We start from the raw sequence: 288,358 nt of genomic DNA, 5'->3' as shown, positions 1-288,358 counted from the left end.
GGCAATGGTGGGACATGTGGAGAGAGAGAAGAGAATTTTTTCCAATGATTGAGGAGGCAGCACTAAAAGAGAGAATTCGTATAGGGACTCTCAGCTGCTTTTGATATCTGCCCAGCATGATAGCAGAAGCCAGTGTCCTGGTTCTGAACACTGGCCCTGAACACCCCCAGAAGGACAAGATCCATTTGCAGGCCTTCACTTTTAGTTTTTCTGGGTTTAGGCTTTAATGTAGAGTGAAAGGCAGCTTAGGCCAGTCTGAGTTGCCACACAGTGATCCCATGTTGTGGGCCCTCATTCTGAGAGGGCCGGCTTCTTACCAGCAATGTCTTCTGAAAGTCACATTCACACTCCACTGGCATTAACCCTTAAAGCAGGGTTGGTGACACCACCTGATCTGTCTTGTGTGTCCACCCTTTGGAAATAGCTGTCTGATAAAATGGGTCTTTTCTTTCAGGGTTTTTATTTCCAGGAGGAGTAATGAATAGCACAGCTAGAAACACTAGTGCATGTTATCCTGACACGGTGAAGGAATCAGTTCTAAACTGAGGCTGTGGCCAAGGTTCTGCTGCTCTTGGAGTGAAAACATCAGCCTCTCCTTGCCCTTTGTCTTGCCCTTGCCCCAGTTCAGCTTTCCTTTTCAGGTGTGTGCTCCCATCTCAGGCAAAAGAAGGCTGTTTTCGTTTAGCGTGCAAGGCAGAAATGCTTACAGTTAAAAATACTGGTTCTGGAGAAGGAAACATGCATTCTCAGCTTTGCAAAAGTGTGAGTTGGAGTCAATCGTGTTTGCCATGCATTTTCTCATTTTTTCTTCCAACAAAAGATTCTATTTTCTAATCTCTTATCACAAAGCAGCTTATTTTATACTGAAGCTAGAATGGGTTAATTTGTTAATGAGTCTTTCTCTCTCCCTATACTTACTGGTATATAGAGTGATATATTCCATTCTGCCTTCATTCTGACTGTGAAGGTGAAATTGAAGTAACAGTGGTCTGCCTGTCTTCATCTTCTGCTGGGAGAGTACATTCATTCCTAAACAAGCAAATGTTGTAGTTGCTTAAAAGTGTATCCTGAGCTTTTTGAAGATTGTCTGCTACACCAGTGATTTGAGGAGTAAGTGGACCAGAGCTGATGTTGGCATGTCAAAGAGGCTTCCCCCGTTTTCACAGTGAAAACTCTATTTAAAGTTCTGTGTTTAATGGTGTGAGACTCCATAGATCCCTGAATTGAATGCTGTTATTCCAGATGTGCATTGTCTCTATAGGAATGCAATTTCACAGTCATCAAACATTTTAAGTTCATCAAGTGCTAATTATAGCAGAGAGCATGACAGCAGAATCTTCAAAGCCCTGTGGACAGAAAAGCCTATTGATCATACAATTGATTTTTATTACTTGGTATTGAGCAGCAGGGCTGCCTGCTGTTGTATAATCTGGTTCTCTTTTTCTTTTTCTTTTTCTTTTTCTTTTTCTTTTTCTTTTTCTTTTTCTTTTTCTTTTTCTTTTTCTTTTTCTTTTTCTTTTTCTTTTTCTTTTTCTTTTTCTTCTACTGGACTAATAGAATAGACTAGCTTGCCCTGATGCAGGGCACTGTTTGAGTGGCATATCACCTGGGGTATTGTACTGCATTACTGCAGCTCTCCAAAATTCCTGTCTGTGTTATTTTCACTTTTAAAGAATGTGCTGCTTTTTCTAGATCTTTCCCCTGGAGCTATATGTCCAATGATGATGTCTCTGAGACTGAAATGAGCCAAATTCTAGCTTCTGGTGGGCTGATGTCACTTACATCAGCTCCATTGTCTTGGTGGGTTTCTGGTGTGGGAGGGGAAGGAGAATTTGGCAGTGTGCTGAGACACAGTCACTCACTGCAGTTTTGGCGCTGCTCCTGGGATTTACTGCATGTGATCTGGGTATTGACTCTCCAGGAGCATCGATCAGTCACAGTATCAAGCTACTTTTGCAATAGAAAATAAGCTGAGAAATGGTGTTTGCTCTACTGACTGCCACAAAGTTGTCAGCTTTCTGCCAAGCTCCTGGAGGACAGGCAAAAGTGAACAAGAGGTCCTGCCACTGCTGTAAGCTGCTTCCTCTTGTGACTTGCTGTGGCTGATCTCTCCCCTCTTACATTCTTTTCCCCATCCTGTCTCTGTTAGCTGCTGCTTGCAGTGGAAAGATAAGCACAGATACCTGCAAACCTGCCAGCCGAGGAGTTACATGCTCACAATGAGTTTTGTTGTTAATGAGCTACGCAGAGCAGGCAACAGGCAGCCCCAGAGGATTCATCAGGGGCCAGTGCCAGATACCTGTTGAAATAATTGGAAGGATTTCCACTCACTTCAGTAAGCTCTGGTTCCATTCCTAATTGCACCCTCCTGTGTTTCTCAGGGATTTGAATCCAGGAAGCTGTATATGCTGTGCTTATGTACCCACAGCTCCCTAATGTCCTTTCTGTGCCAGGGCTCTGGAGAAACGGGCTGTATGCCAGCAGCTCTTTGGTCTTCTGGGTACATTACTCATGCACCTCGGGGCCTCAGTTTCCCCATCTGCAAAGATATAGATAATGATTGTTGCTTCTTAGGAAAAAAAAAAAAGCCCGAGGACTTCTCATTTGTTGTATAGAGGAGCTGGCTGCTTCCATTGTTAGTCTGAGTGACTGGACAGGGAGAAAAGGAGATGAGCAAGATCTAAATGGATGTGTCCACTTTCAGGGCAGCTACACTGATGAACCTCATGAGAGCCCACGTGTTGTGGCAGACAGGGATCAGACCTCTGTTGGGTCAGAAGCAGCTAAGTTTAGCTAAACTGTCTCTTTGGTGTGAACAGCCTGTATTTAGGATGAGGTCTTTGAAAGCTGTCAGGACTGACCAAGTATGGTCATGTTGAAATCAAGTGCCAAAAATCAACTGCATTAGGGAGGAATGTAGACTACTGCAGACCTTTATGTTAAAGAGCATCCTGAATGCACAATCACTCTTTGGTTTAAAGGATGTTTCTGCTAGCTCCTTCTGTCAGTTGTTTTCCATAAGAATTCAGGGGAAAGAAAGAAAAGAAGAAAGGGCATTTAGGATGCAAGGAGACAAAGCCATGTTAAGTTTCATTTACAGAGATGAATTAGGAACAGGTGCTTCACATAACTGAGGGCCACCATTCTGTGAGAGAGCCCTTGAGAGTCAAGAGAAAGGAATTGCAAAAAGCAACAGTATATTCAGAAAGATAACTATAATCAAGCCCTTTCTATGTCTATTAAGGGGAAAAGACAACAACCACAAATGCAATGGAGACGTTAAAATTGACTTTGTAAAAAGCCATTTTTAATATATTTCTTTGTTTCTTTGAAATAATTTCAAACCCAAAGGCAGAAATAATTGAAGCATTTACAGAATATATCAATAATACCTCATTATCCAGCTTTGCTTCAATCCACTGATTTCAATTTTCTTTTGAACAAGCTGCGTTTTTCAGAGGACTTAGCATATGAATGGGGAGGGGGGAGTAATGTAAAATGCATACTCTAGATTTACATGTCTTAGGATGCCAAATAGCCATCAAAACTAATTGTTTCTAAAATGCTTTATAAACCTTATCTTATGTGTTGACCCTAATCAGTGCAATTAATTTCATAATGAATTCTTTCTACACACACCCTATCTTATTATTATCCTTAGTCTAAATTAATAACATCATGATAATAATTAGTAGATATGAAATTGTCTCTTCACTGCTTCTCATAGCATGTGGGCCTGATAGAAAAGAGCAACAAGGATGACAATTAGAGTAAAACATCAGCTGTATTGATTGTTGAGCACCTTAACCCTAGCATCTGCAAAATAGGCTTTATTTAAATCTGAATATCTTTTTATATTCTCCCTCTAGTTCTCCTTCTATTTTATTTCAACGGTTTTCCTTCCTGCAAGAGGCAACATCTCCGGCTCAAAGCTCACAACAAAAGCATTAAAGTAGAATTTTAGAGCCTGACTCAAAGTGTGCTGATGCCAGATTTTGGAGCAAATGAGCAGTGGGGAGATTTAGGAGAGTGTCAGCACCTGGAGAACCATCGATATCCTTCTTGAGGTTTCAGTCTTCCAGAAACCTCAGGGAAGACAGACAGCTTTCCATTTTAGACTGTGATTTCATGGCCTTGTTAAGACAAATTGATTTGAATAGAGTGTTGCTTTCATAGTGCCAGGTCCAATCCTTGCTCTGCCTCACTAGTTAACCATGGGAAGGGAGTGTGAGAGGGTAGGGGAATTGCCCATGTTTAGAAGAGCATAAGACAGACATGAGATACATCTTTAACCCTTAACCTTAACTGCATTTACTGAATACATGAGTGTGTTTCCATCAGTTACTGAAATAACTTTCCTCCATTCTCTCAAGGCAAAAATCTCTTTCTATGGGCACGGCTGTAAGATGAAGGTCCCTGTCAGTCCACAGCCCCATCTTTAGGCCCAGTTCTGTTACAGCCTTAGAATTTCCACCCTCCTTTATTCAAAGTCACTTTTTCAGCTTCTGCAGTCACAAGAAAACATGGCACACCTGCATTAACAAATTATTGCCTGAAGCCAGCAACTTGAAAAGGGGCTTAAACAGGACAAGGCAGAAGAAGAATTGCTTCATAATATTTTATTCATGCACCTGACTGATGATGTATGGGCTACAGCTTTATGATGACTGGAAAAAAAAAAAGAAATTTGTTGTGTGTTTTGTGGTTTTCTTTTTTGTTTGCTTGTTTGGATTTTTAAAATTTATTTTTGAAATATTGTAATGATGGAGACCATGGTATATTAAGCACAAAAGGAGGGTGTTCTCTGAAACAGAAGATATTAAGTCTCTTGGGTTCTTCAGTGCAAGAAGAAGAGCTCAAACCTTAGCTTCTCGTTTTGGAAACTGAAGTTAGAAAAGCACATTCCCTTGATGCCATTTCAAAAAGAGATAGCTAACATTACCCCTGCAAAGGGAGGTATTTTGATGTTTTGCAGAGAAAGCCTGTGACAGAATCACATTGCTGACAGTCGAGATGAAGGCACAGCTATCATGGAAATAAAGTCCCTTGTGTGTCTCTTTTTTTTTCCTTAATCAGCTGTGAACAGCTTTTAAACTACCTTTGTATTTTTGAAGCTAGCATCTTGAAGTGCTGCCTCTATCACTAAATCTGCAATTCGGTGTGCAGGATAAAATGTTCAGCACAAAATATGGACTTGATACTCAGACAGAGGATGTTTCTTTGTTATTGGCAGTACTAGTGTGAATTCTAGATCATCAAACCAGATTCACAGTGCTGCACACACAGATAGCAGGAAAGCTTCAAAAGGCCTCTGCTGTGCACACAGCAAGGGCATATCTGAGATGTAATCATGACCTGCCTGATGCACCTTTCATCTAAGAGGTGAGGGCCTACCAGCAACAAAGACACAGCACAGACCACAAAGCCTAGAACCTTTAGAATGAGGACTTCTGTAGAGCAAGTGGTCAAACAATCCATTTCTGATTTACATATTTTGTCCTGACTTTTTTTTTCAATCTTCAGAATTGATCACGGGTAGCCCAAAATTTACCTCAGAAAGTCTTTAAGTACTTCATTTTTAGAACACCAAAAAGAAATGTTTCCCCAATTCTACTTCTCATGCCAAGAATATTTGGCAAATTCTACTGAAATTTTGCATTTGTTTTGGAAGAAGAAACAAAGTTAATTTCCACTGAGTAGAAGTGTTCACAAACTCCTCTTTAATCTATGAACAGCAGATTTTTTGGCATAATCACCTCTTCCCAGGGGCACAGCAACCTGTGGATATGTCCATGCTGCAACAGAAGATGGCAGCAAAACTTACAGTGGTATCTCTACTTGAAAAACCAAATTGATTTCGATGTATATAATATTCAGCCACCAAATGTGTTCCCTCTTGTATTTTTTAATAACTCAGCACTAATTCCTGTGTTATTTGTATGGTTGAGTTGGCTTTTCTTATGCTTTTTTTTTTTTTTCACCTATGGCTTTAGTTCAGAACATAGAGTTCACACAAGTGAAGTTAACATGACACAAAGGGTTCTTTCTGGTTGCTATTGACTGCTATATAGCAACCAAAAGCCCTTTAGTTTTAATCTGTTTTCCTGTCAGGTGAGGTTTGGACATTTTCCAAGGCACATCTTGTATTGTTCAAATAACAGGGACTGATCTTAGCCTCATTTTAACTCACTCACTGGCAATAACTCCAGCTTTGGCTCTACTACTTGACTTTTGTGTATCAACGTTGATTTAAGCAGCCTGAAGGTCAGGTGCTCTTGGGACATACTATAAAGAACTCATGTCCTATTAAGGCACTTAAAATCTCTGAACATTTTAAATAATATGACACTGGTGGTCACTAAAAACAGTGGGGTCTGCAGAGATGAGATGTTTTGGGAAAATAACCTGTCCATAATCTTGACAACCCCAGATGTTCTGGTGGTTTAGTGATGTTGCTCCCCATGGAGATGTAGGGGCTGCACAGTGTAGCTGGTGAATGCTTTTCTGTACCGCACTGAGGTGAGCACCACACGGCACAGATGGAGCGCAAACTTCCCTCTGAGTCACACATCAGCTGGGCCATTCGGGATCATCTCAGCCTGGAGTACTTCCTAAGTGACCTCCAGACACACGAAACCCCTCAGCAGAGCTGCAGTGAAGCAAAGGGGCTGAGGTGCGAAGGAGTCAGCCCAGGGAGTGTTTCTGCCTCAGTTCCACTAGAGTGCAGCTTTGCCACAGCCAAAGCTGAGAAAAGCAGCTCAGACCACGGGCGCTGCACGCAAATTCTCTCGGCATGCCTTTATCCCAAACACCGTTGTCTCACTGAGATTAAGATGCAGGCAGGCTCTGTTACTTCGTTGTGTATAAATCCATATTCATTTTCGAGCAGATCTAATACTAAAGTATAAGAAGTCCTGTAAAAGAAAATACTTAAAAAAATTTTTTTTTCTAGTCAAATCAGAGATTTTGATTATACTCTGAAACCCAAGTACAGCACTGCTTGTATTGGACCTAGATAAATACTTAATGTTTGACATATGCTTAGTTGCACATGTTTGAATTGACAGAATATCGTTCAATATAAAACATGGAAGAGGCAGGAAATTTGCCAGAATTGGGTGAGACATGGTCAGCTTTTGAGATTGCACTATACAATAAATTATGTTGATACTTCAACACAGAAGGCACAGCTAAGTTATTATACTGTGTATCTGTTCAATGAGCTCAGAGAAAATTCCAAAATGAGATTAAACTTTTGAACTTTCTGCAAAGGAAGAAAACAAGAAGTGTTTACGTTCTGATACTTTATTAAAGAGATGATTTCTTTCCAAATACTGAATAATCAATTAATGTAGTGCTTTTGTCATCTGTCAAAAAACCCTTTGCCTTCCCTTCTCCAAACTGTTTCAACAGGCGTATCTTTAGCTGCCTGTTTCACTGAAACCCTCTGATATGTGCAGCTCTACTGTTTGGATTATTTCTAAACTTCCTCTCTGAAAAACATATTTTATAACCTAGCCTCCTGTGGCCTGATTCACACCACAGTGAAATTTGTAGATTCTCCTTCCCTACCTCATGCACCTGGCCCTCCAACTTCCTTTTTATGCAGCACTAAATACTCTGACAAGTTCCAGAGGGGCAGACCTGGACAGACATACTCTGTACAGAAAACTTAGCTGGTGCACACAGCTGAGACAAATTGGCCAGGAAAATGAAGGGGAAAAAATTGTAACTTTACCCATCTGTCTCAACTGCAGGAATGAATGACTGGTCAAAACACAGAAGAAAAGTTTAAATTAAACCCGGCAGATAAGAAACATTAATTTATTTAAGGTGACTCATGAGGTTTCAATTCAATTCACCTAAACCTGTCAGGATATTTAAATAGCTGTAATAAACACTGAAATAACCAGTGTTTTTCAAGTTTAAAAAAAGTAAGCCTGTAACTTTCATAGAAGCTACAAATGTCTTGTGTTTAACTAGCCCTATGTCTTGGGGTGACCCTAAAATATTGTAGCTTAGAAATTTTCTATGAAATACCAATGACTATGAAAGTGCTTAGGGAAATTGTTTTTCAGCTGCTTCTACTGGGTACTGTTAGATTTGTGCTAGTACTACCCATACCTATGAAATATTTTTTTCTACAGGCACACTTTCAAGAACTGGGTATTTTGTGAAAGCATTTGGATTGTCCTCACTTGCATCATTGCCTTCTGATAGATTGTTTTCAGAGCTGCTTGGCCTGTGACCTGCCGGGCATGTGACAGTCAAAATCCATTTTTGTACCCCTAATCCCTGCTCTTTTAAAGATGGGCTTCTTTAGAAGCTATGCAGTAGAGCCAGGCTTTCAAAACCAGCTGTCATCTGCAATAGCTGAACACAGGATGAATCGAGCTCACTATGTCATTGAGAGCAAAGTGGGGCCCAGCCAAGCACCTTACAGTGTAGCCTGAAATATCCTCAAGCTTCCAAGAACCTTGGACCAGCTCTTAATTATTCAGGAAGCCAGAAACTCTTCCAAAGTATTCCCTGCTTCAGGAATGCTGCCTGAGCCACTCAGATAGTCATGTTTGCCTCAAGATAGTACCTCAGCTGGTTGTGACCATTACTCAGCATATCCTCCCAGAAAAACCCAGCCCTAAAAACTGGCAGGTGAGCAAAGGCAGGATGAAGAGAGGAATACCCTGAGGTCTTTGTTCAACAGAATGGATATCTGCCAATTGAAACAGAACACATGAAAGCAAAAGTTGCTTCTATAATAAATAGCAGCTTTTGTTATGCTTTCTAACAATGTTTTGCCCTCACCAAGAAAGGACCTGTGATTGTGACATTCATGGTACCCCAGACATATTATTGCTGGGTTTAGTTTGTGTACCTAATTAAAGCCGGAATGTCTCATGGCTCACTGCAGCTTTCCATCACATGAAGCCTCTTGACATTATTTATGCAACTGCTAAGTGACACAGAAACACATCCCAGGGAGAAGCAGAGAGGAACAAATGGCTAAAGAAAGGTCAGGGCAATACCACGTGGCTGCTTGGCTGCTTCCTAGGAATGGAAAGAGAAATTCTGCTCCTTTTGAACCCTTCCTTTTCTGTTCTTTGTTAGCAAAATTAGTTTATGGGTTGTGACATTGAGGGCTTAATTTTCCTTTTATTGCTTTGGAGGGCCACAAATACACACAAAGCAGTAAAGGAGAAATATTAATGTAGATGTTTGCCATTAAAGCTGCCAGCAATTGGCTGTCACACAGCATCATTTCTCTTTGTGCTTTATGCTGCAGACACTCTCAGATCAGGGTAAGCCACTTAAATGTATTCTGTGTGTTTCAGGAACATCTGTTGGCAAATTGTCATCTGAGAACAAATTTGCCAACCCCTCTCAGAAATGCCACTAATACGAGCTTATATCAAGTGCCCAGGCATGTAGCAGGAGCTCAGCATTGACTTGAAGCTTGTGGATTTTTGGTCATGGTATACCAGCCTCTGAAATCTGGTAGGCAGGAAAAGGTTCACAGTCTGATCAGTGGAACAGAACAGGTTTTGTAAGAGGAGCAATGTAATGGATAAGCAGGTTTGAAGCAAATATAAGGAAATGATTTCTAATACAACATGCACTTAATCTGTAGAACTTGTCGCCATTGGATGGTGTGGGTGCTGAGAGCTTACAAAGGTTCAAAAAGTGACTGAATAAATTCAAGAAAAATAGAAAAATCACTGGAGAGTGCTAATCACATCACCACATCGCATTCAAGGGGCCTTATGTCTTGGATTGCTGTAAGCTTTAGTGTACCTGGGAAATACTACTTTGATCTTGCTTTGGTCTTATCCTTGTACATCTGCTACTGACCACTATCCAAAAAAACCCAAAAACAAGTAGAGTTTTTTGCATTATGGAGAGGAAGAAGTTTCACAGATGCTTGTTTTGCAGTTAGATCCTTAAAACTAAACAAACACTCATGCCATTAGCATCATTTTACATACAGTCAGTCAGGCAGTTTCCATCTAAACTGCAAAAATTATTGAGTGGCAGGCCCAGGATGATTTATTTCTTTCAACATAACATACTGTTTCCTTTAAAATCAAGCACATACCAATATGAAATATTTGCTTTATATCTTGTGAATCCAAAAAATATTGCGGTGACACAAGGATTTTCTGATCTGCAGGAAATTCCACTCAAAATATTCTCCCTGTCCTAAAAGGATTCTAGCCTATAACTCTTTAGCTGTTCAGATCTATGACTCTTATGTATGTTGGAATGTTTGCTCTAGGTTGATATCGAGCAAAGAGAGACTGTGACAAAAGAGTCTTATTTTTAAGAAACCTATCATGAAAATGTTGATCAAGAAAAAAAACTATTCCAAGAGTCTCCAGCTAAGGCTGGAAACTAATTAAATGAGATTTTGAAGGGCAAAATGAGAGCATAAAAGAAAATGAGGAGAGTGAAGAGAAAGACTTCAGATGAGGTGAGAGATTTTCTGAAAAAAAAAGAAACAATGCATTAAAATCACACCATGAAGAAAAGGCCAATGGCCTTGCTGATAGACTGATGGTTTTGTGGGGCAAAGGTGGGACTATGTTACACTTCACAGCCCTGACGTGACCTAGACTGACTGACAGTCTTTCTTTCAAATTTCCCAACCACTAAGGTTTTAATTTGGTTCATACTGCCTCTATTCTCTCCTGAGTGTTCATTTCTTCATATTTAGAAAAATGCTATATATCCTGCAGTAGTATAATTAAAAAGTCTGTGTGCAATTTTGTTTTAAAACACTAAGAAATCCAGATTCTGATGGTCCATCTCCATTTCTAATCTGCACAATAGGTGCATCTTTTTTAGCAGTGAACTGACTTTGGCATGCACATTTTTTGAAGGACATTAAATAGTTTTTAGCTGTTGAATATGTTGTTCCTCAGAGTGCTAGAAAATGTGTACTATGTAAGCCAAATGAAATTTGAAAATATGGTGCTTAGACATTCACAAATTTTGTTAAGGTGTTTTAGTCTGTGTTTTGCTGTGTTGACTTGCAAAGGTTCCAAGCCAGAAGAAAGCTTCGTTGGGCTAAAATGTCCTTGATGTAATTCGGCTCCTGGATGGTGTTTAAATTTTAGCCAAGAGCTGTGTAAAGCTGACACTGAGCTTAGATAAATCTGGTGAGAGAGATCTTTCAAGGGTAGCATTAAGGTCTCATGGAATTGTGCCTACTGGTATCAGCTGATATCCACCCATTTTTGTTGCAGCTTGAGAATGCAAACAAAGAGAGGAAAGTATTGGATCATCTTCATGGATTTAAATGTTTCTTTTGTTCTGAAACACAAACATCAGGTTTCAGATACATGGTTAGCCTCTGCCACAATTAATCAGGTTTAAACTGCTAGGCACTGTGAAACCAAACAGCAGTACCTTAAAATGAAAGTAAGGGGAAAATTGCGCTGGGATTTTCCCAAGTCAGTCATCTTTGGTGTAGCCCTTCTGTGAATCATGTGAACAGAATCAACACTGACTTCAGTGGAGCAGACCTCTCCATTAGTGCCCAATGGTGCCATGCTTGCACACGCAAGCATGTGCTGCCACTTACATCTGACCTGAGCAATGGCACACACAGCTTGGGCTCCTCCAGCCGGAGTTGGTGCATGTACCTGTCAGAGTCTTCATCTCTTGGCCTGATGGTCTAGCTTAATTCTTAGAAAGTAACAGCAGAAGAAAACAGTCCCCAAGCTGTGAATGAAGTTGTATGGCTCACTGGTATCACCGGGATTTGATTGATAATTTTAAACACACTTGCTGGTGTAGAATTTGTGGGAGCCCGTCACTTCATACTTCTGAAGATAGAGTGGGACTGTTAGGGCTTCCTATACCAGAGAATCAGAAATGCTAAGCTCTACTGACTGTGATAGGTGGGTGGTCCCTTCAGCCCTTCATCTGGTAGTTTATGAGGCCTTAAAAGTCTTAAAATATGCATATGTTATAGCAATACCCAGAAGGAATGACTGACTGCACAAAATATAGTGGAAATCTAGCAAAACCCTTTCCTTGGCATTGGTGGCAATTCCTTTGACAACAAAGCCATTCATGTTTTGCAGGCAATAAAATCTCATTGTATTCCCTCCCACTTCCTTGCTCTTCATCCTGCATGTGCTTCTGAGGCAATGACCCATTTTTCCCACCAAGATGTCCCTCTCATTCTGTTCTGGGGGAAATGCAGAACTGATTTTTATTTTGTTTCCAGATCTACCATCCTATTCTCTAAAGCACATTCCTGTTACGACTCTGCGGCCAAGAATTTCATGATACAAGAGTTCTGTGCACCTGGATGCTTTGCAGTGTGAACGGGCTGGTTCAGAGCTGCACTGATTACTGCCGTGATCCAAAGTGTCACCAAGGGGTAAAGCACTTGACAGGGGACAGCAGACATGCCTTCCTACTCCTTGCTGTAGGGATGAGAGGGGGGCTTGGGAAAGATACTTAATTTTAAGCCATCTGTGAGACAAGTACTTTTGCTGTGAGGTGCATTGACATCTCCTCCTGGAAAGAGCTAGGTATTAGTATTATTAAATAAGGCTTAAAGCCTTTGGCTTTTTCTTGTTTCCAGTTGCTTGAGCAGGAATATGTTCATCTGATGGGAAACTCACCTGTGGTTTTTCCACACGAAACTTAATATTAAGTTCTCCTAGGTGGATTCATAAAACATTCCTCATAATCCCCATTTATTTCAAGCCATTTTGCAGCTCTGAATTGCACAGTACCTCGTAAAGAACATTTCTTTTCACTCAAAAACCATTTGCATTTTATTTGTGCCTCAGAGGAAGAACAATCCAAGCTGATTACAATCCACAGACACTGTACGTAATGAAAAATTAATTGCATCAATCTTTTTGCTGTAGTGGTCTTAACAACTCATTTTCAACCGGTCATTTCTCCACCTGCTCACCGCGGCCCAGGCAGCTGAAGCAAGCCCATCTCTGACACTGACAGAATACCAATGAAGAGAAGGTCACCTAACGTCAAGCGAGTGGGAGAACAGTACCCAGCAAAAGATGTCACTTTTGGACCAGCAGCAATCAGTGTGTGATAGAAACCGAGTAAGTAAGTGGAACACAAATCTTAGTGAAAGCACACTGATAAACGCGCGCGTGCAGAAGGGAAGTTGCAAGGAGAAGGAAGGATGTGTTGAAATGAGAACAACAAACAGAGGTAGTTCTGGCTGCCTTCATCAGAGCTGTCACTTGGCAAGCATTGATGGTGGTTGTAAATCAAGATTTGCATGCTGGCTCCAACGCTAGTGATTTGTTCTGCCAGGTAAAGAGCTCTTGCAGAATGCATATTTATCAGGACATGGTTTTTGCTTTCTACGGTCAAAGTTGCTAAAATACAAAGGAAAAGTATCCATTAAAAATCCATACTTTACAAAACAAGAAGAAAAAGCAGGGGGTGTGTGGGCAGGAATGACACCTGCTGCCTGCCTGCATCAATAACCCTGCAAAGCAGCAATTTTTATCCCCTGACTGCATTGAAAATGTTCTTTGGGTGCAATTCAGTGCAAGCCATAGGTACAGTATTTCATGTGCAGGAAGTATTCCATATTGAACAGTGAAAAATTACCAGAACTGGCAAAGGAGCGTAATTTCTTGATATTGGTTGAAATGGTTTGAGTATTCCAAATTCTCTTATGACTTGATCAGAGCCCTCAGATAGGTGTACGGGATGGCTGAATTTCAGCCATCTTGTGGAGAGTTTAGTCATCATCCACTGCCTGAGTAAATGGTTGTTTTTATAATTCACCACAGTTTCAGATTATTTTAGGAAGAGAAATGTGTAGCAGAGTAGTCAAGAGAAGGGCCTCAGCCAGGTGGGACCAGTAGGACACAGTGATTACGTGGATGATTAGGAGAAGATGTACTGCTAACATAGTATCTAAATATTGACAATACAGTATCTAAATAACAACTAATCTATTACAGGTTTACAGTCTTTGGCCTTGCAGAAATCACAGTTAAAATGCAGCAAAGCACCTATGGAGCTATTTTAGGCTTTTATGTCTGTATTTCACCAGCTCTTAGTGCTTTTACTCGCAGCCTGGAGAGACCACTTTATCCCCTTGGCCCATCAGGTTTTTATACCCTTTTGCAGGCCAATGTGCACCCAAGTCAGTCACAAACATCTCGACTCCCCCATCTCTGGAAGCATTAATTATGTGAACATAATTAATACACACCTGGTGTTCTTATCTGAGGACAAATGACATTGCCCCTGAGGGACAGGAAAGGGAGGGTGTGTGCATGTGTGTGACACACCCACACCGAAGACCAGAATATCTTTTGTTTCACTCACATAGTGTCCTGTATTTCTCCAGTCAGTTTTTCTATTTCTGTTTAGATGTATGCACATTCTCCAAGTAAATAAACCTGTGTTTTTGAAGGAGGATATTTTATCTATTGAGGACCCAACGTAACATGTAGGAACTTTAAAAAAAATATAAGGCAACATTTAAAAATACGTTGTCATTCCCCATGTAGCAGAATTTAAATTGAATTTTTTTAATTGATTGTAATCATTACTTTTAATTTTCCTCTAGAAAGTGCTTGCTACAGTTCAATAATGGAGGGAGGAAACAGCTGGTCTGTGCATTTGTGAGTGAGCAGCATTTAATAAGGTAATATGTTCATTTTCTAGGTGTCAGGAATTATGAATTCATGCCAGGTCAAATTAGTGCACATGTTTTCACACAGCACAGTGAAGAGCTCCATAAGCGAGCACTGTGGTGTTCAGGATGCTTGTGAAACATCTACTTCCAGAATAAAAGTAGAGCCTCTGTGTTATGGAGATGTTATGGAGATGCAGCCTTTTAGAACAGAAGTGACAGGTCACATTTAACTCACACCTCAGTATTCCCCCCAAATAACTGAAACCAACACAAAACTGCTGGCTGTAAAAAATGTGACTGGTGCACGAGCCCCAGGTTCCTATCATTCTCCTACTACAAAGTGCCCCACGGCGTTTCAGTAATATGAATAAAAACTAATTTTCCTTCTTCTGCCAAGATAGCAGTATGATATTGTGTTTGTAGTGTAGATAAAAAACAGACCAAACTCTATTAAACTTTGGGCTAGACTTTTTGCTTCTTCCCATAACCAAATAGTAAATATTGACTGAAGTAAGTTTATCAATATTTATTTTGAGGGAAAATAAATCTTCCTGTTTGCGAAAGTATAAAGCCAATTTTGTTAGGTAGAGAGATGACTCAAATGGTAAATTTCCCAATAATGATCTCAGTGGCTTTCAGCAAACAGAGGACATAAAAAGGGAATGATCTGCTAGGGAACATTCAAAACTGACTCCCAGAGGTAACCAGGTGTTAATTAGACAGGTGCCCAACAACTTCTGGTTTTTAGACACCGTGCCATTTTTAGAACCGTTCCCTGAACTTCTCCATTTACGCATTTGTGCATGTAGAGGGAGAGGAACTACATGGTTTGGGCACCTGCTGCCCAGACAGGACAGAGGAGATGCCTTGGGTGCAGGGTGTGATGCCAGTCCCACCTAGAAGGTATTTACTTCATTGCCAAATGCAAGGAGGCCACAGGCTTGTGAGGGAAAGGGAGAATGGGGAAGGCAGAACTTATGTGGGCAGTGAAAACAATTTACTTCTCAGCCCAGAGAGATCACAGAGGCAAGAATAGAAATAGCTATGCAGTCTGCACAACTGTAACTGGGGAGAAAGCAACTGACTTTAATCAGCTAATGAGATGTGAGCCAGTGCTCCTGCCAGCACAGGAGGAAGGAGATGTCCCTGGTACTGAGGGCATCCTGACAGCAGCGTGAACAGAGCAGGCACAGTGGTGGAGAGACACAATCCTGTGCAATGTTCTCTGGCGTGACCCTTCTTGAGCAGGGAAATTGGAGCAGATGACGTGCTGCGGTCCCTTCCATCCTGACCCATTCTGTGATTCTGTGACATGAGCTGGAGCTCTTTGGCCTGGCACACGGCAGTCTACAGGCAGGAGGTTCAGAAAACCGACTAAGACCCTAATTTCAGCTCTTGTATTCTATTCTTCCCTGCACAGCTCTGCTCTTTATCTCCTTGCCTGTGCACAGAGTCTTTATGGATCTATACATATCAGGGAAAGGTCTGAGTCAGCCCTGAATTTGCTGACCCTTGGCCAGAGGAAGTAAGTTGTGGCACTGAGCTAGATGCAGGTGGTGCCTTGTGCTGAGGCTGGACCAGGACTTTGCTATCACATGTTTTTCGAGGCCCTATCCAAGAGCAGAACACTTTCCCCCTTTCTTCCACCCTCTCACTGGAAAATCACATATTCTCAGGGGTAGAGATTGACTTCTTCTTTTTCCTTACTTCCCCACCCCTTTCGCTGGGAGGGAGAGAAAAAGATTGTCTTGAGACCAGTAAATGAAGAGTTCTGCCAACATGATTTAATACTGACTGCATAAAGTGTCAATTATTAAGTGTTCCATACCCAGTGATAAGGAACGGAGGAGATGGATTACCAGTTCAGTGACACATTGGAAAATATGCTTAGCTGAGATGAATACCCAAATTGTCAGGTTAGAGATTACTTCATTGGATAAGACAGGAGCACGTGGAAAGGTGCAAAACATTATCCTTCATGAGGCAGGAGGAGTTATTTGCCTAAAAGTACTTCAACTAATAGTCTGGGCTGATTCTAAACTGATCCTTGAATTATTTTCTGTTGACCTTCAGGAAAGTACTTGAATATCAGGAGGATTTGGGGGACTCCAAAAGCAATGCTGTCACTTGCTTTGTTTTCAGCACAAATAAGTAAGCTCTGATCCCTTGGATATTACTCATTAAAGTATGTGCATCTGGGAGAAATGGTTATAAGGGGGCAACTATTTCCTTAAGAAATATTTTGCCTTTGGAAATTTTCTTGACTGTTTATATGAGCATAAAAGGTGAGATGTTTTAATGGTGAAATGGTGAGATGTTTTAATTTTAACCACTGCCAGCTCCTGCAGGGTTAAAAAAAGCCTATCAAAACCCAACTGGGGGTCATCACCCTAAGATGTTAAGGTGGACTGGATAACCATTGTTCCTCATTCTCTGTGTCATCATGAGAATGATGACCATTCTCATGTCTCTCAGTCTCTTAGTGCCTGACTGCTGAAAAGCATGTTTGCATGCACACATCTTGGTACTTTTGAGTTTGTGGCATTTAGAGAGCCAATGTGAGCCACTTTCCCTTCCTAAAAAGTCTCTTTCTGACCTTTCTCACATTGTTGCTACAATGCTACAACGTTGCTTCCTATGTCTTACAGATGTGTTTGTTTGTGTGTGCTGCACAGGTGACCTGAGACGTCTGCAGGGGTAACTCAGCTCAGTCTCCTGTGCTAGGATAGTGTGCTGGCTGGAGACATCCTGCTAGGATAATGCACTTGGTTGGAGACATCCTCCTGACTCCACTGAAAAGAGAGGCTTTGTTTTTTAAGAAATCAGGTCCTGGCCCCTCTGCCTTCTTTCCACAGTGGTTGTTAGGAAGGCAGCTGGGGTGACCTTTTCTCCCTGTACGCTGTTGAATTACAAGCTTTTGCTTTCCTCATTTTCTCTAGAGTTCTAGCCCAATTTTCCCTCCTAGAAACCACACTGATTTTCCAAAATGCTTCCATTTATCAAACAGTATCCTGAGATTTTTCCTAAGAAGGGTATCCAGGCCCCAGGAATAATGCCTCAGACATTTGTGCTCCATTTCTAAAGAAGAAAATGAAAGCAACATGATCCAACTTGCTGTCCTCGTGCCATTGTTACTCTGCATAAAGAAGATTGAACTGACAGGATCTGCACAAATTACCACCAGAGTGAGGACACAAAGAACAGGTAGAAGAAAAAGCACACAGCAAATTTAGAACTCATATTATAGTAAAAGAGGAACCAACTGAAGGGAGGAGCTTTAAAAACTGATGCTATATAATGAAATGCAATGTTAACATTCCATATTGTACAGAAGAGTTTCCTTAAGGCTCTGGTCTGCCGTAGCAGGATTTATCTCTGTAGGTGAATGGAGAGGAAAGACAATTGCCAAGAAGAACAGCCACAAGTGAGTTATTCTCTCTTTCTGTTTTAACAGCGACAAGTGGCAGAAGAAAGATCAATCATCACTCTCCACATTGCTCTCCAGGAATTGAAGCAGTTTTATGCAGGACCTGGAGGAAATGGAAGATGCTTGGAAAGGTGATTCTAACAGCTGAAGGTTTTAAGGATTTTCCCCAAATGGAGGAACTTGTTGAGGTACACATCTAGAACTCCATGAAACCCCAGAATGCTCATCCTCTTATGCAGGCACCAAATGCAGTGCTGAAGAGTAAAACTACTAGGTTTCTACCCGTGAAAGTGATGTTTGGTTCAGCACCAGGGGTTGAATATCATAATACTAAAGAAGTTTATTTTGATGTCTGGTATTCTTGAAAAGCAGGTCTAAAAACATCTTCTGATCCAACTCTGGATGCCTCAAGGACATCAGAGGAGTCTCTAGCAAGGCATACCTTGGAAACTAAAAAAAAAAATTACAAAAATCTTCTTCTATAATCACACTTTCTTATATATTTTTCTTCTCTCTATTCTCTTCTAGGTAGAGTCACTGCTTGTATTTTCAAGCTTTCTCATCAAACTGAACGCTTAATTTCTGTAATGTAAATGTAATGTGTTATAATACCTTCACACATACAGCTCTGGTGTCAGCACCAAATCACACAGTGGTTTGGGTTCAACAGGACCTCTGGAGATCATCCAGTCCAATTCCCCTGCTAAGGCACATTTGCCTTCACCTGGAGCAGGTTGCACAGGATCATGTACAGGCAGGTTTTGAGTATCTCCAGATAAGGAGACTCCACAACCTCTCTGGGCAGTGTGTTCCAGTGTTCTATCACCCTCAAAGCAAAGAAATTTTTCCATATATTCAGAAGGAATCTCCTGTGTTTCAGTTTGTGCATGTTGCCCTTTTTCTTGTTGCTGGGCACCACTGGAAAAACTCTGGCTCCATCCTCCCCTTAAGGTATTTGTATGCATTGATAAGATCCTCATCAGTCATCTCTCCTCCAGACTAAACAAGCCCAGCTCCCTCACCTTATCCTCCCAAGAGATGTTCCAGTCCCCTAATCATCTTTAGCCACCTGCTGGACTCTCTCTAGGAGTTCCTTGTCTTTTTTTGAACTGAGGAGCCCAAACTGGACACATTACTCCAGGTGAGGTTTCATCAGGGCCTTTCTTGACCTTCTGGCCACAATCCATTGGCCTTCTTAACTACACTGCTGGCTCATGGACAGCTTGTTGTCCACCAGGACCCCTAGGTCCTTCTCCGTAGAGCTGCTTTCCAGCAGGTCAGCCCACAGCCTGTGCTGGTGCATGAGGTTGTTCCTCCACAGGTGCAGGACCCTGTATTTGCCCTTGTTGAACTTCAGAAGGTTCCTCTCCACCCATCCCTCCAGCCTGTCCAGGCCTCGCTGAATGTCTGCACAGCATTCAGACATACTGGCCACTCATCCCAGTTTTGTGACCTCGCCAAAGGGTGCACTCTGTCCATCCAAGTCATTGATGGATAAGTGGAACAAGACTGGACCCAGTACTGATCCCAAAGGAACACTGCTGGTGAAGGGACTCTGACTAGAGACTCTGTGCTGCTGACCACAGCCCTCTGAGCCCTGCTGTTCAGACAGTTCTCAATCTACCTCACTGTCCACTCATCTAATTCACACTTCCCAAGCTTACCTATGAGGATGTTGTGGGAGGCAGCATCAAAAGCCTTGTGGAAGTCAAAGTAGGCAATATTCACTGCTCTTCCCTCATCTGCTCAGTCATTCCACTGGTAAAAAAGATCCCTACAGCACAGTGACCTGTGTTGACTGCTGGAATGCATCTGAAGAACTCTAATCATTGTTCATTGTAATACAGAAGAGTTGCACCATGTCTTGGAAAGAGTGATGAGAGATGGAGAACATCACTGGTGTGTGGGTCTGAGGGAATGCACTACCACAGTCACAAACAGCTAACAGATTGGTCCAGCATGATTACCCCTTGATGAATCCATGATGAAACCTTTTCCTTCACATGCTTAGAGATGGCATCCAGGATGAGCTGTTCCATCACCTTTCCAGGGATGGAGCTGAGGTTGACTGACCTGTAGTTTCCTAGGTTCTTTTTCTTGGCCTTTTTGAAGACTGGAGTGACATTGCCTTTCCTCCAGTCCTCAGACACCTCTTCTGTTCTCCATGATCTTTCAAAGATGATGGAGAATGGCTTAGCAATTACATCTGACAGCTCCCCCAATGTTGTAAGGTATTTGAACCTTGATAGTGTGCCCCAGCCAAACCATCTTTAGCTATTCTTATCAGAGCCCTCAGGGTGGGACCAAGCTGGAATTACCCTCACTGGCTTCACTTGGCCTTCCACCTTCAGCTGCAGCACACCAGCCCCAAGAGGGTTTTTAAGCTCCAGTCTGAAGGCTTGAGAGGAGAGATAGGTTTATATGTGCTCTTTGTCCTTTGCTGGTCTGTTTGGATTTTCTGGACTAGCTTGGCTGCTGATCACTGGATGGGTTTTGTTGTTGTTGTTATCATCATCTTGATGCTGCTTGCCTGGATCAGGAGCCCCACCTGTTAGAGCCCTTAGGAATTCATCAAGGACTGAAAGGTAAATTGTGCTAAATTGGAAAAGAATTGAGAAAGAAGCTGAAAAACTAAATACCAAACCAGCAAGGAATAGATAAAAAAGGACTGTGCTGTACTTGATTAAAACTAATTGTATTATCAGAAAAGTGTGTGCGGGGGCTCATGGACAGAATAGAGAAACCAATTAAGCAATGTGAGATCTCATGCACAGCAGCTGCAAAATGTATATGTATTGTATTATGGGTAAGATGCAAAATGTATAAGTAGACTATTATGTAAAGGTTGTAACATGTATAAGTGGGTAAAATGCATAAATACTGTGTTAAGTAGAAGTTGTAAAAAGTAAGAAAATGTCTAAGTAGAGTGATATGTATAAGTAGGTAGAATGCATAACTAAGCAAAGTGTGTAAGTAGGATATGATGTCAAAGTTGAGATGTGTGAGTGGAGTGTATTTTAAACAATAAGAGCCTTCTGTGAAATCATGTTGGTTCATTGATCAGAAGGCATGAGTTCCTGCACTCAGCATTTGTGGCCACATCCCATCAGGACCCTTGAGTTTGTGGGTATCCAGTTTTTCTATATGATCTCTAACCCAATCCTTGACAAAGGGCAGCTCTTCTTTACTCCAGACTATCTTTCTTGCCTCTAGGGCTGGCCTTAGCAGTAAAGACTGAAGCAAAGAAGCCATTCAGTAACTCCACCTTCTCTTATCTTTTGCCACCTGGGCACCAGTGAGTCATCTATGAGTTCTCCACACTGTTGTCCAAGTCAATGCCAGGCTTAACCTTTGCCAAAGGACAAAAAGAACCTAATAGAGAATGAAAAGGTGTTTTGGTGTTTGTTTGTTTTTTTTTTTTTTTTTAATAAAAGTGTGAGGATGGTGGTGGGAATGTTGTGAAGAAAAGGCTTTGGGGAATTATTTAATGCTGTGCTTGTAGATCGAGGGCTTTAATAAAATAAAAAGAACAAAGAGAAGGCTATGTGCACCCTGATGATGAATGAATATGCCTGCTTAGTACTTCAGGGATGGATTAAGCTGTTGAAAAAGCATTCAACATTGGCTAAAGAACTGTAATATATGTGAAATTCCACAGTTAATGCATCATTAAATAATTTGCTGCAACTGATTTATAGGTGCAATATACTACACTATGTCAAACTGTGCAAGATAATAAATGGTATCACAAAAATATACTATTGAAACTTTTGTTCTAATCAGTCTTTTGAGTTTTAGTAGAACATAGTTCTGCAGAATTGTCCTATTGATCCTGATAGAGTAACATGTAAAAGCCTCATGCTACATATATTTTAAGACCTTTTCTTAAGTAATCTGGTCCAGTGAATCAGGTAGTGGATTGTGACTTGTGGGACCTACACTCTGGTCCTTGCTCTGTCCTTGAAACTCTAAGCTGCTGACTTAAGTTTTTCCAGGTTGAGTGCTGTAATGCCCACTTGGAGACCTGTACTTTCTCTTTCCATGGACACAATGCACAATCCCATCACCTACCTACATACATTGGACACATGGGGGCAGGGAGGGGGGAGATAACCATTGACCTATGAATCCAACCTTCATAGGACTTGGGTGACTTACTGCTTCTGGGGAACATCTTACCACTCCCCATATTCAGTGTTTGAAAAAGAAGTGTTTGTTCCTTCTCTTCCAAAAGAGAATATTCAGGGCAAAAAGCAATCCACACATTCTACCCTGTTAGTGCTTCTTTTCAGTGTTAAATTCTTTACAGAAGAAGCAAATGGTCTTGGTTTACTTTGGAACTTGCCCAAAATGTTCTTCCCCTCGTCCTTCCACTCTCCACTTTCCAGAATGTGCCTAACCTCAGGGTTGCAGGGCCTTGCTAAGCAAGATTCACAGTCTTTCTTACTGAAGGAATCTTCTCACTTGTAGAAAACAATGATTTACTAGGCCAGGTAAGGAGTAGTTTCATCTTGTAAAACTGGTGGTGGGACATTCAACTGAAGGTTGTCATTTCTTCTAGTTCCTATAGGACGGCATTTGTACTTTGAAATGTCCCTTTTGGGATCAATGCAAAGGACCCTAATGCTGGCTGGTGCATTCAGATGCACCACTCTAATGGATGAGCTAATTGTAATTAATAATTTATTTGATTAATTTAACCCCTTTAAACTTTTGTGCTGTTCAGTTTGCAAACAAGACTATTTTTTTCCATCTTTCTAAATTATTAAGCAGGCCTTTTATGCAGCTATATTTCAGCCTACAGGAAATAATTACTAAGTTTTATTTGAATCTGTTGTTCATACTGTGTGATTGGTCATGCTGTAATTAAAAACTATGTTCTTTCACATTTTGTCAGAATCCAGAGTATACCAATGATCTCTAATTACAGAATCATGGAATCACAGAATATGCTAAGTTGGAAGGGAACCAAAAGCATCATCGAGTCCAACTCCTGGCCCTGCACAGAACCATCCCCAAGAGTCACACCATGTGCCTGAGAGCATTGTCCAAACACTTCTTGAACTCTGTCAGCCTTGGTGCTGTGACCACTTCCCTGGGGAACCTGTTCACCCTCTGGGGGAAGAACCTTTTCCTGATATCCAGCCTAAACCTCCCCTGACACAGCTTCAGGCCATTCCCTCAGGTCCTGTCACTGGGCACCACAGAGAAGAGATCAATGCCTGTCCCTGTGCTTCCCCTCATGAGGAAGCTGTAACTGCAATGAGGTCTCCCCTCAGTCTCCTCCAGGCTGAACAGACCAAGTGACCTCAGCTGCTCCTCACGCAGCTTCCCCTCAAGGCCCTTCACCACCCTTGTTGCCCTCCTCTGGACACTCTAACAGCTCGATGTCTTTCTTATACTGTGGTACCCAAACCTGCCCCCAGCACCTGAGGTGAGGCTGCCCCAGTGCAGAGTGGGACAATCCCCTCCCTTGACAAGAGACTTCACCAGCGTCCTCCATCTGCACTGTCTGCTCATTGTCCAGGAGCTCCATTCAGTCTCAAGCCCCAAACCTTCAGTCTTGTTCCAATCAAAGTTGTAGGTGTACCTGTTTCAGTTCTGCTCCCAGATTGTTGCTCAGGTTTCCTGGGTTGATAGTGGACCTGACTTGTTACTTTCCCTTATGGTTTCTGTGCTGCTGATAGAAGCTGTCACTGCCACTGTTCTGCTTGGGCTGCCCAGCTCAGATGTGGCAGGGCCATGCCCAGTCACTCATGTCACTGAGCTGCCCATGTTGTGGCCATCCTCAGCTCCCAGCTTGCCTTCCCTTGTCAGGTCCCTTAAATCTTGTAGGTCTCTGGTAAGTGTTTTTTACTGGAGCAATCCTGAAGAGAATGTTTAGTACAAAACATGAGAGAATTTCTCTCTGCCTTGATTAAAGGAAGAATTAAAGTGGTTTTTTTAGCAGTGATTTTGGCATTTTAGAGAAGAAGGTAATACATATTTTGAGTGAAACTTTACATTTATCTAAGTGTCTGACTGCAACAGTGTTTGTAAGAATGATAAGTGAGAACTCTTAAGTTTAATAAGTAGGAGGTGTCACTATTGTAAATGCAGCTTAAGCACCAGAAGAGCTTCAGTGAAAAGAAGGATCTGTATCTCCTGAGCAGATTCTTAATACTGGTCAAAACCAGACAGCTTTTGAAGGACCAATTATTTTAAAATAACCTTTAAGAGGGATTGTGTTTTGAGATGGAGATGTAACTATTTTAACATCTGTGTGGTTTAAAAACTTCTTTCTAGAGATCAAGAAGTTTCACTATCTAAGGGCAAGATTTCCAAATGCATTAGAGTTGCACAGCACCCATACCCTTATGAGAGCAGATGCAAAGGATGCTAGGAAAAGATGGTATTTCACTGGGGAAGGGGAGGCAGGCATTAAAATGTTAGGTTTGGCCAGACTGAGCATGGCAGTGCCCTTTTCAGAATATATGCTGTACTGAAGTTGATGAGAATGCTGAGCTGAATTACAAGAGGAATAAGAGGTACCAGGCACCCTAGTGAATCCTAGAGCACACAGGACTACTAGCAAATTTTTATAACATAAGACCAGTTCTCTGCCAGTGCAAATCTGCTTACTCTTGCTGAAATACATGGTCTCAGTTGCAGTAATCAGTTACAGTTCTGCTACTTTATGACGTATTCCAACTGAAAATCTGTCCAAGAGTATGCGCTATCTTCCCTAATTGGCAGAAGGTGTTTCCAAGATTAAATACTGACCTAAACATCACCATCATCTCTTTAATATCAGTTTTTACTCTGTTATTTTACTGCCTGATAAAATACAGCAAGCGCAAAATAAGAAAACTGCTGCCAAGATGGAGAATCCATTAAAAGTGGGGCGGTTTCTTTTAGGAATTTTTTTTAAAGCCTTTTCTTGTAAGCCTTGAAAATACACTAACTCTGAGAAAACAGGCACTTGAAAAGGACCTTGGTGAACTATGGTCCATTGTCAGAAATGTTGCAGCTAATTAGCAGCCAGAGCTTCCAGAGAGAACAAACTCTGACATGATGGAACGGCTCTTTGCAGAGTCTCAGCCCCCAAGTGTTTTGATGCTGGCACAGTTACTGATGCGACTTCTACATTAAATTAATCTAAAGAGGGAGCCACAACAAAGGGCTTCTAAATGAAATGAATGTTCAGTAGCTCATGCCTGTTTGGCACTTGCTTACTGACCACTGCTTTTTCAATTGTAGCATTTTCAGGAGGTGCAGTCATGGTGGAAAACAAATTTTTATGGCCCTTCTACTTCTGTAAGTCACTTACTACTATTATGAGTACTCTGTGGGTTGTGTAAGAGTTGATCATTTTTGTTTTCAGCATAGAAGAACTTGTGCTTCTGTCATAAAAGTACTTGCACTGAGTTGTCCAAGTCTTCTCCACATGTAGTGAGTTATCTCACCAATTCCAAAAAGCTTATATATCATCATCTTCAAGATATCTCCTGATGGCTCTCAGTGAGCAAAGATTCCCAAACCACTGCTGTAGCTTGCAGACTGAACATTCCTTGAGATCCTTCTTTACTTTTAACTGCACGATTTTGATGCACTTTCCAGAGAGCAAGATAAGAAATGATGTAACTTGCAGTGAATCTCAGTGATGAAGCTATCCAGCATGGAGTGAATTAGCTGCCACTATCTGAAAATCACTTGTGTGAGGTAAAAGCATTTTAAGTGATGAATTAAATATCATGGCTCTAGTTGCATGAATGAGCAAATAAAAAAGAATGGTATTGCCACTTAGCTTGGTAAATCTTCCATTCTTTCCAGTGTACAGATGTGTCATCTCAACAAAGGCCTCTTTGTTTGCTTTCAGTTTCTAATTGCTATTTCATCCTTGGAAGAGTTATGTGTAGGCACAGCAGCCTTCCTCCTGGAGGAAGTAAACACTCCGTCAGTATTATCCATGCTGGATGTGATTCAGAGTAATGAAGCAAAAAATCAGCTTCTCATATGTGGGCAGAATGAGCAGAATTGCTCCCTTCTCATTGTACAGTCTACCACATCAGAGGTGCTTTTGAAGAAACAATTTTTTTGTTCTTTCATGTTTCAGTCATTTTTTCTTCATCCAGGTCAGTCTGCAGAAAAGGCAGAAATTGGGAATTAATTATTGCTACCTGTGTTCCTTTGAAGCTTGTTTCTGCAAATATTGTTAAAGTCTGGATTCCATCCCTGCAATTTAAATGAACAATTGGTACTTTACTGACCCCATTTTCTTGTAGCTATTTCAGGAATTAGGGTGGTTAGCAAAGACTGTACTGGCAACAGCAGCTGATAGTGCATGGCAGAGTGATTACCCTGTTCATTTGCTGTCTGTTCTCAAACTGCAGCTGTGTTTAAAGGGGAAAGAAGCTTCCTTGAATGTACTCAGGTTATCCCTGCTTGGCTTAAAGGCTCAAGTGAAGGCATAAGGGTCAGAAAACTTCAGTCCATATGTTTACCTCTGGTGATTCTTTGTGTCTCCGGTTTCCCAGGGCCTGTGGTCACTAGTGTTCCTTTTTTGCAGCAGTGTCTTGGCATGCCTTTGCACACCACAGGGCCCATGGGGGAACAGGAGTGTGCCAGGAAACATTCTCCAGAATGGCTAAATGCACCTCCACAGCATGGGACGTGTCCTGCTTCCCACAGGAATCACTTCTGCAGTGCAAGGCTGCAAACGGCATCAGTGCCACACTGGCAGCCCGTCAGAGACTGGGAGCTGAGCCCAGCTCGCAGATTAGCTCTTCTTCCTGTGACTGCTCTCACCAGCTCCTGTCTGCTGTGGGAAGCCCAATAAGGCTCTCAGACTTGCTCAGACTCCTAATTTCTGGACTGAGATTTCTCTGTGCTGAGTTTAACCAATTTAGTGGGAAATAAACTTGTGGAAAGCAGCTTCCAAAGCACTCTGCTGAGAGTGTGCAATTCCCCCCTGCATTTGAACAAGCATAACAGAGGCAAAAAAAAATATACCTGCATGTATTCACAAGTTTTGTTTTGAATACTTCTCCCTTGAAAGAGGACCGCCATTCCTTTATAGAACAATTTCACACTGAAGGAAGTAAAATTTAACTACTCACCCACCTCATAAATATTAATTTGCAGTTAATAAGTCTTTTTTTTTTGTGCTGATAATTTGAAATTTTGCTACAAATGTCTGGCCTGTCAAAGCATGCATATTAATTATAAGCAAACGTGACTCCTCATCTTTATAAGGAAATAATAGTTTAATCTCAAGACTGTCACTTTTCATTGGGAATGATGAATGACATATTGGGAATGACACTGACAGCAGCGTCAAACAGCTTATCACAGCTGATACGTCAAAGCCTCCCAGGTTTGGCTGATGTTTGAAACAATAAAATAAGCAGACCATCAGCAACCTAATGAACAGTTCTGTTTGTAGTTTTCCCATTTGTAAGAGTCCAGGCTATTTTGTGGAAGATTTACTAATTTGCTTAGTGGTATAATTGAGCAGTTCATTGTGATCTCTGCTTTTGGAATAAAACTAACGGTAGGTTGATATTTTTGATTAGTGTGCACATAAAGACAGTTTTTCAGAAATGCACTTGGAACTGGAGTGAGATTTCAGGAAGAGTAGCTTTCTGATATTGCTATTAACAGGCAGATCAGCAAAGGTCCTCAGAGCACAGTTGGTGTCATCTTAGGAACCATGGCTAAATGCAATGGAGTTTTAAAAACATGCTCCAAAATAGGGAGGATTTGTTGCTGTTTTTCTCACAGGGGCTTTCACTGCAAGTCCAGCCAAGTATGTCACAGTTAAAGCTGCAGGAACTTGCTTTCAGCAGAGGTGTTTCTTGAAAATGTGGCCCTATGATATTGGTTGAAGCTGCCTCTCCAAGCACTCTGGGGATATGTCTACAAAATACACTACAAACAGATGCAAGTCACTCTGTCACTTGCTCCAAACTGATATGAAGCTCTATGAACAATGTTCACATGGCCCCAGCGGGCTTCTGCTTCCCAGCTTGCGTGCTCTCCCTCTCATCGAGGCTTGTTATCTCAATACCCTGCTGTCAGCTCTGAGCCCATGTGTTAGCAAAATATTATGTATAGACATCTACTGCCTAAGAAATAGCCTCCACAGGCCCCTGAACCCAGAGTTTCCCTAGACTCTCATCTCCAACATCAGACTTTTTGTTTTCCCTGGAGGTGGAACCTTGCAGGTTTCCCATGCTAGAGCAGATTTGACTACCAGAGGCAAAACAGGTCTGCTGTAACCATTTCCTAGTATTTGCTGAAGTTCTCATGTTTGGAAACCTGTGCCTGATTTTCTTAAAAACAAAGAATTTTTTGTTTAATGAAGCTTGAACTGAAATGATTTTTAAAAAGATAGCTGGCATGGTTAGTTTCATCCAATCTGATACTTCTTCAAAGGGAAAATTAAATAAACTTTCCTCCTCTGTGAATGACCAAGGAACCATTGAGAAGAACTAAACAACTTCTGGTTCTTGCTAGAACCTGAAAGCCTCCCTAAGCCAAATGAAATCCCCTTTTCTGTATATCCCTGATTATGGATCCACCTCTCATTTGAACTGTGTTCAAATCACATGCTCAAATCACATGCTTCTGCAGTAAGTTCAGTATCAGAACCAGCTAACAGTACAGTGCTGAGAGAGGAGCACCAGAACACAATGTATATATCAGAAATAAAGCTGTCATACACAAATTGTAAGGACAAGAGGAATTGCTTTGGCAATAGGATCTGCCAGAAGCTCCCAGATATAAATAGGAGTGTTCCAGGTATGTACTCACTGCATCTGAAAAGCAGTCTATAAAGATCCACTTAGATATCTGTTACTCTTTAACAAAAAGAAAACCACCACTTCACACCAGCTGGGTAGCTTGGTAGGTCATCCTTAAATATATAATGTCTGGAGAGCAGAGGCACTGTGCTGGTCCTCATTGCCACAGCACTTTGTGCGCTACTCCTCTCTGCTCGGGGGCTGACATCCATCCCTGTAGATGATTTTGTTGTGCATAGCAGCTCTGGATTTGTGCAACCAGATTGTTATAAAACAAACCCTCTATATATTATATATATATATAAAATATATAAACACTTTATATATATATATAAACATTATGTTTATATATAAACATCAGTCATTCAGTGACATTTCACTCTAATCTGCCCCAAGGGGTCTATTAACAAGAACCTCATTTACCTTGCCTTCAGGGGTGGGTTGTAACGTGGTGCTACAGTGCTGCTCCCATTGGAAAAATATCTCCATCCCAGGCTTTGCTGTCTCCATGCAAACCTCCTTTAGTCCAGTGTACAAGCTGTATATATTGCCTGTTTAAACTAGGAGTAGATGGGCAGCAGGCAGCCCCGCTGGCACTGATAGATCTTAATTGTCTTGACCAGCCTCTCCTGGGACTCTTACTCACTGGCCCTGCCCATGGCTCCATTTCATTTCAGGGCTTGCATCCCATTCCTGGGTCACACAGTGGGTGTACTTGTCTTTAATCCTGCCTTTGGATTTATCTTCTGCTGCTCCTGTCTTGATCCCCTGAAAGGTCCACAGGACTGATTTGTGACTTTGCCTGCCAGAGAAACCTGCTGCCAGCTCCCTGCTCTGCCTACCCCATTTGGGTGCTGTGGGGCTGCTCCCTGGCTGGGGAGGTTACTGCTCTGCCTGTGCTGTGGTCACCCTGGCTCTTGGCTCTTATTTCTTTCCAACACCTGGCTTTTCCTGTTAAAAAAAACAACAGCAAACAGGCCTGGCAAACTGAAGGTGCTGGTTATACATCTCCTGGGTAAGACTGATTCAGGGCACGCAGTGCTGCTCACAGATCATTATTTTTATGACTGTGAGGTCTAGAGGCTCCTGTCCCTTCAGTAGCTTCTTGCATGAGGCACTGCCAATGGAGAGTGTCAGGGAATCCCATAAAACTGCCCTGTCTCAAGAGACAACATGGACATTTGGGGCGTGGAGAAGGAAATGGGAGTGATTTATCAGTGCTGCGAAGGAAGTGGAACTTCCTTTGAAAAAGGAAGAAATAGAGTTCAGCTTGTCAGGGACCTTGTATTTTTCCTCATTAATCATGGCATTCAGGGTATATGCAAAGCATGACAAGGCACCTCGACAGATTTATCCTGTAGTTATTCTGCTATATAGCAGGGTTTCTGCTTCACTTCTGTGTCTCCATAGTCAGAAGATACTGATGAAATATGTGGGTGACTGTAGTGTCAGGATGAATGTACTGTCATGAAATCTGTAGATATGCAATGGGGCAAAACCACAATAGGCAAATATATGAAGAGATACTTAAATATTGAAATGAAGGGTTGTGCATCTACAGGATTTGACTCTCTTGTCAGCTTCACTATTTAAAATGTACCTGCTAATGCCCTGCTAACATAATTAGACATAGGATAATAGCTATGTGTAACAAGCATGGTTTTTACTTGTTTCAGACTGGAAAAGGTATTGAGCAAAATATCATGGTGTAAACAACTGAACCTGTGGTTGTGCTTGCCTGCTTCATGTAGCAAGGCAGTGCAATCTCACCCAGCACAAAACAAGTCTATTTAGCAACCCCTACACACTGTTTCCTCATTGTCATTCAGAGCAATACAGTCTCAGGGCGTATTTCTTCTGACATGTTTCATTGTCAGGTGCCAGCATAGAAATCAGAATTTTGGTGGCTTCTACCATTTATTTTTTTCTCCTTTTTTACTGTCATTAATCAAAGGCAATTCTAGGTGCATATGTTCATCTTCTAAAATAGGAAGGGGAAACTTTACTCTCAGTTTTAAATTTAAAGGTAGCCAGCCTTCCAAGGGTGAGGCTTTGCCATTCCTTGGTTGCTCCAGTGCAAATTGTGATAGTTGTTGTGACACTGTGCCTGAAACAAGGAATTCCCATCTCTGATAAGAAGATATTCTGAATTTGAGATTTGGGCCTGGCAACAAAAAGAATTACAGCAACTGTAACTTGCTGAGAGTTACAGCAACTTTGCACCCATGAACATGAACCCTGTAGGGCAGAGTGGGCTCCTGATGCTCCTTCCAGCCCTGGTTCCTATGGTCTGACTGGTGGCATCAGAGTCATCCAGGATAGAGCTTCTGTATTTCAAACTAAGTCAAAACAGCTTTTTGACATTTAAAAATATCTCCCAGGATGCAAATAACAACGTTTTCATGCTGGGATCATTTCAGGAGGCAGTTATTTTTCTCTTCTAAATTTGGAGCCCCTCAGCCTTATTTTGTTTCTTGGGCTGAAATTTTCAAAAGAAGCAAAAGATTAAAACACAGATTCTTGCATCTAAAAATAAATCAAGGATGGTCTGAGCATCCAGATTCATGATATGGCTTTGGAAATTTCTTTGTGTGACTTGTGGATGGAAAAATCAGATTAGTTATTCAGCACAAACCTGGCACACACCTGGAAAGGAAAAAGATTGAAGTGACTTTAAGTTTTGCCTGGTATTTTGCTCTATCTGAACATGATATGAAAGGCTGCCTCTCCACTCTGCTGGCAGAGAAAACAAATGGATTGTCCAAGAGAGCAATTTCCAACACATTAATGGTAAATTGAAAAAAATGCATCAAAACAGGAGGCTCCATATCAAGAGCATCAATTCCTTTCACTCCCCATTTGGTCTGGGACAGCCTTTGACTGAAAGCATTGCACTGAAGTGAATGACAAGTGGGCAATGGAGGTGATGCATAAAGGTAGTGTGGGGAAAGAAGGCAACTGATATTGGACCCTCACCAGTAGCCCATGTGTCTTGTTGCTGGGATACAGTGGAGATGGATGGGAGAAGGCAGGAAGAAGTCATCTGCTTGAGGAGGTTGCTTAACAGACAAATAGCTAAAGCAAAGGGGCAATATAGAGGCCTAATAGTGAAATATAATCAGATTCCCATCAGCTTTTTCTGGACAATAACTCTGGTGTGTATTCTGATGTAAACTTGATACCCAGTGCTTTACATCTCACTTTGTCAGCCACATTTTCAGAGGTCAGAATCCCTCCACCAATGTGTTTTAGAGCGGCAACTGTGCTACCTTAGGGCTTGGGTGCTGTAGTGTTTCACAGAGTTAAGCAATAGACATTGCTTTAAGGAGAGTCAGGGAGAATTCAGGGTGTGCAAGATCTTTATTGTTTGTTTGGGAGATACACACAGAAGGTCTGGAACCTGGCAGGCCTTATACAAGGACAAGGAGTCCAGCTCCAGGACCCAGAGCTGAATTGTTTTGCCCAGCCATCCAATGGCATTTTGGAGGAGAGCCAGGAATTTAATCCTGAGTTTCAAACCTCAGATGAATATTTCACAAACAAGCACATTTTTCTTCTGCTTTTTGCTGGTAGGTGGTCAAAACTTCACCAACCTGACCTTGACTTCAGACCACTGTAAATGGGAAGCCATGGCCAGCAGATGAACACTAGAGAGATGGAGAAAAGCTGCATGACGGATCTTTTCAATTTCTTGATGCATCAAGATGAAAAGCAAGACAGGGGGACATAGACATTGTAAAGGAACATGCTTTTAGCCTGCAGTCTAACCTCCTGTTCTGGTTGATTCAACTGCCTTTGGCAATTCACTGGTACAAAAGGAAATATTGATTTAGAGATCTCTCGTGGCATTGTATCTTCATTATTAAATGCAGTGGGGAAATTGAGAATTCTGAGTATTGAATTTCAGAAAGGAAAAATTCCTCAGCTATTGCAGCAGACTTTTCCAAACCACAGAAATTTCTATCAAAACATAAATGTAATATCAGAGCAGTCATATAATTTGATTGGTTTTCTTCACTACCTTTCCCATGCTCCCACACCACAGTTGGCATGTGAGTTCTTTTGGCTCAGAAGATGGCTGCAGCATGGAAGTATGATGTGCACTTCCAGCTGTGCCCAGCTGCTCTCCAGCCAGAAAAGTGCTCTGGGGCAGACCCATTTCTTCAGATTTCTACCAGCACCAGTATTGAAGGGTGTTGGCTTTCTGATGGTGTGATGTTCAAACAGTAAGTTTTTAATTTCACAGCAGCCCAGCCAGCCACTCTTCTAAGATGATTAAATGTTGGTTTTTGCTTGTTGAGCTCTGGCAGAGTGTTCCATGAGCGCACTCATACCGGGAAAGCTCTTAGAGCTGCTGGCTGCCTCCTGCCAATGAGAACTGGAAAGGCTGCAGTATTTATCTTGCTGATTTGTGGGCATTTAATTTTTCAGATGGGAGCCTTTGGTTGCAAAAACACCATTGACAAAGCTAAAGCAGCTGCTGTAAGACTTTCTCAAAGGAGCCTCCCTCCTGGATGTCTCAGGGTATGTGTTAAAAATTGGTGCACACGTGAGTCATACAATCTCCCTGTATTACACAGATGCCTAAAATAAAGAAGAAAAAGAAAAGCACCCCCAGGGAATGGACTGAAGGCTCTGGGTGATCCTTCTATAGTACCATACAAGAAGTCAAGGAGGAAAAAAAACCCACCTTAGCCTTGTTTGGAAAAGAAGGTGGATAAGAATTTATAGGTGTTTCTGGTTTATTTGTAAATCAAATGGTGGGTGATATATGTATCAAGGAAACTTGAGAGCATGAGGTGTCTCAGCTGGGATGAGAATTAGACCCAGAGTTTTGAGGAGTTGCGTTCTTGGTGTTGAGCCAAATCCTGCAGCACCAGAGCATGGCCAGGTCTTACCAGGTCAGGTTTACCCTCAGAGGTGACTTTGTGCAACTGGAGAGCCAATACCTTGTTTCTGAGCCTTTTTAGAGAAGCAGTGACTCAGCTGGAGCTCTTCCATCTGCTTGTGCCTTGAAATACAGAGGTACGGGTTAGCTTTTCCCTAAAGACTAAGAGAAAGTTGCCTTTTTAGCCAGCCTAATCATCCTTTCACTCCTTCAGAAAGCTCAGATTGGGTATTTAGTCCTGCTTTACAGGATTCAGCAGTGGAGAATCACCTGCCTCATATTTGAAAGAAAAAAAAAATTGTTAGTCATCCTTACCTGTTACTGTTCATATCTTGTAGAAGACATGATTAGGGCTACACAAGGCTAAAATAATATTCTGGGTCTGAAAATGGAAAAAAGCAATCAAGAAAATTATGGCAGGGAGGAAACTTCTTCTGCAATGTTTATGTTCTGGAAGGTCAGTAGATAAGAGATGTTGCAGGTAATATGAAAAGGTCACTTATGGCACAGTTCTTGCTTGAGCTAAATAAATTTAGCTCCAAAGAGTGTTTTCTCTACAAGCCTCTTCTACGGCAGCAGCACATGCAAAGGCTGCCTCTCCCAGATCAGGGCTTAGGACACCCTGTTGTCTCAGCAAGGCTCAGAAACATGAACCAGTCACCACCCTTGGGATATCCCAGGCTGAGGAGACACACAAAGGAGCAAGAGTGTAGAAACCTTCTGCAAAAAAAAGCTTCCAGCAAATGACTGAGATCCACTAAAGTCCCATTGGAGTGTAAACCTTTTCTACGCTCAGCACAAGGTGAGGAATGAGAACAAGAAGTGATGTCCAGTCTCAAAAGAACAGCTGGTTCTTGGTTCCCTTCACTGCAACCCTGTTCCCCTTCAAGCAGACCTCATTCCTGCTGTGTCTCCATCTTTCCAAAGCTGAGATCGAGTTCATCCAACATCAGGACAGAAGTCTGCGGTCTTAAGGATATTTTCCTTAAAAAAACCACAGCACAGCCAGCTTCAAGTGCTGAATACCTAAACCAAATGATTGCAGTAAAAGCCCTCTCGGGGCTCATTTCACAGCTTGGTACTGTTGTCCTTAGCTGGGCTGGCCAGATTGTCAGAGGTGCTGGGCACATGCACCAGGGAGTCTTTTTCATTGCCATTATTTTAATTGGGTGCCTTGAAGGCAAATTACTTCACAGGCTGATTAAATTTATGAATAATAATTATTTCATTAAGGTATATGGTACAATTAAGAACCTATCTTATTATACACATTTTTTCCTTTTAATCCTGTCACTTCATGTAGTATCTACAGAATTAGCCACAATACTTCTGTTTAGGAATGATCAGAGGCAGGCTGAAAATTAAAGCTAGAGAATATTGCAGTCCTTCTGTTCCTAGAATTAAACTTGCTAATTTGCAGTACTAATTACATGTACAGGTGTTGTTCAACCCATGTTACATTTGGTGTGCTGCCTTAAGAACTGAAGAATTGTAGTTCTTTTTATGGTTTACACCTTTTTCTTCCTAAAGAAGGTGCACATTAAGAGGACTTTTAAATGTACACCAGTTTAGACTTATGAGGATGGAGCATATCTGTGCTCACAGTATTTTGAGGTTTTCACAAAGGCCTTGAAAGTTTTTTAAGAAGGTACAGAAGACAAGAGAGCCAGTGTATCTCTTTTTGGTGGGCAAGTGCTCTCGTGCTCTAGGATGGCTCTGAAACTCCAGGTTCTGTGGGTGAGAAGAGCTCTGCTGGTACAAGCAGATCACTTCAACAAGGCTTTGGGAAAAACACAGCTTCAGCTTCTTCTCTGCTGTCAAAATGAAAGACTGAAATTAAGCATTGTCTTGGGGTGACTTTATGATGTGTATCCCCGATCGCCGCTCTATGCCCAGACATGAATCCTGTGCCTTTCTGTGCCTTTAAAACTGGGTCCGAGAGAAAGAAAAAAGTCAGGCAAACTTTTCAACTTTTCGGTTTTGTGTTCAAGGACACAGAGATAGCAGCTGCTGCAGAGTGGAGGCAAGCACCTTCCTGCTTTTCCTGGCTCCTTTTCTCAGAAGAGACATGGAGAGTTAAACTCCATTGCTTCCCTGGGACTTTGGCTTCTTCTTCTTCTCTTCTGGACCATTCAACAACACCAGAACACACCGGGAGACCTTACACTGGCCCAGAGAGGCCCCTCCACCAAACTCCAGCTTTAGAGAGGAGAACCCCACACCCACAAAAGACTCTGAAATCCACCCAGGTTTTCTCCACTGTGAGAGGTTTTATTATTTAGCATTATTCTTTTCCCATTGTGCATGGTGTTTGTTAAATAAATAGGGTTTCTTTCCTTTTTCACTTTCCTCTGAGAATTTCTTCCCAAAACTGGTGGAGGAGGGATGGCTGTAACCTGCCTTCTTTGGAGGAGATGTTCCTCCCAGAGTGTTTCCCTTAATTTGTCTCAAACTGGGACAATTACTTAGTGGGACCCAACGGTGGGGGACAAACTGGGATAAATATATTGTAAATCTTCAAGTAGTTGCTGGGAAAACTGGCTGACAAAACAGGAGCATTTCTGATTTGGAGGACAGTATAGAGAAATCCACACTATTGGCCTGTTTTCAACCAAAATACCAGCATAGTTTGCCCCACACTAACATATCCTTGTTTCTTAAATTGTATTCTTTATGAATCCTCACCTTCAGTCTTACATCAGGTGTGTCAGATACTGCCCTATCTGTGACTGTGCAGCAGGACTTTGAACTCCTCTTACACTTCTCAGAGAGTCCTGGGGCAAGCTCTGCAGCATACACTACCCTCCCTGTCAAAGCACCTTCTAGGTGGGGAGAAATGATTGTGCCTAAATTCAGCTGTAACTGATTTTATTTCTATCCCGTGTTTCAGCTGTGGTTGCAGGTCTGTGTGCTAATTTAGATCCTGATAGCTCAAGATTAGTGAATGTGTTCTCTGCATGGCTGCATGAATGAGGTCTGATGTAACATGGCAAAATTGATATTCTCTGTGTCAAGATGCTCACCATCAATGATGAATGGCTGGAGCTGCATATTAATCTAGGTCTGGTAAAAACAGGCAGAGGACTGTCTATAAAGATTTTTTTCCAAGGATTGCTATCAATACTATTTATCAGCTTAATAGCATGCTATAGGAGGAGATCTGGTTCAGGCCCCTCTTAACTCTCTGCCCAGTAATGCCCATAGCAGTGGATGTTGGGAAATTTGGCGTTCTCCCTCCTGTGGGAGAAGCAAAGCATCAATAAGGTACACGTAAGTTAGCAATTTCAGTTCAAGCTTCCCGTAAATAAGCCTCAGTCTTCTGCTGTACATCAAGGTGATGAAGAGGAAAATGGTGCCACTCAATTCCCATGACAGCCATTTCTTTTTCCTTTTGACTTAAAGAAATGTCAGCCTACTCTTGACACATTTGAAATATCTGCACTGTGGCCTGAAAGACCTGTTTCAGGACTTGCTAGAAGACATATTTCATGTTCCTATTTAGCTGCTTTTTTTTTTTCCCTGAGTCTTGGATAAACTGTTTGCTAATGATTTGCTTTAATGTTTTAGACTGTATTGTAGAAAACACTGCTCTCAGTCATAGAAGTTACAACTCTTTCATTAATATTAATTAGCAAGGCTATCCAAGTGAGAACAAAATAATAAAGATCCTCTTCCCAAGTCCCCCACTATTATTCCCACATCACTCAACTCCATCTTTCTTTACTAGTAGAGTTCATTTCTAAAATATACCCAAACAGCAAGTTCCAGCCATGTCTGTACATTGAGAAGCTGGTCTCTTTCTCCATTTATTTTACTGGAATGACTCAGAATAAAGCAATTTATATAAGAAAAGCACCACTCAGTACCTGACCTGTTAATATCTTTTTTTTCCCCCTTCTCATGCCATATGGGCGGTGGCAGGTCTTTTCACATAAAGGTATTTCCTGCCAGGGAATGCAGAGGCAATGCTGTTGCCTTTCCAGGGTCTCAGATGGTGTGGTGCTGGCTCTGCCTTGCTCCAGCTTCTGCCTTGAGCCAGGGGAAGTGATACCTGGATCAGCAGCAAATTTGGGAGTTGCCATAACAGCACCCAACCATGTTCAGAACACCTCTCTTTTAGCTCAAATCACATGAACTGAATAAGAAAACCAGTTTTCCTCAGCAATCTGAGTTTTTTTGAGCCATTTACAAACCCTTGGTCACTCCTGTCCCTCCAAGCTGGCACAGGCCCTAAGGGCAGAGGTGGCCTCACCAGCAGAAGGATTTGCTCTCTCCAGGCACAGCTCAAGCAGGTTTCCTAGGGGCAGTGACAGAACACGTGAGATACCTGCTCAGAAAGACACAGTGCTTACTCCTCCCATCCCGATTTCAGCCTGAACAGAACCAGTGTCGGACCATAGAAAAAATGTCAGCTATATTATACAAACTTATTCTGAGAAGTTAGAAAATATTTTGATCAGCTTTCCCCTCTCTGAAAATATTATTTTATTTGGTGTTTTCCTTTACTACTAAAGTGTTTTAGACTACTGATCTTTGGTAAATGGATCTAGTCAAGGATGGCTGTGCAGTAACATCTGGGATGACAGTCCCTGAGGAGACTGAACTCAGGGGACGTCTGCTACCAGCTAGAGAGTCACTTACTGACTGTGCTAGGGTCTGAGTGTTTGCTGTGTCAGCTTGCAGAGAAGACTCATGCAGAGCTGGGGCAGGAGGATCACTACAGCTTTTATGCTCAGGCAGCACACTGGCTAGGTCTGCTCAGACATGAACTCAGAGGCTGACTCAGGCATGAACCCAAAGCAGCTGTCCTGCACCACCCCAGGATAATGGAGAGGATGAGAGGAGAGGAGCCAATTGCCAGAGGAAGGGCTTGTCCATAACGGTGTCTTTTGTGCAGCCTATGGTCAAGTGAGTCATTGCCCATAACTCTCACCTGAGCCTAAACATTCCCAGCAGATGCCAGAGCAGAGCAGGAGCTGCTCAAACCCACACTCTGAGTGAGAAATTACCAACCATTTGAGAACAGGTGGAGAAATGCAAAGGGGAACTGGATAGGGTTCAGCTGACGTGCAGCAAAGTGAGAGGAAGAGGAGCTGTGCTCCCTGCCCCAGCACAAAGGGGCCAGAAACAACGAGTGGTGGAACAAGCCGAATGCTGAATGTCAGCATCATCTGAGGAGTGGTTGTGGGAAGTGACATGAGCTCTTGGCAAAGGAATCCAATATGGGCAACCTCCAGAAGAGCAGCAGCAACAACCCTTAAGGTAGGAGGATTTTTGAAATGCCAGTGCTATTTTTCAGAGTGAAACAGTTTAATGATATTTAGAATTAGGTCACTGGCTGCCTTGGGAACTGTACCTTAAGCTTTGATAACCCTCATTTTGGGAAGTAAGTGTCAATTAGGGCTTATTTAAAGGTGGCTGACCTTTTTAACCTGCACTGCTGTGTCAGAGATGGTCATGATCTATACAGAACCTTGGGAAATGTGCTTTATTTACCCAGAGAAAAAAATGCAGAGAAATTCTCTCTGGTTTTTCTAAGACTCACGTGCCAACCTAAGGCTAAATGTTCCATCCCTGGAAGTGTTCAAGGCCAGGCTGGACAGGATCAAGTGGAAGGTGTCCCTGCCCCTGGTAGGGAGGCTGGTGATCTTCAAGGTCCCTTCCAACCTACTATGATTCTATGATTAAATTCTGTTTGGCCTTCCCAAGGCCAGCACAGGTCTGCAAAAACAAAAGCCCTTCTGGCTCTGAAGGTCTGTCATAGTGGAGAGATAGAGCCAGAAGAAGGGAGATCCTAAATCCAAGTCCAAGCTGGTGGCCACAGGAGTATTCATCTTTGTTCCCATTCAGAGGAGTCAGCCATCAGGTTTAGTCAATTCCTCTGCCTGTTTCTGGGAAATAATTCTTCAATATTGTGGACAATAATGTGTCTTATTTGTATCTTAATTCTTAGTGAAACTAGTTATGAGTTAAAGGAACTTTTTGTATCTGCGGCTTTCACTCTCTCTTCTGAGACATAACTGTCCTGGTTTCAACTTCCTGGCAGCTGGTGCAGTGCTGTGTTTTGGATTCAATATGAGAACAATCTGGATAACACACTAATGTTTAGTTGTTGCTCTGTAGTGCTTACCCTAAATCAAGGACATTTCAGTTTTCCACACTCTGGCAATGAGAGTGAGAGGAAAGCTCATGTCTTTACAAAAAATTTGATGGGTGAAGGTATGGGTGTTAACATCTTTGAAATGGGTCTTCGTGTCTCCACTAACTTTGGGCACCAGGTTTCTTGCAGAGCCCAGATAGTTTGGCTCCTGAAACAGACAAGGGGGTCTGCATAAGCCCGAGTTTCTGAACTTTGGGGTAAAATAGTAGGTTCAAGGGGGGATATGTGGGAGGCGGTTCGGGAAGGCTGTACCTTCCTGGTACCTCAGCCAATGGGGGAAGGAAGAGGGCAACGTGCGGCCGGGAGTTTGGGATAAAAGGAGGCTGCGCCCTCTGAAACCTCAAGAGGGGAAACCCTGTGGGCGTGTGCCCCAGTGGACTTTCTTCCTTCATTCGAATAAAGTTACAGGACTCTTCTGTCTCCTCTTTGGACCTAAACCTCTGGCGTTTGTGGATTTTCCTGACAACGGGGGCCTCATCTAGGATCTTTCCCCTGTCTGGGTCTGCCATGCAGCAAGAGGAGCTGGAGGCATGCCAGTTCCCAACCCCTCTTGAAGCATGACCTTTGACCCTTCGCATCTGAGCTTGGACCGATGACCTTTTACCCTCGACCTCTGACCCCTGACTGTTGGCCCATGACCTCTGAACCCTGACTTGACCTCTGACCTCTGACCCCTTATCCTTGACCCCTGGCTCTGGAGCCCGGACCCTGACTCTGGGCCCTAATCTGGTCCCTAACTGCTCTACCCTCTCTGTACCCATAGCTACTACTGTGTCCTGTAACCCCTAATTCCTGCTGGGTACCCTTGTGCCCCCAACCACCCTTGGCCTATGACCTTTGAAACATAACCTTTGATCCTTGACCTCTGAGCCTCGAAGCCCTGACCTATGACTTTTGACGGCTGATCTATGACATCTGACCCTTGACCCATTGCATTTACCCTCTGATCTGTGATGTTTGACGTCTCACCTCAGCCTTTCACTCTTGACCATTACCCTTGACCCCTGGCCCTTGACCCCTGGCCCTTGAACGCTGGTACTGGAGCTCTCATTTGGACTGACTTGAGGTCATGGGAGTGCCTGGAAGGGGTTACCTGAGGTCATTTGTGGTCACTTGAGGTAATTTTGGGTCACTTGAGGTCACTTGGGGTTACTTGAGGTCATGGGAGTCCCTGGGTGCGGGGGTCCCTCCCCCCTGCCATGTAGCCCTGGGAAGAGGGGCCCTGAGGGCACAGACACACGGGGTTTCCCTGCCCCTGGTCAGCCTCGTTCCCCATTGGTTGTTTTGTGTTCCCCTGTGTGGGCAAGGACCCTCGGGTCCCGTGATTGAGCAGTTCCTCGGCAGAGCCCCGGCCATGCAGCTGGAGAAATAAACATCTCTGAAACATCTATCAAGAATCCATCCATATCTCGTTCTTTTCCACGGGCCTCGTTGTCTGACACACGTGTTGCAGTATCCCTGCTATAACAAATGGTGCATAATGTGAGCAGAATGATCCCCAATCCCTAAGGACAGCGACTGATTTATGAGTAAACTCTGGATTTCTCCTCTTGTTTTTGTTTTGCTGTTCCATCTCTAAACTATGGAGGAACCCTGGAAAGACTCTTGGCTCTCAGAGCCACATACGGACATTTATCTTAAACTTGAAAAGATTCTTGAACAACGATTTGTAAATTTTAGCTTAATTCAAGCTCAAAAGAAACTGAAACATTTCCTTTCATGGGTGTTTAAGAACTTTTTCTGTTTCTTGGGATTTGATTCTTACCAAAGACTTTTGGAAGACCATTTGGACACAGTTAATTTTTGAGTCAAAATATATGCCGATGGAAGAATATTTTCGTGAATATTATTCAGTTACCGGGACTGTTGAAAAATGTCAGCTGTGTCCTGGCGAAGGGAAGCGTGCCTCAGAGACCGTGTGGCCTTGCCCACGTGCGCCGAGTGCTCTCCGATCAGCAGCGAGGCAGTTCCCGCACGCGGGAGGAGCGGCGCAAGCTGCAGTGTTGGCAGCAGAGCCAGGCGTGGTGGGAGCGGTGCAACCCGGCGGTGCCCGCCCGGCCCCGCGCAGCGCATGGTGGAGCGAGCCCCGTGAGAGGAGCAGCGTGTGGGTGGCGGCTGGTGGCGATGGCGGTGGAGCGGAGCTGTGCCCAGCCGAAACACGCGCTGGAGCAGGGTGCAGGGGGGTCATTTCTTGGGGGCCCGGCTGAGATGTGGGTGCAGCCCCAGGCAGCGGCAGCGCAGCTGAGAGCAGAGGCGGCGGCGGCTCGCAGGGAGCTGAGCGGCCCGGCCCAGCCCACGCGGCCCCGAATGCGACCCCGGGAAGAGCGCGCAGGCACGAGCAGTTCCGACGGCCCCGGCAGCACTAGCAGCCCTGGCAGCTCCAACATGGGAGTGAGCGAAAGCAAAAGCGAAACCAGGAACACAGCGAGACAGAAAACAGCAGTCACTCGGGAAAAGGAAAAATCATCATAGCTAAGGTTTTAGGAATAGTAAAGTGGTATAATGTTAAACAAACTTATGGTTTTATAACAAGATGTGACAACCAAAAAGACATATTTGTTCATAGAACTGCTATTAAAAAGAATAACCCTGAAAAATGCATCGCAAGCTTGGGAGATAGAGAAGTAATAGAATTCAAAATTGTGCAAGGTAGAAAAGGGTTACAAGCAGCAGAGGTCACTGGGCCTGATGGTGTTCCTGTGAAAGGCAATATATATGCAAAAAATCATAGTCATGTTAGACAATATCTCCATTATAAGCCCCCCCTACAGTCTCCCTTTCCTAATCCCACCTTTCCCTTTTACCCTATATCCTATTACCCTCAGTGTATTCCCAATCCATTTTTTCACCCATGGTTTCCCTCACAAAACCATGCCTTTACCAATTATTTCCCCAAAAATCCCTTTCCAATGCCGAGTGGGGGATGAAGAGGGAGAGGGAAGAAATTAAATATTGTTGTTTAGAGTTCCAACAGGTACCAATGGAAGAAACTATCTCCTGCCTCAGTTTCCCCACAAGGCATGCTCGGAGAGTCCTGTCTCCCTTCTGTCAGCCTTAAGATGTTCCAGAGAATCTGTTTGGACATTTAAAGACTCAGGAGGGTGGCTTGTATTGTTTTGAAACTGTTCTTGTTATGTTTATCCAGTTGTTTTCAATGTAAAGTTTTAAATCTCTTTTGTTAAAAATGAACGGGTGAAATTTTGGGGTCCCTTCCTCCCTGCCATGTAGTCCTGGGAGAGGGGCCCTGAGGGGAGGCACGGGGTTTCCCCAGCCCCTGGTCAGCCTCGTTCCCCATTGGTTGTTTTGTGTTCCCCTGCGTGGGGAGGGACCGTCGGGTCCCGGGATTGAGCAGTTCCTTGGCAGAGCCCGGCCATGCAGCTGGAGAAATAAACATCTCTGAAACACCTATCAAGAATCAGTCCATAGATATTTCTTTCCCATGGGCCTCGTTGTCTGATACACGTGTTGCAGTATCCGCACTGTAACACCTGCGAGGGGTTACTTGAGGTCATTTGGGGTTACTTGAGGTAATTTGGGGTCACTTGAAGTAATTTGGGGTCATTTGAGATCATGGGAGCCCCTTGGAGGGGTCACTTGAGGTAATTTGGGGTCACTTAACATCATGGGGGTCCCTGGGAGGGGTTACTTGAGGTCACTTGGGGTCAGCTGAGTTCATGGGAGTCCCTTGGAGAGGTCACTTGAAGTCATTTGGGGTTAATTGAGGTCATGGGAGTCCCTGGGAGGGGTTACTTGAGGTCATATGGGGTTACTTGAGGTCATTTGGGGTCACTTGAAGTAATTTGGGGTCACTTGAGGTCATGGGAGTCCCTGGGAGGGGTTATTTGAGGTTACTTGAGGTCATGGGAGTCCCTTGGAGGGGTCACTAGAGGTCATATAGGGTCACTTCAGGTCATTTGGGGTCACCTGAGGTCATGGCAGTCCCTGGGAGGGTTTACTTGAGGTCATTTGTGGTTACTTGAAGTATTTTGGGGTTACTTGAGGTCATGGAAGTCTCTGGGAGGGGTTACTTGAGGTCATTTGGGGTTACTTGAGTTCATGGGAGTCCCTGGGAGGGGTCACTTGGGGTCATTTGGGGTTACTTGGGGTCATTTGGGGTTACTTGAGGGCATTTGGGGGTTGCTTGAGTTCATGGGAGTCCCTGGGGGGGGTTACTTGAAGTCATTTGGGGTCACTTAAAGTAATTTGGGGTTACTTGAGGTCATGGGAGTCCCTGGGAGGGGTCACTTGAGATCATTTGGGGTTACTTGAGTTCATTTGTGGTTACTTGAGGACATGGCAGTTGCTGGGAGGGGTCACTTGAGGTCATATGGGGTCACTTGAGGTCATTTGCAGTCACTTGAAGTATTATGGGAGCCCCTTGAAGTGGTTACTTGAGATCATTTGGGGTTACTTGAGGTCATTTGGGGTTACATGAGGTAATGGAAGTCCCTTGGAGGAGTTACTTGAGGTCATGGGAGTCCCTGGGAGGGGTCACTTGAGGTCATTTGGGGTTACTTGAGGTCATTTGAGGTAATTTGGGGTTACTTGCGGTCATTTGTGGTTACTTGAGGTAATTTGGGGTTACTTGAGGTTATGGGAGTCCCTTGGAGGGGTTACTTGAGGTCATATGGGGTTACTTGAGGTCATTTGGGGTTACTGGAGGTCACTTGGGGTTACTTGAAGTCATGGGAGTCCCTTGGAGGGGTCCCTCGAGGTCATTTGGGGTCACTTGAGGTCATGGGAGTACCCAGGAGAGGTTACCTGAGGTCATTTGGGGTTCCTTGAACAGGGAGCCCAGTCAGCACAGACACTGCCTTTGAACTTAGCTGTTCATAACATCCAACCAGGACAGCAGAGACAGGAGTGGGGACAACTGATCACGGGTGGACCCATCACACTCTGGGGACAAGGTCTAAAGCCCTGGAGATTTGGACTTCTCAACTGGAAAGAAAGGATGGGAGCTATCACTAGCCATGAACAAGGACCTCTAGTGATTAATGGACTAACATGTACTGTCATTTTCTACTTTATTCTCTATATTTACTTGCCCCACCTGGTGCAGGGAGCAGAGGTGGAAGAGGCAGGAGGGGGTGTTTCAAATGTTCCAGGTTGGTAAAGAGGGTTAAGTTAATAATAACTAGGGTTTGTAAAGACAAGTTGAGAAATAAGAAAAGGAAGGGTTGAGAGGAAAGCTCATGGCTTCACAAACAGTTTGATGGGTGAAGGTATGGGTGTTAACATCTTTGAAATGGGTCTTCGTGTCTCCACTAACTTTGGGCACCAGGTTTGTTGCAGAGCCCAGACAGTCTGGCTCCTGAAACAGACAAGGGGGTCTGCATAAGCCCGAGTTTCTGAACTTTGGGGTAAAATAGTAGGTTCAAGGGGGGATATGTGGGAGGCAGTTTGGGAAGGCTGTACCTTCCTGGTACCTCAGCCAACAGGGGAAGGAAGAGGGCAACGTGCGGCCGGGAGTTTGGGATAAAAGGAGGCTGTGCCCTCCAAAATCTCAAGAGGGGAAACCCTGTGGGCGTGTGCCCCAGTGGACTTTCTTCCTTAATTAGAATAAAGTTACAGGACTCCTCTGTCTCCTCTTTGGACATAAACCTCTGGCGTTTGTGGATTTTCCTTACAAGAGGAATCACAAGAAACCAGGAGGGAGCACAGTCAGGGCAGCTGACCTGTACTGGCCAAAGGGATATTCCATACCACAGAACATCGTGTTCAGAATATAAACTAGGGACAGCTAGCTGGGAGGTGGTGATTTCCACTCGGACTGCTGAGCATCAGTTAGTGAGTGGTCAGTAACTGCATTATGCATCACTTGTTTTCCTTGACTCTTAGTCCTCTGTTACTGTTATTACTATTATTATTTTAAAAATTTTTATTATTTTTTATTTCAATTCTTAAACTCTTCTCAACTGACAGGTTTTACCTTGCCAATGTTCTGAGTGCTGCTTGAAGGCCACAGCTTCAGTGTCATCCCCAGCCCTCTGGCATGGCCGCTGCTGCCTGTTCAAAGTCTCTGCGTGCTCCTACAATGTCTGTGGCTGGGGGGCAGGCAGGACTGTCCCCAGCCACACACAGTGCAGGTAGCCCAGCTTTTTCCTGGGTGTTTCACACCCCACAGTGGATCTCTCAGGCACGAGTGACTCCTGGTGTGGCTGGGGCTCCTCCGTCCGTCTGTCTGTCCCTGCGCAGGGAGTGTCCCATTCCACTATAAAAGGAGGAGCTGGGAAGGATTCTTTTGGTAAGATTTTTCTGACGAAAAATTAAGCACAGACACGGCAATATTATATCTGAAAACCGTTTACTGAAATAAAGTAAAAAACCAAACCAAAGACAAACAAACAAAAAAAGCCCTTAACTGTTCTTATTTAAAAAAGGCGGGGGGTGGAACAGGAAAAAGGAGCAGAGAGAGGAAAGAGAAAGGGGGGAAAGAAACAGAAGACGTGGACAGCGTTACCGCAGAAGCCCGGCTGTTTGTCAGCATCGGTTCGGCAGACAGTGCGTGTTGCGAAGCGCGGTGCGTTTGCGTAGCTGCAGCGGCAGGCTGGGCGCGCTTTTTGAAGAGCAGCAGGCTGCGTGTCCCTGCCGCCGCCGGGGAAGAGGCTGCTGTGGCTGCAGGCGCGCTCCTGGAGCGGCTGCGGTCTCCCAGCGTCGGGGCGCGGGGGCTGCGGGCGGCTGCCGGCTCGGTGCCGCGGGGCTGTGCTCCGGGCTCGCTGCCGCGGGCAGCACGGGGAACGCGGCGGCGGTCACGGCTACACGCGGGCGGCGGCGACACGCTGGTTGTTACGAGCTGGGTGCGGGCGGCGGCTGCGAGCACGAGATCCTCACGGCAACAAGCTACCTCCTGGAACGGGCCCAGCAGGGCGAACAGGGAAACAGGACCGCCGGGAAGAGGGCGCGAAGGCGGGAGCAGAAGGGGCCAAGCTGACCCTCCAAGCCACCCAAAGCAAAAAGACAAGCCAGACCTCGTGGTGCTGCGGCTAGCTCCTTCTATGTACCCCCAAACTCCCCCCTCATCTGCTTCGGGGCCCGTTTTTGGGGGCATTTTTCGCGGGCATCCGGGTACTTGCCTTCAGCACGTGGCGGGAGGGCGAGGGGAGCTGCTCGCAGTCAAATCATGGCAGTTTTCTCTGCCCTGACTGGCTGCCAGGTGAAGCCTCTCTGGGGAGAGGGCAACACAGGTTTGGGGTTTTTTTTAAATAGTAATTTTCTTCACCTCATTTGTGACATATGTTGAGGCATATATATTGGTCCCTCTCAGGGAGTAATGTGGGACAGTCAAAGCTCCCTGAGGCATAGCAGAGTCCAGAGAGCCCCTGGGGCTGCAGCCCCTCCAAACCCTGCTGCTTCCCGAGCACGGACAGCTCGTCCTCGCCTCTTACCAGTGCTTCTGGCAGCAGCTCCCTCGTGCTGTACATCCACATCCAGGAGGGGCGGGAGAAACAGGGATGAGACACCAGAAACGCCCCATTTCTCCGCAGGAGAATGGGCGGGAGCCGGGGTGTGACTGACAGTCCAGCTGGCAGCGCCGACCGATGAGCTGCAGTCCTGAGAGTGCCGGCGGGGACAGCGGCGAGAGAAGGGAGGAGACGGCCCCGGTTTGTCCCGGTTTGCCCGGGCCCCGCCTGAGAGCGGCCCCGGTTTGTCCCGGTTTGCCCGGGCCCCGCCTGAGAGCGGCCCCGGCTTGTCCCGGTTTGCCCGGGCCCCGCCTGAGAGCGGCCCCGCGGGGCGCGGCAGCGGGACAGCCGGGAGCGGGGCCGGCAGGGAATCTCCAGCCGGCAGTGGGAATTACCATACCGAAAGAAACTTCGCTTTTGCCAGGGGGCTGAGGCAAGCTGGGAGACAGCCCAGGCGTCTGCAGACTGGCTAGGAACTAAGGGCGCTGCTAGTGGGGCTTAATTTTCAGAGATGGTGCTGGATATTTCGTTGGCTGCAGGGAACTCCTGTGGCACACACACGTGCGTGCCCAAGGTGATATCCTTCTCCGTGCTCAGGTGGTAGGAACACAGTATTGTTTTTCCTAATCAGTGTTAATATCAACTCAATTACAGCTGTCTGACACTGCAGACAGAGCAAATCACAAGATCTTATGCAGAATAAATCCATATCATCTGGCTTTAAATACCAAGCAGCACAAACCTGCCAGAAGTTTTGGTTTTTTAATTAAACTGTTCGGAGTAAAATGGCCAGCAGAGAAAAAGCTCCAAAATATCCCACCCAAATGCAGTAACATTTAATCTGAAGGGAGCTGGAAAGCCCAAAATTACTTTCTTCATGCCACAGAAGTGTCCTTTGCCATCCCAGGCACATGGGACAGAGATATGGGATGCTCTGCACCCCACAGGCCCTGTCCTCTGAAGTCAGTGCCACGGCAGGGAAATTCCCCTTTTCAACCTCCTCAGCTCCCCAGATCTCTTGCTTCTGGGCTCAGTCCAATGTGGGCAAAGCAACCAGTGCCTAAGCAAGCAGTGAGAGGTTTCTGATGTTTATTTACATCGCTGGCTCTGTCTCACTGGGTGGTTTCCCATCTGTTTGGCCATGTACATGTTAATACCAGTGAAAACCAGAACTTGGCACATCCCACATCCTCACAGGCCACCAGCCCCTGAAGTTTTCATTGAGCATAAACAGAGTTATAGGCAAAATCTCAGCCCAATGATGGAGGAAGGAATTGAAGTCTTTGGCAAGAAGCATTTTTCCACTTGGGAAATGCAAGGGAGTTTTTCAGCTTCTCTGGGATGTCTCAAGCCTCCTTCCCTAGTGGAAAAAAAGCACCCAACCCCCAGCAGCCACAAGGCTGGATACCTGCTAGGCAGGCTGGTGATGCTCCCCTGTCCTCCTACACCTGAAGCATCACCTGGGGGTCCTGTCATTCCCATGGGTAATATCTGTGGGCAGCAACTGCATATGCTATAAAGCTGGTTTTGAGGCTGTGTTCTTGCCTGTGCTTCTTCTGCCTGTCCCTTTCATGCTCACACAAAGCCTCTTTGGTCTTCATTTGAGAGGGCCCAGGAACTCCTGTGCTACTGGCAATAGCAGTAGCACTCCTGTGCTAATAACACTGAGCAAGGGGGATTAAACCCATTTTGAGCACTTCCCACCCTAAGCAAAAAGACTGCAGAAAAATATTCTGAGATCCTTTATCTAAATCCATAATCCTGTCTCACCTGGTGGGTTTTTAGCTGCAGGTACCAACCTGGCTCAGCCTGAATGGTTTTTTGGACCCTGTGTTCTTTGCTCTGTGCCATTTTTCTGTTCCTCTTGTCTTTTCCTCTCTATAAAGGACCCTACTAATGGCAGATAAGGAAAGCTGCCTGCAGCCACCATGGCTGGATCACCACTCGCATTCATACTGGTAACCCCCAAGGAGGAGGAAGCACCCAGCATTGCTTCCAGGCATTGCAGATGTGCCCTAAACTGCTGCAGTAGATGATGCAATGGTACAAGAAGATGGGTGAATAGGGCTGGAAGTCTAAAACCTCCTAAATATTCCTCAGTTTTGCAGGGATTGCTCCGGCACAAATGCAAATGCTGCTAATGCCTCTTCCTTCTCCAGAGCTGACATTTCCTGAGCAGAGCTCTCTTCTTTGACCTCTCTTTGTAAATATTGACATTGCATTCACAAGGATAATAGATTTCTGTCTGCTCTTACCGCAGCTGAATGTTTCCACTGGGACTGTTACTACTTCTTATGGCTGGAAATGCACCTGCACCAGCTGTGAGGCTCAGCATAACCCCCCTGCCAGCCCTAATCCCCCTGTGCCTTAACAGACTGCCACTGCCTCACCACCATGAAGCCCCGATTCATCTTGAGACAGTGGGAAAGGAATACTCTCCTGACCCTTTCTTTTTATTGGGGATAGAGAAAAAAACCCATGAATTTGACTGCTTTCCTCCTAAATCACTTCCTCTCTCTGAAGCACATGATCCCAAGGCAGGTATCCAGCATGAAAAATGACTTGCCTGTCACACATGACCCACACAGTCCCCCAGAATAACCCCACAGCGATGCCTGAGCCTCCCAAAGGATGAATATTCTGAGGTTTTTGTTTTCCAGTAACAATCCAGCTGTTTATAGCTATTTCTCCCCAAAATGAGATCATTCCCCATCCCTATCACAAGGGATGAGCCTCAGCACTTGCTCTAATGCTTTGTCTCCAGCAAAACTTCACTGCAAAGCATGGCTTTGCTCTTTCTGCTCAGCGTGGTCTCTCTTGCCATGCCAGAGGCCTCCTTTAAAAGCAAAATGGTTTGGTGGAGCCTAAAAGCAGCTTCCTAAGCCTCTGCTTTCCAAATGAACATTTGGCAGGCTCTTGGAGGGCAGTCAGAGGCAGGGCTTCAGGGCGACAGTGCTGACCGGCAAGCACTGAGCAGTCCACTTGAAAAAGAGTACTCAGGAGCTGTTTTTGCACAAATACCTGTTTTTCCCAGTTGCCTCAGCCCCTTTGCTGTCATATTCAGACCTTTGTTTTCCCCCCTCTCTCTCCCTAAATGCATCCTGTTGTGACACAGCCACTGCCTTTCACGGGGTCAACACAACACCCTCAGCAGAGGTTTGGTGTTCAACACAAACGTGGGCACGTGAGCAAGACAATTTCCCCTCAGCTTTCCCTTGCTCCATGCTCCCGTGTGGAGGCAGTGCATTGCGGATGTGCCAGAAGCATCCTTTCCTTGTTGCCAGCTCTGGCTCCATACACAGGAATAACCATCCCCCTCTGTTTTTTTTTTTTTTTTTAGACATCTGGCATGCACTGAGCAGGAAAAATATGGCAAGCTGGAATTTCCTTCACTGGGAGAAGTGCACACTGTTATTTGGGCCAAATCTAAAGTTTCTCACTTACGATTTTTGCATATGAATGGGAATTCAGGCTTGGTCCCTGGAGGGACCATCATTATATGCATTAACAGACAGCTGGGCTTTAGAAAAAGGGGGAAAGGAGAAAAAAATAGATGTTTATTCTGTACTTAGGCAAATTCATATGAGGGGAATCATCTCCCATTCTCGCTGCAGCACACTTTGCTCTCTGTACACTCTGAATACATTCCCTCATCAAGGCATATTGAGTAGCTGCTTATTAGCACAAGTTCGGTTCCCTTTCTGCATCCCTCAGACAGACACACAAGTACAAGTCCTCAGTGTGGCCCATCTGGAGAGATTCTGTAGCTTTCTCTTGTCTGGGGGAAGCACAAGATCATATTTCTAGAGCATTAAATTTGGTTTGATGAAGGCTTTATATATTTTTAATTTTTTATTACACATATACTTTATATATTTTTAAAAAAATATTCTCATATATTTTTATAACCTCCCTTCATGCTGTAACATCTCAAAGCAGGAAAATTTGCAGTGTCCTGTGGTAAATCTTCTGGTGAATATAAAAGGCCTTTGCTAAGGGTCAGATTCAAATGAAGCTAATTCCAATCAAATCAAATCTCAGGGCTGGGGACAAAAAAACCCCATTCTTTCATTCGACTTCTGATTTATCAGCTCCTACAAAGTCACTGCTTCATTGGTGGGATTTTTCTGTGGTGTAAAAAATAACCTGGAGCGCAGCAACCTTTGTTTTCATCTTTCTTTTAGACAATAAGATGTCTCCTCTCCTTGAATAGGTGAATAATATTGAAAAAAGAGCTTACACTGAGATCACAGTGCTGTCTTCAGGGACCAGATGCCCATACAATGCCATCACTGATGAAGGCATTTCACCTTGCTGCCTTTTCCCTTTCTTGCCTTATTTTGTTTGTCTGTTTGCTTTTTTGCTTTTTTTTTTTTTTTTTTTTTTTTTTTTTTTCTTAGCTCACGGGAAGCCCAATGTGGCTGCATAGAAAGAGCCACAACCGGGTGTGCTAGTTTGAAAACAAACCAGTGAGAGGCACCAAGTCAGAATAACAATTTAATGGAAATTAAAGTAAAGGAAAAGAAAGTAAAAGAAAATACTGACAGAGTGAAGATACAACCTGAGTCCCTATTAGGCAGGGTAGTGGTAGCAGTCTGGTGGAATGGTGGCTGCAATCCTCTGAAGTGGTGATCCTGTAGTAGAAGGGGTCTGCTCTTCCTCAGAAAATCCAGCGGTGGCTGTGTAGCTCCTGTCCTCTGGAAATCCAGTGGAGTCCCTTTGATGCTCAGAGTCCCAGTTATATCCATGATGGGATGCTTGGTTCCTCCCTCTGGGTGGAGCATCTCACAATGGGGTAATGAGTCATGAGGCCAGGTGTTGATTAGGCTCGTTAACAGAAGATAGTCCGGAGGGAGTTATCTCTGAGTCATGCAGCAGGACAATGATGGGCCATTAACAGAAAGATAGTCTGGGAGGAGGAGGCAAGGAAGACACTGCCCCACCTGATTTCAACAGCTCATGAGGATGGTAATAGAATACACCTCAACCCAGGACATTATCCACCCCTTATTCTATTACCATCTACATCATCCCAAATCAATACCTTCTTAAACTCTAGACACACATACATATATATATATATATACAATGAAACCCTACACACCGTTCTCACCTAAGATTAGGTCTCCCTGTGGTACACAACGGGTTTCCCCATCTTTTTGCATTACCCACCAAGTGCAACCAGGTCCTTGAGCAAAGACAATCCCACGGATGGGTTTGCCTTTGCCTGAGGTGGGATTAATCCAAACAGTCTTTCCTAAAATACCTCTCAGGTGTACCACAGGGACTCCATCTCCATCCACTGTGTGCAGGGGTTCAGACTCGGCAGGACCAGCTCGATTGATGGACCCTCGGGTATTGACCATCCAGGTAGCCTTCGCTAAGTTCACTTCCCAATTTTTGAAGGTCCCCCCACCAAGTGCCTTTAGGGTGGTTTTAAGTAGTCCATTGCAGCGTTCAACTTTTCCGGCAGCTGGTGCATGATAAGGAATATGATATATCCATTCGATACCGTGTTCTCTGGCCCAGGTGTTGATGAGGCTGTTCTTAAAATGAGTCCCGTTGTCTGACTCGATCCTGTCCGGGGTGCCATGTCTCCACAGGACTTGCTTTTCCAGGCCCAAGATGGTGTTCCGGGCTGTAGCATGAGGCACAGGGTAGGTCTCCAGCCATCCAGTGGTTGCTTCAACCATGGTCAACACGTAGCGCTTGCCTTGGCGAGTTTGGGGAAGGGTGATGTAATCAACTTGCCAGGCTTCCCCATACCTGTACTTTGACCATCGTCCACCATACCACAGAGGCTTCACCCGCTTGGCCTGTTTGATTGCAGCACAGGTCTCACAACTGTGGATGACCTGTGAAATGCTGTCCATGGTAAGGTCCACCCCTCGGTCACGGGCCCATTGGTATGTTGCATCTCTCCCCTGATGACCAGAGGCATCATGGGCCCAACGAGCTAGGAATAATTCTCCCTTGTGCTGCCAGTCCAGATCCACCTGTGATACTTTCACCTTGGCAGCTCGGTCCACCTGCTCGTTGTTGCGATGTTCTTCATTAGCCCGACTCTTGGGTACGTGCGCATCCACGTGTCGAACCTTCACGGCCAGCTTCTCTACTCGGGCAGCGATGTCCTGCCAAATCTCAGCGGCCCAGATGGGTTTCCCTCTGCGCTGCCAGTTGGCTTTTCTCCAGCGAACCAGCCATCCCCACAGAGCATTAGCTACCATCCACGAGTCGGTGTAGAGATAGAGCCTCGGCCACTTCTCTCGTTCAGCAATATCCAAAGCCAGCTGGACGGCTTTAAGCTCTGCAACCTGACTCGATCCACCTTGTCCCTCGGTAGCTTGTGCAACTTGCCGTGTGGGGCTCCATACTGCAGCTTTCCACTTCCTGTTAGTGCCTACAATTCGGCAGGAACCATCAGTGAAGAGGGCATAACGTCTTTCAGTCTCCGGTAGCTCATTATATGGTGGGGCTTCCTCAGCACGAGTCACTTGCTCTTCCTCTTCTTCAGAAGATAATCCAAACGTCTCACCTTCAGGCCAGTTTGTTATAATTTCCAGAATCCCAGGGCGATTCGGGTTTCCAATACGGGCACGCTGTGTGATGAGAGCAATCCATTTGCTCCATGTGGTGTCAGTGGCGTGATGCGTGGAAGGAACCTTTCCCTTGAACATCCACCCCAGCACTGGTAGTCGGGGTGCCAGGAGGAGTTGTGCCTCTGTGCCGATTACCTCCGAGGCAGCTTGGACTCCTTCATAGGCGGCCAAGATTTCCTTCTCTGTGGGAGTGTAGTTAGCTTCAGATCCTCTGTAGCTTCGGCTCCAGAATCCCAGTGGTCGGCCACGAGTCTCACCAGGCACCTTCTGCCAGAGGCTCCAGGACAGACCATGGCTCCCGGCTGCAGAGTAGAGCACATTCTTCACCTCTGGTCCTGTCCTGACTGGGCCAAGGGCTACCGCATGAGCGATTTCCTGTTTGATCTGGGCGAAGGCTTGCTGCTGTTCAGGGCCCCAGTGGAAATCGTTCTTCTTGCGGGTAACCAGGTAGAGAGGGCTCACGATCTGGCTGTACTCAGGAATGTGCATTCTCCAAAAACCTATGGCGCCTAGGAAAGCTTGTGTTTCCTTCTTGCTGGTCGGTGGAGACATCGCAGTGATCTTGTTGACGACCTCAGTGGGAATCTGACGTCGTCCATCTTGCCACTTTACTCCCAGGAACTGGATCTCTTGGGCAGGTCCCTTGACTTTGCTCCTTTTGATGGCAAAGCCAGCTTCCAGGAGAATCTGGATGATTTTCTCTCCTTTCTCAAATACTTCCTTTGCTGTGTTCCCCCACACGATGATGTCGTCGATGTATTGCAGATGTTCTGGGGCCTCACCCCTTTCCAGTGCAGTCTGGATCAGTCCATGGCAAATGGTGGGACTGTGCTTCCACCCCTGGGGCAGTCGGTTCCAGGTGTATTGCACACCCCTCCAAGTGAAAGCAAACTGGGGCCTGCATTCTGCTGCCAAAGGAATGGAGAAGAAGGCATTGGCAATGTCAATAGTGGAGTACCACTTCGCTGCTTTGGACTCCAGCTCGTACTGAAGTTCCAACATATCCGGCACAGCAGCACTCAACGGTGGTGTGACTTCATTCAGGCCACGGTAATCCACCGTCAGTCTCCATTCTCCGTTGGACTTACGCACTGGCCATATAGGGCTGTTGAAAGGTGAATGGGCCTTGCTGACCACCCCTTGGCTCTCCAGTTTACGAATCATCTCATGGACGGGAACCACAGAGTCTCTGTCTGTGCGGTATTGCTGACGGTGTACTGTTGCTGTGGCAATTGGTACCTGTTGTTCTTCAACTCTTAGCAGTCCCACGGCAGATGGGTCATCTGAGAGGCCAGGCAATGTACTCAGTTGTCTGATATCTTCTGTCTCCACAGCAGCTATCCCAAAAGCCCAACGATGTCCTTTTGGGTCCTTGAAATATCCATTTCTGAGATAGTCTATGCCGAGAATGCACGGGGCCTCCGGGCCAGTCACGATGGGGTGTTTCTGCCACTCGTTCCCAGTTAAACTCACTTCAGCTTCCAGTACAGTCAGCTGCTGGGATCCTCCTGTCACCCCACAAATGGAAATGGGTTCTGCCCCCACATACCTTGATGGCATCAGAGTACATTGAGCACCTGTGTCAACCAAAGCCGTGTATTTTTGTGGGTCAGCTGTGCCAGGCCATCGGACCCACACAGTCCAAAAGACCCGATTATCCCTTTCCTCTACCTGGCTAGAGGCAGGGCCCCTCTATTCCTGGTTCTGGTGCATGTTGCTCCCTTCCGGTGAATATGTTCCTGAGGTCCCTTCAAGAGGATCAGTCATACTATCATTCTGGTATTGTCTGGAGTTCTGTGTGTGAGAGACCGGAGCAATGTTGACTCTAGATGCGCTTCTTGTGGTAGTTGTCCCTCTCTTTAGTTCACGTACCCTGGCTGCTAAGGAGGAGGTGGGTTTTCCATGCCACTTACTCATGTCTTCTCCATGTTCCTGAAGGAAAAACCAGAGATTACCTCGTGGGGTGTATCCTCTCTCCCTGGTTGGGGGACGCCGGCTCCTAATGGCAGAGACTCTTGTTGGTTCTGGCGAGATCTGGTAAATCTCTTCCTTAAGTTCCTTTTTCAATTTCTGATGGCCTTCTTCAATCAAACTCCGGACTTGCTCAGCTGAAAGACTTGTTTCCACGGATGAGACATGGGTGCGAAACGGGGCTGTGACGGTGTCCTCGTAAATCCTCAGTTTGTTCACCAAGACGCCCACCCTGTCCTCGCCTTCCCTCCATTGCAGCGTTGCCAGGTAACGGGAGTATATCTCTGGTCCAAGGCGTGCGAACCTCAACCACATCTGTGACGTGCACTGGACACCATCTGGGCTCTTAGGAAATCTCTCGTCTTCTGAGAAAATGATCTCCAGCACAGCCAATTCCCTCAGGCACCGGATACCTTGTTCCATTGTGCTCCATTTCCCTTGGTGCACCTGGAGGTCTTCTTTACAAAGGTACCTGTCCCTGACACTTGTAAGCAGTCGCCGCCAGAGGCTGAGAGTTTCTTGGGTTCTCCCGATCCCCTGGTCAATGACCACATCCCGGGACAGAGATCCCAGCTGCCTGGCCTCACTTCCGTCCAGAATGGTGTCATTGGCTGCAGCATCCCAAATGCGGAGCAGCCAGGTCAGGATGGACTCGTTTGTCTGGCGTGTGAATTCCCTCCGCAGGTCACGCAGCTCACCCAGGGATAGTGACCGAGTGATGATCTCTGGCTCTGCCTCTTCTGCTGGATGTGAAGGTCCTGCTGCATCCTCATCAGTCACTATGCGGACTGACTTGCTTTTTGATTTCTTCTTCTGCACGGGGGCAACTGCAATCGGTTTGGCCTGTTCTGGTTCAGTGGTGGCTTGCATGGGGACGCTGACAGTGCTTTTGGTTCCTTTCTCCTCTGAGTCAGTCTGCGTAGTCATGGACGCTGTTGTTTTGTATTTGGTCCCTTCCTCCTCTGTGATAGTCTGTGTAGAGATGGACGCTGTTGCTTTGCATTTGGTTTCTTTCTCCTCTGTGTCAGTCTGCGTAGAGATGGACGCTGTTGCTTTGCATTTGGTTTCTTTCTCCTCTGTGACAGTCTGCGTAGAGATGGATGCGGTTGCTTTGCGTTTGGTTTCTTTCTCCTCTGTGTCAGTCTGCGTAGAGATGGATGCGGTTGCTTTGCTTTTGCTTCCTTTCTCCTTTGTGACAGTCTGCGTAGAGATGGGTGCGGTTGCTTTGCTTTTGGTTCCTTTCTGTGTGGCAGTCTGTGTAGACATGGTATTTGCTGCTTTGCTCCTTTTTACCTCCTCCTCAAGCAGACGTTGCACCACACTAAGTAGCGTTCTGTTTCTAAGCATGGTGTACACAATGCAGGCCATGGAGAAAAAAGAGAATAGAACTGACAAGAAGATTATACCATCCTTAACATCCAGAGGGAACTCAATATTTTCAAAAACTGCTGTGCCTGGCCTGAAAGGCTGGAAGAAACCACTCTCTACTCCTCCCACCAGGGGCTGGGTGCGATTGTTGAAGAGATCCCAGACAGAGGAGCCCAGACTAGGAAAGCCAAACAAAACTGAGTGTATATTCCGAATGGTATTCATTGCCTCGCAGGTTATTATGCTATAGACATAATAAACCAATAAAGCAATTCTCATACCAGTCCCTGGTTTTAACAGGAGTAACACAACAGGCAGATAGTTCCCCATGTGAGGAAAAATATAGAGAGCAAGATACAGAACCCATGCAGACAAGCTGAGCACCATGGTGAATAGGTTTCTGTTAATACAAGATTGTAATTCTGACTTTCTCTCAGAGCAGGCCCCACGTTGGGCGCCAAATTATGTGCTAGTTTGAAAACAAACCAGTGAGAGGCACCAAGTCAGAATAACAATTTAATGGAAATTAAAGTAAAGGAAAAGAAAGTAAAAGAAAATACTGACAGAGTGAAGATACAACCTGAGTCCCTATTAGGCAGGGTAGTGGTAGCAGTCTGGTGGAATGGTGGCTGCAATCCTCTGAAGTGGTGATCCTGTAGTAGAAGGGGTCTGCTCTTCCTCAGAAAATCCAGCGGTGGCTGTGTAGCTCCTGTCCTCTGGAAATCCAGTGGAGTCCCTTTGATGCTCAGAGTCCCAGTTATATCCATGATGGGATGCTTGGTTCCTCCCTCTGGGTGGAGCATCTCACAATGGGGTAATGAGTCATGAGGCCAGGTGTTGATTAGGCTCGTTAACAGAAGATAGTCCGGAGGGAGTTATCTCTGAGTCATGCAGCAGGACAATGATGGGCCATTAACAGAAAGATAGTCTGGGAGGAGGAGGCAAGGAAGACACTGCCCCACCTGATTTCAACAGCTCATGAGGATGGTAATAGAATACACCTCAACCCAGGACACCGGGTCCTTCCCTTCCCAAGCTGTACTCAGGCTTTCCAGATTTACAGGGATCACTGGGATACTTATCTGGCTTTTTAAAATCTTATTTTTACACCCAAACCTGCTTTCAGTGATCAGGTTTTATCTGTCTTGGGTTCTTGTCTCCCCTTTTCAGCAGTACTGGGGTGTGACTGTCCCCAGATCGTGGCTTGCGAAACCCTGGGGCACTTAAGTCCCTTCTATCACAAAGACAAAACAGCACCTTGAAATAAGCTGAATTTTTCAAGGGAAAGGTCTGGCATTAAAGAACTAGGATGTGGTGCCAAGAGGACTCACAGTATCCCTGGCTGGTACCTGGGGGTCTCAGCTGCTCATGACAGGAGTGCCTCTGTTCCTGAAGAAGCTGAGCTGTTTATCAGCTGTTTATCAGTTACAGCCATGAGGATCTCTGGAGTGTGGATGATAAACTAGCAGGAGGCAAGGCTCTTTTCTGCCCTTGTACCCTCTGCAGCCAAAGTCTGGATCTGAATGTGCTCTCTTGCCATAATTTATTTCTCCATTACATTTCTGACCAGGGCCCCAGCTTTGCAGCTATTGCTGTCAGCCTTTTGTCTTTCTGATTATGCTAACAGCAGCACTTGAATGCTAATTGCCTTTCCTGATGAAGCAATCACACAATTTCGGGGTGCTAGGGAGGGATGGACAATAACGAGGGCTTTGACCCTGGCTGCAGTCCGGCCTGGGATGCAAATGCGGGGGCCAAGGATTCAGAATCTCTTTGGCTGCTGTGTAAAAATAGGAGGCAATGAAGCACAGCTCTCAGGGATGGGAGAAGCATGAAGTTTTTGCAGGACTGATTTCTGTGCCCTGAAGCAACTATGTGTATTGATTTGGGACACTGCACCTCTAGCACTCCCCTCTAGCACTCACCTCCACAGCCCAACTTTGCCTCTGCCAGAACCAACAACCTTTCCCTACACAGAATATTTACAATTATTTTATTTATTAATTTTATTTTACTGTTTTCTCTGGGATACATGTAGCTGTTGCTACAAAAAGATTTTGGCTGTACAGCCCTGTTCTCCAAACCCTGGAGGTTTGGAGAATAAAGGGGTGAATGGACCACTCATGCTTCCCTTTCCCCTTGCTGGGCCAAGGGAAGGACCCACCTCGGCATGTTCAAGACCTAAAGTCACCCAAACCCAGGTGTTAGCAGGTGCTGAGCAAGCCAGTCCCTGTGTAGGGCTCAGTGTACACTCAGCTGCTCACAAACTCTGGCTGTGAAAGCCTGGTTTTCCACTACAAAATACTAACCCCCCCCAAAAGGGTCATTGTTTTCAGGCCAAATAAACATATTCTTTTCCCACCTGAGCACTGTGGATTGACCTTTGAGGTCTGTGAGTGACTTTCAAGCCCAAAAGCAATGGCCAAGGCAGGATGAAAGCCATGCCTGTGGCTGCCCTCCATCCAATTTCTCCTCATTTCTTGCCAAGTGCATGTTCCCAGCCTCTTTATCCAGTCCATTCAATCCACCCTTTCCCTGCTTTGATGGCTGGTGGCTGCCCAGTGGGATGGAACTTGGTGGGATTTTAGCACTAGTGAGAACACCCATCCCTTCTGCAGCCACCCTACACTGCCTCCCTCTTCTCCCAGCTGGGTCATTAATTCATCCTGGGACAGGAACACTAATGAAGGCCAAATCCTTCCCAGTGCCAAACCCTGATGGTCTCCATCTACCCCCCTGTGCCTGGCCCAAAACACTCTTTTCAGCCCAGTCCAGTCTCACTCCTGGACTATTTGCTGCCATTCACCATTTATTAGCCATGCCCTAATTCTTGTCTTAATTAAGAGATGATCACCCAGTGCTTCTTCATGTGTGTGCATATATAGCCATGCATATATATATACACATATATACATATATACATATATATCTCCATACATACATGTATGCCTCCTTCTCCCTCCCTCCTCCAGTAACTGTGTCCAACCATGAATCTTATCCCATTTGAAGGATATTAGCAAGCCCTGAGTAAGTCCTGAGCTCCTACACATCTCATGGAAAAGGGACCACAGGTTGCCACTTTGACAGCATTTTGCCCACTGGATGGGAGAGGCTGCTCCCTATCTTTTTTTTTAAATGAACATGTATTTTCCCTATCTTCCTTTTTTCTCCCAATGAAATATTTTTACCTTGCATGCCCTTTTGCTCAGCGGCTCCACACACCATATTTCTTGAGGAGTAAATGATTAAATATTAGAGCCTGGAGTTTCATGTTTAAATGTCAAGCTTGAAACACAGCACCTCAGAAGAGAAATCCATAGGATTTCTATTTTCTTGTAATAAATATGGTCTTTATTGGGAGCAAACTAAGAAAACGGCAGGCAGCCTATCTCACAGTTCTGCTGCTTTTTTATTTTTCAGCTTGGAAGATTTTTCTTCTGGTTTTGTAGTTAAAAAAATAAGCTTTGAGAGAAATAAGTCATCTTCACCAGCACAAATGCATCCGCTGGCCATTTAAGGGGGAGCTTGAAGAGTTTTGGGGTCAACAAAACCTGGTTAGAGCTCTTAATAGGTTATGAAAGCAGCATGCCAGTGTAAGAAATCACCTTCTTTTCTTACACTCAATTTGCTGAATATTACTATAGCTGATGCTATGAGTAATTAAGCTGACCCCAGCTAGAGGTGAGGAAATGAAGGGGTAAGAAAATCACCTACATGGGTGCCTTGTTCACCTTCCATGGCTGGCTCATGGGACATTCTGGGAGGAAAATAATGAGCCATATGTTAATGGGCTGTAATGCTGGGGCCTGCAGCCACCAATATCCAGCAGCTCCCAAAGGATTTGCACCAGATGCTCCCACTGGCAGTCACATTATAGAGGCAAAGGGTGCGTTCAGTGAGCATCACACACTTCACACCTGTTTCTCAAAGGCCTTTTTTTCCCTGGAAACCCTATGGCATGCAATAACTGCAAACACACCCTGGCTTGCTATCACGGCTGCAAAACAAGCAAAGCTTTTTCCTGGCTGCCATGCTGCTCCAGCTCCCATTTCCTACCCAATCTCAGCCCGGGATTGTTTTGATACCTGTCTTCATGTACATGAGGTTTCAGCTCTGGCAGCAGACGCATTATTAAAATTGCACACTTGGAAGCACACATGCACCTGCTGAGGGAACTGCCCCAGGGAACACCACCTTTTCAGCATTCATCCCTGCACTGAGTTTTCCAGTGGCATCCTCTTTTCCCAGCGTTACCTCATTCTGAGCTGCCTCTCTGTGCCCCAGTGTGATTCACTGTCTGCACTGATCTGTCTGCTGGTGCAATAGTTTGTCCTAGCATCTCTGTAAGTCCCACACCACATCTGAGGCATCACAGATAACATGGTTTCTCTCCTGCCACCCACCCATTTTACCAAGCAGGAACGACGTGTGCCCTTCTCCAGTCCTTGAGGTCCATCTCCCTCATGTCGGCAAAGATGAATTGTTCTGGGATGAGGTTGTGCTGTTTTGCCTGCTTCTTAATGCACCTGAGGGTGACTTTGAGCAGGCCCTGTTGACTTGAATAAATCTATCTCATTCTTTCATCTCTTCTTCTGCTTGCTGGTCCCTTTTTTTTTTTTTTTTTGTGGAAGTATCCAGTCACAGTTTATGCACTGCATGCTATTTATGCAGCTCAGCCCATGAAAAATACATGAAGAGTCCCTCACTCTTTCTCCCCACAGCTTCATAAATCTTGCATTGCTTTCTGCATGGCAGCTCAGCTTCATGGGGTGATGGGGAGCAGCCTCCCCGCTGCTCCTGCCCTGGGGCCGCAGCATCCCCTGGGGATTCTGGCATTACAGGCTTGAACCCTTCCAGCTTGGTAGAAGAGGGGAGAGGTTCAGAGCCCCCTTCAGGCACAGTTTTATATTATTGGATAGGAAAGTAAGACCAAGTTACTGTTTAGCTGCCCTGCAATGTCTCCAGCACAGGGGTCATCTTGCTTTGCAGCTCCTTTCAGCTTTACTGAAAACAAGAGCGATGCAGAGAATATTACCCTGAGCACAGCTTGTTAAGCATTCACGAGAGCTGGTGTTTGCGACTCGAGATGCAGCTGCGCATTTATTCAGGGACCAGACAGAGGATGTTTAGAACCACCCAAAAAATAAGTCAGGCACATGCTTAAGGACCCACTTTGAAGATAAAGCACCTTACCTTTCTATGCAGGTATATTTACTAGCTGGTGCCCACAAAGTGCAAGTGCCTTTTCTCACTCAGAGCCCAGCAGAGGAAAATAATAGGCGAACACTGATTTGAGATTTGTTTAAGAGCTGGTTCCAAACCAATCTGACCACAAAGGCCCACGAAAATTGCCTAATTCCTTAGTTCTCACTTAAAATGGAACATTGTGGAAGGAGTTTGCAGCAAGCTCTGATTTTTAATGGAAGTTTCCCTATGCTTGTATTTTCCCTTTAGTGGGTTCTCTGCCTCCACAAAGCTACCAGGGATGCTGCCTACATTGGCAAATTAACAATTCTTTCCTCTGTCCTCAGAGCCCCTCTGATTCCTTACAGCATCTGCCACCATTGTAGTCCAGCAGCAGACAGACTCGAGCTGAACAAGAAAACACTGAGTGGGGACTGGCGTCAATTCAGAGGGATTTTATCCAAGTTTGCTAACCCAATTGACCTTGTGCTCCCTTCAATATATAAGGCAGCATTCCCCCACTGTCCCAGCCTATCATGCCTTTCCTGGCCACAGTGTGAGTGTACCACTACCCATCATCTGCCACAGTTTCCTGGCATGTCAGGGGAAACACTATCCTTATCCACACCTCTTCCTTTTGTCCTCCAGCAGTGGACAAGAAGATGGTGGCTGCCCACCACCACCTCTGTTAAGACCCTTCCCAGGTCAATCTTTTCCCCCCTGGCCCTTGGCCTTTCCCACCTATGGCTTTTCTCACCTCTCTTTAAGGCTGGCCCATGCCCCTCTGAAGCATGTGGTTGCCCCCAAATCCAAGAAACAGGGGATGTGGTGGTGGGTGCTCCAGCTCGTCATGGGTTTGCTGGGGTCCCACCCAAAAAAAATTCAGAGAAAATCAGATTTTGGGAGAAAAAAAAAAATCACAAAAAATGGTATTTCTGAGGGATATGTGGTCAGGGACTGCTCTGGGGCTTGCTTGCTTGGTTTGGCAGGCCCTTTGCCCCAGAAACCAGACAAAAAAACATATTTTCCCCAAAAAACAGAGAAAAACAAAAAACAGGGAACAGCCTGTAACAAGGCAGGATACATTCATGTGGGTCTACATGTCTCGCTCATCCCAAAGGCCTCTCTTTCCTTCAGGGACCACAAGAGTAGCACCAGATCTGCATTTAGGAGAGAAAAAATACAGAGAATTTATTTCCTTTCCAAGGGGGGAAATCCTGATGCTTTGTGAAAAGTCGAGGGCTCAAGGATATGTGTGATCCACAACTGGATGTTGCTGTTAGTCAAAAGTTTTTATTTTTATGAAAAAATAGAAAATTTCGTATCTTACACTACAAAAAACCCCATGAACACAAACAAAATGCACAGAGAGTATCCAAAGAGGGGGAAAGGGGAGGAATAAATACAGCAATGCTACAGTCTCCTATGAGTTAAAACACTGATTTAAGGAGCTGAGGCAGATGCTGCGGCTCTGGCAGTGCTGGATGCACCAGCTCCTGCTCTACCTGCTCTAAGGAATTACAGGAAAGGATTGGAAACTAGGTGTTAATCTTAAGACTGATACTGATGTATTTTACATATGCCTTAACATCTAATTTCAAGTCCACAGCAATCCAAGGAGTCACAATTTCTTGAGCACTAGGACTTTCTACATTATATTCAACACTGAATAGACAAAAAAAATTTTTACCTTCATCTTTTATTCTTCTCACTATTAACATATAGGAGGAATAAATAAAATTTTAAACTGATTTTTTTTCCCTTTTATATCAGTCTTCCTTTTCTATGCTCAAGTAGTTTTTCCAAGTGGTAGCTACACAATGAAAGGGTGTCAGTCTACACAAGCCTTTCTTGGGGACACTTCCTTCTCCCAAAATGAAAAACTGTATCAAAAAAAGCCTTTTCACCTTTTGGATCATTTTAAATACCTCCCTCTCAATTATCAGCAAAATATACTGGAAAAAACCAGAATTTGTTGCAGCAGTAGCGAGCTGGAAAAGCAAAATGCTTGGACTTACCATAAGCAGGAAATCCACCTACAGCCCCTTCCAAGAACATAACCTGCCAAAAAAGTTGCTGTCCTCTTGTTCTGCTGCATGCCAATACATATAATCATGCCCAACACACGAAGTACTTGCAGTTCTTGGATGGGAACTGAAAACCTCCATTGTCTCTGGAATTTACTCATGGACATAGAAGCTGTAGCCTTTGGACCCTACCCACTAAAACGACATTTTACTTTTAGCTCCGAGACAAAGTCTGTTAATACAGAGATCTGTAGCAAGAACAGCTCTTGAAATAAATAGAAAAGGTTATTTATTTATTTATTGGAGGAAGCAAGAAGAGGTGCCCTATTTACAAATGCAGTCTGGCTTAAGAACAGTTTTGTGTTCCATCGGTTCATCATTTTGAAGGTTACTCCAGCATTTGGTAGGTATCCCAGCAAAACAAATGATGAAAAGGGGATTTTGCTTTTAAGACCCCAGGAAAAAAAAGACCCAAGTTCAACTCCTCCCACAGAGCCAACAGGAAAGGAATGAGTGGAGGTGATGGGCAGAAAGTGCTATATATTTGCTAATAGCATCTCAGTGCCGCCAATGGATGCAGGCAAACGAACAATTCCTCCTGATGAAATAAGTTGTTTCTGTCTTCCTACATGTTATTTTCCCAAGCGTTGCAGACAGGGAGGCACAAATAATCTCAAGACTGTTCTGCTGACAGCTCTAATAATCTTATTTATTATATGACAAATCTCTTTTCCGTGCCGAAATTGTTATGTCTTGCTACCCTCTTCCTCTTTTGTGTTCTGGTGGCTGCCAAAATGAAACAACAGGATGAGAAATGACACCATCAAGATTTGTTAGACCTCGCTGTGGCTCCTCTCCCTCCTATTTCTCCTGATTCCTGAGGAACTCAGCAGTAGCCTGCAGAGGAGGAAGGGGCCATTTCAGAACAGGCAAATATTGCCTGAAGAAGCCCTGCTGTAAGCAAACAAAGCCCTGCTGCTAAGAAAAAAACCACTCAGCCTCTTCTCCTAGATGCTTCTCTTTTTTTAAAAAAACATTCTTTGTATCAAATCTCATCCAAAGGCTGGGGGGAAATGGAAGAAAGACTTTGAAACAGCTGAAGGTGCCTTGCAACACCTGTATTCTGCAAAACATGAAGGACACAGGCCTCCTTTTGGCTGTTTGAACTCTTTGGGCTTGGCTCTGCAGCACTGGGGATGAAGGGAGCTACAGCAACTCTTTATGTTGATGTTTTTGCTGAGGAAGGATGCCATAAGATGCTATCCAAACTCTAAGGAAGCAATACATTTACAGAAACAACAAACCATTGCAGTCCACTGAGCTGTTTTAAAATCCTTATCTTTATCTAAGTCTTCACAAAATAAAAGCCCAACCTATGAATACCAAATTAACTGTGCTGTTTAATCCTATCTACAATAAAAGGAGGACAATCCCAAAATAGTTCTTGGTGTGATTCCCAGGGGACTGGGTTGCCCTCAGGCCCCTCTGAAACTACCAGCCATGGGCTTTAATGGATACATTGAACCCCAGCTACAACCAAGTCCTGATCTGAGCTGTGCTAGCCCCTATGAATGGCATCTCCTTGCCCTCAGGATGCCATCGCTGTGACCATATTGGGCTACTCTGCTCTTCCCTCCCCTCTGTGCTCTGCCCCAAAGTGGCCAAGTCCACAGCCAAACCCAAAATGCCAGGAGACATCTTAGGACAGTACAGTTCCAAAAATAATCCCACTCCCACCACCGTGGGAGAAATACTACAAAATATCCACACTGGATGACCACGGGCTCATTTCCACACTGTGCCCCAGGACTTAACCCACATCATCAGAAAAGGAACAATTCCAACAAAATTCCTTCCTTCCAGCTAAAACCATCTCGTGCTTTGTCTCCTGGACTCCGGGAACAAAGGCGATGGCTGCACTGGGTGAGGCAATCCCATGCTATCATTGGCCAGGACACAGAAAAATCAATGCCACGTTGTCACTGGAGGCCACCAAGAACCAGATATTTTACTTCCCTTCTTCTGGATGTCCTCAGCCCATGGTGTAAAGGAAGAGGGGGGCAACATCTTTTATTTAAGCAAACTCCTTCTACCTCATATACATAATCAAAACTCCTGAAGGCTTTATGTGTTGCTTAAACCAAACCGCAGCAAAAATACAAAGCATAGGGGTAACACAAAAGGGAGGCTGAGTAAAAGAGGGAGGAAAGAAGGAACCAAACAAGGAAAGAGCTCCAATCTTGTACCTGATGTGTAGCAAACTGTACAGTATATACATCTTCATCATCTATTATCCTCCCCAAAGAGCAAATAAAAAGAACTTGGTAACACAGAAGGAGGAAAACAAAATATACACCCTGTATTGTATTTGCCATGGAGCAAGCAACATGTTTATATGCTAGTCTCTATAACTCAATGCTGTGTAACAGCATTTTCTTTTCTTTTCTTTAAATTTACAAAACAAAATATCTATTGAGAAATAATCTAATCATATTGCTCTTCAATACACTTCTGTAGACAAGTAAGACTCGAAGTTATACTTCAGCAAACTGCAGCTATTGGGAGTCCATGAATGGCCACAAAAATCCTCCATTCAAGTCAGTCCTTGGAAGCATTACCATGTGCTGCTGTAATTCAGTAATATAAAGGTGCTATATATATTTGTACCTCCCATGTACAGACAACATGTGGTGGAAGGCTTCTTGTCATCACCGCTGAAGCTTAAGAGACTGGTTAACCTCACGTACAGCAGATTCGTTTCCATGTTCCATGCATCTTACACTGACTTCATGAAAATGAGGACACAAATAGGAAGAAAAGGAAAACTTAAGTCAAACACTGCTTTAGAAATGCTGCAGCAGAGGCCAACGTCCTTCAGTTACAGAAACCACTGAATTTCCCTTTTTATCTTTTCTTGATTTTTTTTTTTTAGTCAAAATAAATCTCAGGGCTAGAGTACAAAGTGCAGGACCGACCCACTTGAGGAAGCAACTTTAAAAACTGTGTTACAACGGCACCATCCCATTCACCAACTGGACCTTCATCTCTTGAAGGCTGTTCATTATCTTCTTCTGGTGACCAACAAGTGTCACTCCCAGACGTCTCAAATCCCTGTGGGAGAAAGCAGACGTTGGTTCCATGGACCTCTCAGGCACACGTCGCCGCGCACACCACGCGCCGCATGCGCTGCTGCCGCTGCCAGTGCCTACCTGCTACCACTGGCAGCTCCCGGAGCCAAGTTTAGTTGGCAAGTTTTATTTTCCCCATTTGTAAAAGTTTTTTTTTTACAGCTGACAGCATCTCACAGAGGTGATGTGATTTGAACGAGATCACCTCGCTGGCCAAGGAGAAAGGCCAGAGAGAAAAGTGTCAGCATCATCTTTGGCCAAGGATTCTGCTAGGCGTGAAAAGTCCTATTTCCAAGAGAAAAGCCATGTAAGAATGCCCATGTTGCAGTTTCCTCTTCTCATGGGAGAGGCTGGTATTTGATCTTGGATATGAGCAGTGAGGAGTGAGATCAATCCATGCTTTCTTCCTCTTCAGATGAGGGAAAGCCAAAGAAACACAAATGGCAAAAGCTTCGAGCATGGCCACCATCCTGATGACCCCTTAAAGTCAACAAGAATTAACAAAGCAGTTCGCCTTTGGGTCTTTGCAAATCTTCCCATAAACCCACATTTGTTTTTTCTTTGGGGGGGCGGTGAATTCTAGAAGCCAAGGGCATTTGTGTTGATTCTGCCTACTGGGCTCACTATAGGAAAGCTGTAAAATAAGATAGTTTATGTAAAATGCAGGATCAGGAGGAAAGATTGTTATCAACTCCACCCTCCAAAATTCAGGTGTATAGATGAAGGTAATCACCTTCATATGATTCATGTGAATGGCATAAAAGAGGCACCTCCAGGGCACAATTTATCCCATCCAAAGACAGGAGTGGGACAAGTCATCTCCTGGAGATACTACCACAGGACCTTGGGTTATCAGATGCAGTGACACATCTAAAGCCAGGTAAGGCCATCAGTTACGGCAGAGTATAATTGTAGAGATTTCTTACTGCGTGGAAAAGTGTTAACAGAGAAATTGTAGGAATAAAAGCTCAGAAGAAACATCAAGACAGTTGCATAAATGTTTCCAGCACAAGACACAGAAACTAATGTTAGAGAAGCAGTTTGAGGTGTTTTGTCTGAAGACTTCCACTAGAAAAACAGCAGTCCCTAACTTTCTACCTCAGGACTGCACTGAATTAAGGATGTTTCTAAGTTGTGCCTTAGGTTCCTGACAATACACTCATGAATCCCAAAGCTGCTGACACCCTGTGTGCAAGTCATTTAGGAGAAATTTCTCCACTGAAAGCCACTGAGATATGACCTTGAACATGCAGCTGCATTTTGGAAACCACACTGCTGCATTCATGCAAAGGCTGGGAATCCCCAGCAACACCTGGGAGCCCAACCATCAGCTGAGACATAATTGCAAACCTGGCCTACAGTTCACAGCAGGGCCGTGTGCTGGACTGCAGGTGAGCACGTGCAAAGAACACCAAAACATTTTCACACGAGCTACCCATGGAGGTGTGCCTCTCTCAGCAGCTTCACATTGTGGACAGAAACTCCTGTGGAAGTACAACCAACCATCCATGTCCACAAATTACACAGATGAACACTGATTTGAATAAAAAGCAGTCTTGAGTGAAGGCTAATACATTAACACATAAACTAGTTGAAGCCAGAAGCTAGATCTGTTCTTCTCCAAGGACTGTCATGTTTTCTGCCTTTTGATTTGGAAAATACCAGATTTTTTGCTTCAGGCTAAACACATAATTTCATTATTATACCCTTTTTTGGCAATGCTTCTTGATGATGCAAAGGGAAATCATAACATAAGGGGCAGAGAGCAAAGGAGGTCAATGAGACACATCGGCAGTGCTCCTTACCTGGCAGAGAAAAGGCTGCAGCACCTGCAAAAGGTGTCTGCCTTCTCAGGGGGACATGCTTTCATTTCTGCCTCCACTGAATTGTGAAACTAGTTCAGCAAGCCATCTTAATAATGAAGGAAAATGAAGTAATGCTATTGTTACATGCAATTTATTTTATGTACACAGCACAGTTGGAAGTTCACACCAGAGGTCAGAAAAAAAAACCCAAACCAAACCAACCCCCGAAACCAACACAGTATAGGACCTAACTTTTAAAAGAGACAACATCCATCTTCCCCCTGCTGAGTCCTGCTCTGCTGGCACTTTTTGAAAAATCAGCTTTTTTTTCCCAGATATCTAAAGTGCAAGCTGAGCTCTTTTGAAAATCCAGTACCACGTATTTCACAGATGTACTATTTCTGACACTCTTGCATGTTATGCTGGAAAAAAACAGCCTGAAACTTGGAGAAAAGCATGCATGTCTTGGCCTTTCACACACAGCCCCATCAGTCTAAGAAACCCCCCACCCAGTTCACTACACAGCCTTTTTTTTCCCCCATATCCCTTAACTCAGTATCCTTGAGGAGTGTCTCATTGATTTACAAGAGAGAAAGAAGAAAAAAGAATTTCTGGTTTCAATATATTAACTGCTCACCAGGGGATCCAGTCTTTTTTTCTTTTTTTTTTTAATATCAAATCCTCTCAAATGTGAAGCCACCAGCCAGAAGCATGGAGGACTCCTCAGAGAGGGAGAAAAACACTACTGTGGGGGTCTTTCACCTCAGCAAAGATGAACCAGAAGACAACAGCTCCTGAACCAGATGCTCGCCAAGTACAAAAGTCAGCAGCTTTATTCAAAAGCCACCTTGCACATAGCAAAGACAGCAACTAAACTTTCTAAAAACTGCCTAGAGAATGCAGGAGCTTTAATTCTGATGTTTGTAGCATGACTTACAGCACATTGCACACTCCCATGCATCCAGTGCTGAAGGACTTAAAGCAGTGTAAGGCAGAAGATAATTTTGAACAGAATTGGGTGTGCAAACCAGCTGATTTGGGGACAAAAAAACCCCAACAACTTCTGTGTCAAAGGGCTGCAAAGCAACTGCCTTCAAGCTCCAGTCCAGAGCTGCCTGGCTCATGTGATGGCAGCCAAGTGGTAATTTCACTGGGCTCAGCTCTGCAGAGGAGATGTGAGCAGACATCCACTGGGGCTTTGCAATAAAAATGTGCATTCCCTGCAGGAAAAGGCACAGCTAAGACCCATGGGCAAACAACACCTGTGATCAGGACCCAGGCTGCTCCTCGCTGTGGAAGTGACCTGACCCCTGGTGTTGGGCTTTGTGTGTGCCTCTGCAGTGGAGATCCGTGCACCCATGTGCTGTGTGGTCTCCCTGCTTCAAAATACTTGGCCTCCCCAGCCATGAGACAACTTTTATTCTTGTTTTAGGGAGAAAATTTATCTTTTCACTTCTTTCATTGATGTGGGGCTGAAAATGAAAGCAGGCAGGAATATGAATCACTTGTCAACAAGGTATTAAAAAACTGACCTAAGTTTACCAAAAAGCCAAGCAAATAAAGGGGAAAATTGGTGTCAGCTCACCCCAAGCAGCCTGTACACAGCTGCATGCATGCTGCTCTCTTACCACGGCCTTGCATGGAAGCCCAGCTGCAACATGCCAGTGACAACACGGTATCCCCTTCCCTGCAATAGCCTCCATTTGCAAGGGTTGAATTCACAGTCTCCATGTTGTTGGAAATAGATTTTAAAACATTTTATTTACAAATAGAACTACTTATACACCATGGACCAGTTTGCCAAACACAGTGTAGACTAGGACTGGATTGCCACATAAAATACAACCCCCTCACCAGCTGGTTTAGTCATGCAAGCAAAAGGGCCACAGTCCTGAAAGATCTCCGTGGTCAGCAGCTGTCAGCCTACCACAGATATTTTGTACTTCATCTCCCATCCAGGGCAGATCTCACCACTCTTCTGCACGTGGTGTAACTACAGTTGCCCATGCAGACTGGGACTACTCATGGAGTTAGTCAGTTGTCAGTTTGAATGAGGGGAAACAAGAAGAACCTCAAAGACCTTCAGACGATGCTAAAGAGAGAGGAATCCACTTGCTAGGGACTTTTGCATGAAATGAAGACTTAAAAAAATTTGTTTTAAGAGTTCATCTGCTCTTACTCATAATTCCCATTCTACTTGATTACAAGATGAGAATTTGTTCTGAAGCAGACACAGCATCACAATCCCAGGACTGAGATTTCAGGTTAAGAATAAGCATCTAGAGCAGGTGAACTCTTAAATGTTCTTCATCCAGTATAACTTTTAATAAATAATTTATTTTATTTTAGAAGAAAAATATATACAATGCAAAGCAACACAACACATATTATTACAAATATTCAGAGCTCTTCATCTAATAACAAACAACAGGGTGTCCTGAGATTCAGTGAGTACAGATCTTTCAAAAGGTGAAAATATGTAGTCCACATGGTTAGTAATTGGTCCAGTCAAGGGTCAGACTGAAACTCATGTCATGGATCTATCTATTCTTGAGTATTGTCCTGGTAAAGTTATTCTTGCAGTGGATTGAAAGAGCTCCAGACACACTCAAAGTCACTAGGTGGTCCACAAGTTTAAAGAGCAGGTCTGGTCCACTGGAAAGGCTCCCTTCAAGTCTGATATCCAGTTGGAAAGAGAGGGTGGAGGGTGAGGCTCCACTTTTCACAAGGTGATTCATCCCTTTGCAAGAATTAGAGCTAAATGTAGAAATCACTCTTTGTTTGAACACATACATTTTCAGGTCTTTGGTAATCAGGCAGAGCTTAGGACTTGGGGTGATATTCATCGATTCTAGATTTTTAATCTTTTGCTTTCAGAAATTTGTCACCAATACTACTCTTTTCTGGAACAAATGCATCAAGCCATCAGTTTGAAAGAATCAGAGTGGCAATCAGGATTCTGCTTTTCATGTCAGGGGAGGAAGGATTCAAAAAAAATGCTGAACATCTCTCTCAACCAGGTCCTGTAAAGAAGCCACAAGCTGGGCACCCACAATTACCAGTCCTGTCAGTGTTATGGCCAACTCCTCCTACAGCACTAGTCGTTTTTTTTCAGTAGATTTTAGAAAGTCTTTACATTTATCATGTGGTTTTTTCCCTGCTTTTTCTGGCAGCAATTATCCATCTAATTTCTACATCTGTCTCCTGCACGGTTTCAATTTGGTGAAGATCATTTTGGATGGTATTTGAAGGCAACCTCTTAAATTGTAAAGACTGTTTTACTGATGTCATTTGGGGAAAGCAAGCTACTTTCAGATGTTCAGATCATCTTTTCACCCGATCCCCCCAAGTCCCAGCTCTGGAATATACAGAACAGTTGCCTCTATTAAAAATGACAAGGAACATTTAACCTGAATTCTCCTTTGTAGAGTACAAAATGTTTTGTTTTTCCCTTTTACAGGGAGAAAAAAATGAAAACCTCCAGAAAACCAACCCCTCTCAGTATATCAACCTTTAAAGAACTTTGCTTGTTCTGGTGTTTATTTTCTGGAGAACCCACGAGAGTCTCAGCTGAGCCCACCAGGAGCCATTTTTCTCCCTTACTTTATTTTTTTAAGGGCAATCTGCCAGATTACATCAGCCTGAGCTCAGGACTTCAGTACATGGCACTTTTCCTCTTAAGCTGCTATGATGGTTTCTCTTTTTTCAACAGCTGAGAATTCTGCTGTTTTTTCTTTTTTTACAATATCTGAGAGGGATGAGAGAACTTTTGATTTGGATGGGTATTTGGCTTTTTGATTAATCTTCCACAGTTCTCCCAAAACCAGACCTGAGTGGGGTCAAGCCTTCTTGCCAAGCCACCTCTGCAATGCAAAGGTGTGTGGGCTGACAAAGAAGAATCAAGCAGGTATCTATGCAAGAATCTCTGTCCACAGGCAGCTGGGGTGGGGAGGGAGAATTTATCTGCTGACATGGATAACTAACTAGCTGGAATAGGTTTCAACCTCTTTTTCAGTTTCAACTGAAATGGAAGATGGATCCATGAAATATGTCCTTCCAGTTTAAAAAACCCCAAAGCTCCCCAGGCTGCCAGGCATCAGCTCCTTTGCACTGCTCTGCTGTTCTAAAAGCCTAGAAGAAGGCTGAAACTGAACAGCTCAGACATGTTGTCTCCACTGGGACCAGCAGGATGCCATTTGTGCCATAGAGAACATCCTGGGACCTGGTGAGGGGGCCTTCGAGGAGGTTTGCAGCTGCTGAGGGTCAGAGCATCTCTGGCAGCTATGATTTTATTTAAAGATTTTCAAACCAACTTGCCTTTCTGGCTAAAACTGTGCAGGTAATGGGTTTCTTGGTTCATTGCCAATCAGAATCACCCTTTTAAAGCACTTTTTGCATAGCCTGAAAAGATTTTGGGGGACATTTTTGAAATTTCTGGAATACCAAAGAGAAAACATAGGGCAACAGTTAAATTTTAAAGTCAAATTAAGGATCTTATTTCATAATCTGAAATGTTGCACTTTGGGAATTTGGAGGTTAGGAATACTTTTGTCAGCAGCATGGGATGCTAAGACGGTGTAGGAGGGATAGTAAGATTGTTTAAGTTACCCAAGTAAGTAAACTTCTAATTTGCAGTTGAAAACACCCACTAATTTGGGCTTCAAGTCAACATTTTCTGTGACCCAAACAAAAGCATTTTACTTCTGAGCATTTTGTGTAGAGCTCTTGAAATTGCAGAAAATTCTAAAGAGGAACAAGCTAGAAGCTTAATTTTCTTCTTTGATATGACTAACTGAGCCAAACAGTGATAAATCTGTGATGTATTTTAGACAATCTGCATTTTCCAGCAGAAGCTGCTCTGGTTGTATGATTGGGGTGGTACTGTAGAGGGGAATGCTCCAATGCTTTCCTCTTCTCTTAAATTACTGCTTCATCCTATCCCCCTTCTTGCCACTCAACCTTTGGCTAGATCTTTCTGCTATGTGGACTCTGACCAGCCGGGGGATGGGTGCCCTTTTCCTTGGCCAGTGCTTGTAGATTATCAGTCTAAACTGTGGAGTCCTCAAAAGCCCAAGTAACATGACACATAATTGCAGGACAAGGCTGGGAAATAGCATATAAGAGTCCCAGGAGCTCAAAACAGGATCTAGGTAAGAGTCCATGCACCCTGATTTCCCAGACAGCTCCTAGAGAGGATTTCATCCCTTGCTCAGGGTTTTCATGAGAATGGCTGAAAAAAGACTGGATGAGTCCAGGTGTAAGGGGCAAATATTCACGATGTGAGTGGAGCAAATAAAATGAGTGAGAGCAGATACGCTCCTGCACTCCCTCCATGTATGTAATGGAAAGCTGAACTCCATGGAGATGCCACCGACCTGCATCACACTCCTGTGCTGTACCGTGAGCTCCACAGCACTGTGGCAGACAGGAGGAAATGCTGCTGTGGGGGTTCTCTGGGGTGGGGGGGATTTTTCTTGGTGTGTTCTTAGTCCTCAGCAGCAATTCTGTATGTGCACTGGCAATCTGCATGTGGTCAGAGGAGACACAACCTTCTCCGAAGCAGCAGAGTATAGTTCTCCACATTCTGCCTTAATGCCAGCAGTATACTAAGCTCAAATTAACCCAGCTAGAAAGGCAGACTTTGAGGTGAGTTTGAGACAGCGCGGGCAGCAGCAGGAAAGTACTGACGCAATTACACAAGCAAGGCAGGCAATTAAAGGTGGAGCATAGCAAATTAGCAGCCCTGAGGCATTTACCAAGTCATTTGAAGGCTGTTGCCCCAGCTGCAGTCACACCCACGTGCAAAAACCAAGGGCACATTCAGAAGAAAGAGTCTCATTCAGGAAGCCTATCCTCTAGAGCTGTGGGTTGCTGATGTTCTTGCATTGGCATCAACTGTTATCTATTTCTGTTAATGCTGAATACTATTTCCACACCTTACTGGGCTTCACTGTTCACTTGGTTATATCCAGATCAGCCCTGAAACCAGCTTATCTGCTGTGAAGCCAGCATATCTCAGCAGGGACTCTGGCACCTATAAATTTACTAGTAGGGTAGAGGGCTTGTTTTATTGGTAACCCCAAATAATCAACTGCTATTGTGTCAAGAGGATGGCCTGGAAACTACAGAAACTCATGCATGAATTTCTGTGAGCAGAGGAGCCAGAGTACTGGCTGCCAGTACAGTGATTGTAAGTTTTATTACTGCCTGCACTTGTTATCAATAGGGATGCTACAAGGGAAACTGCTGACTGCAAACACAGTTTTCCCTTTCTGCAGCCTCATCCTTGCATATTTTTGAATGTTTTGTCTTTCTCCTCCCTCCTCCCACTGCAATTCCAAGAAATGAGGTGAAAATGATCTGGACACTACTCACTCTAGGGTCACCTGAGCCACTGCATCCATTGAACTGTATCCATTCTCCATGAAGATCTCCGTGTATCGGCCCATTTTGATGGCTTCCAGCCACTCACCCACCGACCTGTAGGCACCACTCCCGACTGGACTGTGCTCTACCAACAGATTTGACACTCTAAAGACAAGCAAAAAACAAAAAAGCAAACAGAATCAGCATTGAGATATACACATGACTCAAGTTGCTTGCATTTTTTTATGGTAAAGATGATTATTTTGTTCCATTTCCAGTGATTGCTGCAGCCAAAATCCTCCCAGCAGGCTTAATATGCAATGTATCAAACACACCACTTCACCTGCAACCTCACCCATTCTTGAGATAGTTCCTGCCATTTCAGGTCCTCACCACAAGCAGAAAGAGGAGGAGAGGACTGGCATCTATCCCAGTTACCTCTCGGCCACAAGTAGGCTCCCCCAGTCACTCCTACTTCAAAGTCTTCACTTTGACGATTCCTGCTTTGCTCTCTTCCTCTGCCTTTAAAGCTCATAATTAACTTAAGACAGCGCAGAGCCTGGAAGCTGAAACCCAAATTACATTTCCCAGCAGCGGCCATCGATGGCAGGCAGCTGTTAACAGTCCAGGGAGCATTAACAGTGCAGGGGCTGCTCCTGCAGAGTCACGGGGGGGTTCGGATGCCGACAGCATCCAACGAGCCTGCAGAGAGCAGCAATGCTCCAGCCACGCTCCAGCCTGCAAACAGAGGGATGCTCCTGCTCCCGCACCCTCACTCCAGATCCTGCCACGGCAATTGCTCCCTGCTCAGCTATGCCACGCACGGAGGAAGCAATTCAGGCAAATAATAACCCTTCACCGCGGCAGGAGCACCGATACAGTACCTGGCACAAGCAGGGTCCACCACCCCACTAATGATGTGCAGAGAGCAAAGAGGGCTTGTCCAAGGTCAGCCAGGAAAGAAACTAGATTTGTTCCCTGCTTTGTAAAACGGGACACACAGCTAACACAAGATTATTACCCACAGGTAAAAAAACATTTTCTAGGTCAGCCTCTGATGATGGCTATTACACTTAAAAGACTTTCAACTGGAAGGAGAGCTGGGATATTATATTATTATAGCACTTCAGGAATCTTCATATATTTTATGAGCACATTAGTATTATTTGTTTATTTAATAGCAATGCTGAAGGGTCTAATAAAATGTGAATACTTGCAGTACCGAGAACATAATGGCTTCCCATAACATTTTATACACATGAGAAATTCAAAACTCCTAAGTAATCATAATGAGAAGTGGATTTTCATCACTAATGTCAGGAGGTACCTAGTGATATCATAGCACATGCTGTAATGTAGAGAGTGACTTCCTCCCTTATTTGCATTAATGAGAATTTCCATAAAGAACACATTACATATATTAGAAAAATCCTTTACAGCTGCTCTGTATTGAAATTATGATTCATTTGGAATTACTATGGTCTGGGCACAGCAATCTGTGAGACTAGAAACCCAGCCCCAAAGCCTGACTGTTCAGGTGCTCCATCCATATCAAACATTCCCACATCAGCTCTGAAAAGGAGAGGTTTGGAATTGCATGGACCCATTCATGGAGTAAAACATCAGCAAAGTGCTTAGCAGCTCAAGGAAATGGTTTCCTGCCTATTTTCCTCATCTGTATTAACAGTTTGGTATAAAAGAGTGCAGGAACATAACAGGTCCGGAAAATAACTGTTCTGAGTTGAAAATAAAAGAGAAACCTCACATATTTCATGCTGTCATAAACCTTTTCCTGCAGGTTTGCTGGCACTGACATTGCATCTAATTGCTAATAAGAATAATTTCTTCTTCAGATGGTAAATGGTACATGTAAAATAGCCTGAGGAACCAGATCTAGCTCGTATTTAAAAATTAACAAAGATTTGAGGTTCTTCTCTTTCAGTGCACGAAATGCCACACACAGGGACATGCCACCATAGGGATATCCAGCTGCAGCAGGTGAGACATGCCACATGCAGCTGTGCAAGCCTCACTGGGAAGGTGTGGGGACAAATGACTATAAGCTCACAGCAGTCCATCTGCTTTGGTCCATACCACCAGTCTCGCCTAATCTTATCTCCCTCATTCCTGTTCAAAGAAAACAATGTATCTTGTTTTGTCCCTCCTCTGAGAATAAACTTTTCTGAAGGGCCTTTTCCACTGTTAATCAGGGGAACTCCACTGCCATCAGTGAAGCAGCATTTATATATATATATATATGTGTGTGTGTGTGTGTGTGTGTATGTGTGTGTGTGTGTGTGTGTGTGTGTGTGTGTGTGTGTGTGTGTATGCAAATACATAAATTTATGATCTTGCAAGGGACTGTGTGATTAGCAACAGCAATGGCTCAGAAGTAGTTGTGTGCTTACAGTGAGAACAGAAAAAGCCTCTCCAAGACTGTTTAGCTCTTTCTCTCCACATGCAGCTTTATTTCTTGACTGTGTTTACGTTACTTGTAGCTGTGTAGCTGTTCAGATTCATGTTTAAATACAAACTGGCTGTTCTATTCACTTGATGTGGTTTCAGCAAAGGGTTTGTGTACAGCACTTTGGGAACCAGAGACCTCCTCTTGCAATTACCAAGACTCTCACAACTTGTAGAGGTGGCTAGCATGCCTGGGAATAGTTGTGGAAGGATGCACCTGGACATCCATGAGCTTTGCACATCCTAAGTTACCCCAAGAGACACTCTTCGTTTGTATTACCAAGACAAAGTCAACAGGCAGATAATTGGAGCAGTATTTACTGTCTACCTCATGCACTCAAGTCTTGCCTTCTCTAACCTCGCGGTGGAGCACAGGTAGTTTTGTCACATGCAAAGTACTGCTGAAGCTCCTGTTTCTGAAAGACAGACCACAGTAATTTTCTTTGTGGTAGCAGCACTGCATTTAGAGTAAGTGAATTGCTCACTTGGCTGCCAACTGCAACAGAAAAAGGTGATTTGAGCCAACTCCCCTGGACATAACGAAGCTGAAGGAGCATCCACCCACAAACACACGCAGGCTAAATAATCAGAGGGAATCCAGCCCTAGGGGTGGGTATTCAGACAAGGAGCTTGCTCTGAGAAATGGTTCTGGGCTGAGTCTGTACCTGCTTGATGCATTAACCAACGTCTTCAAGCTGCTCGGGTTACGGATGAGCTTGTCCAACATGCTGACAATTTCGTCAAACTTGGGCCTGCTGTTGCGGTCTTTCTGCCAGCAGTCGAGCATTAGTTGGTAGAGAGCAGCAGGGCAGTCCATGGGACTTGGCAGGCGATAGCCTTCCTCCACGGCTTTAATCACCTACAGGGCACAAAACGCAAGGCTTTTCTTCCCCTCGTCTTTTTCCCAAATGCAAATTGACTTTAATGTAGAACTTTGGGATTGGTAACATGCTCACAAAAAATCCTGCCACCCCCCAACTCTGCACAGGAGAGGCAAACTCAGTAAACCCCTCTATCTTTCGTATTTTCCATGGGATGAGTTGAATAACTTAATTTTTAGTCATTGCAAGATGAATCTAGAAAGCCGAGCCACTGCTGCAACCAGGGGGCCAGATTGCCTGGTTGCACTTGTTCAAAGCTCAGTTGTGGTCTCTACTGTATATACCAGGAAACTCCTGGAGCCTATTCTAAGTCCATGAAAAAGAGCCTACAGGGCTTTCTGGCATCTTCTTGGAGTGCAGTGATTTTGTTTATTCAGATGTTGGCTTCTTTTTAAATGAAAAGGCATATGCTAGACCACAAATTTGTATTACAGTAATAAAAGTCTGACTGTATTTCAAAAGAGACTTTGAATGCTAATTGATGGATGGATTCAAGGCAGAGGCAGAACAACCATCTCATATATCATTCAATACTGTCTGGGTCTAGTAGTTTCTTAGTGTGGCCACATTTCTGCCAGGAATTTAAAATGTCAGCCCAAGAGTATGTAAATTAAAACCAGGGGAGTTGTTGCACTGATTTCAAATACAAACCATCTATGGTTTTATAGCTCAAACAAGTGGTATGCATATGTGTTGCCTGCCTTTTTGAAAGGCAGAAATGAATAAATAAGGGCAGAATTGAAGAAGGCAACTTGTTTTCCCCAGTTTGGGGCAGATTTGTGGCAGGGTTTTAAGCCCAGCAGTTCCCAGTTTGAAGCATTACAATTTTCAGGAGACTGCAGCTCATGTTTCAAGCCACAAGATTCTGTGTCTGTGCCAAGGGAGTCCCGGCAGCTCATCTTCACACCCTCCACTCCCAAGACTCCTTGACTGAAAGGAGCTGGAAGCAGGTATTTGCTATGTCCACATGAAAACCGCATGTTCTTCACTGTCCACTCCAAGGACTACCTCAGATGCCATTCATTCTAGGCACTGCCTCACAATTTCAAAACATCCTGTGTTGAAAAAGAAGGCTCTGTGGTTAGCATGGGAGTTCTCTTGCTCTTTAGTCCCTAGATGAGCAGTACAGGAAGGCTGGCATTGCATTTCAGAAGGCTCCAAAATTCAGGACTGCATGGATTGTTTTTAAATTGTTCTCCATCACAGAGCTTTTTGTTAAGTGGAAGAGTCGCAGGAATGAGCCAGGCCGGCTGAGCAGCAGTAGTGGGAGCCTCAAACTCCCTAAGGATGTATATAGCAGAGAAGTAGTTAGGTGAGGCTTTACGATCTCCTTCAAGGGTAAAAAGCACAGCAGAAGATCTGGGCCACAATGTGTGCAGTCCTTTTGCACCCAGCTGAGATTTCGTCTGTTGGTGGAGCAGTTGCACTGCTCTCCACCCAACCTGCACTTGCAAGGCAATCTCTTCTATGGCCTGGCTGTTGCTCCCAGCCCCACCACACTGTGCTATCTGTACTCTCTGTTCTTCACACCATGCTTTTCAGCAGGTCCCTGATTCCAAATTTGCAGCTGCCCTATAAAGAAAAAAGCTTCAGTGTGGCACAGCCACGAGAATGTTATTTGCTGTGTCCATATCTGTATTTATAACAATAATGGGTCATCCTCCAACTGTAGCAGAAAGAAAATAGTAGCAAGACGGGGAGCAGACCATCTGGCACCAGATCAGAATATCTGAACTATATCTGCAACGGGGTTATGCGTGCTGGATATTCCTGGCAGTAACATCACAATCAATAGTGTTAACTCAATTTACAGGATGTCAGTCGTCCTGGTGATACAATGTAAATGGTATCAAAATACTGCAAGAAGCTAGGACGCTGAAATACACTCTTGCATCTGAAGGTGCCTTCAGGCATCTAGCAGTAAGAGGAGCAAAAAACCAAAACAACAAAGACTGAGATGCTTGTAGCCACCACAGTGATTAGAAAATAAGAAAATGGGACATTTGCTGCTCCATTCATTGGTGTGTTCTGCTTTGTAAGACTTGAAGATCTAGAATTTGCGCCTAAGGAGGCATTTTTGTCTCTCTTCCTCTTCTGGACAGGATTCAGTTATGGATTGGGGTGACTGAACTGGATGTTTAGGACAGGACAATTTGGGATAGTCTATTCCAGTAAACCAAAGCAACACTCAGCTGTGTTTTCATAGATTTACCAGTCTGAACACTAAAAATCAACCACTGTGATTATTTAGCTTAGCAACCTGTGCAACAGAGGCCACAATATTCCTCTCAATAATTCCTGCATCAAAGCCCTACCTTGTGGTCAAGCCAAAGCATATTTTTAGAGGGCCATCCAGAAACCAGCATGACTTTAAAATGTGGTTTGTAGCTTTACAACCTTGCCTGCCCTATTGCACTGCACCTCCTTTAAAGCGAGCCATCTGTAACACAGTGCGAATAATTTTGCTCATCATCAACTGTGCTTGCAAATTGATGTGCTTTAATTACAAGCCATGCAACAAGAAACTCTTGAGCAACAGAGTCCAAAATTTATGTGACCCCTTGTTCCTCTGCACAAAAGCCAATGCTGTATCTAACACCACTGACTCTTCTGTCAACACAAGCAGAGGAGGGAAGAAGAAGAGGAGGCCTTCAGGAGCTACATGAGAAGTATGCTGCAGTACCGAATTAAGTTCCTATGCCACTACCATCTAGGCACTTGTCATCTGCACAAAGGGCAGAGGCAAGTAACACAGAGGTTACACAAGCAAAGCCTGAGCAGGAAATGATACTCATAAACATCTCACTAGTCTTTTGTTTTCTGCTTTCACACCAGGCGAGTGTGAAATTCACTCCGTGCCCTATAGAACACAGAGGCATTTGGGCTTTTTAGAACAGTTCTGTAAAGTCTGGATGCTCATAGTGGTATAATTCAGACCAGGGACTCCCCTGGCCACAGAACATTACTTCACTGGCACCAGCCTCAATCTTAGCCTGGCATTTACTGAACAACATCTGTGCTATGCCAGTGCATCCGCATTAAAGACAGTTACAGTGCTCAGTGTGAATGAAAAAGCTTGGCTCTCAACTGCTGCATTCTCTGCACAGACTATGGAAGCAGTCCCTGTATTTGATTAAGATAAATCCCTGTGTAGGTACATGCTGCTTTACTGAACTTCCTGCAAATGTGACAGCCTCAGCAATGCAGGAGCAGTGGGGCATTCATGCCAAGCAACGCGCTCAGGTCCCTGGCAAGAAGTGTGGCGTGACCGTCTCAAAGGTACTGCTCGTTTCCAAGCCTGGGCTCAAAGTGAGATGAGACAGCAGCTCAGCATGGCAGGTAGTAACATCCACTGATGTTACTTGCTAACAAAACGCAGGAAGAGCAGAATGCTCAGCCAGAGCCCTTGCTGCCAGTGAAATGGCAAAAAATCACTTGAATAGGAATGCTGCACATAAAAGCAGAAAGGATGGAACACCAGGTGGTGTGACCAGAGGAAACCCATGGTGGAAACCCATCCAGCAGTAGGATCTTCACAGGTAGCAGGGCTGCCCCACATACCTCATGGTGAATCTGACCTCATGACTAGCCAGCATTCTCAGAGACCTTAAAAAACCATAGTTCTCAGGATGTGAAGAAGAAGGAGAGACCTAGAAAATCTGGCTACCCCAGGCTTACATTTTTTTAGCCTTAGACAAGGACAGATTTTGATGGTGATCTCAGGGTAGAATGCAGCCCTGCAGTAGGATCAAAAGATCCTTACCCAGGCTGGGATTAGAGCTGCAGTTAGGTGGGAGTTATTCCCAGGCATCTCCCTGTTTGGAGATGCTTCAGAGGGTGGCCTCGAGGTGAGAGGCTCAAGGGGGCACTGGAACCCAGGAGCAAGGGGACACAACTTGAAGGGTACTGTACAAATGAATGAGAACTTGTGTAAGCACAGACTTACAAGATGTTCACAACCGGAGTAAAACTATTCTCTTGAGATCAGCGATGCAAGAACAACCAAGATGCGGCTCTGTGGACTGCTGTCACTAGATCAAATCACCCAGCCTTTGTGCTGGGAAACAAAGCCCTTACCATGACTCTCTTGAGTTTCTGCTTTACGTGGCAGCAGGGGTTTGAGCACACAATTGAAATGCTGCCAGTTTATCAGCATCTATCCCCTGGCAGGCCTTTGTCATTAAGCAGAGGAGGGACAGGCTCCAGCCCTAACAGCATTAGTGAAGCTCCAGCGGTCTGCTGGGGGAAGCAGGCTTGCCTCCGTGCAGACACATTTCCCTCTGCACACAGCCTGTTCTGGGTTGCTGCAAAAAAAAGAGCATCAAATGGGAGGATCATTTCTGTCTGGCATGCGGGAGCAAAGCCATTTTTACAGCAGCTCTCCTCCTCTTGTCCCCATTCTGCCTCTCTGATTGCAGAATGAATGCTGAGCTCTCAAAGTCCCATCACACAGCAGCTCTGGCACGTGCTTACATCTTGGTTTGTCATTTCCCAGTAAGGCCTCTCGCCATAGGACATCACCTCCCACATTACAATGCCGTAGCTCCAGACATCACTGGCTGACGTGAATTTGCGGAAGGCGATTGCTTCAGGCGCTGTCCATCGAATGGGGATCTTCCCTCCCTAAACAGAAAAGAAATGGAGAAAACCCCAAAAAACAGATTGCAGAGGAGGGCAGAGAACATGCGAAAAAAGTCGAAATGGCTCTTCTCAGAGCACCAAGGGATGTTATTTTCTCTCTGGAAAGAGACATCGAATTTTAAAGTAAATCTGTTTGACAGCATGGGGCCCCTTTCCACATTATCTCAGCCCATAAGCATTTGTAGGCTGCCTGCTAATTGGCTGTCCTGAAGGTTTGTTGTTTGAATGTTGTTTGAATGCTGGGACATGTATAGGATCAACATCTCAATTATGTTGCACGGGTTGGTAAGGGAATACAGTTCCTCCAATTGTGAGAGCGAGCGGGGGAGGAACAGACAGTTCTGAAGCCGAGGAAGACTTTGATCTAATGAGGGCTTCATGCAAATTGCTGCGGAAGTAATTCCCTTCCTTTTCTTTTTTCTTTTTTTTTTAATGTGCTCCTGGTCCTGCAGAGAGATCTGTGTAGCAGGCACAGAAATCTGTGTGTGCAAAGACCAGCCTGTTTGGCCTCTGCTGTGGGACTAAAAATGATGCCACAGCTGTCAAATGTGCTTTGCTGTTTCCTTTTCTCCTTTCTATCATTTTAGAAATCAAGCTTCAGATCAGCTCTGAGAAGGGAAAGGGGAGGGAAAGGAGAGTCTGGATTAAGGAATACTTTTCTCATTGGGTTTAAGGAGTTGTCTCCCTTGATTTATATTAAAAAAATATTTTACTGTGAAGTCCCTTCTTTTCCATGTTGAGCTAAATATTGGAAGGTCTCCCTGAATGCCCTCTAACAGCATTTGTTATTGGAAAAAGACAGGATTTGGAATGCATTTTTGAAGCAACTTTTAAAAGTGTCTTCTTCCCATAATTACTTATTCACAAGCCCATCAGCACATGCCTTAAGTGAAGGGCTAGACTCTCAGCAGTGCCAATTAGCACATGGCAGCACATGGGAGCTGCAGCAGGGCTGGCCAAGAGCCCTTCTGCCTGCAGGGAAGTGCCAGTCCAGCTGTGCACTGAGTCCCATCATGGGGCCATGACTGACGCAAGCTGAAAGGCCTTTCCAAGATCTCCACAGGAACTGGGAACATGACTCAAGACAGCTCCCACTACCCATAAAACAACACCCTTGGAAAAACACAGTAATAAGACATGTCCAAGGTGTGCCAATCACTGCCATTAATATTGGAGCCTCTCTCCAAGCCTGTGCTGCTGAGACTGGGTCCTGCCTACCCCCTCTCTTCAGTGCCAGTGCCATGTGGGCAGAGCAGGGGCAGAGCACTGAGGTTGGAAAAGCTCTTTCTTGGGTTGGGAGAAATTACTCTCAACGGGGTAATGCTGAGGGCAATGTGCATTGTTTGCAATGGGCATTCATTACACACTTACTAATGTTTTGAAAGGGTCAAATTGTTCAGAAGACCATGGCTTACATCACTGGATGGGTGCCTGAGCAAAGCAATTGCTCTTTCTTCCCTTTGGTATTCACCAAAGAGGACAAAGTAGAGCTTGGAAGCATGGCAACTTTGCAAAGTTTGCTATTTGACTCGTGTACCCAACTTAAGAGTTACTAGTAAAGCTCTGTGTTATTTGGCTGTCCCCACTATAAATTAAAGGCATTTGCAAAATTAATCTGGTGACGATTAACTGTTATCACCTGATCAAACCCTCTTGCACAGTTTAGAGGCTCTGGATTCGTAGAAACCTCTTTGCTAGAGAGCCTGAACACCAAAATGTGGCAAGAAATAAATTTTTCTTAAGCTCAATCAGTTTGGTATCCCCATAACTCACCCTGGTTGTGTATGCTGCTTCAGGATCATCTTCTAGGACTCTGGAGAGGCCGAAGTCTGACACCTTGCAGACCAAGTTGCTGTTGATCAGGATATTCCTGGCGGCCAGATCTCTGTGCACGTAACCCATGTCAGACAGGTACTTCATTCCTGACGCGATGCCTCGTAGCATCCCGACCAGCTGGATGACTGTGAACTGCCCATCATTCTTCTGCAAAAGGAAGGAGATACTTGATGAGTTGAGAGCCTCTGCACCCTCAGCATTGTGTGTGCATGAATAAAAATGCAAAGGCAAGTCTCCAAGGAAGGAAACCAGGAAAATTTAATAATTCATTACTCTCATGCTCTGACCATGAAGCATTTCTAAGTTTCACTGTTTAGATTAGGATCTCTAGAGACAAAGCTAAGGAAATGTAGTTCTTTCAACTTGAGATCAAGAAGAGAGGTGCTTCTACTGGTGACTCATAAAGAGACTGTGACTGGGAGTGAACACATGTGTATAAGAGTACCGAGCTGGGCTGTTTCTGAGTCAGGCAACTGAATGGCACCAACCTGCATGGAAATCTACCTGCCAGGATTCATGAATACTTGAGGGGATAGGGGCTCTTCCCCATGTTGCCACATTGCTTTTCTAACCACTTCCCCCACACTCCCTTCTCTAGCTCTTACATTTCATGGAAAAACATGGACAAGTCAAAGTTTGCTATGCTGCAGTACGGATCTGCTTTCGAACCACATCACATTTCGCACGGTAAGTTAATAGCTTCCACGCAGTCAACTGCCTTTTAAAACAAACATAATATCCTCCCATTTATTCTTACCTGTTTGTATCATTGCATGCACCAGGTCCTTCATGACACTGTGTAAATGCAGATCAAAGAGACAACTGAGCTACTCCTGCCTCCCGACAGTACCAACACCCAGAAAACATTTTCATTTATATTAACCATCTACAAAGAACCCAAACCTGAACCAAGTCCCTAGGTCCCCCTGGAGAAAGGATCTAAGCAGTACCTTTAAAAATGTATCCAGAGAGCCATTCTCCATGTATTCAGTCACTATCATTACTGGTTTGCCTGTAAAAAAAAAAGTGCATTAGTTTGTTAGGAATTTATTTAAAAAACACGAGCAATAAAAAAGTCCTTTAATAGTGCATCTGCATGTGGATATACAGTCGTGCAACAGTAAATCTGCACCAAGACACTGCTGTCCCAGCAGGATGACAAGAGCTGTTCCCAGAATATATACAGAAGTAGGGAAATTGAGGAGGAGGGGATGAAAAAGTAATACCATATTATGGGTGCAGTACCAAGCCCTAAAATGTTTAGATGATAACTGAGGAAGAGGTGGCAAGCTGAACCCAGGCAACCTTGTTCTTTTCTCCACCAACAAGCTGAAAGCTTGCAGAGGCCAAACTGCACACAGCAACCTCTTTGGACCCTTCCCTCAAGCTTCAACACCCTGAAGTAACAATGGGAGCCCAACAAGAGCAACAAGGATGATCTGAAGCTTGAGCTTGGTAGCCACCAAAACCAAGACCAGGAAAGGATGGGACTGCATTCCCTGTAATTCAAGTAATTCCATGTGACTACCCTTGTAAACAAATCTGGAAGTAAGAAAAGGAATATTTACACTGCAGAACAAAAGCTAGTTAAGTATGGAATGAGTGCAAGCGGAAATCAAAGTTCTTAACAAAAGACCTGGTCTCCTACTGTTGACAGGAATAATAATGTTTTTCCAAATCTGTTTGATTAATTTTCATGCTCGAGTCATTTTAACGGTAATTATATATAGTTTTTGCTCAGTTCTTATATCTAATTTCTCGCTAGCTTGCCACAATGGCGTAGCAATAATTGTGGTGTGCTCCAGCCCTTGTAAATTCAATGAAATCTTAGAAGAACATGTAAATTATTTTTTATTTAAATCAATTTCCATTAGCTAGCACGCAGCACAGACAAAAGAGGAGCTGTCAGTTATTTGTAAAGTGCATTATAAATGTCTTTTATAGAAATGATCAACGAGAGCTGCCGTGTGTCACAACATGCACATGAAGGTAAATACTAAAAATCAACACATGTCCTACCATTTAGATAGATCTTAATTTTCCCATTTTTGATTACCTTAACTATTTTGCCTAATTTACTGCTTAATTATGTACATAACAAAGGTAATTGTGAACTTGTCAATCAAAATACTCATTGCTGTGCAAATACTACCTTTGCAGCATGAAGGACCTGCGCTTCTTCAATTCTTTTAAGTTACTATCATAGCTGTTGCCCAAGCTTGAAACTTGCACAAAATATTACTTTTGATATGAGAAATGCACCTTGGGACCATGAAAAATATTGTTGAATCCCAAATGAAATGACAGGCCCCATTTTAAGGATGACAGCCACCTGTCTACGCACAACATGGGCTGGATGGAGGAAGGAGAGATCTTGGGGGCCATTGCTATTGGCTGGCAAACATGTCAGTGTCTTTGCAGGGAAGAAAACCCCAGGGATATCTCAAATGTTAAAAACTTCTTTTGTTTTTAAATGCTAAACACCCAACTGTAGGATGGCATCCCTTATCTCTGACACTTCAAGGCAGTGTTGCAGTGAGGATGAGGTCTTGTTACGCCAGCACTCTGGGGGACCTCCTCCAGACCTTTGGATGCCATCAGAGGAAAAAAAACCGTAGGATTTCTGGCACTTATGTTTCATTATCTGACTGCTGCAGGTTGGCAGCAGTCATGGAATAAATTAGCCCCATATCCAAGAGCATGGAAATAAGGACACAAATAGATAACTTTCAACAAAGTAAATTAAAAGTAAACATCAGCCCTTCCAAAGTGCTGGGCTGATTCTCTGTGTCACCAGGGCTTCCTCCTGCTGGCGTTACATGGCCATAAAATGTATGTTGATGGCACTCATGCCAGTGTATTAATGCAATGTACACAGCATCAGCACAACCAGATGGGATGCAAATGAAAACTGTCACTACCTTTGTAAAGCAGAAGTAGCTAAGGGTTTGTCTGCAAGGCGACAATGATTAGTCCAAATTAACTAAGGTGTGCATGTGAACTATATTAGTTAAACATAACGATATTCTCATTTAGAATTAAAAATGGCCTAATTTAATTTAACTTAATTTACTTCCAAAGTAAATCATGATGCAGAAAAGACATTCTACCCTAAAGATCTGATTCTACAAAAGGCCAATGACTAAGACACTGAAGAGTAAAAGAAATGAAATACTTTGAGAGAGCAGAATACTTTGCGATTCATAAAGGTTGTTTTGGTCCATGTAAAAGAAAAGGAAAAAGCTATGAAGATGCTACAGATGTCTGCTGGAAAAAAATTCTGAGTGCAGTAAACAAACATTTACTGTGATAATGAGAAGCTCTGGGTGCATATTACTCCCTGAATCTGAACTCCAGTTGCTGCAAGTCCAATTTAGAAGCAGAGCTCCCTGTGTTTCCACAGCCTTTGGAGCAGATGGCCACTTTATATAAAAGGCAGCTTGCTAGGGAGGCACATTTTCACTAGAAGTGAGATTCCCAACCATCCCCTTGAGGCCCCAGCAGCCAGAAAGACTCAAGCCCATGCCAGTAGCAGCTTTTGTGGATGTATAATCATCACCCTGCCCAATATTCCACATCCCTGCAGGGCTAGAAATTGGAGCTCTTATGTATTAAGGGTTACACAAGGTATCCCCAAGAGACTTTGGTATTTATTATAAATTTTTGGGACAAAACTATTTTGGTTATTTTTTCTTTTCTTTAAAGTTTTAGGAAATGCAATTTCAAGGATAAAGGCAAGAAAAGGCTGTTGATTACAAAACAGCATTGATTTTGTGGAGGTTACAAAAACAGCTAGAGCCTCTGTACCTCCTCTACTGCAGCTCTGAAAAAGAACTAATGTTGGAGACGCTTCCTCTGAGGACTGACAAATGGTACTGAGAGTAGCACATGGCCCCAGATGCCACCATCTGAACAGCAATAGCTAAGCAAACTCTTGACACTACCAAACGTGAAGACAAGAGGGGAGACAGCCATTCACACCTGTGAAGCTGGTGCTTCTTCACTTAAAATTCATCTTAAAATAAAGGAGTAGTTCAACAAAATAATCCTTGATGCAAATAAAGTAGATCCTCCAAGGCTCTAAAATGGATGAGTTACAACAGCTCTACACATTTTTCCATGGCCTCAGCACAGCACCAACAGTCTTGTGCTGAGCACATTTGGATGTGCTGTCCTCTTCCCTGCCCTTATCTTCAGTGCATACAGTAATTTGGACAAGAACTGGGCTGGAAAAGTTACAGAAGGTTGTTTTGCAAACTGAGCAGGCAGACCTCAGTAATTCTTGCGCTGGGATGCCCTCAATCCCTCCCATATGCCAGCACCATGGGCAACTATTATCAGGGGCATCTCTAGCAGAACCCAGGGGAAGCTTGCTTTTAATCGTGGTTTTATACATTCCTGTCATCTACACCTACAGTCCCGTTCTTCTTCCCTGCTTCTGGAAAGCAAAAGTTCAGCTACCTTCTGTTCTCGTTTGCATACCATGGGAGTGATCACTAGGCTCAGTACTACCCTCCTGTGGGCTTTGCTTCAGTAGTTTCTCGAAATATGACTGCTGGAAATCATCACAGGGTGTGGGATGGGTTCCCCTTTGTCCCAGACTCTTGGTAGCAAATCTTCCTCATGTACCTGCCAGGGAAATCACTTCCCACTACGTGGCACATCTTTGTTCACCCTGAGGATGATATGGTTTCAAAAGCAAACAAATAAAGGCAGAAATAAGAGGCAAGCCTACTTGGAAAACTTAGTGGTTGGCCTGGCGTTGCTGTGTTGAAAATGCTCTTGCATTTTGCAGGTGGTATGAGCTGCTGAACCACCTGCAAGGCAGGAATCAAGCATTCCACTGGCATTCAGACATTCCAGGCTTGCTGCTGTCCCCATCACCCACACATTGCATGAGGCTGGCCATGTTCCATTTCTTTCTCATTTAATTTTGGGCCTTTGAAGAAGGGTTTTCTCTTAGCCCATGCATATTATGCCTAGGTGAGGCAAGCTCTCCAGAGGCAGATGAAGTTTTTTATCATTTTAGTTACTATCTATGCATTCTGGCTGGATGAAAACCAAAACCCTTTGGGCACAAACCCCCTTTACAGTGTTAGGGAACCTGTTTCTGGCTGGACCTATCAAGTGTGACACTTCAGGCAAGGGGAGTTCACGTCTATTTGAGAAATTAGGAAAAGTGCATTCAGAACAGGAATCACCTAGGTCTTCCTCCCTTAACCAACTCTCCCATCAGCCAGAGTTCACAGAGAGCAGTCTACAGCAAGTTGTACCTACTTTTTGTGACGACACCTTCCAGGTGGATGATGTTGGGGTGGTCAAACTGCCCCATGATGCTTGCTTCTCCCAAGAAATCTCTTCTCTGTTTCTCTGTGTAGCCCACCTTCAGGGTTTTGATAGCCACTGGAAACTCACGCTTTCCCTGCAGCTTCAGCCGCCCACTGCAGACTTCCCCAAATTCACCTTCAGAGGAAATTCAGGAAGAATGGGATCACACCACGATAAGGGAACACACGATGTGCCTCTCTTTACAGGATGCAGCACAGCCTTGGCTGATGAAAAGCACGAAAGGCTGCCCTGCATTCATGGATATGGACTGCTGAACATCACACTGATGACCATCTCAAACAGCCACTGTACCACAAGCCAAGTAATTCATAGGCACAAGAAAACTAGGAGTAAAAATGTCATTTTCCTATATTTAAAGAGCTGTGCTTTATGTTCCACTGGTCTTTTTTCTCAGTTTGTATTTTTGTCTACTATATGAAAGAGTCCTGTCACATCCTGTAGCACTGTCCTGTGCGGATAGCTGTAAAACTCAAACCACTTGCTTCTTAACCTGCCTTTGGTAAGTTACACAGATGGAAAGCTGTCAGCCTTTCACTGTAACATATATTTTTATAGACTATAAACTCTTCACAATTTTATTACTACCTTTTCCAAAAAGTAACCTAAATGGACTTTTTTTCTGATGAACAGTAAATTATGTCCAAACCCACAATTTCAGAGGATAGAAAATACTCCTAAGGTTGGATGCAAGTCTAAACAAACAGCTTTACTGGAAACAAAATGGGAGTTTCTTCTTTAAACCAAGGAAGTTTAAAGCTTTGGACTTTGGCTTGTGCTTTTTTAATGTCCCGGGTGACTTCTTATTCTTAATTTTTGCTTCAAGACTGACCTTAATGTTCGGGGATAAAAAGGTTAAAACGGTAAAAAGAATGTGAAAATTAAGTGACTTCTTTCCCTTAGTGTCCACTGAAATAGCTCAGCTGGATTCAAATATGACGACCATTTTCTGACATTTTCAGTTCAGCTCCTGAATTTCAAAACTGCAGACAATGACAGGTCTGTCCCAAACTTCAGCTGGAACAAGCTCACCTTCACTTCCAGGGTACCTAACAGCTCAAATATTCCATGGCCCTTCCCAGATCTCTCATGTTAAGAAAGCCAACACCTCATGTTGCTAAGGGTCATGGAATGCATTTCCATACCAGCTCCAATAACTCTTTCAATGGTTATGCATGACGCTTCAATTTCCTTAGCAAACTCGTGGACAGCTTGATTGGGGTCCTCGTAGGTGTGGGGGTCAACGTAGGTCCTTACTCCAGGCAGCTTAACTGCAAACACAAATTAAGCACATTTAATGGCACATGACATCAGGGAAAATGGGCATTACACACTCCTGTCCCTTGCACTCTGCTCTGCTGGAAATTTATTTCTTTGGTGAAAATGGGTATCATTCTTGAAAAATGACATTTAGTTTGCATGTGACATAGGTGCAACTTCATCATATTTAGAAAAGCACAGCAGTGCTCAGCTGAATGAGGTGCAGCTAAAAATCCCTTTTGGTGCTCTGTAATAGGTTGGTCCGGTGCCTGGTAGAAAAAGATCCCTTTCTGGAACTGGAGAGGGTACACCAGGAGGAAAAGCACAAAAAGCAAAATGCCACAGGAGTAACTTGCAAAGCAAGCTGGATGGATGGGGGTTGATGGAGAGCTGAAATAAATTATGCCCTACCAGTCACACATCAGCTAATCAATCGCCCACGTTATTTCAGACAGAGTTACTGAGATTTAAAAGAACTGCATATTTGCAGTACAAAGCCTGTGGGTTGTATCAGTATAAATATAATCAATAGCAGGCTTTTTCTCCAGGACTTGAGAGAGGAAAAAGTATTTTCATTATCCATATTATAAGTTTGTTTTGACAATCATTAAGGCTACTCACATGAAGAATTGCTCATCAGTCTAATGAGACAGCTACATTACACTGTGGCTCTTAATTGATTTGCTTCCTGCTGCCTTCATTACATAGCACTAATGGAAATTTGACTTTCACTCACAATATGTTTGCCTATTCCACCCCAAAAGGCACCTCACTGTTACCCATCCCTAGATCCCATAGCTCTTGATGAAAGAAGGACGGATAACAACCACGAGATTTACTTTCTAGCATCACCGCAGAGGGGTTTTCTATTCAAGGGCATTAACACGGCATTTCTGAAAGCTTCCTAGGTGCATGAAATAGGTGTTATTCCTCACACCTCTGCAGAGGCATCCAAGCCAAAGAGTAGCAGTGGGCTTGGTCCTCAGAGCCGGCTGGGGAGAAGCAAGGCTTTCAAACAGGTATTTTGGACTCATGTGTCCAGACCCCAAAAATGTTGAGTTGCTATGTGCTGACCAGGAAAAACTAGTAACATCTTTGTTCACACAGCAAAGACAGAGGAACAAACCAAAATGGCTCACTAGAAATATCTGCTGAAAAACATGCAGGTGTGAACAGCTCAGCACACATTCAGTTCTCTGTGGGGCTTGCAGCAGGGGTGGGCGGGGACCTACTGTACAAACAATTCTTTTGTGAATTACCAGAAAAACCAGATTTTTTTTTTTTCCAGAAAACCACCTCTCAGTTGAATTTCTCACTACCACAGAAAGCCAAAACCACACATGTACATTTGCTCTTTACTCACTGTGGCCATTATGAAAATGCATCTTTTCTTCTTCTGGATCTTGTTTAGCCTTGCTATAGCCACATCGCCTGGGAAAAAAAAAAAAAACACAACAGAAGAGTATTTTTGTCTCTGGTATGGCAGAACTCCATTCCTTACTTCAAATCACACAATGCACAAAAACCCAGAGCAGTGACAAATCCAACCTCTCTAGTGGCTCTGTTGCTGCTGTCCCAGTTTTAGCTCATCAAACTAGCAATTTCCCTAACGGGATTCAGGGCTCAAGGCCCGAGGATTTTCAATTGGACTTGTGTTTCCAAATCCCACAGATGCTTCTGAACATCTCCACTCTACCTGACATCTAATGCAGCTATTACTCAGAAGAAAAGAAAGCAGGAACAGGAAGGACAATGGAAGAGGAATGGGATGAAACATCAGAATTGCAGAAACAAAATCTCCTGGATTGCAGAGCTTTTGCAGGCACTGTGTTGTACGTCTTGCATGCTCCCCTTCATCCACTGTGCATTTGCACAGAACTTCAAATTATGCTATTTTAGAAAATGGCCTTGTGTAAACATGAACACCTTATACACATGCAAAATAATGGCTTAAAACAAAACTAAACCAAACCTGTTGCCTCACTGTCTTCAGGGGTCTCCTACTTATCGTTGGCTCTGCACAGCATTTCGTGTACATCTCCTGTCTTTCCACAAGGGAGCTGCCATTCATGGAATCCCCTCTGCCCAGCAGAATAAAGATGGAAGAAGGCAAGCTGCCTGATCTGTCCTGCTCACACCTTAGCACCAGACAGTGCAAGGATAGTGCTGAATCCTACCACGGAGTTGCAACCACAGTCATATGGAAGTCGCATCTCCTCCAGGGCATCCTCCTATTAATTTTTGGTTGCCCTTCCCTGACTCAGCTTCATTCTTCCCATTGGTTTTCTAGGTGATAGTTTTGCATTAGCATTAACCGTCTGCTTTGGTGGCTTTTCTGAGATCTGCTTCACAGATCGACAACCACATAGGAAGCCCCAGGATAACTGCATAGGCAAGAAGAATTCCTATACACACACACATACACATTTAAAAAAATGGGATGAGGTATGTAGGATGCACATGTATATGCTTGTCTTTCCTGATAACATAACTGGATACGGGAACTGGATCATCCTTACAGCAAACCGCATGAACATGAGACTGAAGGACACTGCTTGGAAGAATGAAAAACCTGGAACAGACACCCACAAGCCAGCCAGCATGCACTGGAATCACTAGCTGGCACACCTCATGGAAAGCCTCAGGCTAGTAAGAAGCCACTTAAAGCTGAGAAACCTCTCTTCCATTGCTTCCATGATTTTTGAGCTAGGGGCATGTGAGCGTTCCAGCATCACTCACAGCAAGGAGGAGCATATGATTAGCAGGAACAAAACTGCAATTAGGAGGAGGCAATAACAGGCATCTGCATGAAACATGCCCTCAGCATGAAGTCCTATTACAGGGAACTGCTGTCTGCCCGGATGAAGGGGCCAAGCAGCCTTTTGGCTATAGGATTCTGGCACTAGGTTTGTGAAATGATCAGGGTTATAAACAAAAGCCCGGACACAATGAGATCCCACCATTGAGCTGGACCCAGCAGAGCTGGATGCCGGACAGCTGAGGAGGGGAAAAGCCACGTGAGCTTCTGGGGCTATTCCAGGGAAGAGGAAGCTTACCTTGGGGACAAAGGGAGACCTGTGCCACAGGGAGAGGAAGGAAAAACAGAGATTGCAAAGGTTGTGCAAGCGCAGGGAAACGGACCAAGAAGACAAGGGAAGGCTGGCAGGCAGTCAGGGGACACAGGCAGGGAGATAAACAGGTTGCACTTGATAAACAGCCAGGTTATCCATGCAGGGCACGATTTCAGCAGCAGCAACCAAGCTGAGACCATGACACTTTGAATGCAAACCCCACAAGAACAGCACTGAGGTGCCCAGAGATGTGGCTCAGTTATCTGCATGTCGGTGCTCATTGCCTTGCTCTTAAAGCAGCAGTGCCATTTCCTGAGATAGCATCCTGCATAATCAACTCAAAACCTAAGCACTAGGTGTACATGGAGACCCTGGGAGTTAGGCTCATTTCAAAGCACATTCTGGTGTTCACAAACCCTCAGTGAGAATGGAACCTTCTTCATCATATGACCTCCCCTTTAATTAAATAAACTGCAGAGATGAATCTCAGTATCGAGTCCCACTTCTGGCAACCCCAATTTTTTCTGCTGCAAGTTGCCAAAGTTACATCAGTTTTCTGCAGAACTAATTTTTCCAGATGGAGACATATGACACAATTTTCCTTTTAAAAATACACAAATGTGTCAATTCATCCTTCTACCAAATGCACGTATCCAATATTTCTTCTGTTTTCCTTTCGGAGCAAATGCCCTTCTCTCTTCTTCAGGTTTGGAGCACTTTGCCTGTGAAAATGCTTTTCTAACATCATCCTTTCTATGACCTGCATCTCCCAATTCCTTGACCATAAATACGGAGGAGACAGAAACACGCCGTTCCCTGCATACAGTGATCCAAGCACACCTTGATGCACAACGGTCCGTGTTTTCCTGCCCACGGGCACACTCCAAGGGCCAGTGCAAACCAGCTGGCTGCAGCTGCCCCCTTCTCTCGAGCTGGGTAACACATACAGCAGCACATCACATTAGCATACGACATCAGGCTCTGGGATGCCCGAAGCATCGTTAAAACAAGCCTTGACAAGACACGTCAAAGTGAAATGGTAGCTAGTGGCTAGTGACTGTGACTGTCAGGCAACAGTTGGGTGTCACTAATAAAGCTTGCTGCAAAACCTGCCATCACTTGTGCCCTTCGCACACTTTCTCTAACTGGCCAGAGTCCACGCTGACTGGGGCTAAACCGCGCTTCTTCCATTCTTGACCTTCAGAAGCTTTAAGTAACACACACAGGCATTTTTTTCTCCTTTCTTTCCCAACTAAATCCCATAAAAATCTGCAGTTTCAGGTGAACAGTCCTGAGTCACTTCGTTAATCTTACTGGCAGATCAAAGTATCTAAATATTGTGGCTTTGCAATATATTTTTTGGGAAAAAAAAAAAGCTCTCAATTGTTTGTGAAATAATCCATTTCTGCATGTGCATTTACTCTTAATATTTATTGGCAAAGCTTTGAGTCAAAAGCTCTGATGGAAGACTCATTCTCTAGTTTATTATCACTGTACAAACCATAGATTTCCAATATCTTTTCTATATCACGCACAGCAAAAGCATAAAGATCCTGACACTCGCTTCATCTCCCACCGAGCTGGAGACACTCAGCCAAGGAGTTAACGTAATTCAGCAGCACACCTGAATGTCAATTAATTTACTCCTGTTGTGGATTTGTCCCAGTTTCTCTATGTAGAAAGCAGATGTCTTCCTTACACAGCTCTGTGTTTTTCAATAAAAGTATCAGAGGTAAAAAGAAAAGTGAGACTTCAAATATTCTTAAGGCATCATGTCTTATTTAAAAACTACTTGCAGATTGGCAGGCAGCTCATAAAATATTTATGGAGCAGATTATAAAAGTGAAGTTGTAAAATGATCCCTATATAGGTTTATAAAATATAAAACGGACAGGTAGAAAGATGAAGAACCCAGCTGGGAAACCAATGCCCACTACCTTGCATGACAGAAGCCAATTCACGGAGAAAAATCCTTCAAGAAGTGAGGCAGGAAGATGCTTGCTCTCCCTAGACTGATGGAGATTATTTTGTTTCTGCCCTGTGCTTCAGGATACCCTTGTTGGGTTGTGTGCGGCCCTTTGGCCACTCGAGGCATTCCCCTGAAAACCACAGAATGCCCAAGGGAAGGAGTTTCCATCTCCCTAGCTAGGGCCACCATTCTGGTCACAAGGTGAGACACGGTCAGGGGACTGTGAACCTGGAGCTTGGATGTCAAGCCCTAGGTGGTGATGTGCAAAAAATCTTTCCACCACTTTTTTTACAGGCATAGGCCAAAGCATTTCAGCACACAGTCAAGGTATGACTGGAAATGCAGGTGGGGACAGCATTGAGACATCCCTGATGAGGAAAGGGACTTCACCTTCCCAGGTGCAGTCAGTACCATTGAGCAGGTTGTGCCCTGAAGCAGCATGCAATCTCCCATCCCCATCTTGCAGAGATTTATACGTGTGTTTAATCTCTTAAATATGAGATAAACGAAGCATATACACTTCTCTGAAACAGAGACAAACCACCACTTTTTTTTTCAGAGGTGAGACCTTCACTCAGAAGCATGTCTTTTACAATAAATCAACTTAGAGGAATGCTTCCAACCCATCTCAAGCTGTCACTTTACAGGAGGTTTGCAAGGACTGCAAGGTTGTTGTTTACAAGGGGTTAGTACTTATTTCAGACTATTTGTTCCAAGATGTTAAAGCAATAAAGCTGCATACGTGTTGCAGGGCAGGATCGTGTTCCATGCACAGGAACAAACAAACATGGATCTGTCCATCTGGCCAAGATCCTGCTGCCTCAGCTCGTGTGGGGAGACAATAACTTGTTCAGTAAATAGCTTTATCCTTGATAAACAACACCGATACTGAGAGCCAGAGGCAAAAGCCTACCACTAGTGGTGTAAATCTGTGTTCAGCATTTGTCTTTGCCGCCTTCAATCCTAGAATAAATTCAGTATAAAAAAGCAGGTAGTACTCAAGGGACTGGTGTAAACAGAACAGCTTCTACACTGGAAATTGTTTTCTGTTTTTCTGTTCACTTTCCTCCTGCAGAAGATCAAAAGAGCAGTAAAAGGTCTGGTGACGACAAGCAAAGACCTTCAGCTCAGTCCACAGATACAGTAGATGGCTGGCCTGGTAGGAACTGGGCAGATTCCCTTCCAAAGGGCTGCAGGCTCGGTCTTCTCAGCTGCTTTCCCAGCACTACTGTCCCCCTCTACACTATGTGATCCTGTCTTTGACCGCTGATTAACTTGGATCCCTTACAGAGGAAGCTTCACAAATCCAGCAGTAGTATTTTTAGCCTTTAGTCTTTCCCTGCCTTTGCGCTGGATGACTCCATGCTTTCCTAAAACACCACCAGAACAATTAAAAATAACTTAAACAAGATATCGTTTTCCCCTCTTGCAGGAAGCTCCCTCTGAAGTGATTTCCATAAAACTCTCCAAAGAGGTCGTTGTGCCTTCTGATAGCACAGCCAATGGCATCCGTGCCTTGAAGTAACTCTTCCCATTCCCCCCTCCCAGCTTGCTGCCACATTAGTCTCCCTGCAGCTTAGGAGGAAACCCGCAGAGGGTGTTTTCCAGGTCAGCCAAGTCTTCCTTGTGAGTCTCTTGTCTTCATAGCCATCCAGTCCAATCCTGGTCTTCTCTGAGAAGTATTTTCCATTGCTGTCACGCTCTGTTTGGGGGCCTTGCTGAGGACATTTGAAGCATGACTTGCAGTGAGGGACTGCTCGTGCACTGGTGTCACAGCAGACAATAGAAGTACTGTGAAGTTTTCTTTCAGAGCAATCACTGCCAAAACAGTGGCCCACATACCAGAACACCTTTTTATGGGCACACACTTTGAGCTGAGCATCCTTGCTTGCTAACTCTGCTCTTAAGCACTGAGAAGTCACAAAAACCAAGACAAAAATGCTCCATCAGGAATAAAAGCCAAAACCAAAGCCCAAACTCCTCCTTGGTTCAGGCCTTTATCAAAACAAAAATACAGCACTAGAGAACCCCAAAATGGTTGACTTAGTGACTGCTGTACTCCACAGCAAGGGACTGCACCATGACTCAGCTACCACCATGCAAAGCCTCAGCATCCCCCAGAAAACATAGCAAAAGAGTTCCACACCTTTCACCAGCTATGCTGAAAAACCTTCCCAGCTTAACAGTGCATGTGGGATGTCTCAGAAGTTCTGTGGTCTCAAGCAGCTATCTGATGGGGATGGTGATTACATGCATCTCTTAGGAGGCTTAGGAAGATCTCTGCCCACACAAATATTACAGTCGATTCTTCTTTGGGAAGCAACTCAACTTGTATCCAGTCAAACGAACAGAAATTAAAATCACCCCTCTTTTGACTAGTTGCAAAAGAGGAGAGAGTACGAGAGAGCAGGAAGTGGTGAGGCAGCCCAGATGGTGGCAGAACAGGACAGCATGCAGCATGGACACGCACCTCAGGACACCCGCAGAGATATGTCCAATGCTGCTGGAGCATATCGTGGGCAAGCAGCACCATGTCATTGCTGTGTATGTCACACACTGACATGTATGTCGATGACATACAGTGCATTCCACTGACATGCATGTCACATGCCACTAAACACCTTTCCACTCCCACCTACCCCCTCTCTGGGGGCACATCACCTCCCCCCCAGCCCATCTGGATGACCAGAAGCAGAACTTGATGGGTGTCCAGCACATGTGACGTTTTATAAGACACCTGGTGCAGTGCCTGGATTGATCATGGCATAACATAGCGGGTTTTTCCCCCTGAGCTCCCTGCTCTTGCTGAAGATACACTCTGCTTCAGGTCACGCTATTTCCAGTTGTTGAGATAGACAAGCTGGGTACAGAGATCAGATGAGAAAGTGATTTCCAGGCCCATACAAGAAAGGAAGGGAGAGGCAGACTGTGCACAGAGAACACGGACGGAGGACACGAAGTAGGAGCCAGCACGGGTGGGAACACTGACCATGTTAGGCTCGGATAGGCAACAGCACGCAGAGAAGAAGCCCACCCACAGCCATGATCGCAGCAACTGAAAAGCAAACAAAAAGGCCCAGGATAAGGAATAATCCCACCGCCCTGGCAAGGTGCAAATACATTCGCAACATTTTTATATGTATTTCTTCCTTCTTATTACAATTATTATATGGACCGGAACACCCTGGGCTGCAGAAATTTCATGGAGTATGCTATTGTTGGTGAAAAATGCCTCGGGGAGAGTGTCTAGGTCCTGGTCCTGTAAAGCAATTAACCACGTGCTTCCTGTACTTGAGTACCACTTCAGGATTAATGGGGCCACCCATGTGCTTAAACTTAAGCACCTGCCTTGAAGCAGGCAAAGTGACTTTTTTCCAGAAGCATGAATGTGGTACAATTACAATTGCCTTTAAAAAAGGAAAAGCACTGGATGAATACGAGCCCTGCTTTTGCAGACCCTTATGTATGTACTCACAGAGCCCTTTCTGCATCTCCTTCTATCAGCACACATGTTAGATATCTGCAGAAGCAGGACCTTGTGAGTTGTCTGAGAGCATTCAGCCTAAATAAACTCAAAATAGGGTGAGCTGAGAGGCACTCCATGCACCCACAGCTTGCCTTTGAAGGCTGCTCAGCCACTACTTTAATCATACTACAGGTTTGCCTGGCATCAGTTCTCAACCCAGTGCTGGCTGCAACTCAGTAACTGCCCTTTTTTCTTGTCAGAGAACTTGCACAGACAATTTTTCTGTTACCAAATCTATTAAGATAGTTCATCCTGGAAAAGAACATGGTGCAGAAGAAACAACAGGCAAGACTTCAGCACAAACAAGAGCCCAGTGGTGCTGGTATACTCCAGTTAAAGTCAGCTGAAGATCTCACTTGTCATTTCTCCTCAGTCATCACAACATATCATTCTTGAAAAAAATTCTGTGCACGTCAGATTTTTACACAGTATGAATTACAATGCCTAAATACATTAAAATAGTTTATTTAAACAAAATTAACATTCTGCAACTGCATTGCCTTAAATTATGATGCAAAATAACTTCAGGCATGCAATGATTTACAAAATTATACACTGGATTATGTGCTTACTTAAATTAAAACTGGTGAAGAATGTCTTCTAAGCTCCTTTTGCATCAGCAAAACAACTTGCTAATATTTTCTAAACAGCAATGCCAATATCTCTTACTATAATTGACAATATTTTCTATTTTCATAATGCCCCAGCTTGTTCAGTCATCCTAATATGGAAGCAGATCAGCCTTCACTAAACCACTCCATAGATCCAAGTTAACACCAAGTTAGCACCAAGTTAACACCAAGTTAACACCAGAGATCCAAAACCCAAAGGCACACAAAGGGAACTCTACATATCCTGAGTCAATTTCGCCATTTTCTTCTTTTAACCATGCCGGATTTGAGTGCAGGGAACTGGTGCTATCTCCAGAAGATCAGTTTGGATGTGACCCTTTAGCTTATGTTTCTGCTAGGAGGCCCTTTTCCTCCAGGCATTTTCTAATGGTTGCTGACACCAGATCTTCCCACACCTCCACACCACTCAACATGCAAAGTCAAAGTTTCCCAAACAACTTTCAATTAACCTGAAAAGCAACCACTTCCTTAAAATGAGAAGAGCTCACTGTTTCCTTAAACAAAGAAAACTCTTTGAGACCTCATCAGCAACAGGGCTGCTCTGAGACAAAAATCAGTTCCCTGCACTGAATCCAGAGCACTTCAGATCTCACTCTATACAGAATAAAAAAAATGTTCAAGTGCAAGAGAAATGCACCTCAGTGCAGCCTTGCTCCTGCAAACCCATTGGCTGTGCACCTACGGTCAAAATACTCTGAGGTTTAGCATTACGGGAAATCTAAAGCGCTTAGAAACAAGCTGCACTGGATCAGCAGACAATAAAATCCACTTTCCAGTCCAACGAGCACTCAGACAGGTAAGTGAACTTACTAATTGGTCTGAACAGTCAGGACAAAGGAAGATTTATTACTGCTTGTGTTAACAAAATGGCTTGATTTGGCAGATAAACTTCAAAATACAAAAATCCTGTGGCAAATCAAACCAATGTTAGACTCAACCAAAGCCATCATGCATCTTGTGGCCATCGGATTTGGGTGCTGATGGCTTCTAGGAGGGGCCCAGGTCCCATCTCCTCATTCCCTGCAGGGTTTTCTTAGTCTAGAAACTGAGAAGCTGAAAGCAAAAGCCTTCCAGACAAGATCAAATGCTGTGAACAAGATTAAAATGCTGTTTAATGAAATACACCTGGACCTCTCCAGGGTTTTAAGATCTTTAGCCAGCAAGCTGATCTATATTGGAGAGCAGAGTAGAACCAAGCACTGTATAGATCAATTTTATCTGCAAAGTCTCCTCCAGCCTCACTGAATCAACCAGCAGACTATGAGGAGAGCTTGTGGGGGCTGCTCCTGGCCAGAAGCCCCTCAGATCTGCTGCAGGGTAACAGATGACATGTCTAAGTAACAGCCAAAGTTATTGAGAAAACACCTGCAGCGTTAAATCCCCTTTGCTGGGAAAGAACAGGCGCTGAGGTAACACCATCTCCAAAACCCAAGCTGGCTTGAAACAAGGTGTGACACCTGCTTCTAGCCCTGGCTTCAAGGAAAGGGCTGCAGATGGGCAGAGAAAATGTAGAGGAGCCTGGAGCTGCACTGACACCTCCAGGACCTCTGTGGCCTGCTGGCACTGCCCTGCTCCTTGGCCAGCCCAACTCTGCTGCTTTCAGTTATCTCAGGCACACAGACACAACACTACTCCAGTTCTAAGGTGACCCCCACAATGCTTATGTGGTTTGCAAACCCAACTGTCCAGAGAGCAAACTTTAATAAACCTGTGTGAGGAGGACTTATCAACACCCTTGGCATTGTTTCAAACCCTGGGCTTTGTTAATGAAATGTATATATATCATGGGCCCCAGCAACTGTTCCTGCAATTAATGTAATTAATTTACCACAAGTCTGCAGATGACCCAGAGAGCATTTGGAATTAAACTACATTTTAATGGCTAGACAGAATTCAGAGAGGCTCTGCCATATATAGATGTGGCTTTTAAGAGTTGTAAGTTGAAGTCTTGGAATCATGATAAATGAAAGTCTCGTTTGTTGCTTTTAATAAGCTGTCCTAATGGGATGTTCTTCAGAGGCTTGCAATTAGAGACTGAAATACTTGAGGGTGCCTGGGAAGATTTTTCTAATCCTTCATGCAGCCTTGAGTGATGCTAATGATTGCTTCCTGCATCTCCAGGTCAGGAGGCCAGCGCTACACCTAGAAACTCCTGAGTCAACATGCTTGCTCTAAACATCAGAGAAGCACCATTACACACTGTGAGCTGCTAGGAATATATTCCCACTTTGTCCCGAAATACACGAATGTTTAAGGAGTCACCTGCTCCTCCGGCTGAGCTATCCTCGTTCCCACGTTAAAGCGCATCTCTGCACTGTTTGAGAAAAACTGAGAATGCAGAAGGCCAAGCAGATGATACCGATGCAGTCACTACGGGGAAGGAAAGAAATGTCTTCAGGGAAAGGAGCTGCACTTGGAAAGACCCCTGGCATTACACTTTTCTATGTCTGAGATGTAACAAAGTAGAGATAACCTTTTTTCTAAGTAAGAGGCTGAGTGCCGCTACATGGTGAAACCCCAGGAGAGGTCACGCTTCTGATTTCAAAGCAAGGTGAAACATCCACATATTCAGAAGTGCAGAAGGACAAGAGTCTGACTTCCTCCTTCATTCTCTACCAGCTCCACAGCCAAGAGAAGACACAATAAAACCCCACTTTCAAAGACTACATAGACATGGGTTGCTCAGCAGGAGCTTCAAGCTGCTACAAATTCCAGCTTGAAGGGCAGCCCAATTCCCTTCTCCAAGTGGAAACAGGACTTGCACAATGCCATAAAACAAATCACTTGCAAGAATGCGAGGAAGTTTTCTCACTTACTGCTGCACTGTCCCCCATTTGCCCTGCTCTGACAGAGCTTATGCCGGTTGCTTATCTGTTCATGACAGTCCTCTCAGCCCATTCCCTTGGCCACTGCCAGAGGAACTCAGAAATAACTTGGAGCTTAATTACAGATTTGGTCAACTCTCACCTTCTGTCTGGGCCAAAGTCATCTGAAGGCAGATTAGCCTGGGTCCCTAAACCTGCCTCGCAACTACAGAGCGAAGACCGGCTTGCGGAGCCTGGCGAGTTTGCACTAAGCCAAAAAGTGTTTAGAACAGAAGAGGAATGAGGTGATGAAGCAGCCAAATTTGACAAGCTGATCTTGACAGGATGTTAAGAGATGGGTGCTACTGGCAGCAGACTTCCACAGCGGCTTTAGGAAGGTACGACCCTGTGCAGAAGGGTGCACTGGAGCACTTTGCCTTTGGGGAGGGGTACTGTACACCAGTGCTGCTCCTCTCTGGGAAAATGTACCAGCAAAGAGGCTGTTAATAGGATGGAAGTAGTAAAAACCTTGACCCCAACACAAGCAGGACCAAACCCTGCCTGTGCTTGGTGGATGGGAATTTTGACTTGGCAGAGCAAGAGCTTCCTCAACAAAATCCTTCCTCTTGTCAGGTGAATAGTGGGGAATATTTGGCAGTAGGCAACGTAATAAAGTGGCTATAAATCACAGGAGACAATGTCCTGCAGGAAGAAGGAAGAGCAGGCAAGAATGTAGAGATAAAAATCCTTTAAAAAGTCCCAACTAACAAAAATTGTGACTCATGCTGGAAAAATTCTCTATGAGAACCTTTACCTATAGACTGTCTCCTATTTCCTACGGAAATACTGAAAAAGACCTGACACCACTTGGAAAATAGGATGGGGGGAGGTTGTGGAAAAATTCAACCACTTTGACCTTAAACATCACAGAAGGTTGTAAACACTGTCTCAGGATACACACCACAATCTTTCACCCTCTCTATTCCCTGAAAGTCACTTTTTAACAAGATGCACATATTTGTGTCCAGAAAGTAGACCTCTGCCACCACAGGCGTGGATATTTAAAAGTCTAAATCAGTTAAGGTCAAGGATGGATACGCTGGTGTAAGAGCCTCTAATTGCCAGTACCCAGGTGGTAAGATTTGTCTTTGCTTTGTCTTTCAAAGGCTAGTTCCTTGCCAGAAGGAGACTTTCCATATAAGCATGACACAGGGCGAAGGGCAGTTTTTTGTTGCTTCAAATTTTTTTTTTTTTCCTAAGTTCTATGAAAAGCTCCCTCTGGTTCTTTGGAAGATCACTTGAGATGGAAAGGTCATCCACAATGGGTAGTTGGCTATAAATGCAGATGCACAGTTGACTTAGCTGTTTTGAACAGCTTTTGCAAACATGCACAGCATTGACCTAATATCTTCCCCACTTTGTTCTGTAAAAGCTCATGCTTTTGTTTAGTGCTATGAAGTCTGAAAGCTTGGGGGACTGGAGGGACCAGCGGTCTCTTAACACTCACCCTAAGACCTTGTCTGTTTTGCAAACAGGGCTGGGTTTGAAGAACAAAAGAAGATTACTGCTCTGGAGCAGTTGGATTCCTCCCTGGACTGCTGAAAAGATGGCTCCTTACCTCAGTTTGTGGGGAGAAAGAGACTGATGCCACACAACAACAACTGAGACACTTTACTGCTCCCTGTGAGATGGAGTGCAAAGATCTCTGTCACTGGATTGTCCGACACAGACATTAAAATAAAAGTCAGTAACGGTTTTAGATTAATATATGCTTCAATCAGGAACAATAGTGGTAACTGGCATCTAATTCATGCATTGCTAAGAAAGCAAAATCTATAGCTTGGCTCTATCTGTAAATGCACTGCGCTTTTGAGAACACATAATCCTAACGAAACAAAGATAATAACAACTCGGTGTTCTTTAATTCAATGCTTGTAGCTGGTTTGATAATAAATTTTCAATCCACTTCTCTTTTTTATGCTGAGACAACCACAGTCTGATTTAGTGAATCTCTTTGATTTGCAATCCCGATTGTTATATTATTAATATGCCCTTGATGCAAGGAGCAGGATAACTTAAAAAAGTGATCAGCTATTTGGCTTGGCATTTATGACCTTGGTCAGAGGACATGTTATTTACAGGAAGTTTTCTGGAGCATCTGCAAGTAAATCAGCTCTGAAATGCAGCTTAATTGTTTAGGGCAAAGCACATTTAGTTTCAAATTCCCAGGAATCTCCAGCTTCAGACGCAAAGTGCATTTCCACAGATGGACGCTGATATGTGGAAATGCCACCACGACTACTGTTCAACTGACCTTTGGTTTAGGGCCAGCTGCCAACGGGAAATGCCAAGCTGTTACTTATATTCATTCAAAAGAAGCGAGAAAACTGCAGAGACTTGAAAGCAAAAAAAGGGGAAGAGGTGTGGTTCTGCCTTTGGGAACCTAGCAAAAAACCAAAAAGCCTGCAGACTCCAGCAAACTCCTCAGCCCTATGACTGGAAACTAATTTCAGAACTGCCAAGAGCAAATGCAACCCCCTGGAACCAGGCACTGGAACAACAGAACCACTCCAGAGGTATAGGAAAACATCTTCCAGAAACAGGTTAACTGCTTCAGAAAGGGATTATCCCATGACTTGGAACACATTTATTGTCCCTGCTGTCACAGCAGGAGAGCTACTCCACAAATTGTCCTGAATCCATATCCAAGGCAAAGCAGCATGAGTGACACATCTCAGTGGCATCTCTGCTTTCTTCCAAACCAGAGCAATTTCTTTGTTTTGCTTTGTTTAATTTCAAATTGTCTGTCATCTTTCTGGATTTTTGGGGTTTATTCTGCTGTTCTCACGAGTCACTCAATGTACTAGATGGGCTTTAAAATTCATGGGAACTAAAACTGGCTGAAAAGCTCTGTGGTTTTGAAGTCAATTTTCTAATAATGGACCCAGCCTTGGTGCTGGAGGCTTCTCCACCAGCTCCAGCTGAGGGACTGTGGTCTTTTCAGTTAGGGGAAGAACTGAAAAGATAAAAATGGATGAAGAGCTCAGTTCCCTGTGCCTGCCCTTCCCAGATATCCAGCATGGCATCATGAAGAAGGTCGCAGGAACCTGCAGCTGCCCTGGGGTCAACAGAGGGAGATGTGAGCACAAGGTAGGAGAATTAAGGTAGTAGCAGAGGCGGCAATAAAACTCTAGCCAAAGGACACAAGGGCTTTTATAAGCATGCCAAGAGATAAAGAGCTAAGAGGAAGCACATCCTGGAAAGCATATTAGGCAAAAGGACAGAAGGATGTAACTAATGAGAACTGCTAACAAATTGCTCAGGATTTGCAACTGCTTGCTGAGACCAGAGACAGTAGCAGTGAAAAGGAGACCTGCAAGGGTACATCCTCCTCAGTGGGGTACTGAGCGCTTGCCAGTGACTGTGGAAAGAATAAGAGCTACTGTCAGCCACACAGTTGTGATTCCCCATGGCCACAGAGGGATATACATTCCTCCACCTGTCATTCATCCCCCAGACTCTTCCTTGCAGAGGTGCCAGGTGAAATCCACAGCTTCCCTACAGTCACGCGTGCATTCTCCTGTCTACACCAATACAAGCACACATCCAGGCTGGGGGAAGCCAAGGTTCACATCCACCTGCTCCGATTGAAGAGGAATTTAAATCAAAACCTCTAGCCTTTAAGGAAAGACTTGAACTCCTGTCTAGAGTGTCCAGCGCCAAGTCTTTTGACCACAGCTTTCCTGCAGGCCCTGGTATGAATTGCCTGTAGCCATTTACTCACCCCCACTCCTCTCTGCTGCTGCATGCTTCTCAGGCAGACAGGAGCATTTACTTTTCCATTTTTAAGCCAAACAAGTCACTCAAAGCAGACAACAGGAGCTTGAACAGCTGAGCTGGAAGAGACTGTCAGTCTCTGACCTTGAGTGGAGATGAGTCTGGCAGCACACTTACCTTTCCAGACAGGAAATAACTGTGTGTCCATGTCCTTCCACAGATGCCTTATGCCCGGGGACCGAGTTGCTCAGCCTGGCAGGATTTCACTGCTCTGCATCTGCAGACTGATACCTTACCTCCTCTGGGAAATAAGACCCTCAACCAATTAATTCAGTGCAGTTCCTCGGCGTCTGTAACATCTCTTAATGCTTACAATATCCTGGAATTTACAGCCACCTTGCTAGACCTGAGCTTAAGACAGACCCGTATCATAAAAGCAACTGTGGGCTGATGGGTACCTTAGAAGAAAAAATGTTTACTTTGCACTGAAAACATTCAGCCTTATCAGTAGATGTACTTCACGTTGCTTTGTGGAGTACTTCACACTGCTTGGTGTACTTCACAAATGCATGAAGGATGTTGCATCATTTGACTACTGCCACTAAAAAATGTACTCGTATACATGTAGAATATGAAAAAAGTGCCTTCCATGCTGGCTGCCAAACAAATCTAACGTTGCAGTACAAACTTATCCTGATACAAGCCAGATTTTGCCCCAGTACCACCATCTCTTGTTCATCAAAAAATTCCATCAACTTCCATTAGAGTTGCCAAAGATGGTATAGCCCAGGCTTTCATCACTTGCCTATGTTTAAGCACATGAGAAGTCAATGGGATGGTTTGAAGCAGAGTGTCTCCCTCTGTGGGAGAAGCTCTCTGTACAATTTACTAACACTTGGGGAACACATTAGTATTATACACAGGAAAAATGAAATCCAGATCTGACCAAAATGTGGGGCATTTGCCATTCTGGTGGATTTATCCTCATTTCTTTTGCAAGTGTTTTCCTGATGTCAAGTTTTCTGTGTGAGCGAAGTCCACTGCAAGCTCTGAGTGCAAACACCTGGGGCTGAAGATATTTTACCTGTAATAACATGTTCTGCTTATTTTTAAAGGAATGTGAAAACACTCCTGTGAGAATCAAGTCAAATAATCAGGGCCAGTCTACACACAGATGAAAATCATTGGGAAGTGAACTACATCTGTGAGAGTGCCTCTGTCACTCCTGCTTGTCCAAACAGATCAATCAGCCCACCCTCGTGCTGTTTTACAGTGCTACCGCTTGACAGCTTTGTTCACATGCTGCTTTTGCCTAAATCACACTAATCAGCTGGTCAGATAAAAGTTATTACAAAAGTTGAAGAAGTATAAATACACAGCTTCTTCTCTTACCTTCCGCTGAGAAGGAAACCGATAACAACAGCCAGCAGAATGACTCCCACTGTTACAGACACAACAATTATAGGAATCTGGCTCTGGTCGCTGGATGCAGCTACTGCTGAGATGAGAAACAGAAGATGGAGATTAGGGTTAAAATGACAGTCAGCACTCATGAGAGTCTTTCTAGTGAGGCTGCCAGTGAGGTTTCAAGTCTTACCAGTTTGTTTCTTCTTTTATGGTTTGTGTTTTCCCCCTTTGCTGTCTGTTTCTAGTTTGGAAGGGATATGGGTGGAAAGGAAACAAAACTACATGCAACACTAAGCCAAAAACCCAACAAAATTGCATCTCATTGCTGAATTCAGAAACCAAAGTGTTGCAGAATGCAGCCTTTGAGTTTGTGAACTCAAGTTTTTCTCCCTGAGTTAGCTGCATTAGAAATCAGAGATAAAAGATGAAAACCCAACAGGCAGAGAGAACATTTATGGAATGTTATTGCTAACACACATAAGCAAAAATCTACAAGATAAAAAGAATTACCTGCACTTCAAGAAGTTATAAATAATTACAAACTAACTCCTTGTGGCATCTCTATCACACGGCCATAAGGCACCTCTGTAAAACAGGAATTTGCTAAGACACATACACGAGTTGGTCTTTTGATTGGCCAAAATTCAGGGAAGCAAAACTCTTCCAGCCCATGCCTTGTAAGGAGCCCTCCTTATAAGCCCTGCCAAAAGGCGGGAGACTGATCTGGTGATAAAGATGCCAGCAGAAAGGTCACGAAAGCTGACTGAGAACCGAGTTTTGACACAGGTCAAGTAAGAGCAGGTGAGCAAGCTCCTGCAGGCTGTAAAATGGAAATGTTAATACCACTTGTGTCTTGTTTATCTGCCCTACATGGCAGGGGAAGGAGCCCACCTCTCCCAGGGGTTTGTATGTGGGGTTCCCCAAGCAGAAACCAAAGTCTCTTCACTTTGCCCTCTTCGCTGCACGTATATAGCCACCCCAGGGTACAAATCTCACATCCTCCCTGCAAAACCAGCTCCCTGGCACAGGCACCACTGCTCTGTGGGGGAAAACCTCATTACAGCTCTTAACCTCGTGCCAGCCCAGGATGAAGCTTCATCCACACCAGAGAGCAGCAGGAATTGATTGCGTACTGAAGAAGCCTTTAACTAAATGATTGAACTAAAAAAGGGTCCTTAGCACAGGATTAACATTATGAAGGCTATAAAATAACTGAATATAGTCCCATATTAATTGTTAAAGGAAAAGAAAGACAGAAAGGTATGGCATTAAACATTGATCTGCACTGGGCTTCAAGTAGCTCTTCATATGGGAGCTCTCCGGTGCTTAACCGCGAGTGGGGTGGACCTGCTACAGCAACGTTAAGTGATTTCAGAAGGATTGGTCCTGATATATTAAATATTTAATGTTAACTGCTCCAAACCCCTGCCATCATCCAGAGATTTTATTAGCCTCACAAACTTATGGGGGCTCCTTAAGATGGTGTTTTATTGCTTTCTTGACAAAATAATTAAAAAGAAAAACATTTAAAGGAGAACATTAAGCAGTGATTGGTGGTTTTTTGCACAGCTCAAGGGATGGGGAAATGAGATAAATTCTGCTGTGATCTATGGCAGGTGAAAAGCCTGAATTCATAAGCCAAGATGGGACTTGCTGCCATTCAAAGTCAAGGGGACACACACACCTGCATTACCGCATCTTAGCTTGGTGATATGTTCTTCCTCCTGCCCCACGTACCAGCTGGATTAGTTCACCAAGCCAGCCAAAATCCAGCTCTTGGCAAGGTGAGTTTTTGGGGCTAGATGAGCTCAGTGACATTTGGAAATGAGGAAGCACAAGTGGATACACCCAGCAACAGCTTCCACTCAGATAAAAAATTTCACTGAAAATTGAAGCCCTGGCTGCTTCATGGTGCTTTGCAGAATTGCACAAGAAGGAAGCAGTATGCAAAAATTCCCAAAACCTGGAAAAAGAGGGAAGTCCAAAACAGGTTATAGCTTTCCTCCATTGCATTTCTCAGGCTGTTGTTGTACAACTCCTCCAAATGTATTGAAGATAACTACAGAAACCTTGTGAACTGGAAACAAAACCTGTTGTTCAGTCCAAACTACTTGGAGAGTGTTTTTGTTTCTCAGAACAGCCACGAAAAGGTTTTCATCTGTGCTTGAATAAAAATAATTTGCTTTGGCTCTAACAAGAAGTTCAGATCTGTACTCTTGATGTAGCAGTGAGATTTCGATCTGTGCTTGCTTTCAAAATCTCCAGGATGTGCAGGAAAGCAGCAGGAGTCTGGTCACACTCCTGACACTAATATTGACTTTATATTAGGTTTTGGGGAAAAAAAAAAAGCTTTTTATAAGGTTTTAAATGTCAAACAGAGATGCATATTGCAAGATACTTAGGCTTACATTGTATTTCAATCCTATCAAGTGTTTAAGGATCTGGTTAAGTCTGGCCTCAGCCAGAGCTTGAGTCCAACAGATGAACAATTCCCAGTTCCCAAACTGGGAACGATGCAATAGGTATTTGCTGACTATGCCAGCAACTCCTTAATATCAGCAAAGTACCTATTCCTCTGCCTTTAAAATGTGGAAGAGACTGGGATGTGGGTATGACTAAATGACCCATGGAATTTCTAGCGTTTAAAAATATTTCCACGTGATGTCCTCCAAAAGTCCTGATTAACACAGATACTTACATGATGGGCTTTATGGAAGTGCCATTGTTTTTGGACCAGGATCATAGGTAATAGATCAAATGTGCACATATTTCATGTGTTACTCATTAATTGACCAGAACACTATTACTCAAACAACTCTAAGGTAGAAAGTTATCAACTGAGAAAAGCTGTATAGAATAATTTTTTGGCATAACATGATTTGGTTGGTACTTATAGGGCACAATTAATGGTTAATACAATAAGAAATACATTAAATAGACTGTCCTTATTGCATTAATGTTTGCATTGTGATGCAATTTGCACTGTATTAGCTTAATCACTGGCTCCACAGCTACATCTGCACATGTATAATGATCCTTTGAAAATCTATTATGACTTCAAAGGTAGCATGCATTGAAAAGACAACTGGGCATCTTCTTCTCAAAGATGATGAATTTAAAATAAACTGAAGTAACAGTAATCAAAGTATTGATGAATTGAAATTTCCAAGGAAAACACAGAAAATAGTCTCTTTCCCACAGGAATGATCAGAGTATTTCCACCATAAAATTCCTCTTCCATGCAAATAGTATAAAAAATTAATAAATGACAGCTGTACAAACTAAAAGAGAGAAGGCATATTTTCTGGTGGACAAAATTATATTTGACACCTCGGCAAAATTTTGTATTTGGGACAAAAAAAATTTCCCCACAGCTGTGCCTGAACACAGAAGAAAGAGCATCTGAGCCTCTGCATGTCTCAGGAGTTCACCCTGCCAAAGAATCTGTTCCAGAATCCAGCCCTGGATAATCAGATTCATTAAAAAAAACATTTAAGAAAATTTAAAAGCCCACAAATGTAACAGGCCAAGAAGAAGCCCTGAACCTGCAGTGCACATTTTTTTCCATTTCTGATCACAAGTCAACCTCCTTTTCTCGAGGCTGTGGCATTGGCAGCCACCAGAAACCATCTTTTAACTTGACAGGAACTTTCACCAAAAGACACTAAAGACACTAATGCTGGTTCAACTCTTCCCCTTGTGGAGAGGCACCGTTTCAGGGTTTTCCCTCCCAGATGTAGATACTTAAGAGAGCTCAACATCCTCTGCAGACAGCTGTTATGAGGTGCAGAGGAGCAGGTCCCATCCTCTCTGCCCCTCCTGAGAGGACAGACTCTCTTACACCAGCTCCTGTAAATACAGGGTTCTTCTAAGCAGGGAATGCCATGAATTTCTGAAGCCTGAAGATCTCCTGCCTCACCATGTGGGTTGAGGAAGCAAAGGACAGATATGTCAAGTGCAGCGTGATGATGTGCCTGATGTTTCCAAAGTCAAGGGATGAAGCCAATAAAAGGAAGAGCTCTCTGCAAAGATATTGATCCCCTGACTTGTTTCTGGTAACCATTGCAGAGACAGGGGCTGACAGTAATTAAAAAGACTTACACACTGGGCTGGTTTCGAACTCAAATCTTCGGCTGAAGCCCCCGTAGCCGGCAGCTGTCCGGGCTCGGATCTGGAAGACGTACGTGGAGCCTGGCTTCAAGCCATCTGCCGTAATCGTTGTCTCTTTGGACTTGATGATGGTGTAGCTCGTCTCCTGGTCCTTTTCCCAACAACCCCCCCAAAAACCACAAAGTTCAAACACACAAAGACTGGCTCTCAGAGAAGACAGACTCTTAAAAATCCCCACAGCGACATTACAAAAGATGTCTGAAGTATGCATTTTTGAGGATTTCTTCCTCAAAAACCCCCTCTCTGAAGGTCCTTTCTGCAATACAAAATGTGAGACCGATTTTCTCTTTTATAATCAATGATTCTAGGAGGCATGCAACTGGCATCTGCAGTAGAAGCAGCTCTCCACTGCTCGGGATGTACATGGCCTGGAGCAGTGGAAAGGTTTATCATACAAAGATCAATCCCAAGGCACAGGGAAGATAAAACAAGTCCCATTGCCTTAAAAAAGGATTTTGATTTACACCAAAACGGCTTCCCAGTAATGTAAGTAGGCCTAAAAGAGAATAATATATTACACATTGTACAACTTTATGTTTGCATTTCTAGAACAACGAATTAGACCTTGGGAAGGGAATAATAAACCAAAACTCCAGGAAAATACCTAATTTTTGCACTCTGAAGCAATGAACTTGAAGAAAAATTGCTGAAATAAATCTTCATCTACATCAGTTTCTAATGTGAAACAGTTCCAGTTCTTTGATTAAAATTTTGTTGAAATGCTAAGTAATTACTCTTAGAATTATTTACTGTAACACATAATCTAGACAAGAGCTCATAAATTAAGGTCTACAAATTTGGAAACTGCTTTTTATTCACCATATTGATACCATGAAGATTTTTTGCCTTTTCTTTTATACCCCTGTTATACCTTTTTACAACTTCTGTATTCTTAGTGCTTTTTGCCTACATTCTTGGACTTGTTTGTTCAGCTAGAAGACTGAACATTTTAGAAGCTTCGTAGGTAGGGGTTAGTGTGCCCGAGACCCCAAGGTCCTCTCCAGAACACATTTTGTAAACCAAGATAGAACCATCCAGGAGAAGGTTCCTTGGGGAGGGGAGATCTTTCAAACCTCTCACTGGGGAATCTTTGATAGATATGCTAAGTAGTAAGACCTATAATGTTATACAAGATCTTTTGGGGGGTGCATTTTGTGGGGTGCATTTTGGTGCATTTGACCGGGATGTGTGCACCTAAGGATCCTTAAAATAAATACCAAGGTAAAATCCCTTTTTCCCTTCTAACTGTGTTTGATTCTTGATTTTAAGGCCAGGAAAAGGCATCAATATCCACTCAGATCCAAATTGTTATGAGTTAAACCAGAGGTTTTAGTAGTTCCTTACCAAGATTTCTGGATAGCTCTTAGAATCTGAGCTCATTTTTCTTTTTTCTTTTTAGTTTAATGGCCAGCTTCCCATAGACAGCAATGTGCCTGGCTAAGGTGCACACACACACACACACACACACACACATGCCTTTTTTTCCTCATTAAGAAGTGATCCTCTTACAGGAATGCAATCTGACAAAACTCAGTTTTCCCAAACATCTAATATAAATCATTCCTGCCCCTTGGAAATGAATGCTGTGAATTTACCCTTATGAAGGGCTGAAAAGTGAGAGAATATAAATTATAAAATATAGTAGCAACAAACAAAAAGGATTAAGGGCAACATCCCAAACCTATCTCAACAACTGGTTAAAAAGCAGTAAGTGAATATTAGGTCACATCTTTCCTTGTATGTCAGCCAATTAACTTTCCAATTCACTGTTGGCTTCTGCAAACACTTGGACTCTTGGGCTTTTCTATGGAAAACACTAAGCTTCACTATCAGCCTGAAGAAAATAAATCAAGACAGCATAAACTTGGACTGGCTGGAGCTACCTCTCCACAAAGGACTCACTCTTGAAGAACTATTGGCTGAAGCTATTTGAGACTAGTTCTAGGCTACAAACGCAACATTTTAAGCCCCCTCTCCTGCCAATTTGTTTGGAAACAAACTAAGGAAAATGAAGGAATATATTAGTTTTTTTACTTTAATTATTTGCTTTACATTTTTTTGGTCTCTAAAAGCTATTCTTCCCAAGCCACTCCATGGTAAGGATTCAATGTACCCCAAGAGTCACTCAAACAAGTTAATAAAATAATTAGTACTGGATTATTTCCAGCAACAAAATATCCTGATTCTTGCTGTGTACTTTAATCTTCTTGAAAACATCAGCCCTATTTAAGTTACTCACAGATGTAGTGATATTTCACAAGCTCCCTCATCTGCAAAAATAATGTTGATTATATTTTGATGGAGAAGATTTAAGAAATTCTTTCCCCTATTTGAATGGACTGCTTGAGCAGGTCCTTTCCAAGGTCAGAGAAAGAAGAGAGAAGGAGTAAGGATCTAGTCCTGGTCCATGTTTAGTGATTTCACCTGGGTCACAGACAGAGCTAATGGAATATCTTCCTTAAAATAGAAATTCAATCCCTCTAAAGAAGTGAATTGTGACTCAATTTCATTATTTTCCTCTTGTTTTCGTGTAGAAAGCCTGGACGTTTTGGAAGAAAAAAGAACACCTTACAATTCCAGCTAAGGCAAAAAAATTGCTATTTAGTCAAATCCTGAAAACCTGATTTTTGGAATTCTAAGATTTCCAGAGATTTAAGGCCGTATCACTCAAAATACACTACTTTGATAAAGTGCATTTGTAACGATTTTCATTTAAACTACATTAATTTTGCAGGAAGAGAACAAGTCACCATTTGAAATGAAGTCTAGGAGAGGCAAGTTTTGTGGGGAGACTGCTTCCCTTTAAATAGAGAGCAAGAGCTAGAAAACCCAGGCAAGTTTTTAAGCCAGGATGCCCTTCTTCATAGCAGAGCACATACAATCTCTCCAAAACCCCCTTCTCCTCTCCTTTCACAGTGGATGGAAAATCAAGTGAGAAACTGAAATACCAAAGGCAAGGGATTGCCTGATGTTTCTGGGAGGAGACAGATGCTCAGTCCCCAACCTCTTCTATTTTTAACAAATGAGCAGGCTCTATCTTAATGTGGTAAGGCCGGAGAAGAATCTGACATGCAGATTTAATGTATCTGTTCAAGAGAAGTGGCACACTAATGGAAAACAACAGCCTCATTTCAAGTCTTCCTAATCATTTACTGCAAAATCAATCTGACATTGATTTATGCATAAAATCTCTCCATTCCCCTCCATGACTCAAATAATTATGACTAAAAGAAGAAAACAATAAAGAGAAGGTACTTGGGAAGCTCAGCAATCAGTCCATCACACCTTTTCAAAATATTTGATTTCGTATTCCAGGATGATGCCGTTGGGTCGATCTGGCTCCTGCCAGGAAAGGGAGATGCTATTTTTAGTGATCTTCCCTTTTTTCACACTACTGACTGGAGAAGGTGCTGCAAGACAGGAGAAAAACAGAACAGATGAAAACCATTGTTAGTAGATGGTCTGCCTCAGCCAAAGTCAAACTCACCAGAGCATCTGCAAACACAAGGCAATCCTTAGCTACTGCAAATCAGTGGGGTCTGTTTTCGCCTTGGTGGTATTTGCCCATTTTTAACAACTTGACTTGCACAGATTTTCAGTAGCACGGCCACCAAGCAAAGTAATAACATGAACTACTATCAGAGCTTACACATCAACCCCGTCTTTTCAAACACTTTTCAAACACATCAATCCCACATCTTCTCTTTTCATATGTGCCAGGGGCCTATGTTATCAGAATTACATACTGATTATGTTTTGCTTTCTTTTGCCTGCTTTCAAGACATATATTTTTCAGAAGACCTTAGGTTACATGGGCTCCTTAACTATTTTTGGATTTTAAGTAGTTTAAGCCTAGGCATCTTTCAGCCCCCTTCCCCCCCCCCCCCCCCCCCCCCCAGAAGCAAGGAATATTACAACCCTTATAATTCAATTGCTCTCGATAAATATCACTGGGGTGTTACAGCTCACATAGTGATGCTAATTCCTTGCAAATGGCAAAAGATTTTAATGGCAATCACAGTTCGGAAGTTCGCAGTGTGCTTGGGGAAGCCACAGCATGAGAGCAGCTATACCAGCTCTGCTCATTATTTCAAGATGCAGCCCTGAAAGGTTATCTGCCCTTTGCAGCAGACATGTGCATCAGAAACAGGCTTGATCCTTTGTATTCAGTCCGATGTCTGCAGAGACTTTTTAAGTTGTGGTTGCTGCCACCCCTGCCAGCTCTCTAGCAAAAGTTGCTATGGGCAATGCAACCCTAATGCCCCAGGTATTTCATGCCAGTGATTAGGAAACAACACAGAGTGAAAAGAAAAGGGGACGGGAGAAATTCATAGTCTCCCATTTGCAGGGCCAAGAGCAGCTTCTCCAGAGATAAAATAGGCCATGCCTGGATGAGGGACTTTAAATCACCCTCCACACAGGCCAGCTCCTGCAAGGATGACAGGGGGCCTGAGGAGACCCATGACAAAGACTTTTGCGGCCATATGGGCAATGGACTGCAAAGAGCAGCAGCAAATAACCACATTTTATCTTGAAAAATGTATTTGGAACTATAAAAATTTTTTTCTATATGCAGGACTAGCTAATTATCTTAACACTACAAAAAACCCCAACCCACTAAGTAAAATAAAGACAACAACAAAAAATTTTTTTCCTAGTCTGATTTTAAGCCAAAAAGTAAGGGAAGAGCTCCAGAAAATTATTCTTGGACTGAAGGCTAGCAGCAAGACTTCTCTGTTATAGCAAGTTCCCACATCTCAGTCTTGCTTTAGCCCTAGTTTTTTACACTCCTGTTTACTTTCCCCACTTGGCTCTTGAAGGATCCTGAAAGGTGTTGGCTATTTCCATGCTGTTTTCTGCTGGAGAGCTGGCATCAAGCTGCACAGACTGTTTGCTTTTTAACTGTGCGTCCACCACTGTGCTCACAACTGCTCCACTGAGCAAGTAAAAACCACCTTGATTTGAATGATGATCATATTATTTATGCAGGCACTGCATGGCGATCACCAACAATTTTTCATCTGCAAAAGTCACCTTACCCCTCTCTGACTGATGTCCTCTACAAGTTTTTGGGCTATGTGTAGGCAAATAACCTAAATACAAACTACTAATCTGGTAAAGGAATTTCCACTAATCAATCCAGGTGCCTCAATATGCACTGTGCACGCACGTGTACAATGAGCTGAGTTGTGCATATGAGATGCATGATCCCTGCATATGTGTATGGTCAGAGAAAATAAGAGTGAGTAGTGAGCACCATTCAAATAGAATGAAGGCCCCTTCTAATGCAAGGTTTTCAGGGGCACTGAAAACACTGTGTGGTGATGGTGCCAAGTAAAAGGAGATTTTACAATCCTTGTTAAATAGATGATACCGATCGCTTGTTGTGAACCACTCAGATGCTACATGTACAGGGAGGAGCCACCAAAGTACTCAGAAAAAGGGACCTATGCCCTCTGGGACTGATCTCCAGTGCCCCCAAAGCCCTGCAAGCTGGCAGCAGAGGTCTGGCAGGATAGAGAACATTGGTGCTGAGCATTAAACTGTTTTAAACTCCTATTAGCAAAAGCAAACCTGAGAAGAGCAGTGGGGGAAGGCCTCAGCCCTCCCTGGTATTGAATGCCTCTCGGGAAGGTGAAAACTACGCAATTCCCAGTATCAAAATCCCCTGATCAAATAATGGATTTTTCATCTTCTTTACTGAGGTTTCCTGAAGTGTTTATAAGACTGAGGCTCACAAGCACTTTACAGCCAAGAAAACAATGCAAGTGCTCCCAAACCCTGCTGCAAAATCTTTCCCTAGGAGGTTCAGGGCAGTTCAGCTCTCCTTTATGTGCACCTGCACAGTACAACACAAAATGCACCACCAGCCACCCAAATACAGCCATCAAACTTCCTATACCCCTAAACCAGAGCATTCTCTTTAAAAAGCGTGTGCAAAAAGCTTGGCTAGTGATCAGCTTCATGGACTTAAATCTCTGGGTGTGCAAGTCTTTAACATGTTCAATTGTGGCTCACAGAATGCTCTGCTCTACCGGGAAATGGAAGGAAGATAAGAAAATGAGTACCCAACTCTCAAAGTAAATTACAAAACGAGTAACTGTATCCTTTTTGAATCTCCTTCAAAAGAAGTGTTAAAGTGTAACCATGAGATAAAGGCCAATTAAGTAAATTCAATAAATCCCAGTGGTGCTGGCATGATACAGCAACTACTCTGCATCCTCAATGCACAGAGATTACGATACTCTGAAGTGAAGGAAGGAAGGTATAAGTATTTTAGAGTTTTCTTTGTCAAACAAAATGTAATCCAATCCAGGCAAGTGGACAAAGCCTGTAATCATTCCATCTTAAAAGCCTGCAACTGGATACTGTGCTATATGATCTCAGAAGAATAAAAGGACTGCTTAAGACTTGCTTTTCAAAGGTCACTGCTTCTGCAAGGGCAGAATCCTCTTAATAGAAGGAAGTCAAGCCACAGAACACTTCCATTTGGAGTACACCATGTAAAAAAATAAATTCACTTAAGAGTCAAGATGTATAAAGCTCTAATATCTCATGTTTCTTATGTAAGCAGACAGAAGTCTTGTTCAAATCCCTGCCTTGACACAACAAAAGGTGGATGTACATTGTGAATTGTTCATGTTCTGCACATATGCATTAATTTCTCAGCCACACAGTCAAGATCAAAGAGGGATATTACATCATTTATGTTTATGTTTGCCATTTATGAAAACAGCCATGCATGTGATGAAAGCAAACAGAAGATGTAACAAGGTGTGAAATTGCCAATGTACATTTTTGCTTTCCTGAGACCAAAAATTAATCAGGAAGCAAAGAAAAGCATAGAAAACTGATTCTTCCTTTTTTTTTTTTTTTTCCCTGTTTCTAACCATTTCTTAAGAAGAATAAGGGGACATACCAAATAAATAAATTAAAGTTTCTGCAGAAGATGCATCATTAGTCACATTTGAATAACTACAGGAGGTTATTTCATGAAGAACAGACATTTTAGGACATTGCTCCTCTGCAACCTTTGATAATGACATTAGCACTGAATTAGCCATCTATGCACCAAAGGCCATATTTACAACATACTGTGCTGTGTCCCACTAATATCTAACATACAATAATGCTTAGTGGAATAAAATGCTAATTACATTTTAAGAGAAACGAATGTTATCAGGTGAACAACCACTGTACCAAGACAAAACAAATAACCCAGTTTCTACTTTTCACGGTCTATCTAATGCTCTCTCTTGGACAATTACTTTGGCCTTGGTATTTTTCACTCTGGCAGAAACAACAGCTAATGGCTCCCCAACTCACTTGGTCCCCAAAGCCATAACCTTTACCTGTTATCATATAACCAAACAGTTATGTTATAATTATGCACTTAATAAAACCACGTATAATTGAAGAAAATAAAACCTGTATTAGAAGAGTAACTGCAAGACAAGTAACTCTGGTTTCACTTCAAAAGCCTGGTATATTGTAATTTTTCACTCAGTTTCTAATTTCTTTTTCTCAGGTCTTTGGTGACTTCAGAGTTTGAAGCAAGACTTGCCTTATTCACCAAGTCACACTAAAGGCATTGTGGAATTGCAGGCGGCCTCAAGCAGGAGGTTAATTTAATAAAATAGAGATATGTTAGTTAAAATAGAAACACTGTTTGGGATAGGGAAAAAAGAAGCTTTCACTGTATTATCTCTTTGCATTTCTATATAGGAACTTTCAGAGAAGCTTAACACCCAGTGGCTCCCTTAAGGGTACCTTTACTGTGAATATCACAGTAAAGGTACTTAGAAACTTAGGATTTAAGTCAAGTTATGACTTTTGAGCTGCAATTTTTCATATCCCAAAGTGTACTCAAGTTTGTCTGATAATGGGTTTCAAAACTCTTTGTCCCTTGAGAACAAATAGTTGCAAACCATGCCTGGCTAGTTAGGCAAACAGGCTGGGCCCCAAGTTTGCAGGTGCTTGCAAATGTTTCTGAAAATAGTCCAGGGAATTAAAGGTCCATGTCCTTAGTAGCATTAAATGCCATTTCTATTCTATCTGAGATCTTTTGTGGGATTTCAACCATGCACAGGCCCTAAACAATGTAAGGAGGTAAATTTTAGCCCCAGGATTAGATTAAATCCAAACACCTTGCCAAGTAGGAGCCAAATACTGAAACATTGCTCATACATGGAGATCATCTTCTTTTGAAGAAGTATCTTCACGGTATCTCTTGTGTAGATGGGGAATTCATGTTAGTCCTTTTCACATATCAAAATATCAAAATGAGAACACAATCTTCAAATTGCTTTGGCAATGAATATATAATATTCCTTCACATCTTGTACATCCCAAGATGAACCCCTGAGGTGCCAGGTCTTAGATCTCTTTGCAGTCTCTGTTACCCACCACCATTTTGAATGCCTCTGAAACCTGAGGTGCCCTGATCTGTACCTTGAAACAAAACAGGTCAAACAAGAGAGAGGAACCCAGCCAAAGCACTAAGTGGCCCTGACAGAAGGCAGGCCCCCATTTTTGTAACATGAATCCATGGCTAACCCAAGCAACCAGATGTATCTCGTTTGAAAAGGGGTGATCTTTCAGGTGGCTCCCATCCTGGTCCCTAAAAGATTCAACACAGCTCCTTAAGCTCAACACCAGGACACAACTTGACAGCCAAGCTGGTCATGGCCAAGGTGCTCCCAAGACCTTGCTGCCTCCCAGCCGGACAGAAGGTTGGGTTCGTGAAAAGTGAAACCCAAATTGGTGCCTAATTGTGTTGAAGAGCCTGTTCTTTCTTTGACAAAGCTTTCCTCAGATAACTTCTCTCTAGGCTTGGACCTAAGATACCAGAAAACTACCTTTGCTAAAGGCAAAGAGAGCAGTATGGACACTGTGGTTTTGCGGACTCTACTAACCCAGTGCTCTTAATTACCAGCACTCCCACTAAAGAGAAGTGCTCTTGTGTTGGTAGACACAAACCAGAAAAAAACCCTTCAATTCATATTCACATTAGAGAAATAATAAAAGTAATCTGCATGCAATTTGCATTAGCACGGGGATGATGGTTCATCTCTTACTTCTGATCTCTGTAATAGCTCAGGAGATTTGCCTGGCTATGCACAAATGAAGGCTAAGGCCTCCGGATTTACCGTGCCCCAACACACTGTTCTTGCAGTAATTCCAGCGTGTTTAGGGGAAGGAGAGGGTGTGCACACTAAATTCACATAATTCAAGGCTTTCTTTTCTCTGAGTATCTCCTAGAGGAGCTTGCAAGAGAAGCAGCAAAGAGAAAAAACAGAGGAAACCAAGAATCTTGTTCCGCAGCAACAAGCTGACATCAACTGGCCCACCCATAAGAACCTTCTGCTTCTTATGGTAAATCTTTAGATGAATGCTCAGTGATATTTAGCTACTCCTGTAAAATGGTAACAAAAGAACAAATAACAACAAATGCCTTACTGCATGTGAAAAATCACTGCTGAAATCCTCCCTGCAATAATTTGTGTTATAAAAATGTATCTATATTAAATAAATAAATCTCTATTAAAAATATTTTTATCTATAATAAATATAATATAAATAAATAGAAATGTATCTATATTAAAAAAATCCTTTGTTATTTAGACCAAGTACTGATTATTGGCGTATAAATTATGAAAACAAATGCATAGCTTTAAATGTTTGTATGCAGTCTTTTCCTCTCAATCAAAATACGTTGTTAATTGTGAGACAGCAGGACTCAACACATACTCCTTGAAGGACAGTGGATGCAACCAACGAAAGCTTTGCCATTCACAAAATATTCTGCCTTAACAAAATATGGCTAAGATTCACTATCTTTGCGGAGGCAACTCAGGAGAACATAGCAACATCTCACCTCTGGCACTCCTTTCTCTATGCCCTCTTGCTGACTGCATGAAAGTTTCCAAGAGTTACTGCTTATGCCACAAAGCAATCAAATAGTTTCTAAAAAAATCTAGCATATGGAAGTTACTTTGTGTCAGGGCTATCATATATTAAAACTGTAAGAGGATTACAAGGAGAGCCTAAAGATACCACAAAATCTAGGCACTAAACTACACAGCCTTTGGGGTAAGACTGGCCTTGTCATTCCTCATATGCACATCACCCCATACAGAACAGAGCCAGAATATTTAATGGAACCTATCAGATATCACCACCATCTCCAAGAAACACATAACCTTTGGCAAGGCTCTTAAAAGAACATGGTTTCAAAAAATAAATTGGATTCTTGCCATTTGCCTTCTGTTTACAGAGTTGCACAGACATGCTCTCGGCTCCTGCCAATCATGGATGAGAGACATGTACTCTTAAATAATGGAAGCTGCCTGCAGATTCACAAAACTTGCAGGCACCAGGCCTGAGGAAAACATGACCAGATATCACAAGAGAAAATTGTATAATATTGAGCACACTTGTCTCAGGGTAGGGCAAGTATTAGCTCCAGCTTGTTCATCAACAAACACATTCAATGCTTTATAAGGAATATTGGTGTACAACAGTTTTAAGGAATTTTAAGGACTCTGTATAATGAAGGCTGCAAAGGGCACCATGATCTGTAACATCAATCAAGGTAATTCTTTTCTCTTGAAACCTGAAGGCTTGCCAACACTCACCTGTATTTTGCAGGGTGCAAAGTCCCCTTCATACAGCTACAGGGTGTTTAGAAAAAAAAAAAATTAAAAATTGGCCTGGCAAGACTGGCCCTGACCATAGCTCATTGTTTGGGAAACTTTTTTTCAATTGCCAGGCCTAACATATGTTCATTTGTGTTTACAGCAGCATCAGCCCCGTGTCCCACACAGGCAGTTCCTATTAAGCTGCAATTCATCGTGATCCTCTGAGGGGAGAGGGAGACATTAGGGCATCACAAGTTGCCTGGGCTCAAGAAGAAGAGGCCTTACTGATGTCCCTGGCAGGTACTTGCACTCAAGGCCAATATGTGTCTGAGGCAAGTATTTGCTGGAGCAGGGAAGAGAGGCATGAAGAAACATCTTCCTATAGGGTGCAGATCCACTGGGAAAAGGTACCTGATTTTGTTTTTCTAGAGCCTCTGGAAATCAAGATAGTAAGTTTTTCTGAAATCTGGGAAACAGTTGGTGGTTAAGACCAGAGCCAGATTTCTTCACACCACAAAAAAGCTGTAACTTTCCTTTATTCCATTAGTGGTTTAGTTGTGAAGCCTAAGAATAAACACTATTGACTTAGAAGACTCTCATAAATTCACTCCTAGCAAGGTGATAAGGACTCCAGCTCTGCTCCATCACAGCATTTTTGGAAAATGCTTAATTTTAAGTGCATGAGCGCTACCACCGCTGTCAGCATTTTGCTGGATCATAGCCACAGGACTCAGCATTTTGCTGTAGAATTCTCATTACTGAGTACATTTATCAGACTAGCTTCCACCACGCTTACCAAGGAGTGCCTTTCCTATCTTTAGTAACCTAATATCTGATTTGCATTTAAGCAAAAACTTCCTTTTAAAAACCACATGCCATTAAGAACAAAACAAAGCCAAACCACAGCTACTGGACAAAATGTAAAATGTGCATTCCTGCTCCCACCATTTCACATGTTTAATTCCTAAATGGGCTCCTTTCTTCATACAAGACTGGCTGCATCCTTTTTCCAGTTGTTATCAAACTCTAAACCCGGCAAATTCATGGACCATTTTTAAACTGTGTGGGAAATTTCCTTCTCTGCCAAGCCTGCCACTCTGTATGATACAGCAATCAGTCTTGCTGATGAATTCTAACATTAAAGCCAAATTACTGAACACTCTAGTGAAGTCAGGGGCAGCAAATTAATTCCTTATGTTTCCACTTGAAGAACAGCTACTGAACAGGCGCATCAGGTCAGAGGGAAGAACAGGCAAAGTCCTTAACTCCCACTGTAGCTTGTTTTGGGTTTCCTATGGTATTTGATTCCTCCAAATACCACCACTGTTCTTATCTCACCTCTCATTCAGAAATGGGAGAAAAGCATGAGCCCACCACTTGTCACAGAACCCTGAGCTGGTCACAGCTTTACAGAACCACAATCCAGACCCTTTCCGTAAGCGAGTTCCCCAATGAAGACTGGAAGGCTGGAAAAAAATTCTTAAAAACAAATAAAAATATATCAAACAGGTAATACTAGATCAAACCCCTAGATTAGTAAAACCTCAAAATTGCTAGAGCTGAAATAGAAAGGTTTATGTACCTGTGATTATATGAATCCCTTGGTTTTAGACTGACAGTGGCTTTTCTGGATCAGAGCAAATGCTGCCCAGGCTCCTACTGTTTTTAAGGGAAATGGCAGACCAATAGAGAGAAAATCTAACAGATCTCATCCTTGCTGCCAACTCAGATATCCTGCCCAGTCTTTTGGCACTTAAGTATGACCACTGCCACTGTTAGCCCTAAAATCTCAGGTTCCAAGCATTGAGGTGAAGCTAACTACAAAAGTCAGCACAAATCAAAGTTTTGCTTGGGAAAACACCTCTTGATACTATCAAGGTAAATTTGTGTACCTTCAGCTTCCTAAAGGGTAACCTTTGCCATGTGAAACATGGGAGGATGCAACGCCCCTTTGGAAGGAGCTAAGAAGATGCAGCTTCACAGAATCATAAAACGGTCTGAGTTGGAAAAGACCTTAAAGGTCATCCAGTTCCAAACCTGATGCCATGGGCAGGGACACCTTCCACTAGACCAGGTTACCCAGAGCCTCATCCAGCCTGGCCTTGAACACTTCCAGGAAGGTCACAGCCACAACTTCTCTGGGCAGCCTGTGCCAGCAACTCAACACCCTCATCGTATAAAGTTTTTTCCTTGTATCTAGTCTGAATCTACCCTCTTGTAGTTTAAAGCCATTACCCCTTGTCCCATCCTTACAGGCCCTTGTAAAAGTCCCTCTCCAGCTTTCTTGTAGGCCCTGGAGAGTACTGTAAGGTCTTTCCAGAGGTCTTCTCTTGCTGGCTCTGACATCAAACTGGTAGGAATGTGATGAACTGAATTTCTTCTCCCCTTCAAGTCAGAGGAATGTGACCTCCCTGCACACCCCCCCCCCCCCAAACTGTCACACCGTGCCCTGTTTCTCCTGCTGGTCACTCACAGTCCTCCCTGGGGATGCTCTTTTTGGCAGTGGGTACTCCTGGCCCTGCCCACTCATCAGCCACTCTTGTACAAACTGTGGGCTTGTGGTGGGTCTTGGCAATGCTCCAGGGTGTCCCTGCCTCAGCAACGCCCCCCCTCCTCCGTATGTCTTGATGCCCTGCTCTGCCATGGAATGCACCTTCTCTGGGATGTTTGCTTTGGCAAGTCCTCAACCCATGGCTTCCCAGTAGGTTGAAGTGATTTATCAGGTCCTTGGGGAGAAGGAGGAAGCACTTGAGGGAGCTCCATACCGTGCCCCATTTTTAATGTCAGGAAAAACAGTTTTTTAGGGATTTCAGTGCATTTTTAGGGAATCCAAGAGGGAACTGGAGAAAACCCACAAGTTAAGAAAGCTCCTAACAGATACTGTTTCGTCCTGGGGAAAAGGAGACTAAAAGAGAACATGAGTCTCCAAATAAGTAAAAGGATGCTGTCTCTGGAGCAAGACAAGCACAGTATGAAATTTAGGAACAGCTTTCTAAGGACAAAAATAATGAATCACTGGAAAAAAATCACCCAGTGAACCTGTGGCATCTGTGCGTGTGGAGGTTTTAAAGCAGGTTAGATGAGCACATCCTGAGATCCTTTCAGACACGAGGCTCTACACAGACACCTGGCTAACACAAGGTAAGGGATAAAAATAAAAAGGATCTTGAAAGGCAGAGATCCAAGAGATATATATTTAGTGCCATTTACCACCTGGCACATTTGTGCCAGGAGACGTTATGGAAAAATCTAAATTGTTGAAAGAGGCTAGTCACACAAAAGGATGACACTGGCATAAAAGCATCAGACCAGAGGAAACAATATTCTGCTTTCCAGCTCTGCCAGAGACTCCTAGCACGACCATGGGCAAGTTGCTTCATCTTTCTGTGCTGTTAGTTGTGCAATGAAGATAACGATAATTCCTTTATCTGTATAGACTTGAGGGGCAGGAACTAACTATTCAGATGCTGCCAGCACAATCTTTGCTTTGGCCCGCAGGCACTGCTGTAAGGCAAATAAAGAAAAGAAGGAATACCTGCAAGCATTACTCCTGACAGCTGGCTTCTTCTATTTAAATCACAAGCAACTTGGTGATATCACACTGAGCTCAAACATGGAAAAAAACCCCTTATGTGAGTGAAAAAAAGGAAAATTACAGGGAAATTTGTGGCAAAGGCTTGTTTTCATAATTTAATAACTCTCTCCAACTTCTGTTTCCAAGTAGAAGCACTAGTTCTGTGCTTAACGACAAGCACTGTGCAAAATTGCTTTGTTGAGGCAAAACTGCTTTACTGAGGCAAGACTGCAGAGATCATGACTGAGCAACACAAGCTCAGGATGAACATCAACCTTTTGAATGGATAAATGCAGCTGCATATGAAAGCATGGCTTTTCACTCTCCCACCCTTCAGAGGCATCACTTTTCTGCAGGAAGCAAATACAGACTCTTCTGACAAAATATGGCAGGCTTTTTCAGTCCAGTTAGCTTCTGAAGGTGTTGAAAAGGATTTGGAGACCAACTCAAGAATATGCCAGAACATTTCTAACATGAAAACCCAATTTACGGACTGTACAGAGACTCTCTAGTCCAATTTTTCCCCTTACTGCTGACAGGATATGTCCTAAGCCCTTGTCTACTTAACTGCATCACCACAGGCTCTGGAGGTCAGGGCAATGCTATGGTACCAGGAGAACAGCCTGAACATCTGAGGGTGGGATTGCCATCCAGAAGCTAAACGGGCCCAGCAGAGATTTCAGCTGTTTCAAATGGTGGCTGCACGAGCGATGCATAAATGGACATGTCTTTAGCTCTTCCTCTTCATCAGAACTGTGGTCAAACTGGTTGCTTTCTGCAACATGATGCTCATCCTAATCTACACTGGTTGGTGGCTGGTCCTCCGACGACAGTATTTTTCACTGCTTTGTGGGTATGACTGATCAAAAATCAGGCAAGATATATGCATGCAGGAGAGCAGAGTGGGGAATTTTCTGCCTTTTTGGCTTTCATTTCTGATAGTGCCACTCTCTGAAGCATCAGGGGAAAAAGAATGTGCCACAAATTCACAATTTAGTTCCATCCACCTCCTGGCTGTGAAACAAAAGCTTCACTATTCCTAGATATTGCCAGGAAGAGGCTTATAGGAATCAGGTAACTTACTGCTTCAGAGGAAGCATTTGTGCAGCTCCACTCTCTAATGTATTCTGAGGCTTTGGTGACATCGTCTCATTTGGCTTTACCATGATATTATAGAAAGATGGAGGAAAGACAACTTTCACTGCATCCAGATTCCTCTCTTGGTTCACAACCACTGTAACAGGATTACAGGTTTGGTTTTGGCAAGCTCTCCTTATACTGATCACCTGCTTCCCCTCAGCTCTGTGTCTGTTAGAAGAGAAGAGGGCGTTTCAACATCAGTCACTGCGGGTTCCTCCTTCTGAGGAGCTTCTTGGCTCTCTTCTCCAACTTGGACCAGGGAATGACTTGGATAGACCTAAGGAAGTGCCCCAGTCCTTCCAACTCTCTCTCCATCTTTATTCAGTGTGTGGACTAGACCACCAAAACTTCACAGAGGAATTTAAATACATACATGCATGTCTTCATATGCAATATATAAAAAACTTCCTGTTTGGTATCACCCTGCACATTTGTGACTCTCCTCTGACCAACCTTCATGCTGCAAGTGCTCATTGCATCTAGTGGCTGGCTGGAATTGTGCCTTGAGGATGTGTGAAAGTAGTCCAAACACTAGATGACACGATGGGGTGGCTACTAGAGCTCACTGCACAAATACCAGCTGCTCACAGGCACTTGCCTGTATCCTTCACAGGTCTGTGATGATGTTAGCTCCCACTGCTCTTGGAAAAAAGCTGCTTACAGCACCACTGAGAACTACCCACCCAGTGCAGATGGGAGTCCGTGTAGGTTTTCCTTCAGAAGATGCCTTGAGTTATCCACAGGGTCACAAGTGTACAACAGTTTGCACGGGTCCAGAGCTCAGGCTGCTTAGACTGAAGAGACAGAAATCAAACCATATGGGTTCTCCACTATTCTGTTCCCCAGGTTTTTGCCTATTAGCACGACTCTCTCTCCCTAAATGCTCCCTGAGTAAATGTGAGATGATAACAATAAGTGGCATTAAAAATGTGAATGATGAATGCTATGCATCAGGCAGGATGATTAAATAACTGTGTGTAGATTCTGGGGCATATTAGCTTCTCTGCCTTCTGACATGATAATTGATCACTCCTAATCTATAGCAGAAACAAAACAGAAGATTACCTCCTCTCAAACAATTCAGCTTCTATTCTCCTTTGTTTATTCCCCCTGCCCCTCCCTCACACAAGGGGGAAGCCCATTAACAAGCTCTAACTGTTTTTAATTCAGTGGTATTGAAAATGGGATCCTAGCAATGCACGTAATTGATCCCGTTTCACAGGACTGCCTTCCAAGGAGCAGCAAAGGTGAAGCATTCACATTATCAAGGTCACTGCAGTGAATGCAAGAATAACAAAGACTTGGATTTGCATCAGGATTCAATTACAGTGAAGTATACAAATGTTGTTGGACTGCCCCCCCCAAAATGAGAAGTACTCCAAGAGAACTATACACAGCTAAACAGAATTAATAAAAAGAACAACATTTGAAATGGTTTAGCTAAAACCCTGTATAAATACAGTGGACTCAACCAGAATGTGTTTTATGTTCATTTAACTTGAATTTGTAAATTTATAGGCAGCAGGTAAAGCAAGATAATTTTAAATCAATATACCTAGATCCTAAGGCCAAAAGAGATCATTCAGCCCTCCCACAAAACACCACTGACTTTTCATCTTCCTTTAAATCAATAACAATTCACTCCCGAGGGCAGATTACCAAACTTCACCACATAGGGACTTGCTGCCCATCATGCCACTTGGTTAAAAGAATAGAACATTTTAAGAGATAACTGAACTTCGTTCTAGAAATTAGTACTGAAGAAAAAAAAATATATTAAGAAAAAATCAGTACAACAGTTACTGAGAGCATGAAAAACAAAACAGAAAAAGACACTTTTAAATGTAGATATACACATGCACACTTCCATGAGCCACCCAGAAAAAAGCCCAGGAAAAGTCTTAAGTAAGGATGTATGCTTCAAGTGTACTTTTTAAAGCTGAATGTCCCTTGAAGACCGCCAGTAAATTTCCAAGCAATTTGGCAACATTTATCAGTTCATAAAAATTACAAAACCAGCCCGATTTTAAAAGGCCTGTAGATACTGAACTATCACATCTGATCAGTGGGAACGGCCCACATGCATTTTTATGCTGTATAGCACTGCAGAGTACAGAATTCAGCTCTGTGGATTACCCTCCTGTGGGCCTGTTTCTATCAGTGAAAATGCATCTGAGGAAAGAAATAAATTTTGCCCAGTGTTATCATCCACTTGAACTACCACACAGCTAAGAAAACAGAAAAAAAAATTCCATCCAGTCATTCAACTGCCAAGCAACTGCTTGCAGAGACATATTATTTTGTGTGGTATTCAGTCACTTAATTTACTGTACTCCAACCAAAATTACTCAAGCCATTAATGCCTGTCTAACTTCTTGTGCATCACTCTGATAAGAACTTCATATTACTTACTTCCTTCTGCTGCTACATGGAAGGAATGCTGAGCACATAGGCACATCTTACCTGGTATCTCAAGAAAGACACTGCTATCATCCTTGCATGGTTTCCAGTGGCTGCTTAGTCTTGTAGCTGCTGCATAAATATGGAACACAGGTTCCCTCTAGATCACCAGGATGCTGCTCATTTTAAAGCTGCTTGAGCTAGCTGTGTTCTCTTTTGTTTATTCTAAGACTATAGCCTTTAAAGTCTGGATGTGACATTTAAAAGGTCCAGTAAATGCCATATCCTCTCTCAACCATGAATCTTGTCCAACAGAGCAGTGTATTATGATCTCAGTAATTTAATTCTTGAGATCATCTCTTTACTAAGACCCAGAATGGTGACTATGATAAAGCTCTGGGAACTCAAAAAATATCTCAGTCAGTGACTCAATAATAAAACTGGTGTTCTCTGCTTCATCTTTTCCTCAGTAAGGCATTCAAATCATATATTACAACTATGTACTGAATGACCTGGGCAAAAGGATTTTCAGAATGTGGGGCGGACACTGCATTGATAAAATAACAAAAATCAAAATTATTCTAATTCCATGCACAAGATAATCTTGCTTCCTCAACACCCCGGGGAAAAAAATTATGTTTAGAGACAAAATTTCTAGAGACCAAACAGAAACACAAAGAGCAGCTGTGAAGACATCCAGAGAAAGAAGTGTGATGATCAAACCTACCTGAGACATCAGGCCCTACCCTGCATTTGTCTGCATGAGAAGCTACTCACTGACTCCATCAAAAGTAGCTTCCACACAAGTAAGTCAAGAATTCAATTCACTATGGGAAGGCAAAATATAATATATCCCTCCAGGTACTGATTTAGCCAAAGCCATGAATGAAGCAGAAGACCAACTTGGACCTATGGTCAGCTGACCTACAGTTGTAACACAGAGAAAATCTACCCTTCCATTCTGGAAGAGATCCTACTTATGGTCTTGTACTTCAGTCCTTCATCAGGAGGGACTCAGATGTACACCAAGATTCAATCCTTAACCCCGTATTCCTGTGTAGAGCTCTAAAAAGCAGTCAAGAAACATGGGGAATAAAGGAAGGACACAAATAAATAAATTACCTTTATGTCTCCACCTTGACTCCAGCGAAGTGTAGAGCCACTAGACCCTGGTGGCTTTTGGTCTCTTCTTGGCCCTGCTTTATGAACTGTTGGGTGACCTTGGGAAAAATCACTTCACTCTCTTTTGCAGCCTATAAATGTGCAGGAGGGACACTCCTGCTGCTCACAAAGCACTACGAGGTTCGCAGTTAACATCTTCTACTGCAGCACGTACAACCTCATCTTTGGTGGCAGCCTTAGGCCTGCGGCTGAAACAATCTCTCCCCTGAGATCTTATTTGTCCATCTCTTTCCATACACATTTAATTAAAAAGCCCTAAGTGATGAGTTGCTAGCTATGATCTTTTACTGAAAATCGTCTTCCCTTGGCAAGTTGTTCCTATCTTATTCCTAGACACGACTTCCAGACTTGCCTATTTCTGCAACATGCTGCTTCTACCTATACTTTCTTTGATGGTCTGACAAGGGAACATGTTTAATTCCCAACAATAATTTTTTTCATTCAAGGTGGCAGAACCCCATGCCTTTGACTGTGTGTCTGGAGTTATTTCACAGGCCTTTTCTCAAAGGCTCCTGAGAGTCAAGGTGTCTCTCCTCCAATGCCGGCATGCAGAAATACTCTGCACAACAGAGCATAAATGGAACACTACTCCCTCCTGGACCTGACCACTTTATTTTTTTTTAAATGTGTGTAAATAAAACAGGCAGAGGCGAATATTGCAGCCAGCAACAGGTAAACCTCTGGAAATGCACAAATATCAGGAACTCACAACATTATTGCAGCAGGACTATGGAAACCATCTGGTGCCTCTCCAAGTGCTCTCCTATCACCTGACGTAACAAATGCTTGGATGATGGGAGCATCTCTGACAGGCTCTTAAGTCTCCTAAGCTAGATTAATCTACATGCAGCATACAGCAAAGCTACAGATACTTCCTAATGGTCTGAAGTGCCAACTTCCACGATAAATATATGCATGCTATGTGCAATTATGCCTGTTTCTTAACAGCATTGAGATGGCTGCAAGATACTCATTACCAAATAAGAATTTGGCAATTATACTCCATCATACCTTTCTCCTGACATAGCTACTTTTAAATAAATAAGGATTTGTTCTCAACATCACCAAAGAGTTTTCTCCTTTGCTTTGTTCTAGCTTACCAAGTGTGATCATGGAATTAAAGGAGAGAAAAAAATTTCCAGTTGCTGAAGTACTGCCACTGCTTCCCTGAAGCCATTTCACTGCTGTTTAAGATACCAGGGGGAGGAACGATGGTACCTGAAACAAAAGCAATCTCACTAGCTAATTCCTCCTGTTCTCCAGCCAATGTTTGCCATGAACTGTTTGCAGACTTACCTTTACTTTAATTACCAATACCACGAGACCAAAAGTATTGCCTGTTGGTTTAACGCTGATGCTGATAGACAAAACCTCTTACCTGCATCATCTGTGGAGATACTGGCAAACAGCTTACACCACAAGTAAAGAGTGCAAAGAAGCTTCTTTCTGAGACATGTGAGAGGGATGTAATGAAAGAATTGTGCCAAAGCCACTCAGACATGGAGGCACTGTCCTCGCAGTGAAGTCAATGGCAAAGTCCTTAGTTGACTACAGTGTGAAGGGAAAAAAGCCAGTACTGATACATCTCTGCTTTCAGTGTTACCTCCTGACATAAAAATGAGTGGACATCGTGGTCATCTGCATAAGAAGCTGGTTAGGTGAGGTTATAGCAAGGATAATGCAAACCAGTCCAAACCATTCTATGATTCTAAATGTGAGAATCCGCAACAATATGAATGCATGCGCTGGTGACAGTAAAATTTTTCCACTATTCATGCAGCATGGAGACAAATACTGTGATCTGTCTCTGTTGCCTTTTCTGAAGTGCTGCTTTATGACACAGTTAATAAATTAGCAAAAAAAAAAAAAAAAAAGTAACAGCCCTGCATCGCAGCAATTGCAAATGATCTTTGCCTTCCATCTTGGAAGAGGAGTAACAGAAGCCTCTGTTTGACCCCCTAATGATAATTTTGCTTGTGATAGGGGGGTGGTGGAAGGGAACTTGGAGTAAGCACCTTAAAATATAAGCGTGCAAATGATGCCATGATCTACAACCACCTTGTTTACCGTAATCCTTACCCACAGATATATCACCGTGCTCTTAACACATGCTGTACATCTTTCATTTTCTCACCCCTACTTTCCATTCTAATTGGAACTCAGTCTGTGAAATGTAATTAAACCTCTCATAAATACTGCCAGCAAGTGCACCCTTTTTCATCCAAGTAACTACTAACATCTTGGAGGACACCTCATCAACCTCTGAAAGAATATACACTAATGTATCTTCTCACACACCCCACTCAGGATGGGCAAGTCAATCTTCCCACCTTCCACATAATTAAAGTCATCCACATTAGGTACTTTTCCTTCACCACTCCCTCCCCTTCTCTGACACATGTATTACCCTGTCATCAGCTGCTTTCCTTTCATCTGATTTATTCTGTTTCTAATCACTGAGCAAATTCCAGTACTTTCGCCAAGACCTGGAGCAGTCCTATGCATCAGCTCAGCACCAGGTTTCTTATATTAAAAGACAGCACTTTCAACTCTCCTTTAAGAGGGATTATTTCCTGCAATCTACAGAGTTTATTCATGCCTGGGAGTGAAAAAAAATACCCTTTTCCATTCACAGTAAATGACTGTGACAATTACAATGAAATTCAATGGTACTTCAAAGACTGCTATGGGCCCTAAAGGTTGTGCAAGGCAGCCCGGGGACTGAATAAAGCCCAGTTAACCCAACAGGTGGCTTCATTTACTCTGTGAAAAATAGCTGCTGCTTCTCTTATAGAGGAAAACACTCCTAGACTCAGCCAAACGGCAGCTGTAAAATCATCTGACTTGTGGCATCTCTAAAATTTTCAAGCACCCTCACAGCAAAGGGAGAAGGCGGCTGCTGTGCCTGCCAAAGCACTCCTCCTGCTAGGGCAAAGTGCACAGAACTTCCATGGTCCAATGGTTTACAATCTATGTGCATGCCTCATCCACAGAATCATTACTTCTATGAGGCAGCGGAGCTGGAGGCAGGGGGACAGGACATCTGATAGTCCCATACTTCAGACATTTGGATATTCTCCCACCCAACCCCTGGCGCAGCCCCTTGGGCACCTGCTTGGGGCTCAGCCATGGGGACCAGGGAGCAGAGGGCTGCGTGACCCCAGAGTCTGACACAGCCCCGTGCAGTGGTGCCCCTGGCTGGGAGGCAGCCACCTCACCAGTCCCTGGCAGATGGGCTTGAGATCCAGGTTAAAAAGTTAAAGAGAGGCAGAGAAACCAAGAGGAGCCCCTGAAATCCTTGCTGAAGTGCTCAAGTGGATCAACAAAGTGTCAGTGTCTTTAGCAGTTTATTACTGCTATCGCTTGATTTTGTTAAGTGCTTTTTTTGGACCCTCATCAGTGAACAGTTGCCAAGCCACTCTAAATACTATTGCTGGCAGAGGCCAAATAAAACTCAACTGTATTTACTGAACAGGTAGCAATTGCTCTCTTGCTAGATATGAAATCAAAACGATCAGGATTTTAGTTACTTTTAATCACCTGGGCACTGGAATTGGTAGCAGCATGGAATGGACACTGTCACATTATTAACGACTCCCTTCTGAACAGACAAAGCACAGTTCACCAACCAGATGTATTAAAGGCAACACCTTCCAATGAGCTGAACTTGGATCAAATATTGTCTTTCCTGACAGAAGGTGCAAAAGAGGAAAGGAGGAAATTTTCACTCTTGCAAGCAATTAAGATTGGGAGCAAATGGGCCCCATGCCACACTTTTCCCCAAGCTATTCAGCACACTTCAGCTCACTAAATGCTTTGGATAAATACACCGTTGACTGACATTTCTATCTGTAATGCTGCAGTGAAACTGAAACCACAGTAATACTGAAACCGATTCAGAAAAAGCAACCCCAAACCCAACAGCCCATCTCCAGGGGACTCTGTCCAGCCTCTCGTTTCTGCTCTGAAGTTAGTTTGGGAAACAGGTTAGGAAACATTTCCAATGAATCTTAAGGCTCCAGCCCCATGGGAAGGGTTCAGCAGGGGCAGAGGAGCAGCAAGAAGAGTCCCAGCCCTGGTGTGTGTCCTCTGGCCCATCACACCACACCTCCATACCTCAGTTTCCCCATCAGTGAACCAGATGGCTGAAAAACCTCCCTGATGAAAGCAATGCACAAAGTTTTAGGCATCAAAATAACAATTTACTGACATTAGGTACCCCTTCCAATGCTGCTGTATCCATCAGGTCTGCATGCAGGAAAGCTGAGCCAACTTGCATTTATTTGCATAATGACCATGTACTTAACTTTCCAATTTTGTCCTAAATTAAGAACTGGACACTGTATAAACTGAATTTAAAATAGCAGTTCTCATTCATTGACCAATATCAGAAGATACAGGCAGAGTGTGAGGCCACAACAGATGCACAGTTGTTATTAGAGCACGAACAATATTATCAACTGACTACAGGGGATTTGTTTTGCTTTATAGAGATGTTCTGCAGGGGGTGCAAATAGCACTCAAAGCCCTCAGGGCTATTTGACTCTGGCAGAAGTCCCCCTTGAAGCCACAGCCAACATGTAGCAGAAGGTTTGGTGAAACACCCTGCTGCGGAAAGCACCCGGCATTTTGTCCTTCATGCACACCCAGCTTTGCTAGTTGCAGTCTGCAGTTTTGGAAAAGGTGGAGATGGGTCTGTGCCCTCATGTGCATCCTTGCCCAGTCATCCTCCAGTTCCTTTCCATCTCCTTGCAGGGGCCAAGTTGCAGCTGGGACAGAGTGATGGACAATAAATTAAATAACCCAGTTATTTCTGCAGCGACAGTCTTCCAGTTTACTGAACTGGGTGAGAGCACCTCTCTGTGGAAACTGTCCTTGCACGCCCAGGTGTTTAAAGACTCAGACCATAAGTCTCCAGCAAGGTCAGCAAACAATTTCATGCTCTTGGTGCTACCCCCCAGGAGAACAAGGCAGAACCACGGAGCTTCATGGCTTAATGACCCAAGGCAGGAACCCATTGCGGGGAAAGCAGAGCTCTGGAGATGACAGGATAATGGTGCGGTGCAGACCAGTCCCCCGTAATAAGCCACACTAATGCTGAACTGTGTGGAAGGCAACTCAGAAAATAGAAAAATTAATAATCTACTTGGCTGAACAGCACTTTCTCTCCTTGGATTGAGGCAAACTGCAGAAAGTTGGAAAGAATTTATGAAGAAATGGCACACATGGTCCCATAAACCCTTGCAAACTGAAGGAGGGAGGGGCAAGCCCAGTTTTCTGCTTTTACCTGATTCAGCTTTGCTTCCTTTCATCTCATGTAGGGGCAGAGAGCAAAGATGCACAAGTTTTGCACAGCAGGATGCAGAAGCACGGTGGGCAATCGTGCTGTGTATTCCTGGGAAGGCAGTAAGCAGTGCTAGTGCCCTCCACTGGCATTTTCCACCTAATTCTCCAAATTTGCTTTTGAGGCATTGTTGTCTCTCTCTGCAGAGCCCAGGGGCCACATGCAAAAGGCCCCTTGTACCACCTGGCACACCCACCACCCTTTGCCAAAACCCACAGGGCAGACTTTGTCAAATGCACAAGAGAATTTGCAAATTTTTCCATCCATTTCCACAGAGCAGTGCCCTCTCCAAGGCTTGCGAAAGCACGCAGAGGATCAGTCCAGCGTGGTCGGCCCCTCCGCACAAAGAGCAGTGAGTCGCCCCAGTTTGCTGCATTGCAGCAGAAAAACCCTCACCCAGCACCACCATAGCCAGTGGGTGCTCTGCATCAATTCACACAGGCCCTTTTGATCAGAGCCTGTATTCCTAGAAATTATCAAGCCTGAAGAAACAGGAAAAAAAATAAATAGTAATGCTTTCCTTCCGGTGATTTCTATTGTATTGATCTAGCCGCAAATCCCGTTAGTTACTTGCTTTGATCAGGACTGTTCCTCCAGGACCAGGAGATGCAGAAAGCATTCCATCACGCTGGCAAAAGAGCACATCTGAAGTGTGTTTTAATTAAGACCTTCCAGCTCTTGAGCTTTTTGCAGTATTTGCATGTAGCTGAACTTTGGCCCAGTGGCTGTAGAAGAAATACAGTTTATTGCTGGGCTGTCTGTCACCTTGACACTACTCTTGGCTCTTCAGATAGTGTTCTCCCCTCCCTGCTGTGTGTCCCCAGGCCCCCCCGTTAGTGGGGAAAGAAGGGGCAGTAAGCTGGGAAAAAGTACTAGCCAGCCCTACTACTCCTGCTACATTAGCCCTTTGCAAGAAATACAAGGGCCAGAAGTAGCATTTTGGAAATCTTTCAAGGAATGAGCAAGGGGTTTGCTGTTGAAATACATTATAACAGCAACCACAACAGAAAATGTGGAAAAACTTTACAAGCCTCACTGAAACAACACCTCTCCAATGAGAAGCAATCCAGGGGAGAAAAGCATTTCAGCCTGATACTGTAAAATACTGGGAACCTGTAATTCAGTTTAAATACAGCAAAATCCTTCTTGGGATACAGAAGCCAGCTTGCTGTGTGGTTGCAGACACCAGGCACAACAGCAACCAAGGGGAAAAAAATCTGGCCATATTAACAAATAAATATTACAAACTGCTTATTAGAGGAAGGGTCATGCTCAAGGCAAAAGAAAACAGACAGAAGGGAAAAGGGACCAGAGAACTTCTGGGTGGCCTTGCAGCACAGAAAGCCACCCTCTTCAAATGTGGGCCCAGTTAGGTAGCAATTTGGCACAAGGACACGAAGAGTGAAAGGTACCTGAACTGTCTGAGCTTTACCAAGCTGTCACAGACACCCACATAAAACAAGGGTGGGTAACCTCTGTGTTCTGTCCAGCACGTGTCCTGCACGTTCATACACACACAAATGCACACATGCTGCCATGCATGTACTTACACCTTCACACTCCTACAAATTCACTTCATCAGCATGAAGGGTGCATGGGAATGGAGAAATGCCCTGTGAAGCTGCTATACCCTGAGCAGTGCTTCTGTAGCACAGCTCACTCAATGCACAACTACAGAAATGCAGATGTTTAAACTCCTCTGTTTCCTCCACTGTTACATTTAACTTTTGACGGAGATTACTATAAAGAGCTTACTTGGTTTGGTAAAGAAACTGCAGCCAGAGAACAAGTGGGTTGTTTATTAAATGCCTACAAGTCCACTGCTATTTCTCTAACAGCACAGAAAGTATTTTTACATTATTTTTTGGCAATTTTGGAGTCCTGGTGTCTGAAGACTATTTTCAGAAGTATCATCTATGCAGACTGTTAAAAATATAAAACTACTTTTAATGCTAAAATCAGAGAAATAACATATCAGACAATGGAATTATCAGCTTGCAGACTGAGACTAAAGAGCTGAATGGGACTTTATTAGCAGTGAAATTCAACAACAACATTAATGGAGAAAAAAATCTATAAATTGATGTCATCTGGGCAGTGAAACCATTTCAGATGCTTTACTTTTGCTCTCTGCCAGGTACTGTGCTCAGCACAATACAAAGAGAACTCCTTGGCCTTGAAAACTGTGTTTTAAGGGGATGAGAATTAGATTAGTATAAAATTACTTAGCAATCCTTTAAAAATATGCCAGAAAAATGCTAAATAAAATTTTAAACCAGCTCTATCACTCTTGTAACACAAGTAATGCCCTGCAAAAACACAAGTTTCTTAAAGCTCTGACCTTGTGAAGCTCTTACTACATCTGATCGCAGCACGGCCTGCACTATGCTTTTTGGAAAATATCAGTATTTGCTACTCACTCCTCTAAAAACCTAGACTCCGATTGCCCAATATCTGCTACTTTATCCCAAGCCTGAGGCAATGCTGCTGGTGGGGATTCCAGTGGCTCTGGGATGTTACAGAGCGCTGTTAATCCTTCTGGTTGCAGCATCTCAAGCTGAGTATTCGGGCAGCTCTTTCTCCCTCACACCCATCTTCATGGCACCCCGTGGGTGCGGTCCATGGATTCATTTTCCCAGGTGTAACTTGGCATTTGCTTTTTGCACCTCATGCCTCACGAGCAGCATGCTTTGAAGGAGACTAGTTGCTTCACCATAAAGATGTTTGTCTCACTGCAACTGGGAGATGGTAAAACCTGCACCCTACTGCACAACACACAATGAATGTTATCAGCTGAATCTCATAAGGAGATCTTCAGCATTTTTCTTTCTCCCTTTTTCAGGAGGAGGGTGGATAGAGACAACTATTTCTTACTATTTGTATTTTCATCTAAAAATAAGATGTTTTGATTTCGTGTCAAAATTGAAAGGTCTGTCTGTAGATGGCAGAAAATGTTTTTTATTTCATCTTTTAATATCCTTATATATCAGCCATGGGGTTGTCTCACATACTTCCAGAATAAAAATTACCTCTAACTAAAAGTCATACTGTAATTTGGGGACATTTTTTCATATTCCAAAAACTTGTCTCAATATTCAAGCATGTATTTCTAATATGTGAAGTATAACAAGACGACTTATAACGAACTATGAAAAAGTAGCAATTACTGATTGGGGAGTTATAAATAAAACTGTAAAATATTAATCTGATCCATAATTCATTTGGTAGCAGACACCCAGCCATCTGGGCTGGGTTGAACTCATGACTCTGGAATAGGATGCTGGATGAAGATTTTGCATTCAGTATAAATGCAGCCATCACCAAAAACCAACAAAAAAATTCAAACAATAAACCTTTTGTACAACACTGGCTTTCAGGTTTTATTTTGCCAGTGTGTTTTCTTTTTACAACCTGCGATTGCATGCTCTGATTGCATGTGACCATGCTTCAAAAATATACCAAAATACTTCTTGAAGCTGATTACCAGCTTATGCATGGAACTTCACAAATGAAATTATTCTCTTTCTGGCTGAACCTTTACTGGCAGCTCAATACTAATTTTCACATCTCCCTGGACATGAAGGGTGTTCACAGCCTGCAGAAAGATCCTGCTGCAAGGGGCAGTGCAGGGTGCACTCAGCTTTAGATAGACACTGTGGTCTTTGAGGCAGTACAGTTTACTTCTGCATGTTAAAATACCCCTGTATTAGCCCATCCTGGTATGGAAGACATTCTTTGCTTTTAAGAGTACATTGTTCTAGGTTAAATGCTGCAATACCTGGGTTAACACAGTGGAAGCCAGTGCTGCATCTCTAAATGGCAGTGCTTTCCACAGAGACGGGCAATTGCAAACCTTAAAACCTCTATTTACGCCACTAATAGCTCCTCTCTGGCCAGTGTGAATCTAAAGCACAGTTTAAACCACCAGACATACCAAATTCATAAAGGATTGCCTGCAGCCATTAGAATTTTCTCAGAGTTCATAAAATGATTAGACAAATTCATGCGAGAAAAATCCATTAAGGTCTATAAAGTACAAGGAGGTGTTCCCTGGAGGTTGGAGAGCACTCCAAGGAGCACTGGTACGTGTCTGCCTCGTGCTCTTACCCCTTCTATGGCATCCACTAGTGACCACTGCTGGGAAGGGGATGCAGCCCAGTGGATCAAGTACTGTTACAATGGATGTTTAAACGCGAGCCCTGCGTAACATGCTGGTTGTGGAGAGGCAGTTTTACAGAAGTAAGCATCTGCTTAAGCTTTTTCAGACCCTAGGCCAGCGGTTCTGGCTGAAAAGTAGAGCTGCAAGACCGGTCTTAATTCTTGTGTGAGATGATGGAACATGCTGCCTCTACTGGAGCACCCTCTTGGAAATTTTCTGTTATTCCTGAAGAAAATAAGTAAAGTGCTCCCTTCCCTTTGCCAAACCAAACAAACTTGTGAAGACTTTAATGTGGGAAGAATCAGACCCTGAATGTTATAGGACTTGAACCCATCTGTTCCCAAAGGCAATCTCTATAAATGTGGTTCCCATCCCTTGCCTCATTTTCTGATGTCTTCTTCCCAGGCTGTCCAGGGCTGCAATCTCTGGGTTTCAAGAGCATGCAGATGCTGATGTAAGATTGCAGCAAGCTCTTCGTTGCAGGTTTCCCTCTCCGAATTGCCCCTGGCTGCTTTTCAAAGACTATACACAACCTGACTAAGGAAAACACCTTCTCCCTTGCTCCCCTCCACTGCAGCATCCTAGCCTGTGCAATTAGATTAGGTTTTCAGCACACTTCCCTGCTCCAAGAGCCTTCTAGTTCCTCCAAGCATCTAGTGGTTTTTTGGTCAAGTAAGAACCTAGCCATGCCTCCCAGAGCTACAGGTTGCCAGGTTCTGTCCTCCAACACCTTTGCTTAAAAAGCACTGCTGCTCCACAGGATGCAACTTATATCTCTGGTTTGGCCTCAGGCACGCAGACTCCTTGAGGCATTAGACACATTAACGCCTCCTCTGTTAGCAAGCACATCTCTATCTTTCTTCTCCTCCTTGCCCAGAAGGCTCAGAAATACCATAGAGGTCACAGAAGGGGATTGAACACTGGCTTCTGACTTTCAAAACAGGAAACAGGCAGGGGGTTTATCTGAAAACACACACAGAGAAGGTCTTTAAGTGCAAAGGAGTGTGTGGCATTTGGGATGCCGGCAGGAGAACTGCCCCACTCTCATACCCCCCACCTCCAGGCCAGTTCCGTGCCTGAAGCCATACCCAGCATGGGACTTGCTGACATCAAAAGCAAAGAAAATTGCTCAGCTGTTTAGGCTGGCTTAAAGGGAATACTCCTGGCAGGTTTTAAGCCTAGAAAGGTTTTAAATGTTGCATCTTTCCAGTGTGCTCCTGCGATAATACAACGGGTGAGCAGGCAACCATGAATCAAAACTGCTTGCTCCCTATGGACCCATTATGAGACACATCTCTGACCAAGACGTCACGGTAGGTGCTTTCTGTATACAGGGCAGATAAGATGAAAGACCTCAAGGGAGATGCACATCTCTGTCCAGAGCGACAGCATCCCTTAATCATCCAGCTTGGTGAAATCGCTGAGAAAAAAAAAAGGTCATGCAGTTGTCACTTAAAAAGCAAACTTCAATATTAGCAGTACACACAGACTGCTCTCTGGAAACTGTTTAAATAGGTGGAGGTTTCAAAAATATGAAAACTTGAGCAAAACCATGAGCAAGGGAAAGATGGCTAACTCAATCCTATCATTGCCACTTATGAATTATTCACTGTGCTCCATCCCATGTGCACGAGGCACACTTTTTAACACACAGTGAGACTGCATTACAGATGGCTCCCTGCCATCTGTGCTGGGAAGTCCCTTGGACACGTATTTTGCAGCAATGCCATAGGGAAAACCCATGCTTGGGTCAACTCCTGTGCCTACAAAGGGAAGAAGGTCCTCTACCTGCCTGCTCCAGCCCTAGGGTAGTCACAATGGAGGCCAGCACAATTTCTATCTCTCGTGGCTTGTGGCATTTGCTCACCCTTTCTAGACATAGGTTTTCCAGCAGAAAAACACCAGCAAAATCCCACAGAAGCAACAGAGGTTTGAGGATTGCAAGAGGATTACAGGAAAACTAGTCCTGTATTTGGAGCCTAAGGCCACAACATCCTGCATGGATCAGCCTCATTCCAAGTACAGTCAGGTCCCCAAGGACTGGGGCAACAGAAGCATGCTGGGGTCACCGGTGGAGATTAGCCATTGGCCTCTTCTTGTGCACAAAACTTTACTGCTCCCTTGCTGTATTTCCAAATCTGATTTCAAAAGTTCAGAGGAAAATTACATCAGTCTGAAAATGCCAGATGGATTGCCAGCACCAATTCTTTTATTCGTTATTTAAAATAGGGGAGAGAGGAAAAGGAACAAATTATTTTGGAGAAACCCACTTTATTTTCAGGAAGTAATCCCTTTGAGGGTCCAACCCAGAAGTAGTTTCTGCTGCCAAAAGCTGCCATGCCCAGAAGAGGTGGTGCACCTAAAGAGTCACTGACTGCACATTCTTTGCAGTTCTGAAATGAGCATGGTCTTCTTGGGATGGACAAAAGCCAAACCAACAAAACATACCCTGGCATTTCTCTGCAGTGCTGGGTTACTGAATACGTGCCAGTAGGACTCCAGCAGCCAGACCTATCCCATGGCATGCAATTTTTCAATTTCCTGCAGCCAACAGATCTTGTAGCAGGATTTCTCCTACTGCTGCAGTTGTCCTCGTGTCACTGGTTCAACTTCATTAACCAGCCTGAAAATATAATCACACCATCAGAAAACCTCTGCGAAGGAAAAAATGAGACACAAGAGCTGCACCTCTTGGAGGGAATTCCAGGGGGAAGGTGGGTGGCCTAAGACTCCCTGAAGCCACACGTGCCCAGCCTACTTTTACTTGAGAAAGGACTGCTGAAGGTGAGGCTTTTTAAGAGATATCCAGAATCACTGGGCATGGACCACTCCATTACTTGCCTCAAAGGATGCTTTTTGGAGGCACCTTAAAAAAAACAGATACTCACTTTCTATGCTTGGCAGTTAGTCTGATTTGCAAAGTCCCTCTTTCCATCTGCTTTATTTCTGGCATGGGCAAATTGATGATCAGCTGGGGGAGTGCTGAAAGAGCACATTACTGGGAAGTCCATTTGATGCTACAGCTCCAGCAGACAGGCTCAGCTCACCTCACAAACGCATGGTGGGACCAGCCAGAGAGACAACAAAATACAGTCACCACTGCTTTCTTTACACAGCAGTTTGATTGAACCTCCTGTTGAATCTGTACGTGAGAGTGTACAGATGAAATTTCAACACCACACAGGGTATTAAACACTAGTATCTCCCCTGATTGTGGCTCCACTAAGGTAAACAGCAAGACTTAACCAGAAGCTACACTTACCCACTTGTCCTTAGCACGAGACACATTTGTCACAGGTTTACCATTTCCTATGACAGACCTTCCAATACGAAGCTGGAAGTGATAACTGTGCAAGGGGGTTATTCTTGGCCTGATGCACAGAAAGGCTGCTATGTGGATAAATCCTGCTGCAGGTATGGGGAGTTTGAGACGTAAGTCACAAACCAGGACCATTTCCTCACTGTCTACACTGATCAGCAAGGTATCATCTCCTCATGCACAGCTACATTTACTGAGATTTATGTGGATTTAACACCACACATCAGGGAAAATCCAGTGGCAGCAATGAAATACCAATGCAAACCCACTAACAGGAAAATACACTTCTTCCAACAGCAGAGTTACTGGCAGCAGTCTTCACAACAGGAAAACAGTAAACAGCATTAGGACCATGACACCCACTGATCTGCACTAAACAGGTGCCTTCAACGGGTGTCATACTGCAGTCCTCTAATATTCCTCCAGCAGATTCCATGCTGCATCTATCAGCAGCATTCCCAGCATGCCTTTATTTCCTCTCCTCAAGAAACATCTGAATGATCTGTTCAACACTTCAACAATCCAGTTTAATTACCAGGACAGGGATCTGCACTTTCTTGTTGCTGGCTGCCAAGCCTGTGTACACCTGGGTAGCAGGAATGAGATGCAGCCCTGCTCCAGCTAGTGTTCTTCTGCTCCACAGTGAGGATCTGCCAATCTACATCCAGCTGTCACACTGAATTGCCCCCTGGGTTTCCTGGCTAAACCTTGTCTGGAGAAGGCAGGGGGGTGGCTCCAGTGGTCTGGCAGCACAGTCCTCACAGTCTCAAATGCCACCTGTTAACAGTCCTGGAAGGGCTTCACGGTGGATAAATGCCACTGGGGAGCCCTGAATTAAATGGCAGGAAGTAAGCTGGGTAGGCAAAGGGAGAGACCCTAAAACACAGAGCATGAGGGGACAAGAGAAGGACAGGTCAGTCTCCGGGGCTTTACAGAAGTTGTGTGATGTGCCTGGTGTGTTGATGCACATGGAAGGAGATGTAATTATGTTCTTGCCTCCCATCACACCTCCAAGTGACAGGGGACAATGGCTACTCCATGCCTGTGTCCAAAGTGACAGCTCATTTCAACTGCTGGGCAAAGGAAGGGCAGACAAATGAGAGCCCTGGACAAAGGAATAAACCAGTCTACATCGTCTCTGTCTGTACAGTGCAAAACCAAGAAAAACACAGTATGAGTGACATCTTAGCCCTACCTTGTTGGAGAAGCAGTGACAATGTACCTCACCAGCCTGAGCCCAGTCATTTTAGCATCACAGTGTAGAAGAGGGATTAAATTTCCTAAGGTCACTCAAAACAATTTTCTTAGGATAACTGTTTGTAAAGTTAAGATGTTTTAGCCATTTTTAATCAAAATGGACACTTAGAAATTTTCTTTTCCCAACAGGAAAGACAGCCCTTTTTTCTTCTGGTTTAGCAGATGGATACACCAACATGCAAAGAAGTGGAGGTATCTCCAAGTAGCTTAGTGTAAAAGGAAAAAGTCACAAAGCCTAAAAATGTGTCCTACTGAAAGGAAACCTACTGAAGACTGCAGTAATTGTAACCTGTGCAACATAAGCACTGCCCACCTCCCACCTCCCATATTTGAAGAGGCCAGAGTCCAGCCCTCCGCGCTGGAGACTTCCACCCTTTCCAAAGGGAGGTCTGCACTGGGTCTGACTGGCTCAGGCTCCCACCCCAGACATTCCCCCAGGCTGAAGATCCACTTACCTGCCTGGTTTGTGGTTACATTTACAGACACAAACTGCCGGGCTTCAGGGTTCTGGTCGGACACTCCATTCACTGCCTCAATTTCAAAGGTATAGTTTGTATGAGCAAGCAGATCCACCATCATGACAGAGGTGTTTTTCAGGCCGGTTTGCTGGGGGAGGTACCTGACATGACCGCCACACGCCTCACACAGACCCGAGTGTGAGTTGCACTTCTTGCATGCAATATAATAAGACACATCTTTCCTTCCACCAGTATCAGCAGGGGGAATCCATTCCAGAAAGACACTAGTCTCGTTAACATTTGAGATGGCACTCCGAGGAGCAGAGGGGGGTCCTGGTTTGTAAAGTGAGAAAAACACATGGTAAAAACAGTATTATCAGTCATCCTGCTCGCTACTACTCTCTAGGCTGAAAAGAGATGCCCCGTTGCTCACGTGTCAGAGAGTACATGGGGACCATTTACAACAACACCTGAAGAACTGGGAAAACAGGGATTTGTTTTGAGCACTCTCACCTCACTCAAGAGATCTGTGTCTCTTGTGGGATGCAGTCACCTGTGTGGGAGGACACGACACAAAGGCTGGGTCAAACCCAACAGGAGGAGCACTGCACCCTGGGGCATTGCCTCTGGTGCTCTCCTTGCTCTTCGGCAAAGGGATTAGCAAGTCTTTGCCCTGTGCAAGTCACTGTTGGCTTCACTAGGGGCAAGATTCCCCCTCCTCACCCCACTGCCCCTATATCACTACCTCTAGGTCCTAAAAACCAGACACACACTGAGGTTTTCACACTACTTAGGTACTCAACTCAGATGCCAAATCTTTCCTCTGTGTGTACCCGCCTCTTCCCATCAGCCATTTGGCAGCAGTGAAACCCTAAGCTTGGGTATCCAAATTACACTTAAGCGAGACGCTCGATGTAGCCCAAAGCAGATGGTGATCTGCATGGGCCACTGGAAACACGGCCGTATCCAGCCACTCCATGGCAGCCCTCCTGGTCCCCGCCAGGCTGTAGCACGGCTGGTTGCCCACGGAGCACTTGCTTACTTTTGCCAAGCCTCCCCGCTCGGGATGCCAGCATGGCGTTGGCAAGGCTATCCAAGGAGGAACAGCTGCTGCAGAGGTACCAGAGCACCTGCAGAAAGTGAGCTGTTTCTCTTCATCCTGGTGGGAGAGGCCACAGCTGGGCAAGCAAAGCCCTCCTGGAGGCACCTTCAAGACTGCTTCCTTGCAGAAAGGGCTGCAAGGGTTTTGTTTTTAACAGGCTTGTGTTGCAGATGAAGGGCAAGCTGCAGATACACCCTGAAGACAATGTGAAAGGACAAGCAGGAGTCTCATGCAAGATATCCACGTGTTAAGTACTCAGGGAATACTAATGAATGAGGAAGAGAGGGGAAATTTATAAAAGCAAGCCAGGATGGATTTTAGTCACAGCACCATCAGAAACTATACAGCAAAGGCTGGGGTTTTTCTGAGGGAAGGCAATGCAACACATTCCTCTTCAGTTTGAATGAAGTTGTCAAAACCCATGAGCAGTTCCTTGAAAAGAGTGAGACAAGTAGCTTCACTAGCTAGACATCCATACGAATCTAACAGGCTGACTTAGGCTGTCATCTTCACATTTTGTTGTGATAATTAAACTAAATTTGTTATTTAAAACAGGCAGTGTACTGCAAAAATAAAATCACCTTATAAACCAGAAGCATTCTCCTCCACTTCCTTTTTCTATTCCCCTCTCTGAGTCTGTAAAATTGGTAACACTGATAAACTGAAACACTGTCAGGATTTCGACTCAAACTATTCTGATTCAATGAGAAACTCGCTGCCAGAGGAAATAAATAATCCTGATGTATTTTTATATTTTTCAGAGGAAAAGCAGTTGAAGAAAAAAGCTGAGTTAGCTTAGGAAATGCCAGATCATCTTTGTTTTGTTCTGTGATCCCTTCAGATCCCTAGAAACATGAAGCAATCCACTCCCAAGCTGCACCCCAGGGATCCAGCACTATTTAGCTAATGACACTATCATACAGCCCAGGTCAGGACTGTTTTCTGCAGTGTCATACTTGTACTGACAAAACGGAAACTACGGAATTCATCACTGGAGCTGTATGGAGTTATATGTATTGCACTTGAGGATTTTTTATATGTTTTTTACCAGTTAAATTGCCCTATTTTTTCTTCCACTGGATGAAGGCCCTTTTGCTGATGCCAGTACTCCAGGAAAAAGTAAAGAACTCAGGCATAAGAGAAATACTTACTGGACAATGTGTCTTTAACAGGGGATAAATTATTACTTTTGTAAAGTCACCAGAGGTTTTTACTTGCTTTGTACAGAAAAGTCAGCTACTCTTCTTGAAGGCTTAAAAACATCAGCTTCAGTGGAAATGTTTTAAAACTGCTGGGACTTTATAACCTATAACATTAGCATTCTCACAGGACCTCAGAGAAAGGTCTTTAGTAGTCTACAGGTATCTAACAAGACCTACTTGAAGAATCCTGAAACTGTACTTGGAAAAAACTTGGCTAAACCCCAGCTGGGAGAACAAAAAGGTATTTTACCTTCAGAAGAGGGGGGCCCTGGATCTGCTAAGGTGATCTGCTTTAATTTCAAAACTCCTTTTGTCAAGGGCACAGATATTAATCTACTGACTTTTAAAATATATATATATAATTTATGAATATGCTGCTTTATACCCTAAGATTCACCCCTTTTGCACCACAATTTCTGACTAGAGGCAAATATTTTCTGAAAACAAAGATATTGGTATTTTTCTTAATGGACAGCAAACCTGTTGTTTACTGATGCTCATATTTTAAAAATATAACCTAAGAGAGAAATTACCCTCAAGATATAAATATATGTACATACACACTCAAAGTTAACTGTAAACGTTTTGCAAGTATACTATTACAGTAAATACTATAAAGTCTTCGATTTGTCCCATGTGTCATAATACTACAAATATTTCCCCAACATGCTCTGAACAACAATAAGGCTACTTGTCAGAGACATGAGGAGAAAAGAAAAGGGTGCAACTGTTTTGGTTTTAAAAGGATGTTGTGCAAGGAACTGAAGCTAGGATTACTTAGTTAAGAAGAAATAAAGTGGAATTACTTCCCGGAAGACACATAATAATACGAAGAGAATTCTCAAACGTCCATCAGGACCAAAATTTTTTCTTTTTTTGTCTGAGAGCACTAATTATTTCAGAATGCATCACAGCACTATTCATTTCAAAATTACCAATCATTACTTACAAAATATACTTAAGAAACTGGAAAAATTGAACAAAAATGTATTCCTCCCCCGCCCTGTACTTAACTGAGCAAGTGACAGTGATATAGCAGCTAGTTTTCTTTAGTGATGCCAGTGGTGGTGGTGGTGAGGAGACTCATGCATCTTGGAACTGAAAAACACTCGCTTTAAATTAGGAAAATGTGATTTTACAGCTATACTGAGTGGCAAGGGGACTCTGCAGGTGTAGACCTGCAAACAGACATTGATGTATTCTCTAAAATTAACTGCATTTCTTGTTGAGGGAATCCTATGAATATTATTAACTTCTGTGACAATAAATAATCAAAACATTAAAAAACCCTTGCAATATTTTCCTACCAGTTGTGACTCAAGTCTCTCTCACTTGTGTTTTAGTTCACAATGAGCTGTTGCCTTCCAGATATAATTGGACTGGTTTAAACCACTAGCGTCGCTACCTATTCTTTACCACCCCTGCCAAAATTTTCTACCCCTGCTGCTGAGCTGGGAGAGCTCATGGGGCCCTCCTCATCACCTTCAGAACAAATACAGCAGGACTGGGACAAAATCCTAAGAAAAGGTGCATGGGGAAAGTGAGGGTGACAGAAGCAGGCGGAGAAGGCTTGGATATTCCACCCTGCTTTTGGGGTGGTAGGCGTGAATGCCAGCAGAGGCGCTGCAATGTCCTCAACTGCGGCTCCGGGGGTTGCAGTGGGCAACAGAAGCTGAGCTGCGCCTTGATAAGCAATAAACTTCTCATCTGCCCCAGAAGGACTTGGTGCCCTGCCAAGCCATATCCTAACACAGCTTCAGGCACCATGTCTGGGCTTTAAACTAGCTTACAGTAAGCTCTCAAAACAAAAGTAAAACCCACCCTGAGAGAAAACCACCCAAACAGTAGAAGCCAACAAACAGACAGCCACCACCAACAAATAAGCACAAAACCCCCAAACAAACATAAAAAGAAAATCCCATGGCATTTGCAGAGTCAGAAATTACAGCCTTTACCCACAGGATTCAAACTGCACTGGAAACCTGGGGGAGACAGGCTCTTGAACTTTCCTTCTTTTTAAGAAGAGTTGTTCACCTCACTTGCTTGTGCCTCTCTGAACCCTGCCTGATGCTGCTCAGGCCATATGCATGCAGAAACATCTTCCTTGGGGATGGCAGTTCCTTCCCTGTGCTAATTCACCAGCAGGACAGACTGGATGCATACCCTTCCATTCTGAGAAGGGCAGAGAGCAACACCACTGATGGTGGATGGGAGGCACAGTGGACCCCAGAGTCTGGCATAATGCTCTCTCAGTTGCTGGCTTTGGTTCTGTCTGCACAGAAAAGCCTACTTTATGAGTATTTCCAGAGCTCAGTGTGTTTCCCAATACCATGCTGGACCACACTTATCTGAATTTTTTAAGTCAGGCCAAGGGGCAAACGAACATCAAGAAATGCTGGTATCAGGTTTTTCATGTTATAACCCACCCTGGCTATGGCTCCGAAAGACTCTGGCATACCTATTTAATAAACTGGGAAGTACTTGCATGACTCATCCCCCCAGACCACTTTGATCTAACAGCACCAGTGATTCCAATGCTGCCTAAGGCTGCCTTCTCCTTCTCTACAGCACAGCTTCCAACAGCCATGCTCCTCTGCCTGGTGAAAATCAAAGGCAGAGTTCAAGGGGCCCAATTCTGCTCCAAGTGCCTCCTGCAGGCAAGCAGAGAGCTGCCAAGGGCAATTTCCTTTGAGAGAGTGTCTCTCCAACAGGAACAGACTTTTTCTTTCCCTTTTTGAAGTGCAAACTTGGGAAGCTAGGAAGGACATCTGTAGTCACTGGGAAAGGCACAAAAGCCACTACCATCTCTACATGATGCAAAGTACTTCCCTACAGTATGGAAGTCACCTCTGCACCATCATTCAGTGACTCTGAGCATGTATGGAGCCATAAACCTACTTTTCCCTCCACTGCTTAAGTTTCTTGGAAGCCCTAACTGCTCCTGCACCAGTAGTTCAACTCCATTTCAGTCATTTACAACCACAAAAATTACATTTGGAGTGTGACAGTCCCGGCTCAGATCTGTGCTATACTCAGCAGGACTAGACGGGGGCATGCAAATTGTGGCCCTAAGTATCTGAAACATAAACTGAAAAAGGGACTTTCAAGATACAGCTGACAGGACAGCTCATGGATGGGAAGAGAAGATTAAAATTAGTGATTCTGATTACACCATCTCCACCTTGGACTCCCAGCACCCCGATGTGTGTGTTACACTGCCCGCCCCCTACTCCCAGGGGTAAGTTCTACGTTGTGAAGAAGCAGTTTCCATCACGGAGTTTTGAGAAGAGTGACCATCTCCAGGCAGATTGGAAAGATAGGGCTCTCTCCCTGCTTGTTTACTGCAAACGAGCTGTGGGATGACACCAGGCAGGACCATGGAGATTGTATCCATGCCTGTGGCTGACAAGCATTACCCATGCTGTATTCCATGTGCGTGCCCCACGCTGGTACCTGCACACATATCGACACGGATGTCTGGTGCCATGCTGCTGGCTGAGTCCACCCAGGAGTGCAGGGGGACAGATGGAGCATTTGCTCATTACAGAAACTCTTCCTGGCTTTGATGCCAGCTTTTGAAGCAAAAAGCACTGAAAGGTCTCTTCTCATGTAATTGGAAGTACGGTGGACAAAGACAGTGACATTACAAGTGTGTCAAGACTAGTTCAGACTCCAGTGCAGAGCCTGAAAAAGCACATTAGTTAGTATCATAATGTCTAGTCACAGTACAGGAACAGCTCGAAAGGATTAAAAACAACCCTATAAGCACATGCTTACTTGTACAGGCCATTGTAGGTGGGTCTGATTCCTTCCTAAAATAGTGTTCTTCACACAGGCAAGATGTGGATGCTTCATCAAGTGTGTAGCTGTGAGGGGGACATTTGCTGCAGGATGGACTGTGGGGTGAAGCTTTGAAGAACCCAGGTCTGCATACTGTGAAAAGAAGAACCACAGGCTAAGCTCTCCCATCATAAAATTAGTCTCTTCACATTTCCTTTTAAAAAAACCCCATATCTTCAGCTATAAAACAGACACACAGACTCACAAGCTATTTAGTTTGCATATTTTAAAACAGTCTATGCTACTAACAGATAGTGCATACTTAAACATCTGCATGAAAAGAGAATGCGAATTTCTTGATTATTTTTTTCCCCTAGCATCTGCCATTGCTGGGTATATATTTTCCTTGTTGAATGCATTAGAGGTAACATCTTCTGGGCTCTGCCTTAGAAAACATTACTGTGATTTTTTTTTTTTTTTTCATTTAGTCTTAGGAAAACAGGTAAAATACATTTCATGGTTTTTGTTTAAGATGTTCTACACCCAGAAATCAATGTCTCAGCAAACAAATAGCAACACAGTGGTGGAGGGGATCTCAAGATCGACATCTTTAAGACACTGTGATAAGGCTACTTCCCTAGGGTCTTTCCCCCCACAAACCTGTGATGAATTTTAAAGTGCTCCATATGACAGACTATTCTGGGTATAGCCTGAACCAGGCATGCTCACCATACAAGATATTCCTTCCAGCTCCAATATATATGCATGACGAGGCACAAAGACTTGATCTGAGAGCTATTTTTTTTCTTACAAATACATGGCTATGGGTAGCTTGGGATTTTTTTAAAGTAGTTTGAAATGAATACAGTAATATCTTGTTTCCATCCTCCTGAAACAAGTGCTTTTTCACCTATGCAAAGCTCTCTGTACTTCACCTGTGTATGCACACTCAACCAGAAGCAGTGACAGCCACAGGTTTGCATGTGTTTTATTAGGAAAACACACAGCTGGCTCTGTATCATACCATTATATACAGAATTACAAATGAACTGTTAGCAAAAGGAGGAAATGTTGATTTTCTGTTCGTCTCAAAAAGCAGAGACATGGAGACATGTTAAAGCAGCTCCAAAGTGCTGTTACCTTTCTTTCTTCTGAATTTCTTTAAAATATTTCTGCCCAGTATGATATTAATGATGCACAGATCTGCTATCAGACTTGGTGAAGTTACCTGGAAATCCCAGAGCCTTCCCATCTGCATTCAAGCTTTCCCAGCTGTAATTAGCTTGCAAAGAAAATGAGTCCACAGTGAAAGCACTAATATTATCCCATCAGGAATGTCCCAGACAATCACAGCAATGTGCTAAAATTCAGCAAGCGATGACAGAATTCATCTTCACCATAGATAAAGTATATCTTTTTACTAGTGATCCCTTTCCTCTGATGGACCAACTAGGACAACTGCTTCTGAAGTTGGCTCTGCTTCCTGCAGTACCAGAGGAACTCTCTTGACATCTTCCCTGTTACATCAGTAGTTTCTTCACCAAAGGTGAAACACTTGCACATCAATTCCCAACTCCCAGAGCTTTGCTAAGTCTTTGGTGATGAAAATCACTCATGCATCAAATGTGGTGTGGCTCAAGAGCATCCAAAAGACCTCCCCGAGGGCCCAGCTCCACAGCCTTGCCTGGACTATGCACCTCTCACAACAAGCACCACACAGTCTTGAAGCAGGTCCCAAGCCCAGCACAGGCTGCCAGGTCACCATCATGGATCTGCAGTCTCTCACCCCTGCCGTAGTGGGTGATCATCTCCCTGCTGACCTCCCCAAACACAGCATCCCCCCCCCCCCACTATTCCCCAGCTTCCCTTTCTTCCCACAAGACAGGCAGAGAACAACTAGTTGGATTGGAGGGATTTACAGGTTTTAAAAGTCCATTTTCCAAAATTGCTCATCGTCCAACCAGTATTCCATTGCTAAGCTGTGGTATCCATCTGTAGGCTGCAGTTGTTCTGGTTTGTGCCCAGACAACAGGACCAGTGAACAGATCTAGGGCTGAATCTATTCTTGATGGCTTTTAGCAGACTTGCCACAAAGCTGCCTTCATGCTTTATGGTACATCCCTCAGTTTCCAGCACATAGGTAAGTTCTTTTATTTATTTCACAATCACCTTCAAATGCTGCCCTACCTACAGCAAGGACTGTTATACAGTCTCTGGAGAGTCTTCTGGGAGAGCAGACCACCAAATGGTTCCTCTCTAGCCCACAATCTCTATTTCAAAGCCAACTCAAACTCACTTGCACACGCAGACAAAAGAGATGGGGAAATGTAAGCACGAAAATGTGCAACGTATAATGACGGCAGTGCACATCTAGTGTGTATTCAATGTTAATTAGCCCTCAAAAAAGGACTTGAATTTATCTCATTATGTTCTATCAAGACAGACAGAAAATCATTACAGCACAAGAGTTAACTGTGCTTCTATTTTGTGCAAAGCAGCAAATGCAAAACAAGTCAGTTTTCCTTGATAGATTTTCAACGAGGTGCAGCTTGTTGATGATGGTAGGATATGTAGCTCAGCTCAAAGGGAATGTGTGGTTTTCATGAATAAATATAGAGCCAAGAGATGCACAAGGCCAATAACCCATGTTTTAATGAGAGGTGTGAAATAGAACTGACTAGACCAATTTTTCTGTAAACTACAGGCTCTCATGGGTCAGGTAAGCCCCATCTCTATTCAAAGAGTATTAGGTGGAATACTCAAGAGCATTATGTTACACTGAAGATTTCAGCATGAGTCCTCAAAACAAACAGGCAGCAGAGCAGCATCCTGTCAGACCGAGGTGAAATATTCCTGTGTCAGTTAGAAAGGAAGAATTCAGGGACAGGAGATGGGTTATGCAAAAAAGGGGAGTATAGACAATCAAAATATATGCAAGACGTGCCACAGTGAATGGTGTTGGCTGAATCCACACACCTGCAGCAGTTGCTTTGGGGAGGACAGGGGGATTTGCAGGGTTCCCCCAGCACAGTCTTCCAGGCTCTCATGACCAGCAGCTCCTGATGGAAACCCCACTTGCATTCCCATGCTCAAGAGCAGAAGCAGCTGTAGCTCCATGGGTATCTCAGGCATACCTAGTACCTATTACAACACTTTGCTCTGTATCCTTCCCTGTGTTTGTTTTGTACACAACACAAAGGAGAGGACAGCCTGTGAGATGCTTCAAGCAGCAATCCTTTATCAGACAGAGATGCTGTGATGAAACAGACCCTCTTTAGATGAAAGCTGACCCAGGGGCACTCTACTCTTCCACACTGCAGAGCAAGTATTACAGTAGGTGGATGAGCAGAGTCATGGATGAGCAGAGTCTTGGCTGAGCTGAACAGCCAAAAGCAGGAGCTGGTACCCTGACCATTTTCTGCCACTGGTGGCAATGTCTCCGACATTTTGGAATTCGTTTCAGAGCAGAACAGGGCCAAAAACAACTTACCTTGCGCATATCTTGGGTTTTGGTCTCTATCCTACCATTCCTTTTCTGACAGTCAATCTTATAATCTCTCAATGAAGTATACATGACTTTATTTAAAATTACATGGGTGTCTGGTGTTTAATTCCTAATTAAATCTTATTTTAGTCTTCTTATATTTTTATCTCAGTATTTCCAGTTCACCAGCTGTTGAAAGGATACACAGAACTAGCACAGTACAGTCATACAGATAATGGTACTATCTTTCTTTTAAAGGGGATAGGAAAGCAGGAGAAATAAGATGAGCTTAAGACTCCCCATAATCTGCTGCAAGCCATCTGAAAAGAAATGAAATCAAGTTTTAAGCTGTTGATGAGATCTGCTTCTGTTTTCTTAATATTAAAACTCTTTAACTGATTAACAGCCAGTGATGTGTGAAAATAGTCTTTAAATTAAATTGGTTGCTAGAAAAAAAAATTATTATTTTTAGAGACAGCAAATATGCCATAAACAACCTGCTAGTGTTAGGTACAAGTGGGATGTGTTTCTGTTAGTAGCACATCCATTATTAGCAAATCAATTTCACTCTTTTTATTTTTAATAGCAACCACAAAATGTGGCGTGCACAGAGCATTAACATCTGCGCAGCCTCTTGCTGCACACTTCAAAGGGGCCAGAGAGAGATGGCTGCAGTGAAGAATGGCAGCAAGAGCATCTTGGGATGGCAATGGTGTGAGCAGATCCCTTAAACCAGCAGCAACTGGATTAGAAAGTGTCTTTGTACCTTGTAGAGGGGAGCCCACAAGAGCCATGCTGAAAGACACTGGCTCCTGGAACGTGGGTGGACGGAGGTAGAACCACTGGTCCTCTTACAGTGAAAACTGGCCTCTGTGAACAACATGCTCCATGTGCTATACCAGTAGTAGAGACAGTGAGTACCAGGGAGGAGACAAAGCAAAAAGAGGGGAGAACAAGCCAGTAACATCAACCAGCTGGGACTACTTGGCAGATTATTTTCTGCAAGCCTTAACATCAAAGGATTTGCAGCTGCATCCCTGGAACCATCCCTTCCCTGAGCTTTGGCTGAAGACTGCAGCCCATGGGCAGGACTACTCTCCTCTCCAGCTGACCCCTGCTGTCGCTGCACACTGACCCAAGACTACACATGCTGGAAGCAAGGACCACATCCCAAGCTTTCCATATTCACATGACCATGTCAGTAAAACCACCCAACTATCATAGAATCACAGAATCATTAGGCTGGAAAAGACCTCCAAGATCATTGAGTCAAACCTTTGACTGAACACCACCATGTCAACTAAACCATAGCACCATGTGCCACATCCAGTCATTTCTTGAACACTCCCAGGAATGGTGATTCTACCACTTCCCTGGGAAACCTGTTTTAATGCTTGACAACCCTTCCAGTGAAGAAATTCTTCCTGATGTCCAACCTGAATCTCACCTGGTACAGCCTGAAACCATTTCCTCTCATCCTGTCACCAGTTGCCAGGGAGAAGATTTCCTTCTTAAAGTACATCCAGCCTTCCTGGACCTTTTTGTTATTAAGGAGTGTTTCTGAACCAGTGTCCTGAACAGGCCAAAGTTTGCCCTCTGGAAGTCCAAGGCAGGTTTTGTTGACCCTCTTCCTTACTTTACCAAGAATCGAAAGCTTTATAATTCCTTGGTCACAATGCCCAAGATGGCCTTCCACCATCACATCTCCCATCAGCCCTACTCTCTTCATAAACAGCAGGTCTAGCAGGGCACTGCCCCTGGTAGGTTCACTCACCAGGTGTGTCAGGAAGTTAGTATTCCACACACTCCAGGAACCTCCTAGACAGCCTCCTCTCCACTGTGTTGAGTTTCTAGCAGACATCCAGCAAGTTAAAGTGTCCCACAAGAACAAGGGATAACGTGAAATGTCAGCCAGCTGCCTGTAGAATACTCTGTCTCTTCATCCCATAATTAGTATTAGTGGGAATTCCAGTTTTGTCCCTGTAGAGAGAGAAGCTAGGAAACATGACCCTATAAGCCTTGAAACCCCAGGAGATAAAGAAAAAGTCCAACTTATTACTCTCTTTGCACTCTTGTGATGCTGGGAGGATAAGCTCACAGTACTCAAATGCTTAGGATCAGTAAAGCGACCTTTCACATGTCCCAGAAAATAAAACTCAAACAGGAATTACACTGTCTCCCTTGCAGAGTACCGAATTAGTCTCCACAGTAATCAGAAACCACAAGTGTAACTCCTAAGGCAGTGCCACTAATCCATAAATAAAGCTGAAGGACTAAATCTAACAAAAATTAATGAGGATAAGGACATCTACCCTAGACGGAGCACAGGTTATCCATCTGAACCTGAGGTTTCCTCCCCAGCCTGGAAAGTCCCTTTGCTCCTCCTTCACATCCTCAGTCCCATTTACATTTCCAGACTGCCAGCTTCTTCAGACATGGACACACAGCTCAAATTGTCACGGCTTTTAAAAGTAACCACATTGTAAAACTCTCTGCCCCATGGACAGACCCACAGTCCACAATGAGGCAGCTCTCAGCTGAAACACAGGCAGGATTTGGAGGGATGTGTATGCGTGTGTATGTGTGTGTATGTGTGTGTGTTTTCAGCTCTGTAGCTCATCAACTCTGCTTTCATTAGCACATTGCTCTGGTGCAGGGAATATGCCTTGAGAGTTGAAGGATCTGAGCAAAAACAAGCTACAAATAAATCAACCCCTGTTCTCCAGAGCTGCCATGCCTTGAAGTGTTTGCACTGAGAAGAGGGGGCTGCTGCCTCTCAGATATGTCCAAAACCTATAAAAGGGTTTATAGAGGTACAGTCTTTACAATGTGGAATCAATTAAAATGCTGAGAGGCTCCAAGCCTCAGCTTGTGCTCCTGACACGCTCTTTTACTTACAAGAGAAAACAAAACAGAAAACCACAATGGACTGTCTGCATGTCTCCCAACAAGCATAAACATATGAACGCCAAGCTCTTCTAAAAAGTATTTCAAGAACTACAGCAACCCACCACAGAGCATCCTTCTGCAGAATTTACAAGCAGGCTCCCAAGAGCTAATCCTGCCCTCCCTAACAGCTTTCCTGAACTGCAGGCTGACACTGAAATTGCTGCCAAAGCTATAAAGCTATAGAAAAATGTGTAAAATGCCCCGATTATATCTCTTTTAGGCTTGGTCTCTCTATCTGCAATAGTGCTATGTTGCTTCCTGTAGCATGCCTTGGGGATTTGAAGGGAATTAAATAAATACCCACTAATAAAACACTGTAATTCGAAGCTGCCAGTTCGCTTCAATCCAGTAGACTTGCCAGCATCTTTCACGACATCCAGCACCCAATGCTGCAGTCTAAGACCTGCTAAAGGTCCTTTTAAATGATGTCCTGGAGCTTGCTGGACAAGGGAGGCATCTGCAGGGTCTGCACTTTGAAAAAAGAGACTCAGCCCCTGCCTTGGATCTAAACCAATTCATGCATCTCAAATGGGAAATATTCTTTAAAGCTTTTTTGCTTTTGTTCTAAGAAAACATTGTCTTTTGATGCTGTCTTGCCCAACTCCACACTAACTTAGGCTGAATTATTTCCACTCTGCATTGAAATCAGCTCTAGCTCTGAATACAAAAACAACCTTAAAAACCAGAATATCAATAAATTAGTACTTTCAGTTCCTTCCTCTGAAATACCACTTTTTTCTATCACGTGGCTCACTAAATTGTCACACAACAATTTATGACATAACCGTAGTTGCTAGAAAACTAAGAATTAACTGCCACTAATGACATTAATGTCTTTGTTCTAAATGGTATAAAACTTTATCACATGGCATCACTCTGAAAAATTCATCAAATTCCCAAGTAAACTACATTTTCAAGACATAAAAATACCTAGAACACAACACATTTGAAAATGCTCATGCTTACATTAGTATCTTAATGGGCTATATTTCTGCACATTCTGACTTCACTCTAAAGAAGATTTTAAAGCAGTCAATGAGGCAAAACCTGAGTCAAGCCTAAACTCTCAGCAGTGTGATGGAGGAGCAGGGAAAGAGATTTATCCCGGCATATATGCAAACCCACACTATCATTTGGGTTTGATTTCGCAGAAGGAAAGCAAGCTATGGAAAATAAATGCTCTTAGGGGAAACAGAAGATTTTTCAAAAGCACTCAGCACTGTGCAGGCTTGCTCCCTCAGGCTGTGTCACAACTGCAGGGCTAGATGGCTGTGCTTTGGTTTTGTGGGGGTCTTTCTTTTTGCCAAACTTTCCTGTCCAAAAAAACACTGAGAGAAACTGGTACATTTCTAGAGAAAGCACCACTTAAGGTGAAGTGTCATTTCCTAGTAAACCCAAAATTTCTGTGACCAGCAGCTGCATGCTCTCATCACAGGCAGCATCTGCAGTCTTCCTTGCTCTCTGGCTACAAGGGACAAATCCAGATGGATCTCACTGAACCCCAACTATCTGGCTTACAATAAAAAAAGGAAGTCCACATCCTGTTGCTACAGCTTTTCTGCCTATTATATCTATAAAATATGTATCTTCACAAATTTCCCTGTCTATAAAAATCCGTGTATCTTCACTTTGTTCTGCAAGGTGTGGGACAAAGATGCACTTAAATTACTCCTAAATTACTGTCTTTGGTTTTTTAATGAAGACAAACTGAAATCATTTTACTTCCCTCAAGCAGAGGAAGCCATGACTTACAATGCTGCACCTGAAGGAAAAACACAATTTAAGACACAGAAGGCAGCAGAGACACATTTGTTTCCGCACGCTTGTAAACATAACTTGAGATGCCCGGCTCCACACATAATCCAAGAGGCACAGGAGTCTGCTTTGGGGGTTTCTGCACACAAAGACACACACCCGGGTTATCCTTTGTTATGCGAATGGCGATTTACACATTCAAGCTGCATTGCCGTGCTAAGCGAGGGGAGGATTGATGGACAAGCCACAGAACTCCCTCGAGTTCGACAGCCGCACTGACTGCATAGCAATAACAAGCATCGTCCCTAATGGCAACTGGGGGACAGGCTCCAACTTGAAAATGATGCAGCCAATACCCTCCTGTGTCCATTTTATACACCTATTACAGACAGTAATGCAAAGATCAGTTGGCAAAATCTCCTGGAAAATAGGGCTCTTCAAAGCTACATGTTTGCTGGCACAGTACTACAATAAAAGGGTTTTAGTCTTTTGGTTCAGCCTGCCATAGGGATCTGAAGCCCAACCAGCAAAGAAAGAAATATTCTTTAACTGTGTTGTGGTTTGGACAACTGCAAGCCATTGTGGTTGAGAAATATGATGATTGGGAGGATTCATTTTGATGATTTATGCCACGTGTGTTTACCAACATTTTAAGGTTTTAGCCTGAACTAATAAACTGTACATATGTAGACAGTAAAGAGAATTAAAAATTCTTAAAATATTTCCCTCTGATTGGCTCTACCTTGCTCAACTCCATTTGTGTGAACAAGATTTCTTGCTGGTATAAAATCAGCCTTTCCTCTGCTGAGTATTTGGTCCAAAATAGGCAGCATCCCACCAATCTAGAGTGATGCTAACACCTACTCAAAAGGATCCTTTCAAAGCTGGCATCAAATGTTTAAGGGCTTGTTTGCTTCTAGCTTTATGATCATCTGTCTCAGGAGGTAAATTCGGCAGGATTGGCTGCAGACAATTTGTTTTAAAATTGTTCCTCTGTAATTTATGGCTGAACATATGTCACTCCAGACACATCTATTCAAATTCCATCAGAGGGCGACGGAGATGGATCTTTTACAGTCCTGACCAAAAAAAGATAGGAAGGATTTATCCAGAGTTGACAGAACTAAGTGTGCTAAATGGGTTCATGCACAGAACAATGATTCTGGGGAAGTGGTGTTTCTTGGTGTGTGGGTTTTGTTGGGGTATTTTGTTGTCATTGCAAATTTAAGGTACAGGTGATGCTAGCCAGTTTTGCCACAGGCAGGCAGTTGAAAGGTGCACAGAACAGAAACACGGACAAATCTCTTGGGGAACACCTCCCTTCACAGTCATGCCTCCTTCCACAGAAGCTCATGGGTTTTTGCACTGGAGCACACTGGTTGGAGTTACAGATGGAGGTCTCACTGAGCTAAATTCTGCCTTGATATGAATATGAGATGCTCTGACTTGTTAGGAGGCCACAAATCAAGGAGTGTGTGCAAGGAAGACATGGCAAATATTAATACCCTGAGAAATTTAACCAGGAAAGCTGAGCAAGCCCTAAACACACAGCCAAGTGCAGAAACATCAAGCAGTTATCCTGTCACATGCAGATAGAACACCTTCATCATTTCAGTTTAATTAACCAGACATAAAATTATTGAGATTATTTGCTAAGTTGATTAAACTACCCCTTTGGGTCAGATGAACACTGCAACACTTTACAGTTCATCTGCCTTGCCAAGTAACTCCACCAAACAGCTCCTCTTTAGGAACAAGCTCAACAAAGTCAACCTGAGGCATTGCTGGCTCTTCCCATGTCAGTGTGACAATATTGGGAGCTTTTCTGCACTGCAATCCTTCAGAGAACTTACTTCAGAAGTACAAAATCTCCTGTTTCTGGAGGAAAACTTGCTGCATATAAAAAATGCTCAAACCCAAGATAAAACAATATAACTTGACACTTTAAACCTCCTAGTTCTGAAGCCAATCTCAGTACTATTTGGGCAGGGAGCCTTGTGGCTTTTGGCTGCTGGAGTTGGGTCATCCTTGCCATGAACTAGCTAGAACTGTTATGACTCCAGCCCAGTCAGAAAAAACCCAAAAGCCCAGAGGAAAAAAAAAAAAGCAGTTATATCCCAAGAAGATATTTTATCAGACTATAAAAAGTACTTTTCTGGGACAAAAGCATAAATTGGGAGGAGATGTCCTGCTAACATCCCTGTCCCCTGCCTCTTCTCATGGGCTTTGTTCTTGCCCCAGAAATGGCTGTTTGACATATGCAACTGTTCCAGAAAATCACATATGAAGCAAAAAGTAAAGCAGAGCAAACACTGCCTTCCCTCTTGCTACATGAAGCCTTGCCATGATGTCCTTCGTGCCAAATCCATTTCCCCATACCATAAAGCACTAGCCTGAAGCACATCTTGCAGCAACAATGCTGGCCATTCTCACAGGCTTTTTATTTAAGATTGTGAGCTGCCAAAGCTTAATTTATGGAGATTTAATTCTCAAACTATTATAAAGGAATACTGTTGCTCACATGTAGCTCACATGGCTCTCCAGCTATATCCAAAGAAACAGGCATTGCCTTTACAAGCCTATTTGCCCTGGAAACCCAGCACTGCCTTTATTTCTAATTTTTGCTGCATCTCTGCACCCTTGCACTGTATCAACTTCAACAGTCTTTCTAAGTCAGCTTGGGGAAAAAAAAAACAAAGCAAACCTTCTGCTTTACAGAAACCATTCATGTCGGGTTTCCTCAAGGGAAGACTGGAAGACAGCAAGCGGGGAGAAAAGAGAGCAGCTGGCATGGGCACAAGGGCAGTGCACCCTTGCTTTGGCATACCTATGCCTCACAAGAAAAAAGACTGCAACCTCCTTGTCTTGGATCTCATACACAACCACCCTCAACAACCTGCCACTCCTCATTGCCAGCTCCAATTCCACATCTTGTTTTCAAAGCCTTGTCAAGTGCTGTGGCATCTATCCTGTAATACCCAGTAGGTAAGGATGGTACAGGAAGATGCTGCCTGTCCTCTCAGCAGCCCTGAAATGTAGAGACTGCAGGAGGATATGAAAAATCAGTCTTGTCATGACGAAGAAAAAAAAAAAACCAAAACCTGAGAGGGAAAAAGAGTTTACTAGCCTTTTTGAGAAGAAAGCCTGAAAATGAGAACACCACCAGCAAAACCAGCAGAAGGCAAATGTAAGAAGTCCACTATTAATTCTTTTATTTGAAGAGGTACACTTTGCACTGAAAGACCAAATGGGAGTTTCCTGACTGAAGCATGGACTGGTAATATTTTCCTCCCTGCCATCTCTTGGCTTCCCCAATATCTAGCATCCATTCCATTTGGATGCACTTCTGGATGTTGGTTTCTTTTCAAATGCACTAGAGAGCAGCCAGAAACCTCTGTGGCTCTGAGACGCAGCCCAAATACCATTCCCAATTTATTTTCTTCAAATTTGTGCAAGTGGTAAAAACACAAGGTTCATTATTGCACGCAGAAATTCTCTCATCATCCAGCCAAATTTAAAAATAAATAGTTGCAATTAAATGTGTCGCTACATTATTTATGTAGATGCATTCAATTTGCAGAAAGCTGCTATAAAAATACTCCCCTTCAATCCATAGGAAATTTATTGCACTTTTATTGTATATTTCCTTCTCCCTGCTCAAATGTATGTTGCTCCCTGCCTTTTTTTCACCCGTGTTACTTAACACATCATTTCCCAGCCACTGTTTCTCCTACATTTGTCTTGAAAGAATGAGGGATGTAATCCAAATCCAAATGTTTCTTGATTATTTGTGAACAAGGCTGCTAAATGATTACTAGAAAGATAATTCCAGTATTTCCCTTGCAATCAAGCACCACTCCTTGTCTCTGCATTTGGCTCTTACAGCTGTTGGGTAAATGATATGCACCAAGGCTGCCCAAGGCTTCAGAGTGCATATTAATTCTGTCAGGAACTCCAGACACCCTAAAGAATTGTTAATTTAACAACAGACTGTGAACTTATTTTTTTCTTTCTATATTAATTTCTGTGCTATTTGAAAGTGACTTCACTGCCCCGACTGTCTTTTGGCATGAAGAACAGAGGGTATTTCATCCTGTGAGGAAATAACTGGAAGCTTTCTCCCCAGCATTCCCTATATTCATAACCAAATATGTGAAACAACTGCTAATAAAAACAGGTTAACTTGTTGCAGGTGTTCCTCTGTCAATTTAGCCAGGTGATATTAGGAAAATCTGACAGGGAAGCACAGTGATATATTTAATTTGTGCCTTGACATTTTGATTCTGTTTGTTAGAGTGTATGTGCAGGGATCTGGCTTTTTCTCCAAGACCTCTATAGCTGTCAGTCTGTGCAAACAGGATTTGACAAGATGTCCATTTAGCAGGATGGGAGGGCAAAGGAAAAAAAAAAAGAGAGAGATGGAGAGACCAGGTATCTGGGTAAAGCTGCACTGCAGTGCAAAAATGGATGCTTTACACATACCAAGCAACTTGAAAAAAAAGAGCAGCTTGATATGCAGGATCTGAGACAGTTTGCATCCTTTAATCAATAGCTCCTTCGTGAAAAGTGGCCAAGAATAACAAAAATAGATGGTAGAGGAGAAAGAAGACAAAAGGCCAGAGTTGGGGAAGGCATAGGATCACTGCACAATCACCCACAGAAAGATTTTTGGCTAGTCTTAATTGTTTTTTAAAAAGAGAGAGAAAAAAAGGATGCTTTCATTTGCTTGAGAGAAATTAGATTTAAGAATAAATCTAAATAGGAAGCTTTGCTTTCCAAGGCTGCCTTTTTCCAGCCTGAGGAAAGATGCAGAACATGATGAAGCTATCTCTTCCAGGCATAAGGTAAGAATTTAGAAGCCTTCAGCTTGTTTCTCCCTGCAAAGAACTTTGGACCAGAAGCAAGCAAATAATTTACAATGAAATAGAGTACAAAATACCTACAAAGATGAAACAACAGAAAATGAATGTAGCATTTAAACAAGACAGTAACTAGAGTTTAGAGATTTATGGTAACTGGCTGCTGTATAAAGATAAGAAAGGGATTCTGATAGTCTGGGTGATTCCTGCATCTCTGCAAGCGTGTTTTAAAAGCAAAACTGAATACACACCTCTGGTTAAAATTCAGAACAAAAGTGTTAGATAGTGATGTTTAACCATACCTTACCTTTCAACACGCGCCAGTGTCACTACAGGGCCTCTACACAGCATCAGCCACACCAGTGCTGCCTACAGGCTGCAGGACCAGGCAAAGGCTTGCCTTTTCCTCCTCCAGAATGCATGACAGCTGCTCCCGATGCATCTACACCAGGCTGCTGAGAGGCATCTTCCTCTTGCCCTCTCCTCTCAAAGGCCATGCCACTGAACACACAGTTTTCATGGTCCAACACATATGAGAGATCAGAGGAAGAGTCCAGCCCCCAGCTCACATGGGACCAGCTGGGTGCTGTCCGATGGACAGGAGAGCTGGCCATCCCATGGCTATGGGAGGACACATCCCATACCACCATGCATCCATCAACCTACAGCTCTGCCTGGGAGCTGTGCCAAACCACAACACCCACAGCTGGGCCACACACCTCCAAAGCCACCAAACCTGGGCCCAGACATCAGGCAGGTCTGCAAATGACCTGCTGTCCCCAAAAAAGGGAAGGATTGAAAAATGTTTGTGTCAAAGAGAACCCATGACAGACATCCCTGAGCAGTTTTGCACCTTCACAGCACTGGTGTATATCACCTCTGGCATAACGTGGTGAAAGGAGACCTCAGCTGAGCAGAGCCAGTTGTGTCCTCCTTACCTTGCTGCTCCACCGAGGTAGAAAATAGGTATTACTGCAGCCATAAAGTGCTTACAATTATGGCTGCAAACCCAGTAATCTCCACTGATGTAGGTAAATCGCTGACCTCTCTATCACTGTTACTTACGATGCAAAAAATCCTTGGGTTTTCTCCACAGCTTAATAAAACCTGTGGGGAATTGGTGCAAGGCTTTCATTCCTCATAGCCAGTCTTTAATGCAGAAGTCGAGATTTCCTGGAGGGGAACTGAATGGTTTAGAATAATTAGTGATTTACATATAGAGCTGTCAACAAAGATACATGGTATTAAGTTACCATGATGAAGGGTTCCACCTTCTCAGTTGCTACTTCGGATTTGATTTTATTTTAAAAAATCTGTATTTTAATTCCGCTCACATTCTGCAATCGCTAGAAAAGTGGCCTGAAGCGGACAGCAAGAGGAGAGCACTAAATCGAAGGCTTAAATCACTTCTTCCTCAGTTCCCCCTGGCAGATTTAAAGAGCAACGTGGCACTAATGCTTTCAAATAATATACTGTTGGACCTGACACAGCAGAGAAACTCTGCTTCAAATCACACAATGGTCCAGATGACCATGCAATTACAATTAACCTCCTGCCCACTGTGCCTGATGACAAATGATCATGTGAATGATAGAGTCAGGAAAGGACCCAGGTATCAAAAAAATTATTTCTGATTCTTACATATTTAAAAAGCCATTTTCAGTTAGGAAAAAGCCAAGGGACACTAATTTTAGTTTTGCATCCAAAAGAAATGAATAACCCTTGATAATACACATGCAGGCATAAGCACAGGCTGTCAGCCTTCTAGCAGCAAGAGGGATGCATGGAAGTCTCCTTCCTCCAGAGCGCTGTAATCGGAAAAGTACTAATATCCTCCACTGCTATAAATCTCAGCCCAGACCAGAGAGCATGAATTTTGTCCATACTGGATAAAAAAAAGGTAATATAACCTCAAAATAGCATGCAATACTTTTTGGCACACTTACTGGGCCCATGGGGTTCACATTACAAGGTCAATAAGTAGGGAGTTATCCTGTGTTGTTCCATCAGGTTTTGTGCTTCTTCTGCTTTATGCCCCTCATCTCCTACTTACCTCGAGACCTCTCTTTACCAGGGAGCATCCTCCTCTCTCTCCTCACACAGCATCTTCAGAAGAAAGCAGAGCTATTTTCCAGTCTGCTTCCTCTGCAGAACAGGGAAGCACAAAGATCATACCATCCTGGGAAGTGCTGGGAACACCCGTTTCCCTTCCTGTACTTGGCTCTAATGGGGTAAGAGTTTATTTGCCCCCATTGTGCTCCTGGTCAGAAGATCTGTCAGCAGAGCACTTGGAGTGATCTCTCCCTCACTTGCTTCAGTGAAGCAAGCTCATTAATTTAAATAATTTTTTAAGGTTTTTGAGAAGTCACTCATTCTAATTAGTGTCCAGATCTGATGAGGCAGAAACCTCCAGCTCAGGAGCAGCAGGGCATGGGTGTGTGTATATATATTTTTACATTTATATGTATAGGACATGCTTATGCAAATCCTATCTCCCATTCTTCCTAAATCTGGCATTTTCTACATCTCCCAAGAATGACAGAAGCAATATGGATATGGCCACTCACCGCTTGCACCTGAAAGCATCAAATCATGTGCAGGCACTGCCAAGACCTCTTCTGAAGCAAAAGCGAGCCTTTAGGTCCTCCCTGCTCCGGAGTCAAAGGATGCAGCACCACCAGGCACCCACGGGCCATACCCCCCTGCCAAGGTAAATGGGCAGCACTATGCTTGGGCAGGCCCCTCCTGCAGAGCGTGTTATGGCAAGTATTCATGAAGTTGTATGCTGAGCTATTTTACAGCAGCTAATCACAGGCACAACGCAATTAGGAGATAAGCCTTGTAATGCAGAACATTATGTATAAGGGTTTCTACCTATATTTATAGCACCTGTTTCAGCATGCCTTCAGACAGAGTCTTCTCATGTAAAAGAAATATACTGTACTCTGGCAATTTATTCTGATACTTGATTAGGGAAACATTGCTTCATGAATTCTAAGCCGTGACATTTCCACTAATCTTTCCCTTTCAACAGCACAGAAAGGAATGGCTTTCATATCTCCATGCTTATCATTTTCAAGCTGAGTATATTATCTGCTCGTCTCTGGATTTACTCGATAGCTCTTAAAAAAACTAAAACAGACCACCACAGTCCATGAAACTTATGTGTGGCTTACTCAGAGAGCTGTATGTCATTCCAAATATGAACAAATGTAGAAACTACCTCTCATCTTTATTCTAAAGTATGTCAAATAAATAAAAACCCAGATTGCTATCTGTTATTTCCCTTCAATGAGACTGCTGCTTACAAGGTTACAAACAATGATGTTTTTGCTTTTGCAGAAGGCCATGCATTAAACTTCTCATATTGCCTTGCAGGGATCAAATACAGTCCGTTTATTGTCAGATTTCTTAAGCTTGCTCTCCTGCCATGCCCCCCAATGCAACAGCAACCACTGCCCTACACATCAGTTTGCCCGTGAGAGACCTTACCTTGCCACCCTTGCAGCACCTGTCCTGATCCCCAACCCCACAGGCATTTTAACACCTAAACAGTCAGGAGCTCCTCAGCTGTAGTTTCCAAATTACAGATTAAATTTTGTGTTGCTTTTCAGGTCCCTCAGCAGCGTGAGCTGTTCTTGTATGCCACGATACCTTGTCCCCTCACAGTCTCACCTGGGGCTGCTCTAACCACTGAGCATCATATGGACCTATAACCCAGAACACAACCCATCGATTCGTGGGGGGATAAAACCCAACCTGAAGATGTGTCCTGGGAGTGCACTGTTGCTCACAGTGCCTGCTTCAGCTTTTTTGAAGGGGCCAAGCTACAGCCAGCACAAAACAAGATTCACAACACACTGCTTCAGCCTATGAATCCATTCCCAAGACATCATCCCACCTGCTAATGCAGAAAGAGCCTCTGCCATCATTAACTAAAGCAATCGTGCCTTTTGTTGTGCCATAATACACACCTATAGCAGCCTTTACTCTCTAATATATTCAGACTCAACCAGTCTTTGGAATTTGCTTTCCCAATAGCTGCCATGCTCCAACACTTGTCAGTTGTCTCAGATAACCAAATATTACTCTGATATTCACAGCACAACTTGGAAATTCCCCATACAAACTACAGGGAATTCTGCCAGTTCTGAGATAAATAAATTGCTTATCAAAGGCAAAACTGACAAGGGTTGTTGGTGTTTTGTTTTTTTTTTATAAATCCATGGTTTATTACTTCCCAGCCCCATAACGCTACTTAGCTTTTTCATGATCCATGCATGAAGACCTTTAGATATATCACCTTGGCTTAATAACAACACAATTACAACCACTTAATGTGTTTAAGGAAACAGTCCCAGCTTAATTTCCGGTAGGAGCATGCTCTGGTACCAAGGCAAAACCTTTCAGCCTGTGCTCAAACCTTCCTTTAGCTGCTTAGCCAGAAACTTCCCTGCCCACCAGCACCAGGATGAGAGCTTAGTTCCTGATTCCAGATCCTCAGGGCAAAGTCCACACGGCTCCTTTCACGGCTTGGCTGCAGCTCTTCCTTTTCTCACACCCAAATCAATACCACCACAGCTCCTCAGCCTGAGGTTACGCTAAACTCTGGCAGAGCACTCTTCTTTTTCCTTATGAGATCAGCCTTCTGGGTCACATTTTGGAGGTTATCTTCTAAAAAGCCCCAAACTGAGCCTGGCAGCAATTGACTCCCAAGCCATAGAGTTTCTCAGGACTTTAATGCCAAAGCATTTGTTTTCCATGCCCCAGGAAAAGCAGCTTACCCCAGAGACCTCGTGGGCACAAGGATGCCAAGTCCTCTTGGCCTGAAGGACATAAGAAAGCTACCAAGAGGCTACCAAAATCAGCCCTACATATACAGCAGCCCAGGCTTGTGCTCAGCAGCCTGCCTACGGAGAAGCTGGCACCCCACCACTAAATAACCCATCCCTCTCTGCCACAAATAGTCCATTATCCTTCCAACCCATTTCCAAACCTCTCTTTCTGGGGTGTGTGTGGGGAAAAGTATAATGTTTCCAACATGGAAAAGGGTGTGCATATTTCAGTGCCAGAGCAGAATTGATACTGCCCACACAACCTGGGGTTTGGAAATAATGTATTTATAGAAGTACATTAGGACCAATTTAGAAAAGGTTGATTAGATAAAGTAATGCTCATTCAGGCAAGCCTAAACAATTTTCTTATTTCATTGAATCAGCAATAATGTACTCCTACAAATGCAATAAATATATATCTAATCACCTCCTCCTTCAGTGACTTCTCCCCTTGTTCCTTTTGGTTGGCAGCATTTGGTTTGGGTTGTTTTCAGAAAGGGAAAAAACCTCAGTAACTCATTTATAAAACCTTCCCTTCCTGGTAATTTTATTTTATCTCTGTAGCATAAGGCAATCTACCAGAAGCAAACATTGTTTACTTGTTAATACCAAGCCAGAACTCTTAAAGAGAGTCGATGAGACCACAGAGGAAAACTATTGTTTTCTTTGTTATTCTGCTGGAAGACCTGCGGTAACATGTCAGACACTGGTAGAGTCTTTTGGGGAAAGTACAAAAAGTTCCTCTGTTTTCATCCATATGCATGGAAAACCGTGCTGGTCTACAAGCACTGGAAGATTTTGTGTTGCTGCTCCAGCTACATCTTCTCACACCATAAGAACACCTGCTTTAAAGAAAAATTCACTGCAATTTATATTGCAGAAATCAAGGTATTTTTTAAATCCTGACTGTTTGATTGTGCTACTGGATCAACTGATTATCACAAGATACATCTCAAGAGATACACAGGCTTCTGTACCTGAGTCCTGGCACCCCACAGCCCCAAAACCAGGATCCAACCCACTGGCACTCAGATGGACTGAGAAACTGAGGGGCTGCAGGCAAGTGAGGCTCCTAGCCAGGCATATGTATACAAAATCCTTTTGTTTTTGTTGTGCGGTGACAACATCTGTTATTAGGACACCGGCTGTTTACCTGCGGGTTTCATGGCAGTGTGGTTACTTTTCATCTAAGAGTGCCTTCAGCTCCATACCATATTTGGATCTCAGACTCCCTCCTAGCCTCTCCCTTCTCTTTTCACCCTCTCCATTATTTGCCTCTAGCTTTACGAGGAACTAATATTTCTTAAAAGCAACCTGGGGGAAAGAATTCCCCAGTGTCTTTGTCACTTCCTTTTCATGCAAGCATTTGCTGTTGAGGTGTGAAGGCACATACATGTGCCTGCAAGGATTTAATGAAACATAGACATGGGGAAATATCTGCTGCTGGGCAGAATTTTTGCAGCTGTGTTTGTGCCCAAACTAAATTCCCAAGCATACACTCTGTAAAAAGCCTCTATCAACCACCATCACAGAGAATTGATTCATAAGTATACCCCTTATGAAGAGAGACATTTTTTATCCCATGCTACAAATTCAAATTTAATCAAGGATACTGCTTAAGCAGGCTTTTCTTTTTTCCATAACCAAGTCCAGCAAATTTCTCTGAATTGCTTTTGATTCAGTGAGGGGATGTTATTGGGCTGCTACCAGAGCTCATTCCCTCCTAGCCAGAAAATGGCAACATTTGGCCTCTAAAAACAAAAAAAAGGTTCCAATCTAGCAAATACTTAGCATCCTCTGCAAACAGTAATTTACTCCAGCAAGATGTTAGGTAAAAACTTTCTAAGCCACAACTGGGTTTTCAAAAGTCCTGTGTGTACACTCATAAAAGCCCAATCTTTAACAATTTGGCGAGTAATGTCCAAATCACTCCCAGTCCCACTAACTGTTTTGAAAAGTCCTACCCTTGGGCAGGAAATGTGTGTGGGGTTTTGTCTTCTGCTGTAAGTGTAAGTGCTTAGTCACTCTCGGGGAATAAATAAATGCTCTCAGAAAACCAGGAATGAGTAAAGCCTCACCATGAGCTTCAATGGGATAGAGGTTTTACTCCACATCTTTCACTTATGTGCCTGGATATAGGTTTAGAAACCTAACTTTAATTTGCTTCTCTTGGAAATCTAACTCTAAAAATTCAGAACAACCAACAGGGGCTTAATGAGGAAAACAAAATTAGTCAGACTTGTATAGCTGTGCAGCAATACAGACAGCTGAGCAGCTACTTCTAAGGAGTCAGCATGAAAGCCTGGAAGATGATTTGCTAGTTTAGAGCTTGCACTATAATTCTGTTTGACTCAGGATTAATTCTGCTCAAAACTGAACCGAAAACAAATGAATATTTACATTCTTTACGCTACAGCCAACAACCAAAGCAAGGAGTACATTTGCTCAGCTCTTCCTGATGGTACGGGTGTAGCTTGAAGACACCACTTGTTGTATCTCAGCAACTGGGAACATGGGAAATAACCTGTTCTTTGACTTGTCCAGCAATGAAAAGCAGGGAAGTAAACAAAATCCTACTGATAAGAGAGATTCAGTCAGGAAGTTTGGCTGATCCTCCAACTCCAGCCCCAAGAATAATTCCCTTTGAAAAGGTCTGGATGTATTTTCTTTACATAGCTGCATCATTTTTCTGAACTGTCTCTGGGGTAAGCTTTTCTCCACTGTCTGCATTTTACATCCTTAGGGGATACCCTAACACCCTTTCCTTGATGTTTTCCCCTGGAGCATTGCCCTATCTTGAGCGACACTGCTCAGCAAGCCCATCCTTGATGTGACCAGGACACAAGTCAGCTATGGTACTCATGGGCAAGGAGCCACTGCAGAGAGTAAAAAATCTATAGGGAGAGAGAATGAAAGTCATGGTGAAAAGGTGTGAAGCTTGTGCTGAGGAGAGCCAAAAGAACCTTCCAGAGAGAAAACTAGGGAAAAAAAATTAGGCAGAGAAGAAAAGGAATGTAGGGCCAGGAACTTGCTGGCAGTGCTGTTCTACTCTACTGGCCCTGTCAGACAAATAAAGATATTTCTGCTTACTACCTAACTTTTTTCCCCTGCTTTTTAAGGATTTTATTACAATAATAACCCTGCAATACCTTGCAGCACTCGCTCTCACATGCATGCACAGATTAGGCCTAATATAAAGCGCTCCCCATTACTGAGCGAAGGTGTGAGTGCACCTGCTCCGCACTGCTTCAGGCAGACAATTGCCCTGTCCTAACCCCTTCTGCAGCCAACATGGCAAGCAATTTATTGCCATCATCTAACTTCATTCACTTCGCTGCTGAGTGACAGCCATCAAAAGTCTCATTACTAGCCTGCTACTAGGTGGCAATGCAATCACATCACCTAACAAGGTCTTAAAGAGGACAGAAACTTCCTAAATCCCATTACCTAGAGGCCCTCCCTCCCCCAAGATGAAGATTTGAGCGTGTTTGTGCCACAGATGTCAAATACATTTCTGACCCTTTTTAATCTTTCAACCTTGCTTCCAGGTGAATGAAGCAGGACAGTCCTACCATAGATGCATGGATTTGCTTCAAGGAGTTTCAAACCATCAACAGTTGAATTTGCTGGATGCTTTCAAGGCAAATCCACTTACCTGACTAATAAGCAAGCCTTCTGGGCAGGGAAAAGTCATGCAGAGATTTATCCTTGGCAACTCCAGCACAGTGCTAGGAGTGTATTTCTCTACAATGAAGGAGGACTATTTCCATGTATTCGAGCCTATTACTGGACGCAAAGACAAAACCCTTCCAAAACTACCTATTCCATTAATTTCTGTGAGTGAAATGGTGAGGGACACTTGTGGCAATGGAAATCACAAATCTGAAATAAGATTAATAATGACAATCAGCAGTCAGTAACTTGGTGGCTCACATCATCTGGCAATGCTACCAAGTCTGGTGAGGCAGAGTTTGGAATGGAGCAGTCTGGTGCACGATACCTTCTCCACAAAGCAAAAGCATTGCTTTCAAACTTGTGGCCTCATAACACAGATTCATATTAAGACAGACTCAGCTAGTCCAGTGGAAGCGAAAAAAAAACCAAAAAAACCCTGTTCTATTTTTTTTTTCCAGTGTTCATTTCACCTTCAGGACTCCTCCCTTTGAAAATCAGAATACCTACACAAATACACAAGTTTACATACATGTATATGTGCACGTTAAAAAATATGCAACACTTACCACTCCTTTCCCATTCAAGATGTTAGTTACATCTTTCTGTATCTTGCTGTGCTGGAAGAGGAGAAGGTTTTGTTTCTTGCTTTTGTTCCTAGTTTTGGTATGACAAGAAACTCAGACGAACAATTTTTTCATGATGCAACACATGGGAAAAAAGGACCTGCTTGGCACAGAAAGGCTTCCCATGTGTGGAAAAAGCAGGCATAAATGGTCTCCAACATATCTGTAAAACTGCTAAACTTTTACTAAATAGTTACCAGACCCCATGAGTTTATTTTGCTGAGAGTAACAATGGGCACTGAGGGAACTTGGACACACTCGTTACTCATCATCTGGATTCCTTTACAGCAAAGTAGTCTGATGCACCTATAATTATGGTTGCTAAAAACTTTTCACTGGAAACTATTTTTTTTCTAAATGATCTTTACTCTAAGAATTTCTAGATAATTAACATGCTTAAATAATTTCCACTTCTTGTCCAAAGTCCAAAGCCCAGGTATTTTCTTTCTGCAAAAGGTTATCTTCGTTAAAGTTATGGGAAGAATTCTAAAAGTTTCTAATTCCATTCAGAAAAATTCATGGGAAACACTTGGTAGCTGCTGTAATAACTATGTCCACAGCGTTATGCCTTGCTGATGATGCATGTGCTTCATATACCCTCAAAACATTTAGTAACATTCTTCCCATACAGCCCCATGGCTGTCTTTTTAGGCTAATTTATAGCATCTGGGACTTTTGGTCAAAATTCCCCTGGGGAACAGATCAGAAGGGAGAATGGGACAAGGACTGAAACAAAGCCAAACCATAAGGACAGCTTACAATGCATGAATGAACCTTTTTCTTCATAAAAAACTCAACATCTTCCAATAGACTCTGCTACCACTGGACATCCAACTGGCAGCATGTACCAGGGCAAATTAATGATTCTTTATTTTTGTGCAAGCCTGCTAATGAAGTTCACTCCCTTTGTTAGCCAAGGTGGTCTAAAGTGAGACTGGTAGATTTTTCTTTCTTAGTCCAGGGAAGTTTCCTGTGAATTGGGCCTGCAGAAATGGCCAAGAGAACAGAATGGACCCCAGTACAGGAATGCACCAGGTCTTGATCTCAGTTCTGAAATCCCTCTCTTCTATCCACAATACTAAATCCACACCACACCTGCAGAGCACCACTGCACAATACCTGTTTATCAAGCAGGTATCCATATTTAGATCTTCATCTCCTTGCCTAGTTACAGAACATTATTCACAGGTCATATCTTAAATATGTACCAGATAGCTTCACACAGACACACACACACCTAAACACAGATCCATCCACAGCCCAAATATGTTGAGATATTTTTGTGAGGTTTTTTTTTGTGGGCCATTTTGATGGTTTTTTTTCAAGGATATTCAAAGTTCAGCTTCTGCCCGTTTTTTTTTAATCTCCTCTTTTTTTAAAATCAAACTGTATTTCAACTACAGATCATCTCTACAGGAGTCAGGTCTTATTATCAGTGGACTTCTTAATTAATGTTCACCCTGTCTTTTTCTGTTGCTATATTGAATTTGAGTGCATATGGCTTAATAGACACACCAGATGCTGCTTCCCTAGGTTGTTTAGGAGCTAATGCTTCATCATTTGAAGGTTCCAAAAAAAAAAAAAAAAAAAAAAAAAAAGGCTTGTTATTTAGTAGATTAGCCACCAGTTCACATTTCAGAAGAGGAGACAACCTGGAGGAACTACCTTGCCTAGCTGTAAACCAAAGTAGTCCAGACCTTAGGAGGGGCTGTGCTGCTTCTTCTTTGGAGAAGGAAGTGAGCAGCCAGGGGACCTTCCTTTTTTCAAAGCCTACTGACAGTGAAATAATGTCTTCCAGAAATAGCATCATTTCCTCCCCTGTTTCTCCAGTCAGGTAAGGGCTGAACCCAGTGGACTCTTGACTTCTTCCAAGGATGGAGACGTTTTCTCCTCCAGTCATTTACTTCCCATTTTACCCTCCCTTATGGTTTAGAAGGAGAATAGAGATATAAAACCACCACCTTTAACAACTGCCTTGCCACCCACAGAGATACCAGCAGTCAGCCAGCACTGACATCTCAGACTCAGGCATGTGACAGATTGAACCACTGGGTATGGTGATACCTATCCCCAGCTCTCCTCCCCCCTGACCCAAACAGCTCAGATAGAAAGGTAAGCAATTCTTGCTCTCTGTTACTGATAAACCCAGAAATATCTCCCATGTGTCACTTTAAATGTATGAGGTCACATTTATTCATTTAGGAAGTAGGCAGGAGCCCAAATATCTCTGGCTGCAAGAAACATGGGTAATGCAGTGAAACATGCGAATGAAGGGTTAAAGTTTATAAAATGTTTTATAAACCAGAGTTACGTTGCTAAATACATATAGTGCAACCTAGGCACCAGAAAAAGCTTGCAGTACCTGCTGGTGGATGTGATTTTAAGTAGCCAGTCAGACAACCTACTTGCGAAGTCAAATGCATAGAAACAACAGCCTCTGCACCATCTTTAGGCTGAGCCAACTCTAAACAATTTTTATGTTTAAGAAGATAAATATGGAGGATTTGACAAATCTACATCCACAGTTTACATCCATAGATTACAACTACAATACAGCCTGACTGAAAATACTATCAATATCCTTGCGTTGGGTTAAAAAAAAAAAAAAAAAAAAAAAAAAGGAACAAAATAACCCAAAAGCCACTCCCCCCCCAATCCCATATTGAACCCCAAAAATCCCAGCCATGGCCCAGTGCCTTGCCACATCATGGTTGCTGGCAGCAGGATGCTGCTGCCCCTAATATCAGAAGCTGCTCAGGCTGCTCCCCAGAGAGAGGGGGAGCTTTTCTCTGACTCTCTCAGTCTCTTTAGAAAGCCTCAGCATACCTGGAGGAGCTGGTAGGGATGGGCTGCAAAGACACACTGTGGGATTGCTTTATTTTTCCTATTACAAGCAGGTAACATGGCCCCCAAGAGCAGAGGCCTAAGTTCTGCACATACACAATTTCTCTGTAAAAATCTTCTTCTTTTGGCATGCTGGCAGCAGTCCATAATTATGAATTCATAGTTCACAATTATGGTTCGTAATTCTTCCAAAATGGAGAGGCTAGTGATACAGAGATCTACAGAAGGAGCTGAACCAGCATTTCCCTTGATTTTCCTTCATTTCAAGAGGAGTCTCCATATGGAGAAAGTCTGAACTTCAGCCTTTTGTTTCCAAATGAATCTAAACCACACCTCTAGCTTATCTGGAGCAGGTGGTCCAGTAAAAAAGCTGAAATGAGTTTATGGGCCGGATTATACGACTTAGTTCATCTGGGGACAAGGACTAGCATGAGAACAGTGGAAGTCCTCTCTGCTCTTCAGTCCTCTGCTTTCTAAGCTTTCTTGCTCAAACCAGAAGAGAAATACTAACTTGTAACCTTCAGGCTAAGCCAGGCAGCTCTGGGGGCTTGCTGCCAGACTCCGCAGCCAAGGCAGAAGCCTGTGCTGGAGCATTTGTTCACTCCCACCCAGCAAATGAGGGTTTCACGTACCCAAACGCTCCTCGCCTGCGTCGGGCAGCCCATGGCACTAATGGGTTGTCCTGGAAAGACCAGAGCTCGTTACTCCACATGAGCATGCCAGGCTACAGTCTCTCTCCAAAGAGTGTTAAATATAAGCTGCTTTAGACTTCAGCTTCTGGAAACATGACATGTTGACAACAACAGGAGGAGAGACAGGAAATTTGTGCAAAAATAGCTTACTGCAGCCCAGCCAACCCCCAACACATTTTGCCTCTCCAGTGCTATCACACAGGAATCTTCACTTTTAAAAGGCAAGGGTTAAAACCAGCTAGGGGAAAAAGACACACAGAACCTTGAGGCTCACAGTGGTAGAAATACAGAGGGGAGAAAACATAATGACAGTCTTCACAAAACATACATTGGTCCTGAAGAGGTCCCTAGCTGTGCTTTACACAGGCCAGGACAAACCCTTCAATGGCAGGTTATAAATATGCTATCAAAGAGATAAGGCTTAACATTCCCATCCCAACTCAAGAGCAACTGGGGTAATTTCCCAAGCCTCACTAATGCCAGCTGATTAAGAGCCACAACTTTAACTAACAGCTCCTTAGAGCTTGATCCCTGCCACCTCATTTAGGCACTCAAATGACCTCAGCTGCAAAGGTGCTGGTACTGCATCAGCCAGGAGGCATCATCTCAGGCCTCCCCTGTGCTCACAGAAAGGACTACTGTGATCAGAACTTCTGGGCACCTGCCTAACACTGATGGCAATTTCTGCCCAGAACCTTTTAGAGACAGCCCATCAACCAACAGCATGGCTGCAACCAGTCCCAAAGTGCCTTCATCCAAGTTCAGGCACACCCTGAAGTCACAGGAGGTGAGAACATCTCCTCATGCTGTAGACAACTCCTCCTGGGCGTGTTTCCCTGAAGGGCCAGGCCATCAGGAGCTCAGCAAAGCTCCTGCAGTCCCAGCAAAGCCTCCTGCTGCTGTAGCACCTTGGCTGCCCGGCCCTCTCTGGGAGGGTGGGTCTGTCACTACACAGGTGCCTGGGACAGTCTCCGTGCATTTGCTGCATAGGATGGGAAGTGCCACCTCTGCTGCTAGAGGAGGGAGGTCTGACAACACAGTTTTACAGGGGGGATTGGAGCCCTTGCTACGTGCAGTCCATGGTATCAGTGCTTCACTGTGCCAGTATTGGAAGCCTGGTTTATGATTCACAGAAGACATGCAGTGGCCCTTGGCTCATTTAATATCTGGCTAGATAATAGTCAGCCTTTGATGTACAAACTCATTCAACAGATTATTCCTCCGAGGTGTCTTACTACCTCTAGTGCAAATCAGCCCAGAGATAATGTCAGAAACATGAATATAAGCTTCCTTTCAATCTGCTCCTTCAGCACTTCCTGATACACATCACCTCACAGTTCACGTCCCAGAGACATGTATGAATAGTGCCTCATGTATTGCATCAGCCATGTATTTTCAGAGAATAAAGCTGTGCACAGGCATAGCTCAGGGGAGGGGAGCATGCACATGTGCACGAGCATGAGAAGTCTGTGTGTCCCGGAAGCAAAAGCAGAACAGCACTTAGAACAAGAAAAAAATACATCATCTTTTAAGTTCAGCCATCTAATCTCTTTTCTTTCAGGTCTGTAAGGCACAAGATCACACTGATAACACCATCTGATCAAGTCACCAACCAACACTATGCGGTGTTGTTGCTATTTTTTTTATTCTCAGAGAAATAAAAAAAATCTCTTTAATGAAGCTGTTCAGCCTCATGTTTGAACAGCAAAAGCAGGAGCCGACCTCATCAGTGTTTAAGAGTTACAGGGTCTGAGAGTGTTTTCTCACTGAGCATCAATTCCAGCTCTTTGAACCAATTGCCACAGATTCCAGGAGCTTGCCCACACTACAATTTTCACACTTAGCAACTGTAAAATTGTTAAAGCGATATCTTTCCACATGGTTGCTCTGTTATTAGTGCTTAGTTTGGCATGCCACCTTAGTTACGGGCTTTAAATGCCACTTTCCGGGGTAACCTTGGCCATGAAATCGGAAAATCAGATCATTTTCTGGTCTGTTTTTTTCTTTTTCTCTAGATGAGATTAGATTTTGCTACGCCTGACTGACAAATCTCATTTGGGATTCCACAGGAGGCTGAAGCCCTGACCTCCTTAAGAAGTAGGAGGCAAAGATGTCTCAAGCTATGATAAGAAAGAAAGAGCTAATTTCAAGACATCACATAACAGGCAATTAGTAATTAATTTGCAATGAGAGACAAACATGCTTGCAAAATATGTTCAGAAGGTGCTTCCCTGTCAAGTCAGGGTGCTTAGTTTTATTTCTTTAAAATGATGCTAAAACATGGGAGGTTTTCTTCTTTCTCTGTGTTATCTATGTCTGTTATATTTATCTCTGGAAAACATAACTGTGGGATTTAGGGGCTTTCTTTTAACATTTTAACTAAATGCAATGAAGAAGCAGCCCAAGACCATTTTCAAGAATTATTTTTTAACCGTGTTTAAGTGATTATTTGACCTTTCCGTAGCTATAATCTTTTGACAGCTCATTATGTTCCAAGCATGTTATCTGTGCTAGATGCAGTGTTACTTAAAAAGGATGACAAACTGCACATCAACCATAATGAACAACAGACAAATGTCAAAAAATTTCATTTCTAGTGTTTAGTCATGCTCCCCTTGAAAGTTAACATCACATTAAATACTATTATGGAATATCATTCAAAATGACAGGGCAAAAGCTCAGCTGCTCCATCAAGTAATATACTTTAAACTGCAGGACTTCAATGGTTGGTCCACAGAGCTGTAGTAACTGATGATATGCAGGACCACCCACTGGCACCCTGAGACTTACTGCTGATTAACTAGGAATAAAAAAACCATATCAATTCAGTAGAGATGAATTGTACTAAGACTTTCATTCTGGTTATTATTTCTAACATCCCCAAAGAAAAAAAGAAATCAGTCAATATGCAGAGGCTGAAAATATTATAGATTAGAAGGATTAAAATACAAGGCACTCTAGAGAGACTGTAATCTTTGCCAGGAGTTTTTCTGAAAGCCGTATCTTCAACTAGAAAGGCTGTAGTAAAATTCAGGTACACCCAAGAAGCACAGGCTCACAGGGTTTACCTCCTCTCAGGAAAACTTTCTGGGACTCCATTCAAACTTCAGTGCAAGCGCAAGCTGAAGGACTGATTTGAAAACTTACACATATGGACAATTTCAGACCTATAAGCCCCAAGAAGGCTTCTTCCCTAAGTAGCACTTCCAGCTCTTTGAACGGATTTCCACAGAAAGCTGTTTAAGACAGGTTTGCAGAGCTGGGAAAAAGGGATGGTCTGTCCCAGAGAGCAGAGAGGGGAAGCTTTTCCAGGCAAGAATTAGTTTGCGATGGGAACCACCCATCCAAATCCACCTTCAAAACTCCCACAAAGCTGACATACCAATGTAATGATAGGAAAGCCTGTTTTGTGCCTTTGCAACCTTGCTGACAGCTGGAGACTGCAAAACTTTTCCACTGTTGCCAATTATCCCCAGGCACTCGAGGCAGGGTAAATGAGGGACACTGACAAGTGACAGTAATCGATTTTTCAGTATGCATTTTTTATATTTAGACAGGGAGTGCCAAACTAATGAAATGAACTACTAAAGTACAAAAGTGGATTACAGCATGTCAAATAATCTGTGAAAAGCACCCATCTCAGTGTCCTTCAGTCTTTTACTGCCACCCTGCCTTGCAACTACTCCTTAACTTTGACTTCAGTGGTCTTACCAAAGCAGGCACACAGGCAAGAGTTCCTTCAAACCTAGCCAAGAGTTCCTCCAAACCCAGCCAATCAGGCCAGGACCACCCACTGTGGACAAGGTGACCATAAGGAGCCCCAAGGAACAGGGAGCATCCGTTCTGGAGAGACCCTGATGACACACACACATTACAGACAGACAACAAGAAAAGACTTCCTCAGCCATAGCCTGCCAATATTAAATTCCAGAAACCACAAAAGCCATCAGTAACCCCATCCAACATCTTGAACAACAGTTCTGAATTCAAGAAATAAGACAATGCTCCTTAAAAAAACTGAAATTCCTTTGTTTTAGTGGCTACTGCATAAAACGTAGACTTGGGGATTAAGGTTTAAGTGCCCTCCTGTCAAAAGTCTCTGCAAGTGTCACTAAATGCAGATATGTGAGTAATAATATGGTTCAGTCTTTCTTGTCACTACCAAATATCCATGAATTTGGTGCTCAAGGATCACATCACAACTCAGAGAGAAGCAGGAATTTGGAGACTTATTTCACATCATCGCTGTCCAGCTCACAAATGCTCTATGTAATGCAAAACCTTAATAATTTACTTTCTCATTAGACATTCACAGCTTTCCCTCAGACCAAAAACAGCCACACCATGCTCCAAGCCCATCCCAATATTGATGTTCAAGCTGGGATACAGCTTGGTTTCCCCACCTATATGACAGACTGGCACCTGTTTGGACAAAATATGAGCTGGCAGTTTCACATGCACAGAGGACATCCCTTATGGAATATTATTTATGGGTGAGGAATAAGACAAGGCAGTTTGTGAACCTTGTCCAGCCATAAGCCCACTCTCCCAGATCTGCAGCAGGAAGCCAGGAGACCAAATTCCTTAAAAGGTTTATTCATCTGTTATCCTGGTTAACAAACAGGATAAAGGATTTCCATAGTGAAGATAAATGTCAGTAAATTTCAACATTTCCAGCTATTTTGCTGCTTAAAGGACAATCACATGATTCAGACTCTTTCTTCAGGAAGAAGAATCTTTTCCAAGCCTGGTACTCATCCCACATCTTTTTGATTTGTCTTCCCCTGACCAACTCACCCTACCTGCTTCCCGTGCGATTGAATATTAATAGCATGAAATTTCCTATTTCATGTTACAAAATTCTTTATCTGTTGGCAGTCTTGTATTTGATCTTCATCTTTTCTGCTTATCCTATGTTTTTGTTATGAATAAAATAAAAATTAAAACGAGTAAAGTAATAAAATGAAATGAGATCATATAATGAATATCTTGGGCATTGCACATAGAAGGAAATTAGAAGGAGTTCTATAGAGCTGCATTTTTATTCAACAGGATATTAACACACACATGTGTCTTCAAGACCTAAGTCAGAGCATCCTTTTATCACCTGCAGTGACACAAGGGACTAGCAGGAGAAAGAGGATGCGGACAGTGTTGTAAATAAACTGTTCAGATCCTCCAGCAATGGGAAATATAAACAGCTAATAAATACAGATTTGATAAAGCCTAAGTTTCTGCCTGTTGGGGTCCCTCCCCCCTGCCATGGAGCCCTGGGAGAGGGGCCCTGGGGGGGAGGCACGGGGTTTCCCTGCCCCTGGTCAGCCTCGTTCCCCATTGGTTGTTTTGTGTTCCCCTGTGTGGGAAAAGGTCCCGGGGATCCCGTGATTGAGCAGTTCCTGGGCAGAGCCCCGGCCATGCGGCTGGGGAAATAAACATCTCTGAAACATCTAGCAAGAATGGTCCATAGATATTTCTTTCCCATGGGCCTCCTAGTTTGATACACGTGTTGCAGTATCCCCACTGTAACAAATGGTGCATAATGTGAGCAGAACGATCCCCAGTCCCTAAGGACAGTGACTGATTTGTGAGTAAAGAAACTTTGGATTCCTCTTCTTGTTTTTGTTTTGTTATTCCGTATCTAAACTATGGAGGAACTGTGGAAAGACTCTTGCCTCTCAGAGCCGCATATGGACATTTATCTTAAACTTGAAAAGATTCTTGAACAACTATTTGTAAATTTTAGCTTAATTCAAGCTCAAAAGGAACTGAAACACTTCCTGGCATGGTTATTTAAGAACTTTTTCTATGTTTCTTGGGATTTAATTCTTACCAAAGACTTTTGGAAGACCGTTTGGACACAGTTAATTTCTGAGTCAAAATATATGCCGATGGAAGAATATTTTTGTGAATATTATTTAATTACCGAGACTGTTGAGCAATGTCAGCTGTGTCCTGGTGAAGGGAAGCCTGGCTCAGAGTCCATGCGACCGCAGCCACGTGGACCGAGCCCTCTCTGATCAGCAGCGAGGCAGTTCCCGCACGTGGGCGGAGCGACGTGAGCTGCAGTGTCGGCAGCGGAGCAAGGCGCAGCGGGAGCAGTGTGACCTGGCAGTGCCCGCCTGGCCCCACACAGCACGTGGTGGAGCGAGCCCCGTGAACACCCGACCGAGAGGGGCGGCGCATGGGTGGCGACCGGCGGCGGTGGAGCAGAGCTACGCCCAGCCAAAACACGCGGTGGAGCAGGGTGCGGGAGAGTCATTGCTTGGGGGCCCGGCCGAGACGTGGGTGCAGCACCAGGCAGCAGCAGCAAAGCTGAGAGCAAAGGAGACAGCGCACAGGGAGCTGAGCGGTGCGGCACGGCACAGCCCGGCCCACGCGGCCCCGAATGCGACCCCAGGAAGAGTGCGCAAGCACAAGCAGCCCCGAAAGCAAAAGAGAAAGCAAGAACATAGTGAGACAGAGAACAGCAGTCACTCGGGAAAAGGAAAAAAATCACCGTAGCTAAGGTTTTAGGAATAGTAAAATTGTATAATGTTAAACAAAATTATGGTTTTATAACAAGATGTGACAACCAGCAAGACATATTCGTGCATAGAACTGCTATTAAAAAGAATAACCCTGAAAAATGCATCCCAAGCTTGGGAGATGGAGAGGTGGTGGAATTCAGAATTGTACAAGGTAGAAAAGGGTTACAAGCAGCAGAGGTCACTGAGCCTGATGGTATTTCTGTAAAAGGCAGTATATATGCAAAAAATCGTAGTCATGTTAGACAGTATCTCCATTATAAGTCCCCCCTACAGTCTCCCTTTCCTAATCCCACCTTTCCCTTTTACCCTATATCCTATTACCCTCAGTGTATTCCCAATCCATTTTTTCATCCATGGTTTCCCTCACAAAACCATGCCTTTACCAATTGTTTCCCCAAAAATCCCTTTCCAATGCTGAGTGGGGGATGAAAAGGGGGAGGGAAGAAATTAAACCCTCTCTTGCCTCAGTTTCCCCACAAAGCATGCTCAGAGAGTCCTGTCTCCCTTCTGTCAGCCTTAAGATACTCCAGAGAATGTCTGGACATTTAAAGACTCAGGAGGGTGGCTTGTTTTGTTTTGAAACTGTTCTTGTTATGTTTATCCAGTTGTTTTCAATGTTAAGTTTTAAATCTCTTTTGTTAAAAATAAACGGGTGAAATTTTGGGGCCCTCCCCCTGCCATGTAGCCCTGGGAAGAGGGGCCCTGAGGGAGGCACGGGGTTTCCCCAGCCCCTGGTCAGCCTCGTTCCCCATTGGTTGTTTTGGGTTCCCCTGCGCAGGCAAGGACCCTCGGGTCCCGGGATTGAGCAGCTCCTCGGCAGAGCCCCGGCCATGCGGCTGGAGAAATAAACATCTCTGAAACATCTATCAAGAATCAGTCCATATCTATTTCTTTCCCACGGGCCTCCTAGTTTGATACATCGTGTTACAGTATCCCCACTGTAACATCTGCCTGTTCTCAGATATCCATACTGGACATGGAAATCAAAGAAATCTTACTCTGGTATGGTGTGATGTTCATTCCTACTGCATAGAAGCAAGAGAAGTATTGGGAGCAACTCTTACAACATGGAAAGATGCAGTGATTTTGTCACCATGGGGTTTGCTTTTAATCAGTATCAAGAACTTTGGTCTATTTTTTTTTATGAGAGAATTTCTGGAAAAAAAATTCAGTATTTCTATCACGAGGAGCATGAATTGCAAAGGAGAGATTTGCACAAAGCACTGCAATGCACAAAATGAATTGGTTTGAGCTCGTCTTTCCCTATTAGATCTAGAAAATGCTACAGTTGAGGGGAAAATTGATTTAAAGTCGAGTTGGCTCCTCTTTGCTCACAGCTTAACACTATCTTGGAGAGCAGACACACGAGGAAGACCCTGTCCTTCAGGTCCTCCTCCACAACACAGCCACTCTTCCTCCTGGGATCTGCTATGTCCTCTTGCTCGTTTCTGGCATTTCAAGGGATTCATCACAAGCAGAGCTGTATTCCTTCTCCTTTGCTTACTTTTCTTTATACAGAAATATTCCAATCTTTTTCTTCAACTCTCCCTGCTTCTTGAGAAATGCCACAACTCAATTAAGGCTTTATACTTTCAAAACCAACCCTCACAGTTATTAGTCTTGCAGCAAAGAGGGGAGTTAGTGTTATTAGTCATATTGCTCTCCACCAGAAATGTAAATGAATCCAATGGATAATAAAGGGTATTTTCTTATATTAAAGATGTTCGTAAAAATTTTGGAATCTCTAAGGCTCAGAAGTGTCTGAGTTGTTGCAATCCATCATCCCTGGGGCTTTCAGGGCAAAGAGGTGATCCTCCTTTTCAGTTGCAACTTAATAAGAACTTCCGGTTTTGGAAATTAATTACAACAATACTACTCACCATGGACCCAGTATCTTTACCTTCAAAGGGACTCCATAAAAAATGAACCAAGTAACTTCCACTTAACCTTTTTATCTACTGAACTTTTTATTTTAAAAGCTAATAAAACTAGAACTATGTGCTGCCTGTAGTACAGCACTGTATTTTCTTAGCATAATAAACAGCCTATTTTACAAGCTACATAATTTATGTATATGGTAAACCCAGCAGAGAAAACTTACCATGATTAATAAGTTTAACATTTTTACTTAGGTCACGTAGTCACTTTCCAAAGACATCAATAAAATGTTTTAGAGTTAAATAACAAATCAGTCACTGACAAGATAAATCACTGTAATGGGCAACTACTTTCCAATTACACTTTATTTCTGCAGAAGTCATTTTGGGGAAACAGCATTAATTGCCATTTGGAATGGATAGGGCATTACCACCAGGCAGGGAAAGAGGCATCTCAGTTCAAAACTGTAAATGTCCTGTGCGATGCCAGCATGATACTTAAGTTGAAAATAAATCACAAGCAGCATGAAGATAGCAGGAGTAATAGCTCCCCCACTCCCCATAACAGATGACCTAAATAAATGAGAAACACAGTTCCGTAAAAGGTAAAATGCTTCATCTTCTTCTTTTTTTTTTTTTTTTTAAACAAGCTATTCTTTCATCAAGTAGCTCAGCTGCAGACTTTCTATGGCACTCATTGACTGCAAATATGCAAAGGTATTAGTTACCTGCAATGTGCTTTCTTACTGACGCAGACTTTTTCCAAGGACAGGCAAAAATGCAGGAAATAAACCCAATGCTTCCTGTGCAGTTACAGTTACAAGATGGCCAAAAGGAGCCAAATATTTCCAGATAAAACCTCTTATATCAAAATAACCAAAAGAGGAAAAACACCAGGATTAGTAAAACAGATCTTTAAAAGATATTACAACTATCCACAGTTCTAGAAAGTCCCACAGCCCTACAGTTTGGACTGACTTGCTACTAAGACAGTACAGGAGAGGGAGCTATTTTTGGGACAAACCTAACACAAGACTGAAAAATATAAATTTTAAAATGTGTAAATTTCAAACATATAAGAAATCCCAACATATTAAGGAGAGAAATGCAGTTAGAGAACCCAAGTTCCTTCAACTGTGCCTCCAAAACAGCACTTCCATTCTTCCATCAGTTTAAGCCGGAGGTACCTAACAAGGTCTGGTACTTCCAGAGTATGACAGTGCCACACGGACATAGTGTGAAGAATAGTGGATAGTCTTCTGGGCTGAAATCTAAGTCCTTTGTAGATGTCACCATCTTTTTATTTGACCCACCTGCCAATAGGCTCCAGAATATACCTACACCACAGGCTGGCAACCAGGCTGGTGACCATAGGTCAGGTCAGCACAGCTACCTGCTGTGGCTTATAAACTCTCAAACTCAAGTATCTCAAGAGGATAACTGTTTGTATTAGGAAAAAAGTATCTGATGGCCAGTTCAGCTAAGGCTTTATTAAGAAGTCATAAAATGCCCAGTTGCAAAGCATTGCTTTTTTGTCTGTTACACCTTTTTAAACTTACCGAACCAAAGCAAGTTTCTGGACTGCACTAAAACCTGAGGAAGTTTGAATCCTTCCTTTTTCCCAAGTTTTGATCTATAAATATTGTAAAATTCAGCATTCAGGACAGGTAAGAAGCAATTAAATTCAGGTCAGTGTGGCTTTCCATAACACAGTAAGCAGAACTATCAATTCACCAATTTGGCACTGGGCAGCACCTGGAGGTCCTGCTGTAAGAACTCCAAGGGGAAGCATTAACTTGTCAACACCATTCTGCTACAACATTAGCAGCCAGCACAGTGGATTGTCCTGCTTGGGCAGCACTGAGGGCATGCTCCACAAACAAGCCAGGCTGCACTTCAGCAGCAAATCACCTATTTCCAAAGGAGCATCTGTGATGTATCATCCCAACAGCTGCCTTCGGGTCTCTCCACAGTCTTTCCACAATGCAGTGTTTGCAGAGCGATTTCACAGGCTGTTCATTTCCAATAAATATTAACCACCCAGCCTGCCCATGCTGCACATGTTGGTGTGCTGCTGCATGGGGAGCACGTGCATGAGTGCAGGTCAGACCATCTCCCAGGAGTTTCAGCAAATTCCAGGTTTACCTACTAATTGCAAACCTTGTTTTCCAACTGCTCATCCCCCTTCCTTTCTTGTCACTAATTCTTTCATGGATATAAATATCTAGGATGAGGCAGATATGCTCTTGGACTCTCAGCTGATAGCCAGCATTAGTAAGGGCAGACAGATGGGTATGCAAAAGTGCCAAGCACACTATTACATGTAATATAGCAGTGCTGATACGCCCCAGATAAATCTCTGTGCCATTTAGTATACTTTACCCCAAAAGATAGTACAATCTGGATGAACTGACAAGAAGGTGGGAAACAAGAAGGAAAAAAAAAAGACTTGCCCAAGGTCAGAAGCACTGCTTTAAATATCCCAGCTTCTACTCTTTGTGCAGAGATGGATATGTTCACAGGACAGTGCAATGCCTTCCCCAGATTTACATCAATCCTGTGCACTTCCTATTTAGTCCTCAGAAATCAGGCCGTGCATCTTCCTAAAAATGCACTTTCAACAACACATTCGAGTCATAAGTCTCCAGAACAAGCCTGAACTTTCACAGGGAGATGCAATTTTGTCCCCAATGCTGCCTTTTGCAAGACTCACTTGAAATCAGTCTTAACGCTTATTTGGGTACCTACATAAGTCACCGAAGTAGAAAAAGCCTTTGTGCTCTCTCAACTTCTACTCACTTCAGTACCAAGTCTGACCATCAGGGCAATTGTACATGAGCTGAAACATGGATATAGGTGTCTCAGAGGAACTACTGTTTAGTATTTTGCCCTGATGGTGATCAGTGTTTCTTCTGAATACTTCAGCTATTTCTCCAGTTGCTTGTCACAAAAGGCGAGAAAAGATCAGAATCTTTTCTTTGCCCAAAACAGCACTACTTGAATTTTCTTTGATAACTAACTGCATTTCAGCATACAGAAACTGTGTAAGCAACCACAGAAATACATGATGATCTGCCTCCTTCCTCTCCCCTTATTCACATAATCATTCTCCCTTCCCTAACCAACCTGGCAGGGAACAAAGTGGCTCAGATTCCCTTTGGTGAAAAGGCAGAACACTTCCACGTTTACCGAACTTAATGGACAAGACAAGGCTCTCTGAGTACCCAGCACAGGCTGTATCTCTTCAGACAGACAAAGCATCTGAGTACAGCCAGAGGACCCACGCCCCTGCCCAGTCCCAGTCTGTGTTTCTGAAGCACACAAGTGACTTAGTACAGACAATATAAACCTCTACCCAGGTATTCAAGGAGCTCCCTGCAGCACAGTGAAGTTATCTCCAAAGGCCTAAATGCACATCCTGTAACAAGCTCTTCATCTCTACGAGCACTATAAAATACTGAGAAGTTTCTAACACCTGGTCTGTGATTTTGAATTACCCTTAAGATTCCTCTGGGTGCAGAGAAAGGGAACAACCTGGTATAGATAATTTCCAGCCAGAGAAGAACAAAGGAAAAAATGCTGAGGTTTTATGGGCTGAATTGGAAGTGAGGCAAGATTTGCAGAAACTGGTAACTATGTCTTTTAGAAGCCAACATAAGGACCTGAGAACAGCTCCAATTTTGTGATTATGAGGATTCTACTTGGCGTTAGGAGACTGGTCACATGGAAGAACCCTCCAGCTGGGATCCTGAAGAGCTCTCAAAGGTTTGGGTCAACTGTGGTTTCTCTCAGAACACAGAGCATGAAGTTCAAATATATGAACAGATATAAGGCTCAAATTCCTTCTCAAAACACTACAAATTGTTGCACTACGCTTTCAGAACAAAGACAGAGGACTATTACATGTAAGAGCAAAAAAAACCCCAACCCACATCAATCCAGGAAGAAACTAATTACAATATGAAAAATAATATAATATCCTAACACACTTTGGGAATTGCAATAGAAAATAAGCACACAGGGAGAAGAAGATTATGGTGATATCTGTGCTCTTGAGCCTTATACATATTTTCCCTAAAGCAGGTTATGGGGAAAAGAAAGAGTAGTAGAGCACACTAAGCATAAAAAAAAGTGGTAGAACAAAGGATATTTCAAGGACATATTTTCTGAACACAATTTACAGTTGTACTGCTAGCACTGAAGTATTGGAAACAATTTCCACACTAACCTAGAAAAATCATGGGGTTTACACATGATGAAAACACTGCTTCTACTACTATCTGCAATACTGCAAGAAAGTAGATATCCTATCTAAACTCAGTGATAGCCATAACATTCCTATAAGGCTGTCCTCACATATGCTTAAAAACACTACTGTAGTGAACTAAATCCAGCCATGGGTAGTCAAAATGAAATGTTGTAACAGGTAAAATGATGTTCTAGTTTTATTCTTAAGTAGTGGTTTTATTTTGTTTTATAAAAGCTCCTTTACAAAACTTTCTTAACTCCCACCATACCAGCCACTATTTCTCATGCTTTTTTCCTACAGTCCTGAAATTACAACCAAAAATACCTAAAAGGTAGCTTTCTACTGGTTTCTTAAAGCCACATGAGATTGTCCCATCTCTTGTTCTAAAATTTCCTCCTCAAAATGTAATTCCATTTGGCTTGCAATCATGGTTCAGCTCCCACACTCTCCTCTTCTCCTCTTTTTGCCCTTTCTTCTGAGCAGAAAGACACAGAAAGACCCTGAGAGAGAGAGCAAAAGCATGTTGCTGGAATTAGACTAACAGTGTTTTATAAGGATGACTGAATCAGACAGCTAAAGCAAAGAAGACTCAACAGATCAGCTTTTGCACACACACATAGTAAGCTGAGTTCAGAACAAATGGATAAGGCACTTGCTGAGGTCCAGCAGTGCAACCACCATGCACTTCCAACTCCCTATTCCTGTCACCATAAAAACATCAAGTATCGACTTGAAGGAAGAGGTTGGGGATGGTCTCAGATGGCCCTTCCCTTCTAAGGACGGTCTGTGTCCTGCAAGCCCACAGAAAACAAAAAACCCTCAGGAGCATATCACCTCCTTGGATGGGTTCATTGCCAGAACATGGGCCTGACTGCTGACAGAGCAGGCAACAGCAGAGCCTTCAAGATGAAGACCCTTCAACAGCATTAAGGAGCAGGCAAAATTGTTAAAACTGTAATTCACTGAGTTTGGGTGACAGCTCTCAGGGCTTCAGCATGTCCTCACAGAAACACAGGTCTTGGGACTGTGAAGGTGGTAAGATGAAAAAGAGAAGCTATCATTCCCCACTGTTTGCAGGATCAGTTTAACACAATTATCAGTTTGTTCTTTTGAGCAAAATCATGACAGCACAATGCTGCTCCAAATTAATTCACAGCAGAGGAGGAGCAACTAGAAAAGACCATGGCATAGAAATGGCCAGAAGCATCTGCTAGTTAGTCATGCCCACTCCATGAGTACCACATCGCCCTGTGCTGCCCATGCCATAAGCATGATTTCTTATCACCTTATGGTCCTCCTGCGCATCACTGAGCACTGCACGCTTCTCATTCTCCTTCATCCCAGCAGGATGCTTCAGCAAAACCTGCTGGGTTCCTCTCAGAAAGATAATTTACTGCAGAGGATCTCTCTAGGTCACGTCACAACCAGTCTCAGAACAGACTAAGACCAATTTGGGTAGCCTTCAAGATCACTGAGGCATCCAGCATCCTTTGTTGTAAAACACACGAAGAATTTAGGCATTTAAAATGCACTCTATACAGTAAACTGAATCTTGGGATTAAGGTCATTAAAGTCACAAATGCTTTTAACTGGTATTCTTGCTTAAATCAAGAAAAGTGTTTATCATAAGGAATTCCCATTTTAAAGTGTTCTTTACACAGACGTTTGCTGGCCATACCCTACTGCCTAAAAGGCTTTTGGATACATACAAACAGATTGTTTTGAGAGCAAATCAGGATGCAACAGTGTCAAAACCTTTGCTCATATTTATTCCATGATTTCCCCCATGCCAACTCAGTAGCAGATCCAGCCACCATCAGTTTCTTCGGGATTTCAAGTAGGTTCTGAATCTGTTTATACTTAACAACATAATTCTCTCTCTGCCCCAGTATAAGGTCTTAAAGCTGAAATTTTCAATAAGAGAGGAGAGAAAGTGCTTGAACATTTATATATCAGATTTCAGGGAAGAACTATATCTACAAAGAAAAACTACCAGTTACGCAGTCAGGACTTGCATCTGCTCCAAAGAAATGCCATGCAGAATTGTTATAATTCACACATGCTCATCACTCCCTAAAATAATGGGATGTTTCGTACTATTATCCACAGGAAACAGAAAACCACTTCTAAAACAAAGCTAAACCACTTAAGGCATATATGATACAAACAGGTATACTGACTGCTTGCAGAGTAATGCCAACACTGAAATATATGAAGTGTAACTGAGCACATAAATAATACAACAAGGAGACAGCTTTGAACTTCTCATGAGCAGGTTCTAACCTGGATTGAGTTTGGACATCAGTAACTAATATGAAAGACATCAAGAAACCTAAGTGTTTCCTTCTAGGCACATCAGTACACAGGCATTAAGACCTGTGCTCAGCTTAGAGGTGCACGTCCCAATTTTGAAAATTTCAGTTGCTCCCCCTTGTTTTCAAAGCTGAACATTTTCTTCTGCACTTTGGTCATTTGATACTCTCAGTAAGGTAAAGAGAAAAAAAATGCATCAGTCTCAGGGTTTTCTACAACTTCTAAGCATTCATTTTGCCTATACTGGCCTTGCAATGCCACATTTTCCACTAACACATCTGCTTTAGTTACTCCTTCATGGCTAGCTGCCTGGCCCTGGTGAAAAAATCTGCTATTTTCATGAGGCAGCACTAGCTGACAAAATAATTGACTCCTGGGAGTCACATAGATACAAAGACCCCTAATGTATTATTAGGTATGATGTCATCTGTGAGGCACAATTTAATGACTATTTATCACGTATGAAACACTTTGTTTGGAAACATGCAGCATAATTTTTCATCTTCAGCCTATTGGACAAGATAAGAACTCGCCAAGTGTATTGATCGTAAATAATTTACTACACCATGGGTAATATCTTAATTTGCTGGGAAAGAGAAGTGACAGAATGGCAGTGCTGGGGAATAACGTTTATTTTTTTCCAATCGAGAATTCATTTAGTCTAGATAAAAGCAGTATGTATTCCCAAAACTCACCTCTATTATTTCAAGTCCTCTCAGAGACTATTTACATGATAGTCTCTGATGCAGACAGCAAGACTGATCTTCAGATGGGTATGGTTGTTTGCCCCTCTGATGAGAAAGACATTAGACGCAAAGCACTGAGACGTTAAAGCCAAATGGGTTTCATTATACTAATCTCACCCCACCTAGTAGCAAATTCAACTCAGAAAACATAACCCAGTTATTCCTAGAGCCACCTCCTCAGCTGGAGCACTGAGCAATTGGTATCAGATGCAAAAGGTGTGTTCATATTTTACTGCCACTCTTGACTGGACTCTTATCTTCATCCTATTTTGTATTTTACATTAAATGACCCATCCGAATCACAATCTGCATCCTTCTTTTTCTAATTAGGTTTGCAGGCTTCACATTTGCCAAGCAAAGCTTTAAAATGAAAACTAAAGGTTCAAAATCTGTGAGGCAAATCAAATAATTCAACAAATAAACAGGATTTAAAATTCATGATTTTCAGCAAACTGCACAACTTCTGCATGCATAAACTCGCAATACTGTGATGCTGATAACTGCAAGAACCAACAACACACAGCCAATACGCTACACATTTCCTCATCTCTCCCTCTTTTCCCACACTCCCATATCTATGTATGGCTATCATATGGTAATTAGATCTGGTCACTCTTGGCTTGAGACAAACTGGGACCTATCAATTGGAAATGAATACCAACCCCCTAAAACCAGACCATTTCATAGACCACATTCTGGGAAACCACCAACATGAGAAGGTTAGGCGAGGAAAAGCCTCACAAGTTGCTAAATCCCAAGGATTTTCCCCCATTTTTTCCACAAACTGAAGAAATACGTAACCTGAAATTTACACTTTTCCAAGATGAACCTATATTTAACATGTCTAAGCCCATGTCTGGAGTCGTATCTCTCACCAAGCATGGATGTTGCTAAGATGTCTCCCTTCTGGCTGCTTGACCCACACACCAGCCCTGCCCCAGTCACTACATCCACCTTCCTCCAGGGAGACTGGGAAAACCCACTGAACTACGTGCTTACTGACCACTTTTCACAAATACTTCTTGTTAATAATTTATCAGGTTTGTTCTACTAAGCACCACACATATTTTTAGGGATGTGAACATCTTCCCCTCCTGCCAACATCCCTTCCATTAGAAGGAAGATAAAGCCAGAGGATGGGTTAACACAAAAACTGCAAGCTATATGCAGCTTAGGCTTATAACGTTTTCAGCATGAATTCTTTATGTCCCTGGTTAATAAGGTAGGCTTTCTTGAAACAAATCAGCCTGTATTCAGTTCATTATTTTCCATGAAAACAAAGAAAAAAGAAAATTACTGCTTTTAAAAACAGACCAAGAAATTCTGATCAATCAAAGCCTGCATAGAAGATAAACTAAAAGGTATTTTTAAGTAATTACACATGACACCTAGCAACCTCCTGGTTTTCAACACTCACTCTTGATTCTCCCACGTTATATCTCATTTCACCTCCAGCAAGATTCCGCAATAGTGTATTATTCAAAGCAGTATCATGACTGTTGTTTTCAATGTACTAGGTGCATCTGGTTATTTTTGCAGACTCTTCTTTTTGCACAGACTCACAGTCATAATGGATAGCAACATCTCCCAAGGGAGTTTTCCAAGCCCTGTTAACAAATCAGATAACTTCCCCTTTCCACAAACTTACCAAGAAATAAGGAAAATAGTTTCTATTTCTACTTCAAGGCTCTTTTATCAATTTTATTGCTGTGAAGAGTGAAAAGAAGGTTTGTGTATTTCTTTCAAGGTGAATGTCTTTTGCTGATGACATGAAAGAACCGATTAAAAATAAATTAATGCACAGGATATGTTTGATTTCTCTCTAAAAGGATTGGGCTCAGAGACTGACCAGTTACCACTGGAAGGAGAACACCCAGTAAGTAAAAAGCTTCTTACCATCTTGCAAGCAACATAGTAATATTTCCTGAAGCCCAGGCACCAACAAAAATAGCTTCCTCCAAAAAGACTGACTTTTCCAAAGGTACAAGTGGATACTTTCTCAACTCCAAGAAAAATGACAAGTGGCATCTTCTGTAAAAAGCAGGGGACAGGGCATCCACAAAGGCCCAGACCACACCCAAACTCCTCACTCTCAGATGTACCCGCAAAAAAACTCTGAAAAAACAAACTCACATGCTTTATAACATAACCCATCCCTCATCCAACTCAAGCTGTCCTTTCCCTCCATCACCCTCTGAGGCTTATATCACTATGCACCTCCTCCCCAGCAGCTGGAGGACTGGAGTTTTCTCCAGTCCCATTCACTCAGCTGCTCATGGGAGGGAGCCCAGATGCTGGGTGCTGTCACTCCACCCATCTGAGCCGCCTGGGATGCTGCTGGCAGCAGGAAGGGTGTTACATCTCCTTTCTTCCTGCACACACAAAACAGAATTGCCTGTTGAAGAAAAAAAAAAAAAGCATTGATTCCACTTGCAAGGGACCCTGGTGACACTGTAAACCTGCATCCCAAGGCAAAACACAATCCAGGCACATTAGCTCTTCCTGACGTGGATACCACAGAAAAGCTTTACCGCTGGTGGGGGCTTGGAAGTGCACAGGAAGAGGGGAGAGGGGTGGTGGAAATGCTAGGAATGAGTGGTGGGGGGTTGCAGGAAAAAGCAGAGCCCGGCACAAGGTACCAGAGGGTGAGTGGGAGGGAATGAGAGCAGACATGTACTCGACAATTATAGCTGCATTTTGAGCAGCTCCAGCAAAATGAGGTGGTGTGTGTGACAGCAGAGAGAAGAGCCAGAGGCGCTGAGGAAGCTGGGTTTCATTCCACCTCGGATCTCAAGGGGGACAGGGCAGGAGGCGGACACAGGAAGCCAAGGGAGGCAGAGAAAATGAAGAATCCTATTTTTGTACCTTAGGAGGAGCCATGGGTAATTCACTTCAACGTGCACTTGGCATGAAGCTCTTCACACACCATCTGGGGGAGGAGCTGCACAGTGTCCACGCCTCTATCACCATCCCCAAAGCAGAAAAACCTCCCCGAAGCATCATCCACCTCTCTTGTGCCTCAGCATTGCTCTGCTCTGGCAGCACCACAGCACTTTGTAGCCACTCTTCCCTCAGCTGTTTTCCTTCCCAAACCGGATTTTTTATAGGAGGTCACCAGAACCAGCAGAAAACGTGGTGCTCGGCCTCTGTCAACCAGCTCAAGGCAACAGAACATTTGCCACAGATAATTTATCACAGCTACACAGTGGCACAGCTGAGAGAACGCACACCCCGACTTTTGCAGTCTCTGTCTTTTGATTACTAAAAGGGCCAATTAGGACATAAATTGAGCTGTGAATACTGAAAGGGATTTGAAAACAGTAATAATTAAAGAGTAGGACAGTAACTGGGCTCATGAGCTGCCCCTCATCTTTGCTGGCCTGCTTGCCAAGCTGCTCACGTAAGGATGGAAGAAAAGCAGCAGTGCTCATTAACTGCACCATGGTACTCAGGAGCATCCATGCCCTGCCAGCCCCATGCTTGCAAATACACAGGGCTCCCTTGCTGAGAGATACAGTATTTATTTGGACTTCTCTAAGTTCACACAGCACTGAGTCCCCAAGAAAACTTCTCCCCTCCACCCCCCAAAACACCATAGGATCCACAGGTATTGCCTCAGCTCGATGGTGGGACCAAACCCCAAAAAGGAAGGGGTGATAATGCCAGGGAGAGGAAAAATGCCAAAGCTCAGCACCCCACCCGCCTTTCCCTGTGTCAGCCACTGACTAATGAGGAGTATCTAATGGCAAACGATGTTCTCAGTCCTAAAGCTGCTCCCCAAGGAAACTGTCAGCATCTTTTATTTACAGACTGACGACAATCCCTAGGGAAAACAATGCCGACTCCTACGTGGAGCAGGGGAAATGTATATCTTTTTAATCACCGCAGCACTGATTCATCTTCAAGGCTGGTACAGTTTCCGCTCTTTGTTGCTCTGAAGCGACTGCAGTGATACAGCTCCCCTGTGAATACCACTGCCTCTCAACTACAATATTTACTATCAGGATGGCTAAATACACTCACTGACATGCAGGCAGCTCCATCCTGATCTCAGGGGCAAGGTCCCCTCAGCTCTCCCATACAAGGAAGCTAAGCAAGGAAGGGTGAAGGAAGCTGGACCCACTGTGCACTGACATAAATGATGACAGGCCCACAAAAGTTGAATGAATGAAGTTTAATAAAGAAGTCACCAAGACTTCCATGCATGTTTCATATACATAAATTAGAGCACTGATCAAGCAGTGTTCACTCTTCCTCATCCGAAACCCACCAGTTTGATGACTTGCTATAAAAACTACCTTTGGCTAAAAAGAGGGAAAACTAAAATACCACAGAAAAAAAAAAAAAAGGACTGGAACTTATTTAGGAATAAACATTTGTAATCATGAAAACAATGGCATATTTCTATTCCATTTAGCACTGTGTGATACCTCTATGTGCCAGGCTGATGCAGCTGCAAAGCTCCATTTCCCAATGCCTTGCAACCAGCAATATCAAGTAGTGGCACAGAAAACCCCGTTGACAAGATCAAAGAGCAAGGCACAGCCTGTTACATAGCCAAGTCCGCCAAAACAAGAGCCAAAAATGCACAGATAAGGCTTAAAAGAGAGCAAGACTCAAACCTATGAGGTCTTTCAGACAGGCTCTACACATCTAGAGCACAACAGAAAGGCTGGGGTTTTTCTGTCGTCCTACAAAAAATACAGGACAATTAATACCACATACAGACTCTGCCACATCAGTTTCCTGGTCACCTCTGATGTTAACAACTTTTAACAATAAAAGTGAGATTCCATCAAATTCATGCAGGCAGTAAACAGCTTTGAAATTAGCGTGAGCCAAGTTCCCTTGAAGAGAGGTATATGCTTGAGAGAGACAATTACAGAGGAGCCAAGCAGATTTATATCGGCTGGTTTAGCATTAAATCTCTTCAGAGCTTTTAAAAACATTAAATTGAGACCTTATTAAAAACTCGGCATTTTTATTTCACCAGATTAATGACACTTACAGTACTAAATTCAATCTGTAGTTTCAAACACCAGCAAACAAACACAGCTCTATCTAAGTGTAATTAAAGAACAAGTCATCATTTTGGGAAAAATTTCTGGAGGCACACCAGCAAGCTTGATAAATGAAAGGAACTCACTCTCACATGGGAATTTGAGAACATATATTTTATTATTTTTTTTTCTTTCTGTGTACAATGAAATATCTTGATAGCATTACATTATAAAACAGTTTAACTGAAGGGACTGAAGGCTCACAGCAGGCTTCACTTCTACACACTAATTAATTATCATTTATTGGAGACTTTGTGCTTGTATGTTTTGGCTGCAGAAGCTTCAAGTCTGAGAGGTTTTGTCTAAACAGTAGATTGCCAGTTTTTCACTAAGTCAGTAAGAGCTTTTGTTTTCATTTTTACTTGAGGGGAAGAGATCTAGTCCTGTTGTCACAGAGGCATATTGCTTTGTAAGGCAGGGATCCACTTTCACGCCCTTTTCAAGAGATAATTAAATATGTAGAAACACCATGCACAGTGGCATGCTATTTTAAAGCAAACACTGGAACGTGGATTCAGAATCTGGTGCTTCACAAATGAGAAAAGGCTGCAAATTACCCTTTTTAGTAAGTCAGCAAAGAGCAAAATATTTAACCCAGCCTTGTCTAGAAGAGAAGATACAGACAGCTCAGTAATACCATGTACTCTGTAGTGGAATTTCTACAACATGTTAAAGATCTCCTATTTCCCCAATAGCTTAAGACATAATGAATTAAATACTCATACATTGATGATGTCCTGCCTCCAGCATTCCTAACCTAGATGAGACTATCCTGTAGACTGTGAGAACATCTAATGCAAAATGTAATCAAGTGTTTTAGAGCTACAGTTGAAATCCTGGCCTATGTATATGGAGAAAAAACCCTCAACCATAAACCACAAATCACATCACTGAAGCTATTGCCAGGAAAGCAAGTCACTTAGGATTAGCTAAAATACAGAAGACACATGCCTACACCCACTAATGAGAAGGAATAGCAGTCATGTATTTGCACCGTCATGCAGTTTAGAAAGTACAGTACAAGATTGGGAAGCCTGGTTTTCCACTGAATGACACATGATTTTGGCAATTCCTTTCTTCGTTTTGCTCCCCACTACCAAATGAAGATAATGACATCCCCAAGGTACAACAGATACCTGATCTGGTGACAACAGCCCTGGGAATTCCAGCCCAAAAAGGCAAATATACAAGAAACATAACTGAGACTGACTGCTCAATCCTTTTTCTTCATAATCACCTGTGAAACTCCCTTGTGTTTGAAGAAGCCACATTAGCCACGTGTTAGTGGTACTAACATTTATGTTGTTGCTGTTTTACAGCCCAGGAAATCATACATTTCCTTATTGCCATTTACAAAACATAAACAAGCTATTTACAGCAGGAGACCCGAAACTTTTCCCCCAAGAAATGAATATTCAAAACATTTTCAAACATGGTCATTTTTAAAGCATCTAGGAGACTTTAATGTCTTGCTGCCATTAGAAAATAAACTATCAAAGCAGAGTCCAAAACAAAGAAAAAGAGGATAAACCTGAGTTTATGGGGTCATTTTCAGGAAATCACAGGTCAGTCCCACCTAGCACCAGCACTGCATCCTTCTTTAACAAGAAGGTGTAAAACATTTACGGGATATAAATACAAGGAAAAGATACAACAGAGTATCCACAACGCCTGCCAAATGTCACATCCATAGGTTGCTGGGTGTGCCATGTCCCAAACCTGCAGCTGCTTGGTGGGACAGACCTCCCCTCCTTTGGGCACAGCCTCAAGTATAGGTGTTGTTTGCATGTTTAAGGACATCTGAAACAGAGATACATTCTCAAGCGGCTGGTTATACTGCCTGGCTGAAGCAAAGATGATGGGCTTTTTCTCTCCCCATGCATACTCTCTGATTTCATGGTTCTTTCTTTACTCACGATGTCAAAACAGTTGTGGCAATAAAAAGCTTTTTCTTGCCTTCAGACGCACAGACATACAGACCAACTGCTCCAAAGCAGAAACATAACATTTCTCTGGAAAAACTATGGCTTTTGTTACATTCTGGTACAGACTGAACACCATCCTAATTTTTCCAAGCAGTGCTCACATCATGTAAACCTAAGAAAAGGGAGAGGAGGAGAGGGAGTGAAACTCTTCTATTATTTATCAGCCACATAGTCTAGTATTTGCCCCCATGAGCTATTTCACAGATCTATGGATGCAGCATCTGCAGAAGATTTTCTCTCATTAATACTTTCAACTATGATGATTTATAACACAACACTAAATTTACACACCACTGCTGTGAATTTTTGGGTTTGTCTTCAGAAATTATTCAAAAAATTAGATTCCTTTGCCTTTATGTTATAACAGTGTGCAACAAAGTAGGATATATCACAGCACATTTATCAAAGCTCGTAAGTTATTGATGTGACTCTTAAAGACTAAGCTGAAAATGCCATTCCACTTTTGGTGATTTACATAATTATATTTTAGGTACAGTTTATTTATTATTCTGTTGCCTACAACCAACTTTTAAGGAAACATTGTGTGTATTCCTTTTTAACTGGAAGCAATCAAAATTGCTGTACAAATGCAGTTTTACACAAGACCAGAAGTCTCTTGAAAGGAATCTCAGCTACTTGTTTCAAAGCCATGGGTAATAATCAGGAGAAAAGAATAATACTCATCATCACCTCTTTACAGTCCTGTGACTGCTCATTTGTTTATATCACAGTAGCATCTAAATCAAAGACCACAGACATTTTCTAGTTGTTTGACAGGTAAGTGTAATTTAGTTATCCACCTGCCTGTTCTTGCTAAAAAGGTGTTTCCAAACTACCCCAGAACGCCCCACACACACCAGGGTACTCGCTTTCAAAGCACGTGTTCCTTTTCTGTTATCTGACACAAACCCAGCATTGTGTTCTGCATTCCACAGTGAAAATCGTGCCCTCGAAATTCCCCTCCATGCCAGCCAGGAGGAGGCAAGCAGCAAAGCAGTCACCTAAGCTGGTTCCTCCTAAAGGGAAAGTCAGGAGGGGAGAACAATGCACATACAAAACAAGAGGGGCAGAAGGGAAGTGAGTCAGGGTTGCCGGAAAATATTTACTTGCAGATTTGAACACAAAAGAATCCCAAACATTCCTTGCCTGTGCAGTGGATTTGCTGCCGCAGGCTATTTAGGGTAGAAATCTGCCATATTTATCCTCCAGCCATGTCAGTTCATTCAAGTTGCTCCCCTGGGGCCCTGACAGCACAACATCACTTTGCAAGGCATGCCCAGCTGTGCGAGGAGGCTACACCATCTCATGTTAGAAAGGAAGTTCATGCCTAAATCCTTTTCAGGACAGCAAGAGAGATGAGAGAAATTGCTAATGATCTTGAAGCAAGGATGGCAGAAGCAGGAAGCCTGAGCCCCCTAACTCCATCAAAATTGGTTTGTGGGACCTTCAGCAAGTCACCCAGTTTTGTGTCTCAGCTTTCCTCCTAGTAACTACCCACAAACTTAATACACGTGTGTACAGCTGACAGAAGGCTAACCCTAACCCTGCTACAAAGAGCCTTCCCCTGCCACAAACCCCAGGGTGGGAATTGAGATGCCTGAGATCCGTGCTGAGGTATTGCAGGCAGCCACAGCACCACAGCAGCAACACAGCTTCAGCACTTCACACACGCAGTGAGATACTGCTGATAATCAGCACTGAAAACACTACTGCTACAAACCACTGCACTACTCGTGTCACTGTGCTATCCCCACTTTGGGGCAGGTTGAAGATGGACATTAATAAAATCATCTTGTATCTCCCATGGTCCTTCAGGTCTATGCCCAAGCAAGTCAGGAGTTAAACATTAAAATTATAGTACTTTTGACACCTGAAATGTATCAGAGTGCCCATATAATTCATATATCACAAATATGATTTGGCAGGATTAAATTTGAAAATTATATATCAAGGATTTGTTATTGGAAGAGAAAACATTTGCAGCATACAACAGACCAACAGAAGAAAAGCCTGACTGCTGTGATGAATAATGCATATTGCCTATGGTACTAATTAACCTTGTACTCCAGTAAGATATTATGGAACAATAAGGCTAATCTGAATGTGGCCTGACACTCTTCCCAATGGCATCTGGAAATCAGTCTTTGAAACTGAAATGTAAAATTTGAATTTGCTAAAGCAGAAGCCTTTGCTCAATAAACTTTCAGGAGGAGTTTTTTTGTTTCTCTATGTTCACAGCCCATGCTGTTTCCATGCACGTACGCAGTGCAAAACACTGAAGGTGACTCCACGACCTGAAATGTTCTGGCTCGGCTTTCCATGGGCCCTCCCGCACTTGCCAGCAGCACGTGGGCAACAACAACGTGCCTCCCACTAAATCCCACAATGCACACTCAGTCCTACAGACAGAACTGCAGCGTGACTGTTGTGCTGCCTCTGCTTCTTTCCAACCAGAGTGGCAAAATACTTACAGTAAGCTCACTGAAAATGAATGATTACAACCTTAAGCTGGTGCTTTTATGCCACCAACTGAAGAGCAAATGCCTCCATCTGAAAACATTCATTCTAGTTTGGGCTGGTTTTGCTTTTCTTGTAAAATGTTCACTTTCTTCTTAGCCCAGAGCTACACATGGTATTAAACACAGATGCCACATTAGAGGCATTGTGTTTTCAGTGGTGTGCACAGTGCCCACAAAGTACAGCAAAATGACTTGCACATACCTGAATGACTGAAGACACAGAAGGAGTCATGCACAGGCATCTTGATAAATGCTTTTTGTGACAGCTTACAGAGTCATAGAATCAAGTTTCCAGACAACTCTGGCCAGTGTTTTTACACACCAAGGTCTGATCTAGCATTTCTTTTATTGGGAAGAAAACCAACAGCAAACTAAACCCACAACAAAAAAAACCCAAACAAACAAACAAAACGGGAGAAAAGAAGAGGCCACCAAATCAAACAGTCCCACAATATTTTGGAAGGGCAGGATTTGGCAAGGGACACTTTCCCCATCTACCAGTGCACTTAACACACTACATTTCAGAGCCAGTGCATGACCCACTGCCTTCATCATCAGGATGACACAACTCATCAATGCCATTAGCCATGCTCAGAGCTCAGTCAATAACAGACTCACACAATCAGTTCACTAGTCCCCGAGCACCAGATTTCCATCTGGCAGCCATCCCACACACCCCAGCAAAAACACACCAAGAGACATCTGACCTGACTGCTGAGTACTGTGTTACTGAGGCATCCAGGAGACAAGAGCCTGAAGACATCAATGATGAGGATGCCAAGTGCAGAGCTCTTGCTCAGTTGAGCACACAGCATCACCTTAGGGAAGGCTTCCTATGATGCACCACATCCTGCAGGCAGGCTCAAGGCTTGCTATGCCATTTTAAACTAATTAAGAGTGATTCAAACTCTTCCTTACTCTTTTCAATGGAGAACAGTGCAGAAACAGGTGGATGAACTTTAGCCTGTGTCCCCCTGCATGAGATGAGAAAAAGACAATCACAAAATACCAGAAACTCTGATATTTGGGAGGTTTGGAGGAGATCAGGATCAGACCTACTGCTGAAAAATAGGTCTGATCTGAGTTACACCAATTATCATGAACTAAATTTCTTTCCTATAGGCTGTGTTCTGCTGGCAGTCAGCACGACACTTAATAAAGATCTAGGCCAGGAAATAATTTAGTTAACATATCATAAAGGATTATCATCTCACTCCCACCAAAATCGATGATAAAATCCCCACTGACTACAGAGAGCAAAAGATCACACTGCAACTCATTTCTGCCAGGAAACTGCAACCAGATGTATCAGTCTGGCAGCACTACCCTGCAGCAAGGTCTCTAAGTGTTATTTCTGCCAGGCTCACTACTGCAGGCACCAACAGGATGGTTCCTTTCTCTCTGTAGTACTAGCTAGACTCTCAATCTGGACCAAAATGCCTTTGCACATGAATGATCGATTAAGTCTCTTGAGCATAAGCTTGTCTCCACATCTGCCTGTGTGGGCCCACACTGCCCTGACCCAAGCCATATCTGTAGGCATTACCCCCATCTAAATTCCCTGCTGACGGCTTTGTTGAAGGATGCTACTGCTGTCACAACACAAGAGCAGGTCCTAGCTGCCGTGACACTTCATTTGTCTGGGCAGCAGCAATGCCTGGAAGGAAGACTGCCCTGCTTTAGTGGAAGTATGCAAGACAATCAAGGCTGGCTAAGCAAACTAGTTTTGACACATTAAATCATGCTTGAACTGTGAGAGCAAAGAAAAATAATGTAAAAGTCCTTCTGAAAAAAAAAAAAAAAAAGCTTTACAAATAAATAAATAATATGAGCCAGTCTTGTGCCCAGGGAGGGGAGGAAAGCTTTTATCTGAGCCTGCCTGAGACTTTGGGTAGGCAGAGAGGAAAAGATTATTTTGCAACACAGACACCTGCCTTTTTCTTCAGAGGTTCGCAGCCATTTCCACACATTTCACTTCTAGAAAGAGTCTCTTGCTGATCACTTGCTCTGGCAGTGAAAGAGATCAAATGCTCGGGCAAAAAGCAAACCCAAAACCAGGTAGGACAGCAAGAGTGAAATCTCATCGCCTGTCTTCTTACCTCTTATCAGCACACTCGTGCCTACTATGGTGTGACCAACATCTGACTTGGCACTGGAGGGTCCCATGATTGTTTTTCCCACAGTACTCTGTGAGCCTTAAGCCATTTTTGCCTCAAATACCCTCAGCAGGCACTTTGCTCTAGACATTGCAGCCTGCAGTGACAACACTTGATCTGCTGCAAGTCAACCATTGCAATGCAGGAAATCCCAGCAGCACAGGGTCACAGGGCATCTGTGGACCTTGGCAATTATCCATGGCATCTCCCCATCATCCTGGACCTCTTCCTGCCTGCTGTGAATTTCTTCCAGTAATTAACATGCCCAATTGCCTTGGATTTATACTAATAAAACACTGGCTCCTGTCCCAAGATTCCAACGTTGCTGTCACTTCTTGAACCTGCGCAGAGCCCCAGCAGTAATGAAGTCCACAGTCCTAGCTCTATCACTGCCTGGGTTGCAGGCTATCTGCGAAGCAGTTCAGAGCTGGGAAGCTCCAGCCTGCAGGTTGCTTCTGCCAAATTACAAATTAGCACATTCCCCATGCTCTGCAGTAATTAAAAAGCTTCCTTTCCAGGCAGCTTTTGAAGGCAACACTGTGACCTCTATCACCACTGCAATGGGATAACAGACTGTCCAACTTGGTGTAAGACCTCCCGCGCGTTACTTGTGGAATTAGTACTGCACCACAGCGACTCCTCAGTGCACGCAGGAGACAGCCATCTCACTTGGATGGCACCTGTCACTCGGAGCTCAGCAAAGATCCTGTTGGCTCCCTAGACAGGCTCGCTTTATTCCAGTAATGCCAGTCACGCACATGCAGAGGGACTGGGCAGTCTGCTGGGGCAGGGGATGCTTTTTTATATATATGCAGAGGGTCTGGTACTCAATAATGCTGAGGCTTTGGCAGTGAAATGGACCTTTGGGCAGAGATGGATTCCTTGGCACAGCTGCCACACTAGGCAGAACCTCTAGCTGATGTGAGTCCTGTTCAGAAAATGCACCTACAGGCCAAATGGTTTTTTTGAAAGAAAGCATCTAACTGAGGTATAAAAGCAAGCCTTTTGAAATGACAATTTCTGTTCCAATTCCATCTCTAGAAGAATGTTAAGTTCATTGTTACTTCCCAATGAATCCACCTGGAGATGAATGATCTCAAAAGGGTTTTAGGCTAGTCTAAGAGCATAAAAAGAGTACAAGAGATCAGCACTGATACCCAAAATCCTGATTCAGGTTCTAGTCTCTGAATGGCACTGAATAACTCAGTCTCCAGCCTGAGGCTGTCGTTTGTAAAAATGGGAATAGTGACTCTGACCTACTTCACAAAGTGGGTAGTTCAAGATCCAACAGAGAAAAGCCCTTTGTATGACCTGGAAGCAGTTTTAGTAGTCTGTATTAACTACTTCTTTCCTCATACAGAAACACTCACTTCTCAAGTGGCAGCAAAACTACTCATCAGGAATGATGAGTATGAGGACTTGGCTCATGATACCCCTCCAAGTCTCACTGCAAGAATGGGTCACATCCTAAGTCAGCACTACCTCCAGTGCCACACTGGTCAGGCAACCCTGTCAGGGAAGCTGAGCCCACCACCATCACTACCACAGCAGGCTGTACAAGGATCACGAAGATGCAGACAAAGACACTGTGCTGACGTGTATCCTCTCCCACCCATCCTGCTTCCAGGAATGTAACTGTGGGTGGCACGAGGAGGCATGCAGGCAGGGATGGTCTTGTTTCACCCCCCCAGCCAGGGGATTTGTCCTGATACTGCCACTTATCTGCAGCTCTTAAAGCCTGAATTTTCAGGAGAAGGGGAGTAGAATTTTTCTTGGCATTAAATTGATTGACTGCCAGTGACAGCGAGAAGGAAGTTGTCATCTTAAATCCTAGTTCTTCAAACTTCAGCTGTTTTTTTTTTTAAGGACATAAATTTATAAAGACAGGTGTTTGAAAGTAATAAGGGACATCCACAAGCCTAGAATTGCCCCTTTTGTTTTTTTTTTTATTTTTTTAATTTCATCTATTTTGGGTATACATTTTGGGGTTTATCTAATGCCTCCCTCTCTGAGTTTGCTCCAGTGTTAACAAACGCTTAACCACCTTGAGGGAATTCAAAAATGGAAGCACATCAGAACCATGCTCAATACAATCTTAACCCTGTGTTGTTCATAGATACAATTCAGTTTATACTACATTAACTTCTTCAGTGACAGAAAATGAGCCATCTTCCAGCAAAATAAATGGGTATCTCTTTTATGATGAAGAGGAGATTCAACTCTTTCTACAGACATACGTATCGCAGTCTCTTTGCTCTTACTTCATTCCACTGAACACTTACCTTGTAAAAGATACAAGTTTATTCAGCTAAAGAAATAAAATAAAATATAAGATCTGAAACTGTTCATACAAGACACAACTGGAGCATGCTTTTGTGGAGCCTGGATTTCAACCTCAGTTTTAACCCAGAGCAAGAGAAAATGGTCAAGATGTAAAGCATGCAGAGAGAAAAGCTTATTATTGAAATGTCAACACATCATTAACTACTGCTAAGTGTTTCTAAATGAGAAACACAAAACTGAAAACCCAAATTATGACCAAAACAATAGTACCAATTCATTTTATACCCCATATAAATTAGGTGGAATGAGGGTTCTGACAGAGGAGCCCTAGTAGACCCTTGGCAGTTCAAGTGGTTGCAGCCACCCTTCTGCTACAGATCACCATGCAGGGAGAGTGCCCCCAGGCCAGGACATCAAGACAAGCACTCCACTGATCACATCAGTCATGGGCAAACTACCCAGCCCTGCAGAGCCAGCAGCAGCTTCCAGCACTGGGACAGAGTGGGCAGCTGGGGACAGTTGTATCTTAAATCAAGGCAATTAAATTCACTGCATTGCCAACAAGTATCCATGCACTTTATCCCTAGTGTTTCTCCAGAGTCCTTAATTGCTTCTAAAAACCACAATTAATAAGTGAACTGTTTCCAAGCCATTAAAAGTCGAAGATGGTAATCAAAAGAACCTAAGCACACCATGGCCAACACTCCTTTTGTCCTGCAACACCTCTGCCATCCCATAATTTAACGAATTCCCTGATCTACCCATGGACACCGTATATTCAAGAATGATAAAACTAAACAAAGGCACCATTCAAGTAAATATCATTTAGTTATCAAGGACCAGACTCAAAAGCATACCCTAAGATCTGTTCCAAAATATCTTATGACTAAGAAACAAACATGACCTTCACAGTTTACAATTCTGAAGCCATTTCTAAACCTTATTTTATTTGCACTGCTCAATCTATACTTTGTGAAGGGAATAAAGTACTTCTTAACTGTCCTTCTGAAAGGTGACTGCACAGCAGCCACACTGCAAAGAACAGGAAGGTTAAGTTGGTCAAAATAACAGCCTGAAAGCATCGCTGCAGAACAAGGAAAAGATCTTCAGTCATGGGGGTTACGATATACAAGGTAGTGCAGAAAGTTACAGCTCATTAGTAAAGTGTAAAGTATTGCACATAGATGGACACTGTCCCTCCTATAATAATGAGGGCAACTATACACACACAAAACAAAAGGAATAATATTTAATCAGTCCTGTTGCAATACAATTTTGATCGGTGCAAAACATTTCCCCACTCTTGTTAATTATTTCAGCTGCAGAACAAAACACCTAAATATGTACATGCACACACCTCTCTACAGAATAAAACCCATTCTCCCTCCAGTGACAACTGCATTTTGCATTCAAGTGACTTTCTTTACATTGGAAAAGATAATACACACTGTGTGGCTAAAAATTCAGCTATTCTGACACTGGCTGGGTTGGTGACTAATTAAAATTAACTAGGTACTTCAGCTCATAATTATATAAACACCTACCATGCTATACTCCCAGCCAATTTGGTTTTAATCAGAAAAACGCACAAGAAGTATGAATGATGGGCAAAGAACTCCCTGGAGGGGCAACCGTATTTCCAAATTCAGTATTCTCCATATACCAAATATTTCCATCAACGTTTTTCTTGCCATGTAATCACCTCCCAGTAGAACAATTAAAAAGAGATTTTTATTTTTTTTATCCCTGGACTTTGCTTGCTTTCCACTCCACTACAAAGGTAAAAGTACACTTGCCTTATCCACCTGAGTCCAAGCTGGGAAGTCTCCCATAAGACATGCAGGATTTAGCAGTACGCTGCCTTTCTAGCATACGTAACAAGGAGAAAATACAGAGAGAGAGAGAGAGAGAGAGAATTCAGCCAACTTGAGGGAGTACAGGCAGTCAAGCAAGTTGTGGAGTGGACTGAAGAAAATTTACCCCCCTACTGCAGCTGTACCAGGTGGAAAAATAGAAACGGTGGCTGGCTCTGGAGCAAAAGCCCAAGTTTCAAAATAAGGTTACCTGTGCAGCAGCATGTTTCCATTTCTAGAAATAAGGGGATAGGGAAGGCAATGCCTGAAGTGCTGCACTGTGTCACCTGAGGAAATCACACATAATATGCAAATATACAGGGTCTTCTTTATTGTGGTATCAGCTATCTGTTTCATTCTCAAGTCAGGCCTCTGGGATAGCCGCTGTGCAGACTCAGGAACACAACAGTCAAAAAGCATGGCTCTGCCATCACTACATTTTTAAGTCCTCAGTTGTCTCCCAACCCTCCACAGATGGTGCCTTCTGCTCCTCACCAGCCAAGGGTCACTGCCTCTGCCTGCTTGCCCCTGCACAGCTGCAAATAAACAATTGCCTCTGAATATCCTTCCAGTGGCTGTTCAACAGAATGCCAATCACTGCTCTGGGAAAGTGCCATCGCACGTCTGCACTGATTGCACTGCTTTTGGAGGAAGATGAGTAGCTCTGCTTCACTCCCAATCAGCCATCAACAAAATCATTCAAGAACTGATTCAGCAGGTAAACTTCTAAACTACATAAGCTAGCTATGTATGTCGATTAGTTTTAATTAAGTCCAAATTAAAAGACCTGTGGACACAAGGTTTTTCTGCAACCCTTGTTTTCTGTAAGACACTCATTTCTCTTGGCAAGAGTTCAGCTGAATCACAACACAAGTAATGAACAATCAGCAAAACTAAATATGGTTTTGTAAATGCACTGAGGTATGTTCTGCAAAGTTGATTAAGGGAAAAATAATCAAACAAACACTAGTATTTAAGACAGCAGAAGGTCTTGAATATTCTAGAGCTGTCTTACAAAAAAAAAAATCCAGGTATTTTCTCTGGCAGCAGCTCCTTTCTAAAACCAGAAACCATACCCCAACCCATCTTTCCTTCAGCCCTCAGTTTCAATGTTCTTCCTCAGAAGACAGGAAGGGGGAAGAAAGATATCACTGAGTTTTCATCCATTATTTTGTCCATCTCTAATATCTGTAACCTTGCCTATACCTTCTAGCTAGCTAAAACCAGCTGTACTCCTTTTGATGTCTCTTCAAGTGACAGCATGTACTGATTCTTGGAGAGTGCCATGACCTGAACTCATTACTCACCTTTTCCCTTTGGCTCTCATTCTGTGCAGTTTTTCTTTTCTTCCATTGCTTCTTTACTCAAATATTTAATTAAGTTGTGCTTCAGCGCTAAAGTCATCTGAAAAAGATCAGGCTCCGCAAAATCAATTACATTTGCAGTTACTAGTCTGCAGCCCACTGGACACTAGCATGACCTCACCACTGCAAATGTATTTGGCTCTCATTAGCTTAACAAGTCAACATCCCCTCTCTTCCCGTAGTGTGGGCTCAACTGTCTTTAAAGGCATAAAAATAAGTACTTCTTTTGCTGCTCACTGAAAACATACTGGGCTGAAGGTGAGGATGAATACAAGAAGTGCCAGAAGGTGTCCTTGTCATGGTATTCATTTCCTACACAAACCCCAATGGTGAGCTCTGCTATTTACAGTAAGCAACTAAAACTGAAGTTACGATAAAACTCACCTATGCTAGTGCTGGAAGAAGGAAAGCACAGACTGGGCAGATAATAATTTTTTTTGCCAAACCCTTAAATGGGTAAAGGCAGAAATGTCAGTGGCACTAAAACAATTTTTACAGCATTTTAGGATCTGTCCCTCAGCTTTGGTTGAGTACTGCCTCCTAGGGTGGAGACCACCATTAGGAGACTTGAAACTGGCTAAGCAGACCTCCTCAAGGATCCATTCAGAGAGCACCAGCTGAACCGAGGCAAAGCCCATAACCATCAGCTCTTTAGTGGTACCAAACCACCACTCTGGAAACCAGCATCGAAATTCACAGAGCAACCACTTTCATTTCTCTTAGTAACTAGCATAGCAATTTATTCTTGTGAATAATGAACCTTAACACTGTTCCTTTACAAACATGTCCCAACAGAGTCACGATTTACCTCTAGCTGTCCCTAGCAGTTGCTGATAAATGTGCCATGTTGCCAAAGGAGGTGTAAAAATCCAAGTAGTTTGGGTTTTCACAGTAACTACTACCTAGCTGCCTATATTAATTGAGAGGGTGAGCACATTATATAAGGAGCTTAGACCATGTCATATTTACAACCTCAGAGTCCCCAGTGAGAGAAACTGCTCAGCTGTTACTGTCAGTGCCTTCTTCAAACAGGAACCCTGCTGACAAGATGATGAATTCAGAACATCGTTGCCAATTAATGATTTGTAGGCAGAAGGGATTTCAATAGTTCCCATATGTTTGTGAGGATGACTGGGATTTACATCACCTCTAATAAAAGAGTGTAGTCTGCTCTGTCCAGACGCGACACTAGAGATTAGAAAATGTCATCTTTGCAGTAGAAATTTTAATAAACAAAGCCAGGCTCTTCTGGGCTGAAAATGTTTCCCAAAGCACGGTCACGAAAAACCTGCTTACTAAGCAAACTGGGAGACCACTTGCAAGATGCACCCAAGTGATTTACAAACCAAAGGTCAGAAGTTATTTAGGTGTTTGTGAGAGCTACATAGCAGAGTGCCAAGACCATCATTATGTCAGCCAGGAGCATGGAGTGCATTTCCTTAACATCAATCAGACTGTGAAAAAAAGTTCTTCATTTACAAATACACAGGACCTTTCTTGGTGTTACTTACTCTACTTAGGGATGCAAAGTTTAACTTCACTGTCCTAGAAGACAATCTCATCTTTGTGAATGTAACAATAACCAAACCAAAAAGCATTTTACTCACACAGGATATCAACACGAACTCCATACACGCTGAACACAGACCTCCTGAATGGGACTAAGGCTGAATGCCTCCTATCAACTGAGCATCTTAGAGCCAACCAGCAGGGAATGCTTGGCACAACGACCTGGGTTAAACACAGGACATCCAAATGGAGTCCTCAAACAAAATTTGCCACAGGCACTCAAGTCCCACTGATTTGGTGATGGAATTTAGGGCTATCCCACAAAAAAGAATTACTGGCTTTAACACCTCTAGAGCAATTAAAGTGATAAACTCCTGCTGAGGATGCAGGCTGTAGGTGAAGTAAAGAGTAATTTATGTGGATATACCTTAGGAACAGGGCAGGGATACACCACCACAAAGCATCTTTACACTTCTTAATTATGATCACAGGCCTACCCAACACGGTCATAAATTGGGAGGCCAGATACTGTCCTCTTGATAAAGAAAAGCAAAGTAAAAAGAACCCGTAGTTTTCGGGGTTCGAAAGTTTTTGGGGTTTGGTGTTTTGGTTTTTAGTTTTTTTTTTTTTTAATGGTGTTTTCTTTGTTTTTGAGACTGCTAAGAGTGCTTTGAGAAATCCTCACGCAACATCAGAGGACAGGACTTGAAAGGTGACCAACAGAGGACTCCTTTCCTCCAAAAATTCTTACAGGTGGACTGACCTCAGTGTCTAGACCTAGCAGTAAACCAGTGTCTGTCACTTTGTGACATGGTATTTTCTGCCATAATTAAGCAAAACCTTGCTGATCTATTGACCCACATCCCTTGTCTGCGGTAGTGTATATTTCCTCAGCTTGGGATAATGTTGATCTTAGCTCCCCCATTGTACAGTATCAAACATCAAGTCAGTCTCTTCTTCCCCCCTAAAAAGGAGAAATATCTTTATTAGCACAGTAAAAGCAAAGCCAAGACAGATTGCTGTACTGACTACATCTGTAGAAAAAGGAGACTATTCTGGTCAAAAATCACTCCACATGCTGTTCAGCAGAGGTTTCTCCAACACAAACATTTCTCTCAAACATTACATTTTCTCTCCATGTCAGCCCTTGAAGACTTGAACTATCTCCAGGGGCACAAGCCTGTGACCAAGGACTAAAGGATCAAGGCCACAGTTTGCTGTGGAAATGCACTAATCTATTCTTTGTACCACACTACAAACAGCAATAATGAGTGTCTGGAGTGAGGTGAAGAGAAAATGCAGCACAGGTTTAAGTGGAATTCCTCTGCCTTCCCCACAGTATCTATTATTATCCACTATTAAGTGGCTGCAAAGAGAAGACAATTAAGGTGGGGCTGATGACCAATATATATTAGTTTTGCAAAAAGCAAACTGTATTGAAATCTTTATTTGTTTACCCTTCTCTTTTACAAGCAAGTTAGTTTTAGGCTACCCATTACATATTTACAATGGAAGGGCAGATTTTATAAACAAGCATGTAGTACAGCAAACCATAAAATGAGATCATATATTCAGAGTCTATTGTTGTTCTTTGTAAGTATTCTTTTAAAGGTCTTGAACTTTAGATACCCTAGATCTCTTGCACAAGGCCTCTGACAATTCAGATCTGTGCTGACCAGCAACTTGGGAACCTCAGCCAGCTACTTGTGTGAAAACTTCTGCACATATGGAAGCATTTTTATCAGTGGGGCTTTAAGTTTAACTCTGAACAGCTGAGCAGCTTTGTATTAAATTATTTACCAGAGAGGAAAATCAATCAACTCACACCACATCAAATACCCAGCCCCCCACAGAGTGATAAAGACAGAAAAACATACTCCTTCAAATACAAAAACAAAATGCATCTTCTTTAGAGAGATTAACTTCAAACATTCCCTGGTACAGTCCAGAAAAAAAGAAACCAGGCTTCTAAGACTCATAAGGAAATGCTGATACTGAAGAAAAATAACATAAATCTGTAAACAGCTAAGACTACAATTGCCTCATGGACCCAACAGTACAATGCTCATAAGGTAATAGCAGAATGCCAGATTCTCCTTGTTCTCAGCCCTGTAAGCACCAGAAGCACTTGCACACAGGTGTCAAGTGCCACAACATCCACCCAAGGCCTCTGTCTTCCTGCTGTTAACAGTTATTCAAAGGACCTCAGAGGAAGTGAGAACCTGACCCACCACTGTCAACTCAACCAGGCAGAAAAACCATGAAACAGAAGAAAGCCCAGACTGCACACCACCTTGGAAGCTCACACAGCACCCTCCCTGCAAACCCTTACCTTGGCAGGTGTTGTTCTTCTCCTCGTACCCTGCCTTGCACAAGCACTTCCCGATGGGCACCAGCCATTCCCCCTCAGCACTGCAGTGCATCTTCGGTGCCTCCTCAGTCACTGAGTGGTTGATGCAGACACCTGACACCTCCAGGAGCTGCGAGGAATCCGCACCCGTGATGGTGTCGGGGAAGCGGGCCAGGTTGCGGATTACCGATGGGCATTTCTTGTAGTACACGCGCACGGAGACCAGGGCAATGCAGGCACCGACGTCCTGGAAAGCGAGGTAAAATCCCTTTTTTGTTAGGGGCCCAACGTCTCTCACCTCTGTGTTAAGCTTCATTACTCTGTCACCAAGGTCTAACTCTGTGAAGCTCTCATCAGCAGCAATGGTATCAATCTTGATGTACTGGTTTTCTTTGATGTTCCTCCCGTCTTCATCATCTGATTCAAAGTAATACATGTTAAAAGTCTCCTTGCAGGTCCCAAGTCCTCCTGGAAGGCTGTTACAGTCCCTCAGGGTGAATTTGAGCTCAATGAAGATGCGGGACGCCCCTTCATTAGAGATCCAGCTGGTCAGAAGCCAGTTGTTCTGATTCTGTTCCATTACCTTGCATACTTGGTATGTGTGTATCGGAGCGTAGTTTTCATCCACCTCACCAATTTCTTCCCACTGCATAAAAAGGAAAAGTAGTTTTTAAAACAGTCATAACTTATGTGAACTCTTAGCTTTCCCATCTAAGAATATCTTGTGCTACAGCGCTTGGGACTTTCGGGGGGAAAAAAAGTTTTAATTGCCAAGATTTCTGTACTAGAGGCTCAACACATTCCTGATAAAGTCAGATGAAAAATCCTTCATAAATAGAAAAGGATGCTAGCTAAAACCTTTTGTTTTAGGCAGCCCAAAAGTGGGAAAACATATTGCTGGGTTTGTCCACTAGTTCTCAGTTAGAAAACAAAACAAAAGCAGATGGGGCCATTTCCGTGGGCTTTCCCAATGCATCCATACAGGAGAAAAAAAAAAAAAAAGCTATTTACAGTTTGTCTGTCCCCATTCCTCCAGGATCCTTTCTACCACATGCTCAAATCCCTGCCCCACGCAACAAAAACCACACTTCTACAAGCTATTCCCCCCTGCCAAACAGCATGCCAGAAAATCAGTGGAGTTGAGTGATACACAAAATAAATGGGCCTTTGCTCTCCCCAAGTGTGCTAGTCAGGGAGTTCTTGCTCATGCAAATAGAAGATTACTTCCTATACAGGTTACAGGGATCTGCAAATCTTGAGCTGTTTATGTGCTACAACAGGTTTTTAAGCAGAGCTCCAGGCAACTTTTTCAGCTCTTTGTGGGAACTGTAGCAACTGTTCATTTTATTTTAGCCATGCTCTGAAGGGCATCACTTGGAAGGAATGCTTTTTCCTGATGCAGCACAGAGTCAGCAGCACCACCACTGTGCCCACAACAGATACCCATTAGCATTTCCTCTCTGCTTTTGACAACCATAGTGTTGCATTAAGAGATCAGATTAACCATCTAAGTGCAGCAAAGAACCCAGGAGACCCAGTGTTGGTTTCAGTTTTGTTCCCTTCTACTTTTGACCCACTTGTCTGCAAGAGCTTAATTCCCAAAGCCTGCTCCACCCTCTCCTCAGCATTCCTGCACACACCCGGTCACAGCTGCGGATGCAGCACAAAGCAAACGCACAGAGCATAATTCACAGGTAGTCCTGTACAAGGTAGTAGCTATATTCCAAACTGCCTATCTTCTGAGGGCCAAAGGCCAAATTTTTTCCTTGGAAATACAGCCTGAGATAAAGTTGAGAGTGTTCTCAGCCCAGATGCCACTACTACAGAGATGACACGGAACACTCTCAGAGTCAGTATAACAATGAAGATCTTTTTAAGGGAAACGTCGTTTTCAATTTTAAATTAAAATATCAGCAACAAGTGACATGGGAAAATAACGTGATGGTACAGTCCAAAATGAATTCTAAATGCCACCATCAGAAAAACATTTCTTCTCCTTTGTGACCTGGGATGTGAAAGTGGGGACTTGTGCAGGAGACATGCCCACTGTGATGTGCAGAGTTCCACCACCAGTCTTCCAAGACCTAACCCGAAGACATTTTAGCCATGGCAAACAGTACTTTCATTTCTAACCCTTTTTTATGTCTCTGGACTTAAACAGACCACAACCCTACTGTGATTAAGATGTACTTGTCACCTGGTAGCGCCACAGAATTGGACAAAGATATGTCTGCAGTGAAAGCCAGGCAGACCTGTGCAGGATTCATGCCTAACTTTAGGAGAGGCAATTAACAGTTATAAGGAGAGTCACTGAGAAAACACACAGGAAAGGTATGCAACATAGAATAATTCTGCAGCTAGATTTTTCTATGTTTCACTAAATAGGGAGGTTTTGATACATGAAATTAAAAGCAGAAAAACACCATTCTTCAATTAGTGTGGTTAATTTAAGTGATAAATATGCTGTACACACATACTTCCAATGAATCTGTCAAACATTGTGCTAGTTTCGGCTAGAACAGAGTTAATTTGCTTCATAGCAGCTAGTATGGGGCTATGTTTGGGATTGTGCTAGAAACACTGTTGATGACACAGAGATGTTTCAGTGACTGCTAAGCAGCACTTAACACTGAGTCAAGGCATTTTCTGCCTCTCAGCCCATCCCACCAGCAAGGGGACGGGGGGTGCACAAGAAGTTGGGAGACAACACAGCTGGGACAGCTGGATCCCACCTGGCCCAAGGGATATTCCAGACCATATGGTGTCATGCTCAGCACATAAAACTAGGGCAAGAAGAAAGAATTCGGGACAGGAAGAATCATGGCATTTGTCAAGTCAACATTACATGTAAGGGAGCCCTGATTTCATGGGGATGGCTGAACACCCACCTGCCCATGGGAAGTGGGGTTTCCAAGGAATTTCTTAGTTTACTTTGCTTGTGTGTGTGGCTTTTGCTGTGCCGATTTTAGTGCCTTTATCTCAACCCATGAGTTTTCTCATTTTTACCCTTCTGATTTGCTCACTCATTTGCTGCAGGGGAAGCGAAAGAATGGCTGTGTGGCACTTAGCTGCCAGCTGGGGTTAAACCACAATAGTCCTTTCTGATGGCCAGTGTGGAAGGGTTTGAGATAATGACAGGTTTGATTAGAATGTGCTAGATTGAATTTATAGCTGTTATTGTTGTTTAGCTACTCATTGACAGGTTCCTGAGCTTGCCATGGGGCTTGATTGCCTCACTGCGCACTAAAGCCTGGTGCTGGTTAGTGGCTGTTCCTTGGTTCTGCTGCTTGCTGAACTGCTGATCACCTTACTCTGCTGGGCCTGGGAACATTCTGATGCCAGCAGTGGCAAGCACCATGCTGCAGATACTGCGGCACATAGATAAGGCTCCACTTTCAGCAGGTAAAATCCTAAGGGAATGAAGTCTGTGGCTAAGCCCAAAAAGGAGCAGAGGCAAGGAGAAGAGCTCATTCCAACATTATCCCAAATGGTCTGGTCCAAAGGGCCCATGGATAGAGACTGGAATGAAAATACCACCCTGCTTACCTGAAATGGCTGAACACCAGGCAGCCCATGGGAAATGGTAAACTAATTCCTTGGTTTGCTTTGCTTGTGCATGCAGCTTTTGCTTTACCTATTATTTTAGTATCTTTATCTCAACTCATGAGTTTTCTTACTTCTACTGTTTTGATTTGCTCACTCACTGGTGGGGAGTCAGAGGAGCTGTGTGGTGCTTAACTGCTGGCTGGGGTTAAAACATGACACCATATAAAGGTGAAGTCTTATTTTTATAAAGGTGGCGGTGATTCTCCATTTGATGAGAAGGGAGAGTAACCCTCCACTTCCCCCAACCCACAGGGACATCCCTGCCAAATCAGCCCAGGGGACAGATGAGCACATCCCAATATAGCCCAGGAAATATATGACGACTTTAACTTTGCTTTTTTCTGGCTGAAGGTCAGAGGATCACTCAAACAACTGCTCACATCAACGAGCATACAGGAAAAAGTGTTAATTTCCAGCAGGAAGTGGTGCAAAGCATTTCAGGACTGGAAATTGCTCAGACCAGTTTATCAAATGGAGATGCATATGGATGCTACAAGATACACAGTGTAACTCCGTACAACATTTAGAGAGCAGTAATGCATAGTTTCTTTCATGGAACTGACACTTTTAATGACTGTGATGTTGCAGTAATATCATTGGTGACCTAACTTGATAGCATGCTGAAAAACATCATTTGACTATTTTCATACTTGCCAGGTCAATTTTCAAGGACCCAACCGTGATGCTCCCCAGAGTTATGAAGTTAAGCTCATTTCCACCGCTGCTTTAGGAGTTGTGCTTGTGGGAGCGAGTACAAAGTTCATTTGTTGAAAGACTAAGTGCAGTGAGTCTAATGGTTGCTTTCATGCACTGAGAGCACTAAACACCATGAGGAGAAAGGTCCAAGCATAAATACCTCAATCAACTGAGCTAGAGTCTAATCTCAGCTGCAAGAAATGGCACACAATGCGTCTCAGGCTTCAGAATGTGCTGCACTTCCAGTACTGCACCCCAGATCCCAGCAAATCCTGTCATCACCACCTGCCATCAAACCTAAAGCAATCATCAGAGCATGAGAAAGGGGAGGTGCTAATGAGCTAAGGCTGCTTATCTCTGTATAATCCTCAAGGGAAAGTCAACCAGATTTTATCAGAGCAGCCAGTATTGTGCAAAATCTCTGCTCTGTCATTTAATCTTCTTCTCTCCTATCTGCATGTAGGACTACACCATTTCTTTCTCTTCAGCTGGATCTGCCTCCCCCAGAGACTGCAGGCAACCTGCCACCCTTCTGCTTTTACATCCCTCCACGAGATGGAGATGGCAGTAAGAGCCCCTGCACCTTCTGCTTGGTCCCAGCTTCCCAGTCACTACAGACCTCAGATGAGTCTTTCAGCCAACAAAGAAATACAAACCAGAAGATGAAATGCAGTGTATTACAGTTAATGAAAAAGAAAACCCACCACATTAAAGAGACAGCATCTAGATGAAAATTTTTGGCATGAAAAAAAAGTTAAGTACAGCTGAAAAATTGTGTAATGTTATAATTCCTCTCTGCAGCACATATTTTTTGAGATATAAATCAACCCCATCTGCAGGATTAAAACAAAAATGCAACCATTAATTTGGTGGTAAATGTTTTCTCTACATCTTTAATAGCCCTAAGAAGGAAAACACAAACGCATTTCAATGGCCTGATGTTAAATCATTCATAGAAGACCTATTTCTGAATCAGAAATTTCCAGCACACTACTGCTGGAGAGTAAAAATGCAGCTCCATCAATAGGAAGCACACAGTTCATACAGGCTGGCTGTCTACAGAAAGGCCAAAGATATCACACCTCTAACTAAAGACATGAGAGTTAAAAAAGCATTTCGTGGAGCAGCCTTGGGTTAAATGGACAATTTTAAAACACATTCACCAGCTGTCTGCTTCTCAGGCTTGTTTCTAATCTTGGAGATTTCCAGGAGTGCAATTTGCTACCACAGCACAGTGAAAGGCTGCTGCCCCAAAACCAAATACTGACAGCAGGGATGAAAATTTCAGAGCTTTTGTTTCTTTGGTTTTTAGGGGATGGGAGGGTTGCAGTATGAGTTTTTGTTATTGGTCTTCAGTAACTCACTTTCTTTAGCATCCACTAAAGTCAGTGTAGACATTTCAAGCCTTGCTCTGAATTCCACACATCCTTGCACAGGTGAAAATAAGTAGGCATTTAGCAAAATCCTAGGAATCTTAAGAGGAAAAGGGAGCTTAAGAACATTAAACAAAGGTGTTCCTAAGACTTACCTGAAACCTTCCCAGCAGGACTCTCTCACTCCAAGGGCTGTGAAATCTGCCTCTCTTCCCACTCCCTATTTCACAGGCTCTGTGGTAGGAGAAGCCTCATCCTCTCCTATTTAATTTTTCAACCCCACCACACAGAGCTCTGCAACAAATGCATGTTAACTCAGGTATCTGCTGGCACAAAGATGTAAAATTAGAAAAGGATTTATGTATTTTACCTTTTTCTCTTCTGGAAAAAAGCAAGCCTGACATAGATCTCTGATCTCAGGCTTTGAATGTGTGGAAGTATCAGAGACACTCTATGTGCTTTGCCCACAGAAAGGCAGTTTTACCTCAAAATACTTCTGTCAAGCCCACCCCGAGCACATACTGGTGCAGAGGACAGCATGGCATGGTGCTATGCAATCTCTATGCCAAGTCAAAAGGGGACACCTGACGCCCTTCCAGAAGGGCAAACCAGCCTGGTGTTTGGCTCAGTACTATCTATCCTGCCTTTCATCCTGGTAATATTCGGGCAGACTCTTCGATTTCCTTTTATGCAGCTGATGTTAAGACCTGGCAGCCAATCAATAGCCTCCAGCTTAGCTCCCACACAAATGTTCACTCCCGCTACTCAACTTTATCTTGCAACCTGCTTCTTCCCTCCCATCACAAAACCCAAAAACTTGTGGGGTTTTGTTTTTTTTTCAGCTGCCTGCTGGTTTCCACTTGCTATCATATTACACAGTTATAGCAAACAAGCAGCAGGCTCTCCTCTGAGCAGTTTCAGTGACTTCGGCGAGGTTACGTAAGGCTAAATCTCTAGTGAAAGCCAGGCAGAGCACCACGTATCTTTTCTTCTGCACTGCAGGTTTTGCAGGGCTGTGCTAGTTGTAAAATAAGGCTGACTATGTCACTATCTTGCCTACTGCAAAACAGCAATTACAAGCAGGCCAGTCCCAAGATTCAGGTACTTCAAATCCTGCCACCAAATACTGCCAGTGTTATCAACACAAGCTGCGATACATGGCATTGCTCAGATTTTCAGCCTGGGAGCCGTATGATTAAGCAAGAGCCTGATTTTGCTGGAGGTGTTTCAGTCTTCATTAAATGGGTTTTACTTGCTCAAAGAACAGGAACACAAAAGACAATGCACCCAAAAGTCATGTTACTTTTAGCTCTCTCTACAGCAATGCTAACCTCAGGACTGGCAGGAGCAAAAGAGTTTATCTTGAACACTGCCATTGGCAAGAGATGTATGTATAACCTACGTGACCTACTGATCATGGCAAGAGTCCACCAGCACCTGGATGGGGCACTTGAGAAGCCTGGTTCCCCCTCACAGAAAGGGACAATGACCCAAACCACTCTCAAGCAGTAGAAAAATGCAGTAAGCCTGTAACAATGCTGCACGTTTGTTTGCAAGTCTGCTCTTCCCAATGGGTGAGCACTGTGAAGAGTAGAGCAGAGACATCAAAACAGCTTTGTCCAGCTTTTTCCATCAGTACCAGGTCACTGGACCCTGCAAAACAGCACTCTTGGGCAACAATTTTTAAGCACTTGTGTCAGGGTAACCACACAGGTTTAAAACTCAAGTTCTGCTTTGGGGCAGGATGCTTGCTCACTGGGACAGCTCAGCAGCTTCCCCACTCCTGCCCCACACCAACCAGTGGAAGGACACCAACTACAGCCACATGACTTTTCCCCGTAAATGACAAGTTTGAAATAAAAATAATCAGGAAACCAAAGCAATTCATGTACTTGGATCAAGTTAGGACAGGAGGGGAGGGAACAACAACAAAAAAAATTAGTAAAGGAGAAACCAGTTAATCTGACAGCCTCACAAACCATGTCTTTACCATCTTTCCTTCTTGAGTTTAAACAAAAAAGAGGACAGATTAAAAAAAATATGAAAAAACTGTTCTGGAGTAATATGAACTACTTCTTTCAGCTTCAAACACACTGTTTTAAATTTCAGCTACCAAGCAACAGAAAATTTATTACTTGTGCAAACTTTTCCAATACCAATATCCACTTTTATAATGCAAAAGATGAAGCTATTTTTACACATTCTCAGACTGTTTTTGGGGTTTTGGAGCTCATTTTAAGGGCAGGAGCCAGTGTCAAAAAGAAACTGAGTGAGTTCAATGTAAACAACATTTGGAACAGTGTTTACTAAAACCTTTAAATACCAGAAGCAGCTGCAACCTGGGATTTTACTATTTCCATACATCTGACAGTGCCCCCACCCGACACTCAAGCCTCATTTGGATGGCAATTTTAGAACTGAGACATTTATACATACAGATATATATTCCTACTGACAGCAGTTACTAGTCAAGCAAAAACCATAATGGATAACAGAGGATAGAGAGTATCTGATTAACCTCCCTACTCAGGCAGAAATCTGGCCTAATGAAAGCTGAGTTTCTGAAGAAGGAACTTTACATTTTCTGGTGGCTTGGCACATTCCCAATTTCTCCAACCAGGAAAATAAAATGAAAGTAAGAACACTGTAACTTTCAGGCTACTCTTCTTGTTTTACTACTGGATTGCAGTTTCCTGCTGTTTCTTACAATGCCACTCTGGTCACTAAGCTGCATAGTCTGTTTAACACACAGCTTCAGAATATCCTGAGGTTAATAAACTGAAGTAAATATGAGTTTCCTCACTCATTACAGGAGATTTCCCAGCTAGAAGCTAAGGATCATTTTTCATAAACTAAAACGTATGTGGGGGGAAGTAAATAGGAAAGAGGTATGAACTGGAAATTCAAAGCATGATTTTGAGATGTGCCATGTCACACTATTGAATGTTTTTCTCAATCTCTGTATTAGCCAAACACATATTCCCTAGTCCACATATGATATGTGCCTAGCAGAAAGCATACTCAGAAAGTCACTTCCATTACCACCCCCTCCATCCACCTCCCACTAAAAGGGCAAATCCTCACCTCAGTAGTTACAGGAACTGCCAGACGTGTGCTTCTGAATGACCCCTGGCAATGTGTGGGCAGCAAAGATGCTAAGAGGATAAAAAGGGTCTTGCTTTATGTTAAAGGCTACTCCCCACCACATCAAGAGTTAACAAGACTCAATTCCACTTGGTGCCAAGGTTTCACATTTGGCTTTGCACTGGGACAAAGGGCAGGAGACGGAATAGCAAAGGTGGGGAGATGATTGATGTTTCATCTCTGCTATAAAAAAAGTACACTGAAAATGAGCTGGGTAGATGTTCACAGCACCATTATACTCCATCCTAACTCCACTGCTGCCAACTACACATTCCAATACTCAGAACAGCTTGCCAGCAGACATCAGCTTTAAAAAAAATGCAGTTTTTAGAACTGAGAGCTTAAGCATCTGGGTGGATAGTTCTGTATCTTACAGTGTTTTGGATATTTTTAATTCCGCCCAGGTCAACCTTTCACCACCCTGTGTGCAATCAGGCCTTTAGAAATCCTCCTCCTTCATGAAGTTATGCCAAGAAAGGCTCTCACACAGTCACACTGCTCAGAGCAGAGGGAAAATGCCAAACAGGAGAGCCCCACGCTGAAACTATGAGACAAAGCATGACTGCTCCTCTCAAGAAGAGCTACATGTGAAGACGTATCAGTCACCTAAAGTTACATGGAGAACTTAATAATCATCAGCTCCTACTGCGTGAACATTTGAATTTGCTACTTGAACAATTTTTCAATATTCTTTTTTTATTTGTAACATGCATATGAAGTTTGCTGCCACACCTTCCATTTTTGTAGCTGGCTGTGCAGGAGACTTCTCAGTAAAACTCCCTGTAAGGCAAAAGCGTTGACAATTCCTGGATTGCTCTGCACTACTACCTAGATAAGAAACAATGCAGATTTCTGGAAAGCTGTGATAGCATCTCAAAACACAAGCAGCAATTTGCACCACAGAGTGCCACCCAAGCAAACGGGTAAGAAAGAAGAATTAAAACCTTAACAATTTTTTTCAGTACAAGCTTATGATGAAATGTATTATCCGTTCAGAGACCTGCACAATTCAAGCTGTTGAAAAATGGAGAAACATCACAACAGTCACCTAGCCTTTTCAGTCTGCACACCAAAATACATGGGAAAAAAATGAAAATGGGACTGAAGTTTAGCTCAGACTTTGATAATTTGCATGATCAATGGAAGATGTCAGCACCAGAATCCAAATGGAATGAGAACCCAGCTGGAGGCTACCAGAACTGAAATGAAAAGGAGCACCAGCCCTTCTCCAGCATGCCTAATCAGACACTGCGCCAACCCCCTTACCAGAACAAAGCAATGTGTTATCTGGAAACCCCACCTCCCCTCCCACAGGTTTATTATTTTAAAGGTTTGAAATTCTCTGTGTATCTGAATTAAAACATCCATTTCAAATCACAGTTCAGCAACGGAGGGAAAGACAATGGAGATGAGCGTGAATGAAGCAATGAAGAAACACAACACCATTAAATCATTTTTCACTGCTTAATGATACACCCATTGCAGAGCAACTTAACAAAGGCCAGAACCAACAGTATTGATGCCACATGGTGTAACTGACTCCATGTGGTGTAACCAACGCCACATGGCATGGTATAACTGACACCATGTGGTATAACCAACACCACGTGGTGTAACTGATGCCACGTGGTGTAACACTGGGAGGCTGACAGAGCCAGATCTTCAGAAGGACTCAGGATTGGGTTAGGATTGGGATAGGGTTAGGGTTGCGCCTAGGGCTAGGGTTAGGTTATGGTTTAGGGGTTAGGGTTTAGTGTTAAGGATAGGGTTAGGGTTGCCTTAGGTTTGGGTTAAAGTTTAGGGTTAGGTTTGGGTTTAGTGTTAGGGGTAGCGTTTAGTCTTAGGTTTAGACTAGGTCAGGGTAAGGATTAGGATTAGGGATGCTTGGATTTTCAAAGGCTTTGGGATATTTTTCACGTTATTCATTATCTGATGTGACCAAGAGGTTCACAGAAAAATTTTGAAAAGCAAGAAAAAGTAAGTTTTCCATACTACTTTAATGTTGTCCTAATATTTAAATAAATCAAAATATTTGTGGGTATTCTAAGTGTTTACTTCAATTGAAGTAATAAAAAGCATTTGGTTTATTTTTAATGCAGAAAACAGCAAAAATTTGCAAAATCTAAGTTCACCTTCTTTATCTTTATTCTTGTTGTTGTCTTCATAAAATCTCCCTCAAGGGAGTACACATTTAAGAGTTTCAAGTAAAAAAGAAAAAGATTCTTGATCTAAACATTTATTGAATGCATATAGAGCAGATTAAACTCCTTGGTTTTTGAATATTTCACGCAAAGTGATACAATTATCCACGTGCTGCACTGGCAAAGGCTAACCTCTCAGGCGTATACCAAATTTGACTAGATTACAGACAGCCCATACACTGTATCAGATCCTCCAGCAAATACATTATTTTTCCACTGCTCCCTGGTCTCTAATCTACCCAAAGCTTTTCATAGAGATAATATTACATTCATGGCTTAGGCCTTGACAACTGCACCCATAAATCAATTTTAAACCTCACATTAATCATCTTTCTGTAATCAGTGGCTATTCAGCACAAATTTACATCTCATTTCTGTTGGCCAAACAGCCACATTAGAGCTTTGAAGCTTATTCAGGCTTAAATGATTATATTCCCCTAATAAACACTGAAGTCCTCTCAGTCCAGCTGCTGTGAGCTGCATTAATGATATGCCGTGGCAGCAGGGGCCATCTGAAGCCAGCTTTGTGCAATGCTACAAGCAGCAGCCCCCATGCCAAACAGATATTTTGCATTTCCAAGACTCTCAGAAGAAATGACAAGGCTACTCTGCCTGTGCAGACCCTCCTACAGGAACTTGGCGTGCGTGCACAACATGCGATTTATTGCACCTCCCCTTAACAGCTCCATTTGCCACCTCTTGAATACGTGGGGTTACCAGTAAAAATCCCAAACCAGATTTCCTGATGCCCCACATGCTGAGCACCTTAGCTTACTTTGGGTTTGGTGACAGTTCTCGTGAATCTGAACCACCTACAAAACCCACTTTTCCCACTTGTCAGGCAGCTCTAACTTTGTGCACAGCACCAACAAACTGTATCTTAGCATGCTTTTCGTTAATTACCTCAGAATTGGGCATTACGTTTTTAATATCTGAGTGCAAGTTTTTTCCCTGGTTTTTGGATTGGTCTCACTGCTTTGTGTGACAAAGATTATCACTCAGGATTACAGTTAGCACCTAAAACATGATCAGTTCAGGGCAGATTTTGCATGTACTTGCCTGCAATCCCTATAGCAAAACAATCTATTCTGATTGAACAAAGAATAATTATTTAATTAAAGAACCTTGCCAGGCCTACATTATTCAAACTGCATAAAAAGCCTCACATTGATTGTATATTCACTTTCAGTTAAGGCCTGAATAAGTATGCTAAGATCTAAAAATGAATGAACAGAATGGGTTTATTACAACTGTTGTTAGGTACTTACCCCACTATAGGTAATAAATTATACATGTGGATGCCTGGAATGCTTATTCCACCACATAATGAAACTTTTAGTTACTTTTTATTCTACGGGATTTAATTCCCATTGTATCAGGTTTATGTTACCATTTAAATAAGGCACCAGAATTACATGGATGTAAATCTGCAGGACAAAGGTGCAATGTTTCTTTTAATCTGGAATTGAAGAAACACAGATGTGCTCAATTGTTTGCAACAGATGTCCTATATCCTAACCATTTCACAAAGAACACATTTCATACCTGCAACCTCCACACTCTCTCCTGGTATCTGACAACCACCGAAGAACCACTTGAACCTCAACATGCCACAGCTAGGAAAGGAAACACAATCGTGTGCCAAATACTCAGCTGAGATGCCTGCAATGCAGAAATAAATGCTGCTTTGGCAATCGGCTGTGATAATGCAAGGTCTAGGAAAGCTGCTGAAGTTTTCAGAAGAAACTGAAAAAACTCAAAAATTGTTTTCTTAACCAAGAGGTAAACCATGGCTTAGCCTGATGGTAATACTGCAACACATACGCAGAGAAAAAAAAAAAAAAATCTGTTACTAGTTTGCTTTTTGCCCAACCAACAAAAGATCCTGGAATTTAAATTGAATGCTTTTGAAGAGAAGGGAAGACAGCTTTGTTATTGGGGGGCAGGGCATAATCACCTACAGTGAAAACTTGCCATGACAGTCAAAACATCATTCAGAACTTTTAAGTGGGATCCAAAGAAGTTTCAGAAGACAGCATCTGATCAGGCAGCCAAGCCTATGACAAACCACATATATTTGTCACCTAAGTAAGGTGAGTTAAAGCTAGCACCAACATGCCCAGGCCATTTGGGAGTATAGAGTGGGTAGACAGGGAATTAAGATTCATGTTTATTGCCCTCACCAGGTTACAATAGGTGTCTCTTCCAGGCCCAAGTCCCTATGGCACAGAGGTGAACACAGAAATGCTGAAGACATGTGGTTCCTAAGAGAACAAACTATAAAAAATAGTTGAAACAGAAAATGGATTAACTACATCTCTCACTGCTCAGTTAAGCTACAAGCTCTTACTACTGTTATTTTCTATCCAGGGTGCACTGGGATTAATGGTGGGTTAGAAGCTGGAGAGGCAGAGTAGCAAGAGCAAGTAAACATATGGACATGGGAAGGGGCTACATTTCCTTATGAGAAAAGAGATTGCTATCAATCAACCCTTCCTCCAGCGAATTTGGGTTAAGGTGGGAGATCACAATTTGCTGATCCCAGGTGGAAAAGGACCTGCTGGATTTTGGCCACCCCAAACACTCTGATCTGCCATCCAGCACAGCTCCAGCCTTTGGCGTTTCCTTTCAGTGCTTCTTCTCCCCTACCAGCCCAGCAGGCCTGTCAGAAAGCCACAGGCAAAGGCCTCCCTTGGACTTGCTTATCAGAGACATTCTCATGTAGGGCCGTCATTGCATGAAACCTTCTCTCAATTTTGTGCAGCTTATGGACAGAACTCAGTAAGATTGCAGCAACAGCATTTTACAGCTAGGCAAGATAATTCTTGTCTGGAGTCGGGATTTCTGGTAAAAGAAGTTTTACACAATCTTCAGGAGTCCCTGAAAGGTACCACTTGGCACAGAAACTACAGATGATTATTTATCCAGCTCTATCCTAGGCCTTGCTCTCACTCTACAAAATGGACTGATTGGCCATTTCACACTAACATGAAATTACAACCACAGTTTCATCATTATTTAGCAATTAAACCATTAAATCAATCCCCTTTCAATTTTTGTCTCGTCAGCTTCAGAGTCTTTCAGCAAACCTGGATGCATATTTCACAAAGTGCTGAAGTTTGAAAGGAAAAGGATGAGTGAATGCACTTTGAAAAATAAATTAAAAGTACAGCTCTCAGAGGAAGAGCTAATTAGCATAGGGAACAGCACTTCTGCAGGTTATGTGGTTAATTGACATCATTCTCCTTACCAAAACACATACCCACTGAAAAGAAGACCACTGAAGAAATGGTACTCTGATGCTGAAATGTTGCCCCTGTAGTGCACAACACACAAAGCTTTCTAATAATGTTTCCTCTCATTCATAAATTATTGTGCACAAAGAAATTAAAACAGTAAGCAGTGAAAGAAATTTTGTGCCAAGTCAAGGAATTAGCCATTTAGGAGAAGGACACAAAAACCTGTTCTTGCTTCCCAATAGCTTCCTCTTGCCTTGTGAGCAAGTGCCATTGGACCAGGCCCAAAAGAACTCTACCACTCATACACACAAAAGGGGAATTTTCACATTTGTGTGGACTGAAGCAATCAGACAGGCCATCCAAGCACACAGGTGATTTTGGTCTGTCTCCTTTGCTCAGGGATGCAGACTCCTGAGATGCCAAAAGGTATTTGGCTTTGTAGGCACGCTGCCTTTACTTGCACAGAAGCTGGTGCTGAGCCAGGACTGACTCCTACCTTTCCTAGGGCTCTAAGAGGCTCCAACGTTGTATCTTCCACTGTAACAGGAACCTGTCTTCCTACCAAAACCTGTGTACATGGTACACTCCTGTAGCAGCATAGCCACCTCCCATGGACTCCCCTTACCATACAACCACCCCACAGGTTTCCTGATGACAGTCTTCAGCACAGCTCTAGCCCACATTTTCATGTCATAGAGCATCTTGCACCATTCTGCAACTCCTACCTGCCACAGCAACCAGCTGAGCAGCCACTAAGATTCCCTCTTCATTTTTACCTGGCTTCCATCACAAGGATGATTTTCTTCTCATTGCGATCCATCTGCCTCACATAGAAAACAAGGTTATGCAACAATTTTCTAAGATCACTTTCAGAAAGGCATTTTCTTTTCACATGGCATCGCTTCAGCTAGGATAAATTGGAAAGTTCCCACAAGAGAGTCCACAGCTACCCAAGAGATCAAAGCCCTACTTTATAGGGCAAAAAACTATTAAAAAAATTAGAGAAGACTGGGATGTGGCTAACTTGCTTGTGGCCTCTGTTTGCTTGAAATGGTTGTTGGGAGGAGAAGAGAGAGATGAGTAGTATGCACCTGTAAAGCTAACAAAGAAGAGGCACAGAAAGATCCATTGACTGAGAAATGAAGGTTGACCAATTTGAGCTAGAAATATTAATTTGTCTTACAATACGGACAGAGTGACGCTGGTACAAGCTACAGAGAGATATGGACTTACCACAAGAGGATAACTAAATCAAAGAAAGCTCTCTCCAGAAGATGCACTGTAGGCCAAAGCAAGGTTACAGACCTGCTGCAAGGACCCCTGAACAAGTTTCTACACCATACGTGCCACAAGAGATTCAACTACATAATGTTAACAGACCCAGTGGCCTTAAATCCTAGGAAGCTACACCACCATGATCTTCAGCTCACACACACATGAATCTACTCTTCTTTTAAATAATAAGAACTAGCAAATACTGTAATCTTGTGCTTTTCCCCAACTGACTGTTTTACCCCACCAGCACTGAAACCATAACTCACTAACAAACAGAATTAACATGTCTAGAATGTCAATGATTTGCAATTGACATATTTGAACAGCAGGGTGTTGCCCAACTTTCTTCCTTAATATCATTTTGATTCCTTATGTATTTGCTGTAATACAGGAAAAAAAACAGTTCTCAGTTTTAAAACTCTGCAGAGCAGAGAAGGAAGGAAATTTGCCAAGTAATATCTTTGGTCACAGCACTGTGCGTGAAGAAAAATTGTTTGCACTCTCCTTTCTCTCTTTGCTGCTTTATTTTTGAACAAACAAAACAAAGGTTGAAAAGAAGGAAGTGGACGATCTGTTTTTTAAAGGCAGTAATCAAGACCTTGCAAACTTAGGCCATTCCCAGTTCAACAAAACACAGAACACCAATGGCATTAGTCCCCATTTTGGGTTTTAGTTGCTTGCTTTACCCTTGATTGATGGGGACACTACGTAGTCTTCCAGCACAGCCAGAAGCACCAGGGAATTAGTTTGGGAAAAGCTACCCTCATACAAAAAAACCTCAACATAGATTCTGGCTTCTGATAAAGACCATCTGCAACACCTGGAGAGATGCACAGGGACTTCTGCACATCCAGCTTCAGCAAGGTCAGCCTCTGCAAACAGCAATGCTGAGAAACACCCCAGGTTAGCACTGGAGGAGATACCCCTGCAAGCAAAAAATCCCTCCATAGTGCTGTGCTCAAAAGGGGCAGTGAACAGAGAAGTCCAAAAGGTTTACCTGGGCTAGTGGCATCAAACAAAATAGCTTTGCAAACACCGAGCAAGGGCTCCTTAAGATTCTCTGCTTTCCCTTCAACACCTTCACAGCAAAAGCCTTTTACAAATATTACACAGGCAGCACCATAACCAAATCCCGTGGGGGCTAAAGACATTTGCCAGGTCAATACACTTATACAGCTCTGAGAAACAGGCTCTGCCAGACTTACTGTGACTCCAAAGGACACAGTAGCTCCTGCCTATCTGTACTCTGTCCACATCGAGACCACCCCTCCGACGTACATATACCAGACTCTGAAGAAGCAGTGTTTTGAAATTGAATATACAGGGCTTGGGGAGCTGAGCTTACAACCTGAGTAATTGGCAAGGATATTCAATTATCATTAAAATTAATAAGTAGGACAATAATGTAATCCCTGGACGGGTTTTGATTATCTCAGTCTGGGTATTTATCAGAATTACTCTGACACACTGAGTCACTGGGCTCTAGCCGACAGGCATAAGTTGCTCCTTAGCCCACTGGAGTTTCCTTTGCACTGGAAGCATCAGAACAATGCCAGGAAGAGACAAGTACCACATAAGAAATAAGATGGGTATCTGAAATTGTACAAAAAGGTTTGATATGGTCTGAAATCCATTCCCAACTGAACTATTCATTTTGTTCCTGTTCAGCAGCTGTCCACGCCTCACTATAATTCTGTAGAGTGACAACAGTCACTGCTTTTGCAAGAAAGCACCAACCTCCTTCCAGTCACCTACCCAACAATGTACCAGTATCACAACTCGTTTATTTCCTGATCATATGACAGGACAGCTCTAGTGATGGACGTAACTAGCAATTCTTTTCTAAAACTTCATCATTTTGAAGTTGATCTTCCCATCACTAGAATGAAAATCAAGGCTTTGCCTAATTACTATATTAATCAATATCAGTAATTTCGAGACTGCAAAATTAACTCCAGAACTGGCAGAGATATTAAAAGTATATGTGTTGCCACTGAAGTTAACTACACAGAAACATTCAGTTATTCAATCTGGCATCAAATAAAGTGAACAGTAAACCAGACAAAGATTGTGTAATGAAATAACTTTGTCTTACAGGATTATACTTGTGGTTATGACTTTAACTGTGTAGTCTAGAAGGATTTGTGACAAACTGAATAATCTCACATTATTGTAATGATTTGTAATCACAACACTGGCTACAATTTATGGGCTGACTTTACATCTGCACTGCAACTAACTAAAGAAGTCAGTATATGCCCTACAATTCTAACCACTTAAAATTATGTCTTGCAAGGAGCCCCAACAGCCCACCAGTTTGGAGGTTTGAAACCAAGGCAAAGCTCTCTAGTGTGTATCTTTCAATTCAATTCTATTAGCAAATAAAGCTAAAATAAAACAAACCTCAGTACCCCCAAGGCTTCTGAACAGAAGACCAAAGGTCACATTTTTGCTATCCTCTACTGAACTGGGAGCAAGCCACACTGAGCAGACATCATACAGAGCACAAGTTATTTTGATGACCCTCAACTTTAAGTGGCAAGCTTTAAGAAGGACCTCCAGACTCCAGCAGGAAACCAGGAGAATCACATCAGTGCTGTACCTGGAGTCTGCAGGCTGAATATGCTAAAACAACCCCCCTGCCCTTGTCCCCTCCCCCCCCTCCAAATTACAATATGAGGTGCCAGTGAAAAAGGCTGCCAACACAGACAGAAGGTGCTAGTTTTTTCTAAACAGCTGGAGGGAAAAAACCCCTCTTAAATCCTCCTTTTCAGAAACAGACAATTTCTCCCCCACACTTGGCATCTCCTAAGTACAGTCAGGTCTTGGGGTTATCATCCCAGAAGTAGTGGCACCTATGCACCACATAAAAACTCAAATACCTTAAAAAAACCAAATCAATTAATTCTAAAGAGAACTTTCAATAAATAAATACTTTATGAACTCCTGTCATCACCACTTCTCCCACCTTGCCCTCACTCACACCAGTTCTTGGTCCACCTCACAGCCTAAGCAAGGCAGGGGAGAGGCTGACTTGCACAAGTGGAACACCAAGCAGCTCTTTCTCACAACCAGGACAAAACTGAAAATGGATTAACAATAATGATATCTTAAATCATAGCAAGAAATACCCAGCGCCATCTTCTCCTGATAACTGCATCTTCTGTACCACATTCAATACTGTCAATATTATGAGAGGAATCATTGGGGTTATAGGAAGACCTTTGAAGGCAAGTCAGGTCACTTGTCCCAAAATATTTTTGCTGAAGTCAAATGCGGATTTCTGTAGCATAAAAGTTCAGTCCTCCCCCCACTTCAGAGCCAGAAGTTCTGATCTTTGCAAGAAAGCATCCCAAGGAGGGCAATTATCCACAGAAAACACACATCTTTACACGATTCTGGTTTATCTTAATGCAGCACCAGTAACAGATCTACAGGACACTATATGCTTCAATATATAGGTAGTTCATATACATGGAAATCAGTAAGATCCAGGCTTTAGTAATGGAGAACTTCTCTAGCAATTTAAATACATCTACTTTTTTTTATATGTTTTTTTGAATGATTTTTTTCAACTCTTCCTTTTGTAAAGTCAAGAATTTAATATAATCAAAGGAGTGGCCTGCCACTTGCTTGAGTAATGATCACAAAGAGCAATAAATAAGAAGACGTAAGTTAAATGCTTATCAAAGCATTTTGGCAAGAACCAAGTATCTAATAATACTTTCCTTCCTGGAAAGCAGCAAAAGAAAGCAAATAAAGGACTGTGTGGATGTTTCAGCCTGATCTGACAGATCCACGCTTCAGAAAGCCACCAGCAATCTCTATTCCTTGCCATCACCGCCCTTCTCTGAGCTGGGATCCCTGGGATCCCCAGCTCAGCAGGCAATTTCATCTCCTCCTCCTCCATCACACTATGCTGATCCACAGTCCCCACTCGTCTCAGGGGAGCTTGCATCCCTACCAACCCCAGGGCCCAATCCTCCTCCCTGCAGCTAACTGGCAACTTGTCCATGGATTATTCCTTTCTCAGACCACTAAGATCATACAGGGGTATGTGAGGATCAAACTAACATGCAAGTTATCATTCACTCCTAACTATAAGTCACTACTACATCACAGATGTGTCTCCAGTAAATCGTCTTGAAATGGAATTAAGAATCAGTGATGTCCCATTACACATGGAAGAAATAATTGCTCTCTACCCTAAATGCTCACAACTCCCCTCAGGATGGCAGTCTTTTATTTTTTTGAGATGATCTGGGTAGGGTTTTTTTCTTCGCCCCCAAATCCTCTGTCCTGGCAGAGGAAGCTGCAGCCAAGCCATGTTCTGCAATTCTTTCCTACTCACTGTTCATCCCATGGGGTACAGCCAATCAATCACAGCAGCCTGACAGCATACAATATCACAGTGGTATTGCAGAGATGACTGATAGCCAGGTGTCACCCACATTCTCTTCAACAATGCTTCATTACTCATGTTGAAGAGCCTAAAGGCTTGTGAGAGGAGCTACCACTTTTCTTTGGAGCAGAGTTAACACAAAAGCCTCCAAAGTATGGGTTTGCGTCCAGGTGTACTGCTCATACTTAATCTCCAATCTGTTTTGCTACAGTATTCTCAATATTAAACCAACAGACTTCATGCCTACTGTCTGTTTTAGTTACATATCCAAAATCACAGAGTTCAGCATGCTTTTTCCCTCAAAATGAAGATGCTTTAAGGTAAATTAAGACTATCAACCCAAAATATATTGGGACAAGAAGAGTTTCCAAATAAAACACTGGCATTTTCTTTCAACATCCAAGAACCCAGTCCCACCTTCCCCTTTCCTATGTGCATGTAGCCTTCAGCAACTGAGAAACACCCTGTTTTTTCTGATCAGGACAAGCAAATCCTGAATGAGTCCCAATAATAACTTGAAAAATGGATGAAAGTTTGTTCTAACAATCCTAGATGTTCAGCTGCTGAACTGTTTCTTAATAGTAGAATAACCACGCATGAGGACTGTGCAGTAAACAACAGTCAATCAGAAAGCTCTCCTTCTAGGTTTCAACTTAGGTGAAGGGTCTTCAAATAAGCCCTCTAATTTTTATTGTCTTCATTCACTGTGTATACAGAAGGGAACTTCTTGCCATGAAGACAAAATAGCAGCTTCCATCTTAACAATATTTTCAGGAATTCTGCATTTAAAATGTTCTCCTTCTGGACACACCTACCATGTGTTTACCTTTTTGAAGCTAGCATTCTTTTTTTCAAGTGTTTTTTGAGAGAAAGAAACAGGAATGCATTCTTGAATTTAGTCACCAAAAAAAAGCCATTAACCTGAGTCAAAATATATGCTGTCAAATGGGGCCAGTGCATTTCAAGTTTTATAAAAGGATTAAGCAATTAAGTGATAAGTAACTCACAGATACATATATTTAGCACAAGAAGCAGTAAGAAATATACTTCAAAAATTCATAAATATAAGCTATGAAATCCTAGTGCATGTTTTATAAACCCAGGGCTGTTGCATATGCATTCTGTAATGGTAATATTTTATTCTGTATAGTTTCAAATTTTCCCTGACAGCACTATGTTAATACATTTTAACTGTATGGTTACTAACTGTTGGATACCAATATTTCTGAAATTGGCACAAAAGTAACAAAGAAAACAATGGTTTTAGAAGATAAAGCTCTTCAAAGCTCTTTTATCCCCCAATGTAATTCCTAGACACCAGAGAAAAAAAAAAGACATTTTAGCATGAAAGGAGATTATTGTTTGCCCAATGAGCCTGTGTGGAGGAACCTAATGCTGGCAACAGTATTTACAAGATGATATACTGAAGGATCAACCTTTATTTTTTCCTGTGATAGAATATATTATTCCAGTAATACAGTTCTAGACAAGATAAAGATTTGCTTTATTCTTAATCTCACTAGTATTAATTTATTTTACAGTACCTTAGAGTACTCTAGGCATTTTAGACCTCCTTTAATAAGACCTACACCTCACCAGATGCTGCCCCCAAATAAATGCTGATTTATGTCAATAGCACACAAACCAAAGGGCAGCCAGCTAAGAGGACAGGACAACAAGAGCAGTCTCAAATGGAGTGAAAATATTAAACTACAGATAGGAGACATGAGAAAGGACATTAATAAAGTGGCAAGGCTATACAATGAGAACTCTTGTCTAGCATGGGGTACTCTGGGTTAAAAGCAGTGCAGCTAATATGTTGCAGGTATCTAAAGTGGATCTTAAATGCAGCTTGCTGAATAAGTAACAGTAACCTTATCTTAGGCCAAGATTAAAAACAAAACAAAACAACCCCCCCCCCCAAACAAACAAACCAACCCACCCAAAACAGAACAAAAGAAAAAAAAAAACCCCAAAAAACCCTACACCAAATTTCAGAGGGAAACAGAAACAGATCTCACCCTAGACAGAGTCAAGACAAGCTCTCAGACAGAAGGGCTTCAAACTTAGGGCTGCAATAGGTCAGAACAAATCACCTGGTTTGTTCCTCCAGAAGAGACAAACTCTGCTTGACCAGAGTAGCAGAGACAGTCCAACCTGCTGTCAGAGACCTCCTGTGACAGAAATCCCACATCTGCCCCACAGACGAACCAGCAGGAGGCACATTCCATCAAATTCAACCTGAACCGGTTTAGATGAAACAAATTCTGTTTCTCTTGTCCTACCCATTGCAAACCTGGATGAAAGCTTATTCCTTTCCTCTCTGGTGGCTGTGGGCCAGTCCAATACTCTGTGCTACACCCAACTCCATCAGCCTTCTCACACAAGGTGCATCTCCCCATTGCAAAGCTGATCTCTTTAGATCCTGCTTGGTATAATCAAGCTTTGTGAAACAAATGCAGCTCTATGAGCACTGGCAGAGCCATCAACTCAGCAGGGAAATCGACCAATTTGGACCATAGTCTGCTGGCCAAATTCACCTCTCATAGCAGTGCCCTACTCCCTTTAACTCCAGCATCTTCCTTCTCACTCTGGAGCCTTCGGAGTCGGAAACATGAAGTCAGCTCTGCTTTAAAACACAATTAATTACAGTTAATTACCACAAGGGTCTCCTACAACTGCATCATTAACCTCTGGTGCCTTTTCAGACCCAAAACTCAAGCTCTTTTGTTGGAATTACACTATATGAGAGAAGCATGCGTGCCTCTGGCACACCAAGCAGGCAGCACAACCAAAAGGAAACTCATCATCATGGCCCCACGAGATAAGTAAAAATGACCATGGACATGAAGAACCAGAAAGAGGGTCACAGAGGACAGAAGTTTACATATATATAGATACCGCATATTACCTTAAAGAATTCTAGTGGGGAAACAAACCCCGTATGTTTCAACTCTTGGGCTCAGCATCATCCCACATATTGTTCATGTAAAATTCCTTCATTCTGTATATAACAGAACACTTAAAGTACTGCTGCTTGGGTTTGGATTACTCAGTTTACTTCAAACCCTTGAATGTGCAGTACTGTTTCTTACTAAACTGTGCATGTACAAAAATGTTTCCATATAAACAAAGCATCCAAACTGCAGGCTTTTAGGGTGCCATTAACATTTTTTTCAGCTACTCTGTATTACTTATTTCCATCATGCTTCCTGCTAACGTATTCATTGCATTCTTGCATGTTAGCATAGGTGTTGGTTTTGGCTGGGATAGAGTTAATTTTCTTCATAGTAGCTGGTATGGGCTGTATTTTGGATCTGTGATGGAAAGAGTGTTGGTAATTCAGGGATGTTTTCCTTACTGAGGTTACACAGAGTCAAAGCCTTTCTGGCTCTCACACCACCCCACCAGCGAGAAGCCTGAGGGTGCACAAGGACTTGGGAGGGGACACAGCTGGGACAGCTGATCCCAACTGACCTCAGGGATATTCCATACCATATGGAGCATATAGAGCTGGGGACAAGAGGGAAGGGAGGGACGTTCGGAGTGATGTTGTTCTGAGTTCCCAAGTAACAGCTATGCCCGATGGAGCCCTGCTTTCCTGGAGATGACTGAAGACCTGCTGGCCCATGGGAAGAGGGGAAGGAATTCCTTGTTTTGCTTCGCTTGCGCACACAGCTTTTGCTTTACTGATTAAACTGCCTTTATCTCAGCCCATGGGTTTTCCCACTTTTACCCTTCTGATTGTCTCCCCCATCCCACTGGGGAGCGGGGCGTGAGCAAGCAGCTGTGGGGGGCTTAGCTGCTGGCTGGGGTTAAACCACAGAGCAGATCCCTCTGATTCCTTTTATACACTGGTCACAGACGAGCAGCAGCATTTGCAGGAAAAAAAACCCCACAGGCTGCCAAAAGTACTGCCCTGAAAATGCCAATTATAATCATAACTACATGACACAGCTCAATGGTGCCAAGAATCCTCCTTCTCCTTTCACTACCCCCTATCCCTCCCCCTTTATTTTATTTCTATCCCTTGAGGGCAAGCACTGCCTCCAATCCAGGATTCCTGTGTTAAATCTCTATCTAAACTAGGATTGACAGAGAGCAACAAGAATCTATTCCCAAACCATGCTGAGGAATCTAAAACTGCTGTTATTTTTAACTTTCGAGAGGCACCCTAGGGTACCTGCCCTCAAAAAACTGAGCCAGAAATGCCACTCAGAAAAAACAAAACCTAACCAAACCAAAAAAAACCCCAAATCAACCAAATAAAAAAATCAAGCCCACCAATATCCTACAGAAATAAGAACCAACTTGTAGAATCAGTGTAGCTGAATTTACCCCCAACTTTCAGTATTTGGCCTTAGTAACCACCCAAAGGAGGGGCAACTGCTTTCCCTCTTGCTGTTCATCTAGCTCCCTCACAATTCTTTATTCATTGCAGAAAATGAACATCTCCACAGGACTAGGTTCCTCAGGACATGTTTATTTTCCAGTCTGAGCCTAAAAAAAAAAAAAAAAAGCCATCATAAGGAGCTGTGCAATGAGCCACAGCACAGAGCCAACACCCCAAGGACCACAGAGACTTTCCTGTTCTGTGCTAGAGGAAGTTCAGGGAAATCAATGGGAGGTGGAGGAGATGGAAGAAAACCCTTTACACAAAAGCAAAGCAGGTGTGTGGCACTCTGATTTGGACAGAAAAAGAGTACTTCTAATCTGAAAAGAAAAGTTTTAAAGTAACAGTAAAAGGAGGGAGGGTCTGAAACAAATAAATCAGCCCTATAATAGCCACTGCAACAAAAATCAGACATAATTGCTAAATAAATCAAACCAGCTAAAGAAAGATTTTATTATTATCAGCAACTTTTGCAACTATCTGGATATTGTTAAAAGTGACTTGGTTGTCACTTGGCCAGACCAAGTAAAACTGAACAGCACAGGTTTGCAGGGTGCTCTGTAGCTTCTGCCCCTCTCTGCTATGGTTTTGCAGCGAGTTGAAATGCATGACACAGCCTCCTGCCAGATCAAGGGAGGAAGAGGAGGCAGTGCAGCCTACAGCCACTGCCTGACCTCACCCGACTATTTCTGTCCCAGCACTTACTCTCGCTCCTACCCCTGCGAGCTCCCACACGATAAAAATGTGTGTTTAGCACAGAGCAGTACAGGCAGTTTCTGCAGGTCACAGCTCTCCAGTGTCACAGCCATACACAACGCACACACAAACCTCGGAGGTGCCCAGTTTGGGCAATGCTAAGCAGTGTCCCAGGAGTCAGTCCAGAGGTGAAAGATTTTGCAGACCTGCTGTACAAGCCTTTAACAGAAAGCCTGACTGGTTTTGTTCATGTGCTTGTGAGGGCTTCTTACTACACAAGAGGGACCAGACTTTCCTGATATAGCCTCTGGTACTTACAGTAACTTCCTTCAAGTTAAAACAAACTTATATGAGCTGCAAAAAAAAGTCAAAATTGTCCCTTTGGCATGTAATAACAGGATCAATCCCTAACCTGAGTGTGAGAAGGGGAGCACTTTCCATGCTGACCATGCTGTTTTGGCAGGGAGAGAGTCCCTTTTCTGAGCTCCATGGCCATGAGGACTTCACAGGAACTTTGCCTATGCTTTAGCAGACAAACTGCAAGTTTAAGACCTGACTGCACAACTGCTGAAAGCTGCTGAATGCACACAGGGAAGCCAGAAGCCACACTACTGCAACTTACTTATCCTTCAGGGGAAAGCAGCAGAAATACAAAACCACTTTTTCCTGCTCAACAGCTGGCTCTTCACACCAGGAGGCATTGTTTCAAAACCCTACTTGGCCATAGCATATTTCAGTCATCTCATTTCTATTCATCCCTCAATACTCCCTATGAAGGAAGAGGGGCATTTTTCTTACCTTCTTTGTGCATGGGGAATTTGAAGGCCAACCAGGCTGCAAGGATAATGGCCACCATGCAAACCCACACCAAGTAAGTGCCTCGGCAGCCAAAGCTCTTCAGAGGACACCCTTGACTGAAGTGCTCCTCTCCCTTCCTATAAAATCCACTACTCACAAGATGAGCCAGCACACACTGTTTAGCAGTGGATCAAGGTCTGATCTTGTGGGGACTTAAGCAGCTGCAGTGCTTCTTCATTTGGGATGACAGGCATAAAACAGGTCTACTTTTAAGCCTGATCTGTTTCCAGGCTGGAGAGTCAGTCTCCTCCCCATAAAATGCTGCTTTCATTTCCCAAGTTAGATCACATGCTCCCATTGTGTTCAGCAAAAATGAGGTGAACAAGAGACTGAACAAGGGCAGCTAGACCTCTCTGCAGCATGGAATGTCTTAAAGATTCAATACACAAAAATTAACATGGCACACAGCTGTAACAGATGTTTAGACTACGATATCTACAAAGGATCTACCAAAAGCAAGTTCATTTGGCTTGCCCGGACCTCTTACCCCAATTGTCCTGGTAGGGGCTTTTTGTGGGGTTTCGTTTGTTTGTTTTAAATGTGGAAATCTGTTTTCAAAACCTACCAGCCTGAGCCTTTGTGATATGAAGATAATTTCTCCCAAGCACTCCCATACAATGCCAGAGACTAAACACTTGCAACTGTGCCCGGGTACAGTCTCCTACTTCTAGCATTTGTGGTTCTACGAAAAGTAGAATGGAAGAACGAAAGTTCCATTAAGATTCATAATAAAAACCAAGTGGAGAAGCAGCAACATCTGAAGAGTACCAATGTATCTTCAGTTGGAACTGCACCACCATTGAAAAGTGACTACACTCCACAGGATACTGTTCACAGCAATAATAAAACACCATGCATCAAAAAGCTTGCTTCAGAACATGGTTTGTATCTACACATTGTGGTGCTGCAAAGTGTGACACACCCTGACATTTTTGCTCCTTTCCTTGATGGGGGACTGTGCAGACTGATACAGGGACCTTGAAAATTTTCCCTAGGAGAATATTCTGAGATAATAAATTCATATGAGAATGCCTCAAAACACATGGCAATGCCTGTCTCTGATGTCAGTTAAAGCTCCCTCCTTTTCCAAATTCAAATCCTGAAGTGAGAGTTGCTTTAAATATTTATGTTAGGTAGATCTTGTAAAAAAATTAAGCCAAGAGTGTGTAACTGTAGCGTAGCTGATTGCAGAACAGATATAGCAGTTAGAGAAGTACCTCTGGGAAGACTTTTTTAGTGCTTATAAAATACTGAAAATATATTAGTGAAAAAAAAAAAGACGGTTGAACTAACCTCCTGGATTTTTATGATGTCCCATGAAAACAAAGAAGATTAAGAAGAGATTTCTGGAAATTTGAAAAGCAACTGCCTAATTCATTTTAAATAAAAAGTAGAAGTTAATTAAGGGAAAAAAATAATTCTCCCTATTGAATCAGTAACCTTTAATTTGGCATTCATGAGTGTACTTCCATGTGCTCTTTGCAAACCGAGCTTATAGATAGAGAAAGGTTTCCCTAAATAATGAAAAGATACAACTGCAGCTTACGTATGGGATAGTTAGCTTTTGATTTACTCATCTATACATACAGAATCAGAAGTATTCTGAACTTCTCAGCCCTATCTGTTTTTCTGCTGATATTCTTTTTAAGGGCATTAGGATATACCAGAACTGTTCTTTATACCACAGGAAAAATACAAGCAGAGTAAATTTTGTTCTCAGCTTTAAATCAATTGATTAAAAGAAAAGTTATAGACAAAACCGTAACAGGATTAGATCTTGGGCTGAATTGAAAATAAAATCAGATCCCTGTGTAGCTCTCACATCCCTGCTGTAACCTGTGCCTATACACATGAAGCTTGTCTGAGTGAGGCTGCTATTTCTACAACCTTTCATCCACACAGAATATACGGAATGACATACTTTAATTTACTGTCTTTTTTTTTTTTTTTTTTTTTCAAGGTTGGCTGAATTTTATCTAAACCCTGCCACCATCTTTATAACGACCCAACTGGAGTCCAAGACAATTATTCAGTCTGTTTCATCTGGTGACTAAAACTCTGGAATAACACACTCCTGAGACTTGCTCTGTTGGAGGGCTCAGTCATGCAGCATCTCTGACTTAGGATGCTTTCTTACCTCACACAGTGCTCATGGCTTTCAGGAACTGACAGGAATACCCAGGATGGTGCAGAAATCAACCTTTCAAGACTGTACCAAAGCTCTGTCACAGTACAGCCATTGCAGATGCCCCAAACCAAAGACCAAAAACCACATCCTGCTCACATGATGCAGTCATGTCAAGCAGACATACTGGAGGGTATCAATGCATCTAAATTCCACCACTTATTTCAAGTATCAAATTAGGAGGGCCAGGTTCTTTCAGCTACAGAATCAGAGAATGGGTCAGGTTGGAAGGGACCACAGTGGGTCATCTGGTCCAACCTCCCTGCTCAGGCAGGGTCATCCTAAAGCACATGGCACAGGGTTGTGTTCAGAGGGTTCTTGAGTATCTTCCGTGAGGGAGACTCCACCACCTCTCTGGGCAACCTGTTACCCACACAATGACCCAGGGTCACCCACACAATAACCAAGTTCTTCCTCATGTTCAGGTGAAGCTTTCAGTGCCTCAGGTTCTGCCCATTGCCTCAGGTTCTGCCCATTGCCTCTTGTCCTATTGCTCAGCACCACTGAGCAGAGCCTGGCTCCGTCCTGTTGGCACCCTCCCTTCACTTACAGACATCACTGTTTCAGCTGTCTCTTCCTGAGGCTGAACAGCTCTTCATTTAGGTAATGGTAAGGGACAGAGGCTCTTCAAGGTGCTTAGAACTCAGCTCCTGTTTCAGTGTTATCAGGTCCCAGAACTTTATAGTGAATCTGAGACGTATTTGTGAACAGCCTTGTTCATTTAAAGCTAACAGCCATGTTCCAGATCTTGCTTTTCAGAAGCTAACTTACAAAACATTGTATTCCACATTTACCACAAAGGCTCAAGAAAAAAACCCAAGAATTTATAATTTAAGAGAAATTTAAATAACCTCATGGATTTTCTTGGTGAGGGGGGAGGAGTGAGGAGGCTGACTCATGATTATTTTTTAATACTTGTGGCTGGCTCTGCTGCATAAATAAATCAATCCCCTAGCCACACAGCTCCATTTCTTCAGTCACAGCTTGTTGTTTTATTTATTTCTTTTCCCCTCCATTGCCGACAAATCCCTCTAGAGAGTTTTTAAACCCAGTAGTCTACTTTCTGAATGGAAACGATTAGTATAATCTGTGAGAGAGAAAGCAAACAATAACAGAGACTTACCCCATTTTTTGGGTAGGCTATCCATCCCAGATCCCCCATTACTGTACGTGAGTCCAGTAAATTCACTGAAAATAAAAGAAAAAACAGTTAAAGAAGATGGTCGGATTACAAACTTCAGTAGGTATTTCAAGGTATGGGTGGCTCTGGTAAACAGATTGTTTATAATTAACCAAGGAAGTTGGATTTCTGTAAAGCACAATAACAATGCAGTGACTCCTCTAACAATGAGGTCATACAATGAGAACAATTCTATGTATGCATTAGCTTATTCCTTTGAGATCTGCCACAGAAACCAAGCTGCAAATGCACTGAACTTCTGTAAAATCCAGATCCTTCACATTCTTAGGACCTGATCTTTTGGGTGGAACAAGTACATCATGTACACTGTGTGCATATGTGTATATGTAAGACACAGAGTACATAGGTATAAAAATACACTCACAAACATCTATGCATGTTTATACACACATTTTTTCTAAGGTGGCATGTATTTTGGGCATATTCAGGCCCTTAAGACAAGAACAAAACAAGAATTTAATTTCTGGAGTATTATATGTGCAAGTATTACTCTCATCAGGAATCTGTTATTTTCTTCCACTTCCACATTTTTCTCCAAAGTCTTTGACATCTTCACTATAAGCTATGCAAGGGATCTTTTTTCTTCTACACACAAAAATTAATGAGTAGTTTTGTTAAGTCACACAAGCACCAACAATTTACATTAAACAGCAAACGAACTATTCCCAAGCTTGTAACATTTCTTTCCTCTCTTGCTACCTGAAATACTGGGTAAAAAGTGAGAAGTGACTACATCAACACAAACTTAACTCAGCTAAGAAAAACTGTAGCAGCTTCTGGTGCTGAACTTTCACCTCCTGCACCCAGGGCTTTAACCCTCCAAGTCAGAAGCTTGTCTCTGAACCATCAACTGTCATCCAAAATCTCAACCTAGGAGCAACTTTTGTCTACCTTAATAGCACACTTCATCAGATCACAACACTCACTTCTATCAGTATATTTGTCTGCATAATACCTCACTTTTTGAACTCACGTTGTTCCTGAAAAGGAAGTGATTTTCCTGGGTGTTCAATTCCTGACCTGCACCCTGCATGCTCTTTAAAAATCCCACTGGAAGTTTTGGCAATTGGAATTTCAAGACTTCCTAGCACATGATGATCTAGACCAAGAACAAGCTTGAAAAGGGTGAGGAGGCTCTGTGCTCTTTCCTTTAGAAGAGAAACAAACAGCTTGCATGGACAAGTATGAAGAAGGCAGGTAGGTATCATAACTAACCCTCAGGGTTACACCATTTACAGAGGCAGAGTAAGAAATCCACTATATGGATTTAAAATATTAAGGAGTATTTAAAAACAAATGAAGACTAAACAACCGATTTAGTTTGGAAAAAACCAAAGTTCTCTAAATAAATTTGGTCTTTATCATTCTACCACACTGAAGGCTGACTACTGTAGTCCCCTGTACACAAAACCAGGCCAAGCCACAAAAAGTACAACACAGAGTTCTCAGATCTGGCAAAAAATTATCTTAAAAGTGATTTGTCTGTCCAGATATTTTCACGATGTATGCAAGTATTAATGCAGGACACTATCACAAGGCATACATGTTCTGCCTGGTCAAGTATATTTTTGTGATGTTGAGCAAAACACATTCAGTGGCTCAGGGTTTTCATTTCTGCATTGCTTTCTCCTGCCAAAAGAGGAAACAGTTGGAAGCTGTCAGTGCCTCCAAACTACAGGACACGTGGTGGAAGCAATACTCAGAAACTGCACTGAACTATATTCACAGTAAGTAAACATACAATTAGGTGGCTTTTCACCCCAGAGTCCATGCAAAATAAAAGTATTGCGATCACCTACCACTAGATATGTCACCCAGTTATGCCCAGTCTTTCGCCTTATGAAGTCTTCAGGTAAAATGGTTATTAATTTCTCCTGCTCCAGCTGGAGCCAAGCACTGTCATCCAAGTGCTCCTGAACTACACTGCATTTTCTTGGAATAAAAAGAATGACCCTAAAATAGTCTTCAAAATAAGACACACATAGATAACATGTCCCATATTATAACTGTATCCTATTTTTAAAAGCAAGAGACACTAGTGAGGTTGCTAAAATGGCAAGTTTACTCAAATTCCTTCTATTCCAGTCACTGTAATTAAACTGTGCAGAACAGTATATTCCTGTTGTTAAGTTGCAATGGATGCAAAACAAGTATTGATCTACATTGTACAACTTAATTAAAACTTGTCCTGGAGATGCTACTAATGAATGTAATTAGATGCTGTGTTTGATGTCACAAGCTTCTTCATGACATACTAATTAAGGAAAAAGCAGAAAAAGTGCTTTATTCGAACATCAGATCATAAAAAGAACATGATACAACTAAATACTGTATTATCTTCCTATCAATGACAATTTAAAAATTGCTATTATTAACTTCAAATTCAAAATAATCTTCTGCATATGAAAAGATAATACAGCCCATTCAACTCTAAGTCAAGTCAGTGGGAATTTTCCAACTAGTGAGTCAGCTAGCAGAGACGAATACTAGAAGACTCAATTCCTCTTGTATCCTCCCACATTCTGCATGGAGCGAAATAAATAGGATGGAATACAACTTTTGCCAGGTACCATGCAGTAACTCAAAATTCATGTGCCAGGAAGGCAAAAGTGACAAGTGACTTGACTCTGTCCCCTGTGTGTGGGCTGCTGTGGAGACCAGAGGGGCTCCCAGCACACCCTGGACAGCTCCAAGGGGCTGTAAGGCACAGCACACACAGACTGCCCCATAGGCATCTGCTCAGGGCTGCTTTCACAGGGTACCATCTGAAACACTGCACTGCATCAATCTGCTCTGATGAATATATTTAGCCACTAACCTAAACCACTTCCAAGGACAAAGATGTTTTGCTTTGTGAAGCCCCAAAATTCCAGTATATAAACACAAATTATCGCTTGCTCCATCTAGATATAAGGTGTCTGCATCCTCCCCATCAGCATCCTCCCCAGGCACTTCCAGCATGTCTGTCCTTTGCTTGCATCATTTCCAGGTTACTACCCCACCCCAATGTGGCCTCGAAACAGGGCCCCAGCATCCCCCACTCCAAGGGGGGGTGGCTCCTCTGACAGCCCAGCTGCAGGAGTTCCCTGTGGCAGTGGTGCTACTGACACTTTGGGGATGCTCTCTCAGGCAGCCTTCTGGTCCTGCACTGCCAGAGAGGTCACTGGAACACAGTCCCACCACACGAGCCCAGACAGATTCAGCACTACCTCTCTTCCCACCACCCTCCAGCCTGGTGGGAACATTATTTTTGCTGAAATGGTTTTTATCAAAAAAATGCTAATTGACCAGGCTGGGGAAGAACCAGTGCGCAAGCAGCAGGTAAAACGGACGCCTGGAACAGAGGAAAACGTTTTAGGAGAGACTTTTATAGAAGGGCTGCCACCATTCCAAACAAATGCTCCCAAATTCACCATGTAGCTACTTGAAAAGAGATGAAGCTTTTTTGCACCTGAATAAAAAAATCTGAAATTGTGCTTCATTTAACCCACAGCAAGACACAGAAAGAGACCAGAGGTTGTCTTCAGAGCACAGAACCAGTTCCTCCCTATTCTATCTGTGATGACTGTGAGCATGTATTTGGCTGTGGCTGTTTAATAACCAAGTAATCTAAACACTCAGGACACCAAAGCAGGTAATTCAGGAACACCTCCAGCTATGTGTGCAAGGTTTCCATACTTCAAAAGGTCTAGTGCCAGCTCACCCCAACACTGTCTAGTGCCTGGACTCACCCCAACACTGCCTACTCCACAGGCATAAGCCAGAGCTGTACTCAGGAGCACTTGAGATACTGCAGAGCTAACCCCACCGAAAAAAAAAATCACTTCAGAAATTACTAGCACCTCTGCTTGCCCCATAATCTTAAAAGGCTCCAAAATAACAGAACTCATTTATTCCCACTTCCTTTCTCCTCAGCACCAGCTAGCTTTATTTCAACAAACAAGCAAGAAACCTCAGACCCCATAAGCACACACTTAGCACCTGTATCTTTGCCAGCAAACTTCGAAGATAATATATAATATTTTTTGCTCATCTCCACCATCAGTGCATCCATCCCACAAGCCCTAATTATTTCTAATGCTCAGTCAAGGGGAACACAAAACCACACAGATCTATATCATCATTAACTTCCATGCCTTCAGGGTAGGATAAACGATGATTAAGTCTAAAGTCATACCACAGCCTTTTTTTTTTTTTCTTTTTTTTTAATACAGAATAATAGCCTGGGGAGTTTGCATACACTCTTGTTCTCAGACAGGCTGGTTACTACAGGTGAACAATCAAGTTAAGAATAAAAACAGACGTGATCAAAACCTTTGCCCTGAACTCTAGCTGGTGAATTAATAGTGGTTTCTCACTTGGGAATCTCTATGAGGGAGCCTGGATTTAGCTTTTTACTCAAATGTCCTTGTCATGTTCATACAACTGGCATTTAGCAGGTTCACCATGGCTACACAGGGACTGTGGCTGGGAGGAAGCACATGAAATGCCAGGGCTGATGATATTCAACACTGACCTAAACCAACACCCCACAAGAGCACAGCAGAGCTCCCCACCTGGCACAGCCACCCAAAACGTGTGGCAGCAGTAGCTTGCCCAGGAGAAAGCAGGACAGGCCTGCCAGGATGGTACCACGCCTGAAGTAGAAGCCACTGATTAATGGATTGTTTTGATCACACCACTGAAGTGAGATGGCTCCTCTGGCTCTGGACTGGAGCAAGATCATCTAGAGCATCTTTTTTTCTTCACTCCAATTTCAAATGGCAAAAAAACCCAAGTTAAACCCCAAAATACTCCACCAACAGTCTAGAACACTGAGTACTTCTGATCTTACCAGCTACACATCCTCCTGCCATTTCAGTATCTAAAGATCTTCCAGAAAATCCTTCATTGCTTATACCAGGGCAAAGTCTCTGGAGGCATACAAAAACTGAACTCTTCTGAGTTGCCATAGTCTTTGAGCTGATTTCCAATTGATCATACGCTAGAGTAATGCTGCTCTTCAGCAGCACCATTTGCAAGCTGAGGCTTACCACAGGGCATCCTCTACCAAAGTATACCCTAAGAGCTCTGGAACAGGCAAAATGGTGAGCATAGCAAAAGCTAATGGAGTTTATATCATGAAGCTGTAAGAGCCATAAGAATTTTCTTTTACTTCACTGAAATATACCTTAATGAGGAGGGATAGAAAATCCTTTTTGACCCTACAAAACCAGCTTCCATCACAAACCAAACAGAATTACAGAAACCTTCCTTATAGCCTGCATAAATATTTCAAAACATCACATGATTTCTAAAGTAGCACATTTCTAAACAACAAAACTTAAATAAAAATGTTTTGTTTTTAACAGCTGAAGGAAAACTCTGCTTTAATAAACTTGCTACACATTGAACAGGAATCTGAACGTTATTTTGTGTAGCCTGAAGCTGAAGTCTGTTATGAAAGAAAGTGTAGTCATGCTCCTACATCCTCCTCCAAGCTCCTCCTGCAGCTCCTGGCCGCCTCTGCACACACTCTGCAGGACATGATGTAGCTCCAACCTTTTTGTGGGTGGTCAAGGTAGCCCCAGCTCTGACCCAACACTCACATCTTGTGGGAACAACTGCATTTAAAGAACTTGTGAGAAACCTCTCACAGGAACACTCACACAATGACAATTAAGCACGAGGTGAAACGCTCTGCTGCCCGGGGATCAAGGTGAAGGACAAGATGTGACAGCAGCGCTTTGCACTTCATCAGAAGGTCTCCTGAATAGCATCACAGACTTTCCACCAAGCTTCACACCTTTACTCTCCTCTTTCCCTCTACCCAAAGGAGGGGGCACAGCTGCCAACACATCATCATTAATGGAGCTGGTTTCTCCTTGCAATGCATACATCCCCATCCTTCCTCCAGCACTTCCAGGGGTCACAGCACTATCAAGACACATGGACTGCAGAGGAATCTTCATCATCATGAGTCAAAGTTTTCCTGCTTCATAAATCTCCACTGGTTTTATTGAAGTATTGTTGCCATTCATTTTCCAACTGTTTTCCCTGTTTCCCTGTGCCAAGTGTTTCTCTAAAAAGTATATATCCAAGGTACTCCAACAAGTGACAGTCAAAAACAACTCAAGAAAGCAAAAACAAATGAAAAATGAAAAAAACCAAACTCTTAAAGAAATCAAGGTCATCGGGGAGCAGATGCCTTGAATTAATTAGCTACACTGAGCAGGGACAAAACACACAGAGGCAAGAACCTCTGAAATATTTCCATCAGTGGAAACAAGCTACATCAGAGTGCAAGCTGTAGCAGAACCTATTATTTATAGCCCACTGGAGGAGGAAAGTATACACTACTTAATGAACTTGCAAACTAATATTAACTGCAGATTTATATTTTATTATGTTGGCTTCATTCTGATCCAAGTTATCATGATTACCTTTTACAGCAAGAGCCAAAATGTTCGAATCTGCATCACAGATTCATAGGTTTTTAAGGCCAGATGGACAACTGCAATCATAACATCAACTAGAGAATTTTATCCAGTAATTTGTGTATTACATGTGTAATTTGCTTGAACACACTGTTTACAAGGGAGTGATACTGCCCTTTGAAAAAGTTCTTCAGGTTGGCTGCATTTTTTCCTCTCAGGCACAGAACCAGCTGCAGCACCAGGGAGTGAGACCCAAAGCTCACTTCGATAACCAGACCCACTAAAACAACCAGAAAACTGCCAATTTTTTCCCTACAAAGATTTCCAGTCAAAACAAGAGGCAGTCATTTGTTCCTCCCACCATACATCACTTAAAGGCAGAAGTGATTGCATTAGCTTGACACCAAAGTGCCTGGAAACATAAGAACTCCAGTGTAGTTTGCTTTTCTTTAATAGTAAACACTCCTATTCACACCAAAATCACCATTTAACTGAAAAGGGTTTATTTGCTGTGAAGAAAGCCAGGAAAATGCCTCCATTCTCACTCATAAAATTCACTGGAAACAACACTGTACCAACACAACAGCAGATTTCTGAGCTGGCTGCAGCACTGATTTTTTGGGTAACCATCTGGGCAAGTATCACTTTACCACTAAGAAAGAAAAAGAAGCTTCCACTGAATGCAACACACAACCAGCACCTGCAACCTGACAACCAGCCTGCACGGAGAAACAAAGTACCAGTGCTGTCCTGCAGATCAGGGCCTCCAACCACTGTCAAGGCATCTGCAAGCTGCTGAAGGAGGCAGCTGCCTCAAGACCCTGCTTAAAGCTAGCACCTTATTAAGCACACACAAAGTCAAGCCCAATGTTAGCATCCCAACAGCTTCTCAGTGCAATCAAAACACCTGCTAGCAGGGCTGAGATGAAATCTCACCTTCTTCCCTAAATTAACAACTCAAAGCAATATGATCTCTACGGTCTCTGTTCCTAAAAGGTGTCCTGTAAGACATGGAGTTCAAATTCTGTTAACCATATAACCAAACTGAAGAAACCTGGGACAGGTACATCCAGATCTGACAAGGCTGTCAGCTTTCACTACCAGTGGACTTGCAAGACCTCACTGTCCACCACCAGTAAAGCCTTCCTGTTGACAGTAATGACTACTCTGCTGCCACTGAATTCATTCAAGTAGAAAATAAAAGAACTGACATCATTCTTAGCAAGCATTTGGGAGAAAAAAATGTTTAAAATGATCTATTGGCTTTTCAGGGGGGTTGACAGTTTATCCCTTCTATTTCTGTTAAGGGAAGAGGGTGGAGGTTGCTAGTGAGAACAGCACATTGTCAACACATTTTAGTAAGAAATTGCTTGTGAGTATTAGTAAAGCAAAGATGGATAAGCCAAAATGACTGGGGTTTTTTTAGAAATTATCTTACAAAAGCAAGTATGCAGATAATTTCCCCAAGTACTTTCACTGTTTTGGGACATGCAAAACAGTTTAAGAAGTGATCCACAAGTCCACTCAGAAGCATCAAGAAATGCTCATTACTGATGCCGAATAATCAATTTCCTCTCAGGTGTTCCACTAGGAATTACAAAGTTCAGACTGGTTGTTCCGATCTCCTTCTAACATGAAGTGATCCAGGTTAGAGAACCCAGTGGTTAACACCTTGGCAAACCACTTCAATACTGCCCCCTGCACCAAAATGACATGAAAGCCTGCAAGTCCAGGGTTCTATCCTCTCTCCTACAGGTTCAATACCTGCTACACAACCACCTAAACCTAGGAGCTCTCAGCTTCTGCAGGGTACTGTTTGTTCTCCCCGCACACCCCCAAGGCACAGTTTGCTGAACTGATGCTCAGGAGCTTGCAGGAAGACAAGGGGCAGGAATCACCTCCTTCCTCAGGGATGCCAGATCAGCTCACAGGGGTATTCCCAGATCTGCTGTCATAGTACATGCTGTATCACCTTCCCCAGGAGGCATCTCTCATCCTTCCAGCCAGTGGTCACCTGAGCAGCTCTACTTGGTCAGAGTCCTCCTAACATACCTGCTGCACAACTCAAACACCAACATCACCCTTGGTGAAACAGCATGCATGGAATGTTCCCATGGCAATTATTCTGGCCCAGAGTATCTTCAGCCCTCTTTGCAAAGCAGAAACAGGAAGGCTGTGCTCATACACACAGCCCAGGGCAGCCCGCAGCTCCCAGCACCCATGTCCACAGCAGGCAATACACTGCTGCACCTCTGCAAACAGCCACCCATCCCCTACCACACCCAGCAGCAGCCAGGTGCTGTCAATCACAGTGCTTCCATCTCCTCCTGACTGTCTGCTCCGGACCAGCTTCCTTGCAGGAGACAGGGATAATTGCTTTCCACCTCCAAGAGGATAAGCGCATTAAACCTTTCGGAGAGGTTCAGATAATGCACTGACCAAAGCCATAGCAAATACCAAAACTGAGACTGTAAGAGATACAATAGGTCAAAGAGACAACTAAAAGGGTAGCCAATCCCTGGAGAGAACTAAGCTACTGAAGGCCAGTGCTCAGGTTTTCCAATACAGCTGGCTGTGAAAGCAGCTGGGGCAGCAAATGCTTTCACCTGTCACCTCAATGTCCAGCTAGTCACAGAGCAGAGTGAGGGACAGGCACAACGTGAACACAGAGGACAATCCAGCTCTCAATTCTGCCTGTGCCAAAAACCAGGCACATCTTAAGAATAAAATGTATTTTCAAAGGAAAAAGGAACTCCCTACTAGCTTTTTAAATACACAGCAATTTTTCTAGCAGAGATTGGAGAAAATCAGTTTAGTGAAGAGAAAGTCATTAAAAAATTGTTCACTCCAATGCAATAATTAATACAATATTTCTGCAACATTCAATGAGTAAAGAAAAATACCTAGTTCAAGTCCATCCTGGTTGAAATGAGGCCTCATGTCTCAGCAGCACTTATGGTCACTGAGAAAGGTACAACACTTGTGGCAGATTTCAATTCTGTATTTAAATGTTTTACTATAAGAACAACTTTTTTTTTTAAACCTTTTTAATGGACTATAGTAGGTTGCGTATCTACTGAAGAGCTGAGTGAATATTCTTTCCTCCATAGAAGCAAGCACTTAAATAAGAAATTCAGTGCTTCTACAAAGTGACCAATCTGTGCATCTGGAGTTTCTCTCATCTCACCCTTATTCCATATACAGATTTCAATTTATTTCCAAAGAGGAAGTGAGAACACTTTTTTAAATTGCAAAAAGAGTTGGTTTTTTTTTTGGTTTTTTTTTATTGTGGGGCAGAGTTTCATTTCCCTGACATCCTTGAGCAATGTTTAAAGCTCATCTCTACTCAAGTATATACATAATTTCACACTTACAGGAAGGGACCACTAAAAATGTAGCTCCAAGTCAGAAAGACTGGGGGTCTAACAGACCCATATCTGCTCAAGACCCTAAAGACAACAGGGTCCAACAACATCACTCAGCTGAGCTAATTCAGCTGGACTTTCCCAGGTCAAGGGCTCTGCACTTGCTCAGCACATGCTGGACACCAGGATTCCTGCAGAAGCAGCATGGAAAATCTTGGAACAACAAAGCATAAAGGTAGCAAGATCAGAGCACAGGGTATCACATCATAAGCTGTCCCACCTTTTCAATTTCTGCCAGATGTTATGAAATCCTGCTCTCAACTCACCACCCATGCCTCCCTCAAGCCTGCTACAAAAAGCTTTGTATTTTTTAGTGCAAAGAATAAACATTTCACCATGGGCAAGATTTTGTTTTCTTATTTAGCAAAAAGAGAACAGCAGACATGGAAATGGACTGTATACTAGAGCTAAAATGTGAGGTAATGGTGGGAGAGTTAACAGTGGAGAGGGAAGAACCTGTCACACAAGCCCACTAACTTCCCTTCCTCCCATGGTAGCTGTCAGTTGACCCCTCTGTATACTGATGTGCAAATAGCTGCTTTATACATCAAATGATAGCATCACCATTTACCATATTATAAGCAGTCAGTTACTGTTTAAGACAGTTTGCCTGTTTTCTACTATTTATCACAATTTTAAAGATAAGCTTTGAAAGGAAATAGGCACTATCTTGGAGTCAATCTTTGCTATTGTTTATTTCCCTTTTTAAAACGTATCATTAGGCAGCAATGCTTTTAGTCATATACTTAAAAGTGCTGAGTTTGAAATGTTATTTCACTGTCAAAAGGATAGTAGTTCCATTTTAAAGCCATGACTGAGTCATTCTAAACCTCTTGAAAAGCCATAAATCACACATCAGACAGATCCCAAAAAGACCATTAGACATGAGCTGTCCTTCCTCATACCAGTAATTCCACTGCAGTAAATTTAAAAGTTAATGGGACTGCTCCAGTGAGTAAAATAAACACATGGCACTGCGGCTGTGCTCTGCTCTCATGGAAAGCATACAGGGAACCATTCCAATACACCAAATACAGAACTGATAACTCCTTAAAGCCTCCTTAAAGCACTGTGAGCACACTGAAATGTGCCCAGACTTACCTGTTCTGCATACACAAGCCATATGCATGCAGCACTCAATACCTACAGAATTACAAAAGATGCTATAGCTGTGTGAATGTATGACATACTAAGCCAAGCTTCTGAGTGCAACCTAATAAGCAGAATGTTCTGATCGTGTGTATTTTTATCTGAAGCATTAGACTAATTGAAATACATTGATATGAAAATTACAACTATTTTCACACCTGCTTCTACTACACAAAAAAAACCCCCAACTTCCTGAAAAAGACTTAATTCACTAATTAAAGATAAACATTGTGATGTTATAGCTAAATATGCATTTATCCAGTGTGCCATGACACAGAAATTATATACCACTACGGGACAACACATACACAAATAAGTCAACACACTGAGAACAGGTAGGCTCATTTCAGGCTCTGGCATGAATAATTTGCAAATTACAACCTTCCTTTATTTTTGCCAGCACCAGACCCACCCCTTTAATTGTACTCATTTATTCATTCATTCAAATAAAAAAACAATACATTGAGGTAAAGCTAGCTTCAAAAAACCCTGAAATAATTAAGAGAGAAAGGACCAAATGCAGGAGTTTGTAAAAAAATTAATACCCTTCTAGTCTTAAAACAAATACAACACATCCCAAAGACCCATTTTGTCTTTCTCACCTTTGTCTATTTAAGTCAATGTCATTCTTTCAAACTGCATTTCTTTCGATTTGCTTAACAGTACACTTCATTGTTAAGCACTGACTCATCGGCACTTGGTCTGAAAAGCTCTAAAATGAAATATACTTTGTATTTAATTACAATTATGGAAATATGTTGTGGAACTACGTTGTTGCAAGCAATCAGATATAACACATTGCATTATTTTAATAACGTGCCCACATAACACTTTTTAAGGTCATCTAAGTGACGACCAAATGTGATCTGCAAACCACTTCAAATCCACAGGCGATGTGTAACAAATCATATAGTTTAGGGTGAAGGAGGGAGTCCTCAAACAAATCCGTCATTCATTTATGTTTCACATAAATAATTTATATAAGCTACTTCCCAGACCCTAGTACTTACAACAGAAAGATTTAAAACACATGCATTTTTAAACCAAAGGCAGTGCAGGAAGCCCAGTCGCATATTGCAGGGCTGTCTCTCGCACCCTACTATCACAGGGACTGCACTTTAAAGCAATAATGCACTTCTGGAATACCAGCACTTCACAAAATTATACTATACTTTTAGGGTACTCTTTGGAATATTTTCATTGGGACTCATTTCTGAATTTGTAACATTACTCAAAGAAAAAAAGCAAATATCTGGTTTAAACAATGAAGACTGCTAAAGAGTTAAAAATAATGGCTAAGCAGCACTTGAAAATGCATGAAATAGCATTGAGCATTCATCTTTCACTACATGTTTTGCTTTTAACATATAAACTGAGGAAAGGCGATTAAAAAAACCCCTGTTTTATTTTGCTGTTACAAGAAAGGCTGAAGAAAAATGAATTCATTTTTCCCAATGCATATCCTTCAATCCATTATTGGGGATATCTGTGAAGGTGACCAGATCTGCGATACAGGTTGGGCAAAAATGGCAGGAGCTTCTGCAACTCAGCTGCCCATACAAAAAGCTATTTCCATGATAAGGAACTAAAACAATGAATTTACTTTTTTCCCCCCTCCAAATCATAACCTAGATTTTGAAAGCATTTTCCCCTAAGTTCCCTCCACTAGAAGGTAAAATAGAACATCACATACTGTGAACTGTTAACTGCATGTATTTTATCCCACGAAGCCACTGTGGATTACAGTAAGATTTAGAGAAACAAAAAACATGATGCACGGGGGTAAAGAAAAAAATGATTCTGAGAATCTGTCATCATCTATGCAACTACTTATGTGCTACATTCCTACACAGCACAGGGTATTGGCTAGTTCTTTAACCACGCTGAGTAGGATGAGCGCTAATAAATTAAAAATAAACCCAGAAAACCCAATATCACCAACTTTTGAAAACATTATTCACCAGTCTAAGATGGCTACCTCCATCTCAGCAAAAGTAAAGTTCCCAACCAGCCCAATAACCAACCCCAGTGGAGAAGCTCCCTCATCAGAGCCCAGAAGCAGCCAAATGAACTTTTCAAACCCAAGCTGGTGACAAGTGTCAACTCGCACGCAGCCAGGCAGGTGGGCTGCAGCATCCAAGGTTTCTCATGCACTGGTCTCCACGTACTGCAGGGTGAGCCATTCCCAGGCACGGAGCTGTTCCGTAGCGACTGGCAAAGGAGACACGCTGCGAGAAGCACTTGTCAAATAATGCTTGTTTACAAATAAATCTCCTCGCAGCAAAGGACAACACTTATTGAATAAGGTTAAGGTCCACAGTCAGACCCCTCCTAGCAGCAGCCTTTTAGCTTTGCATTTACTGAAGAGATGGAAATTAGAGAGCAGCAGTCAGAAAAGTAGCAGCAGAGACACGGTGAAGCAAGAGCTCATGCTGCTCATCATTACTGTAATATTCCCCTGCAACCTCCCTGTAAAGATGCCACTAAAGCCATTTGCTAGTCAGCTTCGTTAATCCTTTCCAGTAGTTTCATATCGTGTAAAAGTCCTATTCTGCAGCTGCCTGTTCATGCAGAGACACCTCTGTGCTCGGCAAATGGTCCCGTTGACTCAGTCAGTAATATCCAGATCTTCCGAGAACTGGCAAGGATGACTGAGACAGGGCTCGGAGCATCTGTTGGTCTTCCAGCACGGCATCGTGGCGGACTGGCTCACACAGGACAGCACGCTTCCTAAAAGGAAGGCGAGTAACCGGGAAAGCCCTTCTAAATCAGCCACATCATCTCAACAGCATTGTTCCCATGGGTGAAATCATCTGAAATTGCATGGGGGCAGAAGGATTGGGCCCACTGTTATCTAACCAAGGCAAAGCCAAACCATTTCAATCATCTCCCAAACTAATGCACTTCCTGAACATTTGATATCTTTGTACACAGAGGAACAGTATTTCCCCCTTCCTCTGCACTTTTTTTAAGAAAACTGAGATTCATATTATTCTCGCTCTGGAAAATAAATTACAGCTAGCTGGTTACCTCAGGCCACATCTTTGAAATTCTGGTACGGTTTTCCTTTCCCAACCCCTGCATACCTCCTCCTCCTTCTAAAGGAGTTTCACAAATAATTACGGTGCACGACGCCAGCCTGCTTCGAACCGCTGGCATCCCCTGCAGATGCTGAACTTCTCCACCCATTGCTTTCACACTATAGCCTGCCCGCGGATCCAAAAATATGAGAAAGCCTCAAGCAGTGCCCACACCACGCATAGAGAAAAAACCCAGTCCAATTTCAAAGACTGGAAGCACCCTGCTAGACAAGAAGCCTAGGCGCGTTTTTGGCCATCGGCCTCACAGAGATCAAAGGTATAAAAAAATCCGTCCCCAGCGGCCGCGCTCCGCTGCGGGTTAACACCGCCGCCACCGCGGCTTCCTCTCCTTTTTATACGTGTATTTTAAGCCGCGAAGTAAGCGCACTGCGGCCAGCGCTTGCAGGGCTCCCCACCGGGATCCTCCCCTGCCCCGCCGAGTCCCGGCCCGCCCCGCCAGACCCCCTGCCCCGTGCGAACTCCCCGTTCCAGCGCCGCAGCCCCTCCGCCAATGCACCTGTGCGACTCCCGGGGCACACGGCGAGCAGGCACCGCCGTGCACACCCACCCGCGCAAAGGCACCCACACCGCACACTCATCCATCCCCCCGCAAGAAGGGAACACCCGCTGCCAAGCCAAACGCGCCCGTGCCAAGGCATCTGTGCACACCCACCCGTGCCAGCCTGCCCGCGCGCCGTGCAGCGCTGCCGCCCGCGGCCACCGCCGCCTCCCTTCGCCGGCAGCCCCCTGCCCCATCGGCAGTGCCACCCGCATCCCCGGCGCGGGATCCGCCTTCCCGTCTCCACCTCCCCCAGAACGTCCCAAAATTGAATCAGCCGACTCTGAAGTCCCGCACCGCCGGGCAGCCACCCTCCCGGGTGGGCGCTGCCCCGACGGCCCGGCCGCCCCGTCCCCGCTCACCCTCGCTGCCGGGGCTGGCCCGCAGGCTCCGGAGCGCGGCGCACAGCAGCAGCGGCAGGAGGCACGTCCGACCGGGAGCCGGCGCCCCGGCGCGGCCGGCCCAGCCGCCGGTGCCCCGCGGCCCCATCCCGCCGCCGCTCAGCGCATGGGGCGGCGGCTCCCCCCCAGCGCTGTCCGCTCGGGTTGGCTCAGGACGGGACGGGGCGGGCTGGCAGCGCGGAGGGACCCGGTCCTCTCCCGTCCAGCCGCCGCCGCGACTGGGGATGCAGGGGGCGGGGATGGGGAGGTGGCCCCGCGCCGCCGCGGAGACGCCCCCGACGGGGCGGACCCGCCGCCGTCGCCACCGTGTGCGGGGGACGGCGCCCCCCGCGCCTCCCGGAGCCCGGGGAGCAGCGGGCAGCGTACTGGAAGTGTCCGCCCTGAGGGAAACCCGTGGCAGCACCGCGATGCCCGCGGGAGGGAGCGGGCGGCAGCGCTGTCCCTGCGAGGCTCTCCTCGAGCCCGCTCAGAGGGGGACGGGGAGCACCACATCTCCCTGCAGCAGCCACGGGTCGCGGTGCCAAAACCTACACACGCACACACCCAGCCCAGAGCCGGGGAAGCCGCGGTCTCACAAGGCTCGCAAGCCTGAGAGGAAGGCTCACCCCCGGCCAGGTAAGCAAAAATGCCACAAACTCCGTAATGGAGCCGATACAAAGATGAGTTTCAGGTGTATTTTACCCCAAGCCACCACCAGAGCACAGCTTTGAATCCAGCACAGCTAGTCTTATAAAATCACAGAATACGCTGGGTTGGAAGAGGCACACAAGGATCATCAAGTCCAACTCCTGACCCTGCACAGGACCATCACCAAAAATCACACCATGTGCCTGAGAGCATTGTCCAAACACTTCTTCACTGAGGTGCTTTTACCTCTCAGAATCCTAGCTATCACCCAGGCCATCTCGCTAAAAAAAATAATCCCCAAAAGAAATTAATTCCTGGAGGTTTATTCACTTGCATCGGCTCATCCCTTGAGGAAACTTCTTCCAGTAAGCCAATGAAGACAAAACCCACCCTTGTAGGTGCATAAGCAGCAAGTCAAGGTTAACCAGAGCCCTGCTCACCTTGTGCTGCCTCTTCCATTTCACCCCTTGATTTATATTATCAAAAGATTAACCAAAGGTTGAGCACCTGCAAAAGGCTCGCTCTCTTCCCAAGGTGCAACGTTCAGGACTAGGGTTCCAAGCAAGTTGCAATTAAAAATACACAATCCCCAAAGCCAGTTTGAAGAAGTCAAGTAGTTTTCAACAGGGGAACTGCAGATGACATAGCTCCCTACACTGCTATTGCTCATCTTTTGTTCCTTATTAGCTGGACAGTGTGTTTCTCTGTGTCTTTGCACCACACAAAACCCCCTGCTATTTCCATAAACATTGTCCTAAGCTGTTCATGCATGTTATTCTCAAAAGAGTTTGCTCCTGTTACAAGAGGATTTTCTACCTCAAGCTATTCAACATTTTTACTGCCACCAGGAGGACAAGGCAAGGACTGTTACTTGTTACAATAGAGTTGCCAGCCAGATGTAAAGTGTGGCATACATCTCTTCACAGAACTGCCCCAGATCTTCACTATTTGAATACCCTCCTAGTCCGAAGTTCAAAAAGCACTGAGGTTGGCTATCACATCACCCCTCTAAAAAGGCACACGACTGCATCCTCAGCTGGAATAAATCACAGCTGAGAATGTTTGACTCCAGCCCTGCATCAGATTAAGGAGGGTAGAGGCGCAATGTGGTATAGTAATTTCTACGGCATTGCCATCTGTAAAAGCAATGGTAAGTTTTGCCATCCAGAAATCCGGGCAATGCAGGGGAAAAAAAAAAAAAAAAGACATCAGAAACAGCGCCTTGCCAGCATAGTAAAAAGGATCAGATGGCAAAGAACAAGTAGAATTCCAAGCTGGATGGGCACCTCTGCTGGCCGAGGGGCAAGGCTGCTGTAGCAGCCTTAAGTCTCTTAACAGAATCAAATTGTTGTGTGCTCCCGATTTCCAATGCTGTATGACAGTCACTAACTGCTGTTTGGACTGCCAGACTTATAATTTAGAGGCATTTCAGATGATATGTTAGTGACATCTTAATTTTCTAGGAAACACTGAGATGAGCTTCATATGATTCATAAGCTATTTAAGAATAGCCACCACGCTCTAGGTTTCATCCTAGCTGCCTCTTTTTTTCCTACAGGAAACAAGCTCCCGGTCCACAACATTTGTTTTGTTCCCCACCCTGGCTGTAGCACAGGAAGAGTATCCCACCTCATCTCACTGGACATCATTGAGTACTGATAAAAAAGTAAATACTGCCTTTTAAAGGGGCTATTGCCTTGTTCCCAAATGCAGGGTATTGCAATTTTATGCACCTGTAGGTGAATCCTATCTGGTGGGGGCTCAGTCTTCTAAAACTCTCCTCCTGGTTTTGCCACCAATCTTATTAGCAATCTGCAGCAGGCAACTCCCCCCTGGCTTTTGCCTCATCAGTGCACCCAGCAGGCTCTTAAAGAGAGGATAGAAATTCTAGCAAAGTGCTGCAGCATCCCAGGTAGCCTTGATGGGTAATCAGAGAGAAGCTGGACAATCTGATGGGATCCCTCCCTATCTCCCATCAAAGAGTATATCTTCTATTGCCTTGAGCAAATTCACTGTAGAAATCACAAGGGGTTGGTCACCTGGCAAACTATTCAGGAACCTAAACCACTGCAGAATCATGCAATTTCTCCCCATATCCAGCTTGTATTTTGTCTTAGTTTCATATTTTTCTTCCTGCATCTCATTAACTTTTTCCCACCCCTTATATTTGTGCCTTTTCACCTATGCAAAGAGCATTCCCTCTTAATCATCACTCAGTTAAGATCTATATTTCATCCTTTATATCTTTTTCTCATGAGTCATTCCTATAGAGTGATAGTAATTCTGTTATACTACAAAGTCCCTCCAGTCTTCCCAACATCTCCATCGCAACATTTTGCTCAGAAATGTAATCATACTAGTGCCATAATAAACAACTGTCTCTAAAATGATTTTGAATATAGTGTCTGAAACTGAAATGACAGCTTTGCCCTCTGTAACTTGCCACTTCATATCTAATTTGCTGTCAGCTATTACACATATTTAAAACTATTTATTAAACCAGACATCTTTGGAGTTAGTGCATTTCAGATTATTTCACTTAGATATGCAAAAGCTCATTTTTCCAAGATTAATTTCTCTCCTGTGTAGGTAGTTCCCTTCATATAATTTCTGTGTTCTGACTGGCTTCTAATTCTGCATTGCCAATTCATTTCATTAGCGTGCTGTTTATCCTATCATCAACAGGACACGCTTGAAAAAGAAATTAGTCTATCCTTCAGATTATTTCAGCAACCAAAAACTGCCAGCTGAATCTATTCCCTATATCATTATCCTTTACTGAAGTGTAAGGGCAAAATACTTATTGTATCTCCATATTCAACAGGGCCTTCATCTGAGAAAAGATTCAATTTCATACTTTAAATTTAAGTGTAAACAGTCCCACTAAAGCCATGTCTTCTTTGCAATAATGGAATAGAAGACCCACTGTAATGCGGCAAACTGTTTAATTAGTTAGGCGTATAAGCATTTCCATTTTCCTTTGAAAAGTCCTTTTCTTTCAAGAGTCAGAGAAGATGACACCTTTAAGGAATACCCTAATGAAATTTAGTAATTTGGTTTTTTGTTTTTCCCCACAAGCCCTTTGAAACAGAAGAATTACCTTCTGTTCAAAAACTAGATGCATATTAAAGGAAAAAGCAATCCAGGAGCAGCTAAGCAGCTTTGCATAGTAGATATATTTGGATTAGTACCACGACTGCAACTACAATTTGAACACAAAATGGCTGTTGTTCAACACACACCACAGCAGCCTGTGTCGGGCTGCAGAAAGCAATAGTCAGAGCCCCAGTGGACAACAGACAAATAGTGCCAGGAGCCAGCCGGGACAGGGATGTTGCAAGAGCCAGTGCAGGTGGGCCACCGCTTGGCCAGAGGAGGTATGTCAGTGACTGTACCCCTCGGGCTGCTGAAATCTTCACACTGCACTGCGGAGAAAGATGTTCACCAACGAACTGGTAATTTGCATGAAGAAAAATGAGCAAGTGGTAAATAAAGCATTGCCTGTGCAAGTTCACAACCCAGTCACTTGTATGGTCTCAGCACCAATTTATCTTTTGCCACCCCCACAAGACACAGGAGCTGTTGGCAACTGTGCACTGAGGAAAATCTGCTCACTTCATTTACAGCCTGAAATTAGATCCAAACCCATGAAAATACATGGGAAAAACATGTGAATATTTGTTTCAGTCAGAAAAGGCTTGCAGAAAGCATGACATTTCAGCCTGGCATTTTCTTATGGAGTGCTTCATCACCAGCCCTCGGTCCTGATAAGAGTTCTTCCAAAAGCCTGTGACCTGGCAGCACACTCTCCCCTTTGCAAGTGCTGTGTCACTGCTTCCCTCTCACTGCCTTATAGTGACCCCCATGGAGCCAGATCCCAGGTGGTAGCAAACCACTGCAGGCAGAGGAATGTTCTGTCCTGGAGGGGACAGTGTATATATCACTTCACATGCCAGTGTGGATTAGACTGGTCAGCAAAATAATCCAGGTCAGATATGGAAGTACACACTTGTGAGCACCAAGAGGAGCAGACACAGCTGGCACTACTTGCAGCCCACCCGCTACTTAGCAAGTATTGAGGTGTTTCTTTGCATCACACCAGAGGAGAGCATTAAAGGGAACAAATGAAATGGCTTTGCAGAGATTTATGGAGATTTTCTAATGCAGAAAGTGGAGCACAGGAGAAAGTGCAAAGGCTAATTTGATTACACTGTTAGCCCTGTATAAATTTAATAATGGACTTGCTTCCACATTTCTCATCATAACCTATTTACATGCATCCACTAACTGCAGTAGCTCTGCACCTCACACTCTTGAGCCAGTCTTCCTGTGAGGAAGAGGAGCATTACTACTCCCGCACCGATAGACAGAAACAAAGGAAATGTTAAGGATTCAGATAAACATTACTGAATTGATTATGGCTTGTCTAGATCAGGAACAATGTTTTCTAAATTCTTATGAAATTATCTTATTCTTCTATCAGAATAAGAATCAGCAGATTTTAAAAGGAACACTGCACAAGCTTGTGCCAGTGACTTGGGTACGTTTGCAAGTACTGAAGTGCTCTGTGAAAGTCTAGCCCTTGAGTAACTTGCTCAAGGTCACACAGAAGGTGTGTGGCAGACCTGAATCAAGTTGAAAAGCTATTAGAGCATCCATTTGCTTTTCATTCTCACTTTTCCTTTTCCAGCATGTCATTTTCGATCAGGATCTATGCTATCCAATGTAGACATTACTGTAGGGTTCACATTCAGCACTTCACTCATTAAATGCACATTCTTTCAAGGTACAAATACAATAATGGATATGATGATGAAAATCAGTATATCATTTAATAGTGAGCTACATTAATCTCCTGCATACAGTACTGTCCAGAACTCAGTTCCTTTCTGAACTATATTTCATAAGGTCAATAATGCCTTCTTTAATTTCTAAGAGCAGGCTGGACGGCTACCCTGAATTCCTTTGATTATAGACAGACTAGTTTAGTTAGCTTGAGCTACTGCCATGCATTCCACATCGAGGCCAACTGTGTCTCTTTTCCTCTTTTTTGAGGAAAGCAAATCCTTTTCATCTCACCCCGCTCCTCCAAGCAGAGCTGTTTGATACTGACTTCTCTATTTCAATCTAACCCTAAGGATTTCCTAAATAAATCACATCATTGTCAATCACATCATAGCTCAAATACTTGCAAATGGTTAGCAATTTCAGCTGCCAACACACTCATTTGTGTTCTTCGGAGATGCCATCTGAATCACAGCTATAGTCTTTGAGTCCTTTCCATCAGTTAATTGCAACTGTTTTTGAAATGCAGGAGCATATTTATTTCTCTCCTTCCTTTGCAGTGTTCAAGTTGTGCCTTTAGGTAAGTCTTCCATTCCAAACTCAGAAATACTTACAAAACTCCAGTGTCTACTCAGAGAAGTACTTCAGTAAGTATAAATAATTTTCTGGCATGTGCTTTGTTGAGTGATTTTTAAACAACAGAATGATAAAGTAGGATCAATGGCACCTTTCTGGGACAGACTCCTTCGTGTGACAAATTCTGACACAAATATTGCACAGTAACATACCATGTGTTTCGTCCTGTCACTCTTAGCTTTCAGTGTTTCTTTCCTTATCCCATCCAAGAATTACAAACAAAATACTACTCAAAAGTGCTTACCTGTGCTAGATTTTTAGAAATGGAAAGAAAAGGAAAGAAATCCAGCAGTCAACTTTCATACATGAACTTCCCAAATTGAGTGTTTACCTACCATAAAGGACCAAGTCTTCCAGACAGACTTAGCCCATTACAAGATGAAGTGTCCACACCAGAAGAGGTGGAGCAATTAGGTAGTATTACAATCAAGCTATAAGACTCAGGTGCATTGATATAAGCTTTGCTTCCAACACAGACACCCTGAGTGATCCCAGGGAAGCTATTTCTCAGCTGACAATAACCCTTTTCTCAACGCTCAATGACAGGGTCTCAAGATGAGATGCAAATAATATCCTGTTAAAATACGTGTGCTGTAAAGGGTCAGCATTAGACCTGAAGTGAGGCTGAAAGGGATCATCAGCCAGCCTGGCTCTTGTGCCATGACTATTCCAGTAGCATTTTTTCGTTAATATTTGTTGTCAATGTAGTTTAACAAGCCGGGCACTGAACTTTTCTCTCTGGTGACCAGTGACAGGACACGAGGGAAGGCGTGAAATTGTCAGGGAAGGCTTAGGTTAGATGTTAGGCAAAGGTTCTTCACCCAAAGGGTGGTTGGCCACTGGAACATCTCCCCAGAAATGTGGTCACAGCAGCAAGTGTAGACAACTCTGTCAGGCATGTGGTGTGATTCTTGGGATTGTCCTGTGCAGGGGGTTAAGGAAACTTTCCTGTCTGACTATTCATGGGACTCTGTTAGTCACACTCCCACTACCAGAGATTTTAAGTACTGGAACTGAAACCCCTTCACAGTGTGTGGCTCCAGTGACCCAACAGGTGCCCCACTTGACTCCCTGCACACCCCACTCACACAGTGTCAGACCAGGTTTCCTCACTAGTTTGACCCCAGGTTTCCCAGAGCAGAGTCTCAGATGTCTCGTTCCATAAAGCCACTTACTCATGGCTCAGTAACACAGAAATACCTGGAGCTGGTGCCTCCAAAGAGGAGGAACAATGGAACCCCTGGGCTTTTATACCCTTACAGTCTCTTCCTCCTCGGACACCAGCTCCTGCTGTGTCTCTGAGTGTCCGGCCACCTGGCTGAGCCACAGGTCCCTGTGCTCTTTGTTATGCAAAGGGTCAGCACCAGCTCAGGACCTCTTGCCTGGGGCTCCTACCACCCTGAGCTTAACCTGTAGCTGGCACTGCAGCTTGCAAACCAACCTTCCTGCTCCCAAAGTAGTCTTCAATAAGGGCCAGGGGTTGGACTTGAATGATCCTTGTGGGTCCCTTCCAGCTCAGGATATTCTGTGATTCTAAGCAGTGTCCTGGAGACCAGACAAGCCAAATACAATGCTTGCAATCACTGGTGTGCCTCAATTCACCTCCATATTCTTGTGAGTCCACACTTCCCTTGCCACGCACCCTTTGCTTCCTCTTTCAAGCATGACTACCTTTCAAGATAACCATCCCTACTTGTCACCCAGCTCCTTCTCATTACCTCTGATATCCCTTGCTAGGTCAAATTTCAGTAGGACATTGGCTTTTCTCACATCATCTCTGCATGCTCAGACAATGTTTGTATTCCTCACAGATTTCACTGAGGTATTACCAGTGTACTGGACAGTAATGAGGTGTAAATACACCATGCATAATGACATACCTATAAATGAGAACTGGCAGCTTATTTCCTGTTATTTCTCTTTTATAGCTGCTTCTTCTCCTTGCTCTCTAAACATTACTCCCCTTTCTGTCTCTTGTGGGATCTGGGCTGTGGCACCTTTGCTCAATCTCCACTCAGTTCACCCTACATTTGCTGTCCCAGACACTTCTGGCTGCCTCCCATTCTGCCCCCAGCTAAACAGAAGAGTAGGTGATTACAATTTCATTCAATCAGGAGGTGAAGGAGATGGGACACATGCACAGCAAGCTGAGAAAGGAGTGGCAATCAGATTACAGCTATAGCCTAGAGCACAATACTTCGTAATGTGAATTTATAATGCGTCTCTGGTCTAGGGCACATAATAGACATTTTACCCAGAGTGCCATAGTCACCAAAAGACATTTACTTCAGGAAATACTGAGCCTGGTATAAACATTTAAACTTTAATAAAACAATTACAGATGCACTGATTGCATAGCTCACTTAGACAGTCAAGTCTTTAGACATAGGGAAGTGAGCAGAAGTCAGTATCAGGCCATTTACATAAAGATTTACGGAGAACTCACCCTTAGTGAGGTCAATGCCTTATCCATATCCAAGAATTACTCACTGAACAAAAGCCATCTCAAAACATGTCCCATCTCAGACACACATTGTCCTTTGCAGGACAAGTGTATTTAAAGAAGTTGAATCGAGAACCAGTATATTCACTTCCATTTTGTATTCACAGTACCCAGACCCCTTACACATCTCAATATAACATTAAATTTAAAAATAACATAATATCTTTGAGAGCTTCTTGCTGTTTCTGCACACGCTCAGAAACACTTTGACACCAACAAGCAAGCTGTGTTTAAGTATGACAAGTTAGCTTGTCTTATTTTAAGTGACAAATGTGACTCTGTCCACAGAATAGAAAGATAAATAAGCATTTACAGGAAATGAAGGAGTCCAGTCAGGAGGATATGCAAATCTACCTCTCTGTCTTGCTAACCTAACTAGCTGACCATTTACATTTCATATTTCTGAACCAATTCAAATACAATTATTCCAAACAAACATTTCAACACTAGATAAGCCTTTTTCCGTGTTTTGAGGGAAGCATCAAATCCACAGCCCCTCCTTTCTGGTCAAGTCCCCAAACCAAATGACAATTATATAGAAAATATAAGCACCTCAGAGCTAGAGGGATTTGCACCAGTCATTATCCCAGCATTATTGGCCAGCACAAGCATCTGCACAAAGGATGAATATATACTAAAATTCTGTGCACAGTGTAGCAGCTAAATCTCTGTTCTCTGCTGCTTTGTTGCTGGTGGGTGTTGCATATTGATTTCTTCCATACCAAGCTCTCCCCATTTTGTTTACAGCAAACTCCATCCCATTAACTCTTTTCACAACCACCACCCCAGGAGCTGGGCACCTCTGCAGTAGATACCTGCTCTGGGTCTGAGCTAGCCCCAAATCCAGAAGCACACTCACATTGTGTCACATATATAGAGAAGAGGATGCTGCAGGTATCCCCACACCTCCAGGAGAATGGAACAGGTGTAGTTTGTTTTTAGAAAAGTAGCTACTTTTTCAGTATTTGGGTTTTACCATTTCACAAGCCTTGGAGGCAGAAAAAAACACTGAGTGTAAAAAAATGACAGGAGAGCTATACCAGCCATAGGATCTCACTTGGGTACTGTTGAACATGGGAGAAAAGACTCCTACTTCCTAGGCCGCATTCATACATCAATACAGCTGCAACCAATCTGCAACTGACCTTTTTCCTAGGACTGATTCGACACCTTACATAAACTTCCAAACCCCAAACCCTTCAACACCTCCAAATAAAAATACAATGCTGACTTTCTTAATTTCTTTCTTTCTCTAACACCTCTATCTGAACCAGCCCTTAGTGCTCTGCTGGAAAAAAAGCTAATGGTGGCAAGCACAGAAAATTTCAAGACACTCAAAGGAGCTGTGTTTACACTAGAAAAACAGTAAAAGATGCATGAGGTCACTTAACGTGGTACTATGTCATAACACTGTATTGCATACAACTATTCAGCTTTTACCTAGGTCTGTTCTTTGTCCTGAGACCAAAGCAAGCTGGACTTTCTGTGGCATTGCTACTGATTTGTTTTGGTCTTCTAATATACATTGCTATAAGTAGATAGCTTGAGAATCTACTGGCAAGCTGCAGGTCATAGTTACCTTTTATTGTTTCCATTGAGAACAAAGGTTTGTCTCTGTGTAGATATCCAGCTCCTTGAACAACAGTGCTGCTTCCACTGGGATTTCAACAACAATCCCTGCTTTCACTGGGATCTGTTCTCTCCTGACACTCATACCTGACTAGGTTATAGCTGGGTTCCACGAGATCAATCTTAGTTTAATTGCATTCAGCTAGCAATTCAGTCATGTCATCTCAGTCAAGTTTCATTCACAAAAAACTTCATCTTTCATTTGGTAGAGAAATCCAGTCTTCTGATAGCTGTCATATTTCCTGGCCTCACATTAGGAAAGTGTGTGCTTGCTCACATGCTGAGCAGGGCTGGACTCTAAGCAGAGGTTTCAAAGCCATTTAGAATTGACTTTGAATTGACTCAAGTAGTCTGTTTCTAGAAACTCTGTTCCAGGAGAAAGTCTTATTCAGCTCCTGTTTCTCAATACAGATGAGAGCTTTATCATTGCCTCCCCAGCTCCATGCAAGTGCTAAGGTAAGGGCAATATGCAGCAGAACAGATGCTGTGGCAGGAGCATGTTTACATGAAGCTGCTGACAGCAGATGCCAGCTTGTAAAATTAGCCAATAAAAATACCAGCATCACTGTTTACAACTACTCTGAGCAAGACAGGCTGCCAGCAAACTGGAAAGCACATTGCACCGGCATACCAGGTTAAAGTTACAGAATTTGAAAAAGCATCATCATTTTTAGGCTATCAGAAGTGTGATTCTCGTTCAAGTACAAGGGAGTCAACCAACAGCTGCCAAACAGATTCAGTCCTTCTCCCTTTTGCATTCCAAAAAAGTCCTATTTAATGTTAAAGTGTCAAAGCACCAGAAATACTGTAAATAAAAAATCACATGTATCACTAGCTATTGAAAGCTTTTTCTGTTCTGTTACTCTGGTCAAACTAGAAATTGAGCGGCACTGCACTGCAAATGTGTTCTAGACCAGGAAGCTGTTACTTGAACTTAAACCTCCTCTAGCACTCTTTGCAATCACAAATGTAATAAAAGAAGTCCTGATTTTTGTACAAAATTGTTATCTGCATCTTACCCATAAAGATCTGGAGATACTCAGACTGATCCTTTCAGAATGTTAAAATAGTACTAAAATTTTTCACCAGTTAATTATCATTAATTCATCTGAGTAATTTAAAATACCATTAAGACTAAAACCTAGACTAAAACAAAATTAAGAGACCCTCAAGAAAATAATTAAAATTATGTTTTTAAAAACAACAGTCTGCCAAATAAAGCCAGGTTTTAGAATTTTTCTTTCCTGTCCGTTGATTTCCCTACACTGGAAAATACCAACCTTCATTAAAATTTCAATCAATACATTCTGTAATACTCTTAATTAGAAAACTAGAATTATAAAAGGAAACGTTAAAGTAACCGAGATATTTCAGAGATTAAGTTTGAAAACCAGTTTTGAAAGCTTTTACTTTTGTTTTAGCCAAACAGTCCTCTGAAAAAAATTTCACTTTATGAATATTTAATAAGCTACTAATGATTTCTGTAAGCCTGTTGGAGGTACAAGCGAGAATTTAAAAAAAAGGTAAGTAAAACAGCTAGAAAAATTAAACATATTATATATAACCCATAATATATCAAAAGCTGATATCAGTTCATAACATAACATAACATACCTTTGGGACGCATCCATGAAACTACAGTACTAGTTGAACCACATGCCTGCAATGCCTTTTCCACAAGAAAGAGTGAACAACTTCAGCCTTTTGTTTTATGGACTAATCCAAGATAAATGAAACAAAAGGAGTAAAATTGAAGTGCTGAAATCCCATTGTCAACAAAATTCAAAGACTTGCAAAACCAGCACTTCCCCTTAATACACTAAAAAAGCTAACAAATGCAACCTACCCCAACATTAAATAAAAAAATAGCAACAAATCACCTTCTACTCTACTACTCTCTTGGAATAAGCAAGAGCCTCCTTCATGCACCCAAGTAATAAATAGTAGACAATATCTTATTTATTTTATGGTTTTAGGCAGTAGGGAGACCTTTACAAGAGGTCTGGGGTTGGTGGAAATGGTGTTAATAAGCCCTTTGGTTTCTTTTTTGTCAACAAAATAATTGGGTGTTTTCCATAAGCAGCTGTTGTTCATGAGTAGCTTGGGGCTTCTCATCTGTGTAGGTGAGCTCTGATACTAGAAGATGTTTAAAACATAAAGTGGAGAATAAGGATTCTCAGTTTCGGAAGCTGAAGAAGCCTTTTTTTCATATTCTAGTAAATAGAGATGTTTTTTCTCTATTCAGTTTATTCCCGAGAAGTAGCACTGCAGTTTTTTTCTTCTCAAGCCCCTCTTAATTCGAGATACGTGTTTTTCCAATAAGTAACAGGTTGTTTTGTGTTTTTTTTTTCCTCTGGGACACTAGAGGGGGAGAGGGTGGCTTCTGGGACTCCCTGTAACAATTGCCATTTCAGAAAAATACTTAAAATTAGTTAAAACTTTGTGTCTTCCTTGGGCAGTCTGATTGTTACCCTAATTGTTAGTTAAGCTTTGCCTGCTAGATACAGGTGAAAGCTATATGCCTGCTCAGTGCAGGGAGCTTCTATCCACAGCTGCTAATATATTGATCAAGGTTTGTTTTTCTGCTTAAGATTATGCAGAACTTCATGCTGAGGAGAATATTGTGGACGTTTGGTGCTGTTTCAGGTGCGTAAAACTAAGTATGTGCAAGAAACCACAGGAAAGAGACTTGGTTCTTGGTGGGTGCACAAGAAATGGGGTCTGTTGATGATGCTTGATGTGATTAACTTAATTGGTGTATGTTTTTGCTCCTGTAAAGTTCCAGAGATGTGATTCAGACTGTTTATCATGTTATGATATGACCCAGGGCCTTCATTCATGTTCTTTTTGTGAGCTGGTGTTTTATGGCAGAACTAAGGAGTCTTAAGATGCATGTGGTCATACTTATGAGCCTGAAAGGACTGTTTAAATCTTTGATGGTCCATATATCAACTTTAGCTTTCCTGGTGTAAAGCAGGGGCTGCCACCAAGACTTCATATATGCTCTTTCCTAAAAAAATTGTGGAAATGATTTCTTAGAGATACATTTGCATGGAACTGAATGGCTTTCTTTTGCTACTAGTATGCTATTTTTGTGAGGCTGTTCAATAACACTTAACCCCTTCACTTAATTTTATTCTGTTTTTGATCTGTTTATATCAAGTTCTCCATCTAGATGTGTATAGAGGTATTTGAGGATGTCTCTAGTGATTGATTCCTTGCTCCCTTTATGTGGTGCGTGTGATAAGGTACTTTCTTGCCAGAATCCCTAAAGATTTGTGCTGTGCTAACAATAATTGGTAATTGCTTTAAACTGCTCCATGAGTTATATGCTCCTGGATGAGGAGGATGAGTGGTATGTATGTGGGAAGGATGGGGCTCATAATTCCCTAACAGGGAAAATCTTTTGTTAACCAAATGCAGGGTTTATGAATCTATTTGTCTCATCTATGGTAAATAGGAGATACGTGGGTTGTAGGACAGTAAGGATGGACTCTTTCTGCTTAACTATACATATTCATGTTAAATGAGACTGAAGGGCGCAGAAAGAAACTGCCATGCACTTCTGAAAGGTTATTGTCACTTTAGCTGTTGAATCTAGAACTGAAATTAAGGCCTCCCTAATGGGAAACGTCTCTGAAGCTTGCAAAAGACAAGCGTGGATCTACCTGAAGGATTTAAAAAGGTAGCATATAGAAGCTACATTGGACATCTCAAAAATGATTTTTAGTGCCTTTACCTGTGTAATGTGCAGCATCTGAGGAAAGTTTCACTTCACTAGAAGCGCTTGTTCATGCTGGAAAACTCAACTCCTTCACGGGTTTAACTTCAAGAAACTGTATTCGTGCCTGGGTTTTCCTTTGGCAATTTTACTTTCCTTTTGTTAATGTTTCTGTAGTATTTCTTAAATTAGTAATTAGTATCTGAAACATTTCTCTTTTATAGAAGCTGCTCTAATGAAAAAAATAATTGACTGATTAATGTTCTTTTAGCATATAGCTGTAGTGGCCAGCTGATTTTTACAGTCTCACCATTTTGTACTGGTCCTAGGGATTCAAGTTTTTTTTCTTCCTCATACTAATGCTGTATCTTCTAGTATAAATGTGGTCTGTCAACAGGCAAATAATTAAAAAATAAGCATTTAATCCCTGTAGTATGCTGCTAAAATCTACCTCGTATCTTATTAATCAAAGTAAGAAATACTGATTTGGGAGCTAGCTCATCACATCAGGCATGGCACAGACCATGGAAATGCCTCATAGCCTACAAATGTGAAGTCTGAGTCCTGCTGTAAATTACTACCTAAGTCAATATCTTCTATTTAGACCTGAGCATACAAAAGGGCAAAGTAGTAGGATTTCCATCTCAGATGTCTAGTAAATAAAAAAATTCATCAGGTGATATTTGTCATGCAAACTCGGTGCATCCACTTGGCATATGTGAGTGGGAAATTGTATCCTCCAACTGAAGTCCTGCTTTTCAGTTTAATATGACTGTTTGGCTCTACGTCATCTGCTTTTATATTACATTAACTGTCCTTCAAGGGACCAAAGTGGTGTGACTGCAACTAGGGAGAAGCAGGTAGTCAAGCAGTAGTATGACTGAGGTTGGTGTGTGTGTCTAGGTATGGTAGGTGTTTTCAACTGCTTTGTGGAAGTGGGACGAGTGTGGCTTACCTGTTGTATGACTAGGAAGAACAGAAGTTGCTATTATGGTGTCTGTGATGTACAGGGTTCTTTTTAAAAGAACTAGCTGCAAGTATTTTCTCCTGTCAAGTTTCTGATTTTTCACTTGCTTCTATAGCACTTTGCAGTCTGACTTCAGGGCAAAATATTCAACAACTTTCATCTCAGATGGTGAGAATGCTCATGGGTTTTCCCCAAACTATATACTCCAACTTGAGGGAAATTGCAGTGCTTGTGGTTAACTGTACAATATACTTCTCAGTGAAGTGGAGAGGTTGGCCTCAGCTTAGGATGTTTGCCTGAGGCAATCATTAGTTTGGCAAGTCATTGGACTGACACTCTAATTGGTCAGTGGTTGACCCAAACACCCATGGGGTTTTCCAACATGGAGACTGACTGAAACTGCTTGCAGTGAAATATGGGACTTCATCAGCCAAAGACAGAATATCTTCTTCCTGGTATAACTAAATGGACTTCTTTTTTGTCTATTTGGAATTCTAGATATGGTGAACTAAAAGTTATTTTGAGCTTTACTCACAGCAGGAGGCCTGGATCATGTGTGCTGTGGTAGGCAGTTCAGGGACATCCAGAGCGTAGGAACTGGGCTTATAATTAGAGCAGGTGACTGGCCTTTGGTTTAGCTAGCAGGCTGTTTCAGGGGTGGGAGGTGTCTTGGGTTATGTGGTAGACGGGGCTACAGGGGTGGCTCCTGTGATAAGGGGGTATCAGCTTCCCCCATGTTTGATAGAGCTAATGCCAGTTGGCTCCAAGATGGACCCACTGCTGGCCAAGGCTGAGCCCATCAGTGCCGGTGATACAACCTCTGGAATAACAGAGTTAAGAATGGGGGGAAATACCTGTGCAACAGCAAATGCAGCCAGAGAGAGCACTGAGAACACGTGAGAGGAGCAGCCCTGCAGACACACAGGTCAATGAAGAAGGAGGAGCAGGAGGTGCTCCAGGCACTGGATCTGAAATTCCACTGCAGCCCATGGGGGGAAGACTGTGGTGAGGCAGCAGTGTCCTTGGAGGTCCACAGTGGAGCAGGTGGATGCTCAAAGGAGATTGTTACCCCATGGGAAGCCCATGCTGGAGAGGGCTCCTGGCAGGACCTGTGGCCCCATGGAGGGAGGGCCTCATGCTGGAGCAGGTTTGGTGTCAGGACTGGTGACCCTGCAGAGGAGTCATGCCAGAGCAGTCTGTTCTTGAAGAATTGCATCCCATGGAAGGGACCCATGCTGGAGTAATTGCCTTCTGTTGGGGCCCTCCCCCTGCCATGTAGCCCTGGGATGGGGGCCCTGGGGGGGAGACACAGGGTTTCCCCAACCCCTGGTCAGCCTCGTTCCCCATTGGTTGTTTTGTGTTCCCCTGCATGGGCAAGGACCCTCGGGTCCCGTGATTGCCTCAGTTCCTTGGCAGATCCTCAGCCATGTGGCTGGAGAATAAACATCTCTGAAACATCTACCAAGAATCAGTCCATAGATATTTATTTTCCACGGGCCTCATTGATTGATACACGTGTTGCAGTATCTGCACTGTAACAGCCTTCTTTGAATGTCATTGTATGAATGAAGGGCCAGAGATGGAGCGCTCTTCTACAGTAGCTTCCCTGGTAGTTTGCAAGCAGGTATTCTATGAAAGGAGGAGTACCCATAAACTTCAAAATAAAACTTCTTAAATGTAATTCTGGCTTGCCGTGCAGTTCATTCAGGTCATAGTGAATCGTGCCGCAACCGGGCCAGGAGACACTTCAGAGACAGAGTCAGAGAAGTGGGTATTTGCTTTATTCGGCGCTGGGTGTGTGGGGATCGCTCCTCCAAACACACACACCTGGTGCTCTCTACAACACAGTATTAAGGGTTAAATTATGAATATTCATCACATTCCTTGGGACAGGTGTGGTTAAACAAATTATTTCTCGGAAGTCATTAGCATATGGGTCACGCATGCGCTGTGTGTCCTGGTGGTCGCGCTGAGGAAGGCCTCTCCTCTTCCTCGGGGGTCTTTCTGATGAAGGCCAGTAGTCATCCTCGCAGTGAACTTTTCACCTTTCTCCCTGGGCATGCATAGTCCTTTGAGGGATGATTCAGCAGTCTCTGAGATGATCCTTGTCCCCTCTATCTTGACAAGATTAGGGTGAATTCGGCTTCTCAGGCTTTGTAATTAACATCTGCTGTCTGAACTAACATTTGCTGTCTCCCACTAGTTAACTTGTGCTTACATGAGTTAGTTATTGACTGCCCCTTCTTCAATAGCAGGTGAGTTAAGCTGCAAGGATCTAGCACTTAGGTGGGAACTCCAGAAGGCATTCAAATCTTGTATGCAAAAAACTACTTTGTGGGAGTACAAGATAAATGTGGTTAGAGTACAGACAAGCTGCCCAGCAGCCTGCCACAGACTGGTGTGTAACTGCAGGACAGTTATAAATAAAATAAAATCAAATCCTTTGTATGCGTTTTCTCATTCAAGGTAGATGTTAATCCCTTAATACCTTAGGGCAATGACTCATCAGGTGTTAGGTGCTGTATGTGGGTTAACAAAAAACATCTTAAACAACTCTGTTGTTAACTATTCTCACCAAACCACCAATGTTGCTAGACTTTGATTTTACTCCAAGATAGCCAGCTTCTGAAGCTCATGAAAAACCTTGTGTTGCATTAGTAGCGATCCTGTTCCTCAACTTAAACATATTGGAAGCATCTATAACATATGATATAATCAGAACAGATTGTGACCCTCATACCCCCTGATTTGAATTGGATTCTTGCGAAGTCCAGTCCTATGCAGGGACTTATAATTGTGTTCTTAGCAATCATGTGTGCTAATTATCTATAATCATGCTGTGTAGAAAAAAACTGTGTGCAATATGTAACTTCCCTCAAATGTATGGCTCTCCTAGCCACTTAGTAATGTTTCTTTTTGATGGTGGGTGGAGAGAAATCTTGCTGACTTTTCTCCTACTAGTTTATTTCTCTTCTGAAAAGGAATTGTAAGATATCTGTGTTTCATTGGAAAGCTACTGAGCTGACAGCTGAAGAAACACAAGAGGATGATGAGAAAGTTATGTGCCTTGGGCATTTGATAGCTTAACCTGTTTGTCCATGAGTGAATAGGTCTGTCTTGCAGAAATTTATCTGTGGAGGCCTGTGTCTTTGGTAGTATATGGAGGTAGGATAATTTACCTTTGTTCATTAAATCAGTGTGAGAATGTATTCAAAATAGGTTTGCATGGCATATACTGTGATCTGGGTAGTTTGATTCAGTAGTGGAATAATCACAGAATTGTTAAGGTTGGAAAAGACATCTAAGATAGAGTCTAATCACTAACACAGCATTGCTGAGTCCACCACTAAAACTTGTCCCTGAGTGCCACATCCACACTTTCCTGACTACCTCCAGAGACTGTGATTTCACTGCTGCCCATGGCAGCCTGATTCCAATGCCTGACCACCCTTTCCTTGAAGAAATTTTCCCTAACAGCCGATCAAAACCTTCACTGGTGCAGCTTGAAGCCATTTTCCCTTGTCTTCCCATTTCTTACCTGGGAGAAGGGGCTGACCATGCCTTGCTACAAGATTCTTTCAGATAGTTGTAGAGAGTGAGAAAGTCCCCCCTGAGCTTTCTTTTCTCCAGGCTAAACAACCCCAGGTCTCTCAGCTGCTCATCAGACTTGTGATCCAGACCCTTCACCAGCTCCATTGCCCTTCTCTGGGTAAGCTCTAGCACTTCAATGTCCTCCTTGTTGTCAGAGGCCCAGAGCTGAACACAGGATTCAAGGTGTGGCCTCACCAGTGCCGAGTACAGAGGGACAATCACTGCCTTGGTCCTGCTGGGCACTCTAGTGCTGATCCAAGCCAGGATGCCATTGGCCTTCTTGGCCACCTGGACACACGCTGGCTCATGTTCATGTTTAGCTGCTGTCGACCAGCCCATCCAGGTACTTTTCTGCTGGGCAGAAAAGTACTTTCCAGCCACTCTGCTCAAGCCTGCAGCAATGCCTGGGATAGTTGAGGCCAAAGAGCAGGACCACCTGGCACTTGGCCTTGTTGAAACTAGCCGCAATTGCAGGACCAAGTTCAAATGTTGTGTCTGGTCTTGTGTTTTGCTGGGAATGCTATGTGAGCTTATTGGCATTAAAAAATCACATGGAAGTCATTGTGGGACAGTTGGAGATTGATCATGGCTTGATGTTTTTTCTACAGAATATTTGGGAACTACCACAATTCCTCCTCTGACAACATAACTTTTATTTTAGACCTTTGTCCCCATGAATAAATGTAACTTACCAGTCTCTTGTGATGACTTATTCTGTATTTCATCTGGTTGGCTGAAAGTAAACTGTGATAGCTTTTCTTGCTTATGCTTTTCAGCTATTCAAGAAAACCTAAATGCTTCAACAAAACTCTGAAAAAAACCCTTTTTAATTAAAAATTTGAGACTTGAAGAAAGAAACAAGCCAAATAACTGGAAAGGTGTGCTCTGCTTTTTCAAGAAGACAGTAGTTAAGGTTGCCCAGCCACTTTCCTTTGGCTAGTTTTTGGCAAGTGGAGTTTGACCAATTATCTAAATACAGGCTGGTTTTTGCTGTGAGGTCTGAAGTGTACCAAGATACTCTGGGGCTTGATCAAGAGAAGGCAGCTGGGAGTACTTTTACTTCACTGGCATGGATACAGGTTCCTAATTTTCTGTATTCCTACTGGAGATCTGTGTGTCTGACTCTTGTAAGTGCTGAGGTTGAAGTCAACGGGAGTTATCTGAATTAGACTGTATCATAATATATGCACAGACAAAGTGCTCACTTTTGTGACTTTAGTCAATCTAGTCTTTTGAAAGCAAACCAGATTGAGTCAATGGCATTTGGATGTGTGGCTTTTGATCAGGCTGGAATTTGACTGCACCAGTTCATCATCCAGTTCATGGCAGTAGTGTTACTGCCTGTGGTATGTCTTGGCCCTGAAGAGGGGATGGGCCTTTGGCATGGCTGAAGGTTTCACAGAAGCTTACTTGAGAGCAAGGGAAGGGTGACCTGATCTTTTCTTTCCATTCCAGGCCCAGAAATGAAATTTTTTTCCCGTGGTCAGCCATTTGACTGTAAACTTGGCCACACTAGTTTGTGTGGTCAAGCTCTGCTGTGTCCTGGCTAGCCCCTTTTCAGGATGATCAGTTCTGTTCTTGCTGGCAGGCAACTATTTTAGCATCACTTGCTTCTACAGAGAGACTTCTTATGTCAGGTCCAGCCTATTTCACAATTTTGAACTAATGTCTGATTTAAAACTATTTTCAGCCTGTAATTACTACAATGAAAATACCAAAGAAATTGATTTCTTATATTCCTCACATTATATTACTCTGGATTCCTGTGTAAGTGCCGAGGGGTTAAATATGATTCATGTAATCTACTTTCCCACTAATCATTTATTCAATTACCTATTAGAACTCAGGCAAGAAAGACCAAAAAAGGAAAGGGGAGAGACCAGCCTGGAGTATATATTCAATAAAATACTACAAAAAACAACCAATCATTAATTATCTAATCAGCATTCTCTGAGTCTTTTAGCCATGATCTCATTACTGTAATTAATTGCAAGAATCATTTTGTAAACAGAGCACAATAAAAGTATGTGCAACACAACAGCATCCAAATTAAATCTAAATCCCAGAATGAATAACAGAGAAAGCTGGAAGATATTACCAAGAGAGGGCGTCATTAAAGGAGATCATATTTCAATGTCAAAATCTGGTGGGCTACTCGTGCTGCAGGAGTAAATCAATAGTGCTGTATTGAAAGGACTGGGCCATATCCACTTTGGTGCAATTAATGACTACTCCATTAAAGCTTGGAGAAGTATGGCTGGCTTCTTAGATAGTAAAATTGGATTTTCTTTTTGTAGCTACTGGGACTGGCATGTTGTCAAGGCTTCTGTGCTCTGCTAGTTTTTTTGCACTTAATAGGTAAGATTGTTCATGTACTTGAAGGATTTAGGAAATCTAGTCCCTTTCCTTTTAGTAGCGGAGAGGTTCTTGAAGGATTTCACATGCTGAATGTCTTCCCTTTGGCCAGCTTTCCACAGTCCTTCACTTCTGATAGTGGTAGCCCTGCTCTACTTTTTAAGACTTTTCCTACAATAAATAATTAAATTATGCAGACAGATCCCACAAACACCTGCGGGGCTTACAGCAAAGTTATTTTATGGCACTTTCAGGATTCTACATTTAATATTCCAGCAGCACAATATGTTACTGTCTTTGGCCTTACTAGCCTTTTGACTGCAGTGTTTTGTCATCTTTTTCTCCTTTTCATTTAATTTTTCATTATTTTTTCTGAGGATCAATGTCAGGATTCATTTAAAAGCTATAAAGCAATATATAAAACAGTCCCAACAACCATAGGCTTGGTTATGCCATTGATTTCTTTTCTGAGCAGAATTCCCTACTGTCTGCAATGGGGAGTAGCTCAAAGATACTGATAGTGTGTATCCCTCTACAGGGAATTTAGATTTAAAATGCGATGCCTTCTAGTCAAAAAGGTCTGTGTGAATTAACTTTGGGGGAAAAGCTGTATTGTACAAAACCCCCCCCAGCCTCCCTCCCCCAACTCCAGCAGACTCTGAACTTTCCCTGATAGTAGAAATGAGTGTTCAGATGAAAGCTGCAATGTCAGGGAAACCCATCATTAATGCTTCCACCTTTCCCTGCTGAGACCTGACAAAGTACTGGGCTGTGGTCCAAACTGAACTTCTTGGGACAGGGTAGGAGGCAAGCATGCCTGATGGTTTTCTGTGGGGGGGATCCCCCTTGTCTCTTGCTCAAAGCAGCATTTGTTTTATCTGGACAGATTGGCCAAGGTCCAGATTTTGAGTACCTTTAGGACCTTGTCTTGCATTGTACCATTCCTTGGTGAGCAAGTGCTACATGCCTGCCTTGGTGTGGTACCATGCCAACGTGTGGGTCAGGATGTGCTTTAGAAGGTTTGCCGTGACACTGCAGTGTATTTATTGAGCTACTGAGTTCAGAGCATCCCTTAAATCCTCCCTCAAAGAAAATATCCTACAGAGGAAATGCAGAATGCCTTGTTAATTCAGTTTTTAATGGTGAATGCCCCATGGATTTCCCTTTGATAATCACAGTTTGCTTCCATGAGCAGGTGAGTAGGTCATACCTTCTTAAGTCTGCAAATTTCTTCAGGTAAAACTGAAGTGTTAGCCAGTTCTGTAGATGAGGGGAATACAAAAAAGTGGAACTTTGGCCTCTGCCTGTTTTGCAGGTATATAAATAGTGGAAATACAGCTGAGCCAGAGAACTGCATTTTATTGTGATGAAGAGAAGATGTTTTCAGTCACTGACTAATTTTGTTTTCAAAGACTTAAATGTCCTTAAAGCATTTTTTGCTTTTTAAGGGCGATTCTGATGTTTTATAGAGTCAGCCTCATGTTTAAATTCATTTGTCCTCAACAATGCACTATTGCTGCATTAAACAAGTGTATTTTAATGGTAGGGTTAAAATAAATGCCTTTTTTTCCCAGTAAAAATAAAAGTGCACCATCTATATGAATTAATAATTTCCAAAGTAATAAATATTATGAACTTATTCTAAGACACACTGGGATAATATTTTTCTGGTTTTAGACCATTAGCCAATTTTTACATATGCTCTGTTTGGCATGCTGGAGAGATGCCATAGAGGGGTCTACATTTTTTTCTAGTGCAGCTGTTAGATCAGTTGCATTGCTTGATTGATGCATCATGTCAGCGAGCCCTGGGGATTATGTCCACTTCTCTGGCTAGAGTAAGGATGCCAGGACCTTTCACAGGATATAGGCATGACTCCACCTGTGTGGAGCCCTTGTGAAGGCTGGGCGAGGAAGGGGTTTGGTTTCTTGTGCTGGGAAAGCTTTGGCATGTGCAGAAATTCTTCATTCACTTTTGAGTTTTGGCAGACTGGGTGTCCAAGTTCTGCTTTGGATACTGAGGCACTTGGGATTTGAAGGAGAGATAATGCCCTTCCTGTAAGGGTATCTGTTTATTTGGATTATATAGCATGGAAAGCGTTTGTGGTTATATTGACCTTTTCTTGTTTGCTGCTTCTGTGCAGTGTCTGAAATTAGATTATTTTTTAAAGTTTAGCTGCTTAGGAAGGTTTGGGAAAATGTTCGCTGTCATAAAATGTAGGGTGTTTTGTATTGGAAATAGATATTACCTTCCAGGTAGCAGCAATAGCTATTTTTCCTCAAAGAATTACATGGTACTTTCCATTGGCTTTAATCCTGACCCTCAAAGAATAGATTTTACCATCTGCATGATAACAGGGTTTGGGAAATAAGCTTCTAAAGGAATAGTAGATGCATCGTCTGTCCATGTGGGATTATTAAACTGGAACAGCTACATGGTATTTTGTCAGTTGTCTCCCATCTTCAATTTGAAACACGGACAGCTCAGTTTCTCCATTTACAGCTCTGAATATACTTGAGAAACTAATAAACTGAAATGACAGATACAGAGGGATTACTGGATATCAAGCAGTATTTTCCAAATGGGGTAACAACTGCTATGAAAAAACATTCTATTGTAATAATGAAAGTTATCTTTTTACATCTTCTGCTTGCTGGTCTGGAATCACCAAAGAGATCAGAATTTCTCCTGCAGCAAAATACTCAGCAAACCCACTGTGGGATGTTTGTCAGTGGTTACTGCTCTGAATAACTAATGTCGATAAGCCCCTCACCATAACACTCACCTCACCTCAACATTGCATATCAGATAAAACACTCTCTGCTGCTTAAGCTAACATGAATCTTTTACCTCTTTGAAACCTCTCTTTTGCTATATCTCTGTGAAACTAGTGATATGTTAGTAATTCTGGGTGCATCTCACTAGGCTCTGGGACAGTGATGAAAGTCATTGGAATCACTGTCTGTATTCCTTGAAAGTATGGGTCCCTCTGAGGTGTGTGCAAACATTAGAGAATAGATTTGATGGCTGTGCAGAACAGTCCCTTCCAAAGCTTCCATGGGATCTGGAAACACTGCCTCTCTGAATGTTGAAGCCTTGCTGAAAACAAGTGAATACTGAGGCCAGGGCTACCTAAGCTGAGTTGCTTTGAGTCCAAGGATCTCAGTGCAAAAGGTGCTAGCAATAGCCCCATGGCAAGTGTGCAAAAAAGAAGAACATCTTAGCAGTGAATTTTATTTGGAGCAAGTATTCTAAAATTACACTAGAAAGTTTTCCCTTGTGGGACACTTTAATCTTTGCTGGGTCTTGCTATTCTTAGACTCTCAGGACAAGGATACTGTTTTTTCTTGTTTGATGTGATTTCAATCTAAAAAATCATTATTTGAAGGGAATCTTCAGGCATAACTGTAAGTACTTGCTTAGCAACCTTGTATTAGTGGCCCTTCTGAACTAAGGTGACCCTGAGTACAAGTATTTTTCTTTTTCCATTGTCTCTGGTTTTATGACTCAGCTAGGGATGAGATTTAACACAGTTTGCATAGAATTGCATAAGTGGATTACAGGGACACTCTACAATATATAAAAATAAATTGAATTTAACAAGGGCAAGTGCTGGATTCTGCACTGGGATGGGACAACCCTGAATGTACATACAGACTGGGGAATGAGAGGCTGGAGAGCAGCGCTGCAGAAAGGGCCCTGGGCGTCCTGGTCCATGGCAAGCTGAACATGAGCCAGCAGTGCCCTGGCAGCCAGGAGGGCCAAGCGTGCCCTGGGGGGCATCAGGCCCAGCATGGCCAGCCGGGCAGGGGAGGGGATTGTCCCACTCTGCTCTGCTCTGGGGCAGCCTCACCTCGAGTGCTGGGGGCAGGGCTGGGTGCCACAGTATAAAAATACATTAAGTTGTTAGAGAGTGTCCAGAGGAGGGCCATAGGAATGGTGAAGGGCCTTGAGGGGAAGCTGTGAGGAGCAGCTGAGGTCACTTGGTCTGTTCAGTCTGGAGGAGACTGAGGGGAGACCTCATTGTGGTCAACAACATCCTCACGAGGGGAAGAGGAGGGGCAGATACTGATCTCTCTTTGGTAATCAGTGACAGAACCTGAGAAAATGGTGTGAAGTTGTTCCAGGGGATATTTAGGTTGAACCTGTGATAAGGTTATCAGGAACTTTCCTACTTAGGTAAAACTTCTTCATATCATGTCTTCAGAGGCAGCTATCCTGAAGGAGAAAATTCACTTCCAGATCAATTCACTGTGACTTGTTTTAGTTGCTGCCCTTAAATTAATCTTTTCAGGGCTACATGTAAGAAATTGGAGAATTGCTAATATTATACTTGTGGCCACTATATTAATTTCTATTTTGTGATTTCAGTATCTCTCTTCCCCATCAAACAGTGCCAGCGTAAATTTGAAGCTGTCTCAACCATTCAGCTTTGTTTAATGCATTCCTGCAATAAAGCTTTTAGAGCACAGTATCAGTGCATCTATGGTGGCTCCTCAGACACCTCTTATCCATCAGTTTTAGCAGTATGGCACAGGATCTGTGTTATAAAGCACATGTATAAACATAGGTAGATTTCAGCTCTGCTCTACAAAAATATATTTTTCTTAAGCAATATCCAAAGGCTTTTAATGCATTACAGACCTAAAAATGTTAAATTCAAATATAAATAAGGGATCTGCTTTTTTTTTTTTTTTAATGAGGGAAAATTATTCATTACTTGGCTCTGAATATCAGATAAGACTAATTTCTGGCACATGACTTTTTGAAGGTTTTGTATGGCAGAAAAGCTTGCAATCCTCAACACCCTCTCCATTCTCTGCAAACATTTAGAACAGCTATTTTCTCCCTCAGATGACAATTTTCATTTCAAGCAGGCTACAAGAGGTCATTTAGCTAATTTATGTGGAGATGAGGGAGGGTTGGTGGCAGGGGCTTGAGAAATCAGGGAGATATGCAGCAAATAAGACAGCAAAAATAGTTGATGAAGTGCCATTGCTGTCAGCATTTGCAACTGTAGATTAAGGTGTTCACATCCTAATTTAGCCTTGTGCTTGAGGCACACCATTAACCTCCTGACAGCTAGCAAAGTGCATGCACTATGGATCACCTGATCAGGTTTTTTTTCTTCCAAATGTTGACTGTTTAAGTGCTGCAGAAGAGTTAAAACTCTCTGGCCACAGGCTCCTGTTCTAATTTTAAACTAGAGTGATTATATGGAGATGTGGAGCTGATGCTATTGAAAGGGACAGCATGTTGTCTCTGAAATACAGACAGCGTTCCCAACTATTGTCACACACATCAACAGCCTGGCTTCTCCTCCCCAAGCTGTGTGTTTCAGCAGATTCCAGAATAATAAGAATTCAGACCATGTTATCTTCTGTGAGTAATTCTCCTGCTTATGCAATGTTATTCCAGGAATTGTACTCTGCCAATGCCAACAATTGGCACAGATTTTGTTCCAACTCTTGCCCTGCTTTTAAGCAGATTTTAGATATCGCAGTAGATTATGCTGTGTGGGCTATCTGTTTTTCTGTGACAGTTATGTGTTAAATTTGATATTTGAAGGATAGCTCCTGTTACAAACCTTACATGCATTCATCTTGATATGGGGTGAATAAGAACAGAGTAATTTTCTCGTGCTGTGCATCAGTCACACAGATTCCCTGAAATGTTTTAGGTATGTTCAAATCCAGCCAATAAATTTCTTTCATAAAAGTTAGCCGAAATCCTCGGATTTGAAGGACAGTCTATGTGAGATCCCAAAATATGGTTCAGTAAGGCACAATGGAGAAATAGCAGCTCTGGGCTGTTCTGCACCCAGGTGACTTTGGCAGCACCTTCCCTCCTTTTCAGCTTGTTTTAAGTTGATCCCAGAGCAGGTGTATGGTTTAAAATGGCCAGGAAAACACTTCCAGTGGGATTCACTATATGAACAGGTTAGCTTCAGCTGTTCCTGGATGTTCTTGTTTTCCCCTCTACAATGCAGAGGTTTTCATAATACTTTGATCCTGTCAGTATTTCTCTTGGTGGGAAGAAAATATCGTCTTATTTTCCTTGCTCTGTCTTGAACTTGCTGAAGTTTTTAGCAGCCTCCTGCTGTGGAAGAGGTTTTTTGCTGAGGTGCAAACTGGTACAGATCTTGTTAAATGTAACATTGCTTCCTGCTCTTCTGTCAGCCCTTTTCCCTGTGCTACAGCATGGTAAATGTTTGCAAGTGCATAAAACTTCTCACTTCCATGAGGCTTCTGTTTTTATTTGGGAACTTTCTGTCTCTACAAGAAAACAGGCTAACTGGTGTATGCCTTGGATTCCCTGATCCTTGGTGTTTGAGTAGTGACTAGTGAGTTCCAGAAGGGTGAATGAAAATCAAAGTACCCATGCTGGTTAATTCTTTTCAGCTTGTGAGCTTTGTTCAGGATGCAGCTGCTAAAGGCTTGCTTTTGAGTTGGAGGTCCATGAGGGAGTTAAATCACTGCCCTCATGGTATGAGTCACCTCCTAACTGGGTGAATCACCCAAAAGCAGTGAGTGTTTGAGTCATCCCTCAACTGGGTACTGACTACTGTACCATGAGGAGATAGTCCCTGCCAGAATAGCAGTGCTACAGTTCACAGGCTGAACCTCTTAGATGTGTTTTTGCAAAGGACACTGGGAGCCCAGATATTTCTCCATGCAAAAGAAGTATGGTTACATGTCAGTTCTTGGAACTGGGTGTGTAAGTACATGGAAAAAGGAGAAAAACCTTCCACAGGTTCCACTCTTGGAGAATGACTCAGGAGCTGCTAGCATAATGGAATGACTCTCTCATGACAGGGAACAGTGGGAAATGGTGTTATCACTGGCTTTCCAATATATTTTCTTCACCATGATCTTCTCCTTCAGACATCTGGGCTGTTAAGGATGCTTGAGAAAAGACTGGCAGTCTCTGAGTATGCTTTGGCTCATTCTCAAGCTGTGCTATTCACAGTGCCATTATCCTGAGCCGTGCTAGGGTTATGCCTTACTTTGCAATAAAATATTATTTCTGGTGATCTCTGTGCAGGGGTGGCAGCCGGCAAGAAGGCTCACACATAGACATATAGATGTTTCTTCTAGTCCTTTGCAAGACTACAGTGGCCTGATGAAGGACAAAGTTAGTATTCTAATATCATATGTTTGTGTCCCTACCTTCTGCAGTGGAAGGGTTTTGTGCTCTTAAGAAATGGGAAGACAGAGAGTGGGAAAATACATCTTATTTGAGTGTTCCTTGATTTTGAACCAACATTGAAAGCCCCTTTGAATAAACATGCAAATAAATGGTGTTGTTAGTGCATGATCCAGAGTCTGAAAGAGTGCTAGTCTTTTACCATTACAGTGACTTTTGGTTTGAGATGGAGATCAGAAAGCTCTAAATTCATGTGCTAACTTTACAGATTGTAACAAGTGGCTTATAATGGTTGGGCACAAAGGGTTAGAGTGAATGAGCTAACACCAGGCTGGTGGCTGGTCACTAGTGGGGTTCTGCAGGGCTCCATCCTCATCCCAGTTCCCTTCAACATCTTCATTAATACCTTGGATGCAGTCCTACAGACAGGGCCCTGGCGGTCCTGGTCCATGGCAAGCTGAATGTGAGTCATTGTGTGTCCTGGGGTGCATCAGG

The 288,358-nt window shown here is 43.2% G+C and overlaps 1 protein-coding gene across 17 annotated transcripts; it reads right to left on the bottom strand.

The window, feature by feature from the left end:
- Window positions 1-63,760: 63,760 nt before the first annotated feature.
- On the bottom strand, window positions 63,761-272,084 carry EPHA5 (EPH receptor A5). Of its 17 annotated transcripts, none has more exons than XM_069013426.1 (19): window positions 271,964-272,084; window positions 271,698-271,784; window positions 244,796-244,860; window positions 215,587-216,250; window positions 153,095-153,250; window positions 147,011-147,346; window positions 116,826-116,950; window positions 113,472-113,631; window positions 109,356-109,461; window positions 100,214-100,279; window positions 93,548-93,615; window positions 92,070-92,195; window positions 90,856-91,041; window positions 86,529-86,590; window positions 85,516-85,725; window positions 83,575-83,724; window positions 78,886-79,079; window positions 75,767-75,922; window positions 63,761-67,569 (listed from the first exon to the last, which is right to left on the bottom strand). In XM_069013426.1, exons 2-19 carry the CDS (start codon window positions 271,708-271,710, stop codon window positions 67,464-67,466), a joined length of 2,949 nt encoding a protein of 982 aa, XP_068869527.1. In that variant the 5' UTR covers window positions 271,711-271,784; window positions 271,964-272,084; the 3' UTR covers window positions 63,761-67,463. The 17 variants fall into 17 exon arrangements, with proteins under 17 accessions (XP_068869527.1, XP_068869526.1, XP_068869529.1 ...); XM_069013425.1 differs by having other exon boundaries at window positions 271,698-271,752; XM_069013428.1 differs by lacking the exon at window positions 271,698-271,784.
- Between the last annotated feature and the right edge of the window lie 16,274 nt (window positions 272,085-288,358).

The sequence above is a fragment of the Aphelocoma coerulescens genome, chromosome 4 (genome assembly GCF_041296385.1).
Source record: "Aphelocoma coerulescens isolate FSJ_1873_10779 chromosome 4, UR_Acoe_1.0, whole genome shotgun sequence".
NCBI classification, from domain to species: Eukaryota; Metazoa; Chordata; class Aves; order Passeriformes; family Corvidae; genus Aphelocoma; species Aphelocoma coerulescens.
This window is presented reverse-complemented; position numbering and strand designations above follow the sequence as displayed.

Excerpts from the sequence above, each read along its gene's own strand:
- EPHA5 (XM_069013417.1), bottom strand. The coding sequence starts at position 259,991 with ATGGGGCCGCGGGGCACCGGCGGCTGGGCCGGCCGCGCCGGGGCGCCG. Across the intron at positions 79,080-83,574 it reads GGGAAATGACAAACCAAGAT|GTGATTAAAGCCGTGGAGGA; the intron begins GTAAGCACGTGC and ends TGTGCCCTGTAG. Across the intron at positions 67,570-75,766 it reads GTGGCTCAGGTGACCCTAGA|GGATTTGAGACGTCTGGGAG; the intron begins GTGAGTAGTGTC and ends TTTCTCCCACAG.